We start from the raw sequence: 217,786 nt of genomic DNA on the forward strand, positions 1-217,786 counted from the left end.
CACTGTGCTTGCCTGGGGCATGAGCAGCTGTGTGGGCAGCAAAACGGTGGAGAAGACCCTCTGCAGGAGACCCAGGTGCCTCCCCCTCCTGCTCTGCCTCCCTCCCTCCAGGAAGGGCGAGAGCCGTGGTTTTGGGCCAAGGACGGCCGAGTGTCCCCAGGTTTGGCTTCTCCTGGGGAGAGGCTTGCAGGGAGCACGGAGCCCCACTGCGGATGGCGTGGCAGTGGGGTGCTGAGCCCTTGGGGTTGCAGCCGGAGCTGCGGGGGCAGTCTGAGGACAGGGACCCCCAGGGGGGTCTGCTCTGAGTAGACATGTGGTGGGATGTGCATGCATCTGCAGCATAGTGTGGACCACCACCATGTCTGCCAGGTAGCCCTCATGTCCCCAGAGGCCGGACAAGGACAGCGCCAGGTGATTTGCACGTGTGTCCCACCGTGCTTGGCTGAAACCTGTAGATCAAGATGCTTCCACGAGGCAGGTTTATGCTGAGAGGTTTCCAGATGTGAGGGGGACAGCCCCCCAGAGCGGTGCAAAGCCCCTGACCCCCATGAGCTGTTGCTCCCCACTGGGCTGTTGGCTGCTGAATCCATCCCGTCCAGCTCCCCTCGGGGGTATAAGCCATATCCCTGTGCCTGACAGTGGCCAAGAACTTCTCTGGGCCACCTCCCCCACCGTGGGATGAACCAGGACCAAGCCCTTGAGCTGGAAAGCCAACATTGTTGCCTGCAGCTGGGAGAGGGTCCAGCAGCCCTGCCCAGTTCAGCCCAGTCTGTACTGGAGCACTGATGTGAGCTGGTGTCCCTGTCCTGGCTCTGACTCCACAGCAGCCTCGTGCTCCCTGTTCTGCTTTGCTTTTCGGGACTCAGTTTTGGAGGGTTTCGGCGCAGTCAGGCAGTGAAGCCGTTGCAGCTCCAGCAGTGGAGGAGCAGCGCTGCGGGATGCAGCCGGGGATGCCCTGGGCACCGGGGACGCTGCTCTGGGGGTCCAGCACCCAGGCTGGGACCTTGGTGCAGGGCATCCTGAGCCTGGGGACAAAGTGCCAAACCAGCTCGCCCCAGTGCCAGCGGCTGCTTTGGCAGCTCCCTGCAGCTGAGCCCAGGCTGGAGGTGGGAGGCGATGGGAAACTTGGAGGCAGCCACAGCTCAGGGGGTTCAGGTTGGACACGGGGGGTGAGCCCCTTCCCCTGGAGGGCCATGCAGCTCTGGGACAGGTCCCCAAGGAGGGACAGCTCTGTCCCTGGGGCATCTGGGGCCCGGTTAGCCAAGCTGCACTATGGTGGCGGGGGAAGTTGGCGCAGGGACCTCCAAAGAGCCCTTCCACCAGCACCTCGGCTGTGCTTGGCCAGTGCCCTGGTGCTAGCCTGGGTGAGGGTGGCACTGGCACCATGGCAGGCTACAGGGGCTTCATGGGTTATCAGGTGAGTGGTCCCGCAGGGCCACATCCAGCTTGTCAGTCCCTTTTCCTGACAATGTGATGGTGGCGGCAGATGAGGTCCTGCCCTGCCTGCACAGCCAAAGGGAGAAGAAATTCCAGGGTGCTTTTAATTAACGGGGAGCTGGGGGTGGCTGATGCCCCTCGGCCAGGGGCACTGGCAGGATCTGGGCTCTCGAGTCATGTCGGAGTCCCCCCAGGGAATGCAGGGGCATTGGCCTGACGTGGAAATGGGTTAAAAAAGAATTGGAAAAAGCACTAAACCCCTCCTGCTGGCGGTCAGCGAGCAGGCACGGCCCCACAGCTTTCCTTGGGAAGCAGGCGGAGGCGTGCACACACGCCTGTACACATACACATGCACACCCCCTCATGTGCACCCCCCCATGCACCCCCCTGCACCCCCCACCTGCACCCCCCAGACCCGCCACATCGTCCAGGGTCTCACCGGGAGTGGAGGTCCCACCTGGCTGGTTTCCATTCGGACTCCTTAAGCCTTGCTGGGGGAGACTGTGACTTTAGTACATAATTTTATTTTTTTTTAATAAAAAAGGGAAAAATATTAAAGCCATCTGCACTGCCTCTGACCCCCCCTCCCCTTAGTTGTGTGTAGTTAAAAATATATGGAGACATAGCTGTATATACCATGAACAGTGCATGAGACGCAGCCACGCAGCAGTAGCAGCATGGTTAACGCTGAGCGTGGCACTGCACGCTCTGCCCCGCCGCTTGCCGCCGCCGGCACCTCTGTCCCAACACATTTCTCCAGCGTGGCAGAGACAGCGACAAACAAAACTCGTTGCTCGAGTGCTTTCCACCACCCTGATTATTTCCCCCCCAAAATAAAACTAATTAAAAAAAAAATCATGTAAAAGAAGAAAATAATGCCAAGAAGCAAAGCATGCCAAGCCAGGCCCGCCAGCGGAGGGTGAGCCGTCACCGTGACTTCCATGTGTGTCTTGTTCCTGTATCTTGTCGCATTTATACCATGGCCGGGTAGCGGCAGCATCGTGGCTTCGGTGTCCTGTGTCGTGTTGGTGCGTTTCACCATCAGAGCAACTTTAGAAGCCATATTAGACCACGGTCTGCCGGGACCCCCCAGGGACGGGCCCACAGGTGAGCCGTGACCCCCTTCCCCCCTCGTGTCCACTGTCCCCCTGGTTTCGTGGGGCTCAGCGGCAGAGCCAGGCTGCCAGGACGAACCGTGTTGGCCGCCACCTCAGTGGCCATGGATGCCACCGTCCTGCCGGGTGAGGGGATGGGGCAGCGCTGGGCGCAGGTGCCGGGGCCGACCTGCCGGTGGCATTTCTGCAGTGGAGGGGCTGGGATGCGGCAAAGATCTGGTGGCAAAAAGGCTTTTGGGAGCGATTTGGGTTATTTCTGCCGTGTGCAGTTGGGTGGTTCCTGTTTTGGGATGAGACGGCATTCCCCTCTCCGGGCTGCAGCGCGGTGCAAACCTGGCTGTGCCACGGAGATGCTCAGCTTCAGTCTCCTGCAGATAAAAGGAAGCCAATCTATGAGGCTTGGCAACAAGCTGGACTTTCTTCTTTTTTCTCCCCAAACCTGGGAGGGAAGAGCCAGCTCCTTTCGAAGACCCAGGGTCCGGCCATTCCTGGGTGAAGGACCCCCGCGCCGGCCCCGCTCTGCCCCGTCCCAACCCCTGCAGCGCTCGGCTCCAGCGGGAAGCTGCTTTTAAAGCCCCTCCCTCTTGTGTGGACTCTGTCGTTTCCGTCTCTTATCGTTAAATGGTTATTTTGTAATGATACCTGTCTCCTTATTAAAGAAACGAGCTGAAAGGAGCCCCAGTTCCCTCTGGTCTTGCTGCTGGGGCTCACTTGGGCGGCTGGGGTGGGGGTGCAGCTAACCCAGGGATGATGAAGGGATGGAGGCGCCAGGGAAAGGTGGGAAGACATCAAAGGTCCCCACCAAATTCTTCATCCCCAACACATATTTTGGTCCATATATTCACGTTTAGGTTGTGCCCTGCCTTGTGGAGGTGCTGGACACCCCTGACCCCAAGGGGGGAGCTCAAGCTGCAGTAACCACCTCTGAAGACTGAAACATGCAGAAGTTTCCAGCAACCTCACCAAGGACAAGGGCTCCAAGATGCAGCACCAGCGTCTGTGTCTTTGCTACAGGTTTGTCCTGCCCAAGCTCCTGAGCAGAGCGAACACGGCTTGGCACCAGGGAATCACAGTCACTGAGGTTGGAAAAGGCCCTTAAGATCATAGAGTCCAACTGTGAGCCCAGCACTGCCAAGGCCACCACTAAACCATGTCCCCAGGTGCCACATCTATGTATGTTTTAAACACCTCCAGGGGTGGTGATTCCACCCCCAGCCGGGGCAGCCTGCTCCAGTGCCTGACCACCCTTTCGGTGAAGATGTTTTTCCTCATGTCCAACCTAAACCTCCCCTGGTGCAACTTGAGGCCGTTTCCTCTCGTCCTATCACTTGTTCCTTGGGAGAAGAGATGGATACCCACCTCGCTACAGCCTCCCGGCCGGCAGCTGTAGGGAGCCATGAGGGCCCCCCCGAGCCGCCTCCTCTCCAGGCTGAACCCCCCCAGTTCCCCCAGCCGCTCCTCAGAGCGCTTGTGCCCCAGCCCCTGCCCCAGCCCCGCTGCCCGGCTCTGGACACGCTCCAGCCCCTCACTGTCCCTCCTGAGTGAGGGGCCGAAACTGAACCCGGGGTTGGGGGGGGCCCCAACCCCACCATGGCTCAGAGGTGCCAGACGAGACCCCTCCTCCTCGCCTTCCCAGCCGGTGGGCAGCTTTTGGGGATGTGCCCCCCCAGGCCCTTCATGTGAACCATCCCCGAAGAGGCGGCAGGGGACCGCTGCCCTCCTCGTGCTGCAGCCACCGCAGGCACGTACCCAGAGAGCATCTGTGCTTTTACAGGCTGATACTGTCATGCTATGGAAATTTTTGGACAACCAGGGCATTTTAGGCTACCCAACCTGCATCTCCAGAAAGATGGAAGCAAAGTCAAAGCTTCTTCTATTTTATCAACTCTTATTTTATTCATTTATAAATACTGTTGTGTTTACAAGCATCATAGATGTGAATATTATTCCCAAACTTTCAAACACATAATACTTATAATACTATATAACAACAACCAGTAAAACAAATCATTCATCTCAGGGTTTGAAAGGCCACTCAAAAGTTGCATAAAAATACATTCTCTCCCCATCTCATAAGCTAGTCCTGCTTCTCCAAGGAGTTTATTTACAAAGAGCCATCATCAAACTCGCAGCCGCAATAGGTGGGCTCACCCCAAGCAATAAAAATGAATTCACCCCAAGCAATTGCTTAGAAAAAAAGCTTGTGTTCTCCAAGGGAGATCACGTCTGGCAAATGCTCTGGTTCAAATAGGGATCAGTTTTAAAAACTGCTTTGCACTCCGTCCCAAGCGCAGAGTGCAAGGTGTCCTATTCGTTACCTCCTCAGTGCACTGGGTACATCAGGCATTAAGTGAGACCAAAAAAACTCATTCTCGAGAATTTGGTTTGCATCGTCATCACAAAATACTCACAGCTTTGGCTAGTCAGCGAGACTAAACTGTTGGTGGGTCCTCTACCCTAGTCAGAGTTCAGGGGGATAATCCAGTGCTGAGCAGACATTTCACCTAGAGTGGTTTGGCTTTGCATGGTGCCGCGCGGAGGAACTCAGCCTTCCACACCCTTTGCTTACTGTTCCTCAGGATAAAATGCAATGAGTGTCCTGGTGGGAAGGGGTAAAACATCAGTGCGGGATGGACCTGTCAGATTGGGTCGAACTCTCTCCCGAAAACAGACAGCAGGCTTCTTCACGCTGCCAGAATCTGCCTCGTGAGAAGAACAGGAGCTTTAGTCTGAAATCTTGTCCCTTGTCCTGCCGGGATGCACGACCCGAGACGCACGCGTCGGCACACCAGCGTGGTGTCCCCCCCCACCAGCCCCAGCAGGGGAGCCGTGTCTTCACTGCGTGGTGCAGAAGGGGCCAGACCCCTGAACAGAGCTGAGAGAGCCCAAACCTGAAGCGAGACGCGGGTCACCAAGAGAAAAAACATCAAGAACTGCAGAAGTACTCACATAAAGAGTGCGCCAAGTGGGAACGGTGTGCAGAAAAAGCATTGACCAGATCTCAAGGCTTAAAGCTGTTAAATATAGCAGGGTTAAAATAAAGTAATATAAAAAGGATGCCTGGCTTAGGCAGTGCTCTGCGGAAACCCTGATGCCATTACCAGCTTTGGTCTCTTCCTCCCCAAAGCACAGCAGCAGAGGAAGGGCCTCAGTGTACCAGGAGAAACGGCATGATGCCGTGCACAAACAGCTCTGCTGGCCGAGGAGCGGGGGAAGAGGAACCTCTGGTGGAGCTGCCTGGGGAAAAACTGGCAGCTCCAAGAAGAGCTAGAGAGGTGGAAACAGGCAGGATGGGGAGGGGAAGGGAAAAATGGAGAATCAAGGGGAAAAAAAAAAAAGAGAGAAAAACCCAGCGGAGAGGAATATAAACACACTTTCTGAAGCAATAAGCAGCAAAAGGTTCCAAAAAGCCCAGGACTGACTGACAGAGATAAATGTTACCTCGTTGAGCAAGCTCAAGAGTTAATGCTCATGTTCAAGTATCTCATCTCCCTCTCTCAGCGGGAAGAGCCCCAGCAACCCGGCAGGGACCCTGAGCTGCGCGGGGACGTGGTGGAGCTTCCTCACGGCAGCCTCCGAGTTCAGCGACTGAGGCTGCAGCTCTCAGCCAGATGGAGCAGGGAAATCAAAGGACAAAGGAAATGAAGGAAAAATCATGGAAGAATGTAAATGGGAAAGCGGTTTGGATACAGCAAGAAGTCTCTGAGTGGGAAAGTATCTTTCAAGAGCAGTCTGTTAAGGGGAATCTCAACAGACTGGATGACAGGTTACTGCTGCTGTCATCAAAATCACACAGCACATAGGGCAGCCACTGTCTAAATGCCCATAGAGAGAACAATTTTGAACTGTTCTGAGTATGTGTAACATTAAAGAGGGGTGTTTTTTTTTAGGTTTCCTTCAAGGTTAAGGCTTATCTTTTGACAGATTAAAAGACTTTCATCCTAGCGATACAGTTACCAGCATGCCCAAGGGTACCTTGCTGTCCCTGACACCAGCATACCCACACCTTTCCAGGGCACGCGGGAGGACAAGTGATCACTGCTTCACCCTCCTCTTCCTTAAAACCCAGCTGCTTCTTCGCCCGGCTGCGTGGGACTGGACTCTGGCATCTCTCGCTACAAACCAGCCAGTGCTGCCGTCCACTTGGCCAGCCCCCTGCTGCAAAGCAAAGCAAGGTACCTGCAGTACCAGACCAGACTCCTCCGCAGGACTCTGCCTTCATGGAGACAGCAGGAAAATGTCCCAGCTGGCTGTTAGGGCAGGGAGGGTGGTTTCTGGTGTGGGCACAGCTCCCTGCAAGGTGATCCACGCTCGTATGCCTGTGAAAGCAGCAGAGGATCTCTGGGGGTTCAAGCTTGTCCTTCAGAAAGCTTGGCAAGTATCCGTGACACATCCTATCCCAAGGAGCGAGAGTCCAGATGCAATTAGCAGATGCTACTGACTACTGAGACAGGAGCCCTGGAAGGATACAACACGATACCAGATGACCCAGGCTGTGGGGGGAAAGCAGGGCAAGGGATAGGGGGTCCGACACCGACAGTCAGCGCTGATGTTACTGAACAGGTTTGAAACCTTACATTAAATAAGAGACTCAGTCTACTGGGGCGAAAGGAGAAGGTCTCTGTGCAAAGCAGCTGCTGTCAGCCCGTTACAGAAATCAGCCCTGTGGCTTTCACAGCATCACAATTTAACCCGAGTCCCACATCTCGGGTGGGTTGACACACATCCTCAGAGTCCCAGCCCATGTTCACATTTCCCACCAGTAAAGGGCTCGGATGTGCTGGATTAGTTCTTTAAGCGTCCCTTTTTAAAGTAGGAGCTACCTACTCCGATTGGAGTCCAATGCCAAATACCGGGCTTCTGGAAGCAGAAGTTTTGGCAGCTCAAACCCAGTCCTCACATTTCTCTTCTCCCTTGAATAAAATGTCCGAGATACCACAACATCTTTAAATTAAAAATAATAAAATGGCAGGGGTGTGTGTTGTGGGGGAAATAAGGGCAGAAAGGGAATGTACAGCAAAGGGCAGGGCAAAGCAGATGTGACAGATTGATCCCATGGCTGAAATGCTTGCTGTACTTGACAGGAGGAAAAGCCGGGGTAGGGCTTGGTGGTGGGGTTGGCAGCTCGTGTAGGGCACCCCTCCTCATCCTGCCTTCGCTTGGGATTCCTATTTGGAGAGCTTGCTGATGACACGAATGAGGGCTCCGTTCTCGTCCTTCAGCCTCTGGTTGTCCGACTTCAGCTCTGTCAATATCTGCAGGGAGACGAAGACAAGTTGGGATCACGGCTCAGTGCCGCTGGCTGCCCAAAGCCCATGGCCCCGCGGGAACAGATGGATGTTGCTGCCCCTCAACCCAGCACGCTTTGAACGCTGGCAGCTTCTCTGTAAAATCTCCAGGATTTTTACAAACTGGCTGTCAGGTGTGAAGGGGTTGAGAGGGGACTCGAGCACAGCAGAGAGCCAGGGACCAGGAAAGCCCCTGGTGGGAAGCAATGCCACGGCCCCAGCACTGGGTCAGCACCAGGCTGGCAGGGCAGGAACCATTTCTGAACTGTTTCTTCCCAAACCTGTTCCCAGAGGCTAATTAGGGCTCAGCAGTAAACTAGAAAGCTGGTTTTCCCAATTTGTTTTTTCCATTTTGCCAGGACTAGAAGGGAACACGAAGGTCTGAAATTCTTACTCGGGACTGGACCTTGCAAAATCTCTGTGGAATGAACCCAAACCTCCTTGGGATCCCCCAGATGTTTAGTGCAGATGCGCACGCCATGGACAGAGGACTGGTAGAACACACCGACACCGGAGATACCTCCTTGGTGCTCAGTTTTGAATGCTGGAGCTCAAACAAGCATCACAACAGACAAAAGCCAGATCGCTTTGTAATTGCAAACAGAGGAAGAAATAGCTTCGGCATGACCTTTGCAGCATTCCTCTTTGGCAAAAAAGCCTCCCGACTTCCCTTGCTCCCCACGCTGCAGGTGGGATGACATTCAGTGGACTGTCTCCAGCTGCTGGGGCACTGGAAGCAGTGCTGTCCGCTCAGGGTGACACGAAAGGTGTAACTCACACCGTGGGTGCTGGCAGACCCAGGGCCACCAGCCCCAGCCTGCTGGAACAAGCCAGGCTGGAGCGGTGTCACACGCAGGCATGATCAGCACTGGTCTGAGCCCAGCGTCTGCCATGGTGAACCTTAGAGGAATTCCCCAGATTCAAAAGTCCCACTAAACCTTCTCCTTCCTAAGCTGGAGTTGCAGCTCTGAGCACAACCTCCCGCCCGCTCCTCTCATCTGCAGCTCCTCCACGACCGCCACCACCGAGCGCGGCAGCTGCTGGGGCAGACGCCAGCTCCCACCGCTGCCATGGAGCCACCCTCCTTCCCCAGCCCGGCCGGGCCATGCCCGTGCCAGTGTGCCCAGCGCTGGCCCCGCGGGCGCTGGCAGCGGGCGCTCCACAGGAGCATCTGCAAGAGAGAGAGAAGGGGGAAAGTGCAGCACGGCAGGTACTGGGGGCAGGTAAAACGACGTGATGTGCCGGCCAGAGCTTCAGCTAGCGATGCTCAGAAATCCCTCACTGGACCCAGCAGTGGTGCGACCGGCACAGCTCCATGATGGGGCTGTCACCAGAACAGCAGCCATGACTCCTATTTCTCACGGCCAGATGGGAGGCATCGCTCATCACCCAAGTGCTCAGGAGCTCAGAGCATCAGCAGGGCGCTCGCTGCCTCTGCACTCCGTTCCCTCCTGAGCTTCCCCCGACACCCGCAGCAGAGCACGCTGCCTGCCCGTCCCAGTCCGGTGCACTGTGGCCGCTCAGCCACCTGCTGGGGTCCGCGTGGGCCGCTCATCCTCCCTGCATCCCTGCTGGGGCAGCCCTGCAGCCATCAGCGCCTCCATCGCTGCAGGACGGCAGAGATACCAAGTTCTGCCACTTGCTTTGGTAGAGATAAGTCGTCACAGGTTCCCAGAAGCAACCAGGGAGCAACCACCACAGCCATCCTGGTTCTCCAGCTCGCTGGGAGCTGGGATGGTGGCTGTGCCTCACACACATGCTGCAGTGCAACTTTGGTGATTTATTCAAAAAGGAGCAAGTGTGACTACATGTAAAGAAAGTGCTTCTTGGGAAGTTTCCCAGCTGTAACCCCACTCCATCACTTTACAGTGAAGCTTTGCAAAAACCAAAAATTAACCTTATAAAACTTCGTTCCTCCCATCCCAAGGGTATTCCTCCCTTTGAGCAAAGCAGCCTCAAGTCGGGTAAAATAAACTGCATGTGAAGCAGGCTGGTAATGCAGCGGCCCGGCAACTGAAGCTGTATAAAAGTCTCGTTGGAAACGGCAATGAGGGATGTGGCGCAGCCTGCAGGGGACCACGAAGCCAACCATGATGCAGTGTTGGTGTAAAGTGAGTTTTGGCCTAGGGGCTGATCCGAGCAGCGGTGCTGTGTGTTCCCTGTGTCACAGCAGAAAGTGGCCCTTCAGACGTTATGTGGATTTTGGAAAATGAGATTCTTTGTAAAGCACCACTGCCGCAAAAGCATGGTAAGTCTGTCAGACAGTGACATTACTGTATAGCTGCAATGCCTACAGAGACTGGTGAGACAAGGTTTACCTGTGCAGGTAACAAATCCCGTGTTAGAGCTACTAAAAGAGTTGAAAAAACCCCAGCAGCGATGCAGACACAGGGGTCTTCTCCAGCTCGGACGCCAGCAGTGAACTGCAAACCCTTAAGCAACTGGGGAGGATGAGCCCCCCGAGGTCTCAGCCAGCCTGCACGAGAGACCCCTCAGAGCAGGCGGGGGTTAGCAGCGGGAAGCAATAATGCAAAGATTTCCTAGGAGAAGAGGAGAGGCCGGTGACTTACAGTTTGTGAAACACTTTCTCCGAGTCTGGAAATAGATTTGCTCAATTTTCCCTCCTCAGATCTCAAAGCACGTTGGGAAGGAGAATGACTTAAACTCACCACTCGTGAGAAGGAGTGAGTCACTGACAGGTTCAAGCAGATTTAAACCAGAAAGATGGTGAGATCATTTATCTGACCATCTGCGCAATTCAGGCCACATCGCACGGAACACCCGCCCCCAGCCCCTGCGATACACGCGTGGTCCTGAGCTGAGGCTCCCGGAACAGGGAAGCCACAATTCCCCTGCTTAGTTTGTTTCTACGGTTAATCATCCTTGATATAATTTGTGTGCTAAGAATAGATCTTTTTATACCTTAGTGTCTCTTCCAGCCCACGAGAACATACTGCTTCTTCCTTTTTTTTAAAAAAAAAGCTATGTCTGAAGGGATCTGAATATCCCTACTCACCTGCAAAGGACAGGTAGGGCCCTAAGAAAAAAAGAGTTTACAGCTTCATTTTAGCACCGAACCAATGAAGTAGTGAGAAAGGATGTAATTTAACTGCATGATGTAAGTAGTGAGAAAGGATGTAATTTAACTGCATGATGTGTGAGGGCAAAGCTTACGGAAGGCTTGTCCTTGGATTTTAGCACTAATTGCTCTGCACTGAATTTAAAATGGAAGATGAAAAAAGAAAAGCGCACCTGGTCCAGCTCCTGTCGCTTCACCTGCCTTGTAGCCAGACCGAGGAGGCTGCGGGGATGCTGCCGCCTGTGAACTCGGACTCAAAAATCTCCATTTAAAACAAGGGAAGGAGCTTGGCCTCTTTGCTCAAGTGCCCAAGCAAACCTCCTGCAGACTGCCCAGTGGCAGGCTTTCTAAAAACCACCTTCCCGTCTGAAATGTGCGCTCTTCATAACAACCCTGGAAGTATATTACATTGTTCATTCTGACTTCAGATAACCTTATTTGCCGGGTGCCAGCTTCTCACTGAACTAAGTCCAATTAAAAAAGAACTGTATTATGAGCAGATGTAAAGCACAAAAGACCTACTTTGAGGTAAGGTAAGGGGGAAGGGGCCGCGGGCTGGCCCGCTCACACTGACAAGCCGCCCCAAAGCCATTTACCAGCGTTAAGCCAGAGGGAAGCAGCTGATCCATCACTCCTCAGGAGCCACCTCAGCGCCATCCACCCAGCCCTACGTCCTGGTGTCAAGGCGGGGAGCACACCCTGCTTCCCTCCCACGTGGTGGCCTCCACACGGACCAGGCAAGCCCCTCGATGCGGTGGGTTAGTAAAACGGCGGGGTCAGCATCGTCTGCCAAGCAGAGTGAATGTTGGCAGGACTGAACCGAGCCTCCAGCGAAACCCTGCCCTCAGCCAGGCAGTGACACCATGCTTTCGGCTTTCGGAGCATCCTTCGGCACATGCTGCTTTTGAGCCACAAGCTTCACCAGACACCCTCGAGAGCAACGAGGTGAGCGGAACAGCCCGGCCAAGGGAGCGGAGACCTGCCTGGAAGAGTGGAAGAGGGAGGCGAGATGAGCCGGAGGGAAAGCAGCTACAGCTCCTCTGATTCGGAGGGCTTGGCAGGCAGAGAAAGTCTGGCTACGACCCGGGTCAGAGCCCTGTTTTCAGCCAGCAGCTGCTCATTCATCTGCCTCAGAGTGTGAATCTGTTTGAGCTGGTGGAGATTCTGCAGAGAGTGAGAGGAGTGGACAGAAAAGTACAGAGAAAACACACCACGAAGACAAAAGGGCACAGAAATGTGAATTTAGTCCACAAGCAGTAAAAGGACAAAAAAAAAAAAAAAAAAAAAGGAAAAAGAGAATAAAAACCGAATTAGTAGCAGCGAGTGCTGGATGGGCAGCAGCTCAGATGCATATGGGGAAAGCCTTACAGCACATTGAGGATGTTCTGGGAACCATCCCTTTCTCCAGAGGCCCCCAAAGCCTTTAAAAAGGTCAGATAAAGGGATTTCCCACCACAAAGCAGATCGTCTCTTGGTTATATCCTAGTTTACCCAGTGAGCTCCAGTAGCACACAGCCCCTGCACTTAGGAACTACTGTGAGAACTATCACCATGGACTTACCCCCTACACAGGCTTTGAAAACACTGCTGACAACTGAGAACTTCTTTGAAACTCCTTTTCTTCATGTACCTCTAAAAGCTAAAGCAGTCTAGCGCAGCAAGGAGCGAACGGAGCTTCACGGAAGACTGTAAAGGCACAGACTGAAGCACCCGACAGCGTCGCTGTCCTGCAGCAGATCACCCAGACACACCGCGTCTGCTCGCATCCCTCGTCCTGCGGCACCTGAATGATGTCTTGGGTCTGCTCAGGCTTCAGTCCTGCCAAAGGGTCTGGGGGTGGTGGTGCGTGGGGGCCATCCCTGCCCAGATTCAACTTCTCTCTGTCACGGGGCTCCATTTATCTCTGATCTCCAGAGGTGAAAAATCAGAACCTTAAACCACTGATTTTAACTACAGGAGTATGACTGACAGCATCTCACACAGGAGGCACATGGAAACACAGCGTTTTACAACAGAAACAAATGGGCAAAAGATGGTGTGGAAATCAAGCCCCAAAGCTGGGGCTGGCACAGGTACAGCGGCAACAGAGAGATACAGAACATAAAATGCAACGAGGAAGATAAAACGGGAAAATGGCAAAAGCCATGCAGACATCCCCATTTCTACAAGGACATTTTTCCCGGTGATGCTAAAGCGAAACCACGTGCTGGACATTTGTACCACGCGTGTGTGCCAGGCCACGCTGGGGGCTGCAGAGCTGCTTTCTGAGCAGCATCCCGACCCGCTTCCTCCCGACGGCTCATCGGGTGGTGGGGCCATGTCAACAAGAAACCTTCCTCCATGGTGGAGGAAGCACAGATGCTGGGCAGGGCAAAGGCAGGAGGGGAAACATTTGTGAGAAGAGCAGTTTAAAGTTCATGTGAAAAAATCGCAGCCCGGAACCAAAGCAGCTCTGCAAACCAGTGTGCTCCTCCCTGTGTCCTCTTGTGAGCTTGCAACGGCAGAGAGGAGGCAGAGGGAGGGGTCTACTGGGAAGGGGATTCCTTTCTGCCATTTAATTAGCAGAAAGCACTCAAAGGGAAGTCACTCTGTCCTTAACCAGAAGCAGCACTGAAAAATCTACTGTGGTGCAAAGAACTTGCAGGAACTTCCACCCAACTTGCACGGCGCAGAACTGGCTGCACTCGGCAAGGGACCTGCTGCATCCCAGGACACTTCGCCCAAGGGCTCGTTCCTGTATAAGAGAAGCACTTTGTGTAGCCCCGATGCATCAGCTCGACTCTTAACTACCCAAAAGAGCTGCCTCTGCTCCCCATTAAGGAATCAAGACACCTTGTCCAAAAGCCCTGCAAAACCAGTGGAAGCACGGCAGGTGAGTGCAGGGAGCCAGCAAAGGATGGGGTTCGACCCCCCTGAGGGCATCCAACTGACAAAGCAGCTCCTGCTACTTGGACTACACCAACACAACTCTGACACTGGATAAATCAGCAGGTCCTGAGACAGAGCCATGGCCAACAAACTGCGGGAGAGCTCCAGGGACACCTCGGCAGCAAGATCCCCTCTCACCAAATCTCAACCGTCTATCCATCACCGAACCTGCCGCGCTCGGTGAGGACACAGACAAACATTGCATGTCTGTCCTGGGATAAATCACACCCAGGAGCTGCCGGAGGATGGTTCATACTGGAAGAATAATCTCTTTTGGTGGTACCATGGATAATAAACATCCACTGCTTTATCACAGGGAACACAGCTGAGCACCTGGCTGGCAGAAAACATCAAACATGTAAAACAGGGTGCCATGCTACAGAGGACAGAAAGGATTGTAATCGTTTTAGAGACCACCTTTATTTTTCCATACCCACGTAGCACGAAACCTCAGCATGGCACTATCAGCTGCAGCTCAGCCTCAGCATGATGCCACAGATGATAAAAAGGATCACTTATGTAAAAATGTGTGTGTGCTGCAGGTAGGACAGCCTTCTATTTATCTAAGAAATCTAGCAAAGACTGGGAAACTGGGACTGAAGCCAAGGATGAAGACCAGAATCTGGATGATACCGCTGCGATTGCTTATCACTCTGCTTGATACTTGGCTTTCTGAAAGCAGGTTTCTCAGTTCAGCTGTACCTGCCTTCAATTAAAGGATTCTGTGCCTGCAACACTAGGGGAAATAAAAATGCCCAAAGCATGCAAAATGTACAAAGCCAGGAGGTGCAGTGCTGCTATGGAGTAAAGAAGCTTCTGTGACCTTCAAGAGAAACTGCTGTTAAGTTGGGACCTCAGGCACTTGGCACTGAATTCAGTTCAGTGCAAATGCTAATTTTCTTTCTCCTTCCTCAGCCAAGTTGCTGTATCTCCAGTCAAATTCTGCAGTCACTTAGGAAAACGCTGCACCACTCTGTCACCTTCACAAGAGCAGGTCTGCAGGAGCAGCTCTGGCACCAAGGAGTTCTTGACATTACAGAGTCTGTCCTGCTCCTCTCCATTTCTTGATTGCTTCGTTAGCAGGGGTTAAACTCATGAAAGGAACCAAGCTCACACCTCAAGCACAGGCTGAAGCACAAAGCATTCCTGTCACAGAAACCCAGGCCTGTCCTGTGACCACTGCTGTGCCTCCACTTCCTAAGAAGTCAGCTGCAAGAAGAGGAAAGCCCTGGCCAGGACACCAGACACCTCGGGAGCAAAAGGCTGGATGTCAGTCACGCAGGGCTGGTTCAGCTCAGAGACTGGCGGGAGGAATCCCCAAACCCACAGCATCACCTGAGCCCTAATAACCTGGCATGCCAGGCTGTTTCCCCTTGCTGCTCTCCACATTAAAGGACACTGGTGGATTTGCTGAAGTTGCTTATTCCTTCTGATTCTGCTCGACAGTTATTCAGCTAGCGCAAGAAGCAGGAATGAAAGTCTAAGCAGAATTAATAATTTGTTTTCCTGGCTCAACTTCCACACCAGGGATTAACACAGATGCTCTGTGGAGGTTATCTCATTCTAGGCAAACACTCCTGGGCTGACTCTCCCGCTTTAAGGCATGATGCAAGTGGACACAAAAGTCTGCTTTCCTTATGGACATGTCCAGTTCAACGTTTGCATCTTCAGAGACTTCATACTTCTTTTTACTGAGTGTCAAAAAAGACACGCCACAGTGCACTCAGGTACTCACCACATGCTGGAGCTTCCGCAAAAACCAGTGGAAACATAGCAGCATCTTAGAAGAGATACTTTCAATTTTCCTTTCTATATGTTCTACTAACATATAGCCCCTTTGGTTGTTCGCTGCAGCCAGAACACAGCAGAGAGCAAAGAGTAAGTACCACTCTTGAGGACCTGATGGCTTATTTTCAGTTAGACCACAGGCTCCTTTAGCTCATGCCTCTGGCACGTCTCTCATGGCAATACAAGAACATGTCAAACTTCTAGCAGTGCTTCTCCTTCTGCCCCATCCTGGCTTCCATCAGCCTGCAGCTCCAGACTACCTGAGCCAGAGGTGCTCTGGCTCCATCCAACCGCTCCTACAGGCACCTTCCCTCATTAATTGCTTTCTGAACCAACATAAATGTTTCAAAACCGACAGGCCACTAGAGGACACCAATTTGTCTTTTTACTCCACGGACTGAGCTGGTTTGCAGAGCGATCTGCATAGCTGAAGAAACAACACGATCTGCTACCGTCTGCATTTTTTCTTGGAGGCCATGTTTCTCTAATTACAGGAAAGTCTCTCTGGAGTTAAAGGTTGCTACCTGTTCAGTGATCAAAGAATCTGGAATTTAGGCATGTTCAACCCTTTCTCCTTCCCCTTCTGGCTAGCATATCCACACTTATTTTCTCTTCTGTGAGAGAACAAGAGAGTGTTTACAGTAAGATGCCACCAAATCATTCTGCTGCTTATTGCGCTAGAAGATGCAGCACCAGCCAACAGGTCCTCTCGAAGATGTACGCTCCGTTAACAGATGAAGCTTCAAACAGAAACATAAAGTTGGAGCCTCCTCCAGGGTGGCAGGAAATCGCTTCCATCAGTGCCCCGTGCCGGGAGATCCTCGGACGGGGTCCCTCCTTAAAGCAGCTTGGTCCCACCTGGGTCATGCTCAAAGGGAACGAAAGCGCAGGGCACGGCACATGGGGGCATCCTGTACTGTGAGCATTCACATCTAGCGTAAAATGCTGTCACGCTGCAAAACCTCTGTGAAGTTTTAGGTGTACTGAGGCGGCACAACACACTGCCTCCCCTCTGCTGTGCTCCCCGCCAGCCCCGTGATCGCAGGGCATCCCAGCCACGGCAGGAGAACCATCCTTGGAAGCAATGCCACGAGAGAGGGAACGCAAAGGAGCGGTCGGTGGCGGATGTCTCGTGACAGCAAGCCATGCTGCACATTTCATTGGGAAGCAAATTCCTCTTTGCTGAAAACTATTCCAGGCTGACTTACTGACACAGCCTTCCAGTAACATGCTTTAGGAAGGGAGTACAGGAATACAATCACTCTGTGTTTTTTCCTGGCTAGTGTGCGTGATCTCAAAAGCCAGCTTTGTCTTCTTACCCGTCTGGAGAGAACCGCAGCGGCTTAACTCGGGCTGCAGGCTATTCAGAGCACAGAGGATCAGCACACTGAAACTCACCGATGCCACAACAGGTTAGTTTTGGAAAGCATTTAAGAACAGTTTTCACAGTTCTCAGATCAAACAGCATAACAAATTAAACATATGGTGCAATCAGATGAATGATCATAGGACAGTTTTGTTAGTATTTCATGTCTGGAGAACATGACCATTAAAGTAAGTTCTGACTGCATCAGGGAACACGCTCAAGAGGTTAACACGAGTCCCTTTCCCAGGTACACCTTTAACATCCTACTCCTGGGTGACAATCCCAAAAGATGTTAATACAAAGCGTATAAAACGGGACAGAGTGAATAGATTATTTCCTACCTTCATCTCCTCTTCCATTTCAGAGAGTTTCCGCTCCAGGGCTCGCTTCTCCTGTTTACAAGGATTCATAACAAAGATGGTCACAACGATTTAGAAGAAAAACTTACTACACATTTTCTTCTAAAGAAAAGAGTCTTGTATGTCTGTAGGAGCATCCACCGATAAGCACCTCAAAGCAACGCACAGGTTACAACCAGGAGCTGATCAGATGGGACGGAGCAGCTGGTAAAGCAGTAGGAGATACATGCTGGGCCCGTTTTGGCAGATCCTAAGCTCTCTTCGTACCCCTTCAGTGAAACAGTCCTCCCACCTTTAGTGATCCCAGTTTTCAGGACTTTCTGATATAACGTGATTTTGAGCTCTGCAGGTGAAGCCATGGATTTAACTGCGCCCCACTAAAGGCGGCAATGAGAAAACTCACTGAGCCTCTCAAATAAGGAACAGTGAACGGGGAAAGGAGCCTGGAAATCCTGCTTCTTCCAGATGAATTTAGGGCTTCAGAGCTGTAAAGCTGACTGCTTTCAGGGTATTTGGAAACCAGCGATTACAGAGGTTCCATTGCCATGTGAGTACTGGTGGTGCCCACAGCAGGCAGCTCCAGCCCTTGCCTAGGGGGAGAGATCTGGGCTCCATCCATGACTTTTCCAACACGGGGACAAAGCCCTGACTAAGGTGGTGACTCTGCTGGGATGCACTACAGGTCTCCTCGGTCCCTTCCAGTCTGACTGAAGCTATGGTCACGTACGGCAGAGATTCAGCCAGACCCTGCCCGTCCAGCTTAGCTCACTGCAGTGGATCGGACTGTACGGTTACGAGGCAGGAGCATTCACACATTCAGATTTCAAGTACAACCACAGGACAGACAGCCAGCTGGTGTTCTGTCTTGTTCCCCTGCGCCCCCCAAACAGCCTTTACTTATCAGGATCAAAACTATTTGAAAGCATAATGGACAAACAGTCTCCTAGCACAATGCAATACAATTTGTTGGTCTGCAGCTTCCTGTAACAAAAGAAAGAAATCAGAACTGAACTGATCTGCAAAGAGAGCAGAAAAGTCTCGGGCACTGAAAAGGTCAGAACATAATCATCACTGTGCACTGCTCCACAAGACAAAAATATAACATCTCTTAATTAATGCTTTCCTTCAAGAAATTATTATGCCCCACAGAGCAACGCGAGGCAAAGATTGCGACTCAGAAGAAAGCAGAGACACGTACCCTTTTCTCCATCTCCAGCATGCTGGAACGGTCAGAAGTTTTCTCCTGTTTCTGCTAAGTAAATTAAAAATAGAAAGCTATTAAAACTGAGAGGCATTCACAGGATGCTGCACAAAGGCCCGGACAGCCTACAGATGCGCTTCCCAGAGAAGCAGTAGTCTTTAAAGAATCACTCAAACTTAGTTCTGTGAAAATAACTGTCTCCTCTGTAGCATCTTCCCTCCCAAGAGCTAAATCCTTGCCCATAGTGGAAAAAATGTTGGCTTGTCATGGGCCAGTGCTCAGTTTCTCCAGCCTAGGAGCCGGATTTTGCCTTACCTGGGCTACTTTTTCCAGCTTTGATTTGATGTCAGCCAACTCAAGCTGGGCTTCTTGCAGTTTTGACTTCAGCTTTTGATTTTCAGACAGGGCGCTTTCATATAACTGAAACATGAAACAAAAGATGTCAGTTAACCAGGCTGCTCCTCGGCGGCTGCAGAGCCAGCTCTGCTGCACCGCTCCAAGCAGAAGCCTGTCCCCAGCGCCCAGCAGCCTGTCCCCAGCGCCCAGCAGCCTGTCCCCAGCGCCCAGCAGCCTGTCCCCAGCACCCAGCAGCCTGTCCCCAGCGCCCAGTGCCCAGCAGAAGTCTGTCCCCAGCGCCCAGCAGCCTGTCCCCAGCGCTCAGCAGCCTGTCCCCAGCGCCCAGTGCCCAGCAGAAGCCTGTCCCTAGCGCCCAGCAGCCTGTCCCCAGCGCCCAGCAGCCTGTCCCCAGCACCCAGCAGCAGCTGTGCGGTTTGCTTTGCTCCCCCATGCCAGGAGATTAGAAGAAAGGCAAACAGAGCTAGTCTGGATACTCTACTTGTGTTTTTATAATTCATACGAAATAAGAAAACAGCTGTTTAATTTTGTAGGGTGTTTAAACACAGCCAAGAGGCAAAGAAAAGGGATGTTTTTAATTTAGGTAAACCACCAAACATAATAAAGTTGTGCATGCTGGCTGTATCTGAACCTACGACTCTGTTGTGCTCGCCAACACAACACACCCTAGCTGCCTGTGTGCTTTTAGTTTGAAGAGGATGAGAAGGAAGGGCAATTTCAGGCCACTCCAAAATGATTTTTTCCCCTTCAATTCCTTCAAACCAGTGGAATTGCCACCCCTGTCAGAGGACAAAGTGGGCACACCGCCTGTCTCTTCTGGCCAGACATGTTCATGAAGAGGGGGCTGCCGCTTACTGTGCAAGGCTTTTCAGCATCAGTTGTTTCAGAATTAAGGTCATCTTAACCTGTTTACTTTTCATACGGTCTTTGCATTGACACTAGCTGTGCACGGCAGTCTGTATCGCTGTCTTTCAAGGATTATGTTGAAAGTTTCAGAGATTATAGAAAAAATCACTCTGGAAGGTTATAGCAGCAAAAATAATTCTGTGGGAATATGCATGCTTGAGCCATGCCGGCATACTCAACAGTATCTTCTCTTACTCCTTTCAAATCCCTCCCAGCATTTCTCCAGCCTGACTCCTCAATCCCCTCCCTCGATGTCTGACTTGGCACCTTGTCCTTTAACCCCTTGTCATTTTTCAACCCTCTGAAGGGCTGGTGCATTTGAAAGAGGCTGGTGTGACTTCCCAAAGCAATGGAAACAGAGAAAATGGAAACAAACTTTTTTTTCCCCAAGGACTCTCGGTGCAGGTTTTTGCAGCAATGGGCAGCTTCTAAGGTGCATGCAGTGACAATAATACATATAAAAAATCCTACTTTTTTATAGTCCCTGTTACTCTCCTCTTCTGCTCTGCTGCTGAGGGCGGCTAACCGGTTCTCCCTCCGGGTGTAGGCACTGGAGCGGCTGGAGGCACGATCGCTGTAGGAGTCACTGGTGGCAGGGTTCGTAGCTGCTTCCAACCTAAAACACGATGAAGATGGAGCGCCGTGGAGCCGCTGTTCCTTTGGGCCAGCCGCTATGAGCCCGACCGGCCGGGACTTGGGCTTGGCAGACCCGGCGGAGCACAGGCGCTGGGGGGGCTGCAGGCACCCCCCACCCCGCAGCAGGGCATCGCTGCTGACGGCCAGGCAGCCACCACCGACTTAACTGGGAAAAAATCCAGTGGGTATCAGCCCAACCCCCAAACGGGCAGTAATCTCCCATGGAGCTCTCGTCTTCACAGTAGGAATGGGCTCCATTTCCCATAGGGCACAGAGGGCTTTTTTCTCTGCAGAGCAGCTGTTAAATAATCTGGGGAGCAAAGGATAACAGCAAACTGGCCCAGCAGTTGAGCTAAAGTAAGAACCAAAAGGCCGGTACCAGATTCGGCTTATGCTGTTGATTTGAAGCACAGAGAATCCCCAAAGCCGTACCAAAACATGCTGACAATAAATACTCCAAAAAATAAAATTCTTACCTGGAAAGTCTTTCATGCTGAAGGAAAAGAAAAGAAAGAAAAGGTGAATTAATAATGGGGAGAATTAAAGGTTCAATTTGACAACTGCAGAGCCACCACACAGCGGCAATTTCCTACCTCTGATACCAGCACCTAGCTCCCACCAAAGCTATCCGCACTGCTCCCCATGCCCGCACCAGGAATCACCAATCCCTGCCGGAACCTTTTCAATTGCTTCAGCTTCTCTGAAGCATTTCAAGATTTCTGTTCTTTTGCTAACCTAAAACCCACTGGACCTTGTCCTTCAAATCCTAGTTTCCAGAATTGAAATCCATTCCTTTGAACCAAAAGTAATCTATTGTTTCTTTTTTAAATCAAATTATTCTTCCTGCCTTTGATCACTGCCCTATACATAATGTGGGGGAGCAGGATTAATGGACCATGACACGCAGAGCTTGCTGAGCATTCTTTGGGAACTCACAAACTTGTTTCCATGGGCAAGTACCTGCCCCAGGAAGAAAAGCTTCACTGTGGCCAGGGGATGGACAACAAGCGCTGCACGAGGCAGGGAGAGGACCTGCACACCAGCCAAAAGGCCAGAGGCGCTGGCTGATGCGCGCGGTAGGTTGTTCTTTTCCCATCCCCATCCCCACATCCCCATCCCCATCCCCATCCCCACATCCCCATCCCCATCTCCATCCCCATCCCCACATCCCCATCCCCACATCCCCATCTCCATCCCCATCCCCATCCCCACATCCCCATCCCCATCTCCATCTCCACATCCCCATCCCCATCCCCACATCCCCATCCCCATATCCCCATCCCCATCTCCATCTCCACATCCCCATCCCCACATCCCCATCCCCATCCCCACATCCCCATCCTCATCTCCATCTCTACATCCCCATCCCCATCCCCGCCGTGCCATCCTCAGCGCTGCCTTTGCTGTAGCTGCTGCCATGTATAAACCATATATGGTCTGGGCCAACAAATGCACAAGAGGAGGTTGCAGAACAGTTTTCCTTGGCGTTGGAATATCCTACAGGGGCCGGCTGTGGTGAACCACTGTTTCTAGGAAAGTTTTCTGGATTTGGACAGCTCTTTCCTACAGCCGCAGAAATCAAATGGTAATGGCAGAGGTGTCCTGGGACACACACCGCACTGATCTGCCACCTCCTCCGCGAGGTTCCTCGTCATCTGGCAGACATTTACTCAAACTCAAGGTGCAGCTGAAATCTTTTTCAGTCCCTTGATCTGGAAATTGAGCCCAATATTCCCCTGCTAGTTTTATTAGCAGCATCATTTCTCTGAGTGAGCACAAACCATCTGCAGGCGCTACCAGTTATTTCCCCAGATCCTTTTTAATCAGTGCAAGAGTCAACACAAGGACATCACAGAGACGAGGGGTCAGGGTTTTATTGACCAGACATGCTTGTGCCGGAGTTTGCGCTGCCTAGATACACCACTAAACCTAGTGCTAAAACACCTTGCTGGGCAGCAGATTTGCTGCCTGTCTGGCACCCCAGTGTTTGAAGACTTCAGACCTCCTGCTCCTGCCTGGCACCCAGATGATGCCTCTGACTATCAGGCAGGTATCTGGGAGCACACACCGTGGGCAGCTGAGTTAAGTCACCCCGTTACATGGAGAAGTTACATGGAGAAGAAGAGGCAAGTCCCAGAGCAAGCCGGACCTGCGCCCAGGCTGCCAGCAACGCTGCCCTCTGCTAGCCAGGACGCAGGGACCTGGCTACCTGTTACATACACCTAGTTATTGAGATTTTAATTCATCCTGCCCCAATGCAACCCTCATCATGACTCGAGACAGGAGCCTCCCCAAGGAATCTGCAGTCCCCGCTTGCTCTGCAACACAGCCCTCCGACATGAGACACAGTGATCTGGCCAGTACAAAAGAAATTAACTGAAGAAACCTGGCACATCTGAAGCCTTGTGGATGGACAACACGTTCAGCTGAAGGTGCTAAATGCAAAGCTCAAAAGGATGAGCAAACCCTGCTATTAATTAGCATGTTCTCTCCAGAGCTGTGCCTGCAGGGCCACCCTCAGCCGGGCTCTTGGGGCAGGGCTGGGTGCCAGCCCATCACCAAAGCTCCAGGAGTCCGTCCCGGTGCTGGCATGGGTTCTGAGCCATGGCAGCGGGCCCAGCCCCATCTTATTTTATTTGCTCTAACCCTCTCTCCATGCACCAAAGGCTTCCTTTGCATGGTACAGCTAAGAAACCACCCAAGGGAGACACAGATGGCTCTCCGCCACAGCTAAGCCCCGCCGTGCTTCCACAAGTGATGCTGGCTGCTCCCTGGGAAGCTTCTCATGAGGCCAAACACCCGGCAGCCGCCTGCTGTTGTCACAGGGACACCTGCCTGCTTGCCCGAACGGCCGTGGCTTCGGCCACTCTGTACAAAGCCCCACACCAGTAAGTTGGGAGCAGTTTCCATAGGGCTGGCCTCTGCCGTGGGGCTATCGGGAAGATTGACCCTTTTCGGCTGCAAACACACCGCCTGATGTCTCCACGGTCCTTTGTTAGCAGAGCTTTGACATTTGCCTTTTACAACCCTCAGCTGCCTGACAGCTCCCTTTTCATTCTGGCCCAGTGACCCACCCTCGCTGTTGAGTGGAAGAGGGGAATTAGGAAGTGATTAACAAGCCTCTTGTTGAAAGTTATTTGTGCACTTTATGCTAATCCCCTTCAGTGACGACTTTTCTGACAAACGGCTAGTCAAGTAATCCACTTAATATCAAGCCTGCATTTATTTCAGCCAGCACACCTGCTATCGTATTTGAAGAGCGCCGAGAAAGTCCACGCACGGCTGGGCAAGGCAACGTGGAAACCAAGGGACAAAACCTGGGCCAGTCCCCAAGCCAGCCTGAGTGCGGGCGGCAAGAGGGAAAAAACATGTTTTGCCTTTTTCCTCCTAATAACTTCCCTAGGCAGGGAATTTCGGTGATTTGATGCATCTTTGGTGAAAGAGCAGGGGCGCGCTTCTGGAAAGGGAGGGAGCGGTTAGAAAGGAATCACTTTAAACACAGCTGCTGGGAACAGCAAAGGGGAAAACCCCCAGGTTTATTGTACCTAAAACTTGCCTGTGACGGATACAGAGATGAATTAGTCGGACTGCAGTCACCTCTGTGTCTGATGAGAAGTACTAGAGGGGACGGGAGGACCTGCCCCATCGCTGCTGCTGGCAGCGTTAGAGCAGAGCAGCCCCACAGACACCTGCGGCTGCCCCAGCACGCAGCACCAGCGACGCTTCTCCAGCCCAAATCCAGGTATTTCCCAGTACTTGCTGGTCTCCTGTGACTTTCTCTCCCTTTAGGCTCATGTAAAGCACACCTCTGCCCTAAAACAACCCCACTGTCCTGCAGAAATGGGACGGAACCACAGGAAATCTTTGTGTTTGCAGCTACTGGGAAAGCCGGTGTCTTTCCCTCACCCTTCAATTTTCGGGTGCTCTCTCCATGTTGTTTCAGTGAAACGTGGTATCTTTCAGACAAAGATTATTAAGTTTGAGAAGAACTGGAAAAAAGCTGAGGTCTGGGAAGCAGAGTCTGAACAAGATGTTACGGCAGCTGTTGGAAGTGTCCCTGCCATAAGGAAAGTTGCAGAAACAGTTTTCATCAGTAGATCCTTCTTCCATGTGCTGCTACCTTTGGGGAAAGAGGGGAAATTTATTTATTTTGGTTTTAATCAGTTTTTGGCTCAATATATTCCTGTGTTTTGCACAAAGGCCAGTGTTTGTGTTGATATTTCAAGGACCAGCTTATTCAGGTGGTTTTTTGTGTTTCTTTAAGTAATGATGGAGGGAGAAAAAACATTCTAAATGAAAAAAAAAAAAGTTCCACTCTGCACCTTTGAAAAAAGGCTCCAACTAAAAGAGGTGACAGTTCTTACCACAAAGGGAGGCTCTGAAGCCCGAGGAAGCAAGTTAAAGAAAATGATGACTAAAATCTCGTCCTGCTGGGAGGTGGTTGGGCAGCGCAGGAGGTACCCGAGCGGGGAAGCGTGAGCCCTACACGTGAACACCGGACAAGGTGCTTAACCGAGACATCCCTGCTACCTGCTCAGAGGCATTTTCAGAGGCCACTAGGACATGCAGAGATACATTTTCAGTAGAAAGCAGCTTCTTTGTGGCTCAGTTCTGCTCTTCGTTTGGCCATAGCACCCTTGGAAGCCCTCGCCACGCTTCCAGCTGCACCTGCACTGTCAGCTCAGCAGCCACCTCTTCCCTCCTGGAAACAGAAGTTGGGGGTAAAAAGAAGGAAACAAAAGCCAAGGCACCAAACGTGCACTTCACTAAGGTGGTGCAGGAAAGGGCTTTCCCTTCCTGATTTGCTCTTGTGTGAACGCCGTGCGATCTGTTAAGGTTAAAAAAGGGGATGCTCAGAAACTGCTGTATCAACTGTAGGAAGGCATTGGGGTTTTTTTTTCCTTTCTTCCCCTGGCAAATTTGGAACAGCACTATCAGTTTTGCCCAGACTCCTTCATTTCCATTGGGATCCAAAATTTGACTAGAAACATTAACAGCCAGGGAAGCATCGGGTTGTAAAATTATCCTTCCTGCGATCTAAACAGGGTCATATCGCTGCAGGGTTTGGGGCAGGGGGAGGAGGTCCCCAGGGAAAAGCGAGGCACTGGAGGTGGCTGTCCTGATTCAGAAACCAGCACGGCAGCCAGCACCGAGCCCAGACCCCAGCACTGCTGCTGCAGAGAGCTGAGACACCCAAGGGGATGGCTGTGAAAGGGAAACTTCAAAGAACGGAGTGCACGCAGGTGTGCTCGCAAGTTTCTGGTGATCCTTAGCTCTTGGACCTCTCACCAGAGAGATCACATCACCGCTCCTCCCGTCCATCCCACGGTGGGCAGCACACCTGGGTAGTGCTGAGGGTGGTGGAGGGCAGCAAAGGGGTTCACCAGTTTCCCCAGCCCTCCCAGACAGGGTCAGAGACTATTCAGCCCGGGTGCGCTGGCAAAACACAGGACATCTGAGACGGGACCTGAGAAAAAGCACAAAGAGCATCATACGGGGCTGCTCCTCCCTGCACAAACCCTTTCTCCCAAGCCCCCCGATCCTCCCCGTGCTGACACGGGTCAAGCCCCGGGAGAGGCACGGCTGGGCACTGGTCAGGCTGTGCTTGCCCGGTGTGCCGGGATGCCGCACAGCGCTGGGAATGCCACACCGTTTTGGTTTTAGAAATGTGCTCAGCCTGCGGAGGGCAGAAGCCTTCCCCGAAAAACACAGAAACTTTTACAGCTGTTGGGAGTTCAGTAAAGTATAATTAAAACCAAATTCCTCGTGGAAGGTTTAGATAAAATGCAGCCCTGAAACGCAGCACCAAAAGGGGGATTGGCCACCGCTCTTGCCAAGTCAGAAACTGGCCTAATTGCTTCCAATTGTGTTCTTCTGCAGCTGAGATCTGACCCAGCAGAGGCAGAAAAAGTCTACTATTTACATTTTAAAAAAAAGAAAAAAAAAAAAGAAAAGAAAAAGAAAAGAAGAAAAAAATAGATGCTTTGGGAACACTTTATACTACTTTATCTCCAGCAGGCCAACCTCAAGAAAATGTGCGCTATTTTAAGATAGTCCTCAAGGAATTTATTTTGGTGTGTTTTGTCTCAGAGATCCTGATCAACACTTAGGATTAAATAACCACCATTTAACCAGATCCTGGAGCACAGCTCCAGCCCTGCCTTCCTCCCTTTGCTTAAGCAAGAAGGGAAGTTTAAGGACCCTCTTGAATTTTATTCTTGTGCTAGCAAATATCCTCCTGGTGAGTCCTGTTTGTTTTAGAAATTAAACACAAAATAAAGCCAGCTGCTTTTGGGGTCAGTTCTTTCCCTCTTATATGCAAAAGCCACCATGCTCCTGCCGTTGCGTGGCTCTGCTGCTCCTACACCACAAAGGTTTCTGCATTTGGCTGGGCTGATGCACGGCAGCTGTACAAAGGACAACCTCGCTGGTGTTGCTGCAGGAACGAGTCCCCCTGGAGCCGGCACAGCAAGAGCTGAGCTGGAAGGAGGACAGCCTGTGAGCAAGGCTGCCTGGCACACCTCGGACCCATCCCCACCAGGCACAGCTCGGACTGGCGCTCCCCTCAAGCCACATTTGTCTTTCAGATATGGTTGGGGTCAAGTTTGGTTTTCTAGTGGTTGCAGAATAATTAGGTCTGGCTGAACTCTGCTTTTGATAGTTATTTTGAGGTCATTGCCTCCCTCGGAAAGCTGCTCTGCTGACCTGAGCACTGTGGTTTGCTACAGCATCCCGTTAGCTACAGCTGACGTGATGAATAGCGCTGCCTTCCAACTCAAGTTTGCATTTGTGCAAATGCAAGGATTACAAAATCCCATTGATATGATTAATAATCCAGTGCAGCCAAACCACCTCCATATAACCTCCATCTCCCAAAAGCCTGATGCAAAATATGTTTTCGCAACTATAAATCAATAAACTTTGCTTAATAAAAACTGCTGTTACTGAAGCATAGTATTAAAAGGTTCTTCAAGATGGAAGAGTGGCTTTGGCAGCTGGCTGCAACAGATCACATCGTTTTCAGTACAGCTCGCATGTATTTCATCAGAAACAAACGCATATGGCTGTGGTGGACTGACGATGGCGTCTCCTGCCATCCCAAACGTCCTGCAGTTGCACACCGGTCCGCACGGCTGCCAGGCCGTGCCTCAGTTCCCCGTGCCTCTCCCGGTGCCTGCCGGCTTTGCAGCAGCTGTAGTTTATTACCACTGTCTGCCGGGGATAAAGCTCGCCATGGAAAACGTCAGGCTGGATTGCATTTTAATTTAGTGAAGGCCACAATTCAGAAAGCCGGGTTTGCTGCTTTTTTTTTTTATATTTTATTTCTTTTCTAAGGGCTCAGATTTTATTGGTGAAAAATTTAATTTTGCAAAGCAACGTGATCTTAGACAAAACTCTCCAGACAGGACGAAATAAAAGCCAAACGGCCAAGTGACACAAGCAGAGATGATATCTGCTCATAAATTCCTTCAATATGAGAATGCCACAGGTCTGCAGGCAACGACACCCTCCTTGCCCCTGCGAACGCCCTAGCAGGACATTTTCAGGTGTTATCATCAGGTATTTCAACACCTACTTGGCCACTAGCCAGGATCCCGGCTGCCTAAAGCCAACTGGCCAACTCTGTGGTGTGAGTTGCACCCCAAAACCTGGCAAACACCTCGTGCACCCACACAGCATCCCCACGACCGCGGGCAGCATCTGCAGGGCACGGTGGGTCAGGTACGCTGACCTGCCCACAGCGCACGGAGCACCCTGTGCTGCTAGTGGTGAGAGAGCTTGTACCACCGCTCTCCCTGCCCTCATCTGTTTCAGTCTAAAAAAGCTCCGGATCAGCTGCAGTGATCCGAACCTGGAGCTACTCTCACCGATGGCGAACCAGCAGCCCCCCCAACCCAGCCGCCCCCCATCAGCTCCCCAGGGCCCAGGTGCCGCAGCCGCGGTGCACGGGCACCGCTGGCATGGGTGGCAGTGCCAGCACGTGGTGCCTGCCCAGCGCGGGGTGGGTTCCCCGAGGGAATGGATGGGCCGAGCTTTGCCTCTCTTCTAGCCCTGTTTTCTACGGCTTTGTGTACATTTTGTGTAAAACAGAACTATCATGGCCTCCAGTAAAGGCCGGCTCCCCGTCCAGCAGCCTGGTTTGCTGACTACAGCTTCCACCCGTCGCTTCCCGCGGTCGCTCGCTCCCATCCCACAGCACCTCCCCGTCTCAGCTGCGCCAGCATCCTGGGTTTGTGGCTGTACCATGAGCTGACCCAAATTAAAGATCCTCTTCCTCCTTCTCCCCTCACCCCTTTCACAGCCCAGGCTGACTCCCTGGTCTGGCGAAACCTCAGGTTCCCCTCCACCCCCCTGCCCCACTACAGGCAACAGTTCCACACGTGAGCTATCACAAGCGATTGCTCTCTGGCTGCTTCACCAGTTGCTTCAAAGGCGCCCATCACTGACCACACAGTAGAGGGTCAAAATGGGAGTTTTAAACAGGCTGCAGTGTTACAAAATCACCCGTGACCACTCAGATCCTTTAATGGTTACCAGACTCCCTGCTACGGCTTTGGCTTAGATCAATTTGCTCTGTTCCTCGGCAGGGAGGAGAGCTGAAGAAGAAAGTTCAGCCGCAGGGACACAAGCCACTCGCTCCATGGGTCACAGCGTGGGCTCTGACCCATTTTATTTATACATCCAGATGCAGGCAGCGACAGGAGCATCGCCTGGCTACTGAGTCACAGCAGGGAACATCTAACGGGTGGTGCCCTAAGAACAACCAGAAGTTTCCGAAACGCTTCCAGATATGGACATTTACAGAGGAAAACTAAAAAAAAAAACAACCACCAGAGAACAAACAGAGCCCAAGAAGGATTTCATACTGATACCCATCTAAAAAACATGACGCCTGAGAAATAGCCAGTGAGAAACAAATCAGGGTGCTAAAGAACACAGGCTAAGGTTAATTGCCTTAAAGTTCAAGTTTCATTATCCCACATTTTTCGTTGGCTAATGGGAGAGGAGGCAATCATTCCTGCAAATACTGCGTAACTAGTCAGCAATCCTGAAATTAAATAGAAAATGTCATGAGACAACTTATTTGACCCCATTTCGATTTATGCAGCGTCATTTTTATCACAAGTAGAACAAGTCCAAGCCACCAAAGAGAAACCCAGGAAAATAAAGTTTCCTGGAGAAATGTGTTCGGAACGCTCTTCAACACATTTGCAGCAGCAGCACAGCAAGCCCAGTGATTCATACAGGTCTGCTTCGCGTGAGAATAAACCTGTCACCGGGAACGTCTGAAACGGGATTAAACCTGTTGTGAAAACACTCACGGAGTGGAGGCCGACCACCAGGCACACTGATACGCAAACCTCTCCGAAGGCTTGATCTGATCAGGTGTTTCTACCGACCCCTCAGGACTCCTGGGCATCTCTCCCTGGTTAAAAGCAGCCTGGCTTGGTCACCTTCCCAGACCTCTAAGATTCTACACCGTTATTTAGGTATCATACCCAACCCACGCTGCTTTTACTTGCATGCCAATCACTTGCAGCTCAGACAGCTAATATTCTTGTGCATTAGATTTTTTTCCCCTTTAAGATTTGCTTTCGATTCTGGGCGTACATGCCCACATCCAGAACTGCACCCAGATTTGCTGCCATGGTAATCACTGCTTAGAGCAACCGCGGCCTCGACATGGAAGCTCGCTAACAGAGATGGCAATTTGGAAACCATTGCTTTTTATGCTCAAGTATTACTACCAAGTGATTCGGTGAAAACATATGGCCCATAAAAGGTGATGCTCCTGCATCCCACTTGGCACAGCTCCTTCAGACACTCCAATAAAAGGCAGAATAAAATCCATCAGTACAGACCACCGAGTATACTTAAAACTTTATCGCCGAGTCCTTCGTGACAGAAATTCAGCTGGAATGCTCAAGTAATAAGCACTGAAGGTGGCTTAATGAGGGAGCGACCTAACATCAGAGGGGAAAAGCCTTGTAGTGAAACCACGAATATGGCCAGAACAACAAGAATTACGTAGAGTCTCTTGAGGAGCGAGCAACAACCACCAGGAGACAGCAGCCAGAGGGTTGCAGCCACTACTGAGTGAGCAGCAGACACGCATGCTGATGAGGGCTTTAAGTTTTGATGGTCTGTTTTACAGCAAAAAATACTGGATGACAAGACAAAGAGGGAGCAGTCTGTAAAAGAAAGGACAGCTGGTTGACAAATAGGTGGGCAACAGCTGAAAAGCTGCAATTACACTGTGCAGTAAAGTGGGAGTGTGCGTCCTCAGCTTTCATTTGCCTGCCGAACCGGTATCCCGTGGAGAAACACGAGGGTTATGAAGTACCACAATGAACAGATGGATGAGCCTAAACACAAACTACAGGGTATTTCCTATGAAAAAACAACTGGCCCAGCATAAATAGGAAAAAGAAAAGAAAAACAAAAAGAGAACAAAAAAAAAGAAAAAGAAAAAAAGAAAAAGAAAAATATTTCAGTCCTTGCTTTCAAGGTTCCATACCACGGGTTGCCTATTACACCCTTGGTGTAATTCACAGTTGACTCTGAATATTTTTTTGAGGAAGAGAAAACTCAAGCTACAGTATGGTGCAAAACTTGTGAACTTGTGATGAAAAAGTACCCACCGCCGCAAAAATGGAAGCCTTTGCCAAATAACGGGATGATCTGAATTGATTGCAAAGGGATTTGAGCTTCCAAATTCTAACAACATCCTCATTAAAGTAATTGGAAAGGTGGAGCTAGCAATGCTTACCCTGGCTGATTTAACAGGATTTACTTGGCTATTTCTATATTGGTGACTATAATTCTGGGCTGTTCATGTGAATACATGAAATTCAGTATTATAGCTTGCAGAGGTTCAGGGGCCCTGACACCACCAACACCCTGCTGGCACCAGCATCTCCTGCACCTGCCTTTCGCTCCCGCGCCCTGCTCACGGCCGCTGCTTTTCTTACGACTTGTATGAGCTCACTGCAAAGTGCTCACCCTTCTCAGCTGTGCATTTGGGGAGATCCCACCAATTAAAGGTGGAAAACCCCAGATGCAGTATTATCATGACACCTAAGGAAGAGCATTACAAGCAGCCGTACAAGTGCAGCAGGGAATGCCACAGGAAAATGCTTTGCAAATGACATTTTAATGCAGCTGTTTGGCACCAATACCTTAGTAAGTAAAACCTTCTTTGCTTTGTCTGGTTCTCCAAGAGGTTTTTTTCCATGCCTGTACCATGTGTGAGGTTCCCTGCCTGCTCACGTGTTTTTGCACCTCTGCTCAGCTGGGAACGTTTAGAGTCCGCAGGTCTGCTGGTCTCAATCTGGACGGGATGGGAAGATAAAAGCCTCCAAGATCTCACATTTCTACCTGGTTTATTAAGGCCAGTGGCACCCTGCGGCAAGGGCTGCTGTTATGCAGGCGTGGGGGAGTATGCCCACAGGACAAATCCATGGAAAACCGCACTCCGTTATCACTATTGCTCGTGGCAGTTATGTTGTCTTGCAGAGTTAACTCAGATACTCTGTTTTAGCCTGAAGTAAATCCTTCCCTAATTAGCCTTTTAAGGGATAACCCAGATAGCGCCAGGGCCGTTTCCTATACGGACTCATGAGCTGGTGCTGCTGCACTCCCCGTCCAGCTTCTCCCACATGGATGCACTGGAGCCACAGCTGGTGTTCCCATTGCTACTGCAAGGACCACCAAAATTTCTGTGCGCACTTGTGTGCTTTCACCAACATCCCACTGCCACAAGAAGCTGAGGGCAGCTCCTCGCCAGGCCCCCCCATTCCCACCCGGCACCCTTCTCTACCCACCTGAGAGCTCCCACCACCTCCTCCAGCACCCATGGGGGCCCCAGGAGCCTGCAATTCCGTCGTGGCTATTGACAGAGGGAACCAGCACCTCTGGGCAGCATGCACCAAAGCAGCCAGGCACGCACCGTGAACACAGCAGTCATGGCTCTTGCAAGATGTTTGTCACTTGTTTATATGCCTAGATGCACTGGGGTGGGGGCTGGGGGGGTGGGAACGAGTCAGTCTGTGTACGCCAGACATGACTGATGTTGGGTTTTGAAAGAAATTAAAACATTTTCAGCTTTACTCTAGGAGTAAGGGCACATTGGAAAGGCTCCCCACCTGCTATTAAGCTGGTTATCAATTCTGTAGCAATTTAGTGAGGAACAGTAAGCACAGCCGTAAAAACTGATGAAGAAACTCCACCTAAGCACACAGGGGATAGTTCTAGATTATCTAAAACCTCCCCAGAGATACCCCACCTGCAGACCGCCAGAGAGCACGGACTCCTGCTCCTGGGTTAAACAGTTAAGAGCCTGGGGGGCAACCAGCAGCCTCCCAGGCTGCTGAGGGTAAGTTCCTGAGGTCAGGGGTAGCTTCCATTAACACCACGGCAGCGGGTTCAAGCCCTTTTTACATATTTCAGGCAATGCTTTTTGCAGACCAAGATCTGCCACTTCAAAAGGAGCAGACAATGCATATCTGATTTGAGCAAACACCAGTGCTCAGATTAATTTAATGCTTACATCTAAAATTAGCCTGCCTTTTTAAAACGAATTCCTCCGGGCTTTGACTCCAGCATGATAATATTTCTTGATGGCGAAGCGACCGCCTGTCTAACGACACAGACCCAGAGAGTTTCATGATAGCCCTTCATATGACTCCGGAGCTATTAGCAATACCATTATGAAATGTTCCCAATTTTCAAACACCTTGGTAGATGGGGACACAAGCTCTGGTCTGGGGAGGACCAGTCAACCACCTCGCCTTGCCTCCTGCTACAGGTGGTTTTCTTCATTTTTTTGTTCTTGTTGAAATTACTAAACTATACCCAGGTCAGCACAGCCCCAGGGGGGAAGCTGGAGCGCAAACCTTGTTTCACCAGCAGTATCAAAGCGTTCCTGGGAAGAGCGCAGCTTAACAGGCTGGTCAGGTTTTGCCTCATTTTCACAGTGAGGTTTTCGTCCAGCAATAGCCTAGCAGGAGAGCGATGTCTCTGCGAACAGCAGGATAGGGGGGAAAATACCATCACAGCAACTCCCTACAGCCTTTAGTGCAAACAATCCCAGCCAAGGACTCTGGCAGCTTGCTTAAAACCTGTTGCTGCAGAGGCACCTTCCCCAGTTTCATCTAAGCCATCCTGGTTCCAACGCAAACCACAGACACGGGTCTCCAGGTATAAGACAACAAACCGCCACCACCGGTCTCTGCCCAGAGCACGTGCTGAGCAGGGCTCCGTGTAAAACAGAAAGGAAAAAGCTGCTTACTCTGAGTGTCTTTGCGATCGGGGAAGGAGAGGATGGGGGAGAATCTGACTGAGCCTTCCTGCTGCGAGTATACTCTTTACTCCTGGTGTACAAGGACGACATGGCCTCGCGGGCTGGGTGTCTCTGAGAAGCAACACAAGTCTTGCTCTCCTGTCGCTCTATGGCGCTGGGCAGGTCCTTCTTCCAAGGTCAGAACAAACTAATTAAACTATTCACAGCTCTGGTAATTAAACCCTGCTGTTTAGGGTGTGTAATTTTAGGCATTAATCTGCTGCAGGGAGAGCTGAGGCTCCACAATGTTTCTTGTCCGAGAAGAAGAGGAGAAAGTGTCAAGGACTCGCTGTGCTCCAGCGCCGGGCGTTGCTCCGTGCCAGCCTCACCGCCCCGGCCCCATCCCGATCTCCCCGCACAAGAACTTTCCTCTCATCCAGAGCCTATGCCCCAGGACCAGAGCGATCTCCCCCCAGAGCTGCAGGAGGCAAAAACTCCCGGCTCAACTCGGAGCACTGGAAAATCAGCTGGGTTTATCTAGACACGAGGCTTTTGCCAAAAAAGAAAAGAAAAGAAAACCAAAACCCGTTCTACTCCGGAGCGCTGCTGCGAGCTCTCTGCTGTCACTGCACGGAGCTGCACGCTTTAAGCAAAACACGAAAGCATAAATCAGGAACAAACGCTGGTTTGGAAAGGGGCAGTCCAGATGAAGTTGTGTTTTGTTCCGTCCTCCTCCTCCTCCTCCTCCTCCCAGGCGCCGTTACCCGCGCGCAGCCTTCTCCGGTCCCTCCCGCCGCTGCCTTCTGACATTCCAGATCCTGACTCGCTCCGCCAGGAATGCTGGAGGGTGGCCAGCAGCAGCGATTCACTTTCAGCTTGGGATTTGGGCTGCCACTTGTAGGGGGGGAAAAAAAGGGAAAAAAAGAAAAAAAAAAAAGGGGGCGGGAGGAGTGGGGGGAAGAAAAGAAAATAACTTACGAGCTCCCAAGGCCTGACGGGCTGCGAGCGGGAGGTCAGAGGCAAGTCGACGGCAGTTTGCAAAGCTTAAATTCCAGCACGCGTTTTGCGGCTGCGACAAAGGGAGATATTTTAAAGGACACGGAGCAGTACATACCATTAAAGGGAGGACACACTCATGCAGCACAACAGGATTTTTGTTGTTTGCTCATAACCCTGTCTTGTGCTGCAAGAAGGCGACATGGAGCTTGTGTAATGTACCCTTACTCAAAGGAACATTTGGGATTGAGGAGGAGCTTGGAGGATAAGAAAAAGGGTGGAGAGAGCATGTACCTCTGTCAACAAAGTTCCAGCTAGCTCTTGTCTGAGCCATGCTGCTGCTACACCAGCTAGCTCACTGGGAAGCATCTCAGGCGATGGCGAGATTGGTCACTGCAAAGGCAAGCGGATGTCCCTCAGGTCCCATCTAAACAAGCACATGGGATGTTCATTTGAAAAATGCCCACAACCACCCAGTGGGTGCACTGACTTAACAGCTCTCATCCCCCAAGTACAGTCTTGCAACCATAAGGTTGCCAATCTACGCTTTCCTTTGCTGGAAAGCATCAGCCCAGGTACCTGCACCAAACCAGTTCCAGTAAGGCAGTGTTAGCAGACCAGTACCACAGCGAGGGATGTGTCCTCATCTGGACTCATCCACACCCACCTGAAACAGCTACTGACCGAGCCCCTGGGTGCCTGGAGTTAACCATTCTGCTCCAGCTCCGCAGGCTGCTTTGTCATCAAACATTTCCTAGCAAGTGCAGAAGAATATCTATATAAAGATAATTTAAAGAGTATTACTGTACTTACGTGTATCACTGTTGATTTGAAATACTGCCCCTTTTTCGCACACTGCTTGGCAACTGTGTAATTTTATTGACACATAGTTGGGGAAGGGTGCTTGGAATAGCAGCTGCATTAATTTCTCCTGCCATCCAGCACCTTCACTATCCAGGGGCAATGCAGCATTGCCATGGAGAGAGGAAAGGGGCTGCCAGATTGTCCTTCTCTAAGAAAGTAACTTCCAGATCAGGTTTCTACTGGATACTTCATCATGAGGAAGGAGGGGACTCATTATTCACTGGCTGCAGGAGGGTGAGGGGAAAAAAAATAAAAAAGGCTGGAGAGGTCTAATTCTGCCTGGCAATATTTCTGCATTCCCTTCTAAAGGTATGGAAATTAAGTCCAGACACACAAGAAGGTAGTGACAGGCACCCCGCTGCTCAAGGAGGCCATGGCAGGACCTTGATCTTTCCAGCCTCCATCTGTTGCACTCATCACCCCCCCCCACACCTCTCCCGGCACTCTGACCCTGCTGCACAGCAGCAACACGGTAATTCAGACATTTTAAATGCATATTTATAGAACGTGCACACAGGGCTGATCGTTTCACACTAGTCTCAGTTTCTGGGATTTCAAAACAGTGAGAGTAATTGAAACTGGGCTAACCTGTGTGGCCGCCAGCAGGCTGGAGTGTCCCAATCACAATTAAAGTCTGACAAAGCCCAGCTTAGTCACCAAGGTGGAGCTGCACAGCTCAGAACTGCAGGGATTTGCTTCCCCTCCCGTCCAGTCCCAAACAAATCGTAGCCACATCCCTCCAAGGTTGTGTTTCTGCTGAGGAGGGGCAGGAAAGCTCCAAAATCAACATTTCAGTACAGAACTCACAGCCAGAGCCTCAAACCAAAGCAAAAACTGAGCTTTCTATTCCCTACTAATTAAAAGTTAATTAGTCATCCAGTGCAGATGCCTCACAGATTGACAAAACGCGTCTTGGTGGACAATAACTCGTTCTAAAAAGAAGGGGTGGCATGAGAATTAGCATTCTGATTAGCAGGAGAAAGGCAGCGGAATGAGATGCAAGATGGCAAAACACGCCGGGTTTCACCACCGCTTCAACGAAGGCGCCTCACTCACTAACAGGTTTCTCCCTGCTGTTTTGTATGGTTTGCTTTCAAGTTTTCCCCCTGTGTAAGTATGAAACCCAACTCTTCCCTTGCGGTGCTGTTGTCCTCACACCCTGATGTTTGTCACGTTCAAGGTCATGGTTTAGATCCGACTGTTTCTGTCTGTTGAGGATATTCCTCAGTAGGAACCAGCAGTGTGCTCGGTGCTGGTGCTGGGGTGCCACCTCCTTTGCTAAGGGGGTTTTATACAGCAACCCGAAAGGTGTGCACAGAACGGTTTGGGTTGGAAGGGACCTCAGAGACCACCCTGCTCCAACCCCCACCCCAGGCAGGGACACTGCCACCAGCCCAGGTCGCCCACAGCCCCGTCCAGCTCAGCCATCACCTTCCGTGAGCATTTCCACAACCACTGGACACAAACCCCTGAGGCTGCCCAGATGGTAACTTCAGGCTGCAGCGTATTTCTGGGCAAAATACAATGAGTATAAAATGAGTACAGCAGCACAACTGTATTTCCTATATTGATACGTGGTAGTGTATTTCCTGTACTTAGAGCTATGGTCTTGACTATGATCACTCTTCTCAGGCATCTTCCCTTTTCCGTGCAGACGGCCATCCTCTCCCTTCCTTTGGTAACGTCACCTGTGTCTGTATCTGATTTTTTGTATTAGAGAGCTGGATCCATATCCAAAAAAATGACATACCAGAAAGAGGACAAAGCCCTGAGCTAAATATTTGAGGGGAAAAATACAAACACCCCTTCTACCTGTGTTGAAAATCTTCACCTACAGAACGTGACACTGATCAAATAAGCACAAGCAGCACGGCGGCTTTCCGACCTGCAGCAGACAGGAGTGGGAAGCAAAGCCAGGAGTCACAGCCAGAGCTGCAGAGCGATGCTCATGGGTGACGTGAGCCCACGGCATGTTCTCTGACAGCGCAGAGGAGAGGAAAAGGAGAAGCCCTCTTGGGAGACCAGAATTCTAATAAAACTTGAAGGATGAGGGAGGGTAGTTGGTATTTTTGGAACAAATGATCCCCAAACTACCTCCTCAAAGTCCTAGCTGTCATTTTCCACATCAGGTTTACCATGCTGTCCTGCGCGTTGCTGAATTCCTTCCCATTCAGCTGACTCTTTTCATTCGCAGCCAAACCTCCTATCTCCCCGGTGCAGGCACACACCGACGAGCACGCTGCCGTCTCCAGCTGCACAAGGCTCAGCTGATGGAGGGGCCGAGCTGAAGGCACTAACCGGGGCCACACAGCACCAGGATGCTCTCCACACTGTTACCTTCCTGCAGGGCCTCCTTGGCTACTCTGTTACGTTAAACACAGCCAGGGAGCATCCCTGCCCTCCGGCACACACCCTGCAGGCACAGAAGCTGCTGGAAGGTTCTCTGGCACCATCCTGTCCCTCGCCAAGCAATGCTGCTCCACGTCGAGCCCGGGCACTTGCAGGGACCAGCCTCAGCAGGTGCCTTGGACACAGCCGTGCCGACGCGGAGGGTAAGCGGGTTCGGTACCATGGCTGAGCCTTCCTTGCCAGCTGGCCTCAGCACCAGGGAACAGTTTAAGCTGGGTACAGGAGAACTAACACCCTCAGCCTCTGAGGATGGGTGGCACAGCCCCTGCTGCAGCCCCTCCTGTGCTGCGCTGAGCAATACAGCAACAGCGGGGCCGCACTGCAGGTACAGAAGGTGTGAATTATAACCTAAGATGAGCAGCAAGAGGGAGAGGCAGGCAGCACGCTTCATGTTTTCACCTGAACCTGCTGCTGAGGCCATTTTGCTCACTTCTCTTTGGGAAGCAGAGAACCCCCTCCCCACTGCTTAATGCAGCCCCAGGTACCACTGGTACACTCCTACAGAGTGTAGCTGTTTGCTGTTTAATTAAAATCTTCACAATCCTCACTTCTGGATGCCCCACTTGTAGGAGCGCACGCTGCCTGTTTGCTGAGTCATGTCCCAGTCCAGGGAAACACCGAAATCTGCAATTTTACACAATACTGAAATAAATTCTAAAGCTGCATTTATTCTCACGACACTTCTCTAGAGAAATGGAGCAAAATAAACTACCCTAGCAGTTGTTTCCAAGAGCCCAGCTACAAAGCTACTATATGCCTATAAAATAATTGTTCTAGGTCCAAAGTAGTTCCATAAAAAAATCAAGAGAAACTCAGTTTAAACATGAAAAACCCATTAATTATTGATGCAGGCTATAGAGAACAGAGTCAAGATTAGATTTTCTATTGCTTTTATGTTACTGGATCAGCATACCAAACTGAAATCCATAGCGTAAGAGTATTGTACCTCCCTTTTGTAATAATATTTATACTGCGGGCAAAGTTTAATCAATCCTGTGGTTCCCTTCACCTCACGATGTCCCAGATTTGTGATTATTTAAGTCCAAAATGACATGCAGCCTTTGTGCATACTAAATGGCACCACTGCTTTGTCCCTGGAAGAGTAGCTTGCTTGCCTTGCACTTGCCTTCCGCTACAGCCAAATCAGACCCGAGCACTGTTAATTGCAAAGGAAAAGCACGTGATCAATCTAAGACTGGGTCCGACAAGCCAGGAATACCGTCTGGGTTTAACAACCAGGGCTCCACAGGCAGACGAAAGGTTACAGCACCGGTCATTACTACACCTTGGGTACCAGTCATTTCTTCCTCTACATGCAATCTTGCAGTAAAAAGTCTCTATGCTACTACCAAAATATTTGGGAAGGCTTTCACCTGCGTGAAAAGGCTGGGTCTTGTTAACCCTCCTGCTCTCACATCTTTATTCACTGTACCCATCGCTTTTTGTGCAAAGAAATTCTGCAGGTTCCATAGAGAAACCGTTCATTTCAATGCATAATGAGTCGGTTTGGAATTAGCAGCGCTGCTACTTAACCCAGGAGATGCGACAAAAAGCCAGCCTTTCAAAGTTGTCATAATAAACCTTCTTTCTTTGTACAGCTAACTGTATTATCTGTGAGCTGTGATCTGGTTTGCAGATACACTGCAAGGATGCAGAGGGCTGCTGTTAAGTGGGACAACTCAGGGTCAAAGCTGTAGCAGCTGTATTCACCGAAATACCCAACACACCGTTATTTTGCATAATGAAGAGTTGACTGAAAATACACGCTATATAAAAACCGCTTTAAAACACTGCAAATAAATTACTTCAAATTGATATGCAAGCTTTCACAGGTTCAATTACAGCTTCGCAGGGTTTATGCAGAACTGAAAGAGGCAGGAATGGTTATGTTTGGCAACAGACGGCTGAAGGGCTGTAGCAAAGGAATTACTGGCCAGGCGATAAGCTGTGCTGTAACGGCGATGTGAAGGCGCTGCAGCAGCTTCCTCGAAACGGAACACAGCCCACACGAGTGAACAGGCTTTCATCCGCAGTGCACTGACTAGGATTCCCAGGAGCAGATCGGGCGTTATGTCTCGCAGATAGGAAGCAGAAGGAAAGGATCTTCCTCTCCTCCCAAACACACATGCAGCAGCTGACAGTCTGTAATTGCACATATACCATCATACTTCCCCCACTTTTTATTCCCATCACTAAATTTATCATAAAAGGGGCTGGGAGCTACACATATTAGGCAGACCCGGATTAAGCAGTAGAAGCAGGTAATTCTAGTGTGGGCTGAGAACAGCGCATTTTAAATACAAAACTTCACAATTCTTTTATTTTTGCTTTCTTACAAATAAAGAAAATACAAAGCAGTAGTGAAGAGAGTTTAAAAAGCACCATTCTCAGCACAGAAACATCATTTTAGCACCTGTAAGTGTTGAAACATGCATGCAGGAGAAAAGTCTTCCAGTAGTCCTGTGGAGCAGAACAGAGTTTTTGGAAGAACAGGCAAGGTGCCTTCAGGAGTCTAACCCAGCGTTTGTAACAGGGCAAGAAGCAGGGGTGTTCGCTGACACCTCTGGGGACCTCCCTAACTTCAGAGGATGAGAACTGAATATAAAGAGGAGACTGCAGAAGAGGGAGAAAGATTTCATTATCTTGAGTTCATCATCTCCAGAAGGGTTGATGGCGAGAGGTTACAGAAATGGATGGCAGCAGTAGCAATAACCAGCAGCAATAAAACAACGCTGCAGCAACGGCCTCCCGTTAGAGGGAGACAGATGTGGCAGCGACTGCTCCGCCAAAAATAAATGTCTCTGAGACCACAGATTTGATTCCACTCAAGGCTGTAAATGCAACCACGATCACAAACCCAGAGGCCTGGGGCGACCCCCGCACTGCGTATTTTCATGCCATAATCCTCAGGATGTCTTACACACCAGCCGGAAGACTGATGCCTACAGATAAGTTGCTTCATGTCCACCTAAAACCCGGCTCTGTCTTTTCACGCTCAGGCTTCTTTCCCAAGCTCGATACCATGTTTTGTTCAACTAAAAAAAGCAGCATGAGAAAAACCAGAGAGATGCTTTCCACTGTCTGCTCTGAAGTCCAGTTTAGAGCATTGCTGACGCCAAAAATCAAGTGATTTCCTCCCGTTACTACCATTAAGGACAATAATATTCTCCAGTCAAAGCAGTCCGGCGGTTGCACTCTGCAGGGGTTTATGGACAGGTTCCCTCTCCCCTGATCCAGCTTTTTCTTACAAAGATGTTTGTGCTGCTTCCTCCTGAGTTACAAAGCAGGAATGTAGCAGAAATTTGCAAAGATATTAACAGGCCATGTCAGGGAAACTGAGAAAGCAAACACTAATAAAACAACCAGATGCAAACATAGCTATTTCAAGCTAAGGGACTTTCCAAAATATGACATAGAGAAAGAGAAATCTCAGAGCTCATACAACAGAGTCATGATCCATTTTGCTCTTTATCTAAATTTGTCAGATTCTGCATACCTCCCACCCACCCCAGCCACTCCACGGCTATAAAACCTTTCTGTTGGCTCGTCTGTGGAAGCAACTGGCTGACACAAAGCAATATTCTAGTGCCGCTGGCCAAACAAATGTATAACTTCAACACATTGCTATCTAACTATGCTTCAAGCCTATTTCTGGCCTTCCTTCAACAGCAGCAGATTGTGGTGCAGAAGGTTATGTTCACTCCCAAGGATGAAATCTAGGAGCAATAAAAAAAAAAAAGCCTACATATATGAAAAAAACCAAACAAAAAAAGCGCCAACCCCCCCCCCCCCCAACAGTGCCCAGCATTAGCTACTTGCTAAGTACCTACTATAATGAGTAACAAAACCATGCTGAGGCATGAATTAAACCAAAGCTGGTGGGAAATTCCTGCCAGGAGGGCGTTTTGCAGCTTATGGATTCTACATCTTGACATACCAAATAATGAAGTAGCTTCTGCCAAACACTGTGACTTCTCATAGGGAAACTCCATGTCCAAGAGCAAAAAACTAACAATGGCTTTCCAAATCTGAGGCTTTTTCTGAAGAGAAGCATGTGGGAGGATATAAACCCAGAACAAAAAGTGACCTTTTAAAGACAAGGGGGACAAACAGCATCACCACACTTGCATCACACAATTTTTCCTACAGTGGTAGTTTCCAAAGGATATTTTATTGCCAGGGAATTTGACTTCAGTTTTCCGAACAAATTTAGATTACTCTTCAATTCCTTGTTAGCCATCCAGCACTACAGCTTCTGCTTTTTGCTCCTTCTCGATACATCTGGGAGATAAATCATTCCCTACCTAAACATGGGACCGTGCCACCCTGCACGGTCCATCCAGGCAAGGTCTCTCGGCTTCAGAGGGGCGCTGCCACGAAGGCGCTCAGCGGTGCACTGGTGAGAGGGGGGGGAAAGCAAGCACCCAGCATGATACCCCCGAGCTGCATCTGCTGCAGCCTGCTCCTCCTGCCCTGCACAACCCACCTGTGCCCCAAAGCAGTTGGCCAGGACAACCCAGCACGGCTGTAAGGGCTGCCCAGACATCTACTGCTGTAGGCAGGAATTTTCGTCCAGCAGACCAGATTTTTTGGAGGGTATCTTCAACCACATCAGGAGAGACATCCTCCCTGTGGCCCGCTGGATGACTGACAAAGGACAACTGTCAGCTCCCAGAGGGGCAGAGAACATGCTGCGAGTAGTTAAGCAGTTAGAGATATTTTTCCTTTCCATAATTTTGAGCATGTCATGATGAAACAGAGTTTGAAACAAAAATTGACATGATGCTCCATTACATGTATAAGCACAAACCTATGCTGTTAACCTTTAAAAAGTCAAAAATTATAAACACAATTAGACACAAAACAACAGTTATTCTGTCTTCAGGCTACAATCAGGAGGCAACGCTGTTCCTCAGGCCAACAGGTCCGGGCTACCAGCCACACTGAACGTCTCCTGGAGTGGCTGTGCCCCATCGCCACTGCACAGCGGGTGGAGAGATGGAGCCACATGGCACTGATCCTGCTGCTACCCCATCCATCACACTGCTCCCAGTTCCTTCTGGGAAGAAAGCAAAAGGATCCCAGGACACCTGTGAGATAGCTGCCATGTAGGCAAAAGGGACAGGACCCTGGGGTGAAACGGGATAATTTGAACTGGCTGCGGAGGCCTCCCAGCAATGCCAACAAGAGCCAAGGTATCTGCCGAGTATCTGATGCATTGCTAGCCTCAGCTCCATTGCTCCAGGAGAAACTACTTGCTGACAACTGAGAAAGATCAGTCACCTCAGACTACACTGAAATTCCAAGAGTAATTTACTAAACAAGAAGTTGAAGCATAAAGTTACCTTAAATAGTTAGAGTCTATGACCTTGGAAATCACTCCTGGAGGACTCTATTTTGCCTCATCTTCCTGGGACTCGCAGATGGGATTTTAGCTGGTTTTGTGTTACTCATCTCCATCACGGACACTGCTTCACATTACACCTTCCTAATTCAGCAGCTCAGTGAATTAGAGGAATTAACCTGAACGCATTTAGCTGTAACCCTGTAGTCTACATCGCCGACTTGGATTGCTTGGCTTTAAGCACAAACAATATGTTTTCCCAGAGCTGTAAATAGGAACCGAGCAGCCACGCTGATGATTTAAATGCTGTATCAACAAGGAGAGTAGACAGCAAGTCTGATGCCCTTCTCAAAACATTAAGGTTAAGAAAAAACAAGACAAGCATATTAGGCTGGAGAATCCATGAAGCAAGTAATCTGGGCAGATGTGAATTTTTTTTGCAGAAATATTTGCAGAATCAATTTCAATTTCTATAATGTCTTCCTCCTTCCACCTCCCAAAGAACCCAGGGCACTCCAAACACAGTAAAAGTGTTGTTCATCATATTTAAAGCTCTATGGCAAAACGTTAGCTCGTGCTTTTGCAGCAATCTCCTGCTATTTCATATTGCTGGTTATACACATATTAAAGATCTCCTTTCCTCACAGCATACTCAGCCCATTACAGCATTTTGTTTATAAACAGGATTAAATGCAGCCAATCTCTCACAGCCTTACATTGCACATAATTAAATGCTCTATAATTTAACTATAGTCATGCAAGTGACGCACAGTTCCACCTCCATTACCTTGGACATGGGCCAGATGGCTTCCCTCCCACGTCACACTGCATCTATGCTAGAAGTAAATATTCAAGGGTAAAAGCAGGGAAAAATACTGGTATCCTCAGTCCCCAGAAGGGACCCTGGGCTAGCAGTGCGCAGGATGATGCTACCATACAACGCTATCTAAATGGAAAGATTTTACTTTCTTCTCAGCTAGCAAGAAGTTTGCCTATTTTGTTCCCTTTTACTCGTCCACTTCCCCTCGGGTCTCAGCACAATGCGGTCCATGCGGACATTCCTTACCATATTAGGCAGCGAGAGGCCAGAAAGTGGAAGACTCGGGGCCTTCCTCAGCTTAAGAAGACAGACCGCAGGCACGTCCCCAGTGCCACGCTTCCCCGCACGGCACTGGGGAAGGGTGGCAATAAAATCGTGGGATGCGGGGCAGTTGCAAAGACTCCCAGGGCTCCCAATACATGCAGTCTGGCTACGACAGACAAGTCCCAAAACACTCACTAAAGCCATTTCTGATCTTTCAGTTGTTTATCAAATCCATCTTTTAACAAAGGTAAACACCACGATTACCAAAGCTAGACTGGAAGCCTCTGTGGAGGGTAAAACGCCACTAAAAACAAAAATATAGGTGAGAAAAAGAACATACCAAAATCGGGACCCCCAAGTCATAACTCTGAAACAGCTGTAACACTAAGGAATTTAACTTGTATGAGGAAATTTCCAGTCCATTGGACTTCCCTTAAAATTCACAGAATCAATCTTACAAATTCAGTCCTTCTAAGACAGAGGTTTAGTTTTTGTTAGTACCCAGCTGCATCTGGTGATTTCGTGTTAGTAGCAGAATTAGGCAGAACATGTAATATTTACAAAACAGAGCGGGTTTGAATGGTGTTTTGCAGAATGTAAAATACTCATGTTTCATAAATCAAAGTACAGGGAGCCAGAAATGGAGCCTACTTAATACACTTACTGTGATTGTAATCCATAATCGTATGTTCCAGTGTTATTCCTGCATAAAAGTTAATTCCATTAATGGGTCTGGGTTTTACACTGCACTATACAGACTGCCCTAGAGGGAGTTCACGAGAACAGATGTTTTCTTTGACACTTTTACTGCCCAGAAATTGTTACTTTACCGACATGACACGCAGCGCACTCCCCCGTATTTAAAGCTTTTCTTTGACCAACAATTTTAACACATGGGTGAGGCACATTTGCAATGCTTCTAAAGAGAACTTCAAGGAGATAACGTTCTTTAAAGGATAACAAACATTGTTCTATTTCTCTCATGTATGGCATTTCAACTACACTTTTTGTCCAAATTGGTACCCCATTTCTGCTGCTGCTTAATAGCAGTGGCAAGACAGGTACAAGTCAAAGCCAGAAGAGCCAGGGATAAGGAAAACCCTTTCCGAAATGTCACATTGGACCATCCTCTTTAGCCTTCATCATTACTGCTGCACTTGCTGCATCCCAGACTAGAGGCACTGGTTCACATCTGCACTGGCTGTACCGTGTTCGTACTCCCTGCCCCCCCCCCCCCCCGCCCAGGGAATTCTCGCCGGTATTTCGGTCGCTGCCTGGCAGGGAGCAGAGGTTTCCCAATGCCAGCCTGCCCACTCTGCTCTGGTACTAGCACGATCTTTCAGACTGTCATCACTTCTGCTTTCTGAGAAACAGAGACTAGACTGTGGCCAGACTCTTCCCCCCCACCTCTGGTTCGAGCTCAGGTCTTTTCAGACCAGCAAAGGCTCTTTCCTTTGCACATCCTTCCCAGCGGAACCATGCAAAAAACTCCCCTAGAGCTGCTTCCCCAGAGGCTTTTTTTCCAGCTGAAGTTCTTGTGCCCTTGAACATTTATTCCACAATAAAACTTTGTCTGCTCTTCCAACTTTCGGCAACGCATCCAAGCGGTCTGCATCACCAGGAGAGCGGCAGGGCTGGCAGAGCATGCGTGCAGGTTGCCCGACACATCCTATTAGGAGACTGCAGGCAGCTGCCTACAACTCAGCCAGAGTGTCTGGGCTGGTTTCCCACGCTGGTGCTCATAAGTTTCAGCCAGAATAATTCATCCACTTAGAACAACATGTATTTACTCCTTTTTTTCAAAACCTGTGTTTACCTTTCCTTTGCTAATCTCCGGCGCTGCGCAGTTTGGAGGAGGGAATTCAAGTTGGGCCTTTTCTGGCTCACGTGAAAATCTTCCCAAGATCAGCCAAGATATAAACACTGGAGGACAAACCCAAACCCCTCACATCAAATCAGGAGAGTTTTGGGGGTCTGTAACTAAAATGAGACACTTCAGTGTGATTGGGTCCACAACTCTGATGGTGGTACCTGCTATTCTAGAATGATTATTACTGATGAATTAATGATCATTAATTGTACTTCCTGCTTGATACTAGAACAGAAAGCAAGGAGCTGCTCCGTGACTCTTGCCAAAATGATGGCCAGCTAGCAGGGCAGAAATCTCTCTGATTTGGATGTAAAATAAACCAGTCAAGACTGATCAAGTGACATGATGCCGGAGGCATGCAGTAAAAAAAAACTAACCTGAAAACAGATAAAAACAAGAGGACTGGGAGAATGTGAAAAACAGCACCAGCAGAGTGGAAGGGAAGTCTAACCCAGGGTCTAGCATATGCAACGTGCCTAAGGGAAGAGGGGACTGTCACCACCAAGCATGTGCACAAGGGGACCAAGGGAAACAAAGCAAAGAAGTTGCTCTGCTAGTACATGGGAACCCGCAAGAAAATCACAGGAAGACAAAAGAACTCCTTGCTACTGATTTGCGGAAAAACAGCATCAGAGACTGGGTGACCCTGAATTTTTGGGCAGGAACATATGGTGGGTTCTTACGAGGTGCAATTTACCCATTTACACGAGTGGTGAGGACTGTGCTCAGTAGCGTTTTCAGCAATTTTAGACTCTAGGAAGCCTCCAAACCTGCAGCCTCAGACACTCTTTTGTCTTAATTTAGCTAATGTGGGACAACTTCCCAGAAGAACAAGACATTCTCAGCAAGTCCAAAACACGACTGCTGGAAACAAGGTGTCCCTATTATTATTACTTCTTACACATTACAAAATATCCCTCCTTCACTCTTACTGTGAGGCAGCAGAAGTGTCAAAACAATTTTAGGGATGATAAAAGGCTGAATCTTTCATGCAGGGCTAAGTGGAAGATTTAACGAAGCCGTGTATCACCATGAACAGAAACCCCTGTGGGAAGAGCTGGGCTACTCGAAGCAGGTGGTGCTTCTGTGGGAAGGAACATCCCGCACTCCACGTTGCAGAGTAAGCTCTTGGAAAGCAAAGGCTGGCACGGAAAGATAAGCACATGTTAAGAGCCACCCCAGCACTGTACCAGCCTCGGGTCCCCAGCAGGTTCACCGTCACCTTGCCCCACTGCGACAGAGCATTGCGAAAAGGGAAACAAAAATATACTCTGAAGAGCGTTACCCAAAATTTCAGCAAAGAACCAGTTAATTTAAACAAAATGATGCTTCCACCACTCTACTGAATTGCAAAGTACGTGGAAAGGCTACCGCAAGTTCAACGTTTTCTGGCAAAGATTAAACGTCACACAAGCAGGCTGACCCCTACGCAACCTTAAATTTGCTGTTTCCCAGGTCTTGCACATCACGTTTTAATAGTCTGGAAGTGTATTTAGCTTTAATAACATCATCAGAGTAAGTCATATTGTCAAGCTCAAATGTCTTTTAGACAAAGACAGATAAAACCAGAAGAAATCAATGCAATTTGGAAGGACTTAATAATTATTATAAAAGAAAAGAGAGAGCCTCAAAGGATAATGAGACTGTTGCAAGAACAGGGGAACAATGAACAGTCTCTGACGTGTTGCTTGCCAAGACAATTTCCCACAAGTAAACAAGTCCACGAGGAGACAAGAGCGCAGATTTTAGAAATACAAAACTTAATGTCCAAAATAACAGTGTTGGGGCAATTCTGAGATACAAGGTCATGCTCCTTCCTGGGGACACCTGACAGCCACACTCGCCGGCCACCACAGCCTCTGACAGCACTCTCAGTAGGGCACTCAACCCCTGCTGCTGCTGCAGACCCGCCAGCTTTGAGAACTGCCTATGGAGCTCTCAAAGAGCCAACTTCTGAACTTAGGCCAGTCTGTAGATGTTCTCTGTCCTTCAGACAAGAAATCAGTAAGCCATGTGCTTCTCAGAGCTACCTCCCGGTTCGTACTCAGCTCCTGAACAGAGCCTGAACCTCTCGTATAAACAAGAGTAAAGCCACAGACTTCTTGCCACCAACACTCAAGAGTGAAACACCAGCTATGTAGATGTGCTTTCACTTACCCGGGGTTCCTTCACTTCCTCATTTCCATCAACTTCATCATCATCCTAGGATGAAAAGCAAACAATTTAACTAGGCAGCCTTGGAGACAACAAAATTTCATCACAGGAAGATAATGTATTGCTTATGATTTCATGTGAAAGCTAAGAACACATCAAAAGAAATGCCTGTCTGGATGCTTTTGGCTGACTTTTTGGGCCAGATCAGGCTTGGTAACCCAAGGGCCATTTAGAAGCTGTTCGTACTGGGGACAGAACGACTCTGGAGATGGCTACTGCAATCTGGATGTTCCTCAAGGGTCAGCGGGAGGAGCAGGGTACCCACGGCACACGTCAACACTGTGCCCAAGGGACAAGCGCGACACTTGGGAAGCCTGCGTATCTGAAACGTCGACATAACGTTGACTTTCAGAGAATATTCTCCATCTCGGCTAAACACCAGGAGGAAAGACTAGTCATCCCAGACAGCTTGCACTTAGGCAGCCTCTGTGACCCACTGCTGCTTTGTAACAGCTCCAGGTTCTCACGGAGCAGTGGAAAGGTACCAGGGCATCACACTGCTCCATGCTGAACTCAAGGTGCTTCAGAACTTGGAGCTGCAGATTTGTATCGAGACGATGGGGAAATGCACTAAAACTGAGAAGTGTTTGCCTTCTGCTCTGAAGTGAGGAATATTACTACAATGATCCAGCAGACAACTGGGCAAGCTGTAAAGCATTTAACTACCAAAACAATAAGTAAAAAAAAAAAATCACATTTGGCATGCAAGTGAAAAAATTGTAAGAATCATTTGAAAATAATAAAAAAAGGGGGTGTCTGTGGTACGTCTTTCAACAGACATTCTGAGGCTTCCAGCAGGGCCATTCAACTTGTCTGTAACTCCAAATATTCAAGATATCTACTGCTGCCACGAGGGAGACCACTGGGGCTTTTGTTCCTTGTGTTGCGCAGGAAGCCTCTACCCCGGGTGTACCAGGCAGGCGGCATGTCCCCAGCTGGACAAGAACTGCTGCAGGCTTCTCAGCCATGATTTCGTAATACTTATTCTCTCGTGAGAACGGTGATCTATTTTTCTACCCGACCCTCTAACCAAGGTTTGGAGGGTGATTTTCCCCTCAGACTGAAGAAATCCATTTGAAACCTAGACTAAGAGAAATGATGACGACACAGGCAGCTCTTCTGCCTTGATACTGTGCATCCTCTGGTGCCGGGCAGGGGATGCAGACACAGGTTTTATTCCTCACTGTCTTCCTTCTCGGGGGCCTAAAGCGCAGCCAGACTTGGGCTCAGAGGAATCTGAAAATAATTCCAGTGGCTCATGACCTCCTTCTTCCACAGGAACTAGACTTCTAATCCCTCTTCTCCCGTGTGGGCTCTTTCACGGTTCCGCAAGGATTTCACTGATTTACGGCTCAAGAACAGGCTTCCCGGAGCCTGCTGCTTGGGTGTTACATGGGCCAGAGACGGGATTCCTTTGGAAGTGCCAGTCTGAAATAGAGTTGGAGTGGGAAGGACTACTGGAAAATCAACTGACTTGGAAAAAAATGTGAAGCTTGGAATTGGAGGGAAATTCACCCTGAGTATTACAGAATGAGTTTCTCTTCTCTAAGGAACTTGAACTTACATCTTTTGTCGAGAAAATGATGCCAGTGCCTCTTCGTCTCTCTTTTGGCCGCCGCCTCTCTCGGATTGACTGTTTGTTTGGAGATCTGTCGTCTAAATCCTGATCTTCACACTCTGGACAAGCAAAGAAAGACTGCTTTGGTTTCAGTGACTTAGATCTGTGCTTTTGCTAAGGTACTGGGGCTCCTTCCAAGCCAATCAAGATCATCTTGGCTTGTGTCAGATTACAAAGGAGTTATTAAACCGAATGGAATGGAATCTCAGTGCCCTACTACATCTGGTTACTCACACTCCTTCCTTTTCAGAGCCCAGATAGGTTACCCTAGCGGTCAGCTCTCCCCAGATCATCCCGACTTACTCCTGTTCAGAGGACAAACTGTACTGTACTGGGGGAATCTAAGACCTAAACGCTCCATGGATTACTATCTCATTTACTTATCTGAAATGGAAAACATCCTTTTTATCCCTGTTGTTACAAGCAACACGCTGCATCCTACATTAAGATTTCCATTTAAACAAATAACATTTGTTTTGTGAGGTGGCAGCTCCCCATACCGCTCCCCTCAGAATAACAAGTAAACTCATTCTCTCTGTCTGTACACATTGGAAGTTCTGAACCTCATGAAAATCCCTGAGCTTTGACTGTTCTTCAAACTCCTGGGTACATACCATTTTTCTCCATCTCTGTGGCTGCACCTCTGAAGTCTGCTGGATTCACAGAGTCAAGACCTAGATACTTATTTGTTCGAGTCAGGTATGAACTTGTATAAAGGAGAGGTGCTGACGTGGAAGGAGACACAGGCGTCGTCGGTTTGTCTGGCTGTGTTGGGCACCTTAATCGCCGATAGCCAGTCTATAAACAAAGAACCATGTTGAAAAGTTAGCAGAATGGAGAGGAACAAGCAGATTTGGGATTTCAGGGAGTTCGGTAATCTTTCAGTGCGTTTTCTTCACTGCTGCTGCAAGTGATGACCTCCATCCGCCAGACCAGGTTCATTCCATCAGACAGGGATGAATATTAAAAGCATTGCACAGCTACAATGTGAAAGCACCCTCGCATCGCTGTGAAGTCTGGGCTCAGTCTCTTTGTCCCTACAGCCAATAGCAGGGCAAACAAGTTACCTAATAGAAACTAATGATTTTGAGTAAAAACCAGCAGTGATGCAAGGGTGCTTTCCATTACACACAGAACATCTGTGGAAAAATGTGAACATGAAGCCTCAGCCCAGCCTGCACAGCAAGGATGGATCCAGGCCACATTTCTATCATTAGGCTTTTCATTCCACTTTCTGTGATTTACACAGTTTTATTTTCTGGCAAAAGACAGAAAAGTGAAATTCCCAGCAGAAAGCAAAGGCACAGCTAACCTCTAACACCTACATACCCACATCCCTCGTGCAGACAGACCGCTGAGGTGCGGTACTACTCCTCAGGACGACTCCTTCCCGGCAAGCCTGCCCCCCTTAAAAATACACAGACTCCCCAGAAGAATTTCTCCCAATCTCAGCTATCCTAAATGGCTTCATTAACTCTGAAACAATGAGAATTGAGGCCAGGAGGATCACCTCCTCATCTGTATTTCTGCTCCACCGTGATCGGGTCTCCTGCCTCTCACTGCTGTCCTCAGCAGGCTCGGTGCTCTCCGCTTTCTCACTTTGCTGTTCCTGAGCTTGCCGCTCTGCCCGAGACCGGCTGAAGGTTCGCTCTGCCTCCTGAAGGTCTGTCAGTGTCACACCCTGGGAAGAAAGTAAAAGAGAATTTTTCAATTTACGCAATTAGATTTCAAGTCTTCCAGGTCAGTTTAAAATGCCCTGCAGGCTTATACCCGGCCAGGCTGTTTCATCTCTGTGTTAAGAGAAAGAAGAGAATTCTGTTGGCTTTAACACATTTCTCAGTCTACCGACATAATCACTGACTCAAAGCAACCCAAATATACGTGATCAAGCTACAAACTAAACGGCAGGTATACTGCACAGATCAGACCCCTGGAATCCAACTCGCGCATGCCTGGGGGAGCGCTCCGTAATAACTGTTTGTAGGGGCGTTTGCCAGAGCCTCTCCAACACAGTGAGAGGGTAGACAAGCCCCTCATCCTAAGTAATAATAGAAGAGCAGAAGAAAATCTTGCCTCTCTATCCATCAGCTCTCTTTATCCTACACGCAGACATTAGTATTTCCATTCTTTACCTGCGTAGACCTGCGAGTCTGCCGGGCCTGCCTGGATCGTGCCTTCCTCAGTGATTCTGCCTCCTCATCCCGCACTGGAGTCAGATATGACCTAGGGAAAAAAAGGGCAGAAGAGGTTAAACCAAAAACAGATGGTCTGCCTTCTCATCTCTGCGAGCTCCCGAGCTGAGATATTATTCTCTTTCATACGGATAAAAATCATTTTTAGTTCCGTCTACCAAGACTACAGTCTCCTGCTTTGGGACAACTTCCCTATGAGCATATGATACACAGATGCTCACATGTCGTTCTCCCTAGAGTCTCTAAATTATCTCTAGTGTTGAACATGTTCTGTTAAAAAAGGTGCAACTATTTAGTATATTATTTGCAGCATTCCATGTCATTGCATCATTAGGAAAAAACCCCAAACCATCAAACGCACAAATCACCTCTCATTCAGATAAAGATCTCAGGAACAGAAATCCTGCACTGACACATTCCTCAGACCCTCCTTCCTGTCGTTATAGTCATGATCATACTCCTGCAATCTGCTATCTTCTTCAGTACAAAACCCATCAGAGCTAGCGACTGGCTGAACTGCAGGTATCTTACAAAGCCAAAACACCTTGAAAAAAAGCAATAAAATGGAAGAATGACCTTCACACACCGGATTAAACCGAGTTCCTTAACACTGGAAAACACACAGTTAAAATACAGAGCCAGTCACCAGGAGATTTCATTAAACCTGGGAGACTTCAAAAGAATTATTCAAATGAAAACATGTAAGGTGAACTCTCTGCCCCAGCATCCACTGGAAGAACTGGAGGGGGATGCGGCAGCGCTGGGCATCGCACAGCAGTATGTCTGAGCTCCACGTTACAGAACCACAGGATCATTTAGGTGGGAAAAGACCTTAAGATCATCGAGGCCAACTGTTAACCCAGTGCTGCCAAGCTCGCCATTAAACCATGTCCCTAAGCACCGCATCTACACTACACCTTTTCAGCCCCTCCAGCGATGGTGACCCCGCTGCCTCCCTGGGCAGCCTGCTCCAGTGCCTGACCACCCTTTCGGTGAAGATGTTTTTCCTCATGTCCAACCTAAACCTCCCCTGGTGCAACTTGAGGCCGTTTCCTCTCGTCCTATCACTTGTTCCTTGGGAGAAGAGATGGATACCCACCTCGCTACAGCCTCCCGGCCGGCAGCTGTAGGGAGCCATGAGGGCCCCCCCGAGCCGCCTCCTCTCCAGGCTGAACCCCCCCAGTTCCCCCAGCCGCTCCTCAGAGCGCTTGTGCCCCAGCCCCTGCCCCAGCCCCGCTGCCCGGCTCTGGACATGCAAAGCTGCTCCGTGCTGGTGGAGTGGCTTCTGTCTTGGGAAAGATTAATTAGATCAAACTCTTCAGCCTGGTTAATAGGGAATGATTATTAAGACTGTCTCACTGCAAGGATGAAGGTGCCTGAAATGTTCTTTTGTAGGTCTACCACTGCCACGGGTTAAGAGTATCAAAGATCTACGTATGTTCAAAGAATAATTAGCCAAGTGAGGGATGAAGATCTATCAAGGAATACGCTCACTTTGTCCTTGGACTCTTTGCCTGGTTCTCCACTACAGACCACCTCCACGGAAAAGGGAATGGGCTGAACGGATTCTGCATCTGATCCAGTAAGTTCATATTAGAAAGATTACTAACTTTGCTGCACCATGACGAAACCTCAAAGAACCAGGGAATCTGGATCATTCTAAAATCACGTGCCGTGATGGCTTCTGTCCACCTTCACGGTCTCGTGCTCAGCGCTGATGTAGCTGTGCAGCCAAGTGCAGCCCGTCTCCGGCACCCGGCGGAGACACCGCGTAACTGGGGTTCCTTGGACTACTGGCAGGGCACCCACGGCAGCTAGGCACCCTGCACTTCGAGCGCTGGCAGGGCACACGTGAGAGGTTCTCACCTAAAACTGCTGCAAGTATCTGACCCAATAAATTGTGCCCTGAACTCCCCTGATCTCCAAAGGGAGCACAAAGGATCGATCCCTGTGCTGGAGACGCTGCACTGCAGACCTCTGGAGGAGATGAATCACGCGGTGGGAGCTTGCTACAACAGAGATGTCTACATCCGAGCTGGCCAGGCGCGCTGAACTGCACTTCCAGGGGGCGATTTATCACCTTCAGAAAGAGCCTCCAGCACAGATCATGTGAATGCATTGCAGAGGAGCTCATTTCTCCCCATTGATTACCCAGACAGGCACACGAGCTGTGATGGATACGCCAACACGGAAAGGGCCTAGAATTCTGAGGGATGATTGCCTCCCAAGAATTCACTGTTTCCTGAACAAAAAAGCTGCTGTTTGATGAGTGAAAGCTGTGCAACTCCTCATTTTGCAGACAAGTCATTCTCTTCTGCTCTCCTCTATGCAGTGCATCGGTGTTACCCAGGTAATGGCACGTTAAGGAAACAATAAGCATTTTCTGCAGCTTTTGACACAGAATAGCTGATATTTGCACAACATCCAGAAGTAATAAGCCACCTACAGGAAGAATGCATTTGCAAAATATACTGCAAATTAAGTTCAGGGCAGTAGTAAAAAAAAAAAAAAGCCAAACCCAAACCCTAAAAAATATATTCCTGAAACATATAAGCCAATTATATTTGTAGCTAAGGAAGGTGGGCAGTGTACCGCAACAGCTTTGAATCAGCGGCATTTACGTCTCATATTCTCCAATGAGGACACAGGCGTGTAGGAGCTACATGCACACGATGGGAACGAGATACGACCTGCCTTTGCCTGAGGAGGAATGTGGCTCACACAAGAGCACGTACGCCACATGGGCACAGCGTGCTTCTGCAGGAACACTCCTGGTACGTGTGAGCAACACGAGGTCACGCTTACAGCAGCTGAAGTACTTCTGCACACAAAAGAAAATAGTACTGAACTCCTTGCCACTGGCTGGATGTGAGAAAGGACGAAACAGATTTTCAAAGCAGTTTTAAAAAAGGTTAGGCACATGGGTGGAGAGGAGGCTGGGCATGCTGCTGCTGAGCCCTGGGGGCTGCCTGGCAGCAGGGTCTGCAGGGGCAGGAGCGCAGCAAGGCTGCAGCGTTTCCCTTGTTCCAGTGTTTAGCTACAGCTCTGCGCCCAGGAGTGCACAGATACAGCAAGAGAAAACCATTTCGTGTCTCTCACCCCATCACCCTCCCAGACTTTCTTCCTCTGCTCTCCCATAATTCATACAAGACTACAAGTATGTTAAAACATCATTAGCAATTTTGGGTGTCCAACCTGCAACGGTGACTTAATCTTCAGACGAGCACATTTTGCAAATCAGAGTGGCTCAGTCTGGGCTGCAGCCTGTATCGATTGCTAACTTTTGGTTTCTTTCCATTTACACAATCCCCCACATCTTGGAGCTCACCCAAAGCCATTTTAACAAGCATGAGATAACTGAATTTTCTGAAACAAGTCGGCAGAACCACTGCACAGTGACATAGCTGGTTTCTCTGAGTGAGCAGCGACAGTCTTTTTCTGGTGATGAAAGAAAGTGGCTGTGCTGTAAATATTTCAAATGCAAACCGCAGACACCATACCTGCTGGCAATTCAATCACATTCTTGCTCTATTGGGGTTTGGGTTTTTTGTTGTTTTTTACCTTTGTGGGAGGGAGGGAGGGTAAGGACAGATTTTACAATTTTAGGTGATGCTTCACTTTGCTTACAAGCTGAATTTTAAGAGACCTGAGCATGCTAAATGGGATGGAAGACAGAAAGAGAGAACAAATTCACTGAAAGGAGATGGCAAGTCTGATGCAGCCACAAAGCAAGGCTGGGCTGGATTACAGAGGGAGAGCAATACTGTACTCTCCAAAGCAGAAAAATTGCAGATCACAGCAAGCTGCAGGGGACAGACAGCAAATGGGGTACAAGGCAGTAAACAATTCACGGAGTTTTTAATTACGTTTTCAAGAAACACATTGGTTGCGAACTGCAGTATCTATGTCACCCTATTAATTCAAGCAAATATCACATGATCCAAGCAGATCTTCAAAGAAATGGTCCTATGCATTGTACTTCCTTGCAATAAGCTTTCTCTGAGAAATACATGAAGTAAGAGCAGCCATCATGCCAAGTTCCAGGCACACATAAAGCAGAACAGATTTCTCCTAGAGTTCTGGTTGCAAGTGCAAGCAGCAGAGTATAAATTGTTAGAGATGTGTATGTGAAAGTCAGCAAAAACACTGCAGAAGTTTATAGTTCCCAGAGACAGAGACAAGTGTGTCCTGCTGCCACGAGAGAGCTACAAGCTTTTGATTCATGCATGAACTAGAAAAAAGCTGGGAACCGAATGATGAATCTGCCCCCCACTTAACTCTTCCTTTTTTCAAGAAAACACCGACTTCCTCTGTTAACTCTTTTTATCAGGACAGTGCAACACCAAGATGGATTCCAACTACTCATCACTACCTCATGGCAAAAGGAGCTGCAGTAAGATACTAATAGAAGGGGAGATTCAAAACAGGGCAATACTAAGCCTGGACATACATGATGGTAAACCAAGAATGCAAAAGCAAATGTGTATGTTCGAGAACATTTGCCAGAGGGAAAAAAAGAACATACCGTGGAGAGAAACCCTTTCCAAGTAAAGGGTGAATGATGCTGAAAAAAAAATAATTACAATCCCCTGTTAATTGGTGCACAGATAGCAAGAACAGATGATGAATTTCTCCAAGCAACACAGAAGCTTCTGATCCTCTTTTTACAGTGCTGGGCTTCTTCCCTGCCTCCCTGAACTCCTTTAAGCGCTGAAGAGACTGAAGCGTTTGTGGCAAACACGACCTACCAGCATGCAGAGCCTTTTGGCAGAATGACATCACCCAGTCCCAGAGGGAACACCAAGAATGTGCAGAACTCGGAGTTTTACATTTTCACACTTCATTGACCCAGCACTGGAAAAGCACTTGCCTAAAAGACACTCACCTACACACATCAGAACTGGCAACAAATTTAGAAGCGAAACATTCATTATATGCTACAGCTGCCCTCTTGTCGAGGTGGATTCAAGGCATCTCATCCTGCTGTCAGCACACCAAAACCTGAGATACACCCCCACACCCACCCCCCCTGAGAGCTGCAGCAGCCCACAATGGGTTTCCTCCATCCCATCAGGTCCTTCTCCAATAAACTCATGTTCCTGCAGCAAGTGCAGTAAGGATACAGTTGGCAGCCAGTAGCTATAGTGTGTCTGGTCGCTGCAGATGCAGCTGTGGGTTGTGGACCCGGCTATGCTCCATGCGGCTCTGCAGGACAGCTTGCCCTGCGCAGCAGCCGCTCCGCTGGTCCTCTCTGGCTCCTCTCAGCCCAAATTCTCTTTCTAGTTTAGGAGTGAGACTCTGAACTACACTCAGTAGACTAGGAACTATAGTGACAGTTTTCCTGGAAGGCAGGACAGACTTCTGGTTCTTCCAGATCTGGAAAATGCAGGTGAAGGGGAGCCAGGCACAGCTTTGGCTTCCTGCACGTGAGGTGGCACCTTAGGCATATGAAAAGCCATACAGATATTCAGACTCCAAAATGTCTGAAATAGCTGTTTTTAACAGTACAGTATCACCATTCCAAACACTGCAGTATTTTTAAAAATATCATACATATATCTCTTATCTCTTATACATACATATATATATATCCATGTTATATATACATACCTACACACACACTCTGAAAAAAGGAAGATAGAAAAAAATAAAGCCCAGCAAAAGCCTCTAGTACTGATACTGTTCCCCTCGAAACAATTGGAAAAGTACAGCATCCCAGCAATGCATTCCTACAAACTGGAAATTTGCCATTAGCTAAGAAACTATCTCTAAGCTGGGGGAGGGAAGAGAAGCAAGTGCAAGTTTCGGAGGCAACGATGCTGACAGCAGTTCCTGAAATACAATTCCTTAAGTTAGATAACAAAGTATGTACCCAGCAGCAAGTCAAATAGTTGACAATTACAGGGAAACAGTCAGAAAAAGACTCTTTCCTGCTCTCTCATCCAAACAACAGGTTTCAGTTCTTCACTGTATTTCTCCCTGCACGAACGCGTTCTGTGCGCCAGCCCACCGCAACTGAAAACACTCATCAGAGAAACTGCCACGAAAAGTCGGCCGACTATAATTTGAGAAGACATGCAACAGGCAGGAGAGAAGGGCAACATGTCAGACCATGCAAGCATTAGAGCTGGGAACGAGGGGAGAGACAGCCAGACAATGCCGAGTTATTTAATAAGCTGAGGACAGAGGGATAACAGGATCATGCTCACAAAGCGTTTCACAGCTGGCTCGAAAAGGCTCGGCTGAGTGTTCACCATTTTCAGGCTTTTGCTTTTCTCTCTCAAGTTGGTCCTGGCTGTTCTGGGCTGTCATTGTGTTTCAATCTGGACTGTGAATTCTCAACTCATGAAAGTTTAAATGTCTGAATCGCCATCATCTATTTACAGAACGATTAGCAGTTTAACAAGCAGAAGATTTATTTGCAACAGCTTTGCTTTGCTCAACATGTTCAGGTGCTGATCCGAGAGGTTAAGAGACTTGTGATCTTTATCACTTGTTAATCAAAATAACAAGTACCCTTTATCCCTCTGCAAAACTCACACTTTGATGCGATGCTTACAATGGGTAGAGGTTACATGTATGGCAGCTGGTGCTTTAAGAATACTTCCTATCAGACAGCTCTTGACGATTTTGCGTGTGCTTTCCCATCTGCCCCTGTTCATTTCTCTGTATGCCCACCAGAACAGCTCTGCGTTGAATGCCGTAGGGATACAGCACACAGCTCAGCGCAGCCTGGCGTGCTGCAGTACAGTGAAGTGAGCAGCGCTCTAACTGCAGACCTAGGTGGGAACGCAGCCCTGCTCGCTCTCAGTCCCAGGTGCTCTGTTCTTCCTCTGCCAAAGAATAAAATACAGCACTGGTACCTACGGAGAACTCACAAAGTTTGGGGCTGAGGGAGAGAGCGCGTAGATTGGAAGCTTTTAAACAATCGATGTTATCCCTCTGCATTAATTAATGCCACTCAGCATCATGGTAAAAAGTGCAAAGGCAACAAACATCACAGGGATTACATTCCTTAAACTGGCTACCTCATCTGGAGAAGGCTTGCTGTTGCTGTGAATCTAGGCCTTTAAAGTTCCTCCAGCACTTGTTTAAAAACAACAACAAAAAAAACCCCCAAACAACCCAGGACATTTTTCTGTAAGAGAAAAGCAGAGTGCTGCAAACGCAAACCCATGCAAAGCAGCAGCACCTCTCCCCTGCCGAAGCTCCCCTTAGTTACTGAATGCATGAGCTGAGACCGTCACAAGTGCAAAGCTTTCCAGGCTGGAACATTTTGAAATGGGTTTGTGTTCAGCATAGGATGTTAGGTGTCAATACACAACACTGAGCAGTTTGTCACCGTGTCATGGAACAAACAACATGCACTACTGTCTGCAGTCCCCAGAGACTGAATCTTTGCACTAAAAAAAATTGCTGCATGAAACGGAGCGGGATGAAACTCCATCTCCTGCCAGATGATGAATGGAATGAATGCAAAGATGCAAGTGTCCTGCATCTAACAGTATTACTCTTTCTCATTTTTAAAATCAGCCAATGCAATCTGACATTTTAAACAGCCTTAAACAGACCTATTATAGCTTTCCCAAAAGCTACCTTACGGTGCCTGAAACAGGGCAGGAAATTCCTGGGGAAAAAAAATAAGCCCTCACGTGGCAAAAAGCTGAGTACTTGGGAAATTGCCTTTTGCAATGAAAAAATAAAATAAAATCAAAACCTGATGGTGATAAAGAAGGTTCAGCTGTTGAACCAGATAAACCTTGGGAGCAACGCTCCCTTGGCACGTCCATCTGAGCAGCCTTTGGCTGCCACCTCGTGGAAGCCGCCACCCAGCAGATGCCTGAGCAGCTCTTAAGGATGACGATCATGAATCAGCCCCAGCCGAATTACAGAAAACATCACTGAATATTAATAATGTATAAAAGATTTCCACTTTCTACTGAGCTAAGATCGCAATTTCCTAGCGTGGCAGTGGCGTTGGTTCGATTTCAAGTGTCCACTATTCTCAGGGCAGAAGATTAGTTAAATTTGCTCAAAAACTTTTCCTCTAGAAATCCCAGGGTGGCTACCTGGCTTCTCCACCTGTAACATCCACGGGTCGGTGCTGTGGAGCGGAGAATTTAACAGAAGAGCTGATTTTCCGCTAAATTAGCTCTTGGCTGTACCATCAGACAGTATCTCCACAAACACTTTGGGTGCATTCTTCAGTTTAATGGCTGGTTTTGAACACAGGCAAGTATTCGAATGCATCGAAGTTAGTAAATGCCCATACCCTGAGCTTCCAGGTACTAGTGCCCAGATGGAACTGGAGCCCTGGCGCAGGACTTGCCATCAGACAAATGTGCTGTTAGACACAAGGATTAAATACGTGAAACATCAGTGGTTACAATTAGTAAGTAAAGGAAACTGCACAGAGATTCCGCATGTAGACAGGGATGGGGAAAGGCAGTTTTACCTTCTGCTTGCTCCATGCTGTCAAGCTGCACTTCTTTAACATTGGTTAGCTCAAGTGGTCCCTGCTTCGTTTCCTTGACCATTCCTGGAGGATCCCGCATATATTCCTGCTTTGCATTATCAGGCCAACCTACAGCCTGGGCTCCTCCGCCCAAAGCAAATGCCAAAATACCCACCCCCCCCCCTTCCCCGCGCGCTGGATAAAGTCAGCTGGCAGCTGAGCACGCAGCAGCACACCTGCTCGCCGCCCTTACAGCAAACCAGGCTCAGCAGCAGTGACCCCCATCCCACACCTCGACCTTTGTCCAAATAAAAATGCAGCCTGATTTCTGATACAGCAGGAGCAATCTCGCCTCTTCCCAACATGGACAATCCGATGGCCAGCAGAATTCCTGCCCTCCCACGTCATCTGCACCAGTAGCCTTTTTAAAAAAGGACGACTTTATCTGAAAGAGATTAACTGCAGAAGCGTGGCAGATAAATGCTTTCAACAGCAGGTGCCAGACGATGGTTCAGTTCTTCGCGAGAGAGAGACCTCTTAACTTTTTGTTGTCCGCTGTGTAGTGTGGGCAGGAATCCATCCCTTGCCATGCAGTAGCACCCCGCACGAGTGCCACCACCACTCTGCTTCCCCAGAGAATTTCCCAGGAGAATTAAGACTACTCAACTTTATGTCAGTCAGTGATAAGGATTATAGGGCTACATGCTACTGAAAACATCCCAAGGTGGTAGCACGATAATGCTCACGGCTTCTTCCTCCAGTTCCTCTCAAGTGACATTTAAATGAATGCAAACCCCACAGTTTAACTTTTACAGAGATCAGGGGTTCTTATTTTTTTGTCAGATAACAAGGTTTATCAGATGCACTGGGCATCTGCGCTCACCCTAGAGGAGTCATGCTCTGAATTTGGACAGGACAAGAATCACAAGGTAAAAGGACTTGCCAAAAATTGTTCACCTAACAGTACTGGTGGAAGAGGATTCAGTTAATAATATATTATTAATATATGCTACTACAATTAGCAGCTGGATCCTTAGAATGAAGGAACAAAGAATGAAAAATAAATTCCTCTTGGGAATGAAGCAGAAAAGGGAAATATTTGCTAGACACATTTACCTTGCATGTCAGTGTACTTGCTTCATCTGAAAAAAAATTCCAGGGGAAACTTTCGAGGGCAGGAAGGCAGGCTGAGCACAGCCGCCAGCCCCAAAGCTGCTACGAAAACAAGGCCGCTTCACTCCTATTGATTTATTTGAGAACTCATTCAAAAATAAGGGAGAGATATGTTTCCCGTCTCTAACAGCTTGCCTGATGGCAAGTGCTACCACCTTGCTGGAACCTTCCTGATGAACAGGAAGAACAAACACAATTGCAGAACGCGATCGTATAAACAAAGTGGCTGGGGGGGGAAGGAAAAAAAAAAAAAAAAAAAGAGAGAGAGGAAGGTCAAATTAAAATTGCAATTCTTACAAAAACAGGCCAGATTTCAAATTCAAGGGTGTGCTTTTAAACTGGTGACACAACTGAGAGCACAGTCTTGCCTGTCAGAAGCTCTCAGGCAAAGCCGCTCTGACCGCACGTGATGCTGAGCACGAGCCATGGGCTGCGTGGTCGCCTTTCAGTCTATTCTGGGAACCAAAGCTCTCACGTAATACGAAAGGCTTCAGCGAGAACCAGACCCCCCCCGACCTCCCTTCCAGCACCAGGTGCCTCATGGCACAGGTCATGTCCCGCACACGGGGCACGCGCAGGCAGCAGGAGCCCCCTGAGAGGGGCTGCAGCGCGGGGTCCCGGGAGAGGTGCCCAGGGCCCTGCTGAAACCGCGGGGACAAAGCTGCAGGTGACCTTTGCAAAGGAGCTTTCGGTGGCACTAGAGGCCGCTGTCACCCCGGGTGAAGGCGGGTACCCCACGGTGGGCTGCAACCAACGCCCCCCGATTCCCCACCGCCTGCTTGCACCAGGCAGGGACCAGGCGGACCCCGGTTCTGCACCAGGAAGAAGAGGGTCTGCGTGAGGCACTGCAGGCACCCACCCGCGTAACCCACCCGAGCAGAGCCGGTGCTGGTTTGAGTTCAGCCGGACAGATGCACTGGCGGTGTGAGACAATTTGGCGCTGGCAGGAGATCGTCAAAATGGCCCAACAGCAATGGTGGTCAGCGGCTTGAAAACCCCCAGGAAAAAGAGAAAGAAACTGCCTGGCAAAACCACCGACTCTGGAAAACAGCACGTTTCCAGCCTCCCAGCACAACTGCCGTGCCGCAGCAGAACGGGGGGAGGCTGAACGCGGCCGGGCACACGTAAACACGCGTGGCAGCGGCGGGGCGGAACATCCAGCCGTGTGGCGGGGACAGCCGGCAGCAGCGTGTCACCGTGCGCCGGGCAGGTGGCCCTGCGTGCCTGCGAACTGTCCTCCCCTGCGCTGCCGCCTCTTGTGTCTCATCACCCCTCTGCAGCCAGGCGAGGCACATGATTTCCCACCCACCGGGGGGTTGCTGACCGATTCAGCTGGCGAGCCAGCGGCAGGTAAAGCGCCACGGGTGAAACACGGCATGGGCCAGGCTGCGGGTGCTGGGCACCGAAGGATGCGAAACCGCACGCCAGAGCACAGGGCTGCTCGGTCCTCCCCAGACCTGGCAGTCTCTTCTGCTTTAACCTTTTGGCTTCACGCAGATAATTTAAGGCCACAAGTTAGGAGACATCCCTGTGATCTAATATTAGCTGATAAGCTTGTTTATGTTTCTGTTGCTAAGAGAAAGCCGGAGCTTTGGAAACACTGAAGCAGACCGAACACTACCGCAACAGCTGCCGGTGGGAACTGAAATCCATACAGTGCTTCCCTGACAACTGCCTGCCATTTTCTTTTTTAATTTTATTTTAGTGGAATTGGTCTCCTTCCAAAATAAGCTTTTCCCATGTAGGTGGCCTCTCCCGTTCCTCTAGCTCCATGTTTCCTAGTTCAAAACGTGCAGGCAGTTCCCCAGTCAGTATATCCTGCTGTTAGAACACACATTCACAAATAAGGTTTCCTCCACCCAACGCATCCTCGCTGTACCTTTTTTTTCCTCTCAATAGTTTCAAAGCACCAATTAAAGGTGGGAGGAATTTTCTGGTGTTTCTCTTTACATTATCATAATTCCTAAGAGTTGGTTCTCTAATACAAACGCAGGAGACAAACAAATCTCCTACGCTATTTATAGAAACCGATTTGGTAATACATGCCAATGCAGTAATATTAATAGATGCTCTTTTGGGCATCTACAAATACTATCACAGCCGAGATCTCCGTCTGCAGACAGTGCCAAAAGTCTGGTGGGTTTTGTGGAGCCCATTTCTTCAGGGAAAAAATCTAAAGCTTCTGCAACTTGATTCTGGGCTTGCCGAAATTAAGATACTGTTGTGAAACTGTCTGAAGTGTGAACTAAAAACACAATACTCACTCTGTCCTCTTTTGCACAATCTCACTTTGCACCAGGAGTATCTTTTGGCAGCTCTTCTCAATTCAATTGCAAATGACACCAAGCCAACTGACCCCTAGCAAAATGACGAGGAGCATACGGAGGTACTCCTAATATTAACTTTAAGTGTTCTTACAAAGATACTCTGCAGCAGCTATTTCAAATTATGTCCCTGCATACAGAGTGGATGAATGTGGCTCATCCAGAATGCCTGACATACCTTCAAAGCACTCCCTGTGCTAGCTCTGGGGAAAAAAAAAAATAAAAAAAAAAATGCCCAACGAGCACTAAAACTTTGGGTATTTTCCAAATAGCACAGACCACTGTCTTTCAGGGCCCTACTGCAGCAAAGAGAAGCCCGCTGCAAGCATGCCCGCCGTGGGGGAGGCCCCCGACTGACTGCAGGCTACACGGCACTGCTGAGCTCTACCTTCTTCATCTTTGCAAGCTGATAATTTCCATTGTTGCTTTTCACATCCTTTGGCTTTAGGCTATTTAAAATATGTCTGAGTATATCTCCACTCAGAAAGGTCCGTATCTTAAGAAGTTATTATTTTAGCTTGGAAGAATCTTATTACGGAATACACTCCATGAACTGGTTGCTAGTTAGGAATACACGGTTCATCACTGCATTTTATTTATCACCATCTACTTTCACCAATGCCATCAGAAGAGACAGAATTTGCAAAAGTTAACCTGTTTGCATGAATAAAGATGGAGCGTTTGCTATTTGGTACTTAAAAGCACATGGTAAATTTCCTTTGAAAAGAGCACCAGCTACCCCAGTTTTGTATCTCCCCAGTCTTAAAATACCATCATATGGTAAGAAAGAGATACCACCAGTTAGATTCAGTGTAATTAAAAATGCTGCTGCTGCTGAAATAGCCTCAGTTGCACAAGGCAGACTTCTGCCTCTGTGGTAAGCCTTCCTGTAGAGTCGATCGAAAGAAGTGCATGCTGCTAGAGTGCAGTCCATCTCCTCCTGTATCGCACACCTGCACACTCCAGCAATGTTTGTTTTCCCCCACTAACTGCAGAGGGCATCGAGGGGCTTGTGCAGCAAGGACCGAGGCATAGAGGGATGGATTTTATCTGAATGTGTTTCATTTCTTCTGCTCTTTCCAGAATGGGATTTATGTGGCAGAACCTACTACAAGTGGCTACTGGGCTGTCCACCCCTCTTGTGTACAGGGATTGAGACTAGTAGCTGAGATGACTACTGAAGAAAAAGGCTGAGATGCTAAAAAGACAAGTAGAAATTTATGAACCTAAATGTAACCTACAAGCCAGGGATGACTCAGTTCAAAACCTTAAGACAAGAGCAGGGGCAGCAGCCCGTTAACTCTACGTAGCACCTGAGAAACAGTTCTCACACCCCCACCATCACCACCACGTGAGATCTGATGACGGAGGAGGACCGACACACAGCGGCACTCTGCTCACTAACCTTCTGCGCTCCCTGGCTTCCTCAGCTGAGCAGTCCTTTCCTGTGGTTGAGGCAGCACTGGCATTCGCAATACCGTTAGCAGAGCCGAGTATGGCACGATTTGTGATTACACCTAGGGGGGTGCTAGCAGAGATGCCCTCTGTATTTTTCTCTACAGCAGTATCAGTTTGTTGCCTGAAAGGGGCTCTGAAATAGAGAAGACATAACGGAAAGCAAAGCAAGTGAACTCAGCTGCTGAGTGAGACCAGCCACCTTGAGGGAGCACTGACAGTTCACTCTCCTCATTCTAGACTCGTGGTTTTGTAGAGAACAGCACACATTAAAACGAGCTTTCAAAAACTTGTGGAAGAATAAGCAGGAGGAATTCACAGTCTTCACATCCCTGTTTGTAGCAAAAACAATTAGAAAATATAACTGGCGAATAGGCAGAAGGAACGAACTCCAAGAGCTTGTAACACTGAACGCCCAAGAGCAGCCTGAGCAACACAGCAGGGCTCTAACAGGGCAGCAAGAGGGTACAACCGACCACTCCAGGGGGTGAAGAAGCGAGGGTCACACATGGGCCGTTAGCTGCCTGCTGGTGCATATGCACTACTGAAACGGTCCAACACAACCATTCCGGGATTTCTTATCAGCGCTCCCTGTGTGGAAGCGCACGTCCAGTCCATAATCCACTCCAGCATTCAGAACTTGCAACCCAAATGCTGATTTTCTGCAGTTATCTCAGCTGTGAGCCGTTACCTGGTATACTGGCGGGCGGATGCAGTAGCGTTCGCACTGAGAGATGTGGGGCAGGAAGAGACAGGATGCCACGGGGTGCCCAGTGAGGTAGATGAGCCAATGGCACTGGGTGAGGTAGCTACAGATGTATTGCGACTGGCTGAAATGTAGGGACTGCTCAGGTCACTACTTCTACCAAATGAAGCACTGTAAAACATCACAAAATCACGTCCTTCAGAGCACAGTAAATATTCAACAGAACACCACCGCAGCTGGGCTCTCCGCTGGGAAGGGAGCAAGTATTACATCTTAGCAAAACGTGTGCAGGGAGATTAAAGTACACCGGGGAGGCTGCAGCTGCTCACGTGGGCTGGCGCTGCCAGCGCCCCTCTTAGCTAAGCCCTGCGGGTTTCAGTGAGAGAACAACGGCGTGGAGGTGAATCGGTGAAGATCAGGGAAGGGAAAAACCCTACCGCAGTGAAAGCGGTGTGCACAGAGCACCCCATGTACTGGGGGAAGGTAGGAACAATGAGCAAGGATGAGGTTGCTTAAAGCAGGGAAGGAGAGAGTGACATAAGCAGGTCTGGCTGCATCACTTCCTAAGGATGCCCAGGGCTTCCAGGTTTAAGAACTTGTTTTCAGTGGCTGAAAAGCTTTGGCAAAGACGATCAGTTCAGGCTTTAATTTTCTGTGAGGCATATCTCAAACTCGGTATTTCTGGAAAATAGCTAGCAAAACCATCCAAAAAATATTCAAGAATGAGCAAGGGAAATATCTATTTTGCCAGTTTAAAACAAACCCCTTAAACCCGTTATTACTGAAAAGCTGGAAGTGTTAAAGTGCCCATACTCTGGAGGAGACAGGAGAAATGGAGAAGAGCTCTCATGCGAGGATGTACCCTTGCGCTTTTTCAGAGAAAATCTATCCTAAGTGGGAGAAGTTGCACACCTCGAAAACCAGACGTGATGAAATCTGGCAAAACCTCCTTATTGCATGTGCCACAGCCCCATGTACAGGCTGCTCGTTGTCAGCTCAGAGCAAACAAGCATGCATGCGTGACCCAGGGCCCTGCCACGCCTTTCCCAGCAACTGGTGTTCCTGGTTGCTACTGGTCAGACTGGGCTGTCTGCAGGATCAAAGGCTAGGAAGGCTGGCAGGCTGCCTCTCGCCTCCTGCATCCTAATGACTCCCATGCCAGTGCACATGGGGGAAAGTGGTTGCACCAGAAATAAAAGCTGACCTAGAGGAAAAGCAGATCGGGACAAAGAGCTGCAAGTTTATGGGAAAGCCAGGGAAAACAGACTGGAACTGGAAGTCAACACAAGAGCAAGAGTCAGAGAGAGCAGCCCGAGGCTGACATAAAACTTGAAAGGGGCAGGACAACAGCCAGGAACAGGAGGTCAGAGGAAGGATCCAGTCCAGTTCACGTAGGCACCCAATTTACAAACCAGTTTTACATGCCAAGGCCCCCAGCCAGCCCAGAACAAGCAGCTGGTCCCCGGACGGCCAAAGGAGAGAAAGGGGCATCTGGAAGGCTGCCACGGGGAGGAACCTTAGGTTGGGGCTCTTCAGCTGATGGCCGCCTGCCATATCCAGGTCACAAAGGCACAAGCAAGTTATTGTCACCAGGTAGCAACCTCCACCAGAGACTAAACAAAGCTTCCTCTGGAAAGCTGGCCCCGGAGCACGGGGCAGCAGCAAGTGCTGCTAGAAGCAAGTGCCTCCCTCCTGGCTCCCTGCATGGGGGGAAAGGCCAAGGCCTGGAGATGGGCTGGGAGCGGGTGAGAGCAGGGGGCGAAGCCTGGCTGGCGTGGGCGTGCAGAGCAAGCAGCCGTGAAGTTGGAGGAATGAGTGTACTGAGGGGGTGATGGCAGTGGAGTGTGCGCCAGGGGAAGGAACAAGAGGAGCAGCAGGGGACAGGTGGTGGCAGCCCCAGCAGGGCTGATGCGGCACCGTCCGAGGAGAGCCCAAGGCTGAGAGGCTGGGGCACGAGGGCTGGCTGCAAAGAAGAGAATGAACTTGGTCAGAAGGGCGGACACGAGAGGGTTATTCAGTAAGACCTGACAAGGACTGTCTTTCAGAAGGGAAAGGTAATGGGTGGAAAGGGGAGACAAGGGGATGGAAGCAGCACCGGGTGCCTGGGAGAGCAGAGATGTTGGGGAGCTGAGAGGGGGAGGAGGAGGAATGGAGAAGAAGAGCGTGGTGATGGCCTTGTGCCAGCTCCCCGGGCTGGAGAAACGCGGCGCTGGGGCATTGCACACATGCTCCGGCTCACCAGAAGGGCCAAGGCATTGCCAGCTCTACCCCATCACCTCGCCCGGGTGGCACTGCGCAGCCTGAGGGGGACTCTAAGGCATTTATTCAATTATTCATATTTGATCTGAACAGGACCAGAAAATTGCAACAAAAAGGTTAGCTGGGGAATCTTATTAATTAACAGCTGTGTTCATATGAATCTGTAAAAGGGAGGATTATGAATTTATGCTGAAGAATTCAACATTAGAAAAAAAAAAAGGGGGGGGGGACTGACACAGTGCTACTTGTTCTCCAACATAATCACCGTAATACAACCATCAGGGAATGAGCAATGAAATGGAAAGCACCATTTAAAAAGAAATACTTCTGAGGCAGCTAAGGCAAGTAGAATTCAAAAATCTTAAAAAACCTTCAAAACCTCACAAAGCTTCCACATACACTAATAAAAAAGGTTTGCACAAAACACAACTATTCTTTTTTTAAACACACTGCCATAGAGTGCTGCAGAGATGAAAACAGGATTTGCCAATGGAAGCTGGCCACAGTGGTGGCTATTAATTAAGAACATTGGGTAAGTATAACCCCTGGCTCCCAAATCCGTGACTGCTGGAAGCAGGGTGAGTGTGGGAGGTGGAAGACGGCTCGTAAGTTATCCTAGCTTTTGCAACTTGTCCTTCAAAACCAGTTGCTGTCATAAAGAAGCTGGACTGCACAGACTGTTGACCTGACTCGCTGTGATGTTTTTTATGTGAACAAAACCAGTAAGGCAGCATATATGTAAACATGTAAAATGGAGGAGAAGCTAACTGTGTGAAAAAGTGATTTCACTGTGTGAAAAGTGATGTGTGTGATCCCCTCCTGTGAGGCATCACTTATGGATGATGTCAACAGAAAGATGCTGAATTAATTCAATCTGCTATGCCAGTTTTCCTCCAAATCCTGTAACATACAGGCGAAGCGAACCAGCTGTTTGAAGGTCAATACGCACTAAAATGGGGAACAGGGTGTCAGAACAGGGTTCTGTGAATTTCTGGGCTAGTGGTACACCTATAGAGAAAGCAAAAGTAAAGCCTGTCATTACCATTACAGAGAGCACTTTAACATTTGCTTCAATTAAAGCTAAAGAACATTTACAACATTGCTGCAAGTTACTTTATTCCCCTTTTAGAAGAAAAGCCATTTTCAACATCTTAGGATGATCTGTTGCTGATGTTTACTCTTTGTTTGGGGGTCATATAAAGCACCTACGGAGCATTACTTGGTATCTTTATGGAGATTACCTAAATGCTAAAGTAAAGGGGGAATGCAGAAGTATACAAGTTATCCTCTCAGTCACAACCACGTATGTCATGCTCACTTTAACTCTTCTCTCTGAACAAGCTTTTAGCTTTTGGAGTTGTGTTCAGAGTTTTGTTAATATTTGGAAATGACAAAGAGCTTACTCTTAACAGGCAATCAGGTTCCCTTCCCTCATCTTAGAGGCTGATGCATAAAGCTGGAGAAATCAGAGGTTCAATATGATTAATTTCTGTGTGCTCTCCTATAGAATGGCATATGGGACAGACGGCAAATTGATCATGTTTCTACTGTTTTTACATAAATTTTTTACATGTTTTTACATGATTTTACATAAAATGTAAAACTTGATCTCTTTTAAAAAGTACACTTCATTGCTAGCTGGCAAAGCTATTCTCTGTAGTCGCTTGTAAACCAACACTCTCCTACAAAAGGCCAGAATTCAGCCTTTGTGACGAGAAATTGGCGTTAGCAAAATACCCCTGCCAGCCAGAACTCTCACTGTCTGTAGTTTAACCAAGGAAATAGAGCACAACTACATGAATGTAACACTAAATCTGGTTCTGGATTAGCTGAGGCAATGTTTGTAAAATTTCAGCAGACAGCCACATGAGTGACTGGACTGTCTCAGGCTAGGGAACTGCATGGTGTGCCAGCTGCAAAAGGCAACATTTTCCCATTGTAATCAGCTGTGGCTTGTCAGATCGCCTTTAGAGAGAGACAAGCTATGGAGGCTGCCTGTCATCATGTCCCAGGATAGATGTGATAGGTGTCACCATAATGGATCAGCAGATCAGGAGAAGTCTATTGCTTGAAGTGGCTGTTTCACCTTTTGTGGAAATGGGTCTGTATGTGCTCAGCAGATGGACACACACATCCTTGAGCACAACTTACCTCTACCAGCGATAAGTACCAGAACACAAAAAAATCCACGTTTCCCCAAATATCTCAAGCAATTGTTCCATCTTCAGGACAGTTATTTAGTTCAGGGTCTAGAATTTGTTGAAACACAATCTAAAACCTTGAAACATCTCTGCCCTTTTCTTTAAGCACGGATCAAATGGCTTTGCAGCGTGACACATTCATACATGCTGTTTTGATGGTTTCCAGTTTTAGCTAAAACGAAGGTGAGGTGATGGCACTGTACTTGCACAAAGGGCTGATCCTCCTTTTCACAACTGAGATGAAAACTCATTTATGTCTTACTTGCCTTAACAGAGCAGGGCATTCATTCACCTCACTCAGCCATTATCTGGTACTTCAAGGAAACTGAGCCTCTGCCTTCCAAAGGGCTAGAAGATACCGCCAGTTAAAGACGTTATGCACGGAGCTGCCTTCCTGATTCTGCTTGGCTAGTTTACTAACCACCAGCCTCTACGGTTTGTCACACACTGTGCAGAAACTGCTTCCTTACTACCACAAGAAAATGGCTGGAGACATCAGTCTTACTCCTTACCAAGTGCTGTAAGTCATGCACAAGAACACTGCCACTTTTCTAATAATGATGCCATAATCTTCAACTAATATAAACCAAAATGAGCACTAAGCTACAACTTACCTGTCAATAGCTATTGGAACAATGCTTTCAGACTGTAGTGGATTTATCGTCTTTTTATGATCAATTTGGGTTTTATTATCTAACCATAATACTAGCATAAAACTGAGAAAACACTTTGCATTTGAATTATGTGAGCAAGAGTATTTAAATTCAATTTAGCAATTTACAAATCAACAAAAATGATGGCCTTTAAATGCTATCTGGCATGACAAATGTTGGCAAATCTTAATTTTTATTTCCGGCTCTCAGCAGAAGAGGGTCCCAAGGCCAGTTACACTGATGCAGTAAGCTGCAAGCAGGAGGCTGAAGTCTGGGAGGCACGTTAAGAGTAGAACCGACTGCCTGGGAACCCACGTAAGACAGAACTGGACATACCTTTTCAAGTAGGTAGATACATAGGTAGTAGGTGCACCAGAATGGGGAGCTTCGTTTCCCTTTGATTCATCCCTCCATGGCTGCCGGGTGTAAGAGCCGCTCCGCACTAGGTTAACAGCTGATTCTCTAACACAGGAGAGAGCACACAGTTTGCTTAGAAAAACTTTTGGAGTCTGCTTTTGGCTCCTTTACAGTTCCACAACACAAATCCTTCCCTTACACCTACGTGCACCACTGTTCACAGGTGACACAACTCGCTGGAACACCTCTTCTAGCCTTAACACCGGTTTCTGTTACTGCCATCGGTATTACTCAAGAATGACCAGATGATGTAATGCTTTGTGTAAAAAAGATCTTTTTTAGTCAGAAAACTTGCGGTTCAAATTCAGACTTTAGTCCATAAAAGTAATTTAACATATTAAGTAACGTCATTTGATATTCTCTCTTGTATCAAACGACATTGCACATCTTGTATCAAATGACATTGCACAAATGGACAGATATTGCAACCACAGGGAAAGTTTTTATTCTCTGAGGTATCCAGGCAATGACAGTAAAGCAATTCAGTATGGCAAATCCCTTGCTATACTTAGCAGCAGAAAACAACAAACAAAGTGTCTGGCAATATCTAAAACTACTTGACAAGTTGTCAATAAATTCTTAGTAGCCCTATTTATCACAGTTATCTGAAAGCAGGGCTCCTCTTCCTGAAACACACTTGGGCAGTACGTCCAAGTACAAGTCCTGGACAGGGTCTTGAGTCTGTAAAGCAGAACAAGTCTATTCACTCATCAGCCTGCAATTAATTTTCATTTTTCAGTTGCCATGTCCATGCCGATGCCCTTTCAGACACCTGTGGGTTCTGTGAAGTGAAATTCAGCTGTTTTGAAAGGAAGTTATATTGGGGAAAATGTGTACTAGACGGTACGCCTGGGCACCATCTGTTCCCGCAGGCCAATTCTCCTCATTCCCTACTTCACCGAGCAAAGGACACTTAGCAGCAGGCAGCTGGATGTGCCACTCAATACCAGCCTCTGCCAAAACCGCTCAAGCTTATCAGCAGACACAAACTGTCTGCTAAACCCCCAAGCACAGTGGCTGGCTGAGATTAGGCAGGAACGCAGCAGGGAGGTTCCAGCAAAAGATCAGCAAAGAATCTCAAGCTGTGCTGAAGTTCTCTCAGGGTGGGCAACTGCCCCAACTTCTTCACAGCAATTACAGTTCACAACGTCTTCTCTGTATGTGCCTTTCTGCCATGATTGTGGAAGTGGCTGGAAATGAGGCTAAGCTCAAATTTTACTCCTTCTAGCACAAATTGTGAGGAGGAACCCGTTTGTAGAGATTAGCTCCTCAACAGTATCTGGAGATACCAGATACTCATCCCGTCTGTACTGTGGTTCTGCCCAGGGGCAACGACACTCGTTCACCTTAAAAACAACCCCTGCCAGGGGAACAGTTCCATACATGACAGCGTTCACAAACTCCAACTCAAAACGACAGATATGTGAACAAAAGGGACTGAAGGTGACTCTTGAGCAAGCGACAGAAGTACAAATGTAGGGGCCAGCTCCAAAATGAGGCACTTGCATATAAAAGGAAAAAGTATGCACACATCTCGTTTCCTGGACGGAGACCACGTGTGTATGAATGCAGGGGCTGGAGAAACAAGCCTGTTGCCCCGCTCACCTAAACGAAAAGGAACCTACCAGAACTTTTACAGATCAGAGAGAGCTCTCAATATTGTGAATTCCCACGCACTTGGGACTGCTGAAAAAATATATGCAGCATGAATACAGAAAAAAGGTATTCCGGAGGAACTATCGACAGAAGCTGAGCATTAAAGTCAGTCAGTCTCACCTGTTTTCTTTTTCTTCTATATCGCTCGTACTGCTTAGTCTTCTGGGGGCTATTGTGGCAAGATAGCTCTTGTTGTCTTTATCCTGGTGAAGCAAAAGTAGTACTTCAGCTGGACATCTGTTACGCTTCCAGCACATTCAATGACAACTAAATTAATGTTCAGGTTCCTTCAACTAAGAAAGCACTCTCCTGTCTAAGGACAACAGGTTTAAAGCATTTTTCTTGGGCAACACATACCACAGCACAGAAGAATCAGTTCTGAAAATGATTTTGTGAAGAGCGTGCTAGTGAATAAAAGCAGCTCCTAACTAGAACTACCTATATAAACCAGAGAATCACAGAATGGTTTGGGTGGGAAGGGACCTTTCAAAGGCCGTCTAGTCCAACCCCCTGCCCTGAGCAGGGACATCAGGTTGCTCAGAGCCCCGTCCAGCCTGATCTTGAATCAAGCACGGGGCAGCTACCCACGGGCAGCAAAGCTACAGCTAGTGAATAGTGGGATGGGATTCACAAATACAGCTGGTGGATACAGAAAGAATCCCATGCAGATGACAGCGAAGGAGAATTTCCACTGCAGGTACACACTGCTGTCTTGATTAGATATTTTCTGGTAAAGAAAGGGCTGTGCCAGACCAACAGCCCTTGTTCACTGGCAGCCCACTCCAACCCAAGCAGGGATCAGGTCAAAGGAGCACCAAACTCCAGTTCTGCAAGAGCAACTGATAGGACAGGGAAAATTTTCAAAAGAAAAAGGAAGAATGAAAGAGACCTAAGTTTGTTAGGGATATAAAACTCAGCAATAACTCAAAACGAAAGGGAAGGGGTCTTAAACCTGTGAGGTGAAATCTGCTCAGCTGGGATGCACTAAAACACATTTGCTGAAAGCCAAACCTTTTCTTTGTTGTCTAATAACGCAGATATCCGAGGACTTGACGAAGAACGATAGATAGAAGAAGTCTTATCTCTCTGCGCCTCACGAGTAGCAGCAACTTCACTCAACATGTTATGACTGCCAGTCTTCCGTAGCCCCAGCCGCCACGATGAAGGTGACTCATCCTTCTGCTCGTCTGACTTGCTGAGCCAACTGAACTGTGGAGGAGAAAAAGGGACATTTGGAAGAAGTAAGAGCACTGCAAGGCACAATCTTGTGTTCTGAAAGTGTTTCAACAAGCCCCAGTTTTTGCTGGGCTACACTTGTAAGCATAAGATGGAGTGACTTTGATTTCCTGCTTAGCTTTTATTAAAGGACATAGCTCAAGGTGAACTCACAGGGATGCAAATTGCTGTAGTGCCCGCATCCCCAAGGACAGACAATGAAAGAAATCTTGTGCCATTGTGCAGCTCCCTTTGCCTACACAATGCCCTCCTCCAGCTTTGCAGAAAGAATATAAAGAACAATGAAGCTTTTATTAGCACCTGTTTAGGAAGGGGGAATTATTCAGTAAAGGCAGAAAACAGAAAAAAGTAATGAACTCTTTTGGGACTCGCTGCAAATCAAAACCTTACACAACTCAACCTGGAGAAAGTCCAGGAGAAGCCGTTAAGATCATCAGGGAGTTGGAGCCCACAACACAAAGAGAAAGACTGAGGAAACCCAACTTTTTTAGCATGGAAAAGAGAAGGCAAAGAAAGGATTTAGTTGCTCTACTACTTGTGGGGTGGGATTTACAGAGATATAGAACCAGACTTCTCAACAATCTACAGTGGAAGGAGGAACAGACAAGTTCCAACACGGGAAATCCCAGCTGACACGACGGAAGACATACCTCCTGGTAGGAACGATGCTGCACTGGGCCAAGGAGCAAGAAAGTGGGGCATCCCCATCCTCAGAGACTTTGTAATACTCAGGTGAGCTCAGGTAGTTCAAAGCAACATGACACAGGCTCGAAGCTGGCCCTGCTTCAAGCAAGAGGTTGGACTAGAGGCTTGCAGAAGCCCGCTCCAGCTTAAACCTTCTTATGGTTAGGTAACTGCGTGTTCTATACATACTACAGAATGAGCCTTCATGGGTTTTGTTACACGAAGTACTTCTGACAAGAACATATTATTCCTGAAATACACAACTGCTTAGGTGATAACTGTAACTAAAGTTGTACAAGTCTTACAAAAAGATGCCTACTGCCATTCAAGAATGGAGGCTGGGCACCACAAGAGATACTTCCATAAAGACAGGGGCTCAACACCACGCTGTAGAGGAAATGAAGCAAACAAAACAATAGGAATTATTGGAAAGGAACAGAATATGAAACACAACACTATCATGACTCTGTGTTACTGCAAGGTACAATCACATCTTTGATATCATGCACAGCTCAAAAGCAGTATAGAAGAAGGGGAAGTGATTCAGAGAAAAGCACCAAGGATGAGTAGAGCAAAAGCGCTTTTGTATGAGTTACTCAGTATATCAAGAGTCCCAAGGCTGAGATCTGACCAAGGTACATAAAACCCTCAGTGGCACGATTATTCCTTGTTCCTTCCCATAAAGGAACTAGGGGCAGCAAATAAAACCAGTGTGTGGCAGGCTGAACGAAACAGGTGCAGGAAATTCTGAACATAACATAGGTATAATATGTAATTCAGCTGAAGAACCCTTTTCCACTGGACATTACAGGATCCCAAACATTATGGGCACTCAAAAAGTGACTGCATAAATTCGTAGAGGAAAAGTCCAACAGGGGCTACTGAACACAAGAAATACCACAGGTTCAGCAAGTCCCTGAAATGCAAATTGCTAGAAGGTAGGAGAGAAGTCCAGCTAGGTTCTGTCTTCTCTAGTATCTTTTGATGGTCGCTGTCAAGGACAGGGTACTGAGGTAGACAAGGCTTTCGGCCAAAGCTAACATAAGCATTGTTATACCGTATTCTATATAACAGAAAACATCTGACATTATCCAAAATAAATGAAGCTACTGGGGAGCTGTGCCATCATGCTCACTGACTCAAGACCGCAATGATAAAATTATCACTGCAATATTTTAGCAAAGTTTCTTAGCTCTTATGTTAATGCAGATGCAAGGAGTTAATCCGTACTCCACTAATTCTAGCACTTCCAGTCTACTGAGCTACACAGCTCTAACACTTTAATGTAGTTTTGACACTTTCCTCAGAGAAAAGCTCAAATCCACAGTAAAAGCTGCCTCCTGTAATTTCTGAACAACATAGAAACAGCACACATACTAATAACTCCACAAATGGAGGGCAACACAAGCACTCATATTTTTCCATATAAACCTCAATCTGACAAAGAGAGTTACAGAAGAATCAAATATGTAAGAAAAGGTGAAGCAGCCAATCTTACGTGACTGAGGTCAAAATAATAACTGTGTTGCACACAGGCCCGCTTCTATACCCCTAACCCAGTCTTGTTCCGGGTTAAACAGCTCCAGTGAGTGTGAACAGTACTCTGCAGCTGGGAAAAGGTTAACTGAAGCTCACACTTCCCAGTAACCTTCTACCTTTAATACTTCCCCTGCTCAGCCAGCCTGAATTGAACAACATCCAGAGGAACTCTATTGCATTAGATCTGGACAAGTTGTTAAGACTTAGTAGCATGTCAAAAATAAAAAATTGTGACCCAGCAAGAAATATCTTCCCTCTAACAGGTACCCGGTGCTTCAGACTTCAGCAAGGTGCCTGCATTGTACAGCTGTTCTCCATATTCTGGTGCAAAAAGAAACCAGAAGTGTAAGATACCAGTCCCCAGCAGAATGGAGTCTCCTGGTGCCATCTAGCTGAGTGACGCGAGAGCTGGAGAATTCAGATAAGATTTCAGTAACTCTACTTCACCTTTAAAAAGCTTTCATAGCCTAGCTGTCTAGTCAGATGCAGACTTTATCCTCTCTGCTTACTGGGCTCTAACAACATGCCACTGAATCGACTGAGTCTGGCAAGTCAGAGGCACTTTAGATGATGATGCCAAATTCCCTGCTGATGTATCAGCAGGAACCAGCTTCGGTGGATGATCTCCTACCGGTAAGAGATCGGCATCGGCTACCTCAGAGCCGACAGCAACACAAAGCACTTGCGATAAGCAGGGTTTCTCCTGCAAACAGTGCAATTTGCTTCGGAGGGTAAGAGATTCAAGAGGAACTTTATCATACAAACATCCTCCTTTATGCCGGTCCTCTACTGTTGTTAACACAGTGTCTTTATCAAAATTGCATAGTATCACGCTTTCCTAAATTCAGGTCGTGCAACTCCTCTGGAAAATGGTTCCAGAACATCAATTTCCCAGTAAAACCTACTGCTTTCAAGCACTGTTGGAGTCCCCATTGATTCCAAATTCACTTACTCTTCTGGCAGATGCAGTGAAGGAGTTGGGCTCGGGTGGTGGTATTTGCTCGGTGATGCTAGGCCTGGTGTCATGGCTGGAGTGGTTGGCAAAGGGCTCTTCCTTCCTTTCTACAATTTTAAAGAAGAAGAGAAACCAAGTGTTTCAGTATTGCACTTCCAAGGCCCTTCTTTACAAGCACAGCGTGTGCTAAACTCCAGTTCTGCGTTGCTGTGACCTGAGTAAACCTTAGATCATAAAGCTGCCCCCAGTGCCCGGGCTAACCAGGGCTTTCCGCAAGGAAGCTTTCCCCTCACTGAAGAACACGATGGATACATTTGCCAGGCAAAGCTTTTGAACTTCATCCTCACAGGCAAGCAAAATCTTTGCAGAAAGCACCTTAAGGAAGACAAACAGATTCTTTGTTTATTCACAATTTTGCTTCCTCTCAGGGATTGTTCTTCCCTTGTAAAACGTGGGGGAAGCAGAGCAGAACATGCTGCTCCTGCAGTGCACGGGCAGGCATCACAGCCCATGGCCCCGCTGTGCTGGGCGGTGGATCTCACTGCACAGTTCTGCTGCAGTTGGTTGTGCTGGTGGACAGAATTTCTGGTCTTCTACAGCAAAATCTGTTTTTCTACAAGAAACTAGAACTGAAACCCAACAAAAATCCTTAACAGGGCTCAAAGCAAGCTAAGCAAGCCCCATCAAAGCTCACAGCTGGCTCCCTTGTTAGACAAGTGCAATCATCCAGTATTAAATTTTTTTTGTATCTATGCACCATGCTTGACATAAGAAAATCCACCAGGCATTACCGGGGGAGACTAAGCAGAAACTGTGTCTCAGGCAACAGGTTCAATTGCCAGGAGTGCACAGGGCTGTAAGATACACTATTTACCAAACAGCCACATGCAACGTGCCTGAGAAACGATGTACCTACACCAACAAAACAATGTTTTCTACTCACAGCTATGAGTGCCTCACACAGTCATGTTTTTGAAAAAACAAAGTCATTTTAAGTGTAAGCACCCAAACAGTACTGGCAAATGACATAAGTGCAGTGAATAAAGATCTTCTACTACACATAAAAAGCAGTTTGGTATAGAGTGTCTGTGAGGATGGCACCTTGGAGCATGAAAATCGTTTTTTCTGAAACAAACGTTCTGGCTCCTAGAAAACAGGATTCAAAGGACATAGAAAACAGAAAAGAGCAAGCCAAGAGAAACATCTAAAAATAACAGGACTAACAGATCCAGAATTAAAGAGATAAAGTGTCTCTCCCCTAGGAAGGTTGAGTGATACTGAAGTCTCAGCCACCTTTCCCTCTCTTTGTGTTACCTCAGAACTTCCACTGAAGTCATCTGAACAGAGTATTTCATTTCTTGCACTTTCAAACAGCCCTTTTAGGAAGGGGCAGGCTACCCACTTCTTGCAGGCCTGACCTGGCACACAGCAGCCCACGGAAAAGCATACAGACCACACATGACATGCCTGCCGCTTGCTGATTTCTGGAGGGTGAAGCCTGCAGAACGCAGGAGAACCCTCAGCCTTGCAGGGGGGCAGAGCAGACCTGACCCGACAGCCAGCAGGCTTTACAGGCTGGGCTACACGGCAACTGGTAGCGTGTTCTGGAAGCTTATACTACAGAGGTCAGCTTTTAAGGTCAAGCCTAATTACAAGGGCACAAGCTTAAGCGGTAATGACAGGCTGGAAAGAACTCTAACTGTGAGCAATGTGACCAAAAGGAGTCACTTGCAGGACAGGCAAAAGTACCTTGTACCAGCAACGTGCGAGATTGCATGACCACAGGCACTGCTGTCTTTAGGAGAGGAGCCCACGTTTCACTTTATTAAAATTTCAGCAATGAACATTACGAATTCCAATCACGGGAAACTACTGAAGATTAGTTCACTCTCCCCAAAACAAACTTGGGAAGATTAAAAATTTAGTTCTCTAATTTGGCATAAATATAATTTTTCTTAAGGGTTTGTTGTTGGGTTTTTCTTGGGGGTGGGGTGGGGGTGTTCCACAAAAAAAAAATCCACCACTGGAAAAAACCCCATTAAAAGCTTCCCTAACCTACTTTAATTCACAATAATTATGTACTACAATAGTTACCAGCACAGGTAATGACCACAGAATTTTATACTGATCTTTCTCTTGTTTATAGAGAACCCAATGCCAAATTTTTAACTGTCCTCAAGATAAATAAAGCCGCATTAATGTACTTAGCTTCCTTTGAAGAACACACATTTCTTACAGACTGTAAGAAACATGGTACTCTCTGAAGCACTCCAGCAATGTCACTGCTTACCTCTTCAAATTTCTTCTCCTCCCACAGTCTCTGCAAATTCAACAAATGTATCGCAACCTGAGACCCCTCAAAACATACCTCAAAATAAATTTCTGTATCCTACTGCCAGCTTCTACTTTGTTCTGCCTTATGCTCAGTTACCAAAGGAGTTAAAATTTTTTGGTTTCAAAAGATCACTGATAACAATATTTGGGCTTTTTTTTTTTCCCTTCATCTGGACTTTGAACACTTGAGAACAGTCGTCTTCTATTTGTCCAGCATTGCTCAGAATTACAAAGCTATGTGAGTATTCAATCTCAGAAGAAAACGAAGAGGAATAAGGAAAACATTTCCATGTTTTTCAAAAACATGCCTGTTGTATCCATCCAACCAATTCAAATGTCTAGCAGATAATAAAACATATTTGTTCTTAAGACTGTCTTGGAAACTAATAATACTGTGACATTTATAATTTTCTATGAAAAGCTCTTTTCATCCCTACTTATCTTTGGAGTCCTCCTATAACATGTGGGCTGATGCTGTTATCTCATGAATCTTGTTTTGAAAAGAATACCAGAAATGCGCACCCCATTCACAGAGGCAAGAACTGACAGCTATGCCTACATCCAAGCTGGGCCAGTTCACGTTCATTTCATTAGAGATTTGAGAAGTTTACAAGGTGGGGTCTCAGTTCTGACTGAAGTTCCTCAAAGGAACAATAAGCTCTCCAGGAGGGGAGAGCCCAGGTAACAAAGCCTGGAGCCCGATGCTTAAGCATTACTTGAATGCTTTCTGTCTTCAATTTGTTTTAGCTTTAGTGGTTTGAAATAGATTATTATAATGGCCTTTGCTCAGTGAATTAACTCAGTAGAAATACCTGCTCTGGCTTTACACCAGATCTAGTGCTGCGTGCAGTAGCCCTCACCCTGCTGAGGGTTCTCGTGCTGTTCCTGCATCAGCTGAACACTGCCGAGCTCCGCTGCTCGTTAGGGGCATTTGCGTCAAGCTCCTAACACATTTGCGAGGACTGGCACACAGCTATACCGGGCTGCTCTCTACTTAAACCCTGACTTACGGAGCAAAGAAATGTGACTTCTTCTGCATGACTTTTCTACCACTGACGACTCCACTACATCTGCTTGATTTAAAAGCCAAAAGATTATTTCACCCTGTTACTGTCATACCCAAAGAGCTTTTGTAACTACAAAGGCCAGCCAGGATTTTCAACACCTCTCATACTGTGATAAATGTTGTAATTGATACAATTAGAACACAGGTGACAATTTTACTGGCAGATGAAGCAGAACAAAACTTTAAACTACACTTCTTTGCAAGCACTTACTTATTAGTACACAGGTATATATAGGCCAAGTAAGCTGCTGTTAAAAGTAGCTTAACCATTAAATACATCATAGTCCAAGATCCATCTCTGCAGAAATATTATATAAGTCTTGGCTTACTGTAAAGTTCAGTATCTTTATTTAAAATTTCTGTGCTGCACATATATGCTGTTTAAACTAATTAAGGAAGCCATAGAAATTATGGGAGAAAATGGGAGTAGGATGCCAGCAATATGCTATAATGTAAAGGCTAATGTGACTCAATGTACTTAATCCTTATTTTCCACTATGTTTTGCAATTATTATAGATCACTATACATCACAGTCAGAAAAAAAAGTTCCTCATCTCTATAATTATACAAAATAGCTTCAGCCCTTAATTTCATTTATCTGATCCAAATACAACAGGCTGTTACCTTCCTACATGTTCAATTGCTTTTCTACCATCTTGCAGTAACTGAAGTATTCATCCTGAAATTGGCTAACAAGAAAAAAAAGCCTGCTGTTTAAGAATAACCTGTGAACAATGTGTTATCTCAAATTCAAGTCAGCTGGAAGTAGAAATTAAAATACTACCCACAGCTTTTTTTGGGAAAACTTATGTTGACCTGCGAGTCAGCATTTAGATCAGCTTTTTTAGTACACTAGCTACAGAATTCTTTCTCCATATTCTATACATAAACACTGGAAGTAAGGCTTTCAGGCTGTCTTTAACAGCTAAGATAAAAAAAAAAAAAAATAGGCAAAAAAGCAGCTCTCAAACTGGTCCCCTAATATTGCTAGGCTAATCATCAAATCCAAGACAGTAGTAAGTCTTACCTGACTCCTTTTCAGTATCTGATTCTGAAACTTCATCTTCTTCAGCTTCTTCCTCTTCTTCAGAACTAGAACTGCTAGAATCCTTGTTCTCTTCCTCCGTTTCCATGGACTTCAGCGTGTCTTCCTCATAAAGAATCTTCTCTTTGCTGCAAGATACAGAAATTTTAAAGGCCTGCCAGTCAAGCAAGTTATTTCTGAGTTCTACTTCTCAGGAACACACAGACATGATTTGCTACATATAGAACAAGCAAATGAACAAAATCCATCTACAGACTCAACATCCCAGCACTTCCAGCACTGCCCATTTGCCATGGATTCCAACACCAGTCTCACATTTCCTAAATTTGCAAGCATTTCTCGATCCCAAAACATGCGGTCTCTCTTTTCCCAGCGCAGCACGACCCAGCAGCCACACTGCCCGGCTCGGCGAGGCTGCAGAGGTGCAGTTCTCAGCCCAAAGGTCAAACTGACACTGAGCAGAAGCTGGGGGACCAAGCACTGACCTAAGTCCCTTTTCAACCATTCAGCAGGTATGTTAGAAACAGCTAAAATTGTATTTGAGAGATCTCAAATGTTACAGAAACCATGAAATGAAGAGGAACGGCAATGAACTTTTTTTTTTAAACCAGCTGAGGCCAGCTGGCTGCTAACAGACGAAGCTGGTCTCCTGTCACTCTGTGCAGCTGCTTTTCAAAACGGAGGGGAGAGACGTACTTGGTGAAGAGTCCGCTCTGAGGCTTGCCGTTCATGTCCGCTTCGATTAGCTTATTCCTCGTCTCCTTCTCACTTCGCAACTGTCAAGAAGTCCATGAAGATTGGAGAGAGAATGAAGAGACATCTTAACAAGCCACCTCAGCACAAACCAGTAATTACCACAGCATAAGGTCATCCCAGCCTCATTAGACGAAAAATACTGCCGATTTGTTTAATGAGCCAAGAGCACTGGATGCCTTGGACTGGAGCTCTATAAGGGCACAGCCACACACCCAGCATGTCCTCAAGACTCAAGCTGCAGTTTAATAAAACCTTCAGGGAAGTTTGCAGCAGCCCCGGCCAAGACCCAGCATCACAGCTTGATGCCACCGTACTGCCCTGCAGCGGCACACGCAGGCACGGTGCTGGAGGTCTCTCTGCAGGTGGTTGTACACCTGTGAAATCAGGCTAGATTCAGTTAAAACTTTGCTGCCTTTGTAGCTATTATGTACTGGCTCTCAGAGGCAGGCATCCAGGTGTGCCCCATAGAGGTGACCAATGGATCTCCTACCAGGATGGGTCACCTCCTACATCCCTCAAATGGCAGCATTAAGCCATCGCACAAGAACACCTGTGATCACCATGGCAACTGACAGATTCTGCCCAGAAGAAGCAATACTAATTTTGTCACCAGTGATGGACAAAACAGAGTCCAGCAAAGAGCCAAAAATTGGGGTACAGCCTGTTGTTAATCCGAACAAACTGCTGGAGCACAGCTGGGAAGTGCAGGAAACAGCCTGCTCCATTCACAGGTAATTCAGAGACTGGGAAAAACATCCACACCCAAATCAAATGAGTTGCTTCCAGCAAACAACATCCTCTCCAATAACCGCAGCAAATCTTTTAGCAAGGATGGCATATTGTTCCGCTACAAGCTTTAGATTTAAGAAAAAAACACCTCTGATTTGAGAGCCATTTTGAAAGCAAAATAATGTACTTGGAGAAATGCTGTAGAACTGCCTACTTTATTCTTAGCAAATGTAAGTTTTCTATTTTAAGTGATAAATATGATAAACACACATGATGAAATGGCCTTTCCATTAAAAAATCATATCCACTAAAAAAAAGTGTGATAAAATCTGGATTCTTCTCTTCTTCCCAGTTCTACTATAGCTTGCTGCACTAATTTAACACACGGAAAAGGCCTTTATGTAGTGCTGCTATATAGAGAACAAGGGGGTTGCCAGCCCCTGTGAAGCAGGCCTAAAAATGGGTTAGCACCCATCCCCAAAAATTCTTCTCATTGTTTTGCTTTTTCTTTTCTTCTGAGGAGTGCAGTGATCTGCAGCATCCTGGTGTAGTGAGACAGGAGGAAATCCAGAATACAACCACAGATAGTATTTATCAACACCTCATTTAGGGAGAAGCTGATTAATTTTTAAAAAGTTTCTGCGAATGTTAAGGATGCTATTTAAGGACAAGAGCAGCTGTGTTATGATCAGAGCTTGAGTTCTACCACCCACATTGTCAGTTCTTCAAAATACTTTACTGGGTTTTATCAGCAGTGTTCTCATTATGTCTGTTTCTGAATCCAATGTTTTAAATTATACTGATTTTTATTTTTTTTAAAGAAGTTGGTTTGGGGTCGTGGTGTTTGTTTTTTGGGTTTGTTTTTTGGGTTTTTTTGTTGTTGTTGTTTTTTGGGGGTTTTTTTTTGTTTTGTGGGGTTTTTTTTAGTAGACCAGATGAAATAGGAAAAAATGCAATCCAAAACCAACTTTCTGACTTGACAACTGGCTTTACTTTGATCAAGATATATTCCTGTTCTCCTTTTTTATGCCAACTGTCTCCTTATAATCCCTTCCAATATCTCCATTGCACTATGAAATTGCAACTTAATATGGTTTTGAAATCACCAATTTTTTTGATCCACAATTCCCTGAAGTTTATAATTTCTTCTCACTCAATCAAAAGTCTCCCTATTGTAAGAAAGGCAGACATGGTAACAGACCTCTTTCTCAACACTGACAGCATATTTCCTTAGATGCAACACAGAGTTGACTTGGGTAATCATTCATTAAGAAAAGAGCAGTTTGATGCTAGAAAGCTTGCCAGCTAACAAAAGCAACTGCAGAATAATCATTCCAAAGATGAACTATACATTCCTTACCAGTTCACATAAATCTGCAAGTCAGCACACTACTGACCTTCTCGGTGAAGTCATCCAGTTTTCTAGATTTCTAGCTATTAAAAACATTGTTGTAATTAAAGATTCCAAATGACTAACACAGAAAAAAAAAAATAGCTGGGCCTCAGCTTCCTGCGTCTGTTGACACCATATGTCTTAGAGAACACCCGTGTGTGAAAAGGTAATTGGAGAGGTGGAAAATGATCTGCCAAAAACTCACCACAGTCTGTTTCTTCTGCAGCATTTCTAAATGCTCAACTAGTCCCTCATCAGCCACGTCGAACGGCGTCTGGCCCTGATGCGATAAGAGAAGACAAGAGCATACCCAATATGGCACAGCACTAACATTCAGAAAAGCACTATTTACCAGCGAAGAACAGCAGGGATCATGCTCCACATCCTCCCCCCCAAACGCTGAGTAGCACACCCTGTTTCACTCCAGAGGAGGGAAAGCCATGCGACACCGGTGGTAGTTTTACAACTCAATCCACAGTCTGAGCAGCCCTAGCCATGGAAGTGCAGTTCCCTGACGGCACCTGCTAAGATCTAACAGCCAGGAGCGATAGATTTGACTTTCCAAGTCTGTAAAAAGGACACTCTTGCACTGAGAAGGAATGGGATCAACCTGTTGTACCGTATCATCATGTACTTGAACCCCACCAAAGGCTGCCAGTCCTCAGCAGGGCAAAAAATCTGGGAGCCATTTCCACATGCACGGGCATTTACAAAATAAAACAAACCAGAAAAATTGCTTTGTGGCACAAAACAAGAAATCAGTTACATTTTCACCATAACTAAAGCTGTAATAACCATTTAATTAACAACACCTAATGAAACCCAACGGCTAGGGATCAAACAAATAGAGGCTGCCCTGGCCACGGGACCTAGCAAGGCAACAATCCTTGACTGGGAAGAGCAGGTAATGCAGCAAAGACAACTCTGCCTGTTTCTTTTCAAGTCTGGTGTAACACTAAACCCACACACATTCTGAACACTGTGGAAAAGCACCTTAACACATAAAAGATTCCCTGTATTTCGGATGCCAAAGAGCTCACCACACTAAAACGGCTCCTTCTCAGCCGTTTCTTTCACATTGATTTCCAGTGCCGGCAGATGCACTTAAATAAATAGTGCCACATTTCTCTCATCAAATGATGTTGCCTACTGGCATTCCCCCGTGCTGTTCCAAACACATACAACCTAATTTCCTCCCAAGAAGCAGCCGCGGTGCGACAGAGCCCACAAGACCGCTCCAGCGGGAAGCGTCTCACAGGTGCTGCCTGGACATCGCAGCAGGGAGGGGAAGGCAGAAACAACCCTGAACAAGCACACAGCAGCTCTTGAAAATCCACGGGGTCTTCAAGAAAAAACTTCCGACTATTAGGATGGAAGAATTTCTTTTTTCTCCTTTTCTTTTTTGTCCTTCCATCCTATTTTTCTTAGTCATTTCTCACAAATCTGAGTCAATTTTTTGATTTCCCTTTTTATAACCAATGTAGTAGAACAGGAAGGTTTAAAGCTGCCGGTTTCTCAAGGGTTCTCAGTGCCCTACACCTTAATAATAGCATATTATTTTGCACTCCCAGACTGTTTATTTTGTTGTTAATTCGTCAGGATTACACTAAAACAGGAAAACACAGTAGCCTCTGTCCTTCCTTACAATCTTTGTCCTAAAATTTAACCACTGATCTTTTCCAGTAATACTTAAAACCTTTTCTGCCTTCCTTCAAGTCAAGATTCTTTATTTTCTGATGATTTTAAATGCTCCAGTGCATGTGCTAGGAGAGCTGCTCACCGTGTAACTTTGTCATGGCGTTGGATCAAGTGGCAGGCAATAAAGCTGATATTCATCTGGCTATAAAATACATTGCATAAGTTGTGCAAACATCTGTGTGTACTAACCAGCTTGTTCCTGACGTCCATATCGCACAGTGCCTCAGCCAGGATGGAGCAAGCCTCCTTCACTCCCCAGTGTGCAGCAGCATGGAGTGGAGTCCAGCCGTCATTGTCCTGGACATTCAAATTAAACCCAGCCTGGATCAAAAGCCTGAGGAAAGAAGCAATATTGATTTCTGCCCACTCCAGAAGGACTTCTCGACACGGAAGAGTTCACACTGTGAGCCACAGAGTAGGCAGTACGGTTCACAATAAGCTAGTGGTTCCTTAACTTGTTTATTCACCCAAGCAAGACCCCACTCAACGTGCTTGCAGCTGTAACAGAATAGGGCAGTAAATGAGAAGTGACTTCACTGTAAAACCTGCTGGAATGCGTCTAACTGGTCAGGATCCCTTTCAGCCTGCTCTAAACTGGGAGAACACCTTCATTTCCAACCTGGCATCGGTGGCCCAGTCTGAACGCCAATGCATGAAACCCAGCAGACTCACTCAGGCACTGAGCAAACAAGGTGTCCCTGCAGACTGTCACCTCCTAACAAGGAGCCAAGCACAGCACCTGGCATGGGGAGACATTTGGTAACTGGAGCCGAGTCTTGGTTCTACCAGAGAACAAAGCCACCCTGTAGGAACCGTCCAGAAGGAGATGATGCCAGTAGGGCTGCCAGGTAACAAGCAACAACGTTACTGTGATTGATAGATGTGAAATTTGTAAGTTAAGCAACCCACATTTGGGTTAAGCAACCAAAAAAGCATTTTTGCAAACTAGTCCTTGCACAGTTAAAGTAAATCTTGCCCAAGCGAACCTGCTTAGGAAGACCCTTGCACTACATTTACTGCTGTGTACCTTCCACCCACTCCCTTCTCAAGCAGACCCGAGCGCTAGCGTTTCGTAGCATCTGGAGCTTCAATATTTAAAACCAAAACAAACAGAAGAGAGTCAGTTGTCACCTGAAGCTTCAGAGACATATGCACACTGGTACACCAGTGATCAGATGAAAGTACTGGGCGGCTCATGTAACAAAACTGACTGTTATCCAAGGTGTTTAAATATTGAAGAAGATCCCAGCGGAATTCTGTGAGTCCAGTAAAACTACTACTGAAAATTTCCATCATGGGAAATTCCACCACCCAGAGCCACCCTTCTGCAGCACAAGGGAAATCACGCACAACCCTCGAACGGCACCAACGGCTTTGAAACTTCTGCAGCTTTACACCAACATGGTACTGTGCTAAATAAAGCATAGTCATACTATTGCAGCAGTGTGCTTCTCTGTGAAAGAAATTTTAAATTAGGTGCTGACTTTATGTTGATTTTCCAGATGGCAAAAGGAAGGAACATAGCTGCTAAAAGACTCAAGGTCACAGACAAATTCCACATCTCATTTGAGAGTTAGCTAGCTCCTGGCTTCCAGCCCCTTTGGTTTAAAGTCACTGAAGCTTTGTATTTGAACTTACAGGGTGGCCATAAAATACACAAGATTGAAACAATGTCAGCTTTCCATGAGATCTGTTTATCATTACAACAATCAATGCCAAGGAGTAGCTGTCCAGAACCAAGTCACCCTGCAAACGGTGAACGCAGCCTTCACTGAGGGTTGTTGATATACAACACTCCGCTGAAAGTCCACAGGACCAACACCTCAAATTCAGGGGATATTACATTTCTATCCACATAAGCTGTGTTAGATTACTGTTCTTGGGCACGGTACAAGCACAGACAGCTTATAACTCAATTATAAGTTCTAATGAATGAATACAAATAGGGAACATGGAGAACAGCAAAATAGAGCTTGATAGGTAACAGCTCTTACACGACAAGTCATGCCACACAAAAATATGAAATTAAGGATCATGATAGATGAACACTTTCAGGAAGGATTTTAATGTGGGCGATAAAGGAACCTTGCTGATGTTCAAGGGCAGCTCCACCTATACATAAAGAACAGAGAAAAAAGCTTTATTGTTGGAAACCCTGATTTGACCTTACTAGTAAAAAAATTAAATGCTTTATTGCCAGGAAACACTACATCTGGCAAGTTTATGTTCATAATAAGCTTGTTAGTGCCAGACCAGTAGATGCAGAACTGTTACTTACAGGAATCCCTCTGTCACGGCTGGTGGCTGCTGCAGCAGTAGCATTAAGGAGCAGGGCACAGTGAGATAGGGGTGGACACTGTTTTTCCACTAGAATGGTCGCGTAAGGTGTTGGGGTGTTTGTGATTGTCATGCAGCATGTATTGGCGCTTTGTAGGCTGAAATTATACTTTTATCTCCTAATACTGTTTAACTTCCTACTCCTAAATCTGTTACTCCAATAGTGAAAATTGAACCTTCTCATTTATGTCTCACTCTTTGAAAACCTAACAACACTTTAGAGGCCTAGAAGTATGAAAGGGAATCTTCCAGTCCCTGTGTATTTCTAGGTGAACCACTACGGCTGGGCACATAAATCTACAAAGCCTCTTGAGAAACAGCAGCCTGAAAATCTCAGTATGAAACAGATTTCTCTAAACTATAAAGCTAGACATGTTCCTTATGAAAATCAGCCTTAATTCAACGCATCAGCCCTGGAAAGGAGCTCCTACCTCATGACTTCAGAATAGCCCTTTGCTGCAGCAACATGAAGAGCCGTGGCACCTGTTCGAGGCTGCTTTGTATCTTCAATTCTCCCACTGTTCAGCCACTGTCGGGCATCCTGTAGCATTTGCTGCTCCTCTTCTTTTCTTGCCAGGTCGAGGTCTACACCTAAGAGGGTGAAGCACAGAAGAAGAGATTATCAAGCAAAAGATCTCATGTACTTGTTAAACCTACCCTATGTTTCATTTGCTATACAGTACTAGTAAACTATTTGTAATATTCCACACTCACACACAAAAAAATAAAAGTACCAGCAGAAGCATCTTCTAGAAGCTGGGAGAACTCCTGCATCACTGACAGAGACTTGAAAAGCTGTCTGACTTCAAAAATCTGAAAGTTGAGCCACTGGTTGCAAACCAGCCAAACTAACTACTAGGCTCAACTGCAAACTATGGGTGGAAGGACTGTGTTCTGAAGATGCAGTGTCCTAGACTGAAATAAAGTAATGAAAAGCAGCTTAACAAACTGTATTAAACTATAGTGATATAATCTACAGTGAAGATGTGAAGAGATGATCCTAAGACATCTCCTGCAAGAGCAGCATGACCCCACCTGTATGCTCACTCAAAATTCAGCACAATCTGCAAGCTACACATACACAGATCTGTATTGCACCACCGCCACTCCTGCCAGCCTTGCTGAAAGAAATCTTTAATTTTTGCTGAGCAGCAAACCACCAGATTCTGACAAAACACAGTTCTAAATCACTTTGGGGCTAGAAGGCCAAAAAAAATCTACTCTGATGGCTTACGAGATCTGCTTTAGATGAAGTCAAGTGAAGTAAGTTCATCAGTACACACATCTGGTATGACAGAGATACGGACTATGGGGGTTTCTGATAACAAGAGGGATGAGTTTCCCATCCTAGGAAACAACTGCTATGATATGGAGAGGCTGGGTGGCTCTGGCTGGTGGGCTGCGTCAATTGTTTTCATAAGTGGACTTTTTATGATAACCAGGTCATGTAAGGACAATATATCAATCAGAAGTACAATACAACTCCATGTAAGACTAACCAGACTAGAGCTCGCTGACTCAGGAAAAAATATGAAGGGTAAGATGACAAATCTCAAAAATCAAGAAAGGTGGTGAAGAGCAACTGACCCCTATGGATTAGGTATTTCAGAATAAGTATGAAATGATTTCCAACCAAATTATGGGCAATTAAGTTTAAAACAGAACAAAAGAAAACATTTATCAACTCAGTCAGAATTCTGAAACTCACTATTGCAGGATGTTGCAAAGGTTTGAAATACAACTGGCTTCAGAACAAATTGGACAAATTTGCAGTTATTAAACATAATGCTATACACGCCAGGAGTTCCCAAAAAGGACTGCACAAGTTCATGAAACAGAAAGCCATGGGGGATTCATGAGTATACAGAAAGCCCATCTGGCTCAGGAATTCCTTGAAGCACAGCAACTGGAGCTGGGAAAACGTTTGGGAGGGGAATCGTACACACGTGTCCTGTTGCTACAGTTCGCAGAAGGCATCTACTTATAGCTACCATTGAAGACAGGCTACAGGGCTGGATGGACGCTTATTTAAAGTTCATACCAGCAGTTCACTCCAGCAGTTACGATCCTTTTAAATTGTGTCAACGGGAAGCTTCTCGGTGGAGACAGATGGTTGTTTCAGGGCATCTTAGCAGGATGCTGCTAATGTGGTGAATCAATGAAAAAGCCAAGCAGAATCCAAAGAAGTGTCAGGCAAAATATCTGCAGCTGAGGCAGAATTACTGCCTTAATGTCCTGCAAGGCTTTAACCATGTTATTACCACGGTCAGGTTCAAGACCATCCAAGGAATCTGAAGGTGCACAAGTCCACGGGACCTGACGAGATGCATCTGCGGGTCCTAAGGGAACTGGCAGATAAGGTGGCTAAGCCACTATTGATCATATTTAAGAACATGTGGCAGTCCGGTGAAGATCCCACTGACCAGAAAAGGGGAAATGTAATCCCCATTTTTAAAAAGGGAAAAAAGACGACCCGGGGAACTACCAGTCAGTCCCACCTCTGTGCCCAGCAAGAATATGGAGTAGATCCTCCTGAAAACTATGCTAAGACACATGAAAAATAAAGAGGTGATTGGTGACAGCCAACGTGGCTTCACTAAGGGAAAATCAGACCTGAAAAATCTGGTGGCTTTCTGTGACAGGGTTACAGCGTTGGTGGATGCAGGAAGAGCAACTGATGTCATCGACCTGGACTTGTGCAAAGCTTCTGGCACTGTCCCACATGACATCCTTGTCTGTAAACTAGAGAGGCATGGATCTGATGGGTGGACCACTCAGTGGATAAGGAATTTGCTGGATAGTCACACTCAAAGAGTCAGTGACTTGATGTCCAAGTGAAGACCAGTGATAAATGGTTCCTCAGGGGCTGGTATTGGGACCGGCACTGTTTAACAGCTTTGTCGGCCACATGGACAGCAGGATTGAGAGCACTCTCAGCAAGTCTGCTGACAACACCAAGCTGTGTGGTGCTATCAACACGCTGGAGGGGAGGGATGCCATCCAGAGCAACCCTGACAGGCCTGAGAGGTTGGCTTGTGCAAACCTCATGGAGTTCAACAAGGCCAAGTGCAATGTCCTGCGCATGGGTGGGGGCAATCCTAAGTACTAATACAGGTTGGGCAGGGAATGGATTAATGGGCTGAGAGCAGCCCTGCAGAGAAGGACTCGGGGGTGCTGGTGCATGAGAAGCTCAATGTGACCTGACTGTGCGCTTGCAGTCCAGAAAGCCAACCATATCCTGGGCTGCATTACAAGAAGCATGGCCAGCAGGTTGAGGGAGGGGATTCTTGCCCTCTGCTCCATTCTTGTGAGACCCCACCTGCAGTATGGCATCCACCTCTGAGGCCCTCAACAGAAGAAGGACATGGACCTGTTGGAGCGAGTCCAGAGGAGGCCATGACGATGATCAGGGGGCTGGAGCACTTCTCCTATGAAGACAAGCTGAGAGAGTTGGGATTGTTCAGCCTGGAAAAGGCTCCGAGGAGACTTTGTAGCAGCCTTCCAGTAGCTAAAGAGGCTGACAAGAAAGCTGGAGAGAGACTTTTACAAGGACATGTTGACAGGACAAGGAGGAACGGCTTTCAGTTTGAAGAGGGTACATTTAGATTAGATATTATAAATAAATTTTTCACTGAGGGTGGCGAGGCGCTGGCACAGGCTGCCCAGAGCAGCTGTGGGTGCCCCATCCCTGGAAGTTCAAGGCCAAGCTGGACGGGGCTGGGAGCAACCTGGGCTGGTGGAATACTTGTCTGCTGCTTCCTCGGCCAGATTTCAGATCTCTTCACCCATACACAGTAAGCCCACGGAATTTTCTTACAGAGAGTCTGAGTGGTCTAAGTCTCACATACTCAACCCCACTACTGATTTACCTTGTTTCTTTACTTGTTCCAGGAGCAGGTCCTTCATGGCTGCTTCCTCCGCGATGTCAGATGGGACTTCACCTTCACTGTTCACAGCAGCCACATTGGCTCCATGACTAATTAAGTACCTACGGGAACGAGACCCATACCAACATGTTAGACCTTGCATGCAGGCTTCAGTGCAACTTATACAGTAAATCAAGTAGCAGAATTAAATATTTGGCTTTCTCATTCAAAATCATTACTCATTTGGCAATTCCAAATAAGTACCTTATTCTTACCAAATTGCTAGACTAAAAAAGTTCATTGTAAAATGCAAGGTCCCTGGTCACTGGCTCATAGCTTTTGTTTCTCTGTACTTATGCAAATACCCCTAGTTCTTGCACTGATCTAATTGATTATACTTTTTTAAAAAAAATGAAATAATAATAATTAAAAAAAGGATAAGCCAAGCTATCATCAGTTTTTTAATTCTTATTTTTACAACAATACCAAAAATTAATTCAAGAACAACCGATGTCTTCTTTGGCTGGTACATCATGTAACCAGTAGAATTCTTTTAGAGATCTAGGAGGGTGAGGCTGCTTAGTTTTAAAGTTTATTTTCAACGGCTTTGAGAAACAGTTATCAGTATTCAAATTTTGGTTACTTTTTGGTAGCTGTGGTGGACTGAATACATAAGCATGGTATGACTAGTAAAGAATAATAATATCTTTCATATGAAGAACTAGTATTTGGGAAGAAAGAAACCCAAACCAATAAAGGATTGTCCAAAGAGTTCAGAATTGTTCCAGGAGGAGTACAACATGCAGAAATAAATAAGCCACAGAAATTTTTTAGATTTTGTTAGAAGATATTGTAGAGGACTATCTGGAGAAATACTATTTTTTCCCATTATTCTTCTAACCTATAACACAGCCTTGTTCTCAGAAAAATTATTTCAGTTGGGAAATTACCATTTATGTTTGCCTATTGTTTGGTTCCAGTTATTCTGGCACTCCAGGTCCTATATCTGAGCAACTCTCAAACTCTCAGAGCAATCTGTCGGTGCACAAGTAGTCTGGTATCAGTATCTTCTCTGGGACAGACTATTAGTCCTTTGTGAACATAATGAACGCTCAGATCAGGTGCAGAATGTTATTTCAAACCCTGGAATCAGAAACTGTGCCAAGAAGAGTCAAGTCTTTGTTGCGAGTCACTTATAGCAGGTTACTGCTTTGCCTTGAACATCTACTGGACAGAACTCTGCTATATTCACTGTCTTTTCTTTCATATGTATTTTATGTTTGTAGTCACTAGACTACCTAACCTCTTTATGGCAGGCCACAGAATTTCACCTGGTTGTGCCCAAACTGAGCCCAGTATCTTGTGTGGTAAACAAAACAAAAAAATATAAGAAAATGCTCCAGTTGTAAGTGGGTTAAGTAACAAGCAGTTACTTCTGCCTAATTATCTTTTGTCAGACAGTATGCAAGAAACAGAAACAGAAGATCTGAATTCGAGGAAAAAGAAACAATGCTGCTGGTGACTGTGGAGCCCAGACCATTGCATTTCTCTCGCTCAAGCCTCCACACAGCTGCAGTACTGCTGGCACAGGGCTGTCCACAGCGAGAAAAGGCAGTTGCTTTGCAAAGCCTCAGCACAAGGGTGAGCACTGGTGCAGTCCCCCTCTGAACTGTTCCACCGTAGGCCATACATCTCCTGTTTGGGGTTTACACCAGAACGGCTATATGGATGTAACTGCACTAACACACATTTTGTACAGAGACAGAATTCTTTTTGGTTGGAGGAATAAAATCCCAAATCGCTCTTAGGTAACACTTAAAATTCTACAGGGGCTCCCTGCTGTCGGAAGTGCACAGCAAAGACAGCAGTGCCATGCTTCGTTACACGTCTCTGTGTTGGTGTGCCTGCCCGGCGGCTGTCGGGTTTCCCTTTTGCTCGGCATTTTAGCCAAGTATCTAATGAATCATAAGTCACTGTAATAGGATCAGCAAAAGGCAACCAGTTGCAGGCTCCACCTTAATCCTCACAAATTAAGAATTCAGTAACAGGAGAAATGCATCTATTTTCAGCATTGCTTCTCAAGATGTTGTGTAAGTCTCAGCACCAATTGCCTGGGTTCCTGCTCTGAAGAGGAAGACATCGAAAGTGTTATAAATACCCAGAACAGCCTGAAACTCACTCACTCTGCTATGTTCAGATAGCCACACGATGCCACCGCGTGAAGAGGGGTCCAGCCCTCGTTATCTTGCTGGTTCACATTGGCTCCATTCTCTACAAGGAACTTCACCATGTCCAGGTTCTCATCTATACAGGCCTGAGGGAGAAGAGGAGGGGTTACATCCAGGGGAGGGAAGGATTGAAGAGAAAAAGAAGGAAAAAATCAAGCAAGTATCGGTGTTACATCAAGTGTACAACCTCCACTTGCAGTATATTGTTAGCAGGTAATTCCTGGGCTGAATTTCCTACTCTATGAGCTAGCACACCTTAAAATTTAAGGTAGCATGAATTTATGAACTAAAATAATTTCAGAACTTTCAAAAATTAATTGTAATTCAGAGTCCCCAGGTGGACAACCTCTAAATTTATTCAAACTTTACTTCTCACCAATTGATCTGTTTCCTTCCTCTCTCCCACACTTTTCTCCCTGGAGTGAGGACGCACGGTAAAATGATATAGCTGTATTAGTTTTAGGTATGGCATCAAATTCCTCTAAGCCAGACAAGCTATGTATTTATTTAGATTATGTTGCTCCCTCAAAATGTCAATGAAATAACATCATAACAATGAATGAAATGAGATAATGATAGTGGTAGGGATGAGCAGGGAAAACACGAGCTCAAGAAGCCTGACTAAAGCAGACTGTGTACTGGATGTTGCCCTTTACAGAAGATGTGACCATACCAAGGGTAGAATTTTAGAGATGTTAATAACTTCTTTATTCAGCAGTATCTATTAATTTTCCTGAGTATAACCAAGCACAACTTTCCCTGTTAGCTCCACAGACCCTGTGAGCTATTGAAGAGTATGACAACCCTTTATTAGCTGCTGTATTAATTCTAGAGCCTGCATTTACAGAGACCTGCTAGCTTTGAAGTTGCCAGAAGAAAACCTAGCTAGATTTTCAAGTCTCAGCAGTTCTGTTGGGTGGAATTCCTCCTTCCTCACATTCCTGGCTACAGCACGTTCTGCATTGCATTTACAGTTCACTGGAGGCTGCTATTTAAGGATGAGCTGGCAATTTAATACATACGTCCAAATGCATGTGCCTCAGCTGAGAGGCACCAAGCATGACCAGGAGGTGAAAGGACTGTCTTTTACTGCGTGTCCAGCTACAGGGAGAAACAGAGTTCCTCATTACTAGAGGGGGAATCAGCTTGGTTGAAATTCCTCCAAAATCTCAGCACTCAATCGTTCTGCATAGCTTGATGTGGGCACATCTATCAGTTACGGCAGTCAGATGACTTCCAGATGATCGTTCCTCTAAAACAAGCGACACTGACTATCCGTTCCTATCCTGGCAAGTAATGAAAACAAGGAAATTTTCTCTACCCAACACCCCCACTAAAGAGAGACAATCCTATAGTATCTAACACGCTCATCTATGCTGCATAGCTTATTTCAAAGGAGAGACATGTCCTACACCAGGATATCCAGCTCTTGCTATTTCTCCTGCAACTGCAAACCCTAAACTAGGCTTTCACCCCGCAATCCTACATTTGCTTCACTGACAAGCAGTCATGCAAAAGACTAGCCTCTAAATCTCTAAGGAACCCTCCTCCAGAAAACTAACTCCTAGCAGAGTTACTTGGCAAACACAAGAGGACACAGGGTACGCCTATGGCACTAGGAAAGGTCGCCCCAGGAGGAGACTCAAGCACCCAAGTCCTGACTGAGCCCACGCTGCAGTTTTAGCATGTTTCCTGCCCTTCTTTTAGACTGGTTTACCTTAACCTTTGCCAGAAAAGCACAAGCATAATTCTAGCAATAGTTTACTTCAGGGACTGCTCCAAACCCAGAAATGGATGAGACTGCCCCGGGTTGGCTCCATCACCCTGCTCAGCACATCAACACTCTCCTACCCTCAGGCACGAAACAGCTCCATCCTGTACACCCAGCTCTGGGGAACTTCCCTTGGATTATTTCAGGCAACAGGACTGAAAGAAAAACCAACCAACAATCCCCAAAAACTCCCAAAAACTTGGGGACTGAAGAGTATCACACTGAATTCAAGTCTGAAGCCACAAAACTCAGGAGCTAATGTCTATTTTATTGCCACCCATATTTACGGCAATACACTTCAAGTTTTCTGCCCCCACAACTCAAATAAATTACTTACAATCTTAATGATGAGTTATTTACATTTACCTGGGAACACAACCATTACATATCACTTTTTAAATAAAACTGACTTCATCTAAAAGTGTATTGCTCCAAGAATAGCCAAGAGAAGTTCACCCATGCCGTGGTTTCTTTTGAGCAGAATCATTTCTGGCTGACTAAAGCATTCAAAGAAGAATTTTATCAGCATGGCTCTGACAAAGCAGCAAGGTGGATGTTTCATGCCTGTACATACTTACTGCTCTGATGTATTTGTTTAAGTATTACCTGCAGTTTGAGTGTAAATCTAAATTTAGACTGAAGAACGGCTCTATATTGTGAGCTTTGTACCTATCTGATGGAGAACTGTATTTACACTGTTTATCATTTAAACCACCCAAATACACCCACTACATCTGCACATACTGGGAACTGGCCAAGAGAAAAGACCAGTTCTTGCTCAAGCCACTGGATACACTGGACTCTAAAATTTCTAAAATCAAGTATCTGTTTAAATGCATGAAAGACACCACCCGCCCCCCTTCTAAATTTCTGCCTGTTATTGGCCTTGTTGTTCCGCTGGTCCCTGTCTCGCGTAGTTCCTATGGAATGCATGCTAGAAACAGAAGGGATAATGGGATCAAAGCCCACCTGTTCCTACACAGAAGTCTCCAGTAATTTGACTCGCCTGGCTTCTGAAGAGATAAAACGATGACAAAGTGACAAAGCTACATGGGTGCTGACAACAGCAGGCATTCGCTCACTTCCCCAAGGGAACCGTAACACATTTCATCCTGCTGTTTGCATTTGCCATGAAGATAAAGTCAGTCGCAAAGGTGTACTAAGCCCTTACTGGAGCAGCATTGTGTTCTTTAAGAAAAATCACCCTCACTCCACCCTTCACCACCTGTGTATCATAAAAACTGCTGTTCAAGTTATGTGATCAAGCAATGTGACGCTGTTCGGCAAATATTTATTTGAGTATTAGTTAGTGACACAAAAGAACAAAAATTAGCAGAGCTGGGTAACATGAACAGGGTTATTTTAATTACTTGAGGCTGCATTAACACTAGAAGGTATGGCTTCTTGCCTGCCTCAAATGTCAAAATGCAAGGGTTTTTTGCATTTTTCATCATATTATATAATACTAATCATATTGGCCAAGATTTTAAAAAGTGAGGTGGAGAAGGAGTTTCAGGAAATGGCATTTGACAAACAGAGGTACTGGATAACCCCTGCTCAGCTCTGAAAATCTCATCATTGCCACATGTAAGAAACTATCAGGCATAGGATTATTCGTATCTTTTTTTAGTCAAGACACCCTAAAAGAATACACTGCTTGTATCTTAACATGCTATGACATATTTAACACACCTTAGAGCAATAATTATGAGGCCAGCAACTAGGATAATGAGTAAAAATGTTAATTTCTAAAGAACTTCTAAATTTAAGAACTTTAGAAAACACGTATAAAAATTGTAACAGATTAAATGGTAGCTTTTAGGGGCTGCAATATATTAAGTATCAACTGAGTAAGACTTGCATGTTATCACAGAATTCACACTTGCGCACACATTAATGATATTAGTAGTTACATACATGACATCATTTTACAGAGCTACAAAGAACAGAAATTCCCACTGTTCAGAAGCATTCAGGGCACACACTTGCACACCTAAAATTTTTGAGAGCCCTGACTGGTAATACCCCTGCAGAAAATCTCTGCTGCGTGTTTTATTGTGTGTATCTGCCAAAGCTGAGCGCTGCAAAACACCACATAAGAAACACATTCCCTGAGATTCGGAGGGTAAAGTTCATCTCCTGGCTAAGCAAAATGGGTTACCTGAGGTTACTGGAGGAAGGAGAAGAGGACAAAGAGGAAGTAAACGGGGTAGATGTGTCCTCCATTAAGTACTATTAATCCTCTAACCTTAAATTTAAGAGAGTGGATAAGTTTAGAAACCCGAGAGGATCTATTGCTATGCGAAGTTCTTCTCTTTTATTTGATACAGCATTCCTTGGGAACGTTGTAAGAGTAACTACATTGGACAGCAATATTACAAAGCAGACACCTGCCCCTCCAACCCCCAGAGGGAGGAAAGAAAGTAAGAAAAAAAAAAAGTTGGTTGAAAATTAACATTGCCTTTTCAGTGGGTAGTTATTTAGTGTGAGGAAACACTCCGTCTCCTAAATCACCCTTAGAGATTTGCATAAAGAAAAACGCATACACAGACAGGCTCAATTCTTTCAATTTTCAGCACTGCTAACCCTCAGCTGCTTGGTTACGCATGTAGGAGAGGACAAAATCAAGGTTAACTACAGAGCACAGCATTTTTGTCTCTGTATTCATTCCTCCTTTTTCTTCTTTGTGAAAGATACCATACAACCTTGAAGGCGATGAGATAGGGTGGGAGTAGGCTGTGACCACCTTTCCCTCTAATCAGAGATCTTCAGCGGGCTAATCTCTTGTCATCCTTCTATTTTTCTTGGCAGTTGGTTAGCTTCAAGTGCTTCTGGAACAGCACTAATGTATTGCAGTTTTAGCAGTCTTTGATGCAAACTGCATGCAGTGCCCAGAATTACCCACTAACCGCTCAAAGAAAGTTGGCTCATACAATTTAAATCCCAGGCATCACTGGGCAACTCTCCATCCACGGCTCATGGTGTTCCTTCAGCTCCTGGCAGGGGACCAGCATTTAGCAGTTTTTCCATAGGGAGGAAGTGCTCAGTTTCTAAAATTTGCAGATACGGCATATTAGCTTCCCCCTCTTAGATAACAGGTGTAGCCCTTTACAGCCAGGGACACTCACTGCATTAATTTTTTTTTTTTTTTTTTTTGCCAGTAGCTATTGCCAAGGCATTCTTCTTTCAAGCATGAAGTTTACATTACAATAATGAAACAGGGGACACCAGGAAAAGTTACAGAACAACTCTGCTCATCTGGCAAAGCTTGCTCAACAACCAGACAAAATCTGATCTTTATCTTGAATGAAGCCTCATTATTATAATATATTGTTAGTGTTTGCTCCTTCCTCAGAGCCTTCAGAACACACAAGCATCACTGCACTTCTGGTGAGTATCAGCAACGCAACAGCTCCAACTGCCTGCCAAGGTTTTTGGTTTGCATATCTCCTGGGCATCCCCCACAGGACGGACACAGGATGATCTGGGAGTAAAAGGAGTCAGATGGGCTAAGACTGAAGGGTTCAGAGGACCAAGAATCAAGCTCCAACAAGCTGTAAACAGTACAACACTGCTCACTTTCTAGGGGGTGCATCACATTTCGCAAAACCCCAGCCTATGACTGGTGTTACATTCCCACTATATAATAAATACATATAGGATAGTAGCAAGGAGAACAACTGCACCACCTGACAATGGCTTGGTAAGAAATGGCTTGGGATCAGCTAAGTGAGGAAAAAAGATACCTTTCCATCTCCACATGGAGAAAGGGCAATGGTTACAAACCCAGAACACAGAAGCCATGGCAATGCCTGCACATCAGCAGTGCTGTCACAGGCACCCACATTAAGGCAACTGTTTTCTCCACAACTTACCCAGTATTGCAGTAGTTTAACATAAACACATGCACATTCAGTGCAACTGTTTGCAGGCAGAACAGTTCCCATCAGTGTTTCGGCAAGAGCTCCTCAGCAGCACAGGCACTTCAGCTGCTGCCTCCCTGCACAACATGGCAGCGCTGCTCACAGCAGTGCATGTAACAAGGTTGAGCTTGGCTGAGAGCGTACCGCATTTCTGAGTGCAGCCCCCTTAAGTAAATATTTAGTTTACAAACAGTATGTCACATCACCCAGTGTCATATGATCACGAAATAAAATAGCAGCAGTGTGCTTACAAGAGCTTGGAATTAAACTCAGCCAAGAAACCTATAATAAATGCTTTGGGTTTAATTTTGGCTATATTTAATTCCCTGGTGCTCCCTCCTTGGTTGGTCAGGATTTGGGAGAGAGAACCTATGCATTTTCTCAAGGTGGAGGAAAGATGCAAGAAGGGAAAAGAAGAAAGGGCTAACGCTTGGCTTCTGCGTTACATGTTTCTACTATGAATACATCGGCCTTGTGACAGAACTCTATCCTGGTGACTTCTCGGTGCAGAAGAGTGAAAATCTCATAATCCTACCATGTCAGATTCTTGAGTAGCAATCCTCATGGTTCCCACATAGAAATCATAATTGGCAGCTCCACTTGTCACACGTAAATACAATATGTAAACTAGCTAGTCAGACACATGCCAGCTTTTTTAATTGAGTATTAGAGGCACCAGGCCAGCAGAGACCATGCTTCATTTCTTCTAAGTACTCCAGTATTCATCTCCTAACCCTTCCAGGAGTATGGTACCTCTTGGCCTGTGCAAAATGTTGCTGTTAAATCAGATCACTCATGAAACCCCCATTATTAATTCTTTTATCAGATTCTCCTGAAATCCAGAAATCAAGTGCAGATACCATCGTCACAGCTCACACATACAGCCCTCCCCTAACATGGTTTGCCTCCCTCTGTTCCATCACTAATCCCAGTCCCTGTAGCTCTTAAGTTAAACTACTAACAGAGACCTCTGAGGTTCTTCCGTACAACCCCACATTCATGGCATAGCATTCTTGCACTGATCTTCAGGACCCTTCTCCATATGCCAGTTTGCTCAGAAAGCCACTCCATTCTTCCATATGGTTAAACAGTTCATATTTTAGATGACAAGATCCTCGGAGCAGGGACCATTTTAAGAGTACCCAGCTCTCAACAACACAACAGTGTCAAGCAGGTAAAGAACAGCAACATATATCCTACTGTACTACTGCAGTTGGAGAGGACCTCAGGACACTTCTAATTAATGCCTCCTGCTCAAGGTAGGATTTGCAGTGAACTCACACCAGCTTTCAAGGCTGTGGAGGTGTGTGTGTACAGTATGTACACATGTGCACGTATGTACTTATATACAAACACAGATATGCATATTTATTCTTCATAAATCCAGGGATCTTTATATTTGTGGGGAAGGACTAGTATACACAATTTGTGTCATGTGTCTGCTGCCACTCTGATCCAGAACTGACTCACCTCCGTCACTCAGATGCTTTATTTGCCCAAGCCTCTAGCTTTCTCCTCCCAAATGATGTTCTCATGCTGGAAACCTGACCTAGACTCAATTGGGTGGCAGAGGCTGCAACACCCGTTAGCTACAAAAGATTCTGCATTAGATATGGGTGATTAAAGCGGCTTTTGTTCATACAAACCAAGCACGCCCCTTCCTAACACTACCAGTGGGACCATGTTTGACAAGATCAGACAGACCCACATCACACTCAAACCGATTAAAAGGTTTTCTTCGGGCTAAATGAAGAGCCAAAGAGTTACTGCAGTGAACACAGGCCATAAAAAGCATGAAACTAAAAGCAGAATGTTTTCTGAGTGCCTGGAAATGCAGTCTTGAATTCAACACGAGAACCTCACAACTTCTTAAGTAGGTTTAACTCCAGGTTGCCAGGGTCTCTCCTGCCCCAGCCATTTGTTCCCACACCTTGCCTTGCACAAGGTTCGTTTCATCGACATTTTCAAAGTGTAAAGAAACAGATGTACCCAGAGGGTGTTGCCTGTCTCAGCTGGGTGGGATGTATTACCCTCACAGTACCTGTCCTTTCTCACTGCCTGCAGCCCAGCATAAACCCACTTACAACAAGGTGAGATAGATCCCACCCTCAGTAACTTACCAGCGGTCACATGATAAACCTCTAAGAGCCAAGATTTACCAGGTCACTCCTTGATCTGAGGCTTGAGATGGTTTTCTTTACCACAGCCTTATGCTATATGATTAGGGTAACTAGAGCACTTGGAGGAGTTTTAGAATTGGTTAAAGAGTTACAGACCAGAGGATAATACTGATACCAGCAGCAACATTAACTGTTAATACATTGGGGGCTGGCAGAATTAGCAGGCCAGTTAAGTCGTACTATCACAACACACAGGTCACAGTCAAAGGGATTAAATGACAAGACTTACTTCTCTACTGTTCTCCTATCATAAGTCTAAAATATACGGAACAAAGTTAGCCGGGAGATGAAGGGAGTCAATCTTCCACTGAATGCAAAATAAGAGTAAATAAATGATGTCAACATATACTGCAAACAGCCAGTGCTCCACAAACGAAGGCAAGCCTGATGACAGCTGAACAGCATCAGGGTTAAATCTGGGAACACAGAGAAAGGAGTTCACAGAAAACAAAGAGAAAAGCACTCCCAAAATAGCCTTGCAACTGTCACCACTAGCGATTGTCAGCACTGGAAGGTATGACCTTGCCATCGTGTCTCATGATCACAGCTCTGCTCTTAAGGAGGCATTTGTCAGAACCAGCACTACCAAAAATTCCACGTCCAAGTGATCCCGTATCTCTGGCAGCACAGATCACACTCACCAGCGAGTCTGGGAACAACAAACTGCTCTTACTGTTGCTCCTGCAAAAGCATGGGGCTTTTGCACCTTCCCTCCTCAGCCCTGGCCTCAGGGCACCCTTACGGCTAGAACACCCTGCACGGACACGCACTGGGTACCACAAACCCAGTTTTAACATCTTTGTGCTTTAAATTCCTTGTGCAAATCTAATTCTGAAACAATCAATTTATTAGAACTAGCAGGAAGAGGTAAATTCTTTAAAGAGAGCTGGGGGAAAGGGAGGGAAATGAGATAAAAAGAGTATTATTCCTTTTCTAGCCTAATTGATTAACTATGTTGCTTCATTTTTTAACAGCACTTGAGTCATACCTTCTCATGTAAGCAGGAAGAGAGGTATGGCTTATGTCATGTTTTTCCATTGGAAGAAACCCTACAACAACTGTAAGTACTCCGCAGTATCCATGCCAGTCATCAAAAAAAACCAGCAACAAATCTCTCACAATGATTAGCACAACAAAAAACCCAGTAGAGCACAAGGGAAGAGAGGAATTCATACAAAGGCATAATTATTTCACGGATGTAGCATTTTCAGGATGAATAGCAGCACAAAATGTCAGGTGAGTTGCTCTGAATAGAAGCCACATTTTGAAACTACTTATACCTTCATATATGCACCGGTGACATCAACTTATTTACAAGGAGGTAGATGTAAATATCTGCTGCGCTAGACTATAGACGTCTTAGCTAAATGTCTGTGAAATTCTTTGTAATTATCAGGACTTCTGCTTTAGCTGTGCAGCAATGGTATGGCCAGCGAACACTGAGGCACCACGCTTCACTTCGCCGTGGTTGGTACATGATCTGCTTTCACCAAGGTAGCCCTCAGCACGCCAAAGCTTCCGACTGCTTCTTTGAGATGAACAGGAGCCACCGCTGGAAGGAAAGAGGTGGTCAGTTGGACACGCACACTGTGTTCCTGAAAAGGGAGGAAAATGGAAAGAAAGCTCAAATTGCCCTGCTTTTACTTCTGCTATGACGACAGGCATAGGCACGCAGGACTGCCACCTTTTTGCCCCTCATTTAACGTTTCTAATCATACAGCATTTTGGCAAACCTAGGAAGATCAGCAAGGACCACAGATACAAGTACTCCACTATGCAAAGAGCCACAGGGATCAACCCCTCATGCCAGCCCCTCCAGCCTCACATTATCTGTGCCGCCATGTGTCCAGCAACCTACGCTCAATTCACCTCCCGTTCAACCAGGACCCGGTACAGCGACTCCCCACTTCCACTCTGCTTTTCCTCTGCAGTTGATGGACTGGTTTGGCATTTGCATTCACAAACCAGAACACGGAGCTCTAAAGCAGAGACAGGCCATGCAGGACTGACTTTAAAATCCAATGTAGATTATCATTTTACTCCCTTCCTTTTCATCATCTTCACCCCCTTAATTGCAACATGATTTTTAATACCCATTATTTCAACAGCAGTTGGAGGCTAATACTTTGTACCATCTGAGAAGAGCTTGAAATAAGTCCAGTACTTGATCAACTGCCAACACTAAAAATAAAGTCTTTCTGTCACTAAAGAGCAGGGACTGCCAGTTTTCTAATGGCGTAGATCAGCATTAGCTTTTCAAGTCTCACCAGTTTAGTCATTCTGACCACTAAGTATTTAATTTCTCTCCCACCCAGCCACTGCTCCCTGGCACTGGATCAAGACAGTATATAAACCCCTGCCCTTAAATTACTCAGATTTTAGTTCCTGCCTGAAATAAGTCTACATTTCATAATTAGAAAGCTCACAAGCATTTCACTCCTGTGTGGAAAATGTAAATTTAGCTGCTGCAGGTTTGCTTAGCAGAGAAACTTTCTGCTAATCCCCTCATTCTTCAGCTCTACAGGTGCCACATCAACCTATTTAACACAGTTCCTACAGGCATTTTTACAATGCAAGCAAAATATGTATGTGGTTGCTGCCATCAGCTATATTACATAAACATATTCTAAAGTTCCAAGATGCAACCTTAGATCAGCTTCAGCCAAACTAAGGTAGCCTCCTGCAGCCCAGGGCTGACACTCGCCCCGCTGTTTTGAACAGGCACTATAGGTTGCAGAGTAAGGCCAACGCCAAATGAAGACTAACTTCGTCAATAATGGGGGGTAAAAATTAAAAAAATCACTTTTCAGCCTGCTTGGCCATGTTACGCCACTCACACCACACCTGCTAGTAGGGCAAGCTGGGGTAGGAAGGCACGGCAGGGCCACGCCGTGCTCCAGCAAACGATCCTTTATGGGAAGACTCTCTCCAGGTCTTCTCCTAACGGGAACACCGCTGCAAGTGATTTTAGCTCCAGCTTGGCAAACTAAAGGTGAGATTTGTGTTACCCAACGATAGACCTCAAAGGCAGACAGCAAATCTCCACTGGCCGCTCGCTTCAGGCTTTCTGTAGTCTCCCTGATGGAAGGAGCTTGCAGCAGGCGCTGCCGGCTGGAGCCAGGGCTGCCTCCATCCCCCCCAGTCTCACGCCAGGCCAGCAGACCCTCTCCCCTAACAAGGGGCACTGATACTCATTTGATACCCCACTAAACAGATCCAGGAGATAAACTGGCTGACAGTGGGACCAGACAAGCACTTACACTGGTATGAAAAGCATATGACAAGAGCAGCAGGAAGGGCAGGACTGAGACAGTCTTGGGCTGCCACACAAGTATTCACTTGGACATCTTGCTTATGTCAAGACAGACAGCTCACACCGCATATAGCCCAGGGAAAAGCTGTTTTTTCAACAGAGAAAGCAACAAAGTCACTCCAGGGCCAGTAGTATTGCTTTCACAGAAACCATCTCTTCCTTATAGACACCGAAGCTCACGTAGGGGAAGAACCATGAACTCCTGCAAACACCAAGACGTGCCCAATTAGCACTAAGTAAGGGCGAAGATGATGTGGCTATATGCAGAAACACCTCAACCCGACTGCAAAGGAAAAGAAAGAGGAGACTCTTTTGGTGGATACATAAACAGTTTATTCATAAGCAGAATATTAGGCCCTTGGTTTCAGCGCACATCATTGTCTTACAGCCACATCAGGTTTTGTTTCAAGATCTGAATCTCACCTTTGTGGCCAGGAAAAAAAAACCAAACGTGTTAGTTTATACAAAGTAAAACACACTCTCACTAATTCTACTTATTCATTCTCATTGCCTGGGAACTGGGAAGATTTTCTTCTTTGCAGTGATTGATTCAGGTGGCTAAATACTCTCCAAGTACCCATCCTGTGCACTCCTGGGGGCTCAGCAAAGCTCATCACTAGACAGACACGTAGCAGCTTGCTCAGTCATTTTCCAGTCCTGTGCAACTCCGAGCCTTCGTGTTCAAGTAAAGAAGTTGTTTTTCTGAGTTTTGCCATTCTTCCTGCCCGCTACCTGAACAAGAGACTGGTATCCACCATGGCTCAGCTGCCATGAAGTGTCATCATTCCCAGCAGGAAAAGGCACCATGTCAACAGCACACAGTTTTCTTTGAAGTGTAACAAACAACGAAACAGATGAATAGGGTGTTGGATAAAGAAATCTTTTTAAAAAGAAAGTGATTCCACACTTCTTCCTGACAGGACCATAGCTGGGATCTTGCAAGCATTTCTGTTTCCATGCAATCATTTGGATTTGCAACATCACTTAACAAGGTGCAGCTTTAAGGAAATGTTTTCTTTCAAATACGTTGAAACCTTGATATAATTTGATATTGCAGCAGAAATTAAGCTATATATTTTCTTAAAACACAGCAAAAAGACCCCTATCTAAACACAGCAATTTAAGGTCTGGACTATAGCTGGCATGTTTAGAGTGGAAGGTGAAGGACAATATAGGAGTTTACTGTCCTATGACAGAGTCTGCACATCTCTTTGGCAACAAACTTTTCAAGAACTCCCAATACTGGAAAAAGATGTGTGCTCAATATATGTTTGAGAATCCAATTCACAAGAGTTCTCAAATGTCAACTACACCTTCAGGCAGAGTTCATTTGAACTTGCCTTTATTCACAGGGGAAAAAAAATTAAGAAAAAAATAATCAAGTGACTCTATTAGGGCTGCTCAATCCATAGGAAAGTATTTTTGAGTTTTGTGGGGTTTTTAATCCTGTGGGAAACAAGCTAAAGCAAATCTCAGCATGGCCACCAGTAACAAAATTACTCACTGATGGCTTCTGAGCCTATCGCCCTCATCAGCAATCCAAACCAGGGTCTCAGGGACTGTGCTGGTGGTACCCATGGAAAAAGAGAGGTGGCGGCAAATATGGTGCTGAGAACAAGTGAGCTATTAAAGAAAAGAACCTGTAGAATAAGGTCACTGAAGAGGGCCAAGTGATGCTCGAATGACAGTTCTTTGCTAGACCCCTGCACAGATGCTTTCATAGAGTAACTGAGCCCTGTAAGCGTGTTACAGATGCTGCCACACACTGAACTCTTGTCAAAGCATGACAGCGGATACCTTGCTAGTTTGAGAGATGGACACAACTATGGTGTCAACTTTCCCCAGTGACATTAACGACATTTTGAGCCTAATCAAGAACTGTGGTCCCTGTGATCAAAGAAATACAGACCTGATACAAACCTTCATGTTTTCCTAAGAGTAACGTAAACCCAGTTACTTGCTCCAACGCCACGCACATGCCCTGCATGGTTTAGATACTGGCAGCCCAGTGTGAACTCCTGATTGAGTGCTCTGTCAGGGCTTTTGAAGTGTCACACAGCCCCGGCTAGCAGATGCCGAAAAAAGGACGTAGCCAGAAATGGATAGAGCAATGAACACACACAGCAAGGGGAGGAGTGGCGGGGGAGAGCAAGCTCTTCACCTCTCTAACTACCATTTACAGAAGCAGCAGCCAGGCAGACTGGCTAGGCTTACAGGTGAACTACAGCAATTAGTCACCCTTAAAGTAAAACAAAACCCGGTGGAAGTCCAGCTAGCGGATGGTGATCTCCATGTTTATTGCACTGTCTCACCTGTGCATTAGTCTGCCTTGCAGGTGGGTGGCACAGACAATCCTCAGAAACAAAGGACCATAACCTGGATTAAGAACAAGAGAAATTTAGGAGAGGGCAGGGTTTGTTGACAAAGCCCAGCTGCCAGAGCCACGAAACAGTCTCACTTCTGAGTGGATCACCCCATTTCTGCTGAAGAGGGAAGCCAAGAGCATCGTGCAGGAGGGCTTTTCGGAGGTATCACAGTGCCGCCCCATCTCTGTGCCAGCTGCAAAGGAAGAGGAAGAGCTCGCAGGAGGAAGCAGTGAGCTGATGGCTGGGAGAGCAATCCTACAGATGGGTCTGTCTCACCAGGACATGACTGCATGTCCCCAGGACCATGGACTCACCCCTGGTTGACGGCTGGGTTGCCAGCCTGAAGGCAAGAGCTAGGCCATGAGCAAGTGATTTCATGATAGGCATAGACAGACGGGTGACGATAACCATGGACGGCGTGGTGACTTGCCTGCTGGAGGCAGGACAGCCAGCCAGCAGAGGCTCTAGAAACAAAATGGCTTGTGTTAGGAAGTTGGACAGTAGGACTGCTAGGGTGTCGCTCCTGCAAATCACGCCATGGCTATCGGTAGGACCAAACGGACAAGCAGCAAGTGTCTCACTGCATGGCTGAGAAGATGGAAAGGAGGAGCCACTGGCAAGTGAGGAAACTCCTGGAATAGAGAAAGGGAGAGACCTTATCAAAGCCAAAAAGAACCAAGGTGCTTACATTAACGGATGGTATCATACAAAATAGCGGATGCATGGGAAATTGTGGTATTTTGCCAAAGAGCCACCAAGGCTTTTACAGAGGGAAGTCATATGACAGAAAGCCATTGGAGTCCTTCGAATAGCAAATAAACACAAAGGCAAGGGAGACCCAGGTGATACAACCCACAGAGATTTCCTAAAGGCTTCCCGCTGGGCCCCTCACCAAGGCTCCTAAAGACACTGGTAAGAGGGAAGGTCCTTGCATGATTAGACGTGCATTTCCATGACGAGGAGACTGGAATACATGACAGATTTTCTTTCTGGAGATCTCTGCAGAAATCTTTCCTGAGGTCTGTGGCACCGAATCTACAGGATCTGGAAGAGGACGTTATTAGTAAGGTGGTAACGTTTGCTGATGAAACTAGTCAAGAGGGTAAAGAAAAGGACAAACGTGGAGAAAAATCTTCCAATACTGAGCAACTGGTGATAAAATGGCAGAGGAAATTCAATGCAGATAACTGTAGAGTGAATCACAGGCAAAAAATACACCTAACATCATATAATGAAATGAAAGGCTCTGAGCTCATTACTGCCATTCAGGAAAAAGCTCTTAGGATTATAACAAATAGCTGTAGGAAAGTATCAGCTCCAAGCTCAGAAATCAAAGCAAATTCTAGAAATTATTTGGAACGGAACAAAACAAAAGAGAAAATATCATTAGGCCCCTACTTAACAGTGCACTAGATTTTCAGTATCATAAGAAATTCTAGTCCCCACAACCGAAAAGAGATGTGGTAGGCATGAACTAGAAAAAAATTTAACTTAAAAAGATGGGGGGGGACGGGACACACCAAACCCAAACAACTTTCACTGTTTTCCAAAAGCATTTCTTAATGATTTCTGTGGCATCACAAATGGGATTTATACTATTGGTAGGGCACCACAGAAATAAACAGTGCTTTGGGGGGAAAAACGGCCAAAGAAGAATTCAGAAAGATAAGAAGAGAACAAGCTGTAAAGGGTCTGGGGAAAACAGGCCGCTTGCTCTGCTGTAACCTCGACCCATGGCAGCTGTGCCAACAGGGACCCAGCCTCCGTCAGGGAGCGCAGGGTTCAGCACAGCCGGCAAAACCTTGAGCCTGTGTAAACACTTGTCTGAAAGTCCCATCAGCACAGACTAACAAGGCCGAGCTCAGTTCCTCCTGTTCAACAGAAACACAGAAACACTGATTGTGTTTTACCGGTGCGAGACGAGACCAAAGTGGAGACGGTGGAGAGCTCCAGGGAGCAGAACCCAGACTCAAAGTGTTCTTACAACAAAGCAAAATGGGAAAAATCCTGCACTTCAGTGGGAGACAGCTAAAGGCAAAACAAGGACAAAAAGGACACGGCCTCCGAAGCAACAGGCACCCGGGCCAGGCTGGGCTGAGCGCAGCCCAACCACTGCACCGCTGCATGCGATGGCAGCGCTGCTCCCGCCGGATCCCGGCCCCGCGGTGAGCGCAGCACGCTGGCTCCGGCGGCTCCCACGCTGCAGGGAGCACGCTGCTTGCTTAGGGTCTCAATCCTTCAAAGGAACATTTACTAAGTATGTTGCTATAGCATTAATGATTTATACCATTACTTTTAATTTTGCTTTACTATTCCCTCATCTCCATCCCCACTGGGTAATTAAGGCTTGGCTGAATGACTCAGTGGGGTGCTGCTGAAGAAGAAAGCAAAACTCATTCTGGAATACACTGCAGACAACTGCTTTTAGTAAGGCCCTGAAGATAATTATTCTTGGGCTGGAGAGATCACCACTTAAGTCTCACATTCAATTTGAAAGCAACATACTCCTTAAGAAGCCCAGAGCAGAACAACAAGGCTCACTACAAGTTTAGAAGACATCAACTAGTTGGAAAAGTTAAATGAAGGCAGTCTTACTGTATCTAGGTGAAAAGAAAAACAAGTTTGAGAACAGTCTTCCAGTAGTGGGAAGGCTGTTATGGAAGCGAAAGCAATTGCAACCAGAGGAAAACAAAGAATTCAGTTTCATTTGGAAGAAAGTGGAATTGGGTCAAACACAGGGAAATGCTTCCTAACCGCGCAGCTTGCCAGGCGCTGCAGCAGGCTTCCAGGGGAGGTGCAGATGAGCTCTCTGTGAAGATACTTAGGAAAAGATTAGTTAGCTGTCTTCTGGAAAAACCTCTGATAAACCTGGTTGTGCCTTAGTGCAGGGAACCGGACCGGGTCTTCTGTGATCTCTTCCAGGCAGGCAGCTGTAGCTGTACAACTGCCCTCGCCACTGAGACAGCACACGCTGGTCCTTCTCGGACAGGTCCGAGAAAGAGCAAACAACAAAAAGCCAAATGGTAGGGGAAGAAATGCAGCTTTCAGCATCATACAGCAGAAGGAGAACTATCAAACCACTGCTCAAAGAAGCCAAAGGATTAGGAAAGCAGCTTAGATTGACCGGAGAAGGGGTGAGTGGTTAAGAGTTAACTGAGACCAGGCCATAGCAAGAAATAAAAAAAAAAAAAAAAAAAAAAAGCTGGTAGCTTTGTCAACAACAGGTATCCCCAAATCTCCAAGACTCTGAGAATTTCCTCAGCATAATGCTGCATTTTAAAAGATAACCCTGGAATCAAATTACATTAAAATGTCTTATTTTCCCTAGTGCAGCAGTTCTTGTCTTGGACAGGGCTTGAATTTTTAAGTCACTAGCACAATTTGCAGGAAGCTGGGCATAATGTCAGCACATGGATTCCCTCCCAATGACTACAATCGATTCTTTGTTCTTTGTTCACTTTCTGCAACATTGAATAATTTTCTTAAAGATTAACAGCACCTAAAATAAAATGGAAAAGAATGGATTTTGTGGACTGACTGAGTTGTAAACTGAAGACAAGCCAATACTTGAAATAGCTATAAGACAATGTTTGGCCATAAGCATAGAGCTCCTTCTATAGCAGCTATTAATAAGGGATCAAAAATAACTCATGCAATATGCTCTGAAGTTTAAACCTTGGCTCTGCTGGCATACGGGCTGGCACGGTCCTGAAGTCTCTCATCAAGAGACAGACAAATTTACCACTTATCTTTTTCAGCATGAGGGAATGCTTGTTCAGAATAACTCAAGTGATATCAATTTAAAAGACAAACCATTTAGGGCTGCGAAGGTCAAATTCTGTTTGTCAGTCATCCAAGAAAGAAAAGAAAAGCTAGTGCAAACCACAAAGTAAAGACGAAATCCATCCTGTGCAAGAACACCTAGATACAGTGTTCAGTCGGATGTATCAGTTCAGGCTACTGCAAGCCAGGAGTAGAAAAACAGCTCAAAAACTGGTGGATTAGCAAGGTGATATTCCATACACATACATACTCTTTCTTTTAGTTTAGAGGACACTAGGAAATATAATCTTCATGCCACTGCAGCAAGTTACCCAAACATTCAATAAAATTGCCTATTAAATGTAAAGCATAATTGCCCTCCAATTATGTAATACAGTATTACTTAGCCTTCTAAAGATTGCTGGATTTTAATTTTAAAACTATTGCTTTAACATTTGAGCAGGTATTTGGCCTTATTAATTCTCTCCTACCTTATTTTCTCTTCTTGTCTCTGATCTGTAATAAATAATGTCTTTTTAAATATTCTTTGTATCACAGAGGGAATCCTCCTGTCACACCACCCTGGAGCCTGGCAGTCTGTAGCTTAACTTACAGACCTTACACCCATCAAGCAGTTGCTGAACATATCTAAGCTTCTGGCACGAACTATGTCCTAAAGCAATCAGTTCCGCAGCTGAATTTTACCCTGCATGAAAAAATACTTGTTTTAAAATTCTGATGTCCGTTAATTCTTCCTTGTGGGAAAAGGCAAACATTCCTAATCACATCTTACATATAATTTTGGATACTTCTATTATCTGTGCTCGTGGCTTTCCACCAGTCAGAAGGAACTGCAGACAGTTTTGATCTTTCCTTGTATAGAAACCACTCCCTGACTTTGATCACCTTGCTGTTATTTCCCGCATCTATTGACAACATTTTTTTTTTGAGATGGTAGAAGGAAGACTGCACATACTAATCTACAGATGGGCACAACATGAGCTTAGACTGACTTTATGACTGCAACTTTATTTATTCCTTTCTTAGTAATTCCTAATGTTTGATTTGCTTTTTTACCCACTGCAGTACTTCCATGCTATCACATTAAATCCCAGAAAACCCTTTTCCAGCCTGTAACAGCTGGACTGGAATACACTGTTTCCCCATAAACATTACTTCCCATTTACTGACCAAATTGTGCTGGCCATTTTATCAGCAAATTAGCCAGTATTGTGAAACCCTTCGCTGTCAGCTTTCGTTTTATTATCCTGAATATGCAGTACTATCATCTAACTGTTGCCTCACTCTTTGTTCCCTTTTCCATCTCGCATGTGGGCGTGCAGAGCAGCACAGACTAGAGGGGAGATGCACAGGGTATCTCCCCTTCCTCCTGTAAACTGACCTTTTATTCCCAGCCTTTGCTTTATCTCTTTCAGACAGTCATTAATCAATTATAAGATCTCTGTTTATTTCACAACAGCTTTGTTTCTTAGGACTTCTGCAGAGGGACTTGACAGAAGTGTTCTGGAAATCCAAATGTACTACCTCAATCAGATTTCTCCTTTCCACGTGCTGGTTGACTCCTTTGGGTTTATCATTTCCCAGGTTCTTCTTGGAGTCCTTTTTGGAGACCAGCACCACATGGAGAACTCTTCCCACTGACATGGTCCTGCTGCAGCGATGGTCCTCTGGTAATTCTAATTCTTTTTTTTTTTTTTCTTTTTTTTTTTTCTTTTTAAAGTGATGTGTTAAACACAACAGATCATAGCTTAGTGACTTCATATGCCAGTTCCTCTGGAACTAATACCAGCTGGCGCTGAAGACCCAACACTTCATTTGTCTGAGCAGTTCTGGAACCTCTTCTGTCAATACTGCAGCTTGGTAAAGCTCAGAAAGCTCTATTTTTATTTTTTTAAGAGATCTGTGTACAGGAAAGACTGAAGGCATGCAGACACAGTATCACTGAGAAGCAATACAGAACTGTTCAGCACACAATAGCAAAACTGGGACAGATTTGTCATTTGAAACTATTTAGCTGAGCTGCGTCCAAGACTCAGACTCTTCCAATACTCCCCAGAAAAAAAACACGATACTGTGTGCTCCCTGAATACAGCACATATCTATTACGGTGATTTATGATAGAGAGAAGAAGGCACACAGGCCACCCCATATAATTATATGTCACAAGGAACAATGTATCATTCTTTCAATTTTGAAATAATTAAGCTTTAAATTCCACTAAATCATCACTTTTCAATTTTCTTCATCCAAAGTCCCCCTGCTCCACAGATGCAATATGTAGAAGTCTGCAGAAAATATACTCGCCCTCGTGCACCCACCTCTAAATATATTCCACCTTCCAGTTCCATGTATATCAGGAGAGCCCGAGGAGCATGTGTGTGAACAGGCAAGGGATGCAAACTCCAGGAGCAGAGGTGCCCATAATCTTGCCAGAAAGCTGGAAGGCTCATGTATCGAGCTTTGCACAAAGGTCTAACGCACCCAGCATCTAAGACGCAGCTCATCTCACACCGGGGACGGTGCTGGGATGAAAAGTACAGACCGAGGGGCTCTTACTGCCTTTCAGTTCTCCCCCCTAATTAGACAAGAGAAGCTAAGGGACAGAGGGTCTGGGCGACAATATGGCAGTGGGTAGGTAAGTGACACGGGACTGGAGGCAAGCCCAGTAGCTCCACGGCAGTCAAACCCCTGGAGGGGCACTCTGGTCCAGAGAGCATCCGAGCCATCCCGGAGCAGCACATGCACCTGGAGGATGCAGGAGCAGCCAGCGCATGGTGGAACTGCCCAGGAAATGCAAACAAACAGCAGTCAGGTCCCAACCAGGACTACCAAAAGGAATACAGAGCAACAAGTTGTCCAACAGCACTGATTTCCTCACCAGTTCCTTCCCCTCCTAGCCAGAGGCTATCCAGCTTGGCCCAAACGCTGCTGACACCTGCTCTCCCCTCACTGCTCTGCTTGCAGAACGGCTGGTCTACATGTCACGGGAGCTGCTCAGCCCTACCTACCAGCCAGGTTTCCTCACCCGCTGGCAGGAGCGGTGCTTTGCCTGTACAAAGGTTTGGCACTCAAAGCTACTTCTTAAACCCAGCTCCCCAGGGCAGCATATCTGCCTGCTGGGCGCAGGCTGGGCACACGGGGCTGACAGCCCTGTCTGACTCCTCACGAGTTCGTGTGGGTGCTAAGGCTAAGCAAAGTCGGACCCTAGGACATGCTTTTTGCAAGGACATGAGCTAAGCCCTCCTGGTTTACAGCTGCTCACTCTTGCAGGTGATCCACAGGGGCCGAGCAGCCATCACTCAAGGGCTGCCTGCACAGCTACGGCTACTCCCTCCCTCCACAGAGCCCAATCCGTACCCTAGTGCCTCCTGCACCCCCTTTCCATACCCGGATGGCATTGAGCAGCAGCTAATATTTGAAGTGCAGCACTGATTAAATTGGTAGCTGGACTGAAAGTAACAAAGGGCCCCACCGAAGTGCACTCACAAGCCAGAAATGACAACTCAGCTTGCTTTAGAGCATTTCCTACAGTGTCAGCCGTTCTGCACATGGGAGCAGCAAGAAGCATTCTTCAGCAACTGGAAGACAATTGCTAAGCCAATTAATAAAACTAAGGCAGTCAGGAAAGATAAGTGAATACTCCTAGCCTTAAGAGCCACTGATGTCTGTACTGCAAGATGGTTAAGTAGCATCTATCAAAGTAGTGGTAAGAAACAGAAATCCACAATCATCATCTCCCTTGGGAGACACGACCTGGCAGTACTTCTAATTGCATGTCTACTCCTGAAGAAAAGAGGTCATGACATGCCTTAAAACTGAACTGGTGCTGACAGATAAGCAGTTTTGAATCGCTAGTTAAGTCATCATGCAAGTTTGCACCAAAAAGTAGGGAAGGCATTGCAGGTATGAGACGACAGCAATTGCTCACTAGCCGTGTTCCTGCAAGACGGAACTCTGAAGAAATGAAGAGACAAGTCAACTAGAAAGAACCACTCGTATTTCCCTCCCGGCAGGGACCTCACCTTAAAACTTAAAATGTTTTAGAAGGGGGAAAAAAAAAAATATCAGGGAGGTAAGGGAATCAGAAAAACACCCCAGAAATGTCTAGTTTGCTGTGCACAGGGGTGTCCAACAGCCACTGCAGAGAGCTACAGGCAAGTAGAACTGAAGTTTCATGTAGTGCGTGCATCTACAGAAGCACTGCAGCTGAGCATCTGGTACAAGACTGGCACACCAGCTACAGGGCAAGGACTAGGCACAGCTCCCAGGGAAAGCAGACTGGCCCTGCTAGCCACATCGTGCAGCACCAGAGCCCCAGCCCAGGGAATAAAGGAGAAGAAATGGCCACGTATCACTTCTAGGACCAGGCGGGATGCAGACATGGCTGAGGGAGCTGGCTGACATTGCTGCGAAGTCACTGTCATCTTTCAAAGGTCATGGTGACAAAGGGAGGTTCCTGATGACATGCAAACATCAGCCTTCATGTAAGAAGGATTCAGGGGACTACGGGCCTGTCAGACCCACCTCAGTCCCTGGAAACGCCATGTAGTAAATATCAGAACGCAGCAAGCCCAGATGGCTGGAGCACAGTGTAGTTCATTCGGCTTCCTAAGAACACAGTGAAGAAGCACAAAGCAAGACAAGAACTGAGAGCCAGCATCAAGTGATGAAACCAGTTCTAAAGGTTCAACCTGGACGCTGCCTCCTTTGGAAGCAAGCCGCCAGCGCTTTCTAACCTTCTTCAGAGAGCACTATTTCAGCTCAGTATTCATAACTCTGCTTGAAATACTTGCTGTAGACCGCTTAAAAAACACCTCTTGCATCAAAAAAGAAAGATGTTTTGGTAACCGGCTAGAATGTAGCATTCTGCATGTGCCATCGAGTTCCTTCACAAGCATCTTTGCCACTGTAATCATTTCTGGTAACTGGAATGGTTCTATTAATGCAACATTTAGATCATACCAACAGTACGAACATCACCTGCAATGTTCATTAAAAGACTCAAGCAAGGGCATGCAGTCTGCTAGCACAGGAACTTCTGCTGACATGATCACATCAATTAAAAAAAAAATACTAAATCAGACACTTAGCAAGTCTGTAGTGTTTGCATGACAGTCACGGGTGCAGTTAAACTCCTGCCCAGGCTCCGGACACGCACCTCTTCCTGGGCAGGTGTAGGCTGTGCTAATGAACCAGTTAGCTCAGGTTTGGTCGCTACCCACAAAAACACCAAACCTGTCCACACTGGGGAGCGTGTCACCTCGCTTAGAGGAACCAAAGAGCAAATGGGGTAGAAAAATGGCTTGTTAGATCAAAATTTACAACATTTAATCCTCCAAAACCACAACGGTATTTAAGGTAAATATTCTGATGATTTCTGTTGGCAGAGGCAGGGTCTCTGTTAATGATGTAACTCGGAGCAGTGCCCTGGCTATACCAGAACAATTAAAGCAAACCCCATTACTCACAGCCTGCTGGGTCAGAGTTCACCTGCCCCAGCAATTTCCAAGGGAGAAATCCCTATTAACATCTCTCACACGAAGTATCAAGTTGCCGCTCAAGATCAATCCATAATTAATAACTGTTTTGGGCAAGGCTGACAATTCCTATCAACTCAAATCCTGGAAGAGGCAGAGAAATTCTGCTTCACACGTTGACTTCAGGCTGGAACCACTGCAGCAGTACTCCAGGATGCATCACTTCAAGCGCAGACAACACAGTTAATTCAGCGCAGCTCCCTGTGCGGGCCCTACCAGCTTCAAGCTGGTTTACGTCCGTTTGGGTTATGGTATTGTATTTACAAGTCCAAACTAAACAGACATAAGCCAGGTTAGGCCAGTGGAGCCCACACACAAAGTTGCATCAGTTCACTCCATCACTGTTAGAGCCAGCTCTTGCTAAACCAGCAGTTGTGTTTAGACAAGGCCCAATACCACCAGTTGTTGCTATCACACAATTTCAGATGTAAAAAAGCATAAAGCTTTGCAATGAAATTGCATTACCTCTCTAAGACAGCAAGGAATGACAAATTATAAATAGGAGGTGGCTTCAGACAGATTCCAGAAATGGATGGTGAGCAATCACGGTGGCAAATCGATGCTCCAGCTCAGAGTATCAGAGAGGGGCTAGGTTTAGTTTTACCCTGAAAAGGCAGTGGCACATAAAAGGCTAATGGCAGGTGGTCATTCTGCATTCTGTACATTTCACAAAGATTTATGAGCAAGGCTGAATGCTGGAAAAGCAATGCTGAAACTGCTTGTGTCCCTCCGCAAGGTCAGCTTATTGTGTTATGGAAACATTTCTAGTGAGACTCTTAACAAGTTAAGACTGTTCGATCTTTTTCAGCTACAGCAAACAAGCTACTAAGAAAAAAACAGCATTAAAAAGCCTCACAGCATTTACTCTTTAAAGAGTGAACTTCCAGTTGTTTTCAGATGAGCAAAGACTACATTTAAGCTGAGAGCTTAAAGCTGAAAGGAGACTGATCTTTCAAAAATCTGTTTAACATGAAAATATTTAACAAGAGTGCCCACAAATGTTTTTTCTGAAGTACTAGTCATTTGTAAGTACTGTACGTTGTAATTATTGTAAATGAACACTGTCAAGAGAAATTGTGTAGGTATCTGAATCAAGAATATTAATGTTCATGATTGTCAACAGTTTGATGAGGAAATAAAGGCCTGACGCTCGGGATCTGGCTGCCAGCAGCGTGAAGTGTCATTCTCAGTAGCCTGGGAACCTAGAAAAGCAAATTTCCTCTGAAAAACATGTTTTAAGAGTGAAGTATTTAAGAATGATCCTGTTCTACCACAGCAGGAGATGCATCTCTGGAGCGAAGGGAGGAAATCAGAGAGCTTACAGGTGCCACATCTTAGCAGCCCCAACAGCACAGGCAGATCACATCTCCCTCCGGTTTCAAGAAGTTGACAGCAGCTCGAACCATTTCTCTGCACAGGCCTGTACGGGCTACATTCACCATGAGGTTGCTCTTAAATCCATTCATGCTGAAGCAAACCCCGTAAAAACAGGCACCTAAATCCCTACCGCGTTATTCCTTTAAAGCTCTTACAAACTGAAATTTTCCTGCTATGGCCGCACCTTCCATGCCCGTGCAGATCAGTTTGCTGCAGCCCAATAAAGGAGATTGCAGGGACAGCTGTTGCACCTCCCTTCAGGACAGCTGAAAATAAACTGCAGACTCAGATCCCAGGATTTATACTGGGCACCTTCACCGTGCTGGGGCCGTACCATTATCAGTAGGTCAAAGAGTTCACTCATTTGGAGAGCTTGCAACTGGAGGGTGGGGGCTGCTATTCCCCTGAAAATGTCTGGGTTTCCCCTTCATTCATTTCTTTTTTATCCCAGCCCTGTGCAAACGCACATTTTTTTAAAAAGCAGAGCAGGTGTTTATTTAATGCTCCCCTGTCCTCATTTGTATGCAGAAGTTAGAAAGAAAAAACAATCAGTTTCTACAACCGCTTACATACTATTCCCCTCTCCCCATCTTCTTAAAGACTTGCTCTGATATGCAGTCTGACTAGGCCTTTTTGACTTATGGTATATAATAATACTCAATTGAAAGCTAGCATACCAATGCAAAAGTCTTATATTTTAATATTAGTCAGTTATTATCTCAGTATATTACAACACACAGCACTTCAGATGTCTCACAAGCCCCACAGTACCTAATCTGAAACTCGAAGTCTCTAAACATGTATACAGCTCCCAGCCTCTAACACTCACCATTAAAATAAGCAAGAGGCATTATAAATTGCAAAAACACCACCAGGATGATGGTAGTTTCCTCCAGGTTACAGCCGAGAGAGACCTGCACAGAAACGTTGCCTTTAATGTTTCAGCAGGTCTTGGCTACGCCAATGGGAGCTGCAAGACACTGGCTGGAGCAGCCACCGTTCCAGGCACCGCATTCATGGCTCACTCCTTCATTTTTCACTGAGCTGGCTTTCAACCTTATCAAACCACGTTGATTCAGACAAGTATGCAGCATGAAAGACTTGTCTCTATCTCTAATGCAGGCTCAAGAATTTTACTTGCAAAAGTCAGGAAGTTTTCAGCGTATATGAAGTATCACAAGCTTTCCCTAAAATACCTTCACTTCCCAGAGCTTTCCATGTGGGCTGGAGCTCTGGACTGCCCAGCAGCACTGCTACAGAGATGAGAACTTTTCTGTACACAGCACTAAGGGACCAGGGTCATCACTTCTAGCTGCTGCCATAAAGGAAGTTGTAGCTGCAAATCCTACCAGTTCACTTGCTCACTGTTCAGGGGAGCAATGGTGCCTGACTCATCTCATCACTAAACAGGATAAACAGAGGCTGAGGAAGGAAACAATGAAGATGCACATTTCCCATCACAAATATCCATCTACTTACTACAACAGAGTAAGTTTCCTCCCAGCATCCAGTAGCTGAGCGAATGCTGTGGTTGGCTTCAGTTTCCAGAAGCCTAATTAACCAGTTGAGAAACTGCCCCTAACCAAAACAAAGGAAGATCTCAGCTGCAAGGAGCAGCAACTCTCCAAGGCTCTAACTCCTTTCAGCTCAAGGTTAGTTTGTTCAGGCTAGAGTTAATTCTGCCCACTTAGGACACTGTTTTGAAATAGAGATGCAAGGGACAGACAACTGAACTAACCCACAGGGACAAAACATCAAGCCAAAAAAGTGACTGAGTGAGCCAAAAGCAAGAAAATAAAAGCATTAGGTTTGTAAAACAGCACTTCAGATTTTAACTGGCTTTGTCTAATAAACTCCTGGTGTACCGTAGGTAGCTTCCAAGCTTTCCCACTTAATTTACAGTACGTACTATTGTATCCCCCTCTACACGTGAAACCCAGAAAAACCTACTATGCCACTTACCCTAGCGATAAACCCTATTTTTGACAGTGTCATATTACAGTCTGATGAGCAGCATTAAATACAGTACACATAGCTTGCAACTTCTATTTTCACTGGCAGCAGCATACCTTCGGAAAGAAACTTTGCAGAGTACGGTGGAAAAGGTATGACTCTCCCTAGATAACCTTCTCTTCCTAGGATTAATATATTTTTAGGCAATGCGGCCACCCAATCATAAAAAACGTAGCCTGATGTATGCACTACCGATTAAAAGAGGAGAAGCTGAACTACAGCTGCGATTCCCCAAACATATACATGTGGTACACAAATACTTCATTCAAAAGTTTTCATGCCACTGTACGTTGTGTCATAGCCTCACATCTCAAGGCACAAGCTAGTTTTTACCTTCTGGTGATTAAGAAACTTCTCCTAGAAGCTGCTGCCATATGAGCACTGTGTGGGTTACGACTGTCAGATTGATCCCAGTTCCCCTGTAAAAACAAACCCAGACTGCTTCAGCCACTACTACAGTTCCAACCCTTTTGCTCCATGCTCTCTAGCAGTGACATCCTAGCTAGAAAAAAACACCCGTTCACATAGCAACCCTCTCTTCCTTCCCCTCAGTCTCCCAGATTTTATTCCAATGATTCTCCCAAGAGTCCCCAGACTGCTGTGATTCGGTTGAATGGTCTGTAACGCGTTCCCCCTGGTTGGTTTTGGACTGTCCAAAAATTCTGCAACCTTTTGCTTTGCTAGGACTTCACCCAACATCTGGAAATGAGTAAAGGGCCAAATCTGCTAAGCAGCAATCAAAAAATTGACCAGCCCGAGTTTGACATGGATGCTGCTTTGTAACGCTCTGAAGAGCAACCAGACCTGCCTGCAGCTTTACAGCTCTGGCTCAGAAGCAGGAGTAACTTAAACTGGGACTGCTGGAGAGGTTATAGCCTCCGCTATCCAACCCACAATCACTGCACAAAGTACCTGACTTTTCATGAAGCAGCTCTGAGTTACCACAGGTGCCCAGCAGCTGAAAATAAGCGAGTGAGTGCCAGATGAGTACTGTAAGTGACAGAAACTCAGTAGTTATTTCATGAGTGACTCACTCCTTCATGGAACAGGCAAAAGGGACAAAAACAAAACAACAGCTAAATCAAAGGGCAGGCAAACAATAACCAACCTTTTCTGTTGCCATCATTTGTGCACCAGTCCTTAAAGGCAAGCAACCATTGCCTATTACCTTTGGAGATGCCTTCCCAACTAGAAGGATCAAAACTTTTTTGTCCCTTAAGACTTATTTTTTGTAAAAATTTACTCTTCTGTTCCATCTGTCACTCAGGAGGAGGAGAGCGCTTTTCGTGCCCACTTCTCGCCACCTGCAAACACTAAAGAAGCTCAACCGTGGCCAATGGTTTGTTTCACCTACTGGTAGAGGTCTTCTTGACAACTTCTAAATGTTCACTCACACTTAGCTAGTATCTCCCTTTTCCATTCTGCACTAGACACAAAGCCATTGCCAAAAAATACACTACATTCAATGAATTGGGTTAATCGCTAAAAAGATGGGATTGGTGTTCATCCAGCAGCATTTTGCAGGTACTGAGGTAAAAGATACACACGTAACTGAAGCCACAATACAGGTAATAGACATTGGCCTGAGGTTTAGGCTTATGCTGCACCCGGTGCCTCCAAAGAGAAGGACAACGCAAGCTGGAGGCTCAGAAACACCACTTGTAATTTAAAAGGTTATTTTCAAAATACAGCTTTATAGCTATAAATAGCAAAGACAGCTTCTCACCCAGCGAGTACACAATGGTTCTTAGTCACAGTGGCCCAGATACTGGAGAAAGTGTCATTTTACCTTTGTTGAACGCCACACAACATTTGGGACCACTGCGCACTTCAAACTAACCCAATTTGTAAGACAGGTCTTAGGTTTTGTAGAAGTAGATGCCGACTCTGACAAATTAAGTCAATTGACTTTGTTAACCCTTCCATTACCTAAAAGATATTTGCTTGTACAGACCAATTCTCACTTAATATTAAGTTCTTTAACCAAAGGAAAAAAAAAAAAGCCTATCCAATCTTTCTTGCAAGAAAGCAAACTCTTTTCAATGCGTAGGATTTCTTCCCTCACTGCATGGCTGTTTGGTTTTACAAATATTAAACGAGAGCAGACAGTTACTATGATCTGCCCTCTATCTCATAATGTTATGTTATACTAAAAGAAGTCATTAAAAAAATCCTCATACATACAACATTCGTTTCATTTATCAACCAGCACTCTGGGGACCCCCAGCCTAACTGGACCTCAGCTGACACTTGACCATAGACAGTATCATTCCCCAAGTAATATGAAAACAAACATATTTTGGACACCTTCAGTGACAAGCAACTCATAACAACCTCTTCAACCACGATAACAGACATTTTCATCTGATACAGATTTACAGACTGAGGACATACACACACAACAAAACTGCCAGCAAATCAGTGTTTGTTCCATTTGGGCATGCAAGTACATCTCGGTACTCCTTGGTGTGGTCCAGAGATAGTCCTGATGAGAAAGTGTTGATACATCAATGGGACACTGAAATAAAGTTTTTATTAAATTCAAAATAAGGTCAACCTGCCTTCCTGTCAAGTTTCTGAAGAAACACTTCATGTCAGAGACTTGTTTGTACAGCTCGCATCTGCTCGACTACTCACTCATCTAAAAGCTCTTCCCAGTACCAAGCCCTAGGTGTTACTGTTCAATATGTTACCTGACACTTAGCCCCTACGACAATTCTTTACGTATACAGAATTACACTTGCAGCCTCCTGTCAATATATGGCTCGTCATATACTGAAGAAGTTTGACCTTGCAGACATAATTGCCCATTGTCTGATGAGTCTAATGCACTTCACGATACACTGTTGGCCAAGCATCACATTACGTACATCAGCAAGATACCCGGGTATTTCTGAAGAGACCATCAACAATCCCGGCTGGAAAGCCCTCATGAAGTCTTCTCAGCTCTACCTTACCTCTACCCGCCTCAGGTTCAGCCTTCTTGCTTGTCAAAATGCTTTCAATAACCAGCTCTTCAGTAACTGCCTCTCACCAGCGTCTATATGATTCCTTATTCATTCAACTGATAATAAATGTATACGTGCTGTATGGGAGTCTACTTAAGCAGTGTAACTTATCCGCTATTGCCATACCGAGACCCGAAAAAGCCAAAACCAAAACACAGCCGAGCCATTACAAAGTTCACTGCCTCGCCAACTGAAGTCCTATTCAACCTGACAGTCCGTAAGCTCCTATGCTCTTTGCTTCGTAACTTATTTTTGGAACTCCAGAACAAAATGAGTAAATATCACTGTTCCTTGCTCACCGACAGCCATGAGCAAGCGAGCTTGTGAACAGACCTTTTAAAAGTCCCAAATGCTTCAGTTCAGTACTACCAGCCCAGCAAAGAAGAAAGCCTAGCCTAATCAACTCAATTACTGCCCTGCTATTTGTGCTATTAAAGCATTATTCCTTACAAACACACATTATTTCCAGATGTTATTCCTGGACTCTGCTTCTCCTAGTCCCGTTGCTACACTACATGCTTAATCTACGAGATCTTGAGCTAAGGAAATTTTCTTCCTGAGGCTGGCCTGGATTCAAATCAGATTCATTTCACTGACCAGACGCAGCAATCTGGGCCACCGATTTGACATGCCCTGCTGCACTGTGCACCAGTCTCAGGCAGCAACAGGTCCCCCCGTAGCACAGGGTAGCGGCTTCACGCGCTCCCTTTGCTTCGTAACTTATTTTTGGAACTCCAGAACAAAGTGAATAAATACCACTGCCCCTTGTTCACCGACAGCCACGAGCATTCCGGCGCGCTCTGTGCAGGGCAGCAGACACCGCAGGTGTGAGCGGCACACACCTTCCCGGTCAGCGGGGCCTCCCGGGCTGCCGCCGGTGACCACCTCTGCAAGGTCCTGGGCACGCTGGGCGAGGGCTGGGGGAACCCGTGCTGCTGTGGGGACGCGGGCGAGCTCCGGCCCGGAGCCCCTCGGGCAGCTTCAGGGCAACGCCGGTGCGACAACACGGCGGCAGCGCAGCCCCCCGGCACGTCCCCAGCGCAGCGGACCCCCAGCAGCCCCCCAGCACGGAGGCAGAACTGTCCCAAAATCAGCCAGCGGCCACCAGGCCGAGCCCCCGGGCAGCCCTGCGGGAGCGCGGGCACCGGGCTGCACCGCCCCGGGGCTGCACCGGCGGGACGGGGCTCGGCTCGGCCCCCCGGCGCTTTGTTTACGAGGACCCGGCGCGGCGGCCGCGCTGCGCGCCCCCGGCCCCGGTGCAGAGCGAGCGCTGCCGGCAGCGGGGCCTCGCTCGGCGGCGGCCCGAGGGAAGGGGCCGCTGGGCCGCCCCCCGCCGCGGGCCCGGGCTCCCGGTACCTGGTGCAGGGCTGTCAGCCCGTCCACGTTGGTGGTGTTGATGCGGGCGCCGCGGCCCAGCAGGCGCTTCACCTCCTCCGTGTCCCCGCTGGAGCAGGCGGCCAGGAAGACGGCGCCCTCCTCGAAGCGGACGCGAGACCCCCCGGCGCCGCGGTGCCGGCCCCGGCCGCCCCCCGCCGCCACCGGCTCCTGCTCCGTCAGGGAGCCCTTCCAGCGCCGCAGCTGCTCGGCCCGCCGCAGCCGCGCCGACTCGGCCCGCTTCCCGCCCAGGTGCTCCGGCTCTGACATCGCCGCCGCTGCACTGAGCGCAGGGAGCGCGCCGCGCCTCAGCCGGGAGCGGGGCGCAGCGCCCCCGCCGCCATCTTCGCTACGCCCCCGCCGCCGCCGCCGCGCCCCGGCCGCCCGCGCCCCGCGGCACCCCGGGACATGTAGTCCCGGCCGGCGGCGCCGCACCTGCCCGGGGCGGGCCGGGCTCCCGGCGGCCCCCGCGCGCCCTCGCCGCACCTGGCCGCCGCCCGACTACAGCCCCCGGCGGCCTCCGCGCGCGGGGCGGCCCGGCCCGGCCCGGCCCGGCCCGGCCCAGCCCGCCATGGCAGCGCCTGGCCCGCCGCGCCGCCCCCGCCCCGCCGCTCGGCGTGCTGCCTGCCCCGCGGGGCTGCGCTCTGCTGCCGCGGCGCCCGGCCCCGACCCCGCCTGCGGGGCCCGTGCGAGGGCCTGCGGGGGTGGCCTGTCGGGGGCAGAGGGCCAGGGCCCTCTCCACCGGCGGGGCGGCCCGGGGGCTGCGGAGCCGCCGGAGAGGTTCTCGCTGGGGCAGAGGCCGGGGCCCGGGCGGAGGCAGCGCTGTCCGGGCGGCACCGGTGCTGGGCCCTGCCCGGACGTGGTGGCGCCGCGGCCGCCAGGCTCCGCAGGTCTGGGCCTGGTCGGGGGCCCGTGAGCGGGCTCGCGGTGCGGGGCCGGGGCCGAGGTTGTAGGCCCGGCCGCGGCTGCCGGCCCGCGGTGCAGGGTCCCGGGGCTGCAGGCCCGCGGGCCGCTCCCTTCCAACTCTGCCCGCCGCGGCCACACCGCGCTGGGAACGGCCCGGGCCCCGGTGTTCGGGTTGGCCTCGTCGCGCCTCCTCCGAGCCCCCTCTCGTGGCTGGAGCGGCCGGCTCAGCGCCCCGCGGCCTGCCGGGCCCTGCTGCGCCGGGGCGCAGGATCAGGCTCTCCTGGCAGACAGCCAAGCGGGGTCTTCAGTGTGGGGTGTCTGCCCCGCATCTTCAGGACACTCTGTGTTATCGAGCTGCCGAACAGAGGGTTTTCCTCAAGCTGTTTAACGTTAGAGGAATCGCAGAACAAGCGCACCGCTAAATGGTTGGTAACAGATCCCCCAGACCAGATGGCATTTGCTCATCAGTCTTAAAAAACGCAGCAGTTTTCAACAGAGTTCCAGGGAAAACCCCAGGAACTACTGTGCAGCTCATCTGATATCTCCAGCATGCCACCTATTAGGACCCACGCTAATCAACAGGGACTGCATTAAGGGCTATTGAATATTCACAGAAATGCCAGGTCATAGTTCATTAGCAGTCTAAAATTGCCAAACTGGAGTTAGGAATTGCTAGTATAGAAATGCTTTAGAGAAGAGCAACACGGAAAAGGGCTTCACACAATGCACAATTTGGTATGGAGCTCCTAACAGCAGGGTAGTGAGGATGCTAGCTGTTGAGGTGGGTTTAAAAGCAACAGGACAAATTAATGACAGTAAATCAATCAAGAGCCATAAATACAAAGTTGCCATCCTTGGTTGAGAAAGGCCTTTGGCTGCAGGTTGCTGGAGGCTGGGATCCCTCAGTACACACTCTTGGCGCCTGCAAGAGATGGGGTGTGCCGGGTCATGTTCAGCGTGACCAGCTATCACCTTCCCGTGCTTTGTATTTCATTCTTCCCAGCAGGATCATGATGACGAGTGTGCTGGGTCCATGCTGGACCAGGCCTGGAGCTCCTCAACTTTGCATCTATTGCTTCAAGAATTTAATTCTGGCTGCGTGCCAGGCTGGCATGAGCCTTAGCTTTTGCACAGTGATGGGCACAGCCATGTTAGCACCTTCCTTAGCTGCAATGTGGTAATGGGGTGGGAGGCCACCACGTTTCCCCTCGGAATAGACAAGACCACCTAATGCTCCTGTGTAAACCACTTGATTGAGACTATCAGCCATTTATGTCTTTAAAACATGCCTTTTCTTTTCCTAACAGGAATTTGACCCATACATATCTGGAGAGTTTTCTGCATTTGTCTAGTATTCCTGGGCATCTGACTGAGCTTCTGGATGCCGAGAAGACCTGCACAGCCACATCTCATGAGAACTGCCTGTAAATCACACAAACAGTGATCCCAGGACTTCTGGCATACATACCGTTGCTTCTGGGATGCAGAGCTCCTTTGCACGTGCACAGTTTGCATGTGCCCCCAACCTGTGGGATTCCCTCTGCACGTGGTGGGTCCGTACAGTGCCTCCCTGGAAACGCTGACTGTCATGTGTGCACTCTGCAAACTGCCTCCACTCTGCGGCAGTAGCAGCCAGAAGGATGGCAGCCCTATCCCAGATCTGACTTCTCTTGAAAATGGAATCTCTTTTTTTGTTCCCAGACAAAAGAGAACTTGGCTGGAAGAGGAGACTGTTGTCTGTGACTATGAACCTTTTGCCATCCTTCCATCATCTCGGGTGCCCCAGATCCCTGGCATCTGTGATTACAGTCCCATCTCTGCTTTCCTATGATATATTCCTGCAAATTCAGTCCAGCTCTGGCCTTCGTCCTATTTCATCAGTGTGTTTCTGAACAAAAATTCATTATTTCAGGTCTGCTCCCGGGCTGATCAACACAAGGATGCATGGATTGGCAAGGCATCTCCCAGATCCTGAGCAAAACCAAGTGCTCAGCCATGTGACAACCCGGCACGATTAATCCGCACCCTCTGTGCAGATTACGCTGCGTGAAGCTTAGCAGACACCGAAGCCTTTTGGAAATAAACCGGAGCAGGTAAAATTCCCAGCTCGAGCTTGCACACTGACCTGGCTTGGGAAGCTGGGAGACCCGCGGAGGGGCGAGTCTCACAGCCCTTCCCACTCCCATGTCCCACCGCCGCTGCAACACTAGATGGCGCGGGGACCCACAGCACTGCCTGGCCCCCGGACGGCTCAGGCTCCCTCCCGGCGCTCAGAGGAGCTCCTGAAGTGACAGTTCTGGTCCTCTGCGTCCCCTGGGTCTGCTGGATACTGTTGGGGACATGGGCAGGCTGCAGCAAGTGAAAAGGAAAGGACAGAAACAAATTCTTCACTCTGAGGGCGGCGAGGTGCTGGCACAGGCTGCCCAGAGCAGCTGTGGGTGCCCCATCCCTGGAAGTTCAAGGCCAGGCTGGACGGGGCTGGGAGCAACCTGGGCTGGTGGCAGGTGTCCCTGCCTACAGCAGGGGGTTGGGTCTGGGTGGTCTTCAAGGTCCCTTCCAACCCAAACTGTTCTGTGATTCTATGATTCCATGGCAGCCACGGCCAGCCTCATGGTGCACAGCCCATGTCTGCTGGGTGGGAAGACACTGGGAGGTGAGATGCAACAAACTTTGGACTCTGCCCTCCTGGAAAGGGTGAAGAGTGTCCCTCTGTCAGGTGGCAAGGCACCCAACCGTCCCTGCTGGGGAGGGGACAGGCCTGGCCCATGTTCACTGTCTGTGGATGGGGTTATGTATGTCACAAGCCTGATTGTCTCCCCCAGCCCCCTCCAGAGCAAACAGCCTCAGGGCAAAGACCAGAGCCAGGGTTTCCAGCCAGAGATCCTGAATTTTGGGATGCAGGGACACTTCCTGAAGCTGACAGCCAGCTTTTAATACACCCACGCCAACTCCTTGGGAGGAAAGAAATAGGGGCATGTGGGCCTCCGAAAGATGCAAGCCCCTGCCTCACCCCTGTTTGAAACCAGCTGGAGGGGGCAGGACTGCCCAAGCCTGCTGGAGGCTGGTGTCTGTGGCACCATCTCAAGCACCACCTGTCAGATACATCCTCTGAGTCACTTGGCAGAGGTTTCCCAGCCTCCAGGGGAAGGATGCTCATCCCCACATGCTGTGGCGACATCAGCTCAGAGTATGTCTCTTAACTCTCTACAAGGCCTCGGGGAACCCTAGGGAAGGTCTGTGGCCATCACAACCAACTGCAGCAGGTGATGTCAAGGTGCTCGTGTCACCATCCTCTTTGCAGCGTGCCAATGTGCACCACAACAGCTGGCAATGCCCCGCTCAGGGATATGGCTGTACCCAGTTAACTAAGACCCCACACATTCCCTTCAGTGGGGCCCTGAGCACCTGGTTAACATGTCCATAGTGCCACCCATTCCTGGTGTCCCCGAAAGATGTGTCATGCACTACACAAGCCGAGTCAGGACCCATCCGAGCTGCTGGCTGGGCTATGCCCAGTAGCACTGGGTCCTTCAGGTCATGTCTGCTTTGCGTGCCCACACTTGGTCAGGGGCTGGGTTCACCCAGCAAGCGATGGCCGTTCGTGTGCATTGTGCACACCCAGCATGGCAGCGTGACTCCTCTCCCGCTTGCAAAACAAAAGGCATCCTGGTCCTCCACCACCGAAACCTTCCCTGCACACGGGATGTGAGCAGCATGTTCCCCTTGTGATCCTTGTTCCCATCCTGTGTTCCAGGCCTTGGTTCAGGGCCAGGAATTTCTTACCCACACTTCAGGGCAAAATTACTGTTGAATCTAATGCCAAAGTTTTCCAGGTCCAAAGGAAGCACCTCCCTGCTGCTGCCTCCCAGCCCTCCTCGCTTCCTCCCCATCCCAGTATTGCACTCCCAGCAAATGGAGCAGCCGGGGCTCCTCACCCATCCTACAAACAGGCTACCTGCCCTAGGCGAGCCGCTGTGCCTCAGGATTGGGGAATGAGCAGGAAGGGTCTCATGAGCCCCAGAGCGCAGTAGACAGACTCTTCGTGCCACCCCGTTTTTCTTCGAGTAGAAAAAGGCCAGCCCAGGTAGAGGAATGCAAATAGGAGCTTTTGCATCTTGACCTGGCTTGACAATCCTGTCCATGGCCACAGCAATTAGGAGCACTGGAGCACCCAACTTCTCTCCATCCTCACCTGGGGCTGGAAGATCCTCATGGAGCACAGATGCTTCAGGGACTACCGGGGCAGCGGCTCGGGGTGGGAGGCAGCTACCAGCAAAACTGTTCCCTCCTCCTGGCTTCCCCTCCCGGAGCTCCCTGGGGAGCTGCTCCTGGAAGGGGTTGCCTGTTGCTGGCCTCCGAGTCCAGGTGATGGAGCACTGATGGACTGAATCTTCTTTGAATCTTCCAAGACACAAAGAATGCCTAAGAAAGGGAAGATCCTTCCTCTGTCCAGTGCCACTGGCACCTGCCCCTGCGTGGGGTTTGCTGGGGATCAGGGAGGGTGTCCCGCTCCCCTCCCTGCCCTGCCCTGCCTGATCCAGACGGGCATTTCCCAGGGGCAGGGGGAGTTTGTACCCAGCATGGTGAGAATCGGGTAGGGATGAGCACACAAGTGAAAGCCCAAATGCCAACCAGGAATGCCAAGTCCTGCCGGGGCATCTGAGGTGCCGCAGCAGCCCGTGTCTGGCAGACAGTTCTGTGTGGGGCTGCGCTGCCGGGCTTGCACGCGGGCTGCCCTTGGCTTTTCATGGTGGAAACAGCATTACCTGGAGCCTCAGCATGTTTTTTACAAGGTCTGGGGCCTTCTTGGGCTCCGTGTGGCCCTGGCATAGAAACACACAAAAAGGAAACGGCAGCTTTGCAGCCCAGCAGCCACACTTTCTGTAGGCTGCTCCTGGGGTGTTTGGGCATGGAGGGCACAGACATGGGGTGTGCGGGCACGGCGGGGGCTGCGGGACATCGGGGAGCGGGAGGCAGTGTCCCTGCTCCCGCAGACACCCCGGCTGCGTGGTGGCCGCAGCGCTTTGCACTTCCCACTGCTCAGAGCTGCTTTCACAGCGCCGCAAGCTGCCCCCAGCACCCCGCAGCGTTACCCCCTGTCCCCACACCCGCAGTGCCATGGGGTGGGGGTGGGGGGCTGCCCGTCGGGCGCTCCGTACTGCCCCCTCCCCTGCCCCTTCTCTTCGCAGCTGTCATTTTATTTGGAGGAAAACTCTGAGCGTAACAAAACACTGACCTCAATGTCTGATCGGTTTTACCGACGGCGCTTACGCTGGGCAACCGGCCTGCGGGTGCGGGGGGCCGCCGCGCTGATCCGTCCCGCCGTGGGAGTGGGATGCGGTGTGATTCCCGGCGGCGCGGGGCCGGGGGTCCCCGGGGCGCGGTGCCCGGGGCCGGTGGCGGGGCCGGCCCGCCCGGTGCCCTCCTCCGGGCGAGCCCTCGGGGCGGCGGCCGCCGTGACATCAGCCGGGCCGGCGCGGAGCTGAGCGCCGCCGCCCCGCGACCCGCCCTCCCCCCCGCCGCCAACAAAAGCCCCCGAGCGGCCACCGGCCCCAGCGCCCTCCCGGCCCCGCTGTCACCCTGCCCGACCCGGCCGCAGGTAGGTGCGGGGCGCGGTCCTCACCGCGGAGTCCCCGGGCGCGGGCACATCTCCGTCCCCCCGGGGGGCTGCTGGCCCCCCTACCGGCCCTCCCCCGGCCCCTCCGGCTGGGTGCTCTGTGCTTCCCCCCCCGCCCCGGGCACAGCCGCGGGCCGGGATGCGGGTCAGCGGGAGGGATGCGGGATGCGAGTCAGCGGGCGGATGCGGGGCCGGGTCGGCGGCGGGGGCACCGGCCCCGCCATGTGCCCGTGGGGCGGGCGCGGGGGGGCCTAGCGAGGCGCGAGCGCCCGCGCAGGCGGCGCCGGAGGCGGAAGCCGAAGCTCCGGCAGCGGCCGGGACCGTCACCGTGGCGGGGTCCCGCCGCGCCCCGGCCGCGCCAAGGGAGATCGCGGGGCTGCGCCCCTCGGTGCGCCCCGTCCCCTCGCCACAGCGCGGGGCTTTGCCCGCCTGGCCTGGCGGGGGCGGCGGGGGGGCTGTGCAGGGTCGCTGGGGCCTGGCTGGGCGCCACGGGCTTGGGCAGGGTCGGGGGGCGCCTCCCAGAGCTGCGGGCCCACCACGTGGGACGGGGCGTTCATTAGCACCCCGCAGAAACACGGGGTGCCAGCAAGGCGCAGCGCGGGTACCCGGAAGGTGCCAGCACCAGCGCCACCAGCCCTGGACGTGGCACCTCCTGGCTCCGCTGGTGGTGGGGCTGGAAAGGTGCCCTAGTGCCGGTGGCTGACCCCAGCCCGGGCGACTCGGTGCTTGGTGCCACTGTACAGGCAGCGTGGCTCCCTGCTCCCCTGGGCCCGTGGGCATCCCCTGCCCAGCCTCAGGCTCCTGCCTCCTGCACTGGGGCCTCCCTGCCGGGATGCCAGTGCCCAAGCCCTGGTGCTGGAGCAGCTCAGCGCGGCTCCTGGATCTGGGCGGCAGCGCAGAGTGACAAGGACACGATGGATGGGGAAATAAGGGCTTTGCAAAGGCTAAAGTGTGCTTGGTCAGGTTACAGGGTTTGGCTCCTGCAGGAGTCGGTAACTTTTCTTAGCTTACTTGAAAATGCTCTTGGCTTTTGTTCTGGATAAAGTCAGGATTTTCTCTGAGGAACCCAGTTGTGATGGGCCACTTTCGAGTTTGTAGCCAAAGCTGGGGAGCGGTGTGGTCAGCAGGTAACGGCGTGCTGGTCCACAGGCACGTCGCAGCTGGTGAGCACTTGCCGACAGCCGTGTCTGGCAGGTGGCTCAGCACAGTGCTGGCCCCTTCCCTGGCACAGCGAACCTGAAGGCTGCCTCAGTGGTGGCAGCAGGATTAATGCTGGACTGTGGTGCTTTGGTAGCTGCACAGTAGGTGAGCTGTGTGTGAGGGTCACTGTGGACCTCGAACCACCATGACTTTCTCCCCTCCTGTCATGGCAAAGCCCTCAGGGATGTCTTCTCTGATACAGCTGCATCTCCCAGGTCACTTCTTTAATTGCTTCATGGTGATGCCCAGTGTTTTGCCACATCCCAGTGCTCGCTGGCCTCAGGACCCCATTCTCCTCTTGCTCACCAGTTCATCACTGTATGACCATCACAAATGACCTTCATTTACCCTTGTTTACACTGTCAGCAGCCCAGAGTCTCCTGGTGCCACTGCTCCACCCAGCTGATTACATGGTGGGGGGACAGGGGGGGTGGTTCTAACTTGCCTCTTGCAGGGTTATTTCCACTTGTGCCCAGGGGATGTGAAAGCTGCTCCGTGACAGATGCCATCTGGGGCAGAGTCCCCTGTGGGCCTGATTGCAGTTAACTGGTGTTGGACCCCTGATCTCCGTTCTGGTGATTTCCACATGGAGTTAGGTGTATCCCCACTAGCTGCTTCTTTTCTGCTCTGCCCACACACCCCATCTGTCTGGGTGCCTCCTTCAGATTTCTCCTCGTTTCATGGCTATGCCAGCTGCTCTCTGAACTGGAAGGCAGTAATCAGACCCCAGGGCTTGGGGCTCCTACTCTAATTTCCTCCCCTTTGCCCTTTGACTGGTCCCTTTGCTGGGCCATGCAGTAATCCTGCGTGGACTGTTGTGAACATCATTAGGAGTGGGTTTTGGGCAGCACTGATGGTCCTTTTCTGCCACCCGCTTGTATTCACACTCCCACTGGAAAGGAAAAAGAACCTTTCACATGGGCCAGCGTGAGTCTCAGTGATCTCCAAGCACAAAGTGATTGCTCTGCAATTAATTACCGTAGGATTTTAGTAGAATATCTGGGCACCTACATGGGAAGGGTTTTCCAGCTATTGCAGAAGCTCCAAGGATTGAGCTGGCATCCCGAGGGCTGCAGGTAAAGTTCATCAGAGCTTTAGAAGGGGGAGAAGGTGCTGTGCTCGGAGGGCTCCCGTGGTAGCGAAGCTGTGTTCTCATGGCAGCAGGTGCTGTTTAGCTCTGGCAGTTAAAACCCAGCTGCTCTCAGGCAGGTGAACAGTGGTTGTCAGCTTTGTGACACGATCACGCCGATCCTTCAGCCCACTCTGAGGAAGGGGTGACTGTGTATTCCTACTGCCTGATGGCTTGGCTTCATCAGCTCACTGCTTTCCCTTACAGCCCGGGTTTAGATGACATCCCAGATCACGAGGACATACTGGTTCCATACTGGTTTATGCCTGGCTCTTTAGAGTGGCTTAGACTGCCTCCCCAGCTGGTGCAGCACAAGCCCGTCTGAAACGTGGGTGAGTCTGTGGCTCATGCTTGACCTGGAGAGCTGTGCTATACTGTGCAAAGCCAGACGTCAGACACGGAAATTAATCTCCCAAAACAGTCAGACTTGGGTGGTCCTGCGTTTGTGTCTGTGCTTCCCAGCGATGCAGATGTGGATGAAGGGCTGTATCTTGGTTTTTGAGGCCTCTTGCCTTATCCAGAGCGGATGACGGACCGGCTGCGGGGCTGAGCCACGCTCGGCACAGGCGCTGCTGTCGGTGGGGCTCTGGGTGCGTTTGCTGCACAGTTGTGGTACGTGGGATGTGGAGCTGCAGGAGGGAGGAAAGTATCTCGGGTTTTGGCAGCCCTGGGTGTGTCTGTTGCCTATAGCTCGGTGAGGTCTCTGGCTGCAGGACAGTCACCTCCTGTTCCTCATTCTGCATGGGTCTAGTAGTCATTTGGAGAAGTGCAGCTGTGCTTGTTGAGTGTTGCAATTGGACAGAATATGGTGCTCCTCCATCGTGCGAAGTACTCCAGAAAAAAAATATTGAAAGGGCTGCAAGCTTTCTAACATACCTTAAAGTAGTCATTAAATAGGGAATTGGGATGATGGGTCTCTTAGATGGCTATTGTAAGGATTTTGCTTCTGAGACAGTTGGTACAGGTCCCAGGGTCTGTGGGCAGGGTGCTCCTTTTTTTTTTTTTCCTGCTGATACCGACCTGTGGCATAAACTGCTTTTTGGTCGCTTGTGTGGCCTACTGGGCTCCCTGCGTGTGCTTGTGTATGTTATGGACTAAGACAGAAATCCCAGCAACTTAAACCTCATCTCAGGCTTTATCTGTGCCCAGCTGTGAGCTATCACAAGCTGATGTGTCCGTGGGACAAGCTCACTTTCATGGCCTCTCCCCATGGAAAATCCATCTTGCCATGTGCCGGGAGGTCTTGCTGGGATGTAGCTTTGCAGGGGCTGCGTCTGTGCTGCTGGGTGAGAGTCACCTGCTGAAACCACAGTGGCATTGTGCAAACTGCATGGAGGCACCTGCAGCCTTCCCATGGTGGATGGAGGAAAATAAGCAGCAAAAAGGCTTGTGGCAAACAAACATCAGATGAGCTTCACCCTGCAGCACCTTTTCTCCTTCCACAAACTTACAGACAGCTCAGAGGAAGGTGCCTGCACTGCTGATGTCTTGCTTGGGGCAGATGAACCCTGCTGTGCAGGACGAAGACAGCCTCTTTAAAAGGCTGTAAAGGGATAAAAAATTCACTGCTGCTGTAAAGGGATAAAAAATGTGCTGTGGAGGCAAAGGGGAGCAGGGGACTCCAAACCTTGCCAGGCGGTTTGTCCCAGAGCGGAGTGCAGATGCCCTGACTGTGGGGCAGGGAGTGAGCGAGCACTGGGGCTGGGGGCTGCCTGCCTGAGGCTGCCCACCGCAGTCGGGGCTGGTGGGACCCTGAGGTGGGGTCTGCCAGCTGCCGGGTTTGGAAGGGGATGGGAGACCCAGAGAAACTGTAGCCCGGGCCATGGTATTCCTGGCCGGGGTCTGACACAGGTGGGCGTGGGGGCAGAAGGGCTGGGGGCTCACGCCGTGCGGGGGTCCTGCTGCCTGGGCTGGCAGGGGGATGCTGCAGGATGTTTCTGCCCTCCAAGGAAACTCCTGAACCGGGGGAAAAACAGGCTCTGGAGAGAATCGGTTTGTGTCCTTTTAAGGCCATGAAAAGGCTGGGGCTGGAAGGGAGGGATTTGGCAGGGGCTGCGGTGGGAAGCCCAGCCTGCAGGGTGTTCAGAAAAGAGACTTCCCGGCTGCTGTGATGACACCCCAGACACAGCTCCTTGGATCCCTGGGGCCAGCACAGCTCTCCAGGCCCTGCTCCCGGCACCCTCTGCAGCTCCGGCCACCTGTCCCACGCCGAGACCCCCTGTGCATCCAGGGGCTGCAGCCGTGATGCACTAGGGCATCCAGTGCCTCTGCACAGCCCTGCTGGCGTGTCAGCCTGACCCCTGCCCTGCTGCCTGCCCTGCTGGTGTAACCAGGCTGAGGTCTTTCCTGTTGCCTGACAAAATACTCTTGCACAGGGAAGAGCTCGACTTTCCCGTGTACTGGAAGATGCCCATATACTGGGAGGTGCCATATTCTCACTGTGCCTGTGAGTGGAGGGTTTGCAGCATTTCGTCCTCCCTGATCCCTCTGTTTGATGTTTATTTGGCCCCCAGTCCTGTTGTGTTTAGCATCCATCTCCCTGGCTGCCTGCCGGGCACGGCAATGCCACTGACCCAGCCGCTGGGTGGGTGATGGGGGACCCAACGATGGGCATCCAGCCGCCTGACGTGACCCAGGGATTTGGAGCTGCCACAAGGAGCGGGCTGGAAGGTTGTGCCCTGGCAGACCCAGGTCCCCTTCCCCACAGCCATGCAGCTGAGCACAGGGAGATCCTGCATGTGCTGTGGGGTGGCACACAGTGTAGTGTGGAAAGGTGTTTGGTGTTGGGGAGCTTGTCCTGCTGCTTTAGCTGTGCAGGAGTTGGGAAGCACTCAGCTGTGCCCACAGCGGGGGGGTGACTTCTGCTGCTTGTTCCTGCCTGGGAGCAGGATGGAGAATTACAGAAGTGTTGCTGAGGAGAGGCCTCCTCCCAAGCTGCGTCTTGTCCCCATTGACCTTTCTTACATTGTTTGGCACCACCAAAAAGTGTTTTCTTTGCAGCAACCATAGGTTGCCTGTTAGGTCCTCCTTAGCCTCCTCTTGGCCACACTGAATCAGTCTGCCTCCCTCAGAACCTCCTTGTAGGGCTTTGCTTGAATGCCCTGAGGTTTATGTTGGCCTGGTGTTCAAAAGTATCAAGACTCCTCTGCGTTGGAGCTCTGCTACTTGTGTTAGCTGCTCACAGTATATTGGGGTTATCTGCAAATTTGCAGATCAAGGGGCCTCTTGATCAAGTCTCATCAGATATACGCCAGGAAAGAGGAGAGAAAAATAGAAGCATTTATATCCTGCAAGGAGCTGCATGGTAGCTTAGGTTGGTGCTCAGGTGTCTGCCTTGCATGTGCAGCTGTGTCCCTGGGGCTGCTGATTTCCCAGGCTCCGTGACTACACCTGCAGTCCTGGGGGAGTCTGAGATGCCCGAGTGTGTGGGGAACCTCTGAGCAGTTGGCCAGGCAAGGCACAAGTCAGTGATGCTCTGGGGACAGGTGCCAGAGCCTGCTGTTTGGTGTCAAGGGTCAGCTCCTGCCCATGGGTCAGCCCTGGCTATAGCCCTGCTCTGTGGTGTCAGGAATGGAAGAGGTGTTTGGGGAGGAGAAGCTGGAACTGTTTCCAGCCAGGGTGACAAGCTGTGTGCTCTCCAGCAGCAAGGATCGGTCACCCTGGCCATTGCTGCCTTGCCCTGTTGAGAGGTAATGGCAGGGCTGTGGTCCAAGGCGGTGCCACTGCTGCGGGTACCTCTGTAAGCGCCGTCTCCCATCATTGTCCCACTTCCTCCCTTCTGCTGGCGCAGAAAGGAGCTGTGAGGTCCCACAGCTTCCAGGGCAGGGATTTCTGCAGCTCCTGGCTGGCAGGACCAGTGTTCCCTCGGAGGCAGCTGACACTGCTGGGTGCTGTAATGATGGGTCCTGTGGGCATCCCAAGTTCTGCTGCTTCTACTAATTACCAGCCCCGTGAGTCTGTGCAAACAGCAAATACCCGTGGGTGGTCTCTGCGAGCGCAGATGTGGAGCTGCTGCTGCAGCACAGCTGGTGGGTGCCTGCTCCGGCTGCCTCGCTCTGCCCACCTCTGCCTCCTGCCTGACCTCCTGCCCTGACGCTGCTTCCGCCTCTGCTTCTTCTGCAGGATGCCAAACTGGGGAGGCGGAAAGAAGTGTGGCGTCTGCCAGAAGGCAGTGTACTTCGCCGAGGAGGTACAATGTGAAGGCAGCAGCTTCCACAAGTCCTGCTTCTTGTGCAGTGAGTACTAGCCCTTCCCTCACCCCTCCTGCCCCCCCTTCCCGGCTCTCCGCCGGCTGGGCGCCCTGTCACGTCCTGTTTATGGGCTGTGGAAACTCCTGAGGGTTCCTCTGCCAACAGCCCGGCTGCGGGAGCCGTGTGGCAGGCTTTCTCCTTTTCTCCAGACTTGGAAGTTAGTTGTGCTGAAGGAGCACAGATCATCCCAGGACACCCGGGGCTGTCAGAGCTGCTCAGCCAGCACCCACACAAAGATGCAGGCTGTCCCTGCACCGGGGGGGCTAGGCTGAGTCCTCTAGACTGGCTCCAGATGTTCAAGACTGGAGCATGAGACGGGGACTCTCCAAACAGTACTGGCAGGAGGCGGCACATCCCATGCAATCCTCTGAGGTGATGTTAGCTTTAGTTTTCTAAGTGGCTTTGCCACTCCAAAACAGGTGGTTGAGCCTTGGGAACTGGTGTGGGATCTGCCCCTCTGTCCCAGGAGATGGTGGGAGGAAGATGTGGTCCTGTCCTGTCCCTTCTGCTGATGGAAGGCCTATGGTGAAGGGCTAAAGCATCACCTCCAGCCTGCCTGCAAATCCGCTGTTGTGGAGGGTGTCTCTGTCATGTGTTTGAACCCAGGTGTCACCTCAGGGAAGGGCAGCAGGGTGGGATCTGCCTGTGGGTGAGCTCTGTGCAGAGATCCCTTCCTCTGCTGGCTCTGCAGGATCCTGCAAACTCTTGGGTTCATGCTGCGGGTCCCCAGACACCCTTCTCCTCCCTTTGGGGACACCAGGGCAGCTGTGCAGGGACAGGCGAGCAGTGTTATGGTGCTGAGAGCAGCCCCTTAAGCCTGGGGCACCCACATCCAGGGAGCAGCAGGGCCTTGGAATAAGAAGGTGACCACTGTCCTCAGCCTGTGTTTTACTAGATTTCTGTCTCCTGCCTCTGAAGACTGTCACATAACAGAACTCGTGATTCTTGCGGGCTAACAGGAGTGCACACATTGCCTGTCCCTGCTGCTGGCTCATCAGCACATCGCATCTGACAGAGCAGCAGGAGCAGAAGTGCCTTCTCAGAGCTGCCCTTGCAGCAGGGCCCCACGGAGGTTTAATGTTTTCTCAGCTGGTCCCTGTACCCTGTGCCCAGTCTCGCTGTCCCGTCGCAGCAAGGAGCGCAGACGTGCTCTCTTCCATACAGGCAGTAAGCAGAGCTAGTGTCTATAAACACGCACACAGCTAGAACTAATCTCAGTAGACCTATTCCAGTAGGGAAATACCAGTGTCCTCACGGGGCTGATCCCTGCTGTGCTCCTCTGTCTGCCTGGCACAGATACTGGATACTTCTTGGCCAGCCTGCCTGGGATGCGGCATGCACAGATGTATGCAGATGTGAGAGAGAGAGAGGCTGCTGCTGCGTCTCTGTTCCCTGCACAGCGTGAAGAGTGGCCAGCAGCTCTCATACGTGGGAGTTTCCAGGCTGGAAACCTTGCTTTGGCTCAGGAGGACTCGGGAGGGGAGCTGTGGCCAGGCTTTCTGCGGGCGGGCAGGGTCTGGCAGGCTGTGCCCTTGTTCCGTCCCTTCTCTGCTGCAGGAAGTCATGTTTCCTCTGCAGCCTTAGATAAGGTGGGTAGGGAACGTTACCCCCAGCTCTGCCAGCTGTTACCATCCGAGTCTGTGTCAGCGGAGGACCTCCGTATCGGGACCAAGATCCCATTGCACTGCATCTGCCCTTCCCTGTGACCCCTGTGCATGCTGGATTGCTAGGGAGAGCAGCTGCTGTGCAATGCTGGCACCCAGAGCACGGGGCAGGCCTCCAGGAGCCACGAAATCAGGCAAAAAGCATTGCTTTGGGAGGGGAGTACACGACTGCAGTGGGGAGGAAGGTTGTCCCGTATCAGCTCATGGAAGCGAGTCCCCAGGGAGCGGTCCAGGGCCACCTACAGCCAGGGCTTCTGTCCCTGTGCTTTGCAGATGTACATGATCACACTCCACTTGTACCCCAGCAGTTCTGCCTGCCCCGGCTGCGGGCTCCTTGGGTCAGGCTGTGGCTTGCGTGCCAGCCCACAGTGCTGCCTGCTCTTCCCAGTCCTGTGCCACAGGCAGCGGGTGAGGCTGAGCTGCACTGAACTCCAGTGCTCCCAGCCTGCTCCCCAGTGCTGGGCTTGGGCCTCATCAGGGAACTTGAAGCCATTATCTTGAGGGGAGAAAAAACAAATGCTTTCACCTGATCTGCCAAAAAAAAAAAAAATTAATCAAAGGAGCCAAACCTACCACAGTGCATTAGAACTGGAGATCGGCTCAGGGAGTGACTTGATGATTGACTCTGTGGCATCGATCCAACTGAGTCAATAGTACATGGCAGAAATGTACTGTAATGAGGCTGTTTGGCCTCTGAAAGTAGCAGCAGCTCTTGTCTAATTGTTTTGTGGAGCAGCTCCACTGCTCCTAGAAAAACAAAGGGTCCTTAACTGAATGAGCGCGGCATGCTGGAATTTGTGCAATGCAGTAAACCCGGGAGCTGGGGGCTGATTTCTAGGAAGCAGACCAGGAAGGAATATTTCTGCTGCCTCTCAAAGCCTCTGTGGCTCATACAGACACTCTAAAAGCTTAGGTTAGAGCTCTAAGATCATTCACTCCACCCCCAGGACGAAGGTCGTTACACGTCCAAGTGGAAGTGCCTGAATTCCCCTCCAGGAGGGTCTGTCTGGATGCTGTGTGTTCCTGACCAGCCCGGGGTAGTGCAGGCAGCCCTGACAGCAGCCCACCGGCACTGGGACCAGTTACCCAGAGCTGCCTCTTGTCAGCAGGGACACATGCTCCATCCCTGGCTGCTGCCGTGGCGGGAGAGGGCAGCCCACAGCCAGGGCAGGACCCTGCCAGATCCTCCATAGGTGGCAGGAGACATTCCCCTTTCCACCTCCCTGTCCCAGCAGTGGCACACGGGCTCTCCAGCCCGAGTAGAAGCACCATATTTAGTAACCGGGCCGAGGCGGCTACCTCTCGCCCCCGCGCTAGCGCCGGGGTCCATGCTGCTCCAGGAGGAGAGCCGGCTGGGTTTGCATTCCTGCGATACTGGTGAAGGCCAGGAAACTTTTCCGCTGGTGAAGAGGCCCGTGGGCTGCCAGGAGCCGTGACACTGAAGGCACGTGAGCGGGCTGGGGGAAGGCTGTGTCGCAGCTGTAGCAGGATCTGTCCCGGCGCTGGCTCCGGTGCTGTGGGCTCTGGCACGGACGTGAGGGTCCTGCACCCGGGCAGGTAAACACTGGAGATGGCCGAGAGCCCGTCTGGGTGCTGCTCACCTCCCGCTCGGCCTGGCTGGGCAGTGTGTTCCAGGAGGGGTTTGGAGCCCACGTGGAGACGGAGATCAGAGCTGAGACCGGAGTCAGGAAAGCCTCAAAATCAGAAGAAGGGTCCGTGTGGCCCAAGCCCAGCAGCAAGCTCGAGCTCTGGATGGGCTCAGCTGGGACCCTGAGCCTGGCTGCTGTCTCCTCCTGTCTCATCTCATCCCATATTGAACCCCAAGGCTTGAACACCCAGCTGAGATAGTATTCCTCACCTGAGGCCACCCTATGCACAGCCCCTAACCCTGGCATGGGCCAGGGGTGGCACGTTAGCATGAACTCTTCTGTCGTGGTCGCGGGGGTCAGGGGAGCAAGCTGTGCACGGTAGCGTAAGATGCCAAACACCTTACAGTGCCCCGCTGTGGGAATGGCTGCAGGTCTGCTTTTAGTCTGTCTGAACACAAGGGAAAACATTTGCTTACATCACTTTCCCCTGAGCGCCTATCGCTGCGTATTTGCCATGGACCAGGAGCAGGGCAGGGATGTCCATCCCTGAGCCTGTGAATCCTGCCGTGATTTGTAGGGAAATTTCAGCTCCTCCCTGGTTTAAGTGCGTCACCAGGATACCAGCATCAGGAGGGTTAACAGCTCTTTCTTAGTATCAGCCTTGTAGCTTTGGTGGTTGCTTCCTTTTAAAACCTTTTAAAGCCAGACACTGTTCTTGTTGTGATCCTTATCTCCGCTGTTTTGCATGCACTCCCTTTTGCAAGGATATTATCTAGGGTTCCCTTACTCCTTGAAAGCCGAGCTGTGCTACCCCTTGTGAGGACTTGTTTTCTCCAGCTAATTAGTGAGCTCTGGATAAGCAGGCTAATGGCGCGGCCTTCTCCTCTTTTCTAGTGGTCTGTAAGAAGAACTTGGACAGCACCACTGTCGCTGTGCATGGAGAGGAGATCTACTGCAAGTCCTGCTACGGCAAGAAGTACGGCCCCAAGGGCTACGGGTACGGGCAGGGAGCAGGGACCCTGAGCACCGACAAGGGCGAGTCTCTGGGAATCAAATACGAAGAGTGAGTTTAAGTCTTGTTTTTGAAACTGAGGCTGTTGTGGGCACCTTCTCCCCCACATCTGTCTGCTTGTGACGCTTGGCTGTGTAGCCCGTGAACTTGCAGCAGAATCTGATCTGGGGAGCGCCATGGACTGTCCTGCCCTTCTGCTCCTCGGGGGGAAACCGCTGAGCCCCGTCTGCTGGGTGGGATGGGGCTGGCTGGGACACGTCCCTATTGCTGGAACACGCTGCCCATCCCCTCCTAGCACGCAGCTGTGAGGCTGAAGTTTCCGTGGGGCTCAAAGCATCATGCCTGAAGCTCCAGGCCCTTCAAAACTGGGTTGAGATGTGTGATCCCATAGCTCTTCCCTCCTCCATCTGGCTTGTGCAGCCCCGATCATGAACTCCCTCCCACCCACAGGGGCCAGCCCCACCGACCCACCAACCCCAATGCCTCCAGAATGGCCCAGAAGGTCGGAGGCGCTGATGGATGCCCTCGCTGCGGCCGGGCGGTGTATGCAGCCGAGAAGGTGATTGGAGCTGGAAAGGTAAGAAGGGGGATGGTGCGGATGGGGCATGTGTGTGGCAGGGAGACCTTCAGAGGAGGTCCTGACCTGAGCCACGGGCTGCTGCAGGGTGGGCTGGCAGCGCCCCCAGCCACGGCTGGGCTTGGGGTCCGGTGGCCGTGCTCACCTGGCAGCCTGGCACCAAAAGGAGACCTTGGCATGTCTGGAACCCAGGTTCTGCAGGGTGCATTGCTTTTACAGACTTGTAGATGGGAGAGAAATACATTTTATATTAAACATTCGGAGCACTGCTCAGCAGAGGTCACAGCGGACGTCCCTGCTGCTAGATGTGTTGGGAGGACGAGCAGTGATGTGGGCCATGGCCACTGCCGCTGCTAACTGAACAAGTGCAACGTCCAGTGAGCCTTCTCCGCGCTCTGCCGTGGGCTGGGATGCTGCAGCCCAGGTTTGGGGCAGGGGATGGATCCCAGTGCTCAGCGCTGCCCGTAGGCAGGGCAGGGTGCCCGGAGGTGTGGGCGCGGGCTCGGTGCATCTCGGGCTGTTCTGCTGGTGGACTGGGGCTGCTCAGGGTCACGTGTAAGGGACACGCTGCCACAGCCCCGGCACTTCCCGTGTCAGGTTCATCCCTCCGTGCCCCGAGCTGCGGCCTCGTCCTAGCCCAGCTGTGGGAGCCCTCTGTACGGCATGGGGACACATGTGGCTCTGTCAGCCCTGGGACGCTGGGTGAGGTCCCTGCCCCAAAGCAGCCTTCCCTCTGCGGTCAGGTACACGTGCAGCGTTTGCCAAGGCAGCCAGCTCAGGCGGCGTGGCTTTGTGCCACAGGGGACGGGATGGCCGTGCTGGGAGAGCCTCACCACCTCACTGGTGATGCTGGGTTGCTCACTGACCTGTGCTTCGTCCTCCCTGGGGCTTCTGTGTTTGTCCTCAGTCCCCAGAGCCAAGAAAGGAGGCCTCTAGTCAATGGAAAGGGTCTCCCAGCATCATCATACCCTAGCGCAGAGATTTGTGATGGACACGCTGAGGGTCAGCCCAGGGTCAGAAGCCAAACTCACCCTCAAAGTCATGATCTGGGCTCCCTGGTAGGCTGCTGGCCTCAATGTCTGTGGGGAACCAAAGCCGGCAAAGCAATTACACTCAAGCAAACCCAGAGAGGATTCCAGAGCATGTGTTTCATGTACTAATGTTTGCTGGATGACTCCATCAGCTGCCTCCTCCTCCAGCCCCCTAATTTCACATTTTTATTCCAAAAAAGGTTTCTTGTTTTCCAGAATGTTTATTTAAATTCCTCTGTGATCAGCTCTGGCTACTCTAGGTCTGCTCAAAGGCTGTGAGCTCATTTATCCCCAGAGGACTGGCGGAGCTCTGCAGGGGGGGTTATTTTTAAACACTGGCTGATTTCTGCATTCTTTAGTATCTGTTTGCTGCCTTCCTTGGAGCTGGAGTGTGTAGGGGCAGGTGTCCCAACCCTGCTGCCATGCCCGAGGCTAACGTACAGCAGCAGTGATCTCAGCGGGGTGACTCGGGGGATTTATCCTGCTGCTCCAGAGAGGACAATCTCCAGAGAGGGCGGTGATGGCTCCTTACAAATTATTGTACAAATGATTTCTGGGGGTGGGGGCAAAAGCTCTCTGAAACCAGATCAACATGGGAGCAGTGACCACACCTGATGCTTCCTCCCTGTACCTCCCCCTGGGGCTGGGGGGACCACTCGTTCTCTGGAACCTTCAGCCCGTTCAGACTTCTTTGCCAACCACTTTGGGTCAGGAACAGAAAAGTGACCGCTTTGGGTAGCCAGAGCATTGCTGCCCTGTCCCCGGGCGCTGTCTGACTGGGCTCTGCTCCTCTCCTGCAGTCCTGGCACAAGTCCTGCTTCCGCTGTGCCAAGTGCGGCAAAAGCCTGGAGTCCACCACCCTGGCAGACAAAGACGGGGAGATCTACTGCAAAGGTGAGTGCTGCCGTCCCTGCCGGCTGGGGAGGGGGGGGCGCAAAGCCCCTGCATCCCCCGCAGGGAATCAGGACGGGACTGTGGCTGGGGGAGGTGGTGGCCCCAGTGGCTGTGTATGGGGACCGTGCCTCTGTTCGCCCAACAAATGTGGCAAACCCCATCCTGTTCAGACAGCGCCTGCTTCGAGAGGGGGGCCTGCTCGTGTTCGGCTGCCGGCTTTACCCATCTCTCCCTCTTTGTCCTCTGCAGGTTGCTACGCCAAGAACTTCGGTCCCAAGGGCTTTGGCTTTGGGCAAGGTGCCGGGGCGCTCGTCCACTCACAGTGAGGCAGCCAGAGCAGGCTCTCCGCTCGCTCCGGGCTCATCCGTACCAGCCTGTGCTGCCGACCCCTCCCGCACCCGCAGGAGCATCCTCGCCGTCATTGATAACCACGCGCTGCTTCACAGCACGAGCCCCTTCCTCCCCGCCCTGACCCAGTGCACCCCGGAACCATGGGAGTCCCAGCAGCGTCCCCATGGGTTCCTGCCAGCGCAGGTGCCAGCGGGGAGACAGCTCACCCCCCGCCGCGAGGCCTGTGTGCCTGACACGTCCTGCTCCGCGTTGCCCATCCCGGCGGGATGCGTGCTCAGCCGTGCCACGCCGTGTCACTGAACGAGCAATAAACATCGAAGCTGACCCACACCCACCTTGCCGAGGGTTTGTTGGGAGCGCGGGGGGTGACCAGAGCCGGGGTCAGGAGGCAGGGGGAGGACGGGCAGTGTTTGCAGTCGTGGTTTGCAATTGAAGCACGAAGGCAGGGACCGCTCGGTGCGATGTGACGTGGCCCAGCTGTGGCCAGCCGAGCGCCATGGGTTGGCTGTGCCAGGCTCTCCCCCTGCTCCTGCGGTGGAAAACCATTTCAAAAGCAGCTGTTGATGCTGGGAGGCCCAGGACAGACCTTTTTGGGTGTGTTGGTCACGCAACGCGTGTGCATGCCCTATCAAAACCCCTATCAGTGCTTTTACGTGGCGCCTCTCCAAACAGGCAGGCCCGGCAGTGCTGAATAATTAACAACTTTTCACCTACTCCCTGGATTTTTTAGCAGCAGTGTGGATCATTAAGCTGTCAGTTTGGCAGCTTCCCAGATTTAATTCATTTTCATCTAAACGCTTTCCTTTCTGTGATTCTCTTGTTTGGCTGGCATGTCATACCTACGAGATCAGCCTCGCTGCAGCTTAGAGTTATGAACTCCACAGGGAATGTAGTTTTGGGTTTTTTTTAAAGTTACAAACATTGTGGTTGAGTAAATGAGATGGGTGGTGTTTCGAAAAGCACAAGAGGCAGACATCCTTTGGTGGGGCAGGACTTTGACTCCTTTATCAACTTAAGCACTTTCTCCTGTGCATCACACCCTTGGTTTTACGTGATGTTTTTGAAGCTGAGGTGGGGAGTAAGCTCTTTAAACATCTCCAAAATCCCCTCCCTGCCAGGTTTCCTGGCCTAGGACCCGAACTCTAGCTGGTCCCGTTGCTCTGGGGTGTGGGTTGGGGTACAGTGAGGTGATAGCAGGTGACACTTGGCATGTGGAGCAGACGGCTCAGGCTGAGGGATGCGGCGGTGGTCGGGGGCTGTAGCACAGCGGGCTCACGTGCCACCCTTGGTGTGGAGACCGAGCCCTGGCTCCCTCGCTTGGCAGAGGCGCGGGGGTAGGAAGCTGCCTGCGTCCTCCCTTCCTCCGTGAGTGTGCAGTGGATGCTGTGCTGCTGCCGCATTTCAACTGGATGTGCCACAGGCAGGGATTGTGCCCAAGTAACACTGTTGAGTCAGAAAAGCTAGAACAAGTCTGTCTTTGGTCTTTTCTTCCCATATTTGCAGAGGTCATGTCAGAGAGAGGGGAGGTACTGACACTGCAAGTGGGATGGACCCCATAGAGGTCCTGGTAAAAGCCAGGAGAAAATGCTGGATTTGGGCTTCACAGGGTCGTGGAAGGACAGACCCCGCAGACGTCTCAAGTCCAGCCTCTGCTTAAGGCAGGGCTAGCTCCAAAGGTCAGGTTGGTCGGAGCCTCTGGTGTCCAGCCAGATTTGGAAACCCTCCAAGGATGGAGGTCCCACCACTACAGGTCTTGTCACAGCGCTGCACCAATCACTCCAAGAAGGTTTTTGTCCTTCTGTGCATCAGGGTTTCCCTGGTAGCACCTGTGTTTGTTGTCTTTGTCCTTTTGCCATGCAGTGCTGCATCTCCCTCCTCCACAACCCTTCTCTAGGTAATGGAAAACCAAAGCTCGGTCTCCCTGAGTCCAGTGCTCTCCAGGCTGGTGGGTCCTTCTGGAGCTTTCAGCCCCACAGGTCCCAGGTGACAGCATGGGCAGCATCCTGGGACAGGGACCTTGCCCTGAGGGTTTGCAGCTGCTGCTGCACGCCTGCTGGAGTTGCACTGCTCGCCTGAGAATGGCTTAGGGAGCGACGGAGACCAACAGCCACAGCGTCAGCGGAGGCTGGCGGTGGGGGGAGACCGGGACAGGCATCACTGGGGCTGCATATCCAGACGCTGGGCATGAGGTGGGCTGGAGGAGGCAGTGGGACAAGGCTCAGGAAAAGCAGGGGGGAGTTAGGGATGCTTTAGGGGCATCCCCTGCCCAAACTGCAGCGAGACAGCTGTGACCATCTGCTATGCTCTGCTGGCTCCTGCTCCCCGTGCACGGCCCCGCGCCGGCCAGTGGACTGCCGGACACCTGCACCAGGCGCAGAGCAGCACTGCACCCTGCAGCACCCATCCCTGCCTGCTGCCAGCGTGGGGGGCTGCCAGCCCTTGCAAAAGGGGCTGCGGGACCCAAACCTACCTCCAAAGAGAGGAACCGGCCAGTCGGCTCATGGCTGAGCACCCTGCAGGCTGGTGGTGATGGTGCCACACTAAGGGGTCGGACTGGAGCCCACTGAGCCCCACAGCCAGTGGTGCTGGGGAACCTCGCGGCAGGGGCTGCCACTGCCATGGCCCCAGCCCGGCCATCAGCGCTTTGTGGGAATGTCACCCCATCGGCTGCCGAGCCAGCCCTAGGCAGGACTGTCCCCAGCTGGGCCCGGCAGCCCCTGCTGCCCCCCCCAGCAGGGCTCTGTGGGGCAGGGGGGTGTGGGGCAGCCCTCAGAGCAAAGCCCTGTGCTGCTGCAGCCCACCATGGGAGCCCTGCGGCGTGTGCCGGAGGGCAGGAGCTGCGGCAGTGGCCTCGCGGGCACCCGGCAGGTTTGGGGTCTGGGAACGGAACCCGGGGAGAAAGGAGCAGAGACTTGGTCAAAGCTCCTTTCCATCCACAGCTACGGGAAAATGGCCTTCTCTTGGTGGCCGGAGTCCGGAAAGGCAGCGGGCAGCGCGGCTGGGGCCTTGCAGGGGGGTGTGGGGGGGGGGTGGCTTTGGCAGCCCTTGGCACTCCCCAGGGTGGCGAGGAATGAGATCGGGTTGGCTGGTGACCCAAAAGTGCCCACGGACATCCCAGCGCGCCATCGCAGCGATGGGAGCAACAGTCCCCAAACCACTCACCCCCAGATTTCCAGGGCTCAGCACCCCTGGAGCTGAGCATTTGCCCTGTGTGGGAAAACACCCTTGGAGGCTCCTTTGTGGGGGGAACCCACACATCTGCGCTGCTCCTTCCGAAAGTGCTGGGGTGCTCGGGGTGACCTCCGGGGCTGCTCTGCCCCCCCCAGCTGTGCCTGGCCCTGCGCTGCCTTTGCCTGCGGGGGTGGCGAGGGGAGCCAGGGCCACCAGCCCCCCAAGCCGGGTGTCCTGGGACGGCTGGGATCGCGGCCAGCGTGGCGAGGGTGCCCCGGGGAGCACGAACCAGTTCCTGGCTCCAGCAGCTGCTGCCCCGCCCTCTTAATGAGGGATAATTAGGTGCATCTCATCAGCGCTGCAGACTTGCCCCCTGGCCATGCTGGCTGCAAGCGATGCCCCCGGCAGGACGAAGGGGCTGGGGGGGCGCTGGGGCAGGAGGGGCTGCAGGTGTGGGGCACCGGCGGGGTTGGGGTCTGCAGGGGCACGAGCAGGGTGCTTTGGAGGTGGGTGCCACGAGCCACGGGCCAGCCTGTGGGCTGCCAGCCCCAGACAGTGACCCCGGCACGTCCCGGGGGGGCTTTGTGCCCCTTCCAAGCCCTCAGCTGGGCGTAGGGACCTGTCCCCTCAGCATCCCCAGGGGCACATCCAGCAGGCCCGGACCACCACCTGCTCGCCAGGCGCTGGCACAGGAACAGAGGAGGCTGTGGTGGCCGGGAACGAGACGGGCTGGAAAGGAGACGGGTGTTCTGCTGCAGGGGAGGGTGGGCTCAGGCAGGACCGGGCTGTGCGGTGCTGCCCCAGCCCTGCTCCAGGGGTGCATCCCCCCCATGCACGAGTCACACGAGGTTGGGGGATGCTGGTCCTCACTGTGGGGTGGGCTGGGGGCTTCAAATCCCTGTCCCGGGGGATACAGGGGGTGGGAGCTCTGAGCGCTGGGCCAGCACCCTTGGGTGCAGGGCTGGGTGGGGGGCGGGTGTCAAGAGCTGTCCCCACTGCAGTGCAGCCCTGCGCAGCCATCTTGGTGTGGTGCCACCAGGCTTCTCCCCCCTGCCAGGTCCCCACCCGGGGGTCCCCGCAGCGCCTGCCTGGCTGGTGCTGTGCCCACAGCCCCCTGCCCTTGCTGGCACTGCACCCCATAACCCTCCACCCTGGGTGGCACTGCACCCCATGACCCTGTGCCCTGGGTCACGCTGCACCCCGCAGCCCTGTGCCAGCCGGCACTGCACCCCCTGGCAGCTGGCACTGCACCCGGCTGCTGTGCAGGAGGCTCCAAGCCCTGCCCTGGCACCGCCGCCGTGCAGACCCCTGCCCGCAGCCCGCCTGTTCCCATGAAGGCCCCAGGGCAGCGCCTGCCCCCGGGCACCCCTAAAGTGCCTGGCGGATGAAACAAGGCTGCACCGGGCCTGGCCGGGCTTCGCCTGGGCGTGAAGGGTGCTGCACGGCAGGAGGGGCCAGGCGAGGCGGGGAGGAATGCGAGTGGGAGAGCGGCCGGGCATGTAGCGACAGCTCCTGGGGCGCGCGGTGCCGGGGATCCCACACGCTGCGCAGGGCAGGCGGCAGAGCCCCGGCACAGGGCTGGTGGCCGGCATGGGGCACCCCGTCGCTCGCACCCTCTGAGAGCCAGGGAGCGGAGGGCAGTGAGTCCCCCAGGGGCAGCACGGCTGCCGCGGGGGTCCTGGCCCCAGGGAGCTTGGCTCTGACGTGGAGGGGCTGAAAATCCCCCGGTGGGTGATGCCCGGCTGCGCCGACGTGAGGTGCTGAGGATCCTGGGGGGCTGGGGAGCCGCTATGACCCCCGAGAAGGTGCTGAGAGAGGGGGTGCTGGAGAAGCGGAGTGGGGGGCTGCTGCAGCTCTGGAAGAAGAAGCGGTGCCTGCTGACAGAGAAGGGGCTGCAGCTCTTTGAGCCCAAGGGCTCACGGCGCAAGGAGCTGAGCTTCGCCCGCATGAAGGCGGTGGAGTGCGTGGAGTGGAAGGAGCGGCACATCTACTTCACGGTGGTGATGGACGACAGCCACGAGATTGACTTCCGCTGCGCCCAGGAGGACCCGGGCTGGAATGCCGAGATCACCATGGGCCTCGTCCGCTTCAAGAACCAGCAGGCGATCCAGGTCGTCCGCGCCAGGCACAGCTGCCGAGCAGGTATGGGAACCCCCGCCATGCCACGGGCCAGGGTGCAGGACCCACTGGAGGATGAGGTCCCCAGCCACTGGGTCCCATCTTTGGGTGGTCTGGCTTCCCCATGGGAACCACAGAGGGGGTGCCATGGACGGGGTTGGGTCTGCAGGGTGGTGGTGGTCCCGTATCCCCCTGCACTGGCTGGACTCTGTCCTTTGCTTCACCTCCTGGAGGTGAGCCCCTGGAGAGGGACCTGCTAACACCCCTCCTCCGGGGTGGCCCCGAGGGATATGGGGCTGTTTGTCACCTTCAACACGGGATGGCGGTGAGGACCGCGGCTGGCTGTGCTCCCCAGATCCCCTTGGGGGTGGATCCTGCCCCATGACCCCGCGCTGGCCAGGAGGGTAACAGGCACCTTCTCTCCACAGTGGTGCAGTTTGACGCAGCCCCGGTGGGACAGCCCGCGGATGTGCAGCACCCGAAGAGCAGAATGGAGATGGCCCTCGGCTCGGTGGGCGCCGGGGAGAACGGCATCCCTGCGGGCAAGTGAGGCCACCGCTGTCTGCGGCGCAGGGACAGGGACAGTGGCCCCAGGGAGGCCAGTGCGGGCGCTGGCTCCCCCCATCCTGGGGCAGGACAGAGGCACCGCAGGCACCGGGCTGGCACAACCGCGGCGTCAGGCCACATCCCCTTGGCGTGACGGGGCAAAGGACACAGTCAAGGCCACCACCTGGGGCTCTGGACATGGCGGGAGGTGACACCCCTGCCTAGGGGCCCACCATCTTTCAGCTGACGTGGCCAGGACCTTGGTGCGTTGGTGGGGACCCCTGGGCCTCTCCTGCAGGATGGGATGGGATGGATGGGGCTGAGCCTGAAGGAAGCAGTGCGACCGTGAGCTCTGCCCGAATGCCAGTGACACTGGGACAGGTGGACATGGCTGGGGACATGGCTCCCCCCGAGCCTCCACATTGGGAAGGGGCTGGAGAGCTGCTGCTGCAGCAGGGACCCCTCCAGGCACCGTACCTGGACGGTGTGGTGACATGCCCGTGCTGCTGGACACTGTCCTGCCCTGGGCTGTCCTTGGGCTAATGGGGGACACTGGGGATGGCAATGGGGACCCTGACTCCCTGTACAAAAGTGTCCCCAAACAGGACCTTCTGCTGGTTACCGTGGTGTTGATTTGATTTGTGGGACACTGCAGCGTATGGGAGAGCACAAATCCTGCACAGAGCCTTGCTGGTCCTTGGCATCCCCCTAAATCTGCCAGCATCCCACAGCCAGGCTCCACAGCCCCCCGCTGCCACCCTGAGCCTCTCCGGTCACCCATGCCGCTGCACCCGTGTCCCCAGGGATTCCCACGGTGGTTTGTGGGCAGGCGACCCGGAGCAGCAGTGCCAGGCTCGGCAGGCAGGGAGGGATGGGCTGCCCCAACAGGCAGCGCAGACACCAGCGCCTGGAGCCACCGTGCTCCGCAAGCCGGAGCCTGAGCCCCAGCCCCGCGGCCCTCCGGGTGCTCCTCCCGGCTCCTCCCGGAGATCGCCCGGCTGCGTGGGAATCGGGGAGCGCAGCTCCCCACAGCCCACCGGGTCCCATCCCTGGGCCAGGGCAGCTCCGGTGTGGCTTCGGGGGGCAACGGGGGCATGGCTGGAGCCCACCCGCTGTGCAGGGCCAGGCTGGTGCTGGCTCTTTCCCAGCAGCCTGGGAACAGGCGTTTTGGTGGTTTTCCACCCCAGGAAGCCTGCTTGGCCATTCCCAGTCCTCGGAGCCTCCTTTGCTGAGAACACCCCCGCTTGTGAGCAGAGACAAGGTGGGGGGCCACAGATGGAGCTGGATCCAAACCCCACACAGGTGGAGCTCGGAACTATGCCTGCATGTGGCAGGGATGGAGGGACCAGGACACAGTGGCTTTGGGGGTGGCGTGACCTGGTCCACTGCCCACAGGGAGGTGGGCCAGCCCCCAGACCACGTCCTCGCACACATTTTGGAAGGGAATGGGGTTGTCAGTGGTCGGGCGGCAGTGCTGGTGCTCACAGCATTTCTGTGGCAGGGATCTCCACCCTGGGCTTTCTTGTAAATCCCCAGCTCCCAGAGTCAGGGGATTCGGGGAGGCTCATTGAAGGTCCTGGAAGCATTCTGGGCTTGTGCTGTGGCAGGGCAGCACCCAGGGGTGGGAGGCACCCAGTGCAAGGGGTTTTCCAAAGTATTCTAAATTTTGAGCCAGTTTTGGGCAGCCCAACTCCTCATTTTCAGCTTTTCTGCTCTCTCACTCACTGTAAATAGGTATTTTCTGTTTTCTGAGTGCTAGCAAGGAACTGGGGAAGAAAATGGTCAAGATGGGTGTGTGCCAGTGCCAGCCCTGGCTGTGGACATGCCCACCATGGACGAAGCAGCAGAGAGGCTAACCGCGAGCTGGGGAGAAATTTCAGCAGTTGATAGAGGGAAAAGGACCAAAGGAGCAAGGCAAGTCGCTGTGTCCGTGTTTCAGGTCTGGGCAGGGGGAAAGCCAAGATTTTCTGTCCCCGTCGTGAGCTCCTCATCACTCCACAGACTGACAGGCAGCCCAAGCCCCTGCCTCAGAGTGTGTCCCCCCAGGTTTGGGAGTTTCTTCTGTGCAGACCCCCAAATGTGCCAGACTTGCAGCCTGATCCAGGGAGCAGGGGCTGAGTGGTGAACACCGAGCCAGCGGTGGGTGGGTGGGCGGGCGGCAGTGGCAGGCGGCAGGGCGGGCGGCAGGGTGTCTTCACTCGCTGCCTGTGAAGGCTGAATTTTTCATGCAGAGGAAAAGGTCATGGCAGAGACTGGAGAGTAAATAAACAGCCAAGAGACTTGTCCAGGCAGCAGAGCAGGGATGGGGCCAGCACATCCCCCATCACTGGTACTGTGGTGCTGGCCCACACGGGGCTTGGCGTTGATGGGGGAGGTTGGGTGAACGGGGTGATTTTACCCAAGGGAAAGTCTCCTGCAGGCAGGGGCTTGGGGAGCAGCTGAGCGTGCAGGGGAGCACACGGGTAGGGGGAGAAGGGCCCTGGGAGCATTGCAGGGGGTCTGGCAGGGCTCGGTCAGGGATGCAGGGCAGCTCACAGAGCGTTCCAGCCAGCCCGAAGAGCAGGGAGAGGTCCACGGGGAGCATTTCTGATGTCCCTGGAGGTGGGGAAACTGAGGCACGGCAGGGGGCTGGTAGGCATGTGGCCTTGCAGCCCCCCAGCATGCAGGCTCCCACTGCGAGGAGAGGCTGGCCCCTGGGGACCCCTGTGCCAAGGACACCGAGCTCTGGGGCTGAGCGCAGAGCCCCAGAACAGAGCGAGGTGCCCCGGAGCTGCCTGAGTTCAAAGGCAGGAGCCTGAAAATCCGGCTGTGCTGCTCCCAGCCCCCAGGTGCCCCCACTCCATCGACCCTCCCCGCGCTGCTTGGAGGATGCTCCTCTGCGCAGGCTGCCCTGTGCCTCCACCCCTGGGGCCAGGGGCTCTGCCAGCACCCATGGCTGCTGGCCCTGGCACCCTTCGTGCAGCACCGGGGGGGTGAGCTTGGGTGCAGGGGAGGTGGCAGGGACAGCTTCAGGGTGCTTTTTTCCACCTGACAAAATCCCAGCCCCCAGCCCTGGCTCTGGGGTCAGTTTGGGGCTGGCTGGACACCCCAAAGGCAGGGGGGTCATGCTGCTGGAAGAGGGGGTGTTGCAGCAGGATGGTGCCAATGCTTTTTGTCCAGTGAGACCGTGGGTGCCTCCTCCACCATCGCATGCCCTGCGGAGGGGCTGGCAGTGCCTCGCCTCTGCAACCATCCGTGTAGTTTGTGGGTGGGTTTTCCTCAGATAAAAATGAAAAGAAAAAAACAAATCACAGTTGTAGCAAGCAGTACTTTTTTTAAGCTTTGAGTCAAGTGTCTGGCTTCCTTCAGATGCTCCTAAAATTATTTCATTGTTGATCATCCTTAATTATAAGACCTAAATCACTGGATTTCCTTTTGGAACCCAGCACCTGCCCCAGGCAGTGCCAGCCTGGAGAGCTGCCCAGTGCCCTGCTGTGTGGCACAGCCACGCTGTGGGGGAGGGAGCAGGCGGCTGGGACACCCACACCACCGCCGTGGGTTTGGGCATCACCAGCAACGTCCTCTTGCGTTTGAGTGGAGGACAAAATGTTGCCCTCAGTACCGTGGAGCTTGGGGTGCTGAGGGGGGGCCAGGCAGGGATTGCAGGGGGTGCACGTGTGTCGGTGCCTCACCCCCGGTGTCCCATGTTGTGTCCCAGGGAGGCGGAGGCGGAGATGAATGGTTGTGAGCAGCACCAACTGGTGGAGCTGGGGTGGGGGGAGCTGGTGGGTGGGAAGGGGCTCACCACCCCACCTGGCATCACGCGGGGAAGCAGGATCAGCAGGCAGGTGGTGCTGGAGCTGCAGAGGGCAGTACGGGGCCAAGTACATGCCAGTGCCCTCTGTCACCCTCTGTCCCCAAGCAGGAGTCACCAGGCGGTCCTGGTGATGGGGCTGGCTCAGCCCAGCCCTGCAGAAATGGGGATGCTGAGATGCTTCGGGTGTTTCGGAGACAGGTGGGAGGGCCTGGAAATACCCTGAAAATGTCTAAAAAGTGTGTCAGGGTCCCTGCCTGGGCCTGAAATTTTGGATTATTTGGAATGATCTTTTTTTCCCCTGTGAAATATTTTGCCTTAGGCTGAAAAGCAGGCAGCTTTTTAGGATCTTCAGCCTGACATCGCTCTTGAACTGTGTCAGCCTCTTAGCACGGGCAGAGCAGCTAATATCCTTCCCCTGTTTCTAAGAGTCGACAGGATCGGCACTGGGAAGGTTTCATGTGTCGCTTGGCAAAACCACGGGAAGCTCAAAGTGTTCAGTGGGTGGCTCAGCTCCATTTTAATAACATCTTTCCACTGTCCCAAAGTAGGTAATTCCTCCTTATTTAATAAAGACTTTGCTGTGTGCCAGTGGCACGAGGCAGGGAGCATGTGCTGTTCGTGAAGAACTGTTGGCTTTGAGACCCCTCCTCAGCTCTGGCACCTTCTGCAAGCATTTCAAGTCTCCCCGAAGCATTCAAGTTGAGAACAACAACTTGTCCCACAGCATTTCTAGAAATGGAAAGCTATTTCTCTCATTTTGTGAAAATTGTCCTGATTTTGGATCCTGTCCCACAGCTGCTTCTGCACGGATTTACTGCCTGCAGCCAGGCAAAGTGGGAAGAGCGAGTCTCGTGCCCATGGATGAAGAGGCTGAACACAGGCACCGTCCCCAGCTGCACCGTGCGCGGGATGGGGTCCAGCCAGCCAGGGAGGGGTCCACAGGGCAGGTGGCCATGGCTGGAGAAGACAGGGCTCTGCAGCTGCAGGAGCTGTGCTTGCCCTGGGAGCCCAGGACCTGGAGCAGCAGATCCCGAATGGATGAGCCTCTCCCCATCAGGCAGTGGGAAATGTGAGTGTCCCAGTGGGGCTGATGCAATGGGGTGAAGATCAGTGGGGCAGAGACTGAGCTGGGAGAGGTGTCTCAGCCCCGTGGGGCATGTTTGGGGTCTGGCCTGGGGTCTCACTGTTTCCCAGGTGACGCTGTGGTGATCATCCGAATTCTGGTCCACTTCCCTCCTGCACTGCTGGCCGCAGCTCCAAAGCCTCAGGGCATCACCCGCCTTGGGTAGGACCCACAGAGGCAGCAGGCTGAGGGGAAAAAAAACCCAAAACAAACAAACAGGGCTACAAACAGCACAGACCCTTGGAGAGCGTCCCCAGGAGGCTGTCACCGTCTGCTGTCACAAATCCACAGAGCAGCTGGGACTAGCTGGATTCCTTCTGGCAGCTCATGAGTGGAGGGAGCTGCTGGATGATCTGCAGGAGAAACACCCGGGCAGGGAGCACTTGTCAGGTCAGGCACATGGACCCTCACGACTTCATTGCAACATGACGCTGTGGTCCTGCAGCCCTGCGGTCACCATGCTTGTAGGAGGTGACCTCAATGTCACCGTGTCTCTGAGCTGTTCCACAGAGGAAAAACCTTCTCCCACTCCATGGTGAGTTGGTGGGGCATCCTCTGTCCCAGCCTGGTGAGAAACGTGAGGCAGCTGGTGGGCTTCTGCTGTCTGCCCTGGCATGTGGGGCTGGCTCTGAGCACAGCAGCTAAGGGGTGGGATGGACGTGGTTGGAGGGTGAGGTCCCAAGGACAACAGAGGCTCAGCTGTTGTTTCTAAGTCTGTCCTGGATGCCCTGGGAAGCCCATTGTCATTGTGAATGCCATCAGGGTTGATGAAATGAGGATGGTGCCTGGAGGAGGGCAAGGACAGGATGGGTGCAATGGCTCCAGGGCCGTGAGGAGGGAAAAGGATCCCTCCAGCAGTGCTGTGAGTCTGCTGCTTCAGGGAAACAGCCTTCACGTGGGGCAACTGATGCCAAAACGGCACAGAGTAACTGCTCAGAGATGAATTTTGTCTTTAAGCAGCAAAGGTATTTATTTTGTGCAGCGTTGGGGAGCTAGCAGGTTTGCATTGGACAAACTAGCTCCAAAGTTTTCAGTGAAAAGTCAGGTATTTTATACAGTTTTCGTGAGAGGTTACAACATCTTTACATACATATTCAGTAGATTTTGACACCTATATTCATTCCATGCACAACAGTCGGATCTAGGTGGAGTAGACCTTTCAATTTTCTTTGTTCAATGATTTCCTGACTTGATGGTCTCATCTCCTTCAGGTCTTTTCTAATTATTCAGAGTACATTCCTTTCTCAACACAAACAGAGCATCACCCAGAGCATTGTACCAAACTCATCCTGACTAATCTTTTTTTTTTTTTTTTTTAAGACCTTGTTCTATTTCACAACCAAACCACTCACAGGGGTCAGATACCTTGGAATTTGGAGGCCCAACAGCTTAAGGAGCCAGGGAGCACTGCAGCCCCAGTGCAGTTCCCCTGAAGCCAGCAGGCCGCCATGGTAGCCCCTGCCACGCTTGTGGGGCTGATGCCCAACGGTAAGGAAGTGCCAACAACCTCCAGGGACTCTGGGGAGAGAGAGGAACCGCCCGTGTCCATCTGAACACATGCAAGCTTGTGTAAGAGACCGAACACAGGTGACCTGAAGGACCACTGGGATGTTTAGGGACAAGTGGGCTGTCCCTGGGGACTCGATCCTGGGTGGGTATGGCCTCCCCATACAGATCTCTGGAAACTGTCTGTTGGATCCATCCCCTCGGCAGCAGCTCGTGGGGAACCTTCACTTGAATCAGTGGCTCCCAGGAGTGGGCGGGGATATTATTTTGCTTTGAGTTTGGCCTCAGAACTGGTCTGCCCCATAGATTTCCAGCCTGTCTCCTTCCTACCCTCCAGCAGCTCAGAGGGCTGCCCAAAACCCACAACCCACAACCTCAGGTGGTACCTAATCAAACAGCCCCTCACCTTAAGGCAGCTCATTGTGGTTTGCGAGACAGGGGAAAGGACCCAAAATGTCCTTATTGTGCCAGCTGGAGAGAAGGGATGGGGAGATCCTGGGCTCCATCCAGTCCCTCCTGCTGAATGCAGTGCTGAAGCCCCGAATCAAGGGGTCCCACTACCCCACCCCTCCCCTGCCTTTTCCTCCTCCTCACTCCAGGTCCCAGCAGGGGATGAAACCAGAGACTGGAGCAAATGGCATCCAAAGCAGCCCCTGACCCCGGGCAGCGGGAGCTGGTTGGGTGCCGGGGCACAGCTCTGGGGAATGCAGCGCCTTTGTCACGGGCTAATTTTGGCTCCTCTGTGCTCGGAAAACAATCCCAAGGCAGCCGGGAGGAAAGATGCTGGAGGCACGGCCCCACTGGGGCTTTTGCCTTATAAAGTTCTAAAGGGGCTGGTATAAATCCTCCTCCTCGGCGGCTGGGAGCAGACCCACGCACTGGTGCTTGGAGCTGGGGAAGGGGAAGGGTCCTTGGAGGGGCCCCCGCGGAGGGTGGGCATGGTGGGGTTTCTCTTGTGCTTGCTGGGACTTGACTAGTGCTGGTCAAACAAAGAGGGGACTGCCATTGCCACTGTCACCGACACCGACCTCGAACCAGCTTGAGGGCTACTGGACCCCCCCAGGGCACAGCTCCCCCCTTGGTGTCCAGGCAGGGGGGAAGGAGCCGGGAAGGCGGCCATGCACCCCCTGCCCTGCAGGACAGGGGGGCTGTCTGCTCCCATCACGGGAGCTGCCCCGCGCATGCAGCTGTGCGTCCCTCCACGACCATAATAGCCTCAGGATTAAAATACCGGGCATTGTCCCTGCTGGGCTGCACGCTGGGAATTGTTTGCTCCTAAACTTGCCCCCAAAAATATCCCAGGGAACAGGTGTCGCCTGCCCCTGCGGTCCCCTGCCATGCAAAGGCTCTCTCTGCAGGGACACTGGGCGAGGGGCTTTGCGGGGTACAGGGGGGTAAGACAGCACCTTTTTTGCTGCTTTTTAGGAATTTCATAGCGGAAACATCAGGACTTGTGAGGGGCTGAAAGCTGCTCGAGCATCCCAGCCTGCTGCACTGTGCCGAGCAAGTCTGGGTGGTTCTGCTCCCCAAAGCAGGGACTGCCCCATCCTTGGTCCCAGCCATAACCCCCCCTTTGCTGCTTTACCCCACCACCCCTCAGCAACATGCCCTGTCCTGGCCAGGGGGGGATTTGCCCTCCTGCTCTGGCAGCTCTGGTGGCTTCAGGGTGGCCCCTCAGCCAGTGCTCCTGGGGGGACATCACTCTGGGCTTGCGGCGTTGCAGAGCGCGTGTGCTCCAACGTGCACGGGGGTCAGCACTGCACCAGCTCCCCGGGCGGCTCCCCCCCCCTCCCCTTCGGAGGCTTCCTGAAAGAAAAAAAGAATAAAGAAAAAAAATCAGGAGATTTTCTGCAAAGAAAAAGCACTGCCATGTTTCAGATCGTGGTTTCTGCCTTCTTGCAGACTCCGGGCTTTTCCAGCATCTCTGATGCTGTTACATCCGAGAGGAGCGAGGCAGACGCGCCAGGAAGGATGTGCCCCGTCTGCAGGAGCATTGCTGCTGCACCGCGGCAGCCTGACCCAGCACGCCTGTGTGCTCACACGCGTGTGAGTAAGGCGTCGGGCAGCGAGGCTGGCCAGGCGGGGGTGATTCATGTGCAAACAGCCCAGGAATTCACCAAATTGCGTGGGGGTCACGGGGGCACTAAAGCACGGGTGCAAAGACGTGCAAGGGCGATGCGTGGCTGTTGCCCCATGTTCGAGACGGTGCCCCAGGTGTGTGCAGCACATCACGGGGCACCGGGGCTCACAGCAAGCGTGTGCACACAAGAGGGGATTTGTGCTATTTTTACTGACCACTTGCAGGCAGGCTGCAGTTTAATACTCCCCCTTCGCCGCCGGCCCCGGCAGTGCGCGGCTCTCCAGAGGCCAGGCATCACCTCCCCTGCACAGCCCCCAGGTAAGGCGCTGCCCCAGGCATCCCCCCACCCGTGACTCCCGGGGTGTGCTGGGAGACATGGGTGCCACCATGGGACCACCGGGACTTGCACGTGGCGGCGTGGCAGAGGAGCCCCTGACACATAACTTTGGATTTCTCCCCCTGTCTGAAGCTGCTCAGACATATTCTCTGCTCTCAGAGGGAGGCTTGGGGAGACCGCAGTGGGGGGAAATACCGTTAAAATACCCAGCCGGGCTTTCGAGATTTGCTTGTTTTTTCTGAAAACTGGCAAAACCAGGACTGTTTTGGGCAGCATTGCCCGTGTGTCCTAGCCTGACTGCTCGCAGTCGCTCGTGTGACCGAGGAGGTGAGGATCAAGGGTGCAAGCAGGATGTATGGCATCATGTTGGCTGGGCACGTTTGTGGTACGTCTCCAGTCCCCTGGGATGGGGGAGGATGTCAGGATTGACCGTGTTTTGATTTATGGGTTATTTCTTTTAAGGATTTCTGTAATCTAGTGGTTTATAAGCTTTGTAAGCTTTTCATGGCTGGGGGCATGCAAACAGTGCAGAATTATCTTGTCCAGATCCTCCAGTGCCCATCAGAGAGCGAAGTCTCTTGTGGATGCTCCAGATCCAGCTGGAGCCCAAAAATCCGGGCACGAGATTGCTGGGGATGCCTTGCTGGGACAGCTGAGTCCCAGCTGTCCTCCAGGAAGCCAGTTTAGAGCTATTTGGCCCTAAGAATTGACTGACCTTGGTAGAGGTCATCAGCCTGAGGTGCAGTGTGGGTCCCACCTTCTAGGGACGCCAGGCTTTGCTGCAACAGGGAGTGTTGGAGACGCTGAGGGGCTTTGCCCAGCCCTTGCTCACCTCCAGGGAGCCAAAGGCTTTTCTGCCTCCCCTCAAATAAACTTGGGGGCAGCAGCTGGGACCTGACCTGCTCAGCATATCAGTGTCAGGCAAGAGGAGCTGCCTTCCCTGCACGTCCTCTGGGAACCTCCAGAAAGGCGTGAAACCAGTGGCTCTGGCTGCATCCAACTGATGTGGCCTTGAGGAGGAAAAGATTCCTGTTCCTGGGATTTTTCCTTGTAAATCCAGGGATCTGGCAGGCTCTGAGGGAGGTGATTCCTGCTGGGATTTTATGGCATTTCCCCCAGAAACTCCAAAATAGCAGGGGGCATGGGGATGGGACAGGGACAAGTGGATGGAGCTGGGAGGTGCGCTGAAATTTGCTTGGCACAGGCTCCAGGCATGGCTGGGAGCAGCTGTTTGAAAGCAGAATTGATCCTTTTTCTTTCCCCCAGCAGGAGGCTTTGGGGTTTAAAACAGTTTCCAAATTCAGGGGGATGCAAAGAGATCAAGGCAAGAAATTCCAGCTTTGTTTTTTCAGTTCTAAGGAAAACGACTAAACCCACTGCTGGAAAATGCTGTTTGTTTCTGAAATATGGCATCAGCTTGTTACTCCTGGTTGGAAAGAGAAAAAAATATTGATTGGCATTTTCCCACACATTTTTCTATTACTCAGGGTTACACGGTGCTCTGGTTTCTTGGCAAGAGGGGGAAGTGTTAGCGGCAGTGCCGGGGAAGTTAGCAAGGCAGGGCATTTTGAAGCAGCTGCCAGGGCATAGGGTTACCAAGCAAATTTAAAATATGAAACCGTGAGTATTTCACCAGGGACACGGCTGCTGAAGGAATGCACTCAGCCGCTTGGCCGTGGCGTGTTGCCTCTTGCTCCGACACTGCCAAGCTGGCTTTTGGCTCCATCACCCCTGCGGCTGCTCGCGGGCAGCTGTGGGACGGGACTCCCCGAGCCGACGTGGTGTGGGGGTCCCTGAGGAACCCCCTTGCCCCTGAGCCTCCCAGCCACGCTCGCCCCCGTGCCCTGCCCCGAGCTGGGGGCGCTGCAGCCGGTGGGGCGGCAGCTCGGGGTTGGGAAGCCCCCGAGCAGAGGCCGGTCCTGCGGGGCTGGAGGCAGGTTGGAGCCTGCCCGGAATGGGGCTTCGCCTGGGTGATGCCGGCGGGGTGGGGAGGCTGCGAGCTGCTTCCCTCCACCGTCAGCACGGGGCAGCACCAGACCTTGGGAGCATCGGAGCATCCCCTCTGCGCTGTCTGGGTTCGGGAGGATTTGCTCCTTTGTTTCAGCTTCTTCCCCACGCCCCAACCCTTTTTTTTTTTTTCCCCCCAGGTTAACAGCACGTCGCTGCAATGCCAGAACCGTAAGTAGCTTGAGTTTCCCTTGGATTTCACTAAATCCTTGCCTGGCTGCTGGGCTGCTTGTGCCAGCTGAGTTTGTTGGGTTTTGGAGGGGTTCAGCTGGGATACCAGCCCGTGCTCAAGGCCTCTGTGCCATTCCCCTTGCAAAAACTAGCTTTAAATAAAAATTGTTAGCTGTTCCGATGTTCCAGTTCAAATCTCGGAGCTTTCCTAGATCCCAAAACAGGGATCTGAGGTAGGCAGCACCACTCTGCTGTGAGGCTCTTCCTAGCCCGTTGTATCAATCTAACAGATTCCCCAGTGTGAACAGAAGGGAGAAACCGCCCTGCAAAGCTTTCATCAAGCACCAACACGGAGCTGCCGCAGCCCTGCAGCCCTGAGCAGGGTCCAAGCATCCTGGCCGTGGGGGGGGTGCCTGTGTGAGGGTGCTGTGGCCCAAGCAAGGGGAGCGATGTGGGGCTGGCACGATGGGCACCGTGGTGGCTCACGTGCCACACCTGAGTGGCATTTTGGCTTTCTGGGAGTGGCCCTGCGCACCCACTGCATTTCCAACGAGTGCTGTGGTCTCAGACCTGGCTCACTCGCAGGTGGCACCTATTAGACGCAGAAATAAGGAGATCAGCTGCAATCACACAAGGTGCTTTTCTTGGCTATCACCTCTTTGTGACTCATGATTTCACTGATGCCCTGTCTCTTCTCTTGTCCCTTATTGCTCCCTCCTGAATGCACGTCTGCCTGCAGGGAGGTAAGTGTCTTTCCTTTCAGGAGCGATCTCGATGCTGCTCTGCATTTGCTGTGTGTTTGTTTTCAAAGGTTTTTTGGTTTTTTTCCCCTCCCCTTTCTCCTAGAGAAAATCCAAGATCACAGCCTCACGCAAACTCCTGTTGAAGGTGAGTCCTGAGGGTTGGAAACTCCCTGGGGTTTGTCTTGCTGGGGAAAAGGAGCCAGGGCTGTAGTGCGTGGTCGGTGGGACAGCGATGAGGAACAGCAGAAGTATGGGCCTTGGGGAGCAGCTCCTGTTGCCACCTCCTGCGTTCTCAAAAATCCTCACTCATGTGGGCTTTGTGGTCCATGCATCAAACAAAACCTCCCCTCACCTCCACTTTGCTGAGGTGGGGAGAGACTTCGACGCCTTCAGCGCTAAAGCCACAGACCTCATGTTTGTGCACCAGCAGCTCTGCAGCACAAGCCTGGGAGCTCCCCAGGGAGCTTGGGAAAATCATTTATTTACTGCCACAGCAGAGCAAACCGATGCAAAGAAAGTGCTGGCATCAGCATCCACAGGGACCACCGCAGCCGTGTGGTACCTCCAGTCACGCTGTTCCCCTGCCTTCAGGGTCACCACACAAAAGGTGTAGGGATTTTTTGATGTGTGTTGCAGGAGCAGGGTGATTTTGGGAGGACAGCTACTGCAGGGAGGGGGTTTGGGAGGCAGACAGGACTGTCCCATCCTACAGATGTGCGAGGAGGCTCGGGGGGACCAGAGGAGCTTGTCTGTTCACGCTTCTACCATTTACTTGTGCTTGTAGAGTTTGATGCTGGCAAAAGCAAAGGAGGAGTGGGACCAGGAGATCGTGGACAAGCAGTCAGAGAAGGAAAGATACCTGTCTGAGCGGATCACACCGCTGCACACCAGTGGGCTTTCCTTGAGCCAGCTCCAGGTATTTCTCAGGTCTGAGGGTGGAGCGAGCTCCTTGGAAGCATGGAGGGGCATTGCTCACTGCTCTCCTGCTGTGCTTGGCCCCCAGGACCTGTGCAGGGAGCTGCATGAGAAGGTTGAAATCGTGGATGAGGAGAGATACGACATTGAAGCGAAATGCAACCATAACACTCGGGAGGTAGGAGGCAGGGTGGGCTGCCTGCTCCTCTGCTGACTCCCTCCCAGATGGTAGCTTGGGCCTTGGTGGGGGTCTGTGACAGACTGGGCTGAGCTTGGATGTGGGACATGCACCAGGGTTATCTAAGGGTTGGTATGTGCTCTGCAAGGCGTCCCTCAGCACAAGGTTCGTCCCTGCCTCAAGGGAACTCACACTGTCCGCTGGGTCTGCAGGGAACCTCCCGGTCACACTTCGTGGGTCTGAGAGCTCCTTCTTGTGGTGCAGCTGCCATCTGAGCAGGCTGGGACAGGGCGATGGCAGCAGCTCTGTGCTCAGGTGGACAGCCTGGTGAAGGTGGTCCTCATGGATGCAGGAGGGGCGCAGATCCCTCTGAGGCTCGGTGTCAGCGGAGACTCCTGCTTCACACAGGAGCTTTTTGTGCAAGGCAGCCATGTGGTGGCCTTCCACTCCTCCTCCTCCTTTCCTCAACCTGCAGATTAAAGATCTGAAAATCAAAGTGCTTGATCTCCGGGGAAAGTTCAAGCGACCCCCGCTGCGGCGAGTCCGCGTCTCTGCCGATGCCATGCTGAGGGCTCTGCTGGGCTCCAAGCACAAGGTGTCCATGGATCTGAGAGCCAACCTGAAGTCTGTCAAGAAGGAGGACACAGAGAAGGTGAGTGATTCTTCTAGAGGCCAGAGATGGAGACATCTCCTAGGGATGCCCTTGCCCTTCTCCAGGGTCCCCCATGAAGCCTGAGTGGGTTGTGCTCAGCCATGGGGCAGTCCTTGTGAGGCACTGCCCATTGCGGGATGTTGTGGGACCACATGGGAGCAGTTTGACTGGGCCAGGTAACTGGTGGACAATAACAAGTGAGATTTAGAGCTGCGTCCATGGTGCTCTTCCCTCCAAGACCATGTGGGGTCATTCAGCTCAGGCTCCCCTTGTCATGTCCATCAAGCTGCACTTGCAGAGAGTTTGGTCTTTCGTCTTCCAGGGAACCAGAATTGCTCCTATTTGGTGCAATCACGCCCAGAAAACACCCAGGAAACTCTCAGACCCAGATTAGATAAGGCAGAGCAAGCCCAGCAAGCACGCTCGGCCTGAGATAAACAGCCCAGTTCACACCAGCTTTGTAGAGAAATGAGAGGGGAAAGTCTCCATAGGAGAGATGGAGAGTGATGCCCAGACCTGCCTGGGGTGTGCAGGCACCCCAATGGCAAGAGTGCGCTGCTTTCCTAGGGGCTCCCCCCAAAGGGGTTTTAGCCTTCGGTCCCAGCTCAGCAGATGGGATGAGAATTTCAATTTTCAATTATTTTTTCTCCCCCCCCACCCCCTGTTGCTAGTATAGCACGTTTTCAGTCCTTTGGATGGAAAACTCTGCTTACAGTCCCTAGCGCCAGGTGGTGAATAGATCTGGATTTATTTTAGATGTCGTGAGATGATTTTGGGGCATAGTTTGTAATCTATGAATGTTTGTGGGTTGGCAGAGCAGACACCTGGGCATGCTTGCAGAGCTGCCATCATCTCCCCTTTCTGTTCTGGAAGAGGCTGCCAGGCTCTCACTGTCACACCAGCAATCCCAGTCCACTCCAAAAGCTTGGGGAAGGTGGAGGTGGGTTTTATGTGGGCTGGGAGGTCTCTGCAGAAAGTGTTTTGGCTTACATTTGCCCCTGTGTGCTGGTGTAAATCCATAGTAAGTTCCATGTGCTGGTTTCTTCCTCCTGAAGAAATTTTCTGGGATTTTCTAGTGCAATAATGCAACGTAACTTGGCTTTGTGGGGGTATCCACATGAATCCAGACCTCCCTGTGGAGATCAGACCACTGTTTGCCATTTTCCCAGCCAGCTCCATGGGACGCACGGCAGAGTTGGCCCCGAGGGGGAGGGTGCAGCTGCCCTCCCTGTGCTGCTTGTGTGTGGGGACCAAGGGCTCTGGGCAGTGGGGTGGGACAGCACGGGGCTGCTGACCACCCCGTCACACAGCCATTGTGACCCCCATCCCCGTCCCTCCTGGCAGGAGCGCCCTGTGGAAGTTGGTGACTGGCGCAAGAATGTGGAGGCCATGTCTGGGATGGAGGGGCGAAAGAAGATGTTTGATGCTGCCAAGTCCCCCACGGGCCAGTGAGAGGTAGGGGACGGGTCCTCCTTCCCCTGCAATGCCCCCTGCTCCCTGTAGAATCCCTGGGCTGTGCTTGTGGCTGGGCAGATGCAGAAACCGCCCCCACTTGTTCGAGAAAAAGGCTCCACATGCCCCATCTCACACCCCACACTTGGGATGGGTGCCAGTCCCGCACGGCCCTGCCATGGAGCCGCTGCCGGCAGTTCTCCTCCTCTCCCAGCTTGCCCTTCCTGGTGCTCCGGCGTCTGCTGCCCACGCCACACTCATCCTGCACAGCATGGGCATCGCTGGCACCAGCTCTGGGCTGCTGAAAGCAGCCTGAAAACTCCTCTTCTGCCCACTGCTCTGCTCTTTCCTTCCTGCAGGAGCATCGGGAAGAGGAGCCTCACCACCCCGCTGCCTCCCTTTCCCTCGCTGCCCCTCCGTGCTTTTTTGTGCCCTTAGCCTGAATTCACCACTGAGCTGAAACACACAGACAACTGTCTGGGAAGGAGATCTGAGCTTCCTTCTTTCAGCACTGCCATCAGCCCTGCTCCCGCACGGCCCCGGCACAGCAGCTCCCCGGTATCACCTGCACGGGCCATGCTGTCTCCAAGGGGCCACTGGCCATCCCTCCCCTCCCACCACTGCAGAGAGGCCCTGGAGATGGCTGCTGGTCCTCCCACTCCCCTGACCTCCGGCGGGTGCAGCCTGAGGTGCACCCGTGCGGCTGCACGTGTATTAAAGGACGATCTCCCGGGCAGAGCACTGCGTGGGCTCGTCACTGTGGGAGCACTGGCCAGGGGCAAGTACTGGTCCACAGCCTGGCGGGGAAGATGCCCTGGTCCTTTCCTGTCACCCTGCAATGTCCCTGTGGCAGCACTCAGGCCAGCAGCATGCCCTGGGATCAGATTTGCTTTGGGTTTATCCCTTCCAGCCCCCCAGGCTGCTTTATAGTGCTCCACCAGCTCTGCTGAGACCCCCTGGCCCTGTGCACATGTCATCCTCCTCCTCTCCCACGCACTGCAGCCCTTGCCAGGCTTCAGGATGCACCAGCCTCCCATGCAGCAAGGCTTGGGTCTCAGTGCAGAGAAGTATCTGCCAGCTCCCTGTACCCCTCCTCCTCCTCCTCTGGCTCTGGAAAAGCCTTTGGAGCTTGCTCAGCCAGGCACCGGCTCTCTCACCAGCTGCCCCATCACAGGCACTGGAGCTGTGGGAACTGAGCAGCCTCATGTCAAGGCTTAATTCCAGCAGTGTTTCAGGAGAGCATGGGATGAATCCATCTTTCAGGCCAAACAGCTTGTGCTTCCCCACTAGTTCTATCATTTTCTACATCACAGCCCCCCAGACTGCAGCTGGTTGAGCACAGGCAGCTGGTGATGTGCCAGCTCATCCCCAGAGCAGGGCTGGAGGGGAGACTTGGGGAGAATTCACACCAAATCGGGTCTTCTGCCTGGCTGTGCTGCAGGAGACGCTGAGGCTCAGCCCCCACAGGGTGCTCCTGGTGGCTGTACCAGTTCCTTGTCCATGCTCCCAAGGTATCCAGAGGAATCGCAGCATCCATGGTTTCAAACCTGAGCCACCCCGTGCGCTGTTCGCAGCACACCCCTGTCCCTGTGTAGTGAGCTTGTAAGGGACAGAAAATGCTATAAACCTGGAGCAAAGTGCAGGGGGTTGGGGCAGGTGGTGACCGACAGAAACACTTATTTCTAGTGTGGACATTAGCACTCGGGCTGCCACAACACCCAGCCGCTCTTCACAGAGAATTTGAGACTCTATAAAAATTCTTCTCAAATTTAGGGTTAGGTCAGAGGTGTTGTCAGCTGGAAAATACACATTCTCTCCCTTAGCAAGCACAGATGATCAGTCTTTGTCCTTCCACCTGGTCCTGCATCCCCATCAGCATCCCCTAACTGGGGCCAGGACCGCAGCCAGCATGACTGGAGCAGTTGCACAGCACACAGAGCCTTTTCCACACATTTTTTCCTTTCCAAGCTTAATTCAGCCGAGCAGCCACAGCCCGGCACAGCACCAGGACTCGCTGACCCCTCACCCTCACCCTGCGCACCTTGGGATGGGCTCCCAGCGGGTGCAGACCTGGGAAGCGAACCCCTGTCTTGGCCAACCTGAGCGACTCTGCTGGTGGAGGCGCTGGGGGACCAGGCGTGGCGAGGTCCCAGGGCACTGCCGTGGCCCGCTCTGCCGCACTGCTGGAGCCAAAAGGTTTCAGGTACCCTCCTGCCCTTCCGAGCTCACTGCCCGAGCGGGAGCCATGCCGAGGTGGCGTCCTGGGATCTCGCGGCGGACGCTATCCCCAGAGGGAACTCACACACTCAGCAGCGATCCTGGCAGAGGAAGAAAGATCTGTAGGAGACGTAATAACTGTTACCTGACCAACTGGTATAGCTGGAAAATGCAAGAGAGGTTTCATGGAAACAAAGCCTTCTTCAGACCTGGAACAGCAGAAAATGGCAAGCCGAGTCTAGGCTGAGAACAACCACTCTGAGCTTAGTGCAATTATGCTAATTAAGTATTACAAAAAAAAAAAAAAAAAGGTGGCGTTATTATGGGCCAGGGAGGGATGGTAGTGAGATGTAAGGCAATATGGGTGATGGGTGCTGCGGGACCAGGCTCTGGTGGATGCTCGGCAGCCAGCCTGTGCCTGTACCCAGCTCATCGCCAGATCCTGCGCACCAAGACGCCTGGCACTGCTGCAGAGCAAAGCCCCAGGGCTCACCACTGCGTCTGCAGGCACAGTGAGAGCCAGCCAGGGTGTACCCACCTCTTCCCAGGGAGAGAAGCTGATGCTGGAGAAGTTGCCAATGAAATTGTATTTATTTCCAGAAGAACTGCATGAGGCAGTCCTGTCTCCCTGAACTGAGCAGAGGCCCGGTCCCACCACCCTCCAGGTTGTCCCAAGAGCCCCCAAAGCAAAGCAAAACAAAACACTGGAAGCTTGAAATTGCAGAAGCTGCAAATTAAATTGAACTGTAGGAAAAATATTAATCAACCCAGCGATTTTCTACTGGAAAGGTTTTTCTAGCAAAACTGCAGTGAGGGAGATGCAAAAGGCTTGGCCTGACATGGCCTTTCAAAAATATCCCTCCTAGCTGGCTTTAAAATGGTCCCTACCTTTCCTAGGATGCTCTGTGACCTCCTCGCTCAGCACCCATGCCTAGAGACATTTGAACTGTGCCCAGATGTTTCCCTGAGTGTATTTGCAGCTCAGCTGGACCTGCCAAAGGGGAAGAGTCAACAGTGATGGGCAGCCCTGGCGTGGGAAGAGGTAAAGTGGCCCCTGCAGACACTGCAGCACCCTGCCCTGCGCAGGGGTTAAGGCCAGGCTGCAGCCCTTGGTTGTAGAGGTTAAACATTACCCCTGCAGCCCCCGTGGCATCTGCGGTGCTGCCGGTGCAGGATCAAACCCTGCAGCTGCAGCTGTGCCGTATTGGCACGGTCATGGCTTAACCACCCACCACGCTGGGAGTTGTCACCGTGAGTCCTGTGTCCCCCTGCACCATAAACCAGGAAGAAATGGGTTTCTGCACCCACATTTTCACCTCCTGCAGCCTGGGGAGGAATGGGGCTGGGCTGGGGTACGGTGCTTGATGTGAGTGGGGTCATCTCATCTGTCTTCTCCATCCTCCCTTGCTGTGGCCTGAGCCCTTTTGCTGCTCACATCAGAGGGGACCTCTCATTAATTGCAACTAATTTCATGCACTCTGAGGGATGCAGTCTGCCATACATCTGCTGGCAATGAGTCACACATTCTCTCCATGACCTGAAAAGTTTCCGCTGAGCCCACTTTTGGGACACATCCATGGTTCTCCGTCGTTAGACCTGGGGCATCACAGGAGATGGCATCTAATGAGGAATCCAATCTGCAGAAGAGAATGGGAACCTGAAGGACACTATAGTATCTGTGGGGCACTGTGATGGCATTTCTGAATCAATATTTGTCTAAGATATTTTTTTTTAAAGTTAGACTACAAATGAAACAAAGGTGCAAGGCTGTTTGCACAATGGTTATTCCTTTCCTACAGAAAACAGAAAAGTTTGTGGTCGGGTTTTGCTCCGTTTCTGAGCGCTCGGCCCCCAGTTTCAGACACTTTCTGGCTTTCTCTGCACAGCAGCATTTCTGCACCATCAGCTCCCAGGGCATCGCACACACCTTCCTAAAAGCTGAAGTAGTTGTATCTGGGGAAGGGCAGCTCAGGACCACCCCAGCACTGGCAGAGCACCAGTGCAGGATTCTGGGAGGCCTCCATGTGTGGGGGGAGCGGGGCTTTTTAAAACATGTGCTGATTGCACCGCCACAGTGATGGGGGAGCAGTGGAACAAGGGTTCCAGAGCCCTTTTCCCAGCCATGGAGCCCCATGCCCCAGCCCCGTGGGGAAGCCTGGGTGGAGGATGCGGGTCCTCTGCCGGCTGTGTGGCAGGGATGAGCCTGGGGAGCCACGGGAGGAGCTGAGCTGTGGCTGATGCTGGGGGACCGGCACAGGGAAAGGGGTGGAGGATGCACCACTGCGCCCCGGGCGAGGTGGGGGAATGCCCTAACTGGAGCACAGCTGTGGAAACTGGAAGCTCTCCACTGCCCTGCAGCCACAGAAACAGGCTCTGCTTCGGGACTAGACACAGGACACTGTTCCCAAGAGAAAAAAACCCTGCTGGTACTGGTCTAGCTCCTTAGTAGGTATAAATAGGTGTCTGCTGCTGATCTGCATCAGATGAAGATCTGCCCTTCCTGAGCTCCTCGGGCAGGCGCAGGTCTGCTGGCAGAGTTCTGCCACCCCTGGGCACAGCGGGTACCTGGAGAGAAATGCGGTTTTACACCAGAGCCTTGCCCGCACGCAGGGTCCTGTGGCACAACTCCCTCAGCCAAGAGCACACAGCGCTGCTCTCCCGGCTGCAGACCTGGGGTGGCAGGATGGGCAGCCCGGTGCACAGGGTGCCTCTGCACAAACATCAGACTGGTTCCCCTGAGCATCCATTCCCTGCACGGACTCATGACCCTGCCTAATTACATCGCCTTCAGCTTGGTGGGCATGCAGTTTGGTCTGGGCTTCAGTGATGACCTCAGGGTGGCCAAGGGAGGTCCATTCTCAGGAAGCAACTGGAATTCCCTGAAGGCATCAATGAGCTGCTGGATAAAGGCTTTTATCCTGGTAGATAAGAGTTCCCTTGGATTTCCAGAAACAAAGATCTTTAGGTCAGCCACGGCTAAGAGAAAGTCCAAGTAGAGGTAAATAATCAATTAGCAGATAGGAAATGGTAATGAGGTAGCAAACTGCTGATAGTTCTTGTGTATTCGGCATAGCAGAGATGAAGATCAGAAGGATTTTGCAGGACTTAGGGTTTGAGGATAAAATGGCAAGGGATGTTTGCAGGAGGATAAAGTGACCCACAGAGGGAAAAGTCCAACGTGACTTCATACAGGAGACAGGTGATGGGCTCTGGGCTGGCCATTGCCTGCCTCTAATTATGGTGACCATGAAAAAGCATGAAGAACATCAGGGAAAACATGAGCTAAATGCTCCACGGCAGCAAAAATCTCGGACCATGAGAGACAAATGCTTTGTGCTGCCAAACAGCTCAGCAAGACCTTGCCCAGATGAACGGAGGGAGCTTTTCCAGCAGTGGGGAATGGACCTGGGGAACTCCTCGCTGAAGGATGTTTTTTATACTAACAGTTTTCCTGGGTTTGAGGGAAATTTGGCAAATGCATGGAGGAGAAAGCCATTGAAGGGGCTAAATAAAGAGGAAACTCTGTTAGGCTCAAAAGGTCTCTGAGCTGAAAATAAAGACCTGGGCAGTGTGAGGTGTGAGTGTCTTCAAGGTTCGTTGTCTGCCTGGTCCCCAGCCGCTAAAAGCTTGTCTAGAATTTCTTCATCTTAAAAAAAGAGGAGTCATAAACTGTCAGGCTTTATATTCCTTTGCCGTGTAGATCCTAGCTGGGGGTGTTCTCTCACTATGTTCAGTCTAATCCTTTTTAAAATCCTGTTAAGTCCTATACTTCAGTGGTATCCTTTGGCAATGAGTTTTGCAAGTAAAGTGCTCCCTGTGCATTAATCAGAAAGGTTTATTGCTTTATAGTAGCTTGCTGATGCTGAACTGCTATATATAGTTTGTCAGCAATTAGCAGGACGCTTGCAAGGTTATTTAAGTAATTTTTTTCCCCTTATGCCACAACTCACTGAATTTTCTGTATGTATGAAAACACTTAAAAGACAACCTGTTACTGCAAGAAGAAAGAAAAACAGAGAAGGAACCCTGCTTGGAGCGGACAGCTCATTTGACAGGGCTATCTTTTATAAATGGGATTTTAATTAGGAACCTGTGATTAAAATAGTTCCTTTGGTTGCTCAGGCCCTCGGCACACCCCTGTGGGCTGGAGGAATGTGTGGCGAGCCCAGCCTTATAACCAGTCCCTCGGGCTGGCAGAGAGATGGATCTGGCTGGGATCAGAGACTGAACTTGTACTCATGGGTCCCAGGGGGGTTTTCCTGCAGCCATCGCGGTGACAGATGCCCGGCTGCCCCAGCACTGGGGTCCTGGCTGTGCTGTGCGCCTGGGCTGGCCCCAGGAAAAACCAGGCTTAGACCTGGCTCTGCTGCCTCTGGGTGCCCCTGTCAACCCGATGAGAGCCCCCCCCCCCCCCCCCCCCCCCCCCGCCCATTGAAGGAGAGTGCTGCCCTGTGTGAGCGGGGGGGGATGAGGTTTCAGGACCAGCCTGGGGCAGACGATGGGTTTGGAGGACTGGGTCCAGGCATGGGATGAGCCTGGGCACACAGTCCCCCTCCGGCACGGGGCTTTAGCACCCAAAAACTGGACCTCCCCTGTGCTTCAGCCACTTCCTCTGAGACTTCATGAGTGCTGCCAACTGCAGCGGAGCTCGTAATGACAGGGTGGCCGTGACAGCTCAATCCAAGATGCCCAGAAAAAGCTGAAAGGAGCAGGGCACCCTCCCATGCTCTTTGGAAAGGGCCGGACTGCACCCAGACGGAGGTGTTTTAATGACTGTTTTGGATCGCTGGGAGCCAGCCTCCTCCCACTCAGCCCAAGGTAATTCACCTCCTCCACTGGTGTTGGAGGAGTTGTTGACTGGTGGAGAGCGGCTGGTAAAACAGGTTCTCTGCAGGGAGTTGTCTCCGAAACCCTGGGAGACCTGGATGGATCGAGCCGGGAGCGCGGGTCTCTGCTCGAACCCTGGCACAGCAGGCAGCGGGGAGTGATTTGCTTTTGCGTGGCACTGCTAGGCAGGGCGGCTTTTGCACGGCGCCGCTAGTAGACAAATTACAGCCTTGCCTCTGTCAAGGTAGATAAGAAACCATGTGATGCAGCGTGGTGGTAAACGGGTTGCAGGCAGGGTAAAGGTGCACAGGGAAATAACCTTGCAGGGAGATCCTCCCTCCTCGGGGAGCACAGTCTCTGGGCAGTGCAGATCCCTGCGGGTCCAACAGCACCTTGGCCTTGATGCCTGCACAGCTTTCGGGGGCTCTCTGAGACTCACAGAAAGCAGAAATGTCTTTCAGCAGAAGGAACTGGTCTGATCTCTCCAGGTAGGTGCTGTGGTTTCGTGCTTAATCCTTTCCACGGGCAGGAGGGAGTGGTGAGGGTGGGCAGCTGGCATGGCGAGCCTCGGCCGAGTGGTGCTGTGGAAGAGGGGGCAGCTGCCGTGAGGGTGCTGCTTGCACCGGTGGTGCCAGCCCCATCGAGAGCTCGGCACTGCTGGAGCTTCTTGTGGGTGGGCAAGTTCAGAGGCATTTTTGTTTCTGCTGCCTGGGCACGCTGAGCGCTCCGTAGGAAAATGGCTCTGGAAATGCATCCGTGCCTCACACTGGATATATTTTTGGTCTGGTTTGCCTTTCTTTGGGGTACAGTCTGGCAGGGCTGTGCCTCCGGACCTGCTCTGGAGCCGGCTGTGGGGTTTTCGCCCGCCCTGTACCCATACAGCCCCTGGGTGCGTGTCCCGGCTCTGCCATGGGAGGTTGCAGCCTCTCCCCACCCAGCACTGAGCAAGTCCTGATTCATCAGCACTTGCCGAACGATGCCCGCAGCCCCGTGGTGCTGGCCGCTCTGCTTGGTTGTTCCTAAAGAGTGATTTTGGCTCCCATGGGAGCTGGGCTGATGAGGCAGATGGGCATCACGGGGTGAGTCAGGGGCTTGCATGAAGCCTGGGTGATGTGGGGATCGCTTCTGACCTCCGCAGATGCCAGGACAAGCATCGCCGACCTTGGCTGCGCAGGCGGGGCGATGGTGACTCAAACGCAGCCATGCTTTCCCACAAAATGGAGCAGAACCCCTGGTTTAAGCGTGTGATGTGATGGCTCTTAAACTTAATTACAAACCCTTGTACTTTGGGTAAGACACCCACTATGGCCAGCCCAGGAAAGGAGATCGAGACCCCGTTGCTCGGAGGCTGCCAGTTCACACCCTGCCTCCACCATGGGTGGGACAGATCCAGAGGACATCCCAGCCCCGTCCCACCCACCTCCTCTGAGCCACAGACCTGCCCGAACGCAAGCCCAGCGGGGTCCTGCACCCAGGTTATTTCACAACCCAGGAAGGCAATTTCTCCTCTCTCATTAGATGAGACACATTCACTGAAACAGCATAAATGTCAGATATCTCACCACTAATGATTAACAGGGCAGGAGAGGACAAGGCAGGGGGACACTCGCCAATCTTTTTTTTTATTCATCTCTTTGAGATTATAAAAGGTAAGATGGTGAAAAATAAATCCCTCTTTTGAAAAGAAGAGGGAAAGATTGGCAAAGCAAATCCATAGCCTAATGGGTGGATTACTTAATTACAAATAACGAGAAGCTGCATGTTGATAATGCCAGGTTACGTGCTGCCTCTGAAGGAGCCAAGCAAATGCAAGGCAGGAGAATCCCATGCTCTTTTTGAAGGACTCTGTGCAGGCAACACCGAAGAACTAACCAGCTCTCACGTGGATTTAAACTGGCATTAGTGCTCCACGCTGTCACTGCTTGAGGGACAAGAGCACTCAGAGAGGCACCTGCTTGCGTACGACCCCATGCACGTGCTGACCTTGCCGCGTGGGAATGCTGAGATCACACCGTGCCGTGCAAACCAAGCCGGGCTGCCTTTGCGGGGCGGCTAAGCTGTGCACAAATATTTGCAGGGTTGTGCCCGTGGAGGGGAGCAGTAGGGAGCAGAGTGAGAGCTGGCTGGGGATGCTCACGGAGCAGGTCCCAGCCTTCTCTATCCCTGTCTGTCCTGGTGCCAGGCACAGCATCAGGGACCACCTGGAGCCCCCCAGCAGTGGGTCTGATTGCTGTTGGGGTGTGAAGGCTGTTTGGGGGTGCAAGGGGCAATGAGGATGGAGGCAGCGGGAGGCAAGGGCAGCACACCCCCTGGCATTGCCCGGTGCCCAAACGGGCGCTGAGCTCTCAGCCAGGACCCGTCCTCCCTTTGCTCTCCGTTCTGCTCGGCTGCCCCTTCCGTGCTCCCCTGCCTCCCTTGACCAGGAAGAACAGAAGCTGCAAATAGTTGCGGGGGGTAATGTGGTTTAATTTATGACCCAGTTTTCATTACACAGTAACTTGTAATCCATGCTGCGAGTCACCATGTCCGCAACGACGTTAGTGATACCACAGGCCCGGACCTGCTCTGACTTTCATGTTCTTAAAAGTCAAATCCAAAGTAAACCCTGGGTCTGGATGAAACTGGAGTGCCAGCTGCGGAGCTGGGATGCTGCAATGGGATGGATCCTGTGCAGGGAGGGCTCTGCCCCGTTGGGCTGTTGGGGGTGCTGGGAGCCCCGCAAGTGTTTGCAGCTGACCGAGGATGACTGCTGTAGGTAAACGAACATGGTTGGGAAAAGCTCTGTCCAGTCAACAAAAACATTTTCCATCACAGCTCATGCAGCAGCAGAGAGGGTAGACAGGTTTTGCACAGAGAAAGGGAGGGAAAGCTGGTGTTTTCCAAGAAGCTTTTTATTCAGGGTGGCATTTTCTAAAAGAAAAATTATACACTTGCCTTGTGCAAAATAAAATCTTTGAAGATGACTCTTTGCAGTTGATTACAAGATTTTGGTAAAATCTGTGATTATAAACAATTCCCAGTCCCAGCCACACTCAGGGAGGAAGAGGAGCTCCTGCCATCCCTGTTTCCAGGTGGAGCTTGTCAGCAGTTGCCTTCAGCCTCTGATACTTCTGCCACTAGTGGTTACCCTTCCAGTTTATGTGGTTGAGATCTATGTGGTGGCTCTAGGGTCCTGGTCTTGCTGAGTTACAGGTTAAATATCCTTGCCCTGGAAGGTTTACTTAATGTAGGGATTTCTTTTAAATGAGTGCTCCCTCCAACAGAAGAAATTAGGAGTTGTAACTCGGGTGCTCACACTGGGAAATGCCTGCACCAGCTGGGTGGAGCAAGAGCACTTTGTGTCACCTGGCTCACGTTGGCACCCCTCTCCTCCAGCCCCATGCAGCAGCTGGGGAAGACGAGCTCCATCACCCCATTCGCCCTTCCCTGAGGGTGCTTCAGCCTCTTTCTTGGCTGGGCTCAGGGCTATGAGCTCCTCATGCAGGACACAGCTTTGCCACATCCTTGTGTTTCATCCCAAACAGCCTGGCCAGGCAGAGGACCCTTGAGGATGAAGAAGAGCAGCAAAGAGAGCGCCGGCGAAGGCACCGGAGCCTGCTGTCCTCCACGTCGACAGATGAAGAACCTTCTAGCCCTAGGAAAGACACTAGTCCAGCTTCCAGCAGGTGTGTGTGGGTCCTGCTACTTTCAGTCTCACTCATGATGCCGATGGCTCGAGCTTGCTGCCTTGTTTCTCTCAACCCCGAGCCGAAGCCGCTGCAGTTGGTGGGGGTCTCTTCTGGGTGAGAGGGGCTGAGCTGTGGGCAGAGCAGGGGTCCCAGGCGCCTTTGGGCAGCAGAGTGGGCTTCACAGGAGGAGTGCAAGAAGAGGGGTATCTCTCTGGTGGGCTCAGTCACGCACTTCAACGTGTGTCCCATGGCACATGGTGTGCCATGTGAGGGTTGGTGCCAAGGGGGGCTTGGGTGGATGCTGGCCCTGCCCTAGTGGGACCGCTGAGCAGGTAAGATCAGGCACCCAGCCATGCAGAGCCTCAGGGAGCCCAGCTGGGGTGGTGGGGCCAGGGTGGCCACAAGTGCTGGTCTGCAGGGATGACTCCAGGATGTTGGTGAGTTTTTTACACACACCTCCAAGCCCCTTAGGCTTTCACCTGGGTTAACTGCACCTGCAGCACAAAAGCCAGCCCACTGACCTGGGTTTTGCCTGGTTGGGGTGCTGAGGTTTGCCTCCTCAACAAACCAGCTGGGTGCTGAGGTTTGCCCCCTATTTTGTCTCTGTCTGTAGACCTCCATCCCTGGTGAAGCCAGTGCCTCCAGAGGACAGGGAAGAGCGAAAGCTCTCGGAGGTGCTGAAGACACAAGAAGGGAGACGGACAAGGTCCACGATGGCTGTTTCTGAAAAGCTGAGGCAGGAGAAGGAGCAGCAGGAGCCAGGGGTGGGAGCAAGCCGCGTGGAGGCGAGGATGCAGCTGCGTGCAGGGCAGCAGAGCATCCAGGCTGGAGAGCAGGATCAGGATGTGGCCAAGGGCAGAGGGGACCCACCGAGAGAACAGCACCCAGAGCCGGCCTCGGAGAGGAAGGTGGTGCTCAGGGGACGGCTCCAAGACAAAGAGAGACAAGGTGTGGAGACTCCTCGGGGGGAGCCAAGGAAAGAGGTGGGGGAGCCACAGCAGCAGCCAGAGCTGGGGGGCTGCCGGCTCCGTGAAGTGAAGATCCTGACCAGACAGGGAAGCCGCAGCATGGAGGAGAAGGCAGCCTTGGTGGTGACCTCATCTCTGGACCAGCAGGTGAGCAGGGATGGACAAGGCACCAGCCCTTGGGGTGTGAGGTCCTAGGTACTGAGAGGACAACAGAGAGATGGGGAACTCAAAAGTACCAGGAGGGAAATGAGACCTGTGGGCTTTGGGGGATGGTTTTACTGAGAGCTGCAAACCATGAGGTGGTGAACAGGGTCCCACCACCTCCTTTCCATCCCTTGGGTGTACTATTCTGATCACCTTCTCTGGCAAGCCCCTACTGATTGCCATCACAATTTCACTGAAGAGGTGTCTGGGTCTTTGCATATCCAAGGGAGACAGCCAAGGTCTGGACTCCTGCCTCCAAACTGGTTCCCACCCTGGCTGCTCTGCTCCCTGCACTTCAGCCTTCTCTGTAGGGATGCATCAGATATCCGCTTTTTCCTCAGCAGCCATCCAGGAATCCCTCAAAGGAGGTAATACAGCCATCTCCCACCCGAGATGAACCTGCAGAAAAGTCAGATACTTCTCCAGCTCTTGTCACCTACAGCAGCTCCATCAGACGAACCAGCCCAAGAACTGTCTCCTTTCGAGTAAGAGCTAAAGCAAAGGGGGAAGAAAGACCCCCTTTTAGGTGGTGGAGGGTGGGGGAAGGAAGGGTTGCTTTGGTCTCCAGTTTATGTTGGCAGAGCCTGTTCCTGAAAGTGCATTCAAAATCTACCCTTGATCTTGGGGGGCACTGCAGCTCTGCTTCTGTCTTTCCTCCACTTTCCTTCTCCTTGTCTGACCGAAGGCCGGTGATGATGAACATGCCCATGTTCATGCGCTTTGTGCTGGCATGGAAACTTGTGGAGAGTGTTGAGAAAACAGGGAGCTCATTGTCCTCAGATTTTCCAGAGTCACCAGAATGACCATCCGCCCTCTGGCATTTCCAGTCTTCTTTGAGAACACAGGACAACAATAAAATCCATCCTTCTTCTTGTCCCTTGTTACATCCCTGAGAATGCCTTGAATTCTAGCCTTCCAAAAAAGATATCTGGAATGAAGTGCTGTGAATCAGGGCTAACTGGCTGGGCTTCGTTGGCTTTCATGGTGCTTTATTTGGAATAAAATTGTTAACACTGCAAAGTGTCTTTAGTCTTCAGAGCTTTGAGATATGAAATAAGCTCTGGTGTGGGTGAAAACAGAGCTTGCTTGAAAATGGGAGATGGGTCTGAGACCATTTCTGCTGTGTTTACCTTTGATAACCAAAGATGTCTCCAGTATCTTCTCTCCTTGTGTCTTCCAGGTGATTTCAAGAAAACAGAAAGAAGAAAGCCAAAGCCCTCTCACAAGGAGGTCAGCACCTCTCTTCATGTTACTTTGGTCTTGCTGGGCAGGAACTGTCCTCCTTTGTCTTCCAAGGGAGGAGAAGGAGGAGAAGGTGATGGGACCTGGTACCAGCTAGTGAGTGCCCTGGTACAGGTCTGCTGAACATTGGTCCCCGGGGTGCCTGGCTAACTGGGCAGCGAGGCTTAGCAGAGGACAGGACAATGTCCAACATACAGCTTGCATCTGCACAGATCCCCCCAGCCAGCCCTTGCTTGGCTGATGTAGTTTCTCATCAGTGCCTGCGTCTGCACAGGAGTGGTTAAGTGTTAAGCAGTGCAGCACCATTACAGCGTCCCACCCTTGGAGATATCAAAACCCACTTACAGGTCCATGAGCAACCTGGTCTGGCTTTGGTGGCCGGATCAAGTGATCTTCCACATCTTCATCACAAGGTTTGGACAGGTTGCTTAAAAGCTCTTGAGGAGCCAAGGGCTCAGGTCTGAACGCTGGGAGTTGATGGGATGCCCTCTCCCACCTCTGAGTGCAGGGCTTTACGGGCACCTGGGCTCACGCCTCTGCGTACTCTAGGCAAACTCATGCTGATATTGGTGAAGATGCGCTTCAGTGACGCATCTCACACAGAAGAGGCAGCAGTGAGGACAGGGTAAACTGGGGAGCTCAGAGCTGTTTGTCAATATACAGTGTGGCCTTAGTAAGATGGTGAGACCCAGAGCTCTCGATCACCAGCAGGGAATGAGCTGCCCTGGTTCACTTGGCAGCCAGATGGAGCAGGAGTGCCTGGGTGGGACGGGCTGTTCTTCTACTGAGCAGAGTCCCCCAGGACATGGACTGAGTCCTGGGAGACCCTGAGTTGGCTGCCTTCAACTTTTTCTCCTCTTCCTCACCAGCACAAGTCTGAGGATCCCAGGTAGCAGCACCACCATTGGGGAGAAGCTGGAAAAGTACACCTCAGCCGTCCAGGTACCAGGCTGGCATGGGGGGTGGTGGTGGGGTGCTGGACCTGAATGGGGAGAGAACTGAGCTGCACCGAACAACCAGTGCTAATGGGGTTGATGTAGGTGACCCCAGGAAGAAAGAGGGATCCACCTCAGGGTTTGAGGAGCAGGGAGGGGATATCCATTGGACAGGGCCATGGGGATGCTGATCAGTCCAGCTTGGGGCAGCAGCGGAGCAAGCCCGTGAGCTGGTGATGGGCAGGGAGGGAGCAGACCCTACTGGGCTTGGGGCATGAGCCAAAAGCAGGACTTTGCTTTTTACTGCTTGGGGTGCAACACTACCTCTGCTGATGCCCCTCTCTCCTCCCAGCGCTCAGAGGTGGTGAAATCATCCCTGAATATTCAGAAGAGCCGCTTGCTGTCCTCGGAGGGGGTGGCCAGCAAACGCAACTTCTTCGAGGCAAGCGTTCCCAGCAAGGCTGAGCCACTTGCTGTCAGGAAGGTAAGGGCAGGAGCTGGCCCGAGCGAGGACCTTCCAGAGGGGTCTTGTACTGGGGCAGGCGCCAACCTTTTGGACAGATCTTCCTGGCTCTGGATACCAGCACACAGTGCAGCAGGCTGCTGCCTGGATGCAGTTTGGTGGGGGTTTGGTGCTTGTTGAGCAGTACGAGCCAGGGCTGGGCTCGGGCACCAGCTGCCACCGAAACTGTGCTCTGGCAGTGTGTGGGTTTGTGCCGATGTGCTGTTATTTGAGGAGCTGGGATGGAGCCAAGGTGTAGGCTGGTCTCTGCCTGTTAGTTTTGCTCAGTCTCCCTGTGCCCTGTGGACGGTCCTGGGTTATGTTTGTGCAGTGGGACAACTGGTGCTGTAACCCTGGTGTCCCCCTCTGTGCCACAGGACAACCTGAAGATCACAGGTTCGGTGACGTCCCGCATTAATCTGTGGATCAGCCGAGCTCAGGAGCCTGCCAAGGAGGAAAAGAGCAAGGTACCAGCTTGTGTTGACACCTCAGGCTAGAGCCCTGAGACCAGGCAGCCTGGTGGGACATGTCCCTGCACCTGGGGCGGTGGGGCTTAAGGGGCTGATGAACCCTCAGCTGAACCCATTAAAGCATTGGAGAGGAATTTAACAAGGGCTGGAGGTTTGGGTGCTGCAGGACCACCACAGTGAGATGTCAGGGCTCTACTTGTCACTGCGTCCTGATCACGAGCCCAAAATGCCCAAGGCAGCTGCTCCCAGCCCTTGGTGGGGTGAGGAGGGAGCAAGCACTGTGTCCCAGGGGACATGCAGGGGGACCTGACCCTAACACCAGTGAGAGAGATCACCCCAGCACCATCCCATCTCTGCCAGTGTCTGGAGGACTAGCTCTGACCTGGAGGCCACTGGGAGATGAGACACATGCTCACTCCTTCAGCCCTGTTCTGTGGAGCTGGGAGACCCGTGTGTACCGAGAGGTCCTGCTGCATGTGGGGTCTGCAGTGAGCTGCAGCCCTCTGTGCATCTCAGCCCCCCAAAGCAGGGTGTCTTGTTGCTGTGGGGCAAAGTGCCCAGCTAAGGCGACTCAGAGGTCATCACTTTGCCGCTGCGGCTGCTCCAGGGATATGGATGTGAGGGAGACAGACAGGACACCCATTGGTCTCGGGGTAGTTAACTGTACCTGGAAAGGAGAGGTTCAGCAAGCCCTGGGAGGTGACACTGTTTGCAGCAATAAGGTGCTTTGCCATTGCTCCCAGCAGCTGCCTGGGTACGGGACCAGGAGGGGCAGCTCCAGCCCAGCCCTGCAGCCTGGGCAGGCAAGCCCGGGCACCCGTGGCGCTGAGCAGCAGGGATTAACGCTGCCCAAACGTGTCTGTACCAGGAGGCTGTGCTGGCTCCCTGTCTGCCAGGAAAAGGTTTGCTCCTGGGGTCACCCTGGGGTAAAGCTTGCAGCTCCTTTATCGGTTTTCCCTATAGTAACGCCTGCTGCCCTCCACCTCTGTGGGCTGGAGCTGCGCTTGGTTCGGAGGGTGTACCAAGTGCAGGAACTCAAAGCCGGCTGGTTTTACCTGGATCATGTATGCTTCAAGGTTGGGTTAAAGTCAGACCAAGGCAACACTGCACATGATCCATGAGGAAAACTTTATGCCACTTATGACTCTTCTCTTTGCAGGACATCAGGAAAGTCAACAGCCTGTCAAACCGTGATGTCTGGGTAAAGCAGCCTGGAGACGCCCCTGAAGACACCAAGGTAGACATGGAGCTGCTCTGAAAGTGGGTGCATGCTCTGAGCTAGGGGTGGAGGTGGGACCTGCTGCTGGTGCATCACCCACAGGGCAGGTGTGAGAGAACCCAGCTCTGGTGGGGACAGGGGTCGCGTGGGACACCCAAGACCCTGTGACTTGGGGCATTGACAGGAGGGGGCAACTGCAGGCAGTGGTGGGGGTGAGAAGGAGTCTGGTCTGGTCAAAGAAGGGAAGTGGCATGCGGTGGGATTTAGGGGATGCCTGCCTGCCCCATCCCCTGTTCGGGACAAGTACAGTCCTGGTTACAGTAGCTGTCTTTGGGGCATTTGCAGCCTCAGGCTCGGCCTCACGGTTTCTCACCTTCTTTTCCAGTTGTAATAATATCACCAGGTGACCTGGGAAAAAGTGTTTTGTTCTGAAGGTCAAAGCCCAGCCCTACCCAACCATCCAGCAGCCCACTGCCACGAGAGTTCCCCAGCCACGTGTGGGTGCACCTCAGGTTGCCAGGGTCCTCCGCTTGTGGGATGCGAAGGAAGAAGGCTGGAAGATTATCCCTGCACCCCCAGCCCTCGCTCGCTGCCTGTCCAGGAGTGTCCAGACCTGGAGGCTCATTGCGGATGCTGAAGGCAGACTCTTGCCTTGTTTTCCCACAAAGTTTTTATGTTTTGCTTTTAATCTCTGCCTGTGTCCCAAAACTGTGCTTGTAAAGAAGATCATCCCATGTGTCTCCCTTGCAGCTGGATGATGTCAGTGGGGCAAGAAGCTGCCTGGCCAAGGGAGTTTCAGCTGCATATCTGCGGACCGTGTCCATCCCTGCTGCCTGGCTCGTGTTGGGTGAGGTAGATGTCACCCCTCCCCCAGGCTGTCACTGCTGGAGGGACCTAACCAAAGGCAAATGGTGTTTGCGCAGTCACACGTGCGCCGGTGTAACTTGGAGATGCCTCGTGGGAGAAGGGTGGACCTGATGGCCCTGGTGCTTCCCTCCAGCATGAAGCTGAGGCAGAGCCAGAGACTTGGCCTTCTCTACCCTGCCCTTACCGTCCCGTGCAAGCAGTGGCCCCTTTCGCTTAGGGAAGGGTGGGCTGACCACAGCCCTATTTTTGAGGTTGCATGGAGCTGAGTGCCCTGGGCTGGGCCCCTTCTGCAGTGCCCTTTTTCCTGGAGCCATTTGCCTGTGCCTGAGCAGACCCCTGGTCCCACTGCCCGGGTTGCTCAGCACACCCAGCAGGGATGCACGGTGCTCTCTTGAGGCCGGCTTTAGGGTGCCATGGGCAGCCCATAAAATGATGCTCAAATCCTTGTGCCAGGGCCATTCAACGGGCTAGGGCTGTGCCTTGAGCAAATGTTGTGGTGTCCAAACTCGGTGTGGGACTCTATTGCTGCCTCTGGATCTGATCTTGCTTGTCGGGCTTTGGAAAGGACTTGGTTTTCTCTGTGGCTTTTTTTTTTTCTCTTTTCTAATAAAAGTTGCTCTTTCTAAGACATCCCACTCACCTGCTCCTGGGCTGGGACTGGGAATGGTCTGCTTCCCTTCTTCTGACAAGGGGAAAAAAGGCAAAATTCCTAGACAAACGTGTCCTGAGGACACATTAAAAAACCAAAAAGGACAGCTAAAAGCAGCTTGAGACTCCTCCCTTCTCATTACAGCATCTTGGGCTCGGCGCAGTAGCTGAGTGAGCCTGGGCTGGGGTCTGCGATGGAGGGTCAGGTCCTCTGCTCCTGGCAGTGCTGCCATATCAGCGTCCCCAGACCTAGAAAGTGACAGCTGGCTGGCTTGTGTCAGCCCCTCGGGCACTTGTGTATCTCAGTCCGGAGGGTTTAAAATAGCAAATCTCTGAGGCCACACAATAGCTTGGGCTTATATGGGCTCCTGGGGGGGAAGGGGGAGCGGTGGAGGGGGCCGGGGCTGTGGCTGCCGAAATAGCAGCTCACAAGTGTTGCATTCCTCGCTGGGCGCCGGGCACATTCCTCCTGGCGCTGCCCGCCCCGGGGTGGGCGCTGGAGCCCCCTTAAATCCTCCTGCCCACAAAGAGCATTTCCCAGACGCCCGCTGCCTTCCCCTCCGCTCCCCGGGATCTCACCGGCACCTGCGGCAGAGGTAAGGCTGGGGCGGCAGGATGCACGCTCGGGCGTAGGATGCTCTGTGGAAGGGCAGTTGTTAAGGACCCAGAAGTGATTTGGCTCAGTTGCTGGTCCCCCACAGCTGCTTGTGCTGGGATGTATTTCTGTCATGAAGGTATTCCCATGGATAAAGCATGAGGACCCTCTCCAGGGGGTTGTGTTTGCAACTTGCCCGATGCCTTTTGGACCATCCCGATGTGTGCCAAGGCAGCTGAGAAAAATTTTGGCTGCCCTGGTTCCAGGGGCATCTCATCAATCCCTGTTTCCTGAGCCTCTGGAGGGGATGGGAGGGATGCGATGCCTGTGGGAGAGTCGGGCCAGCCTGGCAGCCCATGGAGGAGTTAAAGGTGGGATGCTCCTGTGCATGGTCTGGCCTTGCCAGGCAGGAAGGGAGCAGCAACATGACCCACACCGGAGCAAATGCTGGGAAATGAGAGCTCCGTGTCTGTGTAGTCTGGAGGAAAGCAGAGCCTGTGAACTGTGGAGGAGTAACTCGGCCCCAGAGGTGTGACCAGCTAGGCCTGGGCTAATGGACAGGGGGATTTTAAGGACTGGGAGGGATATCTGGATTATTTAAGACACAGCAAATGATGGAAGTTGTTTTACAGTCAGTAATACGCGCAATGTTTCTTCTGTAACTGTAATAAATCTGCTGGGTTCTCTAAATTCTTTCAAAACAAGATTTCAGAGCTTTAGTGATAAAGGTTTATCTGTTTCTGTGCACAGGATGGATAAATATTTCCTAGGGGCACTTTTTTTCATTGTGTACCCCCCTTAACAGTCCTGGTTTTGATGCTGCTCCTCAGCAAATACTCTGTGGGAGCTAGTGATGTATTAGAGAGGAGGTAGATGGAAATGTGGAAATAAGCTTCCACAAGTGCATGTTTGCACTCTCATGGCCAGGAGGAACCTTCGCTCTTGTGTTGTGAGAGGATCATGTGAAATCTTGGGTGCTCAGAGGCCACGTAAATGCTTTGACCAAACTCGAGGAAAAGTCGGGCTAAGAACTGGTGTTTGAGGGGGAGTGGGGATCAAGGGGATGGTGCTGGGTGGCTGCCAAGGGAGGGAATATTAGAGGGAAGGGAACAATGACGGCAGAAGCAGGCAGTGAACCTGAGGCAGAGGGGCCTGAGTTCTGACTTCATTTGTCTCCAAAAAGCACCTTCTGAGTCATTGCTCAGAAGTGAGATTTGACAGCCCCTGGGAGCCACGGGTATGTGGAGGCATCCCTCCTGTAACGTGTCCTCCCCATGCCTGTGGATTCCAGTCCTGGATTCAGCATCTTGAATAAGTGATCCCGAAGCCTGTCCTACCCTTCCTGGGTAATAAATGCTCAACAGATGTAACAAGGACCAGTTGTTCCCAGACATCGGGCAGGAGGAGAAGTGAAGCGGCCCTGCTCTGGGAACAGGTGGTTTAGCACATGGGGGTTATTTCTAGAGCTGCCTTGCGTTGTCCTGCTGCATCTCAGCTTTGCTGAAGTCTGGCGTGAACACCAGCAGTGGACAGGCTGTACAGGGGCTGGGGCTGATGCTCAGTGCTGCTCCGGGATGCCCAGAGCTGAGGCTGATCATGGGGCTAGTCTGTGCAGACCTTGCTGCGGAGCAGTGGGTGGAAGCTGGATGGGTGGGATGCTGAGTGAGGTCCTCCTGACCACAGCTGGGAGAGACACGGGTGTGCTGGGAAGGTGAGCATAGCCATTTCTGCAGAGTTATTAGCCCTATTGCTAAATCAGGCTTTTTTTTTTTTTTTTTTTTCATTCCTTTTAGCTAACCTCTGTCTCAGGGCCAGGACCAGGAGAGAAATGCCCCTTTCCAGAGCACGCTCCGCACTTGGAGGGCTGGGCTGGGAGGTTTCACTGAGATCTCGTGCTGTGGCTTGTGCAGGGCTGCAAATCTGAGATAACGGGACAACCCTGCAAGTTTCTATATCCCAACCAAGCTAAGAATAGTCAGGAAGCAATACAGGCTGAGCGTTATAATTGGGCTATTTTCCTGTGTCCTGAGCAAACGCAGCGCCCCGAGATGGCTGAGGTGAGGGGAGCTGCGTGTCCTGGACATGGCTCCTGGCAGCAGTTATCGGTGTTGCATGAGGCTGTGCCTAATCTCCTGTCTCCTATTTGGGGCGAGCTGTGATCCTGCGACAGGAGGGGAGGCGGGGGCCTTATCTCTGCTGAGATAATGCTGTCACAGCATGGCTGGGGCCAGCTCGAAGCTCCAAGTGCTTTGGAGAGGCGCAGCATCTCTGGGTTCTGGAGGACAGGCTGTGCTTGCCCTTATCTCAGCTCCTAACTTGCTTTTTCCAATCTGCCTTGAATTCTGCTAGATAACCAGGGATGTCGGACTCTGAAGAGGTCATTGAAGAATATGACCAGTAAGTGGTGTGTTTGTAAACACCCTTTCTTTCCCTTTATTCCTACTTTCCCCACAGGGTTGTGGTATTCTTTAGAGGTGCTGTTCAGGGGTCACTGGCTCTTGTCATATCCCAGCATGAGGTCCCCCACCCTGCCACCACTGCTGCGATAGTGCCGAGACCCCCAGCAGTGGGGAGTTTTGTGTTAGGGTCCTGTCCCATCCCCACTGCCACCTTATGGCACGCTGCCCAGCAGTCATGGCCCATTGCTAGAGAAAAGGGGGCCAGCCCTGAGGAAGTTCCCAGTTCCCCTTTGCCCTCTCTGGTGGACACACATGCCCCGTTGCAGCACACCGCTGTAACTCTGCAAACCTATGTTTTGGTTTGCAGGGAGCAGGAAGGTAAGAGGATGCAGAGCACCTGCGGCTGCCCTGAGGATGAAGCTAAAAAATCACCAGAGCAACTTCAATAACCTGTGTCTTCTTTCCCTTCCCTCTCCCCCATGCACACGTGTGCGCTGTGAAGAGGAGTACGTGGAGGAAGGTAGGTGTCTCACCGGCTGTTGCAAGGACCTAGAGACGAGTGCTGTTGGTTCAGTGTTTTGCTTGGTGGGTTGTGGTGATAAGCTCCTCGACAGCAATGGGCAAATCATGACCAGGAAAGGCAGATGAGACTGTGTCTAGATTTCTCCACCTGAAACATCAGTAGGATCAAAACCAGTCTGAACTTTCTGAGGGTCTCTTTTGCCAGTGATCCCTTGACTCCAAGCAGGTGGAAATGCTGGACTCGGGCGCTGGCAGAGGTGTGAGCCCAGTAACTCGACGGGAGCTGGAGCCTCAGCTGATACATTCATTAATGATGCTCAGGCACAAACCTCCAGCTGCCTCAGGCTGGCGGAGGAGCAAGCCCCATGGTGTGTGCAGGCACCCTGGGACGCAGCTGGGCTGCGCATTTGGGGCTGGGCTGGGGAGCTGGGTTTTGCTGAGCCTCTTGTTGCTTCTGGGCACTGCCAGGCAGCCCGGGCTGCTGCACGGCAAAACACCCTGGACATTAAAAGCAAAGAGAGAACAAAGGGGAAGCCACTGCAGTGCTAGTCCTCATCTCATGCAGCCCATAGCTACACTCCACAGCTTTACGGCGTCCCACTAACTTCTGCACTTATTCCTTTCCCTCCTCCCTGGCCCAGAAGAGGAAGAATGGATAGAGGAAGACGACGGTAGTTATTGCACCTTTCTTTATTTCATCTCTCCACTGCTGCTGTGAATATGTCGTGGGTCGGTGTGTCTTTTGCCTCTCCCTGGTTGGGAAATGGTTTTCTTTCATTCTTCCACTTCTCTCTCTTGCTTCTTGCACTCCCCCCTTCCCGCCCTGCTGCGCTGTGCGTATCTGCTCCTGTGTCTGTGGCTTCTCTCCTACATCTACCAGCCACATGCACTCGTGGCTTGCTATCTTCTTTTTCTTTCCTTCTGTCTTGCTGTGGGACCACAAGTCTTCCCAGGACCTGTGGATCCCAGCATCGCTCTGACTCCAGTGGAGGACTCTCGTGGGGATACTGCTCCCTCCAGTGGAAAAATGCTCCAGCAGTGCCATAAACAAGGCTGCAGGTGCCGGAGGCACTTTCTCTGATGCCAGCCAGACTTATACTTCACTGGTTAGAGGAGAGCAATAGAAATCACTGTCCCCATCGCGGGGTGTAAAAGCATGATAGCATGGGAGTGCATGAGGGACAAACCTGGAGGTGGCTATAAAGCCTTTAATTTTATTTTTGCTCTGCCCAAGCAGAGACCGGCCCTTGGGTAAAGGTTAGAGTGAAGTCCTGAGCTGCGGCTTCTCTCCTGCGGTCACATCTCCTCGGGTCTCTCTCTCGGCCGGCTCCGTGCCACAGTTGTCCTGATCCGGGGTCCGTGGGGAACCAGCGGGAGTGGCAGGTGCCCGACTCACGCTGCCCATTATCCCACAGGTCAGGAAGAACAAGTAGAGGAGGAGGAGGAGAAGACAGAGGAAACGAAGGCAGAAGGTGAGTGGTGGCTTCACCAGTGAGCTGCCGTGGCTCGGCTGGAGCTATGCTCTGCTTCGCTGAGGTGCCCAGCAGGGTCTGGGGTGCCCCAGCATGGTCTATGGCCGTGGGCCAGCAGCACAGAGGGGCAGCTCTGCCCCGTCTCTGTGGTTTCCAGTAAGAAAGCGTCAAAACTGAACTGCCCTTTCCAGATCTACTGAGTGCCTTGGCCCTGCAAGCATGAGGATAATGGTGTTTTCTGCTGGGTGCTGATCAGCCTGTGCCCAGCACTCTGAAATAATGCCAGAAATGAGTTCAGCCTGTTCCACCAAGAGGTCCCTGTTGCCCTAGAGGGGGGATTTCCAGAGCGCGGGTCATGCTTTGATGTGTCTTACTGTTGAAAGGGCACTGGACCTCATGGGACCTCTCTGGAGGGCTGCCTGATGTGTGTCCCTGTGCTGTCGTGGCTGGTAGGGCAGGCTCAGATCCCAGCCGTGCTGCCTGAGTTAGGAGGATGCTGGGACCCTCTGTGCTGGGGGCACATGGCTGCCCTCACCCATGGATGCTCATATTCTCCCCATTGCTTTTGAAACAGAACAAGAAGATGAAACGAAAGGACCAGGAGAAGGTAAAGCAGGAACAGAGGAGAGATGGTCTGGGACATTTCAGTCCTGATCCCCAGTCCCCCAAAACACTGGGTCCTTGTAATGGGGTTTTTGGTGTAGAATTAATTTGCTACTGAAGAGAGAGAATCTGCTGTAAATGGTGCGGAGCTGCCCTGGCCCTGTCCTCTGCCAGGGCTGGGGCAGCAGGAGACCTGTGGGAGGGATGGCTTTGTGCTGCCTAGGTAAGAAATGCACCCAAAATAGAGAAGGAGAGGGTAGTACTACTGCTTTTGCAGCCTGAGCTCTTGCAAAACTTGCTGGGTTCCTCCCAGAGAGGACCTGGGGCTCTCCTGGTCTGTCTGTGAGTGAGGGATGTCTGTAAGGGACCTGCTCTCTCCCTGTTCATCCTGGAGGGATGAGGCTGGGTTTTGCAGTGGGGATAACGTGAGGCAGAGGGGAACAGCCTGGCTGAACCACCCCACTGTGTCCATGGGCAGGGTGCGTGGCAGGGCTGGCCTCTGGGAGCCAAAACTTTGTGTTTTCTGCAGGTGGAGAGGGGGACCGAGAGCAGGAGCCTGGGGAAGGTGAAGTATCCATCCTCAGTCCTCTCTGGGGTGGGAGGGACTGTCCCTTCACCTGTGTAAGGAGGCACCAAATGCTTTTCTGCTCAGCCAGGAGCACCAACATGCATCTTGGGTTTTGGTACACAGACAGACACCCCATTGCACACCTTCTTGCTGGAGGATGATCCACAATGCAGCCTGTGTTGCTGGGGTAGAGGGGTAGCTTGGCTTAGTGTTGTGGCTTTTGGGTCAAGGCGTGAAAGCAAATGCCCCTGCAACACTAACATTGTCCTTCTCTCCTGCTCCTGTGGACCTGCAGGTGAATCGAAGCCAAAACCCAAGTAAGTGTCAGTGCATTTTCTCTGGTGCAAGGTCTGACCTAGGAGCTGTGCCAGGGCAGAGGCTCCATGTGATGGGCTTAGCACCATGATCCAGAAAGGGCATGGGACAGTGAGGCCTCAGAAGCATGAAGGCAGGGTGGGACTGGGACATGGAGAGAAAAAGGGAGAGAAACGGGCAGATAAACATGGAATATGAAGGGGATCCTGAGAATGAGGTCTTTTGGCAGTTTTGAAGCATTTTGTGTGCTCCCTGGGGGAAGCCTAGCTGCCCTGTAGCCCTGCAGCTGGAAAAAATTTGTGTGCACCCTAGTCGGGGGTATGTAGTCCATGGCACAGCCAGGGCCTTTCTTCTGCAGTATGGTCCTGGCCATGGCTGGCATAAGACATGCATTTGCATGAGTGCCAGCACCCCAGGGACAGGAGCACCTGTCTGAAAGAATGAGGCAATGATCCACTGCCAGGAACCTGCGGGTCCTCGTGGACCCCAGGGATGCTGAGGTGTGGGAGGCAGATCTGTCCTCAGCTGCAACCTCTACATCCCTTTACATCTTTATGTGCCCCTACTGAGCATCTCCTGGCCTCCCCCAAGCCCACAGAGGATGAGAGGCTGGTTTCCAGCTCCCTGTGCCAGATCACACTGGAGCACACAGTTCTTCTATGCTCTTTTGGGTGAGCAATGGGGTGGTTGCCAGTCCCAGGGTACCTGGCAAACGGTTGTGGCCAAGTTGCCTGCAGCTTACGGAGTTATTCCAACCATGCGGGCGCCTTGGAGTACTTCCCGGGAATGCCAGAGGTCTTCCTCTGAGGCTGTCCAGCTGGCAACCTCCAGCAAGCAGCATTACACTTCCCTGCCCTCAAAATGTGCTCACTCTGCATCCCTGGGGACTGTGAGGCTTGGATAGGAGGGCTGGGTAGATCAGTGCATGGCCAAAAGGTGCTGTCTTGTCCCAGGTACCTGCTGCAGGCTCACCATCCTCCTGCTCACCTTCACTTGCAGGGTCTTCATGCCAAACCTGGTGCCTCCCAAAATCCCAGATGGTGAGAGACTGGATTTTGATGTAAGTAGTGCACTCGGTGTCCATCCCTGGTGGGGGACTCCCCCACACTGCTGCTCAAGTCTGTGCCCAGCAGCTCTGCATCCCCTGGAGGGCTTCACCCGTGGGGAGTGCAGCCGTTGCTGCTCTTCCTATCTGGTACAGGACATCCACCGCAAGCGCATGGAGAAGGACCTGAATGAGCTGCAGGCCCTTATCGAAGCCCACTTTGAGAGCAGGAAGAAGGAGGAAGAGGAGCTCATGTCCCTCAAGGACAGGATTGTACGTCTGCAGCCTTCCCCTTCCATCGCTATTGCCAACCTCTCCCCTGTGGGCACGCAGCTGCATCCTTTCCCCACAGTCCTGACAGGAAAACCTGAGACATCCCATATCCCTGCAGGACAGAGCCCGAGACGTGAGCCAGATTTTGTACCCCCGTGCCTGGGGAAAGCCTGGTCTGGTCTGGCTGCTGCGGTGCCTGACAGAGAGGCACCTTCCCCCAGGTCACTGTTCCACAAGCTCCCTCGGGAGACACGCGAGCAGCAGGTCTGCCCTTGGGGCTCTCAGGGCTTTTGGGGTCAGGGATGCGTCCCTAGGGCCAGAGAGGAGGCAGATTCCCTGGAGTGTCCAAGCCAACATCCTCTTCTTGTGCAGGAGCAGCGGCGAGCGGAGAGGGCAGAGCAGCAGCGGATTCGCAGCGAGAGAGAGAAGGAGCGCCAAGCCCGCATGGCCGTGAGTGTCCCCAGGGACGGGGCGCTGGGGCTGGGCTCGGCTGGCACAAGCCCGGCCGCGGAGCACGTGGGAGCACGAGCTGTGTGTGGCGTGCGAGCCGGTCCGTGAGGTCTCTGACTGTCCGCTCCTGACCCACTTCTGACCCTGGCAGGAAGAAAGAGCTCGCAAGGAGGAAGAGGAGGCAAGGAAGAAGGCCGAGGAGGAAGCGCGGAAGAAAAAAGCTTTGTCCAACATGCTGCATTTTGGAGGCTACATGCAGAAGGTGTGATCCTACCCCGGGTGGATGCAATGAAGCTGCTGGTGCTCCCGGGAAGGGCTCGGCCTCGGGCTGGCCTCCCAGCACAGCGTGTCCCCGGTGCTGGCAGACGTGGTTCCTGTGAGCAGGAGGCAGGGCAGTGCCGCTGGGCCGCAGCGGCAGTCGGAGGGCCGAAGTGAGCCCAGAGCTCTGCTTTGCAGGTGCTGGCCAGGCCTGGTCCAGCCCCACCACAGGGGCAGGAGCTGCGGGGGGGTCTTGTCTGCTATTGCCAAACTTTCCTCGGGGACCTCATGTGTTTCTGGAGTCCCAAAAGCTGAGGGTGCTGAACTGGGGGTAGGGGTGGAGCAAAGGCTGGGCAGCTTTCCTTCCCTCCGGCGGACTGACGGTTTCCTCAGTCAGAGAAAAAGGGTGGGAAGAAGCAAACAGAGCGGGAAAAGAAGAAGAAGATCCTCAGTGAACGGCGGAAGCCCCTGAATATCGACCACCTCAACGAAGACAAGCTGAGGTGAGCACAGGCTGCAGGAGGGGTGTCCAGGGTGGGAGCTCTGCTTTGGGTCCCCCCTGCCGGGCAGGGCCTTTGCCCGGGGGCTGGCGGGTGGCGATGGCACGGCTGGGAGGGGGCTGTGATACCCCGCGGGGACACGGGCTCTGCCGGGCCACCACTGCCAGGCGGCACGGCCGTCAGGGGGAGCCACGCTCACAGGTGTGGCACCTGCGTGTCCCTGGTCCACGAGTGGGCTGGCATCGCCGCCGGCTGAGGCATCCCGCCTGGCATGGAGCCGGCAGAGTCCCATCCTGGGGCAGCGGGCGAGGTGGTGGCATCACCGCCCTGTCCCCCGCAGCGGGCTCCCCATCAGCCACGTCCCGCTCCTGCACTGACAGCAGCTGGCTCTGCCCGCAGGGACAAGGCCAGGGAGCTGTGGCAAACCATCCGTGACCTGGAGGCTGAGAAATTTGACCTGCAGGAGAAGTTCAAGCGGCAGAAGTATGAGGTGAGCTGTGAGGTCCTCCGTGAGCTTGCCCACCCGCCACGTGCCTGCCTGCTCCTGCTCCCCGCTGCGAGATGCAGGGGGCTGTGGGGGCTGTGCTGGGGAGGCTGTGGCTGCGTCAGGACAGGGCTCTGCCCCACACGGTACCTGGGGTGACGAGCGCTCAGGAGGCTCTGCAGAACCACTAAAAGCAAAGCCACATCTGCCTCCCTTTTGGAGATGCACCAGGATCAAACCATCTCTCCCAGCCACACTGGCGAGGCTGAGCACACAGCTGTGAAGCGCTGGAAGATGTGGCAGCTGGTGACAGGGGCTGTGTGGTGGCCCTGTGACCTCCCTGCTCCTGGGGACAGGTGCTTTGCACTGCAATAGGCTTCCTGCTGTGCTGCACTTCACAGCCCGGTGCTAAAAGCCTGGCAAGAGAGAGCAGTGACACATCTTAGCCCTGACCCTCATCCCTGGCCAGGCATAGGGAATATTGCCAAGTTTCACCATCTGCCTGTGTTTCTCTTGCAGATCAACGTCCTCCGAAACCGCGTTAGTGACCACCAGAAAGTGTAAGTCCCCGAGCAGGCTGAGCATCCTTCCTTGATGCCTCCTGCCCTTCCAGCTCCCAGCTCCCTGTCCCCAGTTCCCTCCCTGTGTATCTCCTGGCTCCTCTGCACACTGGCAGAGCCACCTCCTGCCCTTCCCACTCCTGCCTCTGGTCTCACTGGCAGCTGGTGGTCATGGACCTGCAGGTCTGGCCCGGGGATGCCAGTCCACACTGCCCTGCTCCCATTGCCTCCTGCCTCCACCAGATTCCCCCTGCCCCAGAGACCCTGGATGGGGATGGAGCCCAGGGAGATCCCCCCTCTGCAAGAGGCCAGGGTCCTGCAGGGTCCTGCCAGCTCAGCCGCCCCCACCCCTGCAGTGGCTCTGCCCAGCATCTCAGGGAAGGTGCTGGAGATCCCAGCTTGTGTAGGAGGGGAAATCCCATGGGCTGTGGGAACTGTGCAGCCCCGCAGGGTCCAGGGAGCCTGTCCCCATGCCCATGTTCCCTGCACAGGACTGGAGGACCCTTTGTGGGAGGGTGGCAGTGGGTGTTTAACCAGCACTCTCAGGAGCACCATGCTGCTCTCACATCCCTATCCCACGCTGCCATCTCAAATGAGAGGTGCTCAGCCTGCCCCGTGTGTAGGGTAGCAGCATCTCCCACCCGCTTACACCAAACCTTTCTTCTCTTCTGCCCCAACATGGCCTGTTACTGCAGCAAAGGGTGAGTACAGGCATCCCCTGAGTGCTGTGTCTCCCACTGCATGTGTGCTGCATGGGCGCCGGGGCTGACATCAGGCTAGCAGCAGGGCTGAGGCAGGGGGCAATGCCAAGGACTGGCAGCCAAAGCTGCACTGGTGACTCTCAGAATCATGTGCCAGAAATGCCCTTCACTGTCCTCCTCAAGCCGCTACAGCCTCCTCTCTGCTGACCCACAGCCAGAGCAGTGCCTGTTCCCCTGATGCTGGTTGAGGAGAGTGATGTGGGGGGTCCTGGCTAACAGCTTCACAGCTTCTGGTTCTTGGGAAAAGGATCCTGCAGCTGTTTTTCACCCTCTGCAACTGGAGATCCAACTCGTTGATGCTTCTTTGAAGGATCCTTAGGAGGGAGAAAGGGGAAAGGGATTTGGGGTCCTTAGAAACACCTGGCAAACTGCATGAGCCTGTTCCCATAGAGTCCCAAAACACACAGGCTGACTCAGGTCCCAGGTTTTTACCTGGAGCCACTGAAGACCTTCCTGCCAGGGCAGTGAACATCAACCAGAGACAGCTTAGTCCTCTTTGCAGGGCTGCTGATGGCACCCACCTTGTCCCTCTTTTCATGGTCACTAATGCTTTTTCTACTTCTCTTCTAGGTCAAAGGCTGCCCGTGGGAAGACCATGGTGGGGGGCCGGTGGAAATAGATGACTCAGAAGGGAAAGGAGGCTCAGCCACGGGGAAGTGTGTTGCCTTTCGGTCGACCAGATGGCTTCCCCACGTCGTGGAGCCCACACTGTGCACCCACCTGCCCTCCCACTGCATGGAGCTTGCAAAGACCTTGCTGCAGGCACAGTGCTGTCTGGGTGGGCAGATGCTTCGCAAGGTGCCGTTTCTCATCTCCACACCACCAGGTGATGTTGTGTCTGTAAATAAAGAGAACGGTGAGGGGGTGCGGGTGTTGTCTCCATCCTGAAGCTCTAAGCCCAGAGGAAGCAGGCACAGGAAAGTCTCAGCAGAGCTCGGCTGAGCAAGTGCAATTGTGTGCCTGCTCCCTGGGGTACAAGAGGATGCAGCAACCACCAGGACCTCCCGAATAACATGTTCCCTTACCTCACAGCATTTTACACCTGCAGTCCTAGGGAGGTTTTGTAACAGACCTGCTTTTCCTCCTGCAGTTTGGGGCAATCCTAGTTATGGCCGCTTTAGTTCCTGCTTTTGCTGTACCAGAGTCCCCCTCTCTGTGTCAGGGTTGGCCCTGTGGGACAGCATGGCTAGGGGCACTGCTTCCAAGCCTCTGGGTCCATGACAAGCACTCACAAACTCTGCTTCCAGGCCATTTTCACTTTTATTTCCACCTCTTCCTAAAGGGCCAAGACCAACTGTGATTGCCTTCTCTGTGTGTTTCTGACAGCATGAAATGAAGACATAAGTCAGTATGGACAGACCTTTTATTTGTCCTTTCAGGGGTGCAGATCTTTTTTATCTGGCTGTAGGCATCTCCGTAGCACAGTCCCACAGACAATGCCCATGGGGACACATCAGCTGCATAATCCCAGGCATTCCTGGTTCATGGATCTGGACTGTCAGCCAGCAGAAGACACTAGGCTTGCACTACAATTTCCTGGGGCAAGCTGTCCCGTGCTACTGTTAAACAGCATCAGAGCAGTGAGGGAGGATGGATGCACAGGATGATGGATCTTCAAAGGCTTTTTGTTCCTTGGCAAGGCATTTTGTCTCCTCTCTTGCTGGGGCTGCCTGTCTGTGCAGCAGCCCCAGTGGTGTAGGGGCACCCTGCAGGTTTCTCTCTTGTACTGCCTGTTGGATGGCGACTTATTTTGCCTGCTTCAACAGATGCCATCAGGCTTTGGGGAACAAGGCTCTGGGAAGCATCAGCTTCTGTGAGGCAGTAAGTGGCGGCCAACCAGCCCCTTATCGCCCACCTCCTCAAAAACAAGGCGTGGAGGGATGGATGTGGTCCCTTATTGGGACAAAGAGGGAGAGCTGGGGAGGGTGGCACTGCCGGGACATGAAATATCCCAAGGCTGGCTGAGCGAAGGTCCAGCAAATGACATTTCCAGCATGCCTGATGTGTGGCCCCAAGTGAGAGGAGCACTCGGGGCAGAAAACTACATTTGGCCTGGAAATGCCTTTTCCCAGGCTCTGAAGGTCCACCCTCAAAACCTTCCTGGCAGGCAAAGGCAGGGCCCTGCCAGTGCTGGTGCCCGGTGCCGCAGAGGCACTGCAGCCGTTCTGCCTGTCCCTGCGGGGCTGGCAGCGCCCAGGGTGGGGGTACGGAGGCACTCCCTGCTTCCCACAGGGCTGCCTGTCTCGGCAGCGTGCTGGCCCCCCGCCAGCCAGCCAGGTTCCCTGCGCGCCGGGGCCGAAACCTGCCCGCTGCCTCCCCACCCAGCACCTCCCTCCCTGCACCCGGTGCTCAGTGGCACAGCCATGCCAGAACAGCTGAGTCAGCGCCCAGCCCTGCCACTGACCCTCCCCTGCTCCCTCTCCCACCGGTGTCCGTGGCTTCCCACTGTGAGCGGGCATGGCAGCATGTGGTGCAGGGTGCAGAAACCCTCTGGGACGTGGTGGAGCACTCTGGGACCTTACAGGGTGCTGGCATCATCCCAAGTGTTGCATGGGCTGAGTGACGATTGCAATGGCACGGTGTTGTGGGTGCTGTGGGTTGGGAGGGCAGCTCTGATGGGCAGGCATGCTGTCCCCATCCTGCCACGCGTAGCACGTGTTTTGCAAGTGGATGAGCCTTAGCTTGGTGCAGCAGGCAGGGACCAGCCACGCTGCTGCGCAGTGCAGAGTGAGGGACCCCTGGCAGCAAATTTTGGAGGGCTGTGCAGGGTTAACAGCCTGGCAGTGCCATGTCGTTGTGGAGATTTGCAGTCTACTAGTGTCCTGCAGCACTGCTGTGTGGTCTCGGTGTCCCCATGGGCAGTAGGAGCTCTGCATGCCAGATGAAAGCACCAGTATCCTCTGGAGCATGGTAGAGAGCTCTGCCCTCTCCTAGCAGGGCATCTTCCCAGGAGTGATGAGGTGTAGCATCCTCTAGCATGTGGCAGAGGAACAGCATCTCCTGCCATAGCACATACACATCCTGCATGCTGTGATCCTTTGAGGAGCAGCCCCCTGTGCAGCGCAGCACGTGAAAACAGCGTCTGCTTAAGTGCATTGTGGTGTCTCCGCCAAAGTGCGGGACAGGGGTCAGGTCGTGTCCCGCACAGCCTGCGCAGTGCAGCCTGCCAGGTCTTTTGGTTCCTCTGCGGAGACGCTAGCAGGTGCTGCAGTGAGGGGGTCGTGCTGATGGGTGCGATGCAGGGCTCGTGTCCTATAGTGCAGGGTGGCACGGGGGGCCTCTGCCTTCCCCGGCGTGGTGCCAATGTGCTGGCCAGAGTTCAAAGCTCCAGATGCTGCTGCCAGCCTGGGGTGCAAGACCACTGCCTCTGGTGTTCAGCATGGGTGTCCCAGCACTGCTGCATGAGCCCAGGCTGCAGCAGACCTGTGCCCAGGTCCCACCAGCATGTGCACCTCATGGTCTGTCAATGCAGCCCCCTGCCAGCGTCCTCCCCAGGGTACCACTGTCCCCGGGCAGCAGAAAGGATGCAGAAGAGGATGCATTTGTTACCAAGGAGGTGCTGGTAAAACACTGAGCTGATGTTTTGGGCTGTGGTTGTGCTAAACCAGAGCTGTGTGTAAGGCAGCCTCATGCTCTGCTCTGCCTACTCAAGACCTGGGACCACTCCCAGAGGCAAAGCCACAGAGCAATACAGATGTTGTAGAGCAACAGCCTGGTCTTGCACCTGCAGCTACAGATGGAAACAGCCTGCTCATGTCCTGATCAGGTCACATTAGCCAGGCATGCTCTGGAAGCACAGGAGACCCTGGGACTGCTATCCTGGGGCCACCTGGCCAACTCATGTCCAAGGAGCCAGGGTCATGCATGTGGCTGCGCTACCAGCATTGTGGTCCGTGATGTAGCTGCAGTGTGGGACAGTGGCGGCAGCTCTAGAAGCTGAAATGCTTCCCAGGCCTGGTGTCTCTTACCAGATGAGGGTGTGGAACCTCTCACTGGTGCCATCAGTTGTCTCTCATCTTCAGAGTCCCAAGCCACCGTGCTGCTGTGCAATGGCCCTCCTCAGCACACTCCCCTGCAGGGCAGGTCCATTTGTTTGTGCAAGCATCTGATGTTTGCAAATTTTTAATGATTATTTTTAAATGCCTTATAAAACTACTTCGTTTAATATCTTAGCCCTGTAAATCACTGCCTATAGCAGTTAATTCATAGGTATCAATTAATCGCCTTTAATTGGTTAAAGTCACCTGAGGTTTATGCTGATTCGACAGATGTCTTAAACCATCAATGAAGTCTTTAATGCACCGCAAGTTTAGCATCTACGCAATGACCCATGTCCGTGAGACAAGTCCTGCTGACAGAGCAGGCAACGACGCTCTGGGATGGAAAGGAAGAGGCTTCACCTGTGTCTGGAAGCAGCATTTTATTGGTGCTTAGTGGAAGGAAAATAAGCTTCCTGGTGATAGCTGAATCATGGCTTTTGCATGTGCTCTCATGCCCAGGTTTTAGCTGAGGTCCTGGGTGTAAACTGTGCTCTTTGGTGCAGGGCAGCAGCCACTGGCAAAAGCACTGAGGTGTTGAGACCCGGCAGGAGCTGGGATCAGCCATTTGCCCAGGTGTTGGATCCATACGGTTCATGACTGGTAAAGGCAGTGGGACAGCATGTACCCTGACCTGGAGTGGTGCTGAGCACCAAAGCTGCTGTGACGGTTTGCAGGAACAGCAGTCCCTGCGAAGGCAGCGTTGGCAGTCACAGGCAGTGCCTAGGTCAGCGGATGGCACCGATCTCAGGGAGGTTTGGAGCACTGGAGGGAATTGGTCACCTGCTCTTGCACCCTGCTGTCAGCCTCAGCTGCACAGATCCTGACCCATCTCCCCCCATCTCTCCAAGTGCACGTGGAGACCAAACTCGCCCATGCTTTGCTGGTGCACAGAGCTCTGTGAGACAAATGTCAAAGCCTTTAGCAGTGTCTCACCTGATATCACCTCTGGGTAAACCCCCAGCAGGTGGGTCTCAGAGCCCCATGGTTGCAGTTTGGAGGCCAGGTATCTGCAGGATATTCCTGCCTCTGCTACTCTCTGCTGACCTGGTCCTGCTCCCCACAGAGGAAGGGGGCTGGGCGCTCCCTTGTGTACAAACACACACATAGGCACATGCAGAGTCCCGGGCACACGTGCACACACACACAGGCACAGGCACCTGTATGCACACACACCAAGGGTGCTGTGCCAGGTGCTGCAACACACCTCCAGAGGGAAGTGAAACAGCAGCAGTGGGTGCAGAGGAACTGTGCCCGCAGCATCCCCGAGGTGGTCCGAGTGGATGGGCTGTCCCAGGACATGGGTGCCCAGCAGCACAGGATGCATTTCAGGGCATCGCTCATCTTCAGTGGCCTGAGCCTGTGCTCTGGAAGCAGGGGCTCAGGAGCTGTGCTGGCAGCAGGGAGCTGGACCAGAGGAACCCAAGTGCACTGGACAACCCTCATCAGAGAAGCAGGTAGAGTGCTCTGAAGGGGATGTGGATGCAGTGCTGAGTTTTAGTTTTATTCTCTCTGATGGCAGCGTTCAGGTCTGAAAGCTGTTGAAGGCCAAAGGCCCAGTCACGAGTATGTTTAATGAGGGATGCGATTTTGTTCACAAAGCGCCGTCACCTTTGCCAAGAGCGAGGTCCTGCACCCTGTACTCTCACAGCATGAACCCAGCACATCGTACGTGCCCAGTTCCTCATAAGCTCCAATTTGGGCCTGTTAGAAGGAGATGGAAATGCCTGCTGCAGTGTGAACTGGGGGCTTTGCCTTCCGGCCCAGCATGACCCATGCCTGGGAAAATCCTCACCACGCAGCAGTTCTCTTTGTACGTCTCCCTGCACGGAATAAATATGCAAGAACCTGGTCTGCTGCGGATTATTTAAGTGCTCCGCCAGACCCAGGGGTGCCTGCCCCCTGCCCTGAGATGCCACCACACCTTCCCCAACCCCTGCTGCTCTGCTGCCAGCCTGCATGCTGCGGCTGCTGGAGCTCACGCTGCTGAAGCACAGCGCCACTGAGCAGCTCAGCACCTGCACAAAGCAGATGGTGTTTCTGCCCAGCTTGCCTCTGAGGCTGAGCCTTCAACAAAAGACACAGAGGAGGAGGGAAGAGCAGCAGAGGAGGGCAAGACATCCCTTATCTGACAGCTCAGAGGTTACAGCACTTGCTGGTGAGGTGGAGGATTCAAGTTCCCCTCCTCAGCCTGACAGCAGCCTGGCTTCCAGCTCTGGTTCTTAACCCCAGCTGAGCTGGAATGCTCGGTACTGGCTTTGTATGATGCTGGGTTACAATGCTAGTGCTACACTGATGTGTTTGATTGTGGCACAGTGCAATACTGAAATTACTCTACTGACACCGCTCTCCTGGTTTCGGAAGCGCCGTGAGCTGCTGGCACCTTTTATCTCCACCTGTAAACAAACACAGTTGTGACTTTGCAGGGCAATAAAGGACTTTGATATCATGACAAAGATGGAGCTCTTTGATCCAGGGAAACCCTTTGATCTTTCACTGTGAACCAGATGCTGTTGATTAGCTGTAAAAATAGAGCAATTATTGTTAGTTTCCAGGTGGTGTTGCAGTGCTACACTATGACCTGTCTGTGTGTTAGCTGTGTGCCATGCCACCCCTGGCAATAAAACTGTCAGAATATGGAATTCAGTGAAGTTCTGCAGTTCTCAGACACTGCTGGTGTTTTGGACCAACATGTTCTGGAAAGGGAACATCTGACTTTGAGAGGCTTTCCACCCCAGGATTTTTGTTAAGGCCAGTGTTTTGAACATCTTGATATAATTACAAGCAGAATCGTCCTGGCAAAGACTAAGAAGCATTTCTGGGTGCTGGACAAGGTGCCCAAGGGCCCCGTCAGGAGGACAGGTCTCCTTCCTTGGGCTGAGCATCCCACAGATCTCCCCAACACCCTCCTCACTGCCCAGACCACATCCTCTGTGGCTGCCAAGCTGAGTTGGCTGTATCAAGTGCTCCATGGTGGAGCAGCCACAGCGTGGAGGAGATGTCAGCATTGCTGGGCTCCAGATGTCCCTGTAGGACCTTTGGAGACCATCAACTTGCTGTTCCTCCAGCCACACGAGGTAAATCAGGCACCATAGGTCCAGATTCATCCCGGCTCAGAGCGACGCTTGGCAGATGTACTCATGGCCTGATTTCAATTCCAGGTCTCCTGGCAATGGGCAGAGATAAATATCTCCAGGGGGTGATTTAGTGTTGTGTGACCTGGCAGGGCAAAGCCAGGAGGATGGGGTCCTGGCTGGAAGGAGCACACTACGGCAGGATGGGAACCAGCTCCTGGTTATTTGCTCAATGGGGCAATTAGTCCTGTAAGTTCCTAAGCCCTGTGATTGACTGCAGCCATCCAAACATTGTCACTGGGAAGGAAGAATAACTAAAGGGCTCTGGAAATTGTTGGCATTTCTTAGCGGATGCAGAAAAATCCCAATTGCACCTTGCCAGCCTTTGGGCTAAAGGCAGGACAACCTGCTGGCAGGCAAACCAATAAACAACCCAGAAGGAAAAAGAGAATTTCAGGAAGAAGGAAAAGTGATGCAAAACCCCCCAGAGCTGCCACCCACTAGCCGAGGGGGAGCAATCACCATCTGTTACGGGTCCCAGCTGGAGGTGGCTCCTTGGAGGTGGGCTACAGCGTAAATACCAGCCTGAGTGCTTCATGAAGACACAGTCTCTCATGGGCACAAAACCCCTCCATGGATTTTTTTCTGGATTCTGGGTCCCAAGACAGGTATTTCAGAAATCTGACCCTGCGCTCTATGGAAGGGTGTTCCCCTTGGTTCATGAGACCTGCCTCGCAGGTGTGAGGGTTACAGCTACAGAAAAGCTTCTCTAAGGCACCTGAATGCGTTGGTGGAAGCTGCACTTTTGAGTTGGGCTTAGCGATGCCTCAGGTGGAACGGAGCGGCAGCGAGCATGTCACAGGGCCCTCGGCAGCCCGCGCTGGCCGGGGTGGGTGCCCACGCTGCAGCAGGGAGGTTGGATGCTGAACTCCAGCATCCCTGGGACTGAGGTGTTGGGAGATGGGGCTGGCACCCCTGCAATGTGTCCTGGGATTCAGTGTCTCCCTTGGAAAGGTGCCTACTCCTTCAGAAGCCCACAGCTGCGTTTCCTCCCCGGCAGTCCCCCGCAACCTGTGGGCTGAAATTTGCTGAGGAATCGGGGAAATTTGTTTAAATTGATCTGTCATTTAGAGGTTCTGCTTCAGAGGCAGCCCAGGGATGTTTCCTGGTGGAAATACACATGGCTAGGCAGGAGTTTCCAAGACAAAATTCTTGGCCTGGAATGTCTAAATTCTTTTGTAGGGCTGGGTGTCTGAATTAATTTACCCACAGAAGGAAAAAAAAAATGACGTTCTCATCTCTATTTTGCTTAGGTAAATGTGACCCACATTTCCCCCAAAGACAGGGACCTGCAAGAGAAGTCTCATTCTTGTGGAAGCTTAATAATTTGCCCAAAGCAAGGAATAAGAGAGCTGGGACTTCAGCACAGCTCCTCAAGCTGAAGACACAGCTCTGGGGCCAGGTTCTTAGCACCCAAGGTTATGTTAAGGAAAGCTAATTCTCCACTAACAGACCCTGGCACAGTGTGTTCTTTCAGAATTAATGGTCTTGGATAAAAGCTGTTTGCAACTAAAGCCTTCCCCTGCAGAGCGGGATGCACCCTGGCCTCCCGAGGTTTGCAGTGGGTCTCTTAGCTCAGCAGTTTCAACTCGCGCCTGGTGAGGGTGCAGATTAAAAGGAGGAAGCCACACAGTTGGTTTTGGGGCATTCCTGTCAAGGTGTTGCTCTTTTGAAGTTGGTGGGGCTTCTCCCAGGCTGGGTCCATCCGCACCGCTCACACCCCTGGAATGTGGCCGGGGATTGGTGTGACCAGTCAGGCCAGTAAACAGACCTTCCTCCAAAATGAGTTTTTACTGAAATCTGCAAAGAGCTGTTGCAAGCAGATTGACTCACATGGTTTCTCAGCTCTTAGTCATGAGCTTCTTCTCTGGACAGTTAATTAGTTTGTTCTTGTGGAGCGCTTTGAAGATGCAAAGCAGGCTGGGAAAGTGAAGTGTTATTAGCTCATTATCTGCAATCTTTTTTTTGTGACAGAGCAATGAAGTCCAGGCTCAGCCTAAGATGCTTAACAGCACTAAAAAGTGAACTGTCCACACACCCAGCTCTGTCCTTATTTCAGCACAGTCCTTTGCCAAAGCTCGGCACCTCTTTAGGCTGAAGCACCTTAACGCCACCTGGGCAGAACAGCCTGGCTTGGCATCACTACACAGCTAATGGGCAGTGGCTTTAAGCTTTAGCCTTTCTCTGACAGAACACTTGAAAATTTGGAATTTGGACCATTAATTTCAAACTTCTTTCTACTAGTTTCCACCTGGATGCAAAAGCAGAGAATGAGGCCGATGGATTTTTTTATAATTTATACCCTGAAGTGGGTGTGTTAGGGGTCAAGCTCAGCATATGAGAACCTGAAATCTTTATAGAGAGGAGTAAAATTAAAGAGCCCAGAAGGTTATGAATGAGATGAATTAGCATCCACCTGTGCAAAGCAGCGCATGTGTGTTTGGTTACATTCAAAGGGAAGAAGTAATATTAAAAGTATTATTTTTGTGTCTGCAAAGGACATGCCGGCCAATCAGCTGCCGTGCCCTGTGGAGCACAGCAGATCCAACAGCTCCATCTACACAGCTGGTCACCAGTGGTGTACAAGGCAATCTGGGGATCTTGCCAGGGGCATTTCAAAAGCTGGTGTGTGCAGTGATGTGGTCTGCTGCAAGGAAATATGCCCTCATAATTGGGTGCTTGACCTCTTTTGGCCTTGTGGCCTTGTGGCAATGGCCTCACATGCAAAACTGAGCCTTTTATTGAATCCAAGACCATCCCTGAGCATAAATATCCACCTGTTTCTTAGGGAGTTGTTGCACGTGGGCTGCCTTGATCGCCCTGCAGACCTCCAGCCTGAGTCTCCGGCTTGACCTGGATGTGCTCCAGCGGAATCACAAGCTCCGAGTCTGTGGGAAAAGGCCAGGCTGAGCAATGAGCCCCATCCCTTGGGCACGTGCATGTGCCTGCACACACACACACGTGCACGTGTGAGAGAAGATCTTCCATGACACAAATCTAAATTAAATACGTAACTGCTTTCACTGGGTGCTCGCTTCCTAACTTCAGGTTTCAGCTGATAGCATCTCCCTCGCTGAGCAACCAGACTTCCAGCACTCACCTTTGCAAAAGTCTGTGACATGAGTTTTGCTTCCTTGTGTTGCTGGACACAAACAATGAATTCGTGATATCCCTGTTTTGGGAATAAGATGTCTCATTTTCATTGCCCTTGCAGGCTACTGGCACCAGTCACATGATTTCCAGCCCTCATGTCACTGTTGGGTCAGAGCACCACCAGAAAAGGCAAGGCTGGACAATCAGGTGAAGTTTTCTTTGCATTGCTCTATGTCCAACCAGACAGAGTGAAAGCAGCCACAAATTGCAAAGGAAATCCAATTAGAAGGATTTCCATTCAAGGATGAACAAAATGAACCAAGCTATGGACATGAGTCATAGAGCTCAGCTATTTACAGTGAAGTCCTCTTAATCCTAACCATAAAGATGTGTTACCCTGCAGCACATGGGCAGTGCTGAGCCCATCAAGCTTTTCTCTGAAGACTTTTGCTTGCTAATAGAGGCAAGCGAATGTCCTAGATAGCTTAATGACTCCAGGAGGTGGGTTTTCCAGAAAAGTGGTGATGGCAAGACAAGAATTGGGAACACTAATGTGCCCACGGGTGCTGCATGGGGTTGCAGGAGTGTTGCAAAGCTTCTGCCTGGTTTCACCCTCTTTGTTGGTCTGACACCACTTTCACACTCATGTTGGAAAGTCACAACAAATGTTGTTTATTATCCTGTCCTGCCTGGGTAGATCTGGTCTGACATCCTAGAAAGAAGACCGTCCCTTTGCAGTCTAGCATTAGAGTGGGTGTTCCTGTGTATGTGCACTCACAAAAGATAAAGGTGAGGTTCAGGCCACCTAGCTATGTCTGAGCATCACTTATCTTCATCTCGACTTCCTTAATCAGCAGTGGAAAGAGAAAATTATTAATTTGCCCCTCCTTCCACCTCTGTCTGACGATGGGGTGAACCACATGCTGGGCAGGCTACTGCTCTCCACTAGCTATGAAGGGAACCCAGGAGCACCTATCTTAGACTTCAGTGTCTAATTTTAAGCTGCCTAGGCGAGGGTGGATTGATCCTAAGAGATTTCTCCTAACAGGCAATGAGCAATAAAGGCCAGGGTGGTAGGGAAACTTTTTTAGATGTGGTTGTTTATGGAGATGGCTCAGTTTATGGAGAGATGGTGTTTGGCAGCTTAAAAAAAAAGAAATGCAAGCAAGCTGTCCTGCTAGCCCTGCAAAGCCATGCAACTGAGAAGACAGGTAGTTGTGGACAAATTATACCCACCCATGGCTAGAGGTGGGGGGAGGCAATGGTAGAGCCCCTCCTTCCACACTGCCGGCAGCCTGGCACAGGGTACCCCTCCCTGCACCACCTTGTGTTTAACAAATTATGCTTGGAAACCCCCAAGACATCTTTAAAAACATGTAAGCATTGGAATCCTCTCAATTCACTCATCCTTTTTGAACACCTTAGGGTCCCAGTAAAGCATTTCCGGTTTGCAGCTTGGAAGAGAAGACGATGCAAAATCACCGCTGGCTTTGGACAGCCCTTCCCTGGTGAGGGGAATTTCTGGCCCCGAATGTACGGTCTGGCTCCAGCCGGTGCAGGGTCTGCCTGAAGCCAGCAGCCTGGCTGCTCTGCAGGATGCTGAACCAAGAGTCTGGGTTCAGGCGTGAAGGCTCAGGTTTTGGGGTCTCTCCCAGGGACACAGCATGAGCTCTGTGCTGGAGGCAGATTCCTGAGCAGTGATGTGCACCTGAGTGCTGAGCCCGTCTTGCAGCCAGCAGGTATCTGGGGTGCTCTCAGAGCACCTGAGGTTATGTGAGGAGCTCTGTGCCAGGATTTCTGGGCAGGAAGAGGCGCAGCATCGTGGTCTGCCGTGCCTGCACGGTGTGGTGACACCAGCTCAGCACTGAAGCAGGAACCTCACGTTAATGGCCTGGGACCCTCTCAAAAGCCGGCAGAACAATACCCAAGGGCCAAAATATGCCCCTGTGGGTGAGATGAACTCACGCCTGGCTGGGTCTAAGATGTTGCAGGAGAAAGTGAGTAGGCACATGTCCCAGCCAGGATGGAGCCTCAGAGGGAGACTCTCACAGCGCCAGCACTGGTATCTCTGCTCTGTGGAGCTCCTCTGCTTTCTGTGGTCCCAAAGGAGGATGACAGGGTGGTGACAACAGTCTGGGTAGGGGATCCTCATCTTCCCAGACACTCTGGGAAGGAAGAGCAGCCCAGTGGCACATCCATAAGCACAAATAGAAAGAGCCACAGTGCTCCCACACGGGGATTGCCCCTGCAGCAGCTTGCCATATGAAACCTGGAGACACCAGCTATTTTGGCCTGGTTCCTCCTCAGGGTTTGGCCTCAGGTTGTGCCAAACTGGTGCTCCTGTGGTGAGCAGTCTGGCTTTGCACTGGAGGGTATGGAGGTGCTGCCCTCGAACCACTCCCAGGAAGGCTGCGTTCCCCTTTGGATAGTTTATGGAAGGGACCTGCAGCTCTGTGGCTGCTGGATCACACTCACAACCGTCTCCTTAGCACAGCCATGGGGCTCCATGGCATTGCACCCCCAGCTCAGGATGGAGGTGAAAACGGTCCATCCCTCTGCCAGACCCCAGATGTGTGGACCAAAGCCCCAGCCTGGGTTTCTGGGGACAGTGCAGCCTGTTTGTGCTGGAACTTCCCCCTGCAGGGATGTGGTCCATGCCAGGAGGGCGGTGGCAAGGACACAGCTTAGAGGAGAGTCATCAAGAAGATATTCCCACACACATACCGTGGCCTCGACTCTTTCAGCACTGGGCTGTTTGACCCTTCCCAGCACAAAGCTGAGCAGTTAGCTGCCTGCCCATGAGTAATGGTGATGCTCATCCCATTGCCTTCTTGCCTGCTGGAGACCTGCCAGTTGCTGTCAGTCTTTCCCTGGTATGCTTCCATCGCTGGAGGAAAAGCTCCTCCATCCATTCTCGTTATCCCACTGGCTGCCACGCTGACTAATTGGGCACACAGCTTCATCCTTGTTCTAACTGCAGCTTTACAGGATGCAGTGCCCGGCTGTGGGGGTGGGTTCCCGGGACCTCCGTGGGTAGGAACCACCCTCTCATGCTCTGTCTTTTTTTGGGTGCCTCTCCGCAGGCTCTGCTTCCTCCTGTTCAAAGCGAGGTGGGGCTCTGACTCACCTGCATCTGGGTCTCGCCGTGCAGCAGGACTCGACGTGGCTCCACTGACTTTCCCACGGTGGCTGAGCCCTGCAGTGATGTTGCTGCTTCACCCAGGAGCTTGCGGTGGGCAGGCTCCAGGGGCAGAAAGGTAACGGGTGTGGGTTTTGCTCCATGTACCAAGGAGTCATCGCTTCAAATAGTGTAAACACTTGCCTGAGCCATCTCCTTCTCCCCTTTCTCCTGGCTATTTAACCCTCTGCTTCTCTGCATCCCACAGGAAATAGTTTCTACATTGCTTCTGGGTTACCCTTGGAAAAAAAATAAATTGGGATAGGCACAGCCAGTTTTTCATTGCACAGACAGAAATGACAGAAGCAATTTAGGAGATGTGCTGCTGCCCGGGAAATCCAGAGTCTCACTGTGATCCTGCCCATGGTCCCACTCTGATGCTAAATCCGTACCCTTCCCTCTCTCGGCTGTTTCTCCTCCCCAAAAGGAAACAAGAATCTGTTTTAATCATGGATAAAATGTGCTGAAGAAAAGCTCAGGGTGGAACTCAAAGTTACTCAGTTAATCTCAGGTTTTTTCCTTTACATTTTTTTGAGCACTTCTTTCAGCCCTGCTGATGTGAGACCGATTTTCCTGTTCTGCCAGGAGAGAACCTTGTTGATTGAAGCAGGAGTTACCTGTACTGTGAGACAAAGAAGGTTCTTGGGGAAAGAACAGAAAACATAAGGAAGAAAGCAATAAGATGCACAAAGCAAATCTCTGCTGTGTTTCACTGTACAGCACCCAGTCTGGGTCATCTGTCAGACTGAAACTTGGCCTCAGGACCCACGAGCATTACAGTTATTGCCTGAGTTCAGGTCTGTTAGGTCGGATCCTGCAGTGCTCTTGTAAGGTTTTCTGTGGAGAGAGGCGACAGGGAAAGGAGGGAGGAACTCTGGTTCTCTGAGAAAGTGTTTCAGTTTTGCAGTGCCAGGAACTTTACCAGTTTTGAAAATAGCTTTTGAAAATTTCTACCTGCTTTTTTGCCCCCATTCACATTGGGAAGCCAGGCACACCTGTGCAGTGAGGGGGTCAATTCACTGCTGCCCAGGCTAGGGTATTTCAGCTGTGAAACATCAGGGCAATTTGCTGCTGTGCAGGCTGGGGGTATTTTAGCTGCTTTGCACCTCATTTGCAGGAATGCAGGCAGCTCCACTGGCAGAAGGGTAAGGGAGAAGCCAGGGTCAGGAGGGTCTGCAAGCTCTGTATGACAGTGTTGAGCTCTGGAGCCACTGAGGAAGCAATGTTCAGATCTGATCATCTGTCAGCTTTGGGGCATCTGAGATCTCCACCAAGACCTGGAGTATTGACCAAAGTGTTAACTGGGACCAGATCTGCTACCTAAAAATTACTGCCAGCAATTCTGCCTTCCCAGTGCAGTCCCCTTGGACCCAGTGAAGATTCCTGCAGTGCTCTTCCTCGTGCTGGGATGCTCTCTTGCTCATCATCAGCTGCTGGGCTGAGGAGGTTGGGAGCACCGAGGACCTCACCTCTGCTACTGAGCACAGTGTGTTCAGCACAGAATGAGTGTGCAGGAGGGTGGTAGCAGGGAGATAATTACCCTCTTGTCAAAGCCTTTCCTCCATGAGTTTATCAAGTTGCAGAGCGCTGTTGTGGGAGCCAGAGCTAGAAAAGCATTGTTGGGGCTCAGCTGGAAGAGAGAATGGTCTGTGTGAGCATCCAGGAGTGGGTCCACATCCTGACAAACTGCATGCAAAGTTTTCTTAATCTGGAAGGTGTTGCTCTGGATGTCACAGCTCCACCCACCCTGATGGGGAAGAAGATGTTGTAAAAGCTCAGGTAGAGCTGCAGCGTTCCGCATCCCAGCAGTGTAAGGGAGACTTGTCCTGGTGTTAGGTGAGAGAAGGGGATGTGGCCCTGCGCTGGGGATGCCTCACAGATGTCCCTCAAAAGGCTTTCCCGAGACAAAGGCAAGCTTGCAGAGCACCAAGAAAGGGGCCAAGTACAATCTTGGATAGGCAACAGCTTCCATGCTCAGCAAGATTAAATCTTCAAGGACACATAACTGTGGGAAAGATACAAATGAGGGTTATACGATAGAGGAGCACAAAGTCATGCACGTTACAGGGAAGGTAATGAGGGAATGAATCATTCTGCCTCACATGGGACTTGTGCTTTCTCCTGACCTGGGCCCCTGGCTCCTGCAGTGGAGATGCCCTGGGGTGTGGGTGCATGAGTGCTGGGGGGGCTGTAGGTGCCATGCATATGCTGAAACTCTTCTGTATACGCCTTGCTTTTATGGGGCAGGGATTTCTGGTGTGGGCTGCCACGTGTCCTCCAGCAGTGTGCCCTGTGGGACTGTGGCACTCCTAAGGCATCCAGCCATGGGACTGGGATGCCATAGCAGTGCCTTTGCTTGGGGTGATCTCACCCAACATGTGGGAAACTGAGATAGAGCGAGTATGTCCCAGCAGGAGATGTTGGTACTGTGGGGTTGTTGGTGCTGTTGTGGTGTGTGGCTTGAGCTTGATGTTTCCTAGGGGTGCCTGTGCAGTGCAATGTGGTCTCTGTGCCATGGAACTGGGAACTGCCCTTGGCTGGGAAGTGATGGTCCTCTGGGATGTGGTCTGGGGGAGCTTGGTATTTCTGGGTGTGCCTGGGATTTGTGGGGAAGGTGTGCCATGGATCTGAAAGTGGGGAGTGGGGTCTGCTCTGAAAGCATCAGAGGCAGTGATAACATACTCCAAAGTTCTACTGCAGGATGGGAGAGGGGGCTTATACTGGGGGCTGCTTTGCTGGTGGCATAAGGTTTTGCTGGTGGAGTCTCATGAATTACTTGAGATCCCATGAGCTGTAGGACCTGTAAGGATTCCAAGGGCTTAGTGCCTGTTCTATTTTGGAGGAGTGCTCTGTGGGTACTCTGCATCCTGCAGCACCCATTTTCTTCCCTTGAATCCTGCTGCAGCAGCAATGCATTTGAGCTAGATCAGTGCACCCATGACTGTCTGCCCCCATGGGAATCTCTGCGCTCTGATCCAGCCTCTAGAGGGGATGCATTTTGCATCACATCTGAACCACGTGAGGAGCACCTCAGTGGTTGTCTTGCAAACTGCCCATGGTCTTTGTGTGTCTACAGCCTACCCTGGCCAAAAATGGGCTTTTCTTATGCGTTCAGACATAGGATACAGATCCCAAAATAAAAAGACATACTAGTTTCTCGTCATTCATTCTACATGCTGCAAATAGAGATCCAAGCATGTAGCCATGTATTGGCCTCATTGCTGAGCAACTCTTAATTTCCAAGTTGGAGGCATGTACTGACTGAGAGCTATGATGACATGTCCTGCCCTTCTTCAGTGTCCAGAGAGGCTGCTCAAGAACATAGAGGTAGGACTCATCTGCATTAGTTTTAGACTCTCTACATCTATGCTAGACTTGGCAAAAGACAACTTGCTCTTCTAGCCTATAATTTGTATGACCTTTCTTAGATGTGCCTTCAGATGTGATTTGTGTCTGAAGAAGCTGCAGAATGGACATCACCAGTATGTACCTGATAGAAATATTTAATCCTCCCAAGGAGTTCTGGATACACTTCTCCTTAATAGACTCTTATAAGTTTGTTTAGTTATTACATTTGATACCAATTGCAAATATGCCTGACCTAGAAGCAGCCTAAGTGAGGAATGATCATGGTTGCCAATGCAATTTAGGTTTTGAAGTGCTGCTGTATCATGTTCACCCAAAACTGGTTAAGACATTTGGATTTGAGTGCTTTGCCTTTCTGCTTAATCCTTCAGTGCCTGCCCACTGTTCAAAACCCTCAGCCAAGCAGTGGAGGGTTCTCCTGGAAGGAACTCTGAGCAACGTGGCATGGGGTGATGCCTGTCCCTTTCCCCATGCATGGATTTACAGACTGTGCCAAGCCTGTCTGATAGGCGGTGAATCCTCCTTTCATAAGATGCTTCTCAGTGGTAAGGATTATTCCTCAGCCTTGCCTTGAGTAAATGAACTAAATACACCTTGTAGCTGAAATCACATTGCCCTTTGCCAGGCTGCTTTGAAGAGCCATCTTCTGAAGGAGATCAAGAGGATGCTGCCTCCTTATTTCTTTTGTAAGGCTGCCACCAGTGTTTACGCACTACAGTGTTCCCCAGTGCTGGGAGCATGAAGTCTGTTTGCATCCTGTGCTTCAGCTACCCTCGTGTAGACTGGCCTAAAGATACTGCAGGAGGGATGCAGAGACCAAATTCTTAGATGCTGTCGACAGCAATTGCATGGAGCAGGCTTGGAAGTTCCCAGAGCAGATGCAGCCTTACGTTTGGTCCCGATTAACATGAAAAGTCTGGCCTCACATCCTACATTTATAGAGCTGCTCCATAACATCAACATCTGGATCAACAAAAGCCTAAATATCCACCACCATGTACTCGTCTTCCACGAAGGTGTCCTTCAAATAACTGAAGACAAAAATAGGAAAGACTTCATAACCTCTGCCAGGTGCTGAACATGCCAAAAAGGAGTTGAAGAACAGCTCGCTGAAGTCAGAAGAATACACCATAAATAGTAAGAGCATCTTCAAATATGTGAGGGCCAGTCAGTATCAGGGGTGAAAGAAGTATTTGGAAAGGGGAAGAGTGAGAAAGATCCTGTATTTACTTTTTCATATTTCTCATGCCTGTGAGAAATAGGGAAGATTTCTAAAACATCCTGTACCTGATACAGGAAACCCGCTTCGTTGCATACCTGTGGACTGAAGGTCATGACTGTGCATAAGATTTTGGGGAACTATAGACCAATGAGGAAAGGGCAATAAATGACTGACAAACATCAGCATAGAGAAATGTTGTGATACACATAGGGTGAAATAATCTTATATTCACATGTAAATGATGGGCTTGATGAGGACCATGACCACTTGGAGGGAACTCTGTGATGGAAAGCCCATTCCAGTGACAGCTCAACACACAACAGAGCTCAGAATTCAAAGGGAATGTCAGGAATCATTAGGAAAGAAGAGAGCAGAAAGGTGGCTGTGATGTCCCTACATAAACCCACGGCTTGCTTACCCTTTGCATTCTGTATGCTGTTCGGGTCTCCTCCTCTCAGAAGGGAAATAATTTAATTGGGAAAGTTCAGAGGAGGTCATTGTATGTGATGAGCTGATGGCTCTGAGGAACTGGCCTGTGAGCTGGGACTTTCCAGCCTGGACCAAACTGAAACTGGGGAGGACCAACTAGTCAGTTTTTAAATATAAGACCTTGGGAGCTTCAAACATAGCTTATGTGAGCCAGGTTCAGAAGAAACTAAGGTGTGAGGGGTTTTCCCCACAATGAGCTTTGGATCCGTAGAGCAGTGACACAAATGATGCTGTTGATAATTAAATTCTTCATGGATTGATGTGGTGACTGTAAAAGCTCATGGGAGAGAAACCCACTGAGGCTTGCCAAGGATGTAACAGTGGAGGAAACAGGATTTACAGCTTCATTACTCGTACTGGCATAAGGCAAAGCGGTCCAGACTGGCTGCTGCTGCTGCAGGGTAACAGGCTTTCACAAGCCTCTCAAAGAGTTGCTTTATTCTTGCCTAACACTGGCAAGACAGCCAAAATAAAACCATCCAAAATGGGAAGCTTGAAGAAATTCCAGCAATTTTTATTGATTTCAGCTTTTCCAATGAAGCAAATACATACAGTACAGCCAAAACAAAACTCTGATACATTATTCTCACATACCTATATCTTACAGAATACACTGTATATTGCTATGGACTGGTAGGCTAAGTTGGTCTGAAACTGGTGTGTGGTCAGAGGGGAATAAAACTGCCTACTGCTTTCTACTTGTCCATGAGGCTTCTGAAATGCTGGGGTGGGTTGGGTTGTACGTACACAAAACAAACAAAGCATTTATGAGAAAATAGACCAACAAGCTCTGCTAAGCCCAGGACAAACAAGTATGGTATTTATTTACATGGTTGTGTGCCCTGTGCACAAATTGGGCCCTAAATGCTCTTACTTCTGCTGCTGGCAGAGCTAACGGTGCTGCTAGCTATGGTCCTTGCCTCCTCGGTAACTCCATCACTACGATCCAGGGCACGTGCTACGTGCTGTAGAGCTGCCTTGTCCCTGCCGCCGGGGGTATGCCCTACCCTGGCTCTTACAGAAGCAAGAAACCAGCTCATCAGAGGATGTCACAGTTAAAAACGTGCCTATGAGAAACAATACCTCTCCGGAATGCAGAAAAAAACCCTGTGTCAGAGGTGAAACCAGCATCCATTTATGATGGAGGGAACCTTGCTGAGCTCCTGAAACTGCTGGTTATGAGCAATGCCAGTTACTCTGGTAAGTCTGATTTTCTTTTCTCTTCTTGCAATTGGGTGTCTGTGTCACTTCACTGGCTTGGGTGGAGTCTGGAGTCTGGATTTTAAAAAGAGAGACTGAGAGGAAAATAGTGTCAAGTATTGAAGAATTTCCTGGGGAAGAAATAGCTGCAAAATAGCCCTGGGGTGGCAGAGTGGTAACAGTTCGCACAGCCCACTGCTCTCTCGAGCTGGCTATCTTCGGAGGTACGAGGGCAGTAACTTACAGCATCATGGAAAAGAACTAGGTTGGAAGGAACCTCTCTGGTCTGCCCAGCTCAAAGCTGGGATGATGTCAAAGCCAGGTGAGATCGCTCAGAGCTGTGCCCAGTCATGTTTTGAGGATCTCTGAGGATGGAGACAGATTTTATTTTTATCATTTTATTAGCTTTGGAAAAACAGCTTTGCTGTACTTAGAGAAATTTATGTGAATGATGTATCTGTCTCATTTCAGTCTAATACTTACTAATGAAATCTCTGGTACTCGTAAATTTAGTTACGAGATCATATAGCTACAGCTCTTTGTGCCTTACACGGCAATTCAGCAAACTGGTGAAAGCAGCAGCAGTGTTTTAAAATAAAGCCTAAATAACAGCCAATTAGAATGAATTTCCTCAATATTCCACCATTACATTTTGTAGTTAGGGTTCCCCAATTAATTTTACGAAGAAAAACATAAGCTCCCAGGACGTCTGTTGAACATGTAATTACAGGAACAAATCTGAATGCAAAATAGCACGCAATGTAAAAATACTTTTACACCAAAACTGTAACAATCCTGCCTGTGGATACTGCAGCTGTTTTGGACATCCATAATCTTGGGTCCTGCAGACAACATTTTGGACTGTGCATCTGAGAATACACATTCAGCTAGGGAATAGCTGGCAGGTATGGCAAGGGCATGCCCACGGGCTGGGACTCCTTTGCTGCTGTTTAAATGCTCCTGAAACTGTCCTACCGGATTCTCCTGGTTCTAGCTCTCCACTTCAAAGGTGCTTTTTTTCTCTTTCATTTGGCTGGGAGCACGGAGCAGAGAGCTCTCGATTGAACATGGATGAAGGCAAGCAAATAGCTGCTGCTCATTAAAGTGCACAAGATTAAGCCACCCTTTGGAGAAAAAACAGCTGGAAAATGATCTGCCTCTGTGGACACGAGCTCCCTGTGGTCTGAGGGGGGGCGGGGGGGGGGGGGCGGCGGGGGGCACCAAGTGCCACTGCTCTTCTGAGCTCTGGAGCGGGGTCAGATCAAATCTGAACTTCATGGACGGTTCTTTAGCGGGCACCAGTCACCTCACTTCTGTGAAGCGAGTGGGGACATGCTGGCTCCCACCGATTTAGGATTTTGACACTTGCAAAAAATGAGACTCTTTTTCCCTTTCCAGGCTTGTAATTCATCCTTTCCAAGCATCTCCTGCACCTCTGGTATTTGCAAAACGGGGTCCTGTGCCCCTGAACTGTTTGAAGAAGCCATAACTGTGCATGTGGAACAGCCAGCAAACGCATCCTCAGCTGGTCCCTTCCCTGTGGATCTGAGCTACAGCCCTGTCAGGGACAGGCAGAGGATATTCTTCTTCTGGAGAGACAAGGTCAGCCTCTTTCATCACACAGTTACTGTCACAAGAAGTGGGTTGCCCTACAATGAGCTCAGCAGCCCCCTATCACAGCCTTAGTCAGCATCACAGGGTGATTCATGTAACTAAAGATCCTGAGAAATAAAATACATCCAAACCTGACTTCACACAAGTGCTTACATTCCTTCGCATACTAATACTATTTCTTTACATTGATCAATAAAACCAAAATGTGATTAAAAAGGCCACATCCCTCACTTTTTCCAGTCCTGTGTGGCAGTCAGTGATCCCAGGGGAAAAACACTTTGCCTGTCTCCAGCTCAGCTTCTCAAATGCCACATTTGTCCAGGTACAGGCACGAGATTGAGTTGTTCTGGCGCTCAGAATGCTTCGGGACCCAGTAATAGTCATGCTCTGCAGATGTGTTGCGATTGTCCCCCCACACAGAGCTTCAGAGAAGGGTTACTGAGACCCAGGAGAGAATTTGCAGACATCAATTTGCTTCTTGAGATAAAAAGTTCACATGACAGGAAAGAAAATACTAATAACTATAAGAGCTCATGGGAGAAAAATTCATAAGCAGAAAAGAAGCCCGTGTTCATAAACATTAGGAGTAAACCAGCCTTTGTAAAGAAGAATATCATTATGTGTATCTGCTTATAATGGCCATATGCAATGGGGGAACTCAACCTAAATCTGGCAATTTTTATACTTGTGGATAAAAATAGGGTGTGACAACTTTTGAGTGTGGC

The 217,786-nt window shown here is 50.8% G+C and overlaps 6 protein-coding genes across 13 annotated transcripts; 5 read left to right on the forward strand and 1 right to left on the reverse strand.

The window, feature by feature from the left end:
* Nucleotides 1–4,402: 4,402 nt before the first annotated feature.
* PPP1R12B (protein phosphatase 1 regulatory subunit 12B) lies at nucleotides 4,403–132,411 on the reverse strand. 6 transcript variants are annotated; one of them, XM_055820035.1, is made up of 25 exons: nucleotides 132,284–132,411; nucleotides 95,452–95,582; nucleotides 93,272–93,390; nucleotides 89,834–89,993; nucleotides 87,255–87,399; nucleotides 85,573–85,647; nucleotides 83,186–83,265; nucleotides 82,472–82,617; nucleotides 78,041–78,150; nucleotides 74,641–74,838; nucleotides 73,750–73,832; nucleotides 71,893–72,018; nucleotides 66,429–66,614; nucleotides 65,688–65,873; nucleotides 52,271–52,361; nucleotides 51,649–51,819; nucleotides 50,753–50,936; nucleotides 50,085–50,197; nucleotides 48,464–48,508; nucleotides 20,934–20,950; nucleotides 20,293–20,437; nucleotides 18,877–18,981; nucleotides 18,559–18,612; nucleotides 17,343–17,393; nucleotides 4,403–7,807 (listed from the first exon to the last, which is right to left on the reverse strand). In XM_055820035.1, exons 2-25 carry the CDS (start codon nucleotides 95,556–95,558, stop codon nucleotides 7,721–7,723), a joined length of 2,784 nt encoding a protein of 927 aa, XP_055676010.1. In that variant the 5' UTR covers nucleotides 95,559–95,582; nucleotides 132,284–132,411; the 3' UTR covers nucleotides 4,403–7,720. The 6 variants fall into 6 exon arrangements, with proteins under 6 accessions (XP_055676010.1, XP_055676008.1, XP_055676007.1 ...); XM_055820033.1 differs by lacking the exon at nucleotides 132,284–132,411 and adding an exon at nucleotides 126,124–126,578 and having other exon boundaries at nucleotides 18,559–18,609; XM_055820032.1 differs by lacking the exon at nucleotides 132,284–132,411 and adding an exon at nucleotides 126,124–126,578.
* Nucleotides 132,412–132,509: 98 nt separating this feature from the next.
* Nucleotides 132,510–146,691, forward strand: CSRP1 (cysteine and glycine rich protein 1). Its single transcript, XM_055820038.1, has 6 exons — nucleotides 132,510–132,646; nucleotides 139,116–139,228; nucleotides 143,391–143,559; nucleotides 143,959–144,085; nucleotides 145,917–146,010; nucleotides 146,260–146,691. Exons 2-6 carry the CDS (start codon nucleotides 139,117–139,119, stop codon nucleotides 146,334–146,336), a joined length of 579 nt encoding a protein of 192 aa, XP_055676013.1. The 5' UTR covers nucleotides 132,510–132,646; nucleotide 139,116; the 3' UTR covers nucleotides 146,337–146,691.
* Nucleotides 146,692–151,038: 4,347 nt separating this feature from the next.
* Nucleotides 151,039–152,804, forward strand: PHLDA3 (pleckstrin homology like domain family A member 3). The gene is made up of 2 exons (XM_005239677.3): nucleotides 151,039–151,674; nucleotides 152,079–152,804. Exons 1-2 carry the CDS (start codon nucleotides 151,323–151,325, stop codon nucleotides 152,198–152,200), a joined length of 474 nt encoding a protein of 157 aa, XP_005239734.2. The 5' UTR covers nucleotides 151,039–151,322; the 3' UTR covers nucleotides 152,201–152,804.
* Nucleotides 152,805–160,946: 8,142 nt separating this feature from the next.
* On the forward strand, nucleotides 160,947–170,320 carry TNNI1 (troponin I1, slow skeletal type). Its single transcript, XM_005239593.4, has 8 exons — nucleotides 160,947–161,019; nucleotides 163,186–163,220; nucleotides 164,063–164,104; nucleotides 164,744–164,875; nucleotides 164,963–165,052; nucleotides 165,528–165,704; nucleotides 167,049–167,159; nucleotides 167,516–170,320. The coding sequence occupies exons 4-7, from the start codon at nucleotides 164,750–164,752 to the stop codon at nucleotides 167,154–167,156; spliced, it is 501 nt and encodes a 166-aa protein (XP_005239650.3). The 5' UTR covers nucleotides 160,947–161,019; nucleotides 163,186–163,220; nucleotides 164,063–164,104; nucleotides 164,744–164,749; the 3' UTR covers nucleotides 167,157–167,159; nucleotides 167,516–170,320.
* Nucleotides 170,321–174,477: 4,157 nt separating this feature from the next.
* LAD1 (ladinin 1) lies at nucleotides 174,478–184,910 on the forward strand. Of its 3 annotated transcripts, none has more exons than XM_027789880.2 (10): nucleotides 174,478–174,688; nucleotides 177,725–177,865; nucleotides 178,482–178,983; nucleotides 179,382–179,525; nucleotides 180,221–180,270; nucleotides 181,152–181,224; nucleotides 181,570–181,701; nucleotides 182,097–182,186; nucleotides 183,349–183,426; nucleotides 183,794–184,910. In XM_027789880.2, the coding sequence occupies exons 1-10, from the start codon at nucleotides 174,651–174,653 to the stop codon at nucleotides 183,797–183,799; spliced, it is 1,254 nt and encodes a 417-aa protein (XP_027645681.1). In that variant the 5' UTR covers nucleotides 174,478–174,650; the 3' UTR covers nucleotides 183,800–184,910. The 3 variants fall into 3 exon arrangements, with proteins under 3 accessions (XP_027645681.1, XP_027645682.1, XP_027645683.1); XM_027789881.2 differs by having other exon boundaries at nucleotides 179,385–179,525; XM_027789882.2 differs by lacking the exon at nucleotides 179,382–179,525.
* A 514-nt stretch (nucleotides 184,911–185,424) lies between these two features.
* On the forward strand, nucleotides 185,425–196,548 carry TNNT2 (troponin T2, cardiac type). Its single transcript, XM_055819767.1, has 15 exons — nucleotides 185,425–185,519; nucleotides 187,868–187,926; nucleotides 188,420–188,437; nucleotides 189,855–189,911; nucleotides 190,486–190,518; nucleotides 191,044–191,079; nucleotides 191,378–191,399; nucleotides 192,397–192,457; nucleotides 192,599–192,715; nucleotides 193,088–193,165; nucleotides 193,317–193,427; nucleotides 193,817–193,926; nucleotides 194,323–194,413; nucleotides 194,927–194,967; nucleotides 196,299–196,548. The coding sequence occupies exons 8-15, from the start codon at nucleotides 192,404–192,406 to the stop codon at nucleotides 196,345–196,347; spliced, it is 651 nt and encodes a 216-aa protein (XP_055675742.1). The 5' UTR covers nucleotides 185,425–185,519; nucleotides 187,868–187,926; nucleotides 188,420–188,437; nucleotides 189,855–189,911; nucleotides 190,486–190,518; nucleotides 191,044–191,079; nucleotides 191,378–191,399; nucleotides 192,397–192,403; the 3' UTR covers nucleotides 196,348–196,548.
* Nucleotides 196,549–217,786: the final 21,238 nt, after the last annotated feature.

Source organism: Falco peregrinus, chromosome 16, assembly GCF_023634155.1.
Source record: "Falco peregrinus isolate bFalPer1 chromosome 16, bFalPer1.pri, whole genome shotgun sequence".
Taxonomy (NCBI): Eukaryota; Metazoa; Chordata; class Aves; order Falconiformes; family Falconidae; genus Falco; species Falco peregrinus.

What these genes read in the sequence shown, in the direction of transcription:
- PPP1R12B (XM_055820032.1), bottom strand. Translation starts at nt 126,411, where the DNA reads ATGTCAGAGCCGGAGCACCTGGGCGGGAAGCGGGCCGAGTCGGCGCGG. An exon ending in TGGACGTCAGGAACAAGCTG is followed by an intron (nt 85,648 to 87,254) that starts GTTAGTACACAC and finishes TTATCGCATCAG; the next exon opens with GGCCAGACGCCGTTCGACGT. An exon ending in CAGAGCGGACTCTTCACCAA is followed by an intron (nt 82,618 to 83,185) that starts GTACGTCTCTCC and finishes TGTATCTTGCAG; the next exon opens with CAAAGAGAAGATTCTTTATG.
- CSRP1 (XM_055820038.1), top strand. Translation starts at nt 139,117, where the DNA reads ATGCCAAACTGGGGAGGCGGAAAGAAGTGTGGCGTCTGCCAGAAGGCA. An exon ending in CAAGTCCTGCTTCTTGTGCA is followed by an intron (nt 139,229 to 143,390) that starts GTGAGTACTAGC and finishes CCTCTTTTCTAG; the next exon opens with TGGTCTGTAAGAAGAACTTG. An exon ending in CGGGGAGATCTACTGCAAAG is followed by an intron (nt 146,011 to 146,259) that starts GTGAGTGCTGCC and finishes TGTCCTCTGCAG; the next exon opens with GTTGCTACGCCAAGAACTTC.
- PHLDA3 (XM_005239677.3), top strand. Translation starts at nt 151,323, where the DNA reads ATGACCCCCGAGAAGGTGCTGAGAGAGGGGGTGCTGGAGAAGCGGAGT. An exon ending in CAGGCACAGCTGCCGAGCAG is followed by an intron (nt 151,675 to 152,078) that starts GTATGGGAACCC and finishes TTCTCTCCACAG; the next exon opens with TGGTGCAGTTTGACGCAGCC.
- TNNI1 (XM_005239593.4), top strand. Translation starts at nt 164,750, where the DNA reads ATGCTGGCAAAAGCAAAGGAGGAGTGGGACCAGGAGATCGTGGACAAG. An exon ending in TTTCCTTGAGCCAGCTCCAG is followed by an intron (nt 164,876 to 164,962) that starts GTATTTCTCAGG and finishes CTTGGCCCCCAG; the next exon opens with GACCTGTGCAGGGAGCTGCA. An exon ending in AGAAGGAGGACACAGAGAAG is followed by an intron (nt 165,705 to 167,048) that starts GTGAGTGATTCT and finishes CCCTCCTGGCAG; the next exon opens with GAGCGCCCTGTGGAAGTTGG.
- LAD1 (XM_027789880.2), top strand. Translation starts at nt 174,651, where the DNA reads ATGTCTTTCAGCAGAAGGAACTGGTCTGATCTCTCCAG. An exon ending in ACTAGTCCAGCTTCCAGCAG is followed by an intron (nt 177,866 to 178,481) that starts GTGTGTGTGGGT and finishes CTCTGTCTGTAG; the next exon opens with ACCTCCATCCCTGGTGAAGC. An exon ending in CCAAGGAGGAAAAGAGCAAG is followed by an intron (nt 182,187 to 183,348) that starts GTACCAGCTTGT and finishes TTCTCTTTGCAG; the next exon opens with GACATCAGGAAAGTCAACAG.
- TNNT2 (XM_055819767.1), top strand. Translation starts at nt 192,404, where the DNA reads ATGCCAAACCTGGTGCCTCCCAAAATCCCAGATGGTGAGAGACTGGAT. An exon ending in TGTCCCTCAAGGACAGGATT is followed by an intron (nt 192,716 to 193,087) that starts GTACGTCTGCAG and finishes CTTCTTGTGCAG; the next exon opens with GAGCAGCGGCGAGCGGAGAG. An exon ending in TCAAGCGGCAGAAGTATGAG is followed by an intron (nt 194,414 to 194,926) that starts GTGAGCTGTGAG and finishes TTTCTCTTGCAG; the next exon opens with ATCAACGTCCTCCGAAACCG.